Source organism: Mustela nivalis (assembly GCF_964662115.1).
Source record: "Mustela nivalis genome assembly, chromosome: 2".
Taxonomy (NCBI): Eukaryota; Metazoa; Chordata; class Mammalia; order Carnivora; family Mustelidae; genus Mustela; species Mustela nivalis.
Window position 1 is genome coordinate 80,045,894 of NC_139021.1, and position 288,358 is coordinate 80,334,251.

The 288,358-nt window shown below is 38.9% G+C and overlaps 4 protein-coding genes, 1 long non-coding RNA gene and 1 pseudogene across 16 annotated transcripts; 2 read left to right on the forward strand and 4 right to left on the reverse strand.

Moving 5' to 3' along the window:
- Positions 1-37,905: 37,905 nt before the first annotated feature.
- On the forward strand, positions 37,906-96,616 carry NSMAF (neutral sphingomyelinase activation associated factor). 3 transcript variants are annotated; one of them, XM_082720313.1, is made up of 31 exons: positions 37,906-38,436; positions 55,348-55,437; positions 58,566-58,644; positions 58,740-58,807; positions 58,888-58,924; positions 62,992-63,042; positions 65,566-65,637; positions 65,948-65,995; positions 66,092-66,144; positions 73,862-73,991; positions 75,683-75,754; positions 76,128-76,236; positions 78,398-78,574; positions 79,964-80,043; positions 80,373-80,463; positions 80,558-80,621; positions 81,538-81,589; positions 81,698-81,818; positions 82,215-82,346; positions 83,093-83,135; positions 83,455-83,618; positions 85,843-85,942; positions 87,247-87,305; positions 89,960-90,027; positions 90,820-90,887; positions 91,314-91,437; positions 92,740-92,823; positions 94,001-94,151; positions 94,553-94,655; positions 94,798-94,907; positions 95,915-96,616. In XM_082720313.1, the coding sequence occupies exons 1-31, from the start codon at positions 38,378-38,380 to the stop codon at positions 96,007-96,009; spliced, it is 2,754 nt and encodes a 917-aa protein (XP_082576439.1). In that variant the 5' UTR covers positions 37,906-38,377; the 3' UTR covers positions 96,010-96,616. The 3 variants fall into 3 exon arrangements, with proteins under 3 accessions (XP_082576439.1, XP_082576438.1, XP_082576440.1); XM_082720312.1 differs by having other exon boundaries at positions 37,927-38,436; positions 85,834-85,942; XM_082720314.1 differs by lacking the exon at positions 95,915-96,616 and adding an exon at positions 94,999-95,324 and having other exon boundaries at positions 37,932-38,436; positions 85,834-85,942.
- A 646-nt stretch (positions 96,617-97,262) lies between these two features.
- Positions 97,263-134,174, reverse strand: SDCBP (syndecan binding protein). Of its 7 annotated transcripts, none has more exons than XM_082720321.1 (9): positions 134,039-134,174; positions 114,054-114,119; positions 108,862-108,940; positions 107,611-107,720; positions 103,666-103,824; positions 101,499-101,674; positions 100,352-100,523; positions 99,518-99,609; positions 97,263-98,419 (listed from the first exon to the last, which is right to left on the reverse strand). In XM_082720321.1, the coding sequence occupies exons 2-9, from the start codon at positions 114,102-114,104 to the stop codon at positions 98,365-98,367; spliced, it is 894 nt and encodes a 297-aa protein (XP_082576447.1). In that variant the 5' UTR covers positions 114,105-114,119; positions 134,039-134,174; the 3' UTR covers positions 97,263-98,364. The 7 variants fall into 7 exon arrangements, with proteins under 7 accessions (XP_082576447.1, XP_082576445.1, XP_082576448.1 ...); XM_082720319.1 differs by having other exon boundaries at positions 103,666-103,827; XM_082720322.1 differs by having other exon boundaries at positions 97,263-98,433; positions 103,666-103,827.
- On the forward strand, positions 133,403-181,070 carry CYP7A1 (cytochrome P450 family 7 subfamily A member 1). Of its 2 annotated transcripts, XM_082720316.1 has the most exons (7): positions 133,403-134,205; positions 171,689-171,805; positions 173,476-173,716; positions 174,539-175,116; positions 176,762-176,892; positions 178,292-178,467; positions 179,266-181,070. In XM_082720316.1, the coding sequence occupies exons 2-7, from the start codon at positions 171,726-171,728 to the stop codon at positions 179,563-179,565; spliced, it is 1,506 nt and encodes a 501-aa protein (XP_082576442.1). In that variant the 5' UTR covers positions 133,403-134,205; positions 171,689-171,725; the 3' UTR covers positions 179,566-181,070. The 2 variants fall into 2 exon arrangements, with proteins under 2 accessions (XP_082576442.1, XP_082576441.1); XM_082720315.1 differs by lacking the exon at positions 133,403-134,205 and having other exon boundaries at positions 171,640-171,805.
- A 4,678-nt stretch (positions 181,071-185,748) lies between these two features.
- Positions 185,749-203,765, reverse strand: LOC309859561. Its single transcript, XR_014308758.1, has 5 exons — positions 203,648-203,765; positions 191,600-191,726; positions 188,121-188,301; positions 187,686-187,895; positions 185,749-186,069 (listed from the first exon to the last, which is right to left on the reverse strand). It is a non-coding gene; the product is annotated as an uncharacterized lncRNA (long non-coding RNA).
- Positions 203,766-209,346: 5,581 nt separating this feature from the next.
- Positions 209,347-235,120, reverse strand: UBXN2B (UBX domain protein 2B). Of its 2 annotated transcripts, XM_082720317.1 has the most exons (8): positions 234,967-235,120; positions 228,987-229,090; positions 225,730-225,880; positions 223,628-223,711; positions 222,690-222,799; positions 219,226-219,363; positions 214,703-214,864; positions 209,347-213,702 (listed from the first exon to the last, which is right to left on the reverse strand). In XM_082720317.1, exons 1-8 carry the CDS (start codon positions 235,045-235,047, stop codon positions 213,540-213,542), a joined length of 993 nt encoding a protein of 330 aa, XP_082576443.1. In that variant the 5' UTR covers positions 235,048-235,120; the 3' UTR covers positions 209,347-213,539. The 2 variants fall into 2 exon arrangements, with proteins under 2 accessions (XP_082576443.1, XP_082576444.1); XM_082720318.1 differs by lacking the exon at positions 219,226-219,363 and having other exon boundaries at positions 234,967-235,110.
- Positions 235,121-250,634: 15,514 nt separating this feature from the next.
- LOC309859304 (swi5-dependent recombination DNA repair protein 1 homolog pseudogene) lies at positions 250,635-251,350 on the reverse strand (annotated as a pseudogene). Its single transcript has one exon. The product of its transcript is annotated as a swi5-dependent recombination DNA repair protein 1 homolog pseudogene (transcript).
- Between the last annotated feature and the right edge of the window lie 37,008 nt (positions 251,351-288,358).

Genomic DNA, 288,358 nt, shown 5'->3' on the forward strand with positions numbered 1-288,358 from the left:
CAGGTTAACATAAATCCCCACACTAAAGGGATATATACCTCAATTCCTTTTATCTGGTATATCATGTCTTGCTTTTGAAAAGAAATTACAAGCCATGTTAAAAGGCAAAAGGAAAAAAAAAAAAAAACAGTCTGAAGAGAGAAGATAAGTATCAGAACCAGATTAAGATATGGTAGAAACTTTGGAATTACCAGACCTGGAAATTTAAATAATGAGGGTAATATGCTAAGATTTCTGGTGGAAAAAGTGGACAATATGCAAGAACAGATGCGTACTCTAAACAGAGACATGGAAATTCTAAGAAAGAAGCAAAAGGAAATGTTAGGAAGTAAAAATGCTGAAACAAAAATGAAACATGGTTTTCATGAATTCATTAGTATACAAGGTTGAAGAGAGAATCAGTGAGTTTGAAAATAGGTCACTAGGACCTTCCCAAACTGAAATTCAGAAGAAAAAAGAGTGAGAAAAAAAACAGATCAGAGCATCCAATAACCGTAGAAAATTTCACTAGAAGAAAAAGAATAAGGAGTAGAAGAAAAATTTAAAGAAAAAATGACTGAACATTTCTAAAATTACTGACCAACACCAAACCACAAATCCAGGAAGCCCAGATAACACAAAGCAGGATAAATACTAAACCAAAAAACAAAAACAAAATCACCTCAGTTTAAATATCATAGTCAAACTACAAAACACCAAAAATAGAGAAAAATCTTGGGTACCTGGATGGCTCCGTTGGTTTAGCATCTGCCTTTGGCTCAGGTCATGATTTCAGGGTTCTGGGATCCAGTCCTGCATTGGGCTTCCCCACTCAGCAGGATGTCTGCTTCTCCCTCTCTTTCTACATTCCCCCTGCTCCTGCTCTCTCTGTCTCACATGCACTCTCTCTCAAATAAATAAATGAAATCTTCAAAAAAATAGAGAAAATCTTAAAAGAAGCTTGTTGGGGAGAGGGGAGCATCTTGGCCATGGAGGAGGAAGGATAGGAATTATATAATCTTTTTCTCAGACCCTGTGCAAACAGAAAGTGGAATAAAATATTGAAAGAAAAAAATCTACCAACCTAGAATTCCATATTTAGAGAAATTATCCCTCAGAAGTGAAGGAGAAATAAAGACTTTCACAGAGAAAAAAACTGAAAAAAATCATGGCTAGCAAGACCTGTCTTTCTTTTTCTTTTTTTTTTTTTCTTTTTCTTTCTTTCTTTCTTTCTTTCTTTTTTTTAAGATCTTATTTATTTGTTAGAGAGAGACACAGCGAGAGAGGAAATGGGAGAGGGAGAAGCAGGCTTCCTTCCGAGCAGGGAGCTGGATGCGGGACTTGATCCCAGGACCCTGGGATCATGACCTGAGCCAAAGGCATATGGTTAACAACTGAGCCACCCAGGTGCCCAAGACCTGTCTTTAAAGAAATGTTAAAAGAAATTCTTCAGACAGGAAGAAAATGATATAAAGTGGGAAGTTTACATCTCACATTGGATGTAGAGATTACTTTTAAAAAGAAGAAAGGAAGGAAGGAACGAACAAACTTAGACCCAAGTAAAGAAAGAAAGAGTGCTAGAGAAGGAATAAATAAGCCAAAATAAAATACTTCATTTTAATTCTTCTTAACTGATCTAAAATAAAACTGTTCAAAGTAATGATAATAACAAAGATCGGACAATTCTGCCTTATGGATAAGTGAAATGAATGACAGCAAAGTTGAAAAGATGGGAGTTGAATTGGGCATTCTCTGTCATAAAATATCTGTACCACACATGAAACAGAATAGTGTTATTTGAAAGTGGACTCATATTAATTTAAGATCTACATCTTAAACTCTAAGATAACCATTAAGAATATTTTAAAATAAGAGGATCCTAGATAGCACAGTTGGTTGAGCACCTGACTCTTGGTTTCAGCTCAGGTCGTGATCTTGCGGTCATGAGACCATGAGGACCCAGTGAAGAATTCTGCTTGAATTTCTCTCTCCCTCTCCCTCTGCCCCTAGCCCCACCCCACTCTCTTTCAAATGAATAAATGAATAAATAAATCTTTTAAAAAATATATTTGAAAGGAGCACCTGGGTGGCTCAGTGGGTTAAACCTCTGCCTTTGGCTTGGGTCATGATCTCAGGGTCCTGGGATCGAGCTCCACATAGGGTTTTCCGCTCAGTGGGGAGCCTGCTCTCTCTCTCTCTCTGCCTTCTTGTGATCTCTGTCTGTCAAATAAATAAATAAATAATCTTAAAAAATATTTTAAAAAGAAGTATAATAACATACTGAGGGAGAAGATAAAATGGAAACATAAAATATTTAACACTTGAGAAAGCATAAAAAGAGAGAGAAAAAGGAAACAAACAACAAACACAAAACTTAAGGACAAAGAAATTCATCTTGAATATCAAGAGGCATTACATAATGCTACAGAGGTTACATAATTATCCAAGAATACATAATAATCCTCAACATGTATACACCTAACAACAAAGTATTGAAATATAAAACTACTTTTAAAAATGGAGAAGGACATGGATGGAACTAGAGCGAATCATGCTTAGCGAAATAAGTCAAGCAGAGAAAGACAACTATCATATGATCTCCCTGATATGAGGAAGTGGTGATGCAACATGGGGGCTTAAGTGGGTACGAGAAGAATAAATGAAACAAGATGGGATTGGGAGGGAGACAAACCATAAGTGACTCTTAATCTCACAAAACTGCTGGGGGGAGGGGGTTTGGGAGAAGAGGGTGGGATTATGGACATTGGGGAGGGTATGTGCTTTGGTGAGTGCTGTGAAGTGTGTAAACCTGGTGATTCACAGACCTGTACCCTTGGGGATAAAAATATAGGTTTATAAAAAATAAAAAATTAAAAAATTAAAAAAAAAATGGAGAAGGAATAGATAAAAACCACTGCTGTAGTTGGAAACTTCAACACTCCTCTGTTAGTAATTAATAAATCAAGCAAGCAGAAATCAGTAATGATATAGATGATCTGAATAGCACCATCAATGAAATTACTTTGACATTTGATTGACATCTAGCAACTACAAAATACACATTCTTTTCAAGTTCACAGGGGATATACAGCAACATGGACCACATTCTGGCCATAAAACAGACCTCAACAAAGTTACAATATAAAAATCATATCAGGGACACCTGGGTGGTTCAGTTGTTAAACATCTGTCTTCAGCTCAGGTCATGATCCCAGGGTCTGGGACTGAGTCCTGCATCAGGCTCCTGCTCAGTAGGGAGCCTGTCTCTCCCTCTGCCCTATTCCCTGCTGTGTGCATTCTCTCTCTCTCTATTTCAATTAAATAAATAAAATCTTTTTAAAAAAAATCATACCAAATTCATTCTTAGACCATAATAGAATTAAGCTAAATATAAATAACAGAAAGATAGCTAGAAAAATCCCTACATAAACAGCACACTTCAAATTACCTATGACTCAAAGGGAGTTTTTTCTCAAGGGAAATGTTGAAATATTTTGAACTAAAGAAAAGGAAAATATGAAATATCTAAATTTGAAATGAAAGCAATGCCTAGAGGGAAACTTATAGCATTAAATATATCACAGTGTATTTAAGTAAGTCCTTTTGTTTAGATATTTAGATTATTTTTATTACTAATTATTTCAAGCATGCAAACAATGTTATATTAAATAAGTTGAATCTTAATTATTAAGATTATTAAGGCAAATACATAAAAGTATACTTATTGATTAAGGATATTTTTAGGTTCTCAATACATATTAACAAATTGCCCAGGAGAAATAATGTATTGGTTTGTACTCCCACCAGAAATTTCATTCAATTAAGATTGAGTATTAATTTTCTTCGTCTGTGCAAAGTAAAAAGATGAAACATGGTAACTCATTTTTCTTTGTATTTTCATTTTTTAGGTTACATGTATACTCATTCAAGAAATGCTCTTCAGAAAAATAGGAGTACAAATGAAATCAGGACAATATAGAGTCATCATAGCACAGTCCCAACATTATATATTGGCAATTGTTCTTTTGGTTGCTTAAAATCACATTATCATGACAAGTTTTCTGTAACAACTCTTCTAGCTAACTTCTAGCTAGACAATAAAACAGACTTCAGATATTTATGAGGACTCTTACAATATTAATGAATTTCTACCAGTCCCTGGCTGCACACTAATCTACTCTTTCTGTGTTAGTCATTGACTGCTGCTTGACAAATTACCCTCAAAATTTAGTGGTTTAGGGACACCATCCTGACTCAGTTGGTAGACCATGTGACTCTTGATCTTGGGGTTATGAGTCCAAGCCCCGCATTGAGTATGGAGCCAACTTTATTTTTTATATTTTCTTTTTTAAAATATTTTATTTATTTATTAGACAGAGATCACAAGCAGGCAGAGAGGCAGGCAGAGAGAGAGAGAGAGGGAAGCAGGCTCCCTGCTGAGCAGAGAGCCCGATGTGGGGCTCGATCTCAGGACCCTGTGAGCATGACCTGATCATGATCAGTCTTAACCCACTGAGCCACCCAAGCACCCCTGGAGCCAACTTTAAAAAACAGTTAGTGGGGTGCTTGGGTAGCTTGGTTGAGTGGCACACTGGATTTTGGCTCAGGTCATGATCTCAAGGTTATGGGGACAAGCCCCTTCACAGGCTCCACACTCAAGTTGGAGTCTGCTTGGGATTCTTTCCCCTTCCTTTTTTCTCCTCCTCTGTTCCTCCCTCTACCCGCACACACTCTTTCTCAAATAAATAAATAAATAAATAAAAGCTTTTTAGAAATTAGCAGTTTAAAACATTTATTATCTTGTGGTTTCTGAGTGTGAGGAGTGTAAAAGCAGTTTTGCTGGGTGGTTCTGACTCAGGGTCTCTCATGACATTGCAGTCATGACATTGGGACTCAGGAGTCTGAAGCCCTAACTGGGGCTCAAGGCTGCATTTCCAAGGAGGCTAACTGAGACTTATTAGCTGTTCTTCCCCAGTTGTGGGCTGGAAGTCTTATTTTCTCACCACTTGGGCTTCTCCAAGGGCTGTCTGATGGTCTTCAGGACATGGCAGCTGGGGTGTCTGGGTGGCTCAGTCAGTTAAATCTCTGACTGCTCAGCTCATGATCCCAGCATCCTGGGATCAAGTTCCACATCAAGGTCCCTGTTCAGTGGGGAGTCTCCTTCCGTTCCTTTTGTCCCTCCCCCTTGCTTTTGCCCTGTCTCTTTCTCTCTTTCAAATAAATAAATAAAATCTTAAAAAAAAATACATGGAGGCTGGATTCTTCCAAAATGGTAAGTAATGAGGGAAAGAGAGAGCACATAAAATGAAAGCCTCAATCTTTCATAACCTTATCTAAAAAGCATCATACCATCATTTCTACTGTATGCTATTGGTCACATAGACCAACCATCCCCCCAGTTCAATATGGAAGAGAATCAAGCAAGATTAGGAGAAATGCTAGGAGATAAGGATTATTGGGGCATTGTGGCAGGCATAATCATGTACCTCTTTGATACTGCAGTTTATAATAAGGATATATATTTGGTCGTTTCCCCATTCCTGACACACAGCTCCTAAAACCCCTAAAATTTCTTAAGGGACAGCCCTAGGTAAACTAAAGCCCTAGGTAACATAAAATGGCAACTGGTCACCAGAGAAACCAACTCTGTGATTAGAAGGTTGGAGTTTCTAGTTCCACCCCGACCCCCCAATACATACAAACACATCTGCAAGGACAGGGTCTGGAGATTGAGGTCAATCATGAATGGCCAATGATTTCACCAGTCATGCCAACATAACAAAACCTACATAAAAACCAAAAAAGGCAGGATTTGGAGAACTTCTAGGTTGATAAATGCATGGAGATTTGGGGGACCAGCACACTCAGAAAGCATGCAAGCTTTCTGCCCCTTTCTCTATACCTTGCCCTATGCATCTCTTCCATTTGGCTTTTTGTGAGTTACAGTATATCTTTTTATAATACACCAGTGTAACCCCTTATAATCTAGCAAGTAAAATGATTCTCTGAGTTCTGTGAGCTGCTCCACAAATTAACTGAACCCAAGGAGGTGCTTGTTGGAACCTCTAATCTAAACCTCTAATAGCCCGTTGGTCAGAAACACAGGGAACACAGGGAACAAACTGGTCTTGCAATTAACATCTGAAGTGGAAGGTGTGGACAGACTGTGAGACTAAGCTCTTAACCCATGGGATCTGACTCTATCTCCAGGTAGGTAGTGTCTGAATTGAGTTGAATTATAGGACACCTAGTTGGTGTTCAAGAATTGCTTAATGGTATGGCTGGTGCGCATGCACACACACACACACACACACACACACACACACTCACACACTGTAATTGGTGTTAGAATCATACACCTCTCCCTCCCTTCCACCTCCACTCCCACCAAAAGTTATCAAGTCCTAATTCCTGGAAACTGTGATTGTTACTTTGTCTGGCAAAGTCCTTGCATATGTGAATAAGTCAAGGATCCTGAAATAGGGAAACAATTCTGTACATTCCAGGTGAACAGCATTACTAAATGCCATCACAAGTGTCCTTATAAGAGTGATAGAGGGATTTTTTAGAGACTCACAGAGAAGATAATGTAAATGTGGAGCACAGAGAGATTTGGAGATGTGGCCACAAGCCAAAGAAAGCTGAGAAACACCAGAAACTAGGAAAGGCAAGGAATGGATTCTCCCCTAGCCCCTCCAAAGTAAGTATGGCCTTGCAAATACCTTGATTTTGGCTTACTGGTATATTTCAGACTTCTGCCCTCCAGGATGGTAGACAAATACCTTTCTGTTGTCTTAAGCCTCCACATCTGCAGTACTTTTTAAAATATATATAACAGCTACAGTATACAAATACATCTATCCTAAAAGCTGACTATTACACACTCTATATCCTCAAATATTTCCTAAAAGATACATTAAACAACTGCTATGCAATTGGCATTTTAATACTCAGGAATGCTCCATCTTGATTCTTTGCATAATTCAACACTTTTTTAGCCATTATAGGTAAAAATTATTTTCAAACACAAAATAAATTGGGAAGCAATAAATATCACATTTAGCAGACTATATTTAATTTGGCATAGCATTCACTGGTTTAGAGCTCAGCATAATATACCCAAATTCATGTCTGTGTATATGATCCATTCTGTTTCTAGCTTTTTTTAGCTGAAAGTGTAACACAGACAGTAGCTGTTCTAGAAATACAAACTGAGGGTTTGGGAGGGGAAGAGGGTGGGAGATGGGTGAGCCTGGTGGTGGGTATTAAGGAGGGCACGTATTGCATGGTGTGGTGCATAAACAATGAGTTCTGGAACCCTGGAAAAAATTAAGTTAAATTAAATTTTTTAAAATGCAAATGGCTAGTGAAGAAAAATCCAAGACGAAGAGCATTGTAATCAGTTCTATTCCAGGTAGTATTATTTGGGGTACACGTATACTAAACCAGATAAACTTCTTTTTTTTTTTTTTTAAGATTTTATTTATTTGACAGAAAGAGATCACAAGTAGGCAGAGAGGCAGGCAGAGAGAGAGAGAGGAGGAAGCAGGCTCCCCACTGAGCAGAGAGCCCGATGCGGGGCTCGATCCCAGGACCCTGGGATCATGACCCGAGCGGAAGGCAGAGGCTTTAACCCACTGAGCCACCCAGGTGCCCCACCAGATAAACTTGTTAAGGCTATTTTTGGACATTTGTATTTTCAATTCATGAGTTGCTAATTCTTATCTCTGGTCCAGTTTTCTATTATATTTACCTTTTTCATTTTTAAAAACAGTGAGCTCATGTGTCTTAAATTATTGTTCAGATATTTTTCCCTACCTTTTCACCTCTTAAGCTCACTTAAGCTTAAACAAGGAATTTTTACCTTTTTTGGGTTGGGGCGGGGCAAAGGGAAAAGGAGAGAGAGAATCTTAAGCAGGCTCCAGGCTCACAACCTGAGGTCATGACCTGAGCCCAAATCAAGAATCAGAAACTTAACAGACTGAGCCACGTAGGCACCCCCAAATTTTACCTTTTTATGTGGTTATGTTGATCACTTTTCTCCAATTACAGATTTTGCCTTTAGATAATCCTTAGAAAATCCTTCCCATTAACTGCAAACTGGGGAAGCTGCTCTGGAAAACAGTGTGGAGGTTCCTCAAAATGTTAAAAATAGAACTATCCTATGATCTAGCAATTGTACTACTAAGTATTTACTCAAAGAATACAAAAGTACTAATTCAAAGGGATACACATACCCCAGTGTGTATAGCGGCATTATCTACAATAGCCAAATTATGGAAATAGCCCAAGTGTCCATCAGTTGATAAATGGATAAAGAAGATGTGATATCTATATCTATATCTAGAGAGAGAGAATAGAATGTTCCTCAGCCATAAAAAAAAGAATGAAATCCTACCATTTGCAATGATAGGGATGGAGCTAGAGAGTATAATGTTAAGTGAAATAAGTCAGTCAGAGAAAAACAAATACCATGTGATTTCACTCATATGTAGAATTTAAGAAACAAAACAAATGAGTGAAGGCGGGGAAAAAGAGAAAGAAGCAAACCAAGAAACAGACTTTTAACTCTAGAGAAAAAAGTGATGGTTACCAGAGGGCAGGTGAGTGGGAAGACGGATGAAATAGGTGATGGGATTTACGGAGCCGCTCTTGTTTTGTTGAGCACTGGGTCTTGTATGGAAGTACTGCGTCACTATATTGTGCGCCTGAAATTAATTTTACACTGCATGTAAACTAACTGGAATTTAAATCAAAACTTTAAAAAAAGAAAATCCTTCTCATGAATAGTATGTATATTCATATTGGCACATGTGTGCACGCACTCACATAGACACAAACACATTCACATATAGCCCAAACTATTCCTAAGAAATATCTGAAGTCAGCGTTAGGAAGTTCCTCAGTCGGCTACCATGTAGAAATATAATGGCCTCCTCTTCCACAAAGCACCCAACTTTCTTAGACTCCTCACTGTCATGGGAATATGTCAGCTGAAATAGGAAGCCCAACATATACCTGGTAATATAGACTCTGTGCGATGGGTACTTTGTTTGGAATGTGTATTAATCAGTTTGGGCTGCCATAACAACATACCATAGGCTGGACAGTTTATCCAGAAATGTATTGCTCACTATTCTGGAGGCAAGAAGACCAAGATCAAGGTGTTGTCAGGTTTAATTTCTTCTAGGGCCTCTTTCCTTGGCTTGCAGTCAGCTTCTCACTGTATACTCACATGGTCTTTTCTCCGTGCACAAGCATTCCTGGAATCTCTTTTTCATCTTATAAGAACACCAGTCTAATAGGATTAGAGCCCCACCCTCATGATCTTATTAAACCTTAATTTCTGTTTTCTTAAAGCTATATCTCCAAATACAGTAGCACTGAGGACTAGTGCACTAGTAGCACTGAGGACCTATAAATTCTGGAGGGGACACGATTTAGTCCCTAACAGGGCATAATCTGAAACTGACTGCCCTTGAACACTTATGAAAAAAAATAAAAAATCCTTTTTATTCCTTTTGGAACCCAAAGGAATAAAATTAGAGGACTATAGAAAAAAATTATATTATATCAACAGGCATGAGATGTAGCAAGAGCAAATGAGAAGTTTCAATGAATTGGTCAGACATGGGAAGCAGTTAGAGTGTATTGTGAGACGAAATATGGGAGAGGGACCAACCATCAAGAATATACCCCCAGGGTGCTGCCAGAGAAATGAGAACCAATCTGTCTTAGGAATATAGGACTTTGGACTCTGTATCAAATCTGAGAGAGGTCAGGAGTAAGAAGTGGGACCAAAAAAGGGAATTTATGAAAGGTTTTTGTACACAACGGATATACCCTCTGTGCCCCAGCCTGTCTAACAACTCAAAGTATTTAGAAAATTTAGCATTTAGTTCTGAGGAGAAAATGCTTTTGGGGAATTTTTAAATTTCTGGTGTGGGGGTGGCTGTTCTGATCTCAAGTGAGGATCTGTACTGATGGACCTGTAAGCCTTCTCTTAAAACAAATTGGTGGACCTGTAAGCCTTCTCTTAAGTACAAATGTCAATCAGGGATCACTAAAAATAGGAGAAAACCCTGTAACATAAAAGTCAACTTGAAGAAAGAGAAAACAGATTTTTAAAAAATGTTTTTAATATATTCAGGAGGAACTGATATTACAACAACAACAAGAACAAGAACACCATGCCATGAAGGGGAATAATCACAAAGCAAAGAAAGAGCCCTTGGGAAAGAGAATCTTGAATGTTAACACCAAAAGCAGAGTTTGTAGAACACAACAAATGGGTAAAGAAATCTTCTGAAAAGTATGGAATGAGAGAAAAAAGGCACAAAGGATCAATCCAACAGAGAAGGTTGGAAGATAAAGTTAAGTAAATATCCCAGGAGGTAGAGCAAAGACGAGAAAATGTGAGAGGAAATACAAGAAAAATAAAGGATCATTTCTGTCAGCTCAACATTTGAATGAATTCAGAAGGACTCGGTCTGAACAAGACCAACTGAACAGGGCCATGGAATGAGTGGGGAGAACATCTCCCCTTATTGTTGTGAAATTTGGATCATCACGGATAAGGAGAAATCCCTAAAAGCTGCCAAAAACAATAAATGGTTCCCTACACAAACTCAAGAGTCAGACTGATATCAGACATCTCATCTTGAACACCAGATGTGAGAGTCATGGAGCAAGGCCTTCAACGTTTGACATAGAATAAGACTTAACCTAAAATTCTGAACCCTACCAAGTTACCAATCACATAGGAGGGCATGATAAAGACATATTGAGACATGCAAGAACTTAAATTATCTCCTTAATGCTCTTCCATAGGAAGCTGCTTGAAGATTGAAGGAAATACCAGAAAGACAAAAACCCTGGGTTTGGTTAAACCTTGAGATGTTGAGCAGTGAAGACACACGCGGAGGTGACACAGTTCAGCTCATGGCCAGGTGGGAGGAGAAGACAAAGGGCGTGGGGAGAGCTCCCCATGGAGAAAGGGGGTCCCAGCAGAAGGACAACAGGTAGCATAACTGCAAGAACATGAAAATATAAGGATATTCACACTACCACTATTTTGTGAACAAAGGAATAAAAAAGTTTTAGAAACTCTAAGCAAAACCAAAAGCTGTAAGAGAAAATCATGGCCCATTTTAGCAAGTTCAAATGTATGATTTTTAAGTGCTTTGAAGAATGAATTCCAGCAGACTGTGATGTTAAGGACATCTTCCTTCAACTGGCTTATGGATGTGACCCACCAGGAAAGAAATATAATGCTAGCATACCAGTTGGTCTAAAAGTGAATAATAATTTAATAACCATAATAAAGTTAGCTGTTTGTTTTTAATTAAATCAGCATATGAAAAAATAGAGCAAGGTCACAGAGCATAATACAATGATAGCAACCTTCAGCGATATTTACAATGTGAACATAGAAGTATAATTCATAAAAGAAGGTGGATAAAAAGGGAGGAGATGTAGAGATGTCAGTATTTCCATGCTAGAGGGGAACTATATAATGATAGAATATGAAATACTATACACTTTTAGAAGAACTGAAAATAGTTATTAGTAACCTTAAAAATAAAACTGCCAGTTATTTTACCAGTAAAAATGGGTTTATTCTGAAATAGCAGAGAATTAGAATCCAGTGCAAGCAAGCTACAGCAAGAACCATAGGCAAACTGGCTGAACAAAGGGGTGGAACGCTCTTCAACAGAGAAAAGGGAGATTTGGTAGAGGCTGTTATAAACAAAAAGTCCATTGGAGTCAACAGGGACTCAGAAGTATAGCTGCTTCTCATCGGCTGAGTTGTGACTGTCTCTCATTGGCTGAGCTGTTAGCGAGGGGCGGGAAGATGGGAGAGAAGGAGGTGAGCTTTTCTTTCTCCTGGCAGGATGGTAAAGTGGTATCCACCTGCAGATTCCCTCAATTCCTGTTGGATTTGCAATCGACTATGAGTGGTAGGGCATGAAAGCTCCCCCTGTGGAACCTCCTGATTCGTTTTAGTGGAGGTTTCCCTTCATTCATCTTCATGTTATCAATCAACAAAGAACAGTGTCACTTAGTTAAATCTAAAATTAAAATTTAGACATTGTCTACAATTTATAAATCAAGAAAGATCTTTTTACCTAGTGTTATGAAAGTAACCACTCGAAGAATTTGATACTCTGTAATAATTGCTTCTGAGGAATGAGTCTAGAAGGAAGGGAGGCCTAGGAGAAGATTTTTTTTTTTTTAGAAGATTGTTGCTTATGTCAAAGCTGTTATCTAGTATTTGATACTTAGCTAGATGCATGTATTATTCTGAGAGAGCTTATAAAAATATTTATCAGGAGTTATTAAAGGAAGCTGTTTTTGTGGAAGATTGTCAATCTAACCCTTCCTCCATCCATATTCTTATGGGCATCCTAGAGCTGGCTACATGGGCCATATTGCTTGGGTTCCCCAACCAGAACATCTCTTTTATTGAGCTGGTTAAGCATTATAGTATGAATCTCTGATAAGATCTTCCTCTCCATAAGAAACAGCCCTGAGTAAGTAATCTGTGTTTACTATATGGATATTTTTAAAGACCTTGTTCAGTCCATTACCCCTGATCTGATGAGAACCCCCAGAAAAACATTTTCTTTGGACTTGGTGCCAAAAATAAATGTGCCTCTCCTAAGCATTCACTGGCTCGTATCTTATGATCACTGACTCAGTTAATACACACATTTCCTACTGTGTGCTCAGAGTCCAATAAGTGGTCCACATCTAAATTCTCAAAGCAGTGTCAAGCATTATTTCAATTCATTTTTCCTCCTTTGAGTCCCTCTTTGTCCAGATCTACTCCTTAATTATCTTTACATTTGCCTCGTTTTACTTGTTGCATGTCCATAAACTGCCTTAAACCCTTCCTGGAAAGACAAGAAGAGAAGGGAGGAGGCAAGGGGGAATATCCAGTGTACAGACTGAATAAATGTTCTTAAAAAAATCCTAACACATTCAAGAAATTACTTACAAAGAGATGATAAAAAATAATCTCTCTTTATTCTAATATGAATATGTTTTCTGTCTCCATATAAAAGTCTTATTAACTTAGCTCCACCAATTAAGACATTGTTAGAATTTAATACATGAAAAAATAAACGTCTATAGTAAGAAAAAAGTCTCAGGATAAAAATAAGTAATGTATGACCTATAAATGGTATTTATGTAGCCGACAAATTCTCTGAAACTACAGGCAAAATTTTGAGATCATATCCATTTTCCTGGTGAAAGAGTTCATAATTTTCATTAAATTTCAAAAGGTTTTTTAAAAAACTGATCAAAACTCACCAAAAAGTCCATTCTCACCATATATATTCTTTAGTAAGAACATTTAGTAAGGCATTTGGAATAATTTCTTCCTGTATATATTTTCAAGAACTTAACCACAGCTAAAAAACAAAACAAAACAGAAGAACTCCTTTATAGCTCTTCAATCAAAGTCTCGATTCTAATATGCTAAAAATGTCTTTAAAGAAACCACAAACTCAGGGAAATGCGAATTAAAACTATAACGAGGTAATACTAGCCACCTAGTAAAACCCAAAACAATGACAAGCCAAACACTGGGGAGGAACTCTCTTCCATTGCTGGTGAGAATACAAAATGGTACAGCCACTTTGGAAGACAGTTTGGGTGTTTTGTATAAAACTAAACACGCTGTTACCATATGATTCACATTTCTTGGTATTTACTCAAAGAAACAGAAACATAAAAACCTACACACTGATGTTTATAGTAGCTGTATTCATATTTGCCAAAACCTGGAAGCAACCCAAGCTGTCCTTTCGTAAATGAATGGATGAATAAACTGTGGTGTACCAGACAATGGAATATCATGCAACACTAAAAAGAAGAGAGCTTTCCAAACCATCGAAAGACAGGGAGGAAATTTAAATACATATCACTAAGTGAAAAAAGCCAATTTGAAAATGCTACATACGTATGATAGGATTCCAACGATATGACATTCTGGAAAAGGAAAAACTATGGAGACAGTAAAAAGATCAGTGGTTTCCAGGGGGCTTGGGAGACAAATCGTTAGAGTAACCGAAGATTTGGGTTGGGGGGGACCGTCAGCAAAAATACTCTGTATGATACCAGAATGGTGGATACATGTCATTCATTATACATTTGTCCAAACCCATAGAACATACAATACCAAGAGTGACCCTAATGTAAACTACGGACCTCAGGTGATTATGACGTGTCAGTGTAGGATCATCCACTATGACAAACGTGCTGATGGCTGGTGGAATGTCGGTAATGGGAAGGCTATGCATGTGGCATAGGGGATATGTGGGAAATCTCTATACCTTCCCCTTAATTTCACTGTGAACCTTAAACTTCTCTAAGTAAATAAACAAATAAAACCTCAATAAAAAGGAAAGATACTACAGTTGTGAACTAACTCAGCAATTAGTTCTTTTGAAATTGATTTTACAGGGGCACCTGGGTGGCTCAGTCAATTAGGTGTCTGCCTTCAGCTCAGGTCATGATCCTGGGGTTCTGAGATCAAGCTGTGGATCAGGTTCCCTGCTCAGCCAGGAGTCTGCATCTCCCTCTGCCCCTCCCCTGCTTGTGTGCACACGCTCCCTCAAACAAATAAATAAAACCTTTAAAAAATAAAATTTTTTTAAGATTTTATTTATCTTAAGAGCAAGACAGAGAGACAAAGATCACAAGTAGGCAGAGAAGCAGGCAGAGAGAGAGGAAGGAAAGCAGGCTCGGCTGAGCAGAGAGCCCGATGCGGGGCTCGATCCCAGGACCCTGAGATCATGACCTGGACTGAAGGCAGAGGCTTAACCCACTGAGCCACCCAGGTCCCCCCAAAAATAAAATTGATTTTACAAATGACACCTTTTTCTGATTATCAACACATACCTGTTTGTTGTTTCAAGAAGAAAAAAATCATGTTACCATTCAACTATTAACAATTAGAGAGAAATATTCTTAAAGTCTCTCTTCCCATCCAACACTTTTTGAATGTTATGAGATTTATAGGTTTATGATAGGGGTATCAATATTTTTTTAATAAAGCAAAAATAACATAAGCTCTATCCCAAAGAATATGCCTGGAATGGCCAGTCACTGAAGGGTCATGGGAGTGCTAGAAGATCCCAGCGTTTGGTGTCCTGGGTTCAGATTTACCTCTCCCACAATGAACAGATGCAGCAACTTTAATAAAACACTGTACTTCCTCAGGTCTCCATTTTCTCATCTGTGTGTTGATAATTAATTATAATTATTATAATAATAACTAATATCTCTTTCACATACTTTTTATGGTTTGTTATGATCCTGTGAGAAAATATAAGTTAAAATGTGTTGTAACTTCTAAATAGCTTGCCCACATTTTTCTCTTGATTCCAAAAATGCTGCCATTTCCCTAGATACTTTTTAATTTCCTCTTTTGGAATGGCTTGAAAAATCCATTTACAAGTTATGTGGGAAAAAGACATCTCATTAATTAATAGTTGGGTTTTATTTTTGATCTAAGCACACAGTACTCAGCATGATTGTCTATTTTATTAACTAGTTCTCCTCTGTCAGTCTCCAAAAGTCAAACCTACTTCCAAAGACACATTATTTTTCAGCAATGAGAATATGACTAACATTTTAACATGCTCTCCAAAGTAAAAACCACAACTCTATTTTACTTTATTTTATTTTTAAGAGGGAGAAGTGGGTAGGGACAAAAGGGAAATGAGAAAGCAAATCTTAAGCAGGTTCCATGCTCACTCAGCACAGAACCCGATACCAGGCTCAATCTCACAATCCTAAAATCATGAGCTGAACTGAAATCAAGAGTCCAATGCTTAACTGATGGAGCTAACCAGGCACCCCAAAAGTCACAATTTTAGGTGAAATTTTTCTAAGTGTTTAACTTCCCAATATTGTGACTTTGGAAAGGGAAACACTTGTGTTGATACATATCTAGGCTTATTCTTTCCCTTTTTTTAGTTTTTCACATAGTTTTCTGGTTACATCATAATACAGGCCAATTTATTATTATAATTCTTATACATTTTATTTAAATTAAATATCACTTCTTAAGTTTTACTTTATAACTTGTATGAAATGACAAAAAGAAGGGTGTGATAGAACAGGTGGGCAAAGTCAGAAAGGCACAGAAACTGCACTTTAAAATGGTCAAGATGCTAAATTTTATGTGTTTTTGCCAGAATAAAAGGCAAATAAAAAGAAGGGCACGGGCATTTAGATCAGAAGGCAAATGAGTAATTGTGAACACAAGCTACTGAGCTCTTTCTACTAACATTTCATGAAGAAAAATAAAAAATCTTAAAAGGTGTTAATAATCATATTGCCCTATTCTATACACTTGTTCTGAAAAAGGCATTACTATAAGCAATTAACATGAGTGTTCATATTAATATGAACATAACACGAAACTAAAGCCCTTTATCTGCCTTCACACCATATTAAAAATGTAGCCAAATTCAGCAAACAATAGGGATACAAAATGCCTCCTTTAGAACGTGTTAGTTCCAGGGAGCAAGAATTGCCGGTTTGTTAGAACGATTGTAACCTGCCTCCCAGAATCTCTCCCGTCCTTTCTCTGATGGTCACAAGTTGGATGATTATTCTTAATTTGTAAAGCTGGACATCATTCTTTCACGTTCTATTGCAAATATGACTTCTGCGATTCTGTTTTGATGATTAGGTCTTAGCAATCACGGTGAGATTGAATGGATGCAGCTGCCGCAGATGGATGTGTCATAATAGCTTTCAACCACCAGAAGGAGCTCTAAAACAGACCATTGGGAAGTATTAGACCCGCTGGCAAAGAGGGGGAAATAATATATTGTCTACAGATGGAGAGCTTAAACCACATTAAAACTTAATAAAGGATTACAAAGTGGCTGAGGGAATTATAACACTAAAAAGTCTTCAGAAGACAGAATACAAGTGCCTGAAGGCATTAGGTTGGTACTGTATTTTTGTGGGTTTCTTTTTTTTAGAGAGAGAAAAAAATACACAAAAAATATTGATTCAATTAGAGAAGCCAAACAAGCCATGAGATTGCAAATGAGAGTAAATTGACACAGGGTTTCTCAACTCCTCCATCTGCCAGAATATTCTTTTCAGTGGAGCCAGCCTGATGCATGAGCTTTGGAGGATGTTTCAAAAGATGCCAGAAGTTTTCCTTCGTCAGACATCTCTCTTCTGATTAATCCCTAGTACCTAAAATTCTTAAGATTCGCATCTTACCTTAAGATCTGCAAGCTTCGTTATGTTTTAGCATTCTTGCATGTTTAATGGTGCTAAGGCTTCACCTGGACTTGGATTGCTAATATCGATGATAGCAGGATTTAGCTTAAACAACCATGATCTTTTACTATACATCATCATATGGTGGGAAGGTAAGGCTTTGAGGGTTAACATGGTGATGATTTTTAATTATGGGGAGAAGACCAGGTGTGCAAAGCATGGTCTTTAGCCAGCGGAATATTGCCTCAGGAAATCTGCCAAGCCCAACCATGGGCACCTGGGAAAAAAGAACCAAACAGCAAAGAAACATAAAGATAGTAACAAACTCCCTATATTGGCTTGTTCCGGCTGTCACAACAAAGCACCAGAGACTGGAAGGCTTAACTAACAGAAATTTCTCCTCTCACAGTTTTGGAGACCATAAGTTCAAGGTCAAGGTGTCAACAGAGTTGGTTTCTTCTAAGTCCTCTCTCCTGTGCTTGTAGATGGCCATTTTCTCCTTGTATCTGCACACGTACATGCCTATGCCCAAATGTCCTCTTCTTGTAAGGACACCCATCCTGTTGGATTAGGGCCCACCCTGATAACCTCATTTTAACTAAATTACCTCCGGACAGGCCCTATGTCCAACTATGGTCACATTCTGAAGTACTGAGGGTTAGAATCTCAACATGAATTTGCGGGGGGGACACAATACAGTTCATGACACTCTCCTTCTTGCCCATGTTTCCCATCCTTCTTAAAACACCACAGGGCAGGGGCACCTGGGTAGCTCAGTTGATTAAGTGTCCAACTCTTGATTTCAGCTCAGTTTGATATCTCAGGGTCATGGGTTTGAGCCCCTCATGGAGCCTACTTTTAAAAAAATGACCAGGGCACCTGGGTGGCTCAGTGGGTTAATGTCTCTGCCTTCAGCTCAGGTCATGATTCCAGGGTCCTGGGATCGAGCCCCACATCAGGCTCTCTGCTCCTGCCTCTCTGCCTACTTGTGATCTCTGTCAAATAAATAAATAAAATCTTTTAAAAAAAATTAGAAAAAAATTTTTTTAAAAGACCAAAAAAATCATAAAACTACACAGTGTAGTGGACTAGCTATGAAGCAGTGGAGAGGGCCTGAGTGTGGGAGTTAGGCCTCTGTTAAGAAGCCAGCTTCACCATTTCCTAGCATTTCCCCTTGCCCTGGGGAAATTATTTAGCCTCTTAGCCTTAGTTTCGCCATTTGTAAAATAAAACAAAAAATACCCTCCTCACCAGGCAGTGACAAAGTGGAAAGTGATGACTATTGTGAAAACATGGGCACAGACTCTTTCACATATGGGCGGAAGCCATTATCAGGCATTCATTGCCTTGGAGATATGACCTCCAAATCCTTTGCAAAGCCGACTAGATCCTGTGAGACCTGACTCCCTTCTTTTGTCAGCAAGCCCTTCTGAGGTAAGAAAGGCCTGAGCCACATAGATTTTTCAATGTCTCTGACAGAAAAGGACCACCCCTTCCAAATGATAAAACAAGGAATCAAAAACCACGGTGTGTTTTTAAATGTTTATTTAATAAACCAATTTAAACCTCCACAAATAGTATGACTGTATGTAAAACCCCAACTGGGGATGAGATCAGAATGCTAAATTGGAAGCTGTTAAGGAACTTTCGTCACACGTCTAAGCACCTCACAGATTCTGGGCTCCTGCAACTCCAGCTTCATTCACTTTGTTTGGCCAGGCTCCTGTCTGGGCTGAACGCACTTTCCTCACCAGACTAGACAATGGATCACCCGGGTAGAGACTCCAACAGCTGTTCCTGAAGAAAGGCTTCCATCATGCCTGCAGCCATTTCCCCTGTATGTCAGGGTGTCACCCACACAATCTCAGTCAGGGCACATGATCTCGCAGAAGCTCAGTACTTAATCTTTTCAGCAGTGACCACAATGGCAGTGAAATAATTCACTCCATAATTGGTTGGTTAATCTCTGTCTCTCCTGATAGAATGTAGGCTCCCTGCAAATTGGAACTTCATCCGTCTTGTTCCCCAGAGTCCAGGGAAGGGCCTTTCCTACACAGATACTCAAAAACTCTACCTGAGTCAATCAATAAGTGACTTTAAGGTGAATGTAACTGTTTAGGGCTTCATGCTGTGTATACAGACTTTCGATATTCTCAACTACAAATGTCAAGCTATAGCCCTCCCCCCATTTAATCAAAAATAATCCCTGAAAACCTCCAATGTTTGAGATACCCTCATTATATATATTTATCCACATATATCATTTACTCTAAGAACAGGCAGTTGTGATGACTGGAGAGAGGGATAAAATATCACCAACAAGACAGATGGTGTGACTTGGTAGTCACTAATGATGAAGCCTTCTGGAAATTGTATCATCCAAAGCGTGTCATCTTTAGCATCTGTTGGATGATGAAATCTGTTGTTGCAAACATGTTCCTGGTCCTGTTTTCTGTTGATGGTTTCATTTTCATAGTGGTAAACTTGAACATCAGGAAGATATATATCTATCTGTCCATTTTTTAGGAAAAAAATGTATTTATGAATGAAGGAACAAATACCAAGCTGCTGGAAACATAATTGCCACGGAACAGTGTTTCAATCTGGTTCTCAGAGCCCACCATCCAATCTGTAGGCAGAACATGTCCTCCACATTCTTTTTAAAACCGAGATAGCTCACACAATTGAACTGGGAACCCAACAGGGTCCAAACAAGCAGTTACTCCCATTCTGCACCAGTGGCTCTGTTAATGAGTATCATTTAAAAACCATAATGAAGGGGTGTCTGGACGGCTCAGTGGGTTAAGTCTCTGCCTTCAGCTCAGGTCATGATCTCAGGGTCCTAGGATCGAGACCCACATCAGGCTCTCTGCTCAGCCAAGAGCCTGCTTCCTCCTCTCTCTCTGCCTGCCTCTCTGCCTACTTGTGATCTCTGTCTGTCAGATAAATAAATTTAAAAAAAAAAACATAATGGAAACAAAATGCAGGTAATTCCATCATTTTCAACTGCTCAAAGTTAACTCTAGAAACTGGAATATACCAACAGAAGAAAATGAGAGTCTGGCCTCTGTGGTAACATGACTTAGAGTTATCTGCAGTCAGCCTAGAGAAAGAGGGAAAGAAGGAAGGATTCAAGACATGACCAACTCATTCATTCAGCAAATGCTGACTTTGAGCCCACTAAATGCTGGGTTATGTCCTAGACCTGACAGTGAAAACGTGGCCCCGCTGGCACAGACCACACACCACAGTGGAGAGGGACCAGAGAGCCCCTGGAGCCATCACAGAGCTGTTTCCTAGCTGCCATCCAAGAGAATCAGGTCACCTTAACTCGCTCCTTTCCTCCTCCCGCATTGTGGGTAGCTCAGAAGTTTGTTGGGGTAGCAATACCTTCCTGTCCTCAACAGAATTGTTATCTCCTTTTCCCAAACTTGCACATCATCCTGTTTTTTATCTTACTTAGTGATATCACCACCCATTCCAGCACATTCTGTAGAGATTTTGTCTCCTTTCTAGCTGGTCTCCATTTCCTGTGAGTTACTTTTATAAACTACAGGATTGGTCATTCTCTTGACTCTCTTTTCCTATCCAAAGCTGCGTCCAGGCTCTCCACAGCCCGTTGCTCAAAATCTAAACTCATCATTACTCCTGCACAAACACCCACAAGCTCTTCTCATGTCCTGCTCTGGACCTTTTCACCTCCCGTACTCATGCCAGCCACTCTGAACTTCTCGTTGTTGCCCAAACAGGCCACACTCTTCCATGGTCTGAATTTTTAATCTCCCTCTGTGTTCCCCCTGACTGAGATACCTCCCTCTCCTTCTTGAGCTCCAGAAATTCAATTTATTTTGAGGACTAGCCCCTTCTGGAACTTGTCAGCAGCAGGAAATTGCTGCTGCTTCTGGGACCCCCACAGTCCTTTGTTCATACCTCTATTGTAGCATTTACAATCCTGGTTCTGTATAATTGTGTGTGTCTGTTTGCTCTGCTAGGTTATAAGTTCTTTGAAGATGACCCACCATTTTATTCTTATCTCCATTATTTCCGTATTTCCAATATCTGACTTTAGGATAATGTGCGATGCAGAGTAAGTAAACTACAGTGATTCTTGAATTAGGTCCTTTGTGCTCATGGGTACTCGAGGTGTTGGTGTTGACAGAGGTCTGGGGTATTTCAGCCAACACTATCTTGCACACGATTAATCCTAGTGCTCTTCAGTCAGCATGAAATTACACACGCAGTTTTGAATCGCAGGTTTAAGGTAGTAACACATGTATAGACAATTGTTTGCATTGGGGTTCCTTGGTTGCAAGTCCAAAACTGGATGTTTAGGCTTTGGTTACCATAAACAAAAAAAAAAAAAAAAAAAAAAGAAATTTTCTGGAAATTTATTAGGAGTACTGAGAAGCAATCAGCAGGCTGGAGGAGCAGGGTTTTTATGGGCAAGAACCCATAAAAGAACCCAGGTGCCTCCAGGGACTGGTGACCAAGAGAAGCAGGAATGAAGTGGCAGCAAGACCAGCTTTTCCTCGTTAGGGCCGCTGGAATCAACTGATTCATCATCTTCAGTCTGTAGTCGACTCGGGGTTTAAGTTTCATGGCAGGTGCATCAAGTTTAGGTTATGTGTCCAGCCATTAACTTGGTGAGGAAAGAACATTAGACTAATGAAAAATGCCCCCAGAGTAAACTCAACAAGAGATAAAATAATCCTCATAAGGAATTCTTTTTAAAGATTGTGTTTATTCATTTGACAGAGAGAGAGCACAAGTTAGGGGGGCAGCAGGCAGAGGGAGAGGGAGAATCAGGATCCTCCCTGGGCAGGGAGCCTGATGTGGGACTCGATCCCAGGACCCTGGGGTCAGGACCTGAGCCAAAAATGTCTACTTAACCAACTGAGTGACCCAGGGGCCCCCCTCGAAAGGAAATGAATAGTGATCTATGAGAAAGAGGCAGGGGATGCCAGTTGCCAAAAAGCCACCACTGGTCTTCTATGCTTTTATCCTAAAATTAATTTTAGCTCAACGCCGTAATAATTGTTACAATATGATCATCCCTAAACGATATTATTTTTCATCCATAGCCTTTCACTAAGAGAAAATAGACCCTTAACCCAATTTAAAAGCAGGCTTTGTATTTCTTCTAAACTACTAACTTATGAGACACCACATGTGCCGTGATAGGGCCTAAGTGAATGAATGAGTAGTAAAATAAATGGCCGGTGGTAGGCAACCGCAGTAAGTTCTAGCCATCATCATCCGTCTGGATCCCCATCAAACCGTCATCGCTGCGGCAGAACCGTGTGTCGCCGTGGAATACTTCGACAGCCCTTCCGGGCCAGTCCGATGTCACAGCCCATTTAGCTCCAGCGTGCGGCTTGCGCAGCCTGTGCGCTGAGGGAGTCATTGGCTCAATTAACTGGCATTAAAGTACTGTACCTCTAGAATCATAATCGGGGGAACATGATCACTGACTCCCGAAAATACCGGAAACGTCTTCCCTGCTGGATGGAGAGGGAACATTAAATTACATGCAATAAACTCCCAGTTCTCCGTATGTGAACTCTCCACATTGCAGACTGCGGTTCAAGAACTGCGATTTGTCACCAGGGCCGTGACCATGACCCCGCTGCTCTCTGACATGCAACTGAGAAATTATATGGATCAGAAATAGGTTTTCTCTGCTGATTTGCATTGACAGTATACTTTATAGAAACTACAGGAATAAAGAATGTTTTTTAAACTAGAGGTTTTATTTAAATGGACAGATGACTCTTGTTTCAAAGATGACTTCAACCCCGTTAGAGATTCCAGTTTTTCTATAATCTATAATCTTGTTTATCACAAGTTTCTTAGTGACTCTTTTCTCTTAAGTGAGTCCCAAAGTCTTACCTTCTTATGTCAATTTCCATTCATCCACCCCCCCCTTTCTTTTTCATAAAGTTTCGTTTTCTCTGATAGTGAAGGACCAAAATGTCTTTCATACTTTGCATGTTTTATTACTTACAGGATAAGAAAATCTCTTTTGTATTAATGTAACTCATTTGTAATTCAGCTTATCATATCAACCAGAAGTCTTAGTAGTCATGTGGCTAACTGGAACCATCCTTAGAGCTGAGATGTTTTTAACCCTTCCTGAAATGAAAAAGGTATCAAACAAGACATCTCTAGCTAACAGTTTTTGACGTCTCTCTGTCAGAAATTGCTAGGTTCTAGAACTTCCTGACGGTTTTGGTTTTTTAGTAGTTTTCAAACTTTTTGGTCTACCAACCCATTATGCTTTTCAAAATTATTGAGAATATTTGTTTATGTGGGTTATAGTTGTTGATATCCACCATATTAGAAATTAAGAGAGAAGAATATTAAAAACCATCTTAAAATAACAATGGCATACCCATTACTGGTGACTAAAAATAATATAGTCACAAAAAACCATGTTTTTTAAATAAAATTAATTAGAAGAATTGGGTTTTTTTTTTTTTTGTATTTTGGCTATTCCTTTAATGTCCAGCTTCATAGAACAAAGTTGGAGTCCCACAGTCTGCTTGTGCATTTAATGCATGTGATATGTTGTTTGGTTGAAGTAGATGAAGAAAATCTGATTTCACAGGGATGTGTAGTTAGAAAATGGAAGACTACTTAAGAGTTTCTTGTGTAACTGAATATTCTTCTTTGGTACTACATTAGAACTCAATAACTGGCAACTTTTAAAAGAATGGTTGAATGTGGAAACCAAACCTACGTGAGACAAAGTGCGCTTTTCTTCCCCTCGTTCCATGAAAATTCATCACTCTCTCTCCCACTCTGAATGGATCTTTGACACATGTGATTGTGTTACTTCCAAATGCTGACACATTTCATTATTACAATATCAAAAAAAGTCACACTTGCTAATATCCTCACTGATTTCACCAAGAAATTCTTTTGAACATTAGGAAACTATCAAGCTTTTGGTTTTATATGAAGGTTTTTAAAAATTCTAATTTTTGCTTCAGAGATGTGTGTGTGTGTTGCAAAGTAATTATTTTTTAATTTTAGTTTTTATTTTATTTTATTTTATTTTTTTGCAAAGTACATAAAAAGAGAATTTCTTACTGACTGGAAAACTTTCTCATGAGTCATGATTTTGAGTATGAGTGACCTTTGAACCAGATCTTTCTGTAGGCAAATCATTTCTTTTTCTGCCCACTTCCATTTTTTGCCAGATATTTTGTTAATATACAAAGTGATGTATATTTATCATAGAAAAATTAAAAATTAAACAAAGGGCACCTGGGTGGCTCAGTTGCTTTGGCATCTGACTCTTGATCTCAGCTCATGTTTTGATCTCGGGGTTGTTAAGTTCAAGCTCCATGTTGGGTTCCACGTTAGGCAAGAAGCCTACTTAAAAAAAGAAAAAAATAGCAGGGGCACCTGAGTGGCTCAGTCATTTAAGCATCCAACTCTTAATTTTGGCTTAGGTCATGATCTCAGGGTCCTGGGATCAAGTCCCATGTTGGGCTTCCTACTCAGTGGGGAGTCTGCTTGCCTCACTCCCCCTGCTCTCTCTCTCTCTCATAAATAAATAAATATTTTTTTTAATTAAGGAAATAAAGAAATGGGAAAATAGATAAATAAATAAATATCCATAATCTCACTAACAGATAATGCTGTAAACATTTTAATGTATATTATATATTTGTTTCTATTTTGTCTTAAGCAGTCATTAGATCTACTTAGTAAAAGAATAATCAAAGGTAATTCATGCTCTAAGGCACCTGGGTGGCTCAGTTAAGTGGCTGCCTTTGCCTCAGCTCACGATCCTAGGGTCCTGAGATCAAGTCCCACATTGGGCTCCCTGCTCAGTGGGAAGCTTGCTTCTCCCTTGCCTTCTTCCCCTCCCCCTGCTCATGTTCTCTCGCATGCATGCTCTTCCTCCCTCTCTCTCTCTCTCAAATAAATAAATAAAATCTTTTTTAAAAAAGATAATTCATGTTCTAAAGCTATTTTCCGTATTTCCATGTAAGTCAGATACAACGCTTAACCAGATTTTCTTTTTTTTTTCCTTCCTGGGAAACAGTTTCTCACTTTTTCAAAAAAGTCATATGTTATTTTCCCATAGATGCTATATCAAGTTACCATGAACCTGTGGCTTAAATCAGCACAATTTTTTATCTTACTGTTATGTAGGGTCTCACTGAACTAAAATCGAAGTGTCAGGAAGTCGATGTTTCTTTCTGGAGACTCCAGGGGAAAATCTGTCTCTTTGCCTTTTCTGATTTATAGGGACCTCCTACATTCCTTGGCTCGTGCCCACCCCCCGCTGTCTCCAAAGCCAACCGGGTGGCTTTAGTTCTTCTCATACTGCTATCTGTCTAATTCTTTCCCCCTGGGCACATCTCTCCCTGAACACAGCTAGGAAAGGATTCACGTGATTAGATTGGGTACATCCAGAATATCTAAGATAATGTTGCCATTCTCTGCTCTTTAATTTAATTACATCTTCAAAGTCTCTTTTTCCATGGAAAGTAAATATTCACAGATTTGAAGAATTAAGATGTGGACATCTTTGGGGAGCTATTATTTTGCTTCCCCAATTCTGGTAGCATCTGAGGAGGTTTCATTATTTTCAAAAGCAATTTATATCATTTTAAAGGTAATGTGCCATACATGCATAGTGTTCACTGGATATCTTATTCATAAATCTGTCTTGAAGTAGACTTGCATGTTTTGTTTTGTTCTATGATTATTTTAGGGTTTAAGTTCTAAAGTCCACATTCTTTATGTGTCTAGAGACAGATAAGACACCTTTAATCTTCATCTCCGCCCCCCACCATCTTTTGTCAATACCCTGTAAATAAACGATTGCATTAAATATGGCCAGTGACACAATCCTTAGTGATTTAAGAAAAAAAAAATCTGGTCTGTTTTGTAACTAAAATCTCTTGAATGTCAAGGCCATGTGTACAATGGTATTTTGCATCTCTTTCATATGGACGACTGGGCCTGTTTTCGGTCAGCTTTTCAAGTCGGTCTTAAGGCCCAGTGAAGAAATTAAGAAATAAATGTAGAGTGGAGCAGTTACTACATTTTTACCAACAGCACAAAGGGGTTCTGTACTTAATTGTAGAGAGAAGGGAATTGAAGGGATTGGAATAATGGAAAAGAGAAGCTCCACTGAAAGAACGAGCCACAAAGTGTGGACTCTGGGATTTGCCAGGATAGAGACTGCATAGACACAGAGCACACAGATCTAAGCCCTGTGAGAAAAATAAGATAGATTTGATAGCTAAGTTCAGAATACTATTGTGAGGGGCACTTTGAAACTTGAACGAGATAAGTACAGTAAATAAGAGAAAACAGGACAAGACAAAGCAAGTAAAGGACTACAGGAGCTGAATCATTTCCTCAACCTTCATTGATGAGATACGGACAGGACAGAACTCTACTAATCCCTAGGAATCAGAAAGGAATAAAGTGATTTTGTCCTTGAAGAGATGTGACTGGAGTAAGGTAAACAGGCATGTGAACAAATAGTTACATTATAGAATGATCTAAAATTAGACTAGGAACAAGCAGCACTGAGAATGCTGGGCATGCAGTATCTCCTGTGTTGGAGCTGGGGTGTGGCTGGGTAAAATGCGGTTGGCTCAAGGAGGAAGTGAAATTGGACTTGAATAGTGAGTGTGAAGTTGGAGGACAAAGAAGTTAAAGAGGCCAAAGCAACTTTGCAAATGCTAGGGTGTGTGAGTAAGTATGCTCGTGCTCCCAGGACAGGCATCCCTCCTGGGTTTCTGAAGCTTGGGGAGACGCAGAAGTGAGCACTAGCCAGAAGTCAATGAGCCATGTATTCTGGACAAAAGACTACACTTTTTCCACTCATACCTCCCATTTCTCATCTCTTCACTTCTATTATAATAAGAAACCCAAACTCCTCATGTCATTGACTCCAAATCCGAGCCCATCTCCCATCCCTTTTTTCTCCCCCAATTCTTAATCCTTTGTGCTGTGTTAATCCTGAGTTCTTACACCCCAAGTACCTTTGGACAAGAGGTAATTTGTAATTCAGCTGTCTTTGTGCAGCTGAATAGTTTCTCAGGAAAAAATTCCTAGGCGTGAATTCAGTGGGTCTTGCCACCTAACTCAGTTGCCCTCCGGAGGAGCTAGCTCTCTTGTGCCCTTCTCTTCCCAACTCTGTCTTCAGTGACATCATGTTGGTAGCTTGAAATTGGCCGTGACCAGGAGTACTTACACTGTGGTTATTGGCAAGCACTACAGATCAGTCTGTTTTCTCCCAGCTTGCTAGTTGCTGAACCTGTACCAACACACACTTGAAACAGGTACAGAATTTTACTATCAGTCATGTTTCAGAATATACCCAATGCTTTTTTCACAGGTACCCAATGCTATCATTAAAGCACCGATTATTTGCTAATTTGATATATGAAAATGGAATTTCATTTTGTTTTACTTTTCATTAATTTTTAAAATATTTTTAAAGATTTTATTCATTTATTTGAGATAGAAAGTGAACAAAAAAGAGCACAAGCCAGAGAAGGGGCAGAGGTAGAGGGAGAAGCAGTCTCCTCGCTGAGTAGGGAGCCTGATGTGGGAATCCATCCCAGGACCCTGAGATCATGACCTGAGCCGAAGACCTGAGCACTTAACAAACAGAGCCACCCAGGTGTCCTTTTTCTAAAATTAAAAAATATTTTATTTAGGGCGCCTGGGTGGCTCAGTGGGTTAAGCCACTGCCTTCGGCTCAGGTCATGATCTCAGGGTCCTGGGATCGAGTCCCGCATCGGGCTCTCTGCTCAGCAGGGAGCCTGCTTTCTCCCCCCTCTCTCTCTCTGCCTGCCTCTCTGCCTACTTGTGATCTCTCTCTGTCAAATAAATAAATAAAATCTTTAAAAAAAATTTTTATTTAGTTATTTATAGAGAGCGTGTGTGAGCAAGAAGCGGGAAGGACAATGGGAAGAGAAGAGAGAGAATCTCAAGCAGACTCTGCACTGAGCACAGAGCTGAACGCAGGGCTCCATCTCAGGACCCGGAAATCGTGACCTGAGCCAATATCCCAAGCCAACACTTAACCAAGTGTCACCCAGGTGCCCCTACTTTTTATTTATTTACTAATGGGGTTGACATTTCTGTATTCTGAAGGATATAACATACATCTTAAAGTCACTGTTTCATTTACCATTCGATGCTTGCCTTCTAATCTAATCCACATTACTCTCTAATGGGCAATGTGCCTGGTTAAAAAAAAAAAAAAAAAGTTGCTAGATCGATAAAGTACTCACTAATGCAGGGAAGACGCTCCGTGCAGATGACAGATTACAGGTGCCCTCTGACAAATGTATGCTACCCGAGGAGAAGAAAACTGATGTAGTGGTGGGGGTATGCAAGTCCTGAGCACACTGGGATTTTGCAACTGGCCATTGAAATCTGAATTTCAGAAACAATATTAACTGTATTGGGGGAAATCAGTTAAAGGATTTTAAAATCTCACTTATGAGAATGGCCTGGCAAGAATGTAAGGTATTTATTGCTCTACTGACCTCAACACTAACTCCTAGTGTTAGTGCCTAGTAGGCACAAAAGGGAATGGAAGAGGTACACGCCACATTACCAGAATGGAAAAAGGCAAGTGCTTACGTGTCGTGCTGCTGTGAATGACAGAGCTAGCATCTCTTCACTGCCCCACAATCCGGTCTTTCTCCCATCCTTTCCACTTGTTTTTCTTCCCCTTCTTCAGTTAGCCACGCGCTTTGGGGAAAACTCACTCCTTATGTTAGCTTTAGAGGTGGCCATGGTCTACATCCCATAGAACATTCCATTTTCCCAAAGTTTTTGATTCAGAGAAGTCATGTGACCTAGGAGGTCTGATTGAGGGGAATCCCTGGGTTCTTGCTAGGACGCTGGGCTAGTTAGGGTCTCTCACCCAGAAGGAGAAAACCTATACCACCTGTCAGCCCCATGGGAAGGGGGAACCAAACTTACTAATTGGCTAATGATGCTGAAGGCCTAACACAGATGTAGAATAACTGTATCTTTGAGGAAAATGTTGAGCCATTGGATCAATAAAGCCCAAAGCCCGCTCTACCTCTGATTTCTGGCTACCCAAGCTGAATCTCCTTGTTATTTAAGGAAGAAACGAAAGAGGAAATAGCCAGTAACTATACCTATCTAACTTTCAAAGCTGTCTACATAGGTTCTGAGCTTCTATCAGGCTAGTTACACCATAGGAAAATTTAAACATTTAAATCAGATCAGGTCACTCCCCTGCTCTTAATCCCCCAGTGGCTTCTGCCATGCATTGTTAACAAGGACAATAACAATAGTGATGAATAGTCCAGTGCTCTCCCTGGCTTCATGGCTCTGGCCCCAACTGCCTTAGCACCCCTCCCTTGTGTGCTGGGTTATTTTACCTCGTGTCTCAGTGCTGCTGTGCTTACTGTCCCTTCTGCCTGAGATGCCTTTCCCAGGATCGTCACATTTATGTCTAAATCATTCATTTACTAGCTCAAGGATCAGCCATCCTTGAGGGGGTTTCAATGATGCCCTTACTGAATGCATTACCTCCCCGCCCTTTACACTCGATCCCTTGTTCTGCTCTGTCCCTGTCTGTGATTGTCCCTGCCTGAATTTATATTATTTGCTTTTTAACCCTGTCCATGTCTGCAGAATGTAAGCTCCATAAGGGCAACGACTTTATTTTATTTACAACTGTGTTCCCAGCACCTGGAGCATTTCCTGGCACACAGCAAACAGTCAGTACATATTTGTTGTAGAAAAAATAAAGGAGAAAATAATAATCACGAAGAGTGGTGGTTCTTAAGAAGAACTATCAAGGGGCAACTGGGTGGCTCAGTCAGTTAAGCATCTGCCTTTGGCCCGGGTCATGATCCCAGGGTCCTGGGCTCCAGCCCACATTGGGCTTCTTGCTCCGCGGGGAGCCTGCTCCTCTCTCTCTCTCTCTCTCTCTGCCTACCCCCCCACCTGTTTGTGCTCTCTCCCTGTCAAATAAATAAATAAAATCTTTTAAAAAAAGAACTATCAAAGAAATGTCCTTGACTATTTTTTATTTTAGTAATGGGGTACATACTTCTGGTTGGGTGACTCAGGAACCATCCCCGGCCTGCTTCTGTCTGGCTGCCTTCCACGATCTTGCCTTCAACATTTAAATACTTCTTTTCTTCGTCTCCATTGCTGCCACAGGCCTGCCTATATAACAGTTCTGGCCAATGAGATATAGGTGCAAGTCTGGAGTATAGTTCTGGGGGTGTGTTTGGTTGCCCTGGTAAAAGGGACAAACAGCACTGGCTCTATCTTTCTTCCTTATTTCTGTTCAGATGCTGGGTATGATCATGGTGATCAAGCAGTGATCTGCGGACCATACAGCTATAAACCCAAGAGAAAAGTCATATCATACCACTGAGCTGTTCAAACAAAGCCAGTAGTGAGAAAAAGAACTTCAACTGTTGACTGGGTTTTCTATTACTCATAGTGCAACAAATCATAGCAGACACAGTGGTGACAAAAACAGTTACTGAGCAACCACTGAGTGCAAGACACTGTGATGAGCGGTGAATGTCGCCGTTCCTGTTTCCAGAGAGTATCCAACCTAAATGGAGAGAGAGACCCTAATACTACGAAGTAGACTGGGCTCACTGTTAAAATCTTCATCTGACCTTGATCTAGAGTAAAGTCACTATCCAGTGCCCACTATGATGTCTGACATATACTGGTATGAAATACACATGTACTGAGTGAATGGAGGTGAGACGAATTCCACCTGTGTGCATTAGGGAAGGCCTCAAAGTCTTTAGTGGCAACTTAAGTAGGTAGGATTTCAACAGGGAGAAATGTTGGGTGAAAGGTAAAATGGCATTTCAGGCAGAGAACAGGAAGCTTCAAATCATAATGGTAGCAAAACATAACAAATATAAGAGAACGATGATTGGGGGTGCCTGGGTGGCTCAGTCAGTCGGGCGTTTGCCTTTGGCTTGGGTCTGATCCCAGGGTCCTTGGATCAAGCCCGCATCAGCTCCTTGCTCAGAGGGGAGCCTGCTTCTCCCTCTCCCTGCTGTTCCCCCTGCTTGTGTTCTTTCTCTGTCAAATAAATAAATAAATAAAATCTTAATTTGAATCTCCCTGATGGTTAGTGATGATGAACATTTTTTCATGTGTTGATAGCCATTTGTATGTCTTCATTGGAGAAGTGTCTGTTTATATCTTCTGCCCATTTTTTGATATGATTGTCTGTTTTGTGTGTGTTGAGTTTGAGGAGTTCTTTATAGATCCTGGATATCAACCTTTTGTCTGTACTGTCATTTGCAAATATCTCTTCTCCCATTCCGTGGGTTCCCTCTTTGTTTTCTTGACTGTTTCTTTTGCTGTGCAGAAGCTTTTGATTTTGATGAAGTCCCAAAAGTTCATTTTCGCTTTTGTTTCCTTTGCCTTTGGAGACATATCTTGAAAGAAGTTGCTGTGGCTGATATCGAAGAGGTTACTGCCTATGTTCTCCTCTAGGATTCCGATGGATTCTTGTCTCATGTTGAGGTCTTTTATCCATTTTGAGTTTATCTTTGTATATGGTGTAAGAGAATGGTCGAGTTTCATTCTTCTACATAGAGCTGCCCAGTTTTCCCAGCACCATTTATTGAAGAGACTGTCTTTTTTCCACTATTTATTTTTTCCTGTTTTGCCGAAGATTATTTGACCATAGAGTTGAGGGTCTATATCTAGGCTCTCTACTCTGTTCCACTGGTCTATGTGTCTGTTTTTATGCCAGTACCATGCTGTCTTGGTGATCACAACTTTGTAATAAAGCTTGAAATCAGGTTACGTGATGCCCCCCCGCCGTTTTATTTTTGTTTTTCAACATTTCCTTAGCGATTCGGGGTCTCTTCTGATTCCATACAAATTTTAGGATTATTTGCTCCAGCTCTTTGAAGAATACCGGTGGAATTTTGATCAGAATGGCATTAAAAGTATAGATTGCTCTAGGCAGTATAGACATTTTAACAATGTTTATTCTTCCGATCCAAGAGCATGGAATGGTCTTCCATCCTTTTGTGTCTTCTTCAATTGCTTTCAGGAGTGTTCTGTAGTTCCTCGAGTATAGATCCTTTACCTGTTTGGTTAGGTTTATTCCCAGGTATCTTATGGTTCTTGGTGCTATAGTAAATGGAATCGATTCTCTAATTTCCCTTTCTTTATTTTCATTGTTAGTGTATAAGAAAGCCACTGATTTCTGTACATTGACTTTGTATCCTGCCACGTTGTTGAATTGTTGTATGAGTTCTAATAGTTTGGGGGTGGAGTCTTTTGGGGTTTTCCATATAAAGAATCATGTCATCTGCAAAGAGAGACTTCTTCATTACCAATTTGGATACCTTCTATTTCTGTTGTCTGATTACTATTGCTAGGACTTCTAATACTATGTTGAACAAGAGTGGTGAGAGTGGGCATCCTTGTCGTGTTCCTGATCTCAACGGGAAGGCTGCAAACTTTTTCCCATTGAGGATGATATTTGCTGTGGGTCTTTCATAGATAGATATCACCTTACACCAGTTAGAATGGCCAAAATTAGCAAGACAGGAAACAACATGTGTTGAAGGGGATGTGGAGAAAGGGAAACCCTCTTACACTGTTGGAGGGAATGCAAGTTGGTGCAGCCTCTTTGGAGAACAGTGTGGAAATTCCTCAAGAAATTAAAAATAGAACTTCCCTATGACCCTGCAATTGCACTCCCGGGTATTTACCCCAAAGATACAGATGTAGTGAAAAGAAGGGCCATCTGAACCCCAATGTTTATAGCAGCAATGGCCACGGTCGCCAAACTGTGGAAACAACCAAGATGCCCTTCAACGGACGAATGGATAAGGAAGATGTGGTCCATATACACTATGGAGCATTATGCCTCCATCAGAAAGGACGAATACCCAACTTTTGTAGCAACATGGACGGGACTCGAAGAGATTCTGCTGAGTGAAATAAGTCAAGCAGAGAGAGTCAATTATCATATGGTTTCACTTATTTGTGGAGCATAACAAATAGCATGGAGGACATGGGGAGTTAGAGAGGAAAAGGGAGTTGGGGGAAATTTGAAGGGGAGGTGAAATGAGAGACTATGGACTCTGAAAAACAATCTGAGGGTTTTGAAGGGGCGGGGGGGTGGGAGGTTGGGGGAACCAGGTGGTGGGTATTAGAGAGGGCACGGATTGCATGGAGCACTGGGTATGGTGCAAAAATAATAAATACTGTTATGCTGAAAATAAAAAAATAAATTTAAAAAAATCTTAAAAAAGAATGATGATTGGCCATTTTGTCTGGGTAAAAAAAGTATGTGACCACTTCTAACTTAAGAAGGAGTGATAATTAAATATATATGCCTTCATAAGTTTTTTTAAAAAAATAACTCAAGCAGACATTCTTCAGAAATATGCATTAGTGAAATCTATTTATTTTATAGATAAGGACAATGTTTTTGTTTACGCTGATGATGGATTCCTTGCAAATGGGAGTTACATAAATGTACAAATCTTTATCTGCAGCCAAACATAATTTTATTTTATTTTTTATTTTTTTAAAAAGATTTTATTTATGGGGCACCTGGGTGGCTCAATGGGTTGAGCCGCTGCCTTCAGCTCGGGTCATGATCCCAGAGTTCTGGGATCGAGTCCCGCATCGGGCTCTCTGCTCAGCGGGGAGCCTGCTTCCTCCTCTCTCTCTCTGCCTGCCTCTCTGCCTACATGTAATCTCTCTCTGTCAAATAAATAAATAAAATCTTTAAAAAAAAAAGATTTTATTTATTTATTTGTCAGAGAGAGTGAGCACAAGCAGACAGAGTGGCAGGCAGAGGCAGAGGGAGAAGCAGGCTCCCCACTGAGCAAGGAGCCTGATGTGGGACTCCATCCCAGGATGCTGGGATCATGACCCAAGGTGAAGGCAGCCGCTCAACCAACTGAGCCACCCAGGCGTCCCCCAAACATAATTAAAAAAAAAACACCAATGTTTTGTAGTTGTTATTATTGAGTACAAAGTACTTTGTTTAGTACAAAGCTCTTTGAAATTTTTAGAGTCTGTAAAATAAAAATATTACGCAGAGTTCAAAAATGTGTTTTGTGATTGCAAAATAGCTCTGAATGGAAACTGTTTCCAAAGAAACTCCGAACTGTTTCTGAGTTTTATGAGGATGATAGTGGGGGAAGGGATAGAGAGATGAGGTCTCTCCCAGAGCTTCGCCATATTTCCTGGGATGCAAAATCACCTTCATTTGAGGTGTGCGGTATCACCTCAAACAATAGTTGTAAGCAACTGAAGATCAAGATAAGATGGCCTTAGGGCTTTACTTGGTCTTATTGGAAGTCCACTGTTCTGTCCCAAACTTCCATTTCCTGAGGGACACACATTTCAAAGTAATCTTTCACTCATCCTTCACGGAAGTCGTTTACTGTGCTGCATCTCCTGAAATTTTCCCTCATGTCTTCCGTGGTCAATATTCACATGGTAGAGCCTTGGAAATTTGGTACTCAATTTAATTCACACACACCTAGACCTAAGACTTTGCACTGGTTCCTACTGCCCTTACCCCATCCAGTCATGGCACTGGTTGGAATGACCTGTACAGTGAATGCAGAGAATCAATGTTATGAAGTTAGGCAGAAGAGAAACCAACCAAGGATACTGAGAAAATGGAAGAAGCAAGGTAAGAGATAAACAATGAAACTGTGGGATCTTGGAAGTCATGGAGGGAAGGGCTCCTAGCAAAGATCTCTGTTGAATCCAACATTCAAGGATGCTGAGTTCTGCTGAGAGTTCAGGGGAGTTGAAAGTAGAAAAGTGACCAGTGAAGGCTGTGACTTGACAACACCCTGGTCAAGCGGTGGAAACAGAAGCCCAGCTGGGATGGCTTGAAGGAGAGGAAATGAAGACAACATGTATGGACAGATGTCTCACAAAGGTTTGCTAAGAATGGGGGAGCTGGAGGGAGTTAAAGGAACATTTTTTGAAAAGTATATTTATATTTGGTTGGGATGATTCAAAAGTGAGGGAAAATAGACAAAGCAAGAGAGAGAAAGGGAGAAGAGACAAAGCATAATTACAAAGGCTAAACTGTTGAAAAGGAAGAACAATTTCACAAATTGTTGAAAATTGTTGAAAAGTTGCCTTTTGTAGGAGCAAATTTACCTCAAAATAGCAGTAATGAAGGTAATGGATGATTCAGTGGCAGGGGGAGGTGTGGGAATGCTGAGGAGAGTCCCACCTCAGTTCCGTCTTAATTCTCCCAAACACAAACTCTGTGACAGCAGAAACATCTCTCTTCTGAGCTATTGTTCAAAATAATCTCTTTGAGTACGTTTCTGCCCCTCCTCTTGTCAAAGATAAAAACCAGGGAAGTGAAAAATTACAAAGGGTTATTCAGTGTAGACGCTGTATCTCTACCTTCTAGCCGGCAATTATCTTTGGGGACTGGGAGATGGAAGCCGATCCTTCCTGATGACTACATTTCAAAGGAATGGCTTTCAAGTCCTTGAGAAGGCACTCCTGAGTTGTAGAAGGTACACATATGTCTACCTCAAAGGTACAGAGAAAGAATTTACAACTGTAAGCCCTTTTTAGTAAATGTTCCAAAAAACAGCAGTCCAGGGCTTATGTGAAGTGTTACAAACAGTAAATTCTTTTGGCAGCCTTGAGCTTTCTCAGACAGGGACCTTACAAGGAGGCTAGGCTCATCCCAGGAATGAGGCCTTGAGCTGTTAGAAACTATGTTAGTGTTGGTTTAAGTATTTTAATGTGGTGGTGGCGGGGAGTGTGGACAAAATCATTTTTGCTGGGAGTTTGTAGTTTTTATAGGACACAGTTGAGGCCCAGCCGAGAAAGCTCAGAGAGGCCTGGCTCAAGTTTGGTCAAGAAAAAATTGTCACTCTCCACCTAGCAGAATCACATGACCCTTTATTGTTTAAAAGGAGAAAAGCTTAAACTGCCTGGGTGACTCAGTCAACGAAGCATCTGCCTTTGGCTCAGGCCATGATCCCAGGGTCCTGGGATCAAGTCCTGTGTCAGGATCCCTGCTCAACAGGGAGCCTACTTCTCCCTTTCCCTCACCCCCTCCGCCGTTTATGCTATCCCTCTCGAAAATAAATAGAATCTTTTAAAATGACAAGAGGAGAAAACCTGCATGCTGTTTTCTTGCCTTATTCCAGCCAAAGTGATGGCTCTCTTCTGAATTCATACTTATTATAGTACTTCTCATATAGAAAGACATCATGTTGTGCCTCTGTGCAACTTTTATTATCCTGTTTCATTGTGTATCTGTTCATGTATTTTTCTGGATTCCCCAATTAGCCACAATTTCCAGTCAGTGCACTGGGCTAATATCTCTGACATGTTTTTACAGTTACAGGTTCTGCACAGCACCTGGGCACATGGAAAGGACTCAATCCAACTTACAGGTATCCATTCACCTTCACTCATGCCAGAATGGTTGTCGTGGGTGCCCACTTCATGCATTTCATTTTCCCAATGCTGCTGGGATGAAGCTCAGTAAGATCTATCCCTGGCTTTTAGTCTTGGTTCTCCCTTCTCTCTTCAGAGTCCTGCCATGTTCTATCCAGTAGATATACACATTTACTTGAAGCTTTTAAAAATTAGATTCTGGGGCTGGCTGGGTGGCTCAGTGGGTTAAAGCCCATGCCTTCAGCTCAGGTCATGATCCCAGGGTCCTGGGGTCGATCTAGCCCTGCATTGGGCTCTCTGCTCAGCAGGGAGCCTGTCTCCCCAGCACCCCCCCCCCCCCCGCGCCCTGCCTGCCTCTCTGCCTACTTGTGATCTCTGTCTGCCAAATAAATAAATAAAATCTTTTTAAAAAATCGAATTCTGCAGAACCTGATCTGTAAGACAATATTAGATGGGTCAGCATATATACAATTTAGAAGTCTGTTATTCGAGAATCCCTTTACAACCACAGGCTCGGACTCAGGATATATTAAAGTCATAACCACAATGAGATACTACTCATGCCCACTAGTATAGCTATAATGGAGAAATCAGAAAATAACAAGTGTTGGCAACTGAAGAAATTGGGAACCCTTATATACTGCTGGTGGAAATGGTGCAGCCACTTTGGGAAACAGTTTGGCAGTTTCCCAAACATTTCAATACAGAGTTATCACATGACTCTCCTAGGTATGTAATCAGTAGACATGAAAACATCTGTCCATGCAAAAACATATACAATTTCTTTTGCAGCATGATTCATAATAGCCGAATGATGAATGAATTAACAACATGTGGTATATCCACATACTAGACTACTCTCCAGCAATAAGAATGAAGTACAGATACATGAATGAATCTGAAAAAGTTATGCTAAATGAAAGATGCCAGGCACAAAAGGCTACATAAGGTATGATTGCATTTGCGTGATATGTCAGGAATAGGTAAATTCATAGACACAGAAAAGTTCATCAGTGCTTGCTAGGAGCGTGAGGGTGATAACTGAAGGGTATTGGGGGAGCTATTGGGAGTGAGGGGTGACTATACTAAAAGCCACCGAATGGTACACTGTAATGAGTGAATTGCTTGGCACATGAGTTCTATCTCTAGAAAGCTGTTAGGAAAAGCGAAAAAAAAGTCATGCGACCGAGTATTTCAGCTACAAGAGATCGAGAGCCCAAACAGTTATTTCGAGTCCCCGCAGCCAGCAGAGCGGGGTAGCTCATGGGCAAGCATCTGTCTCCGTGCGTACAACAGTGCAAACGCCGCGGTGCCGCGGGTGGCGAAAAGGGAACGCTCGCCGTGCAAGGACAGACCGCTGGCTGGCCCCGGCCCTTCCCCGGCCCCCGGGGGCCCGAGTGCCTCGGGGTCAGCGAGCGCCCCTCCTCCGGCCTGAGTCACGGCGCCGCCGGAGTCCCCGCGCGAACATGCTCCGCTGAGCGCGGCCGGGACGCCGCGGGCCCTGGGGCGCAGCGTCGGGCGGTCGGGCTGTGGGGCGCCCAGCGCCGCCACCGCACGCGAAGCCAGGCCCGGGCCCGCGCTCCCCTCCCGGCCGGGACCTCGCAGGCCGGCTCACCGGACCCGCCCCCCAGCCGCGTCCCTGACTCCTCGCGGACGACAGCGGCGCCCGAGCCGTGCGTCCCCGCGCTGCCCTCCCTCCATGGCGTTTATCCGGAAGAAGCGGCGGGAGCAGCAGCTGCAGCTCTACTCCAAGGAGCGGTGAGCGCCTGCCCGGGACCCGCGGGCGGAGGCGGGGAGGGCGGGAGCGGGGTCGGGGCCGGGGACCTGCTCGGGGGCGGGAGCGGGGCTGCCGGCGGGGGTCCGAGCGCCCGGCCCCGGTGTGGGGGCCCCGGCACAAAGGCCGAGGCCCGGGGCGTGCTGGGCGCCCGGGCGGGGGTCGCGGCCGGAGCCCGGGAGCCGGGGCAGGGTCGGGGCAGCGTCCGGGCCGGGTCGGACGCAAGCCGAGCCCGGGCGGAGCGACGCTGGTCCGGCTCCTGCGGCCCGGCTCACCCGGAAGAGGCCGCGCGTCCCGGCGTGGACTCCCCCGCGGGCGTCCGGCCCGAGCGCGAGCCCGGCGTTCTCTGGAGGGGAGCGGCTGGCGGTGCGCGGGCCGGCGGCCTCCCTTGGACCCCGGGTCACCGGCGCCGGGTCCCCGCACCGCGTGGGAGCCACAGCGTTGTTCCGCCCGGGCCGCACCGTGCGGGCACCGACCACCCCGCCCGCACCGGGGACGACGCGGATGCCTCGCTTCCCTGCGCCTTTTTCTGCCAACTTCTTGGGACGGAAGGCCGAGGCCTGCCCAGCTCCCTGCCCGGCTGGGCCGCGAGGTTGGCCAGAAAGGCCTTCCTTCCCCTGAGAAAAGCCAAGAGCGACCTCACAAACTTGTTCTGCCGAGCAATGGGCCTCATTGTATTTAAGTGTATTTGAAGGCTTTGCATTCGAACGCTCCGTGAGGCACAATAGTCATTATCCCCAGATCCCAGTAAGGGGACCAGTAAGGATTTGGGGTCCCAGGACGAGCCCAAGCTCAGATGATCTCAGAGCAGCACCGTTTTAGTTTCTGATCCTCAGCCTCCAAAGGAAATCGTTTGTAAAAACAAAACAAAACAACACACACACACACACACACAAACCCACTTCTGCTCTAAGTGTATTTCTGGTGAATGAAATAACTTGGCTGATTTTTGGGTCTGTGGTCCCAGGTGCCAAAAGGAACTGGGAATGAATCGCTTTACAGTTATTTTGATTGCAGAGCAAGTTACCCAGGAGTGCTGCTAGCCTGTCACCTTGTTGTGTGATGGATGGTGTAGGGAAGGAAAAAAATCTTTACCTTGGAAGGTCTTCCAGGTGGACTAAATGAAATATATATAAAACAGATTAACAGGAGAAGAAAGCCAAAGTTTTATTACATGTATGCAGAGGCCCAATATTAAAATAGAGGCCTAAAGAAATGACCAAGGCAAATAGTATTTATCTATTTTAGACAAAGAGACAATACATTTGTGAGACATTGACAGGGTACAGAAAACAGATGTTTGGGAGCTTTAATTAGGAATTCTAAGCAGAATTTAGGCTGAGGTCGTAGATTAGAAAAAAAAAAATAGTAAGAAGGTTTGTTTCTGCAGCTTTCTTCGCTTCTAAGTCCCTATCTCGGGTGTAAAGATGTCTTTTTACTTCTTAGTACAGGGAGATTTGTTTCCTGCTTTCAAGGGAACAGAGGAGAGTCTGAGTGACCTTGTACTGGCTATTTCTTAAGTAACTTTTATTCCAAAAAATATGCTAGAGGGGCACGTTTTGGGGCAGCCTGCCTTTGGCTGCCTGCAGTGGACACCAACAAAGCCGATTATATGTGGAAATACAGGTGTAGGCTTGAAGGTCTGTGTGCTCTTGCAGCATCCACACTTATTTTATAGGTATTGACTTGACCCGTTTCGTCCAAACATTCTTATCCTTTTCTAATCCCTGTTACTGGCCTGGCCAGGAGATCCATAGTTTAAGATTTTATTCTTCACTGTAGAGAAGTGGATAAGAGGTATCAAAAAAGCATATCTTGGATATGGCTTCTGAGAACGTTTTGGTTTTATGATTAGGTTTTATCCACAGAAAGACTTACTTTTAATGCTAAATAATAACTAGACCCTAAATAAAGTACCTCACACTCGTGGAGGCTCTTCTGACTTCATTTATAGTGCCTGTTTTTGTGGAAGGACCTCGAGGAGAGTTTCTTTGTTCTGTACCAACAACATTAAGAATTGGGGGTATTCTGTATTAAGTAGATGGATGTGCAAATTTGCATCGTAAGAACTTAGAAACACTTGAATTGCCATCGTGTTCTGTGATCAAAGAGTCATTTGTAACCATTCTGTGGCCCCTTTGATATAAAGAGAAACCTGTTTTCTTTAGATCTGCCAGTTAATTCCATAGCTGTCATTTTTGTTTAATTTGGTTGGTTTATATAGCTCGGCAATGTCACACAAATCTTAAAGTCTGCTCTTGGGTTTCAGTGTATAATCTGCTTTGTGTGTATCTATTGGTCAGACAGTGTGACAGGCTAGCAGCGCACTGCGATAACTGTAGCTCTCAAAACCAAAACATTTATTCATCCGTCAGCAGGCAGCCAATATTCCTGAGCATCAGTAATCTGAAGAAGTTGGTGTCGCATAGCTTCGATATATTTGAATCCTCTTTGCTGACTGCTCCAATTTTTTAACTCTCGGCTCCCTAGCTTTGCAACCTTAGGCTGAGGAGCAGACTTCTACCCAAAAGGTTTCTACAGAATACTAGTTGGGTGAAAGGACTCTGTCTCACAATTAGGTGTGGGTTGGAACCATGCTGTCCCTATAAACCTTAGAATGCACTCTGAAAGAGAGAAATATTTTAAACCGACTTTGTTTCCACACAGATTTTTCCTGGGTCATCCCTTTGAGGCAATAAACACCAATTAGCACAAGAATTGATAAAGGTCATTGGCACAGGCATACCCATCAGAACTGTTACTTTCTCTGGGACTGCTTCAGGGCTGACCCAGCAAAAGGCCTCACTTATTCAGAGTTGTGAGTTCATTGGTCTTCCTCTCATGCTGCTTATGAGATTTTAGAGTTCTACCACTACCAGATAATGACCCCAGGAAATGAGAAACCTGAAGTTAGCCTTTATTTCTTTTAGTATTAAACTGATGCTACTGCATTTAGAGTAAGCAGGATTTCTACAAAGGTAGAAGCAGAGAGACCGGTTGGGAGTTTCTTGGATTGGTGGCTTAGACCCAGATGGGGGCAGAAGAAATGAAGAAAAGTGGATGGGTTTTTGATATTTTGGGGAGGTAGAGTGAACAGGTCTTGGAGTGGTAGATTTCATATAAAAGGTAACAGAGAAAGAATCCCAGCTAGAGCTGTCAGGTAAAATACAGAATGCCCAGTTAAATTTGAATTTCAGATGAATAGTGAAAAATATTTTCATGTAAGTATGTACCATGCAATATTTGGTACACTTATATTGAATTTTTTGTAGCTTATCTGAAATTCAGATTTCACGAGGCATCTTGTATTTTCATTTGCTCAACATGGTAGTCCTCTCAGGTTTCTGGCTTAAACAACTGTACAGTGGTGCCACTTACTAGGAATGTTTCTAAAGAAATGCTTTGTATTGTTTGGTATTAGAAAACAAAAGATACTTAGTCATTCAGGTTAAGTACACTAGTATCCCGGTTAAGATACAGATGCCAGAACTATATTAATTTTACTGGTTTTTAAAAATTCATTGTGTAGGTGTTAATGAAGGTAAATGGAAAAAAATTTCAAAAGACAATTCACATAGCTTTCTTTTGAATTGTTGGGAATAACAAACATGTAGAGAAGGAAATAAACATTGGCAGATAAGGATATTTTAGAAACGGCTGCTATTTAAGATATTTCTATTTTAAGATTTAGAAGTGGGCTAATAGTTAGATATTTTTTATCTTTACATTTAGAAGTGGTGTGATGGAAGAATGGTTGTTTTTTCTTGGATGACTAGAAATTTAGAGAGTTGAGGCATGCTCCTACTGGGGGAGAGTCAGCTTTTTCTCTTTATAATATTGTACAACAAATTACTTAGGTGTAGCTTGTAAGCTGTCATCCCAGGATAAAACATTAGTAATCACGAATTATATATTGAGCACACATATTTCCTTAATAGTTTTACAGGCACTTGATAGAATTCAACTTTGTTTTCAAACATTCCATGTGTATATATTCTCTTGGTTACGCTTATATTAAGTTTCTTGGCTGATATTAAATATCTTCTGCTTAATATGTTATTTTTTATTTATTATACTATAAGTACTGGTTGAGAGGGAAAAGTGCTTTGCTATCCTCCTGTTTATTCTCTTATTTCTAAGACTGACCGTCCTGTTCTTGTAATATCTCATTGAGATATGCCAGGGTTTGAAAATGGAAATAAACTGTAGAGCCACAGTTAGTCAGGAATGCTGAAGGGTTGAAGGAAATCTACCAAACTTTGACTCAGAAGTAGGGTTTATTTTTCTCACATAAAAAATAAAAAACAAAAAAAAATTGTGGGAGGAGAAATAAATGTTGCAGATATTTTGATTAACTTAGAATTTACACTGTATTTACTCAAACTACATTACTAGTCCTTCACCTTATGCCCTTATGGCTGCCTAAAAATAGCTTCTTCCAAAATGGTTACCATTTAAGAAGACACAAGAAGGGGTGCCTGAGTGGCTCAGTGGGTTAAAGCCTCTGCCTTCGGCTCAGGTCATGATCCCAGGGTCCTGGAATTGGGCCACGCATCGGGCTCTCTGTTCAGCAGGGAGCCTGCTTCTCTCTCTCTCTCTTCCTGTCTCTCTGCCTACTTATGATCTCTGTCAAATAAATAAATAAATAATCTTTAAAAAAAAGAAGAAGAAGAAGACACAAGAAAACAACCATAAAATTTGAATGGGTTTGCTCTATGATTTTCATTAAAATTTTTTTTAATGTGATATAAAGTTGGGTATGGTCACTTAATGAATTCATTACTTGTTTTTTTCTTTTTTCTTTTTTTAAAAGATTTTATTTGTTTATTTGACAGACAGAGATGACAAGCAGGCAGAGAGGCAGGCAGAGAGAGAGGGGGAAGCAGGCTCCCCGCTGAGCAGAGAGCCAGATTCAGGGCTCTCGATCCCAGGGTCCTGGGATCATGACCTGAGCCGAAGGCAGAGGCTTAACCCACTGAGCCACCCAGGCACCCTTTAGATATTTCATTTTTAATGAATTTTTTTCTGATTGACTTATCAGTAATTGGAAGTTTCTTCATGATGCAAACTTTGACTTATATTTCTATCAATTTTTGCTATACATATTTTCAGAGGATGTTATTAAGTCTAGGTAAATTTAAAATTGCTGTCTTCTAAAAAAATTGAATCTTTTGTTGATATACAATGACCTCTTCTTGTAATGATTTTTTTCTTCTGTTTTGTCCGATATTAATATAACTATATCAGTTTTCTTTGGGGTATTTGTATTATATGGAATTTTCATTTTTTTGCTTTCCAATTTTTCTGTATCCTTAAGTTTTAGGTATATTTCTTATTAATAGGCTAATATAATAGTGGGATATCTTAATAATTCATTTCCCATAATTTTTGTCTTGACAGATTAATTTTAGTCCATTTATATTTATTATATTACAGATATATTCGGATTTTTAAATTTTGTTCTTTAGTTTTGTCTTATTTTTTCCTTATTTTAGATTAAGACCCCCTTGCTCCTTTTACCTGGAGATTATGGTACCTGTGTGTTCTGTTTCTGTTTTTCTAGAGCTTACCTAGAAATTTTAACATTATATTTAGCTTAAGATCTGAAACTAATCATTCTCATAACCCTCCTCCCTAACAATATAAGGACCTTGGAGTAATGCCTGTTGTCCCATCCTAAATTATAGTCTCTGTTGTCTAGTATTTTCTATCTAGATTTAAAATCTAGATTTTTAAACCTATAAATTAAACATAGCAATTATCTAGTTAATATATTTTTACATGCATATTTACCATTATCTTAGTTCAGCATTCCTTCTTGACAATCATATGTTCTCTGTGGAATTATTTTCTCTTTCCTGAAGAATATCTTTTAGAGGTTCCCTTAATGGTCATAAACTGTTTTTGTCTGTTTGAACATGTGCTTATGTTCTTGTTTTGGTGATCAGTTTTCCTAGATATATATTTTTGGCCCTTGAACAACATGGGGGTTGGGGAGCCAGTCCCTGTGCAGCCAGAAATCTGTGTATAAATTTTGACTTCTCCAAAACTTAACTACTAGTAGCCTGCTGTTTACTGGAAGCCTTCCAATAACAAACAACCAATTAACATATATTTTGTATGCTATGTGTACTACATACTGTATTTTTAAAGTAAGCTGGAGGAAAGAAAATGTTATTAAGAAAATCATAAGGAAGACAAAATACATTTACAGTACTGTATTTATTAGGAAAAAAATCCACATATAAGTGGATCAGCACAGTTCGAACCCATGTTGTTCAAGGGTCAACTATAATTTTCTCAGCATTTTGAATATTGTGCAAATGAAGACAGTTAGCCAGGGAATATGCACCCAACGTGTTGGAGCAGTTGTTGGTGGGAGAAAACCCAACTTGAAAACTCCGAGAAAAGGTCAACAACAGGTGTGCTCTGCCCTCCATGGTGCAACTCTTAGCTACCTGACAGGGTCATGCTTCAGACTCCAGGAGAATCCTGTATCTCATCGAGTGCCCAGGAGCCAAGATGCCTAGAGCTATGCTGTGATGGAACCTTGGCTCACCATGTCCAGCTCGGCATCTGTGGCTGTGCATTGGCCTTGTCTCTCCTCTGGCCTGAGTGGGACTGTCAAGCCTTGAACTTGAGTCTGTATGATGTGGCAGGATTGGGGCAAAACTTGGTTTATCTGTGTTCATGTTTAGAGAGCCACCAGCATGTTCTCTGGCCGTAGTTAAGACATTGGGGTCCAAGCCTTGCATTTGACTGGGACTGTTTGCCCTTGACCCGGAAGCATAGCAGTTTTCTGTGGAGCTTTGTAGAAGGCCACTTTCCATTCTGAGGGAGACCAGCCTGCATTTAAGTCTAACAGTTCTTTGTAAGGACTCTGTCTTTTAAAAGCAGGACTCTGGATACTTTTAAGATCTCCTCCTTTTAGTGCTTTGCTGTTTGTCTCTATAGAAATTTCTTTTTATTCACCTGTCCTGATTGGTATTCCTAAAGCTGAAACGGTTTCAGAAAATTTGGAGCTGAGCCTTTGGCTCTTAGAATATTGCTTTTATGTTTCATAAAGACTCTTTAACATTTATCTGTACTTTTATATGCTGCATTCTGCATTATTTAAATCCATCTTACAACTTAAATTTTTTTTTCTCTAGTGGCCTAATTTGTTGTCTATATCACTCATTTGCTTCAATTTCAATTATTTTTAAATTTCTAATTCTATTTGGGTCATTTATAACTGCCTGATCCATTTTGATAAGAATCTCTGCTATATTTTGATATCCTTCTATTTCTTTAAATTTATCTCTTGAAGTGATCAGATACAGAAAATAAATTATCTGTAACTTTTACAGATACAACTGAATAGTTTGTTGCTTATATTGACCCTCATTTGGTAATTTTGTTACTTGTTTGTTTTAGGATTTTTGATTTTGGCTTCTTGTTCTTTGGAAGCTTATCTTTGGGGATTCTTGCAGGCCTGGGTTTCAGCTGGATTTTTCCAGAAAGTGTTTGCATTCATTTGGGCCTGGGATGCTAGGAAAAAAAACCACCCTGGTTTGTCTTGAGTTTTACTGGGCTACATTAGTAGTGTGAGTTCTAGCCCCAAATGTGTGTCAAGGCAGGCTGGTGGTTTCATATTCTCAAGGGAGACTGACTTTGCCCCCAGCCCAGAGCCCAGGGCCTACCATCTCCCTCTAGGGAAGGGAGGGTAGGTGGTTTTATTTCCAAACTCCAAGGGTGTTAACTCTAGGGATTGTAGCTTTTTCTGTCCCTGCTTCCTGCACCCCTTTCCTCCCCCCACCCCCCGCCATCCTCTCAGGGCACATGGCTCTATGAATGCAGGGTCTCTAGTACTCAGAGTTGGACAAAGCCCCGAGGGGAAAAGACTGCTCCAGTACCTGCTCACTTCTCTCTTTTGTGACTTTCCCTCACTTTCCCCGTGTCCTCAGCCAAGCATTTGAAAAAAAAGATTGTAGTAATTTGTCTAACAATTTTAGAGGCTCTGTACCTGTAGTGAGATTGTTGTTCTGGACATGTAATCTGCCATTAATGTCTGAAATGGGATTCCTGCTGATTTGTGTAAGCCTGGATTTATTTAGTGTATCTATAAATCCACTGGTTAATAAGAGACTTTCAAGTTTATCTAATTTGTCTCTCTCGCTTCAGTTTTATAGTTGAGGCCTAAATAGATAAAGTGATTAGACTAAAAGTCTAATAGCCAAGTCACAGTTGAACTAAGACCAGAACAGATGTTATCTGATCCAAGGCCATCCTGGGGGCCACCATATGTGTGGCTTCTGTTTTAGATATTTGGACAATACTTATTTTTATGGTATCTCAGAAATTTAGAATGATTGAGGAATGATGGAAGCCTGGTTTATGTGGATATGAGTTAGAACCTTGTTATTCTCATCATGGGCCTGCAGCCTCACCATTGCCTTGGAGCTTGTTAGAAAATGCACAATCTGGGTGTCTGGGTGGCTGTCGGTTAAGCTCAGGTCATGATCTCAGGGTCCTGGGATCAAGCCCTGCATAGGGCTCCCTGCTCAGCGGGGATCCTGACACCCCCCCTGCTTGTGCACTTTCTCTCTGACAAATCAATAAAATCTTTTTTAAAAAGAGAGAAAATGCACAATCTTGGGCTGCACCCCAGATGTGCTCCATCAGAATCTGTATTTTGATGTGATCCCCGCATGTTGTACACACATTCACATCTGAGAAGCACTTTCCAGATAACAGTAATTAAACATTTCTCTCTCTCTCTCTCTCTTTTTTTTGGGGGGGGGGGGCTCCTTTGAACTACGCTTCCATGTTTATCTTCTCCATAGTTTAGAGAAGACTCGTGGCGTATCCTCCCTCGGGCTATGACTCTTGATGAGTAAATTGAAAGATTTTGAAAGCATACATGATCTTTTTGCTATTTGTTCTCATAGATAGTTGAGACTTGAAAGTAGAGATGACTGGCCTTATGGATGGTGTCAATGAAAGGGATGTCGATATCTGAATCATCTTGTCCAGGAAGAAACTACAGTTTACACAGTCAGAGGAGAATGTAATTTCCTAGAGTCTGGCCAAGTGGTAGATTTTAAACTTAGCCCCAAAGGAGAGGATCACAAGGCCAGAGGAAATGGTGACATTGGTTACACTGGAGGACAACAGGTAGAAGATGAGATGCGACTCCAGTGGAAAGAGGAGGCAGTAATTTACATGAGAAAACAATCAGTTCCGTACCTAGAAATAACATTCAGTCACTCAGATGTCTCTCTGTGAGTATGTATAACTTGAATAATAAAATGAGTTACATTTTATTACAGAAGAGGATTAGTGTGTGTCTTAGATGTTACTGAAGCTTATTAGGATGGGGACTCAAGATTGGAATCTAGGGACTCCTGGGTGGCTCAGAAGGTTAAGCGTCTGCCTTTGGCTGAGGTCATGATCCCAGGGTCTGTACACTGAGTCCTGTATCCTACTCCCTGCTCAGTGGGGAGTCTGCTTCTCCCTCGGCCTCTCTCCCATGCTCATGCACACGCGCCCTCACTCTCTTTGTCTCTCAAAAATAAATAAATAAAATCTTTTTAAAAGAATCTAGTGCTGAAAAGATACAAACCTGCTCAAAAGGAATGACATGACAGAAGGTGAGGCCCTGAATGTCAAGGAGTACAACTGCCAGGGAATCTTTGAATAGAGGGGGGAAACCTAGGGAACTTTCTAGAAAGAGGATCAGAGATAATTGCATTCCTTTGTTACAGGCCACCTAAGTGAGTATAAAAAATGGCGGGTATGTACCTGATGTAGATTGAAAACAGGAAATAGCAACACAGAAAGTGACGAGAGACCTTACTTAGTCAATGCCTAGTGAGATAGAATTATAGTTTCTTGAGTTCCCTTGTTGAAATTTTGATCTATTTTAAGGCAGAGAACTTAAGAACTTTGCAAAATTCTGAATATTAAAAAGAAACTAATTAAGTAGTAGTGCTGGTAACCTTCAGGAAAAGCTGTCCATATCCAGTTATTTGTCACTGAAGCCCCGGGAGGGGGATCAAGCTAGATTCTGTCTTAACACAGAAGTAGATTTTTTAGAAGGCAGATAATGAAAGTTACAAGGGAAAAAAAAGAGATAGTTGTTATTACTGGGCAGTTCTGGAATGGATATTGATCCCTTAAGTTTTGAAACTGAAAATTCAGAACGTCCAAGCCAAATGGTCCTTGGCAAAGAGTCATAGTAAATGAGACAAGCAGTTAAACCAAGGATGGTCATACAGGTAGTGTTCCTCTGAGCTTATAATTTTTTTTTAAAGTGTAAAGCTGGAAGGACAACAGCCATGGACAGATGAAGAGGAAGCACAGACCTGCACAATTAGCATCAAGAAAGTTGAAGCTCCAGTGAGCCGTGGCTTTAAAAAATGCTACAGATTAAAAAAAGTTTGTTTGTTTGTTTGTTTGTTTGTTTTAATTTCCTGAAGTTGAATTTAAAAGCAGCTTGCTGCCTTGGGCCCAGGCCGGTAGTGGAAAGTTGATGTATAACAGAGGAAGTGGGTTTTGTACTCTGTTAATGATACTGACCTTCAGACTGGAAATGACAGGATCAGCGAGCGGTCCTAAGATGTGTGCTACCTCCAAGCTGCTGGGAGAATTTGAGTTTGGGACCACAGAATCGTTCAGTGATCCAAGAGCTTGGAAAGGTGGAGAAAGAACATATGAGCATAAGTCAGTTCAGTGCTAACTCTAGCTCAGACAGGTTATTTATAAATCACTAGAAGAGGAAGTTGTTGCCACCAGGCTACAGCGTGAATCCACTATAAAGTCATGTCATGCTAATCTCTTGACAGAATTCTGGCTGGTAAGTCAGGAGAACACAGCAGCTTAATTCATCACAACTTTGTCAGAGAATAAGGGTCAGTTGTTGTTGTTGCTGTTTATGTCTTAATAGTGGAATTGAGAAAGGAGAAATTAATGTTAACGTAGGTAGGCGGGATACTATGTGTCTGAATGACTGTATTCAGAGGTTCCTGTCAAATGTATTATGAGGGGAACATTTTCACGTTGAGTCACAGCACTGTGTTCTCACCCTTGTCCATTCAGCATTTCCTTAATGTCTTTATTTCAGAGCCATTTTAAGAAGCTCACAAAAAATGCCCACTTTGGTTACACCAATTCTCTAAGTGGTAGGGTCCCTAGAGTCTAGTATGACCTGAGGATAGTGGTAGGGGATCTAGAGTAGAGGTGGCAAATGCTGGGCTCTCGGGCTTTTCCCATGCCCGTCCCTGCACACATCACCACGGCGTTGGGCCATTTTCTCCCACTGAGCACATAACAGTTCTCCTCAACACAGCGCCACCTCTCCAATCCAGAGAAAGGATGGACTAGCCGAGTCTTCTGGATCCATTATAAATACTGTTCATCAGTAGAGTGTTGGGTGATGGGTGAGTATGGGCACAGATGCAGGGTTATTCTGAGGGCCACCTTGAGTGAACTTGTTTCTGACATGAGGATGTGGCAGCATCTTTTCAGGAAAGTTAAGGTGCTGAATGAGTAAATTTATCAAAGAGGAATCCGAAGAGCCCACCACAGCTCTGTAAAGACAAGACGAATTAAGCTAAGGAGTTCCCAGGGGCAGGGCCAAGAGTCTCCTAAAGAAAACATTTAAAAAGTGATTTTTCAGGCGCCTGGGTGGCTCAGTGGGTTAAGCCACTGCCTTTGGCTCAGGTCATGATCTCAGGGTCCTGGGATAGAGCCCCACATCGGGCTCTCTGCTCAGCAGGGAGCCTATTTCCCTTCCTCTCTCTCTTCCTGCCTCTCTGTCTACTTGTGATCTCTGTCTGTCAAATAAATAAATAATTTTTTTTTTTTAAATAGGGATTTCTCAGAACCTTTTTCCTCCTGAGAATGTGGTTTGAAAATCATCGTGCAAAATGCCATGAAACTTTATTGTAAGAATTTGTGTATACAAAAATTTTAAATCAGGTGTAACACTTCAGTAGAAAGAAAATGTACACTCTGAAAAATTTCTTAATCCTTTAACTTCAAATAATATGATTTGGTTCTGTCTGTTTACCTTGTATTTTACATTTCTTACAAAATACGTGTCTTGGTAAATTAAGGAGGACATAAGTTACTTGCCAAGATCATTATCCAGTTCTACAATAGTTGATATATTTTTTGATTGTTATAAAAAAACATAACGAAGGCTTACCGTCATAGCCTCTTTTAAGTGTGTAGTACAGTAACGTTGTGGATGTTCACTCACACTGTCGTGCAACAGATCTCTAGAGCTTTCTCATCTTTCAAAACGAGCTCTCCCCCCACTGAAAGCAACTCCCTGAAAAGGAGCTCTGCTTTCCCCGTAGGACCAGCTCCTAGCAGCCACCATTCTGTTTTCTCTTGGTAAGAGTTTGATGACTTTAGATACTTTATGTGAGTGGAATTATGTAGTATTTGTTTCAGTGCAATGAGGTTATTTCACTGGCATAATGGTTCATCAGTGTAGTAGCATGAGACAGGACTTCCTTCTTCTTCTTTTTTTTTTTTTTTTAAGATTTTATTTATTTATTTGACAGACAGAGATCACAAGGAGGCAGAGAGGCAGTGAGAGAGAGAGGAGGAAGTGGGCTCCCTTCTGAGCAGAGAGCCCAATGCGGGCCTCGATCCCAGGACCCTGGGACCATGACCTGAGCCGAAGGCAGAGGCTTTAACCAACCCACTGAGTCACCCAGGTGCCCAGGACTTCCTTCTTTTTTTAAAGCTGGATAATATTCCACCATATGACTATATGACTATAGTCATATATGACTATTCCACATATGACTATACCACATTTTCTTTAGCCATTCATCGGTGATGGACGTTTAGGTTGCTTCCCCCTCCTGGCTATCATAAATAATGCTGCCCTGAGCACGGTGATGCAAATACCTCTTTTGAGATCCTGTTTTCACTTCTTTTGGATGAATACCCAGAAGTGGGCCTGTGGCTTGTGTGGTAGTTGTATTTTTAATTTTTGAAAGAACCTCTGTACTGTTTTCCACAGCGGTTGCACCATTTTACAGTCCTACCAACAGTGGGCAAGGGTCCCAGTTTCTCCACATCCTCACCAACATTTGTTATTTTCAGGTTTGTTTTGTTTTGTTTAATAAGGTATGAGGTGATCGCCCCCTTGTAGTTTTGGTGTGAGTATTCATGGTGATAAGTGATATTGAGTATCTTTTCAAATACTTTTTGGCCACTTATATATCTTCTTTGGAGAAGTATCAATTCAAGTCTTAGGTCCATTTTTTAATTGGGTTACATTTTGTTTCTGTTGAGCTGTAGGAGTTGTTGGTTTGTTTGTTTTTTTTTTTTAATATATCCTGCGTAGTAACGCCTCATCAGATATGTGGTCTGCTCATATTCTTTCCCATTATTTAGGCTGTCTTCTCATTCTGTTGATCTTTTTCTTTGCCACACAGAAGTTTTTAAGTTTGATGTGGTCACTTTTATTTTTGCTTTTGTTGCCTGTGTTTTGATGTCCTGTCCAAAAAAATCATTGCCAAACACAGTGTCGTGAAGCTTTCCATCAAGTCGTCTTCTGGAGTTTCATACTTTCAAGTCTTGCATTTAAGTCTTTAATCCATTTTGAATTAATTTTTGTATGTGATCTTAAAGTAAGGGCCCAACTTCATTCTTTTGCATGTGGAAATCCAGTTTTCCCAGCACCATTTTTTGAAGAGATTGTCCTTTTCTTATTGTGTGGCCTTGGAGCTCATATTTGAGCATATGTGAGGTTATTTCTGACCTCTCTTCTGTTCCATTGGTGTATATGTCTGTCTTTTTGCTGATTTTGATTTTGTGTCGATTACTGTAGCTTTGAAATATGTTTTGAAATCAGGAACTGTGAGGCTGCCAACGTTGTTTTTCTTTCTTAATCATTTTAGCTATTCAATTCCATATGAATTTTAGGATTTTTTTTCTATTTCTATATTAAATGCCATTGATATTTTGAGAGGGATTCCACTGAATCCGCAGATCACTTTGGGTAGTATGGACACTTAATAATAATATATTGTAATGTTATATATGTAATATATAATGTATAATAATAGAAATATATTTTTATTTTTTAAATATATAATTGATATGTCTAAATAAAATTATTAATATACTATTATATATAATAGGATTGCATATTTTTTACTTTTTAAAAAGCTTATTTTTAATTCAAGTATCATTAACATAGAGCATTATATTAGTTTCAGTGTATAAAATAATGATTCAACAGTCCTGTACATTACTCAGTGCTCATCCCAAGCGTACTCCTAAACCCTTCACCTGTTTCAGCCATCTCCCCACCCACCTGTCCTCTGGAAACCACCAGTTTTCTGTAGATGAATCTTTTTTTTTTTTTTTGGTCTCTTTTTTTCTTTATTCATTTGTTTCTTAAATTCCACATATGAATTAAATCATATGTATTTGTCTTTCTCTGATTTATTTAACTTAGCTTAATACCCTCTAGACCCACTCATGCTATTGCAAGGAATAGGACTTTATTTTATTAATTATGTGGAAGAGCTGGTTGTCTATGAAGGCTACCTGTGCTTCATAGAAATAAAATTATGCCATTGTCTTATTAAAGATACTTATTTTCTTTTACCTTCTCTCTAAGAGGAGGAGTGGGAAGATAGGGTTAAATAGCTCCAGCTCAGGTCATTAAGGCATGACCTAAAAATAAGGGTCAAGGTAATTCAAAAGGATCTCTCTGAGTTAAACCTTCATGGAAATTATCCCATGCATCAAAGGATTGTTCTAGCAATCCTAACTCTTGTGATTGTATTGAAATTCAGAATAAGTATTAATAGTGAGCATTTTTACTTTGAGCTCTGGCATTTTAGCCCGTGACTAATTCTTGTTCATGGACTTAAAGACATAAATAGGCTAATAAAAAGTTACCTAGTAGGATGGTAAAGCTGGTTCCTGCTGTCATTAGTCTTTATGAGTTATTTTTCTTTTGGCTCAGCTTTCTTTGTAATGAGCAATGTCTTCTTATTCCATGAATATAGATTCTTCTTTGTAAGGATATTTATTATAGGCTTTTGACCTCCTGTTCTCTAGAGAGAAGTTCTCGAGAACTTCAAGTTGTGTCCTGCTTGTTTTGGTCTAGTTCTTTCATAATAGAGGCTGGTGATCTTGGGTTATCCATTCTTATTTAAGTGTGAAATATGTAATTTCTGTGTCACTGTGGGCAGACCTTTTCTGTTGGGCTTCAGTATGGGATCATGCTATAAACACCTGACTCTTTCAAATATTCCTATCCATGGGTCTTTACAGCTATTTTGTGTTTTCTAATAATAATCTATCAAACTGTTACTTGGAATGGTTATGTCTTCCTACTTTTTACTCCATAGCCTTGCTCTCCATGGGGCTTCTTTGTACCTAATATCTTTGATTTGGGGACTTTTTGGAAGTCCTATGATTTAAGTTGGTTTTCTCCTGATAGGTACTTCCCACTGGAGGTGTGTGCCGTTCTGATTTCTGATTGCTGCTGATTCCTCCCATCTCTTTTCTATTTCTCACAAATTTGTTGCTCTCATCTTCCTCTGTGACTCGTCAATTTTCTTTAGTCTGTGGTTTTTTAAAAAATATTTTCTACTCAAATTTTAGTGGTTCTTCTGGAGGTAACAGAAATAGACACACATGCTCAATCTGCTATGTTTATTGGAGACCCTGTCCCTAACACAGCAGAATTCCAGTCCCACACTCCCTCTGAGAGCTTTTCCTGGAACTCTGGATGCCACTGGTTTCCTGGATGAAAACACTTGTTTCCAGTTATTTGCCACATACTTGTTTCTGTGGCCATACAACTGAATTAATACCTTTTCTTATTACCTTATTTTGGTTGTGTGTGTGTGTGTGTGTGTGTGTGTGTGTGTTTAAGATTTTATTTATTTATTTGACAGATGGAGATCACAAGTAGGCAGAGAGACAGGCAGAGAGAGAGAGAAGGAAGCAGGCTTCCTGCTGAGCAGAGATTCCGATGCGGGGCTGATCCCAGGACCCTGGGATCATGACCTGAGCCGAAGGCAGAGGCTTTAACCCACTGAGCCACCCAGGTGCTACTTTATTTTGTTTTTAAAAGTTTAAGACACTTGGGCGCCTCAGTCTGTTGAGCATCTGCCTTCAGCTCATGTCATGATCCCAGGGTCCTATGATAGAGCCGCTTATTAGTAGCTGGACTCCCTGCTCAGCAGGGAATCTGCTTCTCCCTCTCCCTCTGCCTGCTGCTTTTTCTGCTTGTGCTCTCTTTCTGTCAAATAAATAAATAAGATCTTTAAATAGAAAAAGAAAGTTTAAAACACATTAAATTTTAAAAGGAACTATATTTTAATCCTATTCTGTTCAATTTATTTATTTGTTCAATACCAAAGCATTAGACTTGTTATTACAGGGAACTATCTAGAGATCTACCACTCAGAGGCATATGATCTTGTGGAAGTAGCAGGAAAAGTGTAACTAACAATGAGGCAGAACACTAGACCAGGAGGGGTGTACAGCCTGGAAGGGGAGGTAGGGAAGTCTAGTGGCCAGCCAGCAGAAACAAAGGATGAAAACTCCAAAGGTGGGAAAGCCCCAGGGTTGGATCAGACGAGAATAAGTTTTATTTCATAAAATCTGGGGTTTCTCTTAAAGGAATTTTAAAAGTCCATCTATAAGTAATTTTATTTATTGTATCTTTTGCTCAGCTAGGCAAATCTGTCTGTTGCTTTCTCCCACTGAATAGAGGACAGCATCTAATATATAATACACACCTATAGGTATTTGATAATTTAATGAATAATCACTTCGGGAACAGATGCTTTAAATATTCTGCTTTCTTGTGCTTAAAAAAATAAACATGAGGTTTTATTTTGTTCTGCTTTTCCCAAATTTAGATTTTCCTTGCTCCTACTTAACTTGGAGGAATATTACTTTGAACAACACACAGCTAATCATATTCAGAACAAAGGCGGTCAGTATGAAAGGTAAGGAAGATGTTTGGATCTCTGTGAATAGACATTTCCCTTGTCTGATATTTTTAAAATGAAATGTATGGTCATATAGATTTGTCCCCCTTTTGTACTGGGAGAGTAACGAGAAAGGAGGACTTCAAAGTTGTTGCTATAACTTCAGATATTTTCTAAAGCTGAGAAGCAGTGTGTACGAATTCCTCTAATGTAAGTGTCTAACTCAGCTGGATAGGACTGATTCATCCCAGCTCTTTTTTCTTGTATCACTTTTGTACTTACACTCTCAATTATTTGGGTTATGGTGTTATAAAGTCATAATCATAAAACACCAGAGTCACATAAAAATCAGTACTTTCAAAATGAATAATTTGATTTGAACTGGACGCAAAGTCAATTTTCTCTATATTGGATTCATTACTGTGTATTGCTATAGAAACACATTTGGTTTCTTTCACCACACTTTTTGAAAGCTGTGTACAATAACGTGTAATGAAGTATTTAGTTTAAAATGCCAACTTGGAATTAACTAAGATCAGAATTGTTCCCACAAAATTGTATCTGCTGATGATTTCCTTTGGGGATGTCCCTTAACTGTAGGTCATAACTTGATCACACTTTGATATTAGATAAACTCTATAATTTTTAGTGTTCCTCAGCTTTTATCTTGAAAGGACCACCACAGCCATTTGATATTTGTTTAAACACAACCTAAAGAGAGAATTACTTAGCTTTTTGTTAGGGAACTTATGGCATGTCTGTTTCCTTAGCAGTCAAATTAGACGATTCTTGTTCCTTGAGATCAGCACCTTGCTTTCTTCTGGAATTTTGCTCATATTCTTTTCCCTAATTCCATACCTCTGTTTTTCCTCCCAGTACTCCTCTGCTGTATACCGTAAAACATTTTGATTAAAATTAAGTGCATTTGTTTATTATTTTTTTGCATTTGTTTATTATTAAAACACCAATATAAGCTAGCAACCCAAAACCTGTTTTTATAATTTTTAAGTTATTAATGGAGTTCAGTGGTACGACCCATGGAAGTAAATTCGTGATATCTAGCAACATTGCATGTGCATTTACCTATTGATCTAGCAGGTCTACTTGTAGGGAACTATCTCACTATCTTACCATGGGAAATATAGAAATGGAAATATGTACAAGGTTATTTATCATAACACTACTTGTAATTGTAAAATGCTGAAAATAATCCAATAGGGGACTGATTGAATAAATAATGGAATGTCCTTGTAATGGAGTACTATGCAGCTGTAACAAAGGAATGAAACAGGTGTAGTGCTGTGGAGTGATCTCCAGCATATATTCTGTGTGAAAAATAAGAGGCAGAGTACTGTGGATTGCATGCTATCTTTCACATAATTATGAAGGGAGAAGAATCATTTTTTGGTTGTATTTTAAAAAATTAAAAACATTTTAAATTATATATTTAAAAAAACATAAACTAAAAGCTAATGAAAGTGATTATCTACAGAGAAGGATCGATGGGGAAATAATATAAAATGGCAACTAGACTTCTCTGACTGTTCCTTATTTTATAATTTTGCCTTTGGAACTGTAGAAATATTTTAAATATATTTTAATATAGACTTAACATTTCAGAAGAAACAGTAAATCTTATAAAATCAAAGAGAAAATGAAACAAGTGAACTTAACTATATGTATGTTGGAAGGTTAACCACAGAGAATTATTGTAATCAGCTTCACAACATAGTAATTTGTGTCTCTGGTGAGATACGGCCTAAGTTGAAAAAGAATTGCAAAAAGAGGTTGTAAATGTTTTAGTTGTAATATTGTTGTTAGTAATTTGGGTATTATTATTTTGAAACTGGCTTATTCACATGTGCACATAGATTTATATAGTTAAATGAAGCAAATGAATAATATGTCTATGAAAAGACAAGACTTTCAGGATGAAAGACCTACAAATCTAATAGTAAAGGAGTTAAATTAAAAACCTAATGTTATATTTGAATTGGAAATGTTTGTATAGGTTCATATACTTTTCTTTTAAAAGAAAGTATTTGCGGGGCGCCTGGGTGGCACAGTGGGTTAAAGCCTCTGCCTTCAGCTCGGGTCATGATCCCAGGGTCCTGGGATTGAGCCCCACATTAGGCTTTCTGCTTGGCAGGGAGCCTCCTTCCCCTCTCTCTCTTCCTGCCTCTCTGCCTACTTGTGATCTCTGTCTGTCAAATAAATAAATAAAATCTTTAAAAAAAAAATAAAAATAAAAGAAAGTATTTTCTAGCTCTCCCCTCTGGAAAGGCCTAGAAACAACCCGGTAGCCCTGAGCACTGAGACTGTGCTGTCCGTACCACTTCCCACAAAAAAAGAATGAGGGCTCTTTGAGAAGTTGCTGAATCTAAGTCTGGGGCAGGAAGGGTGCAAGGTGAGCCTGGCCCGTCTTGTCCTACTGGCAAGTAAGGGAGGTGTCAGAAACTACTGCACATTGAATGAAAAGGGCACAAGAGCCCACTGGAAAAATTAGGCAACAAGTGGGAAAAACTGAACACCGAAAAAGAGCAATGCCTGTAGTGGTGGAAGTGTGTCAGAATCATTAGAATCCACAAGTTCATGAGATGTTTATATCACCTGGCAGGGCTCCTAGGACACCAACTCATTATTCTAAAACTTAATGAATGGGAGATAAAGAATCAAGCTATTTTTTCTGCTTCCTTTGTACAAATTGTACTTCAAATCATAGATAAATACTATACTCCAGATTATATATATATATTATATAATATATATATTATATAATCATCAACAAAGAACAACTTTACAGTATATATATATATACTGTATATATATATATATTATATATATATATTATATAATCATCAACAAAGAACAACTTTACAGTATATATATATATATATATATATACTGTAAAGTTGTTCTTTGTTGATGAATTCTGGATAATAAACAAAAGGAATGATAAAAATTTCAGTTCCTAATAGGATTGGGTTGGCAAACCATCGGCCTGGGGTCAATGTAATTAAAATAATTATATTGTTGTTCTTTCAGTTAATGCTTTAGTTATCTACTTTCTAGTTAAAATATATTATGATTCTTTTTTGACTTTCACTGTGTTCATTAATAATAATCCTTTGTACTTCGATCCTTAGGAAAATCAGAGGCTCCTTAAAAATATGTTCAAAATCAGTTATTTTTGAACCAGATGTAATATCCCAGCCCATCATTAAGGTAAATGCATTTTAAATTTGAATAGAGACATTCCTACTTTTTGTGTATATTTTATCTTGCTTATTTTTATAATATTTCTCTCAATTTTTATCCAGATTCCTTTGAGAGATTGCATAAAAATAGGAAAACATGGGGAAAATGGATCCAATAGACACTTTGCAAAGTATGTCATTCTCACTAACTGTTTAATTTTACTTCTACCAAAATAAGTTTATACATTAATGACTTTTTTCTGCATTGTAGGGCAAAATCCGGGGAGATTTCACTCATTTTCAGTCAGGTAAGAAACACATAGTAAATATTTTTTTCTAACCTGAGTGAAAGCAGGCACACAGACACAGACACACACACACTTTTTTTTTCTTTAGCACTGACATTATTTGTAGAAATCTCAGATGAAGACTGTTGGCATAGATGTTTACATGTTTTTAAGATTTAACCATTGAGAACTATATTTTTTTTAATATAGTTTATTTAAAACTCTGAGATCCTTAATATTTGGGTTTGGTTTTTTCTTTAAGATTTTATTTATTTGAGAGAGTTAGAGTAGCACAAGCAGAGGGAGCAGCAGACAGAGGTAGAAGCAGGCTCCCCACTGAGCAGGGAGCCCAATGCGGGACTTGGTCCCACGATGCTGGGATCATGACCTGAGCTGAAGGCAGATACTTAACTGACTGAGCCACCAGGTGCCCCAAGATCCTTAATGTTCATAAAGTTGTGTGATGCCTACAGGTTTATGGCTTTATCCTCAGGAGTCCTGCTAGAGTGTGGGGGTTGAGCTGGAAGCATTGCAGTCTCTCCTGCAACTTCTGAGCCATTCAGAAGGTGGGAGGCCAGCAGCACAGCCTTGAGGGGGATCTCAGGGTGACTGCTGGTGACAACCGAGGCCCCAACTCAGGATGTGCCATCTCGTAAAAGTTAGGAGGCTTGGGGTCCTGACCTTTTCTCATCCCAAATTTATTCGGCATACATATATGTTCCCAGTGTCATGCTTAATACCAGCAACACGGAGAAAAAACACAGTTTTTCTCCTGTCATATATGGAGTTCATCTATTTTAGTTTAGTTTTGTTTTTTTCTTAACTTACAAATAAGATGGGAGTGGAGGGACTCTCTCTCGTGCTTTTTGCCCTGGATTTTTACCTGTTCATCTCTAAGGTGAGAGGGTTAGAGATCATGTTGCCCCAACTATGTCCAGAGCCCTAGTTCCATGAAGTGTTCCAAGGAACATCCTTCCGCGCTCAGGTAAATGTAGGAGAAGCTGTGGGAAGCAAAGATATGGCTTTCTCTACTTCGGGACCTGACTCAGTGCCTCAGCAAATAGAGAGAGGGTCTGGAGGAAGCGCCGTGAGCATCTCAGGGAGGAAGAAGGCTGGGAGCAGAGGTGCTCCCAGTGGTTTTTGGACCACTTACCTCTTCTTTTCATGGAGCACTTTTTAACGTATCTTGAAAAATATTTTTTAAAAGTTGGGAGATACCACATTAGGTAGTTTTCTAGGTCTTCCTTCCACAGGTCAATGAATCTTAAGGAAGAAAGCATTTCACAGCCTATCTTTGACTTCATGTTGTTTTAACCGGCATAGAGGCAAATGCTTGTAGCCATCTGCTACTCTGGGTTGTGGGGGCGGGGGGAGCAGAACACAATTATTAATAATTCAGGCCTGTACCTGTGCTCTTGTTGTTTCTGAAGTATCCTTCTGCTTCATGGTCTCTTGTTAGAAAGTCCATATCTGGAAAGGAAGAAGTACTTTTTCAGTTAGAAGTGTGGTTTCCATTATAAAAATTACCCATTTTACTTTATTTACAAACTTACTAGAGGAGGTGTCATGCCAGGCAAACTCAAAACCAGCTTCACATTTAGGGGTGACCAGTCATTAGTTACTCTTTCTAGAATTATTTCAAGCTTCCTGGATTAAGTATACAATCAAAAAAAAAAAAAAAACAAAACAAAAAACAAAACAAAACCTCAAAACTCAACTTTTTACCTTAAGTGGTCACAGTGTTTCAGAAATAATGTTATGGTCCTTTAGGCTTTTAGAGGATTTTGCTTCTTTTGCTTCCAAATTTTCTTTCCAAATTTTAGAAAGTTTTCCAAGTATTAGAGAGTTTTGCTTCCAGATTTGCTTTCCAAATTTTAGAATAAAGAAGGGTGTATGTGTGTAAATAATAGTTTTTGTCATGCATTTTTATATCCAGGAAATATATTTAAGGTTATGAAGCTATGGGAAAAACAAAATACCAAAAGCCCCTCTCCCCAAGGACTTTTCCTTGAGATCGGGGAAGAGACAGTAAGCAGACATCTTCTATAATGAAGACAATGCCGACAGGACAGAAGGCTAGAGGATGAGGAGCTCGTGTGCTGCGGTGGATAGAACCGCCAGGCGGCGCGTGAAGGCACACCGCTGGAGGGCTGAGCCAATGAGCCAGGCAGTGCCCTGAGCTGCAGAGGCCCTGAGAGGGAGCATCCTGGTGGGCGGCAGGTGCGGTGAGGAGGAGGGTGCCGGGGGCAAGGCACAAAGGTCTGAGCGGTGGCAGGGACCATGTCACAGAGAGCCTGCGGGCCAGAGTTAAGAGTCCAAATAAAGGACAAAAGCGAACCCCCCCTGGAAAACTGAGAAGAGGAGGGGTGCCCCCTGCTTTGTATGTATTTGCACAACTCTTGGAGGCCAGGTAGAGAATATGCTAGGGGCAGGGGGCATGAGCAGAAGCAGGAGGGCCTTTTGGGGTGCTGAGAACTCAGGGGTTTTGGATCAGGATGGTAGTGATGGCAGGGTGAGAGGTGGTCAGCGTCTGCATGTATTCTGAAGGAAAACCCCATAGATGCACGATACAAGGGAAGTTGCAAGGTACAAGGGAAAACCATCAGGAATGATTCCCAGCAGGGTGGATAGCCATGCCCTTTATTGCTGTGGAGAAGCCTGGAGAAGAACAGGCTTTGTTTAGAATGTGGCCTCTGAGAGGAAAAGCCTGGTCGGCATTTGGGAGCATTAGTGTGGGGGTCTCCAGGAGGAGACGGAGATGAGAAAGAGAACGGGTTAGCGTGGGTAACACCCTGGGGCTGGTTGAGGACTCCCAGGGGCTGGTGTGCACAGAGGGTCTAAGGGCAGAGGCCCAGCAGCTCTGCCAGGGCGTGGTTGGGAAGACAGAGGGTCGCAAGGGAGACAGTAGGAGCAGCGGGTGCGGTTGGGGAGGGTCAGGAGCCAGCGGCTGGAAACCATCTGGGAAACTGCTTTAGGAGAACTGTGAGCTCTCTCACATGCTCTGAGAAGCAGAATCGAGGAAGACCTTAGAACAAACTCCTGGGTTTGGTGACATGGAGACCCTCTGCACCTTTTATGACCTTCTCACGACTGGGTTTCCATAACATGGTGCAGCTGAAAACCTGTCTTAAGCCCAAGACACAGTACAGCCATCTCTTGCAAAGGGTTTTGCCACAAAGAGGAACAGAAATGGCAAAAGAAGGATATAAGACCAAGGGAGGGTTTGTATCAGTGGTTTGTTTCAAATGGGAGAAAGTGCAGCGAGCATATTACACAACCAAAGTTTTTGAATAGCTGACATGTAGAGGGAGGTCTGCATTCTGTGGCCTAGTCCAGTGACTGGCTTTGAGGACCCAGGCACATCCTTCACCGAAACAGGAGGGAAGGCAGGGCTAATGGGACCAGCTCCATGTTGATGGCTCTGGGGGTGACACAGCTTGTTGGACATGGTTACTGACCTACAATGTAAACAGCTGGCTGTGTGTATGAGGCACTGTGTGCCCAGATCACCTCTAGAGAAATTTCTTGATGTTAATAAATGTATTTCATACCATAGTAACTCTGTTTCACCCATTTCTTAGAAAATAGGCAGTTAGATTAGCTTCTTTCACCCATCTACTTGGTTACTTGGGACAAGTACAGAATTCATAAAACATCTTAAATATTTTATTTATTCAAAAATTGTTGCTACTGGGGTGCCTGGGTGGCTCAGTAGGTTAAGCTGCTGCCTTCGGCTCAGGTCATGATCTCAGGGTCCTGGGATCGAGTCCCACATCGGGCTCTCTGCTCAGCAGGGAGCCTGCTTCCTCGTCTCTCTCTGCCTGCCTCTCTGCCTGCTTGTCATCTCTGTCTGTCAAATAAATAAATAAAATCTTTAAAAAAAATTGTTGCTACCTTGTTGCCTTGATGAATCTCTTTTTAACTTAGTATTTGTTATTCTTACATCAGTCTAAGATTAATACAAGTACTTTTGGAAACTGAGATTATGTGACGATGATTTAAATTCCCTTCATAATACACTAATTTATGGTAACTCATTATTATGAAAATTTTTAGTTATTTTACAAGTATTGATTTTTCTGTCTCAGGTGTATTTCATTAAAGAACACAACATTGTTGCCCCTTATAAAATAGAAAGGGTAAGTAAAGCTTTTCATTTATTCCTAGCAATTTGCGTAGTGATTTTAAGCAATAAGTTTTTGTGACTTTATTAACATCTTTAATCAAATATAATAATTATGTGTATTTAGAAACTTCTTACCAGCAGTTATAACAAAATTACCCAAGGGAGCCACAGACTTTAGTCCAAGAGACTTCAATTAACTCTTTGACTTAAAAACAAATGTGTCTAATAAGGGAGAAAAAAAAGCTTAAATTATTAGATTAGAAATTGAAATCAGAATATGTATCATTTATAAGATTATTTGCTGGATATTACTGAGAATGTATTTTTTTAAATGCTTGAGAAATACTGATAAGTTATAAAATACCCTTATTTGGGAGCTCAGTCATAATTTATAAATTCTCTTAATTGGGAGAAGCTATGAGTAGACTTAAATTCAATGTCTGGTTTTCCAGGACTTATCAAGGAAGCATAGATGTTACATTTAACCATTTTGTGCTTTATTTAATTCTTTTGCTTCAGCTTAATATATAGTAAAGGGTAACTTTGACCAAGAGAGAGTCTTTATAGGACTGACATCAGGCTAGTGCTCTGCATAGTGCCACCTCTGTGAAGAGGAAGAGCCACCCTCTCTGAGCAAAGAGCCCTGCAGGCTGAATGTCTGTCTCTGCAGTGCTTAGTCCGCGCCCGTGGGACATGTGGACCACACACTGCGGCCTTGGGGCTTTATGCGCAAGAAACACTTGCATGTGCCAGTTAGTCAGAAACCACAAATATGAGATTAACTTACTCTCTGGTGGGGCTGTTGGCATTGGGGAAGGATAGTTCTTAATTGGGGGGGGGGGCATCCCTTTCACTGCAGCCTGCTCCCAGGCTAAACCAGACACCCCTACTATACCTTCACCCCTGCTGTTGGATAGTACCTCCGTACATTGACACAAGCCTCATGGAGGTGGGGATGCCTCTCTCCCAAGCTGAGAACCACCGCCTGGAGGGCTCTTCCTCCTAAGGCTCTCCTGATACCCACTTGAAGGGCAAAGCTGTTCTTGGCCCACTGAAAAGTTATGTAAAGGGAGAGGAGGGAGGTTGTCTGAAGCAAAGAAAAGCACTTTTTTTCCAGTGTGAATTAGAACACCCGAGGATTTCCAGATTTAAAAAAGAGGGGAATAGTGACACTGATGGTGACTATGAGAGATGACAGAATAGAAAGTGTTTGTTCCTCTCATGGTGGCCCTGATTCAGTCAAGGATACATGGACTGGTCCCTTTTGTGATAAACCTGGAAACCAGTTAAGAGGTTCTGCACCCAGGTTAGCATGAAATGAGCCTCATTGAGGCTGATGGGGATGTTGGTAACATCCTTTCAGTGTGGGCCCTCTCTAGGCAAAATACCACATGATGGGAGGGAACTCCCAGCTCCCAACTTCTGGTGGGGAGGGAGAGACAAGACTGGACTGTGTACCCAGTGTTCTGACTGTTGTGGTGGCTGCCCAAGAGACTGGCTTCTGTCTTGCCTGTCTTGGAGTAGCGACAGGAGCTGGCATATGCCCTAGATGCATGGGGCCATTGGAAACAAGGGGGAGCTGGACATCTGGCTGCTGCTCCAGGGGACCCATAGTTCAGCAGACAGGGGACAGAGCAGCCCAACAGACTCTCCCTCGGGGCAAGGAGAAGAGGACAGTGTGTGACACATCACATTAATCTTCACAGTATATAACCCCCCCGCCATCCTCCAAGCACCTAAGTATTTGAAGCAGACGTTGACAGAATTGAAGGGAGAAATTGTTAGCAACCCAGTAATAATAGAAGTCCTCAGTGCCCCACTTAGTAACGGGTAGAACATCCAGACAGAAGGTCATTTAGGAAACAGTGGGTCTGACCAACACTGTAGACCAGATGGACCTAAGGGACACAAAGAACACTCAACCTAACAGCAGCAGAGTCCACATTCTTCTCAAAGGCACACAGAACATTCTCTTGGCTATATCACGTTAGGTTACAAAATGAATAAAAATAAATTCAAGATTAAAATCATATCAAGTATTCCTTTTGCCCACCATGGAATAAAACTAGAAACACATAGAAGGAACATTCACAAGTGTGTGGAAGTTGAACAACACCCTTGAACCACCAGTGGGTCAAAGAAGAAATGAAAAGGGAAATTAAAAAATATCTTGGGACAAACAAAATCGAAACCAGAACATGCCTAAACTTGGAGGATGCAGCTAAAGCAGCACTAAGGGGAAAGTTTGTAGTGATACCTGCCTACATTAAAGAAAATAAATGTCTCAGATTTAAAAACCCAACTGTGCACCTCGAGAGACTAGCACAAGAACCACAAACTAAGCCTGAAGTTAGCAGAAGGGACAAAATAATCCATGTAGCAGGAAGTCTGACAGAATCTACTCTCCCCGTCCAGGCTGAGGTGCGGGCAGATACGCACACAGGTCAGCAGGGGGTTGAAGATGTTCTTAAAGGAATATGGTTTGACTTGCTTCTTCCCCGTCCTTTGATTTGATTTAATTTCCCTTTTTTATTAGGGCAAGATGGAGTATGTCTTCGAACTGGATGTTTCAGGGAAAGTGGAAGACGTGGTGGAGACCTTGCTTCAGGTAAGCCAGCACCTCAGTTGGGCATTCATGGGGCAGAGAATTCAAAGCAAACTTGGGCAGAAACTCAAAAAGAAAGAAATCATATTTATACATCTCACTAAAAACAATTTCTTTTATAAATATGAAGCAGATTTACTTGAGTATGTGGAATTTGAAAACTGCATATTAGGAAGAAGTCATAGATAAAGCAGAAGTGATCTTAACCATTACTAAGTAACAGAATGATTGCTGTTTTTCATTGCTTCTAAGGAAATACCTTTCTACTGTTTTAGCAAAAAAAATAAATTTTTGTTTATTTTTAATATTGTAGCTTCACAGAGCCTCCTGCCTTGACAAACTAGGGGACCAAACTGCCATGGTAAGAGTTTCTAAAGTAAATTGTCTTTACTGTGAATTAAATTGTATTGATATTTTACTCATAAATGCTTACTTTTAAATGGTTTTGTTTTCATAGATAACAGCTATTTTGCAGTCACGTTTGGCTAGGACGTCATTTGACAAAAACAGGTAAGTTGATGATTTCATTCCCTGATTCTTTTCCTTTTTCTTTCCTTCTTTCTTTCTTTCTTTTTTTTTTTTTTTTTTTTTAGATTTATTCATGTGAGAGAGTGCATGTGCGTGTGAGTGAGGGGGCAGAGAGAATTTCAGGCAGACTCCCTGCTGATCGTGGAGCCTGATGTAGGTCTGGATCCCAGGACATCCAGATCACGACCTGAGCCAAAATCAAGAGTTGGGTGCTTAACCGACTGAGCTAGCCAGGTGCCCCTCTCTCCCTGATTCTAAAAGACTTCTTACACCTGTATGCCTGCTTCAGCTTGTCCCAAACTTCCCATGTGACCATCTGCAGCGTCCAGACCCACGTGTGGTCAGGAATGGCCCTGGCCTCCGCTTTGGTCAGTCAGCCAGGCTGACAGACCGATGCTCCCTAAGATCCTTCTGGTCTGTCACCATCTTTTGCCACTGTTATTGCCTGAGGTCTGGCCACCATCACCTTCAGTCAGAACATCGTAACAGCTGTTTGCTTGCCCACCTGACCCCAGTCTTCCCTTCTCCTGTCCTCTCTTCCCTTCTGCACCGAGTGTACTTTGAAAATGTGGTTTTTCTAAAGAACTTAACTATATCACTTGTCTGTTTAAAACTCCTCAAGATTTTCCATTGCCTTCAGGGTGAAATCTTCACCTTCCATGGCTTAAGATCTAGCCCTTGCACACTACTCTAGTCGCTGGTAGCTTGTCTCGAATTCTGTGTGCCAGCTCTTTGCGTCTGTGCAGACCCCAAGCATGCCCATGGTCTCTTCCCTCGGAGCCTTTGGACGTGTTGCCTGTGCTTACCCAGCTCGGGCTCCTTCCTCTTTTGCACCTGGCTGACTCTTACTTACTTACCTGATTTTAGCTTAGCTGTTGGTAGTTCTGCAAAGTCTTTCCTGACCCTTCAGGCTGTGATCAGTATCTTACTAAGTCATCCTGCAGGGACCAGGAGACTACATTCCTACTGGTTTTTTCCATTGATTTTCTTGGTTTTTCTAAATATAGAATTTATTTCCTGCAAATAATTTTTTTTAATAATTACGTTTTTATATGAACCTGTTCTCTTATTTCTCTCTTGCTTTATACTAAGTAGCTTTGCATCTCGTCTATAATACCACGTATCAATCATGTAGGTTTGTAACAACTCTTGGCATCTGCAGGTTCTGGGCCTCACCTCTTGTTTTCCTTTTTAATCTGTGTCTTCACTATTCTCGGCCTTATGCTGCACTTCCGTATATGTAGAAACAGCTTGTCGAGTTCCATTAAAGAAAGCTCTCTGAGATTTTGACTGTGACCGCAGTGATCTCTCATTTCTTTAGGCCTTCTTTCATGTCTTCCTTATGCTTTTTTCCATAAAGGTCTTTTCTCTCTTGTGCTGGATTTAGTACACGTTTCTGATGGTACTGTAAATGATGTCCTAAAAAGCTCATTTTCTGTTTATTATTGATCTGTAGAATGCAGTGGATGTTTGTGTACTCATATTGTTTTCAGCAACCCTGCTAAACTTTGTGATCAGTTCCATTAACTTTAATATATAACTCTTTAATATGTACAAAATCTTAAGTACAAATTGTTGCAGGCCCTATTCACTAAATATTTTTGTTTTAGATTCTTATCTTAGAGTTCTGCTAAACCTATAGGTCACTACAGCTTAGGACAACGTAGACTGTATTGGTTGAATTGATTCATTTATGGATTATGATGTACTTGGCTTTGGTTAGACACGTATGTTTTATAAATAAAGTCAGTTTGTAATATTCTGTTTTATTGCTATCTTTGTGAGACTTGTGACCCTCACACTACATTTTAAAGTTTTGAAGAACTTGCCAGTAAAGCCATCTGGCCAATAATGTATTTGTGTTTATATTTGTTCCTTTTTCTGTTTCATCTACATAGCATTAATTTTCTTTCTATTTTAATACTTGCAGGATATATTAGGTAAGTGGATTGCCAGGGGGAAGAAAAGCTTCCATTTAAGGAAGGAAAAGGAGTAAGAGGAATTAGCTTCTTTTGACCTACTTAGAATGCATAATTCTTCTGAGTAGCGATTTTTTCAATCCTGGGCTTCAGCGTGACATTAATTTAGAAAATGGCTCACTCTGGAAGTTGTAATTAAATCCAGTCCCTAAAATGTTAGGCTGAAGAATTTGGAGAAGAAACTTTTGCCGTATAAAATAAGATGTTCCAGTGCTATATACTTCCTCTCAAAGAAAAAAAATAAACTTTTGCCAAAATAAGCTTTTATCATAGTTCTGAGGAAATAACTTTCTTATTGAAGAAATGAAGGGTAACTATATTTATTTTTCCCTACTGTTCATTCTGAAAATTTTCAAATCCCCACAATTTGAAAGAGAAACCTAATGAACACAGATACCCTACAGGTCACCTGGCGTTGGTTTGTTAACATTTTGTCAGATGTGCTTTAATTCGTGCCTGCTCTGTGAGAGGGTGCGTGTGCCTGTCTATGGGTTATACGCACGTATACATGTAGGTAATGTGTGCATGTATGTGTGTGTTTGGATTGTGTGTAAAATACGCTCCTTCAGAATCACTCGAGTTACAAGACGCCATGACACTTCACCCATAACTACGTCAACACGCGTCTCTCCGAAGGGCGTTCTCTGGCCTCCTCTACTCTTGTAATACTCGGGTACCGATGATTCTCTCACACCGTGTGATTTCTAGTTTCAGAGTCAAGTTTCTCCCTTTTGTACCCCAAAACATCCCCTTTAAATTACTTTATTTGGGGCGAATTTTAGATGTAGACAGAAGGTGTAAGGAGAGCCCACAGAGGGCTTTCACACTCACTCACCTGCTTTCCCCCACTGTTACATGTTCACTCTGTCGACGTGGCCGCATTTGGTTGAACGGATTCCTAGACCGGTGATTTTTTGGATGTTATTTAATTTGATTTTTCCAGTTATTTGTGACTGACATATAGAAATACAGTGTTTGTTGTTGTTGTTGTTCTTGTTGTTTTTAAACATTCACCTTGTATTCTGTGACATTTCCAGGTTTACTCATTGGTCCTGGTGGGTGTTTTATAGATTGCATAGAGTTTTCTATATACCTGCTTGTTTAATCGGTGGATAATGACCTTTCCACAGAAATCCTTATGGCTTTTACTTCTGTCTTGCTTCATTGTACTGTTTAATTAATAGATGTGATGGGAGCACATCCTTGCTCTGTTCTTAATCTTACACGAGAAGGGTTTATTTCATAACCAAAGAATGAGGCTGCCGAGGTTTTTCATGAATGCTCTTTATCAGAATGAAGAAACTTTTATCCTGGTTTGCTGAGAGTATTTTCAATAATAGTTTTAAAGTTTTGTTAAATATTTTTTTCTACACTTACTGAAATGACCATATTTTTTTCCACTTTATTCTGTTAATGTTGTGAATTACATTGATTGATTTTTTTCAGTGTTAACCAACCTTGTTCATGGGCTAAATCCAACTTGATCATGATATATTCTTTTTACATGATTTGATATTACTGGATTTGCTTAGCTAGTGTTTTGTAAAGGGTTTTTGCATCTGTGCTCAAGAGGTATATTGCTGTGTAAACCTTTAATGTATTTGTCAGGATTTGCTATCAGGGTTAGGTCAGCCTCATCAAATCAGTGTAACGATGTTCTTTCTTCCTGTTTTCTGAGAGTGTGTTGGATTGTATCTCTTCCTAAAAATTTTAACATAATTTATTGGTGAAGTATACAGCCAGAGTGTTCTTACTTATTTATTTACTAGGCATGAGACTGTGTAGGTTGTTTGTGTCTTCTTGTGCCTGTTTGGTAAGTTGTGGTTTTCAAAAAAATGTTTCCTCTTCTTACCAGATTTATTGGTATGAAGCTGTTAAGGTCCTTTTGATGTAAGTAGGATCTGTAGTGCTGGTCCTCTTTATACCAAGGCTTTGCCTTTACTCTTTCTTTATCAGTTTTGCCAGGTGGTTGCCAATTTTATTAATCTTTCAAAGACCCCACTTTTGACTTTACTGAATTTTATGTACTTCTCCATTTTATATAAAATTGGTTTCCACTCTTGGGATTTCCTTCCTTTGGTTTACTTTGGGGTTTAACTTTTCTTTTTCTAGTGTCTTACAAAGATGAGACCACCAGTTTTAGACCTTCTTGTAATCTAACTAGTACTTCACTGTAAGTTGACCTCTAAACTGCTTCAGAGGCATCCCACGCGTTTGATATGCTGTGTCGGTGCCATTACTGTAAAAGCATTTTGTGATTTCCTGTATCATTTCTTCCTTGATCCGTGGGTTAATTAAGAAGTATGTTACCTTCCGCATATTTGGGAATTTTGTGATTATTTTATAGTTACTGACTTTCAGTTGAATACCATTTCAGTTCAGAGAGTATATGCTCTGATTTCAGTCTGCTGCTGCTGCTGAGAGTTGTTCTGGAGGCCCTGTGTATGGTCTGTCATGCTGAATGCTTCCCAGTTCCCAGAGGGGAATGTGTACCCTGCAGTTGTTGAATATCGTGTTCAGATCATCTCTCCTTTGTTGATGTTTTGTGGCTTTTTTCCATCAGTTACTGGGAGAAAAGTGTTAGAATTGCCAATAATGATAGTGAAATCATTCCCCCCATTTCTGTTAAATTTATGCCTTGTATATTGTGAAGCTATATTGTTAGGTTCTATGTACATTTAAATGTAATGTCTTCTCCATGCATTGAGCCCTTCATCATAGGAAGTATCCCTCCTTAGCCATTTGTCTTGAAGTCTGCTTTGCCTTCTTTTAATCTAGTCATACCAGAAATTTTCATGTGGTATGTTTGCACATTAATATCTTTTTCTGTCCCTTTATTTTGTACTTGTGTCCTTATTCTGTTTCTGAAAATCAGATGCTTTATATAGTTGAGTCTTGCTTTTTATAGTCTGACAAGCTCTCCTTTTTAATGGGGATGTTTAATTCATTTATTTTTTAGAGAGAGAGAGAGAGAGCAAGTACAGCAGGGGAGAGGGCAGAGGGAGAGAGAGAATCTGAAACATACTCCATGCTCAATGCAGAACCTGATGCGGAGTTTGGTCTCACAACCCTGGGATCGTGATCTGAGCGGAAACCCTAGGAGTCGGATGCTTAACAGTTGAGCCCCCTAGGTGCCCCTAATTCATTTATGATGATGGAGCTATGGTTGATTTTAAACCCAATGTCATAACACTATGTTAGCATTCCATTTGTTCTTTGTTTTTCTGACCCTCTTTTCTTGCCATCTTTTGGGTCAGTCTGATATTTTTAAGTATTTCGTTTTATCAGCTCTCTTGACTTTTTAAGCTGTGCCACTCTGTGTCATTTTAGTGGTTCCTCCAGAGATCCCAGTACACACCTTGTACCATCATGTGTGTCCAGTGACATGACGCAACTGTACAGCGCTGTGAGACCCTTACACCAGTGACATGACACAACTGTACAGCGCTGTGAGACCCTTACACCAGTGACATGACACAACTGTGCAGTGGTGTGAGACCCTTACACCAGTGACATGACACAACTGTACAGCGCTGTGAGACCCTTACACCAGTGACATGACACAACTGTGCAGCGCTGTGAGACCCTTACACCAGTGACATGACACAACTGTGCAGCGCTGTGAGACCCTTACACCAGTGGGCTTCCTTACAGCTCTCCCACCCACTCTCATCTTGTGGGCTTATATTAAATTTCTACATGTTGCATAAAACCCACAATACAGTGTTCTTTTTCTTCCAACAGTCATTAGCTTTTTCAAGAATTTAGACACATACACATATGTGTATGTCAATTAAAAATACTGAAAGATTAATTTTCTTCTGTTTACCGAGACATTTAACCGTGTGCTGATTCTGGTACTCTTCTTTCCTTTCTGCAGCCCCCGTGTGTTTAATCTGGCGTCCTTTCTCCTCAGTTTGCAGAACTTTCTGTAACATTTCCTATAATGCAGATGTTCGAGAAGATTTCCCTCGGCTTCCTGGGGAATAGAGCTGTTTCCCCTTTGTCTTTGCTGCCTGTGGGATTCTAGGTTGGCTGGTGTCCTTTCTCTACTGTGGAGATTCTCCTTCCGTTGTCTGTTGGTGTCCGTGTTGGCTCTGAGGCCACAGCATGTGTCTCACTGTGGCCTCCGTGTCGCTGCCAATTTCTCTGTGCTTCTCCTGCTTGGGGACCTCTGGGTTTCGGGCTAACAGGCATCTAGGAGTCGGCGCCCCCTCGCTCCCCATTTCCTCTGCTCCATTTCTGTCTCTTCCCCCACAACTGGAGTCATGCTTGTGTTAGTGTGTTTTATATATTCTCTCAGGTCTTACATACCCTGTTCTGTATTTTTTGCTTTTATTCTTTTATCTTCTTTTGTTTTGTTTCATTTAGGCCACTTTGTTGTGACCTGTTTTCCGCCTGACTGGACGTCTCAGCTATGTCCCGTCTGTTGTTCTGCTTGCTTAAGTAATTCTTCATTTCTCTTCTCTGGACGTGGAGACCCAACTGAACGCTGTTTACCTCCAGAAGTAGTCGTGCGCCCACCCTTTCTTGTGCCCCCTTTCTTGTGCTGGGCGCTCTGAGCGGGCGGAAGCCTTCCTGGCAGCCATAGTTACAGTCCCCATCTCTGCTGCCTGCAGTTCTTTTGGGGAGCGATGGAGATTTTCTTCCCGAGGGGCTCAGGATCTAAGCGCTTGAAGGACCTTGGAGACACCTTCGTGCCTTGCAGCTGAGCCACAAACCTTCTGATCCCTGGATCATTCCCCCCTGCTCTCCACCTAGTGGCAGCATTTTTGTGCCTCTGCTCTCCCGGCCTGACTGCATTCGGCTTCCCTCTAAACCTCTCTCCATCGGCAGCCCTTCCCCTTCTGTCTGCCACAGGCGGCGCCTCTTGCCATCACCCAGCCGCTGCTCTCTTCATTCCGGTTTCTTTGCATCTTAAGCTTCCTGACAGCTTTTGAAAAGGCTTGTGAAGCTCTTCTAGCCAGTGTGTGTGTCTAGCCGGCTTGGAGGTCCCCTTCACTCCCTAAGGAGGTAGAAGTCTGTCCTGTGGGATGTCATGCCATTGTTACTGCTAACAATGTGGTGATTTATTCTTTACCCGGTTGATGACTTGGTTGTTCCCCGCCCCCCCCTTTTTTTTTTAACTAATTAGTAAAGGAAAAAGACAATGGATTTTTTTGACTAGTTAAATAATTTAGGAGGGGTAGTGGAAAAATCACATTTGACTGGTTTTACCACAGTAAAGCCATAAAAGAACATACCTTGGAACTGACGTTCAAGTAATTGTAATTATGGACTCAAGGCCTTACCAATGCTGTGCAAAGTAAATGGCACCTGTGACTCAAAAACTAGGACTGAGAGACCCAACAATAGAGAAATATGTTAATATAAGAATAGTTTCAAGGTCAGTTTATTTGGGGAGGAAGAATAGTTCAGCTGTGGAAGATTGTTTGGTATTACTTATTTGTGTCTTCTCGTCTGTGATAAACTCATCTGTTGTTGTTTGAGTTTACTCAGCCACTTAAAAGAATGTCAGGTTTTTTGTTTTGTTGTTTTTGTTTTAAGAATGTCAGTTTTATTTAAGCAACCAGTTTATAACACCCATTTTTCTTGTATTAAGTGTAGTGTTCAGACAGATCCCGTGCATAGTCACACTGTAGCTCCCTTCGAGAAAGTGAAACCTAGGAAGTAGATTGATCTATGGTTCTTCTTACTTTTGCTGAAAACTGTATGGTCAGATTTCAGAGTGTTTCTGAAAAGCTGCACATGGAATGCAAAGCCGAAATGGTGACACCGCTGGTGACGAATCCCGGACACGTGTGCATCACCGACACAAACTTGTATTTTCAGCCTCTCAATGGATACCCGGTAAGGAGGGCCACAGGGTCAGATAGGGAGCTGCTCCAGCACCGGAGTAATCCTTTTTCCCCGGAACTTGACCTCACAGTTACAGTGTTCTCATAGTTTGGCGAGGATCGAAACCCCACCCCTTCTCCTCCAGCAGCTGTGTGTTCAGCAGGCTTCCCTACGTCATCCGACTGCCCCCTTATCCAGATTCGAGCTCTTCTGATCTCTTTCCAGTAATTCTGGGGTCACTTGCTCTCACTGTAAAAGAAACCGTGCCCCCGCCCCCAATTTTAGTAAAGAGTTGTTTGAGGTTTATACCTTTCTCCTTGGAAGCCATTCTGGAAGAAACCAATGAAATGTACTAAAATTAAAGAGAAATGGGTGTTTTCTGTATATCTGAGTTTGCATCCATATATGTGTTATTTCTTGTTTTTCTTTATTGAGGAGCAAAATCAGTAGATCCAAGTCTGTCACAAGCAGTATGACAGTGTCCCCTGCCAGCCAGCACCAACACACCTCTGGAAGAGGTGTGGTGCTTCTACTGTGATGGTGGAAACAGTCTTCTCTTCCACAGTGACTTTAGATTTACTCGCCCAGATAGTTTAAGATAAACTCGGATTGCCACACTAAAATTTGTAAAGATTTGTTGCTGTATCTAGAGCTGAACACTTTTTGGAATGGTTCACTAGAAGAACAGAAATGCTAATACGCTCTGACAGTGCATTGGGCCATTTGGCATGGCAGCTTGAAGAACGTGTTTTCTGTCATAGGAGGCTATGTCCTGGAAATTCTCCGCGTGGTGGGGTCAGTCATTCTGTCACTAAAAGCCCTGATTCTTTTCTGTGTGAAAAATGGTGCTATGACAATTTTGTCCACCAGGTGGCGGAACACCCTCACCCAGCCCTCCCACAGACACTACACCTGTACTGGTGTAATAGTTGGCTTGACCACTACTGTTACTATGGCTTGGGTCAAAAACTTTTGGGATGATACTGGAGTATATGCTAGAGCTTCAGGATCCATAGTGTGAGCATGTATCCTCTCCCAAATCTCTGGGCTCGGATCCTTGACCAGCCGTCGGGCAATTTCCACAGTTCCACATGTGGGCTTTTCCTCTCTCTCACGTAGGGCAAGGTGGATGTGTCACCATGTAGCCAATCTCAGTGGCTTTCCTAACCTCATTCTCCTCTTACTAGCGCTTTAAGCCTCTTGAGAAGCAAGAACACTTTTTTCCTCATGAAGAAAAATTTAGAAGCCCTGCTTAATAATCTTAGTTGTTTATGAGTCTTAGTACAATGTAGTCATTACAGAGATAAAGGACAGAATTCTAAAAAAATACATACTGTGTCAGTTCTAAGAAAACCTTTGATCTGTAAAAAGATAGCAAAATTCCTGAGAAGTTTTATCTGTACCAGCACTTTAATATCCCCTACCACTCAGCAACCTTGCAGGAGTCTGAATGATAGATCAGTGCATTAGCACTGTTGAGGTCCTGAGTGACGGTAGGGAGACTCGTCCAAGGTCATAAAGTTAGTGGGAAAGGGTAGGCTAGGACGTAAAACCAGAAATGTCTTCTTCCAAGAGCTGCCTTTCCAATTGTTCACATGTAACATGTCGGGAAGTTAAGATTTGGCCACTTTTTCACCTTTCTGATAGGGCAGGTTCTAATTGTGTCCAAATGTTGATTTTGAGATTTCTATTTACTTTTAAAGAAACCTGTGGTCCAGATAACACTCCAGGATGTCCGCCGCATTTACAAAAGGAGGCACGGCCTCATGCCTTTGGTGAGTTCTTGTGGGATGTCACTTCTCGGTAGATGATTCTTATATCCTCAGTTTAGCCAATGGTGCTGACTTGTAAACACTCAGGGCATGTCTGAAAAGTGCAAGTTTTTCGTACTGAAAGCACGTCGTCTGCAAGTCTGTCTTTTGTGTGAACTGTGTGCACGCATATACACCCTGCACATATTCATACAGACACACACGTGTATGTGCATTGCTGAATCAAATCTGTATGTGGAGAATGTGAATAAGTAAGACCTGCATATAAAAAGTAGACATCTTTCATTGAAAAGCTTTTGTACTTATGTAGCTTGTTTTGAGATTGCAAGGTAAATACAGTGCTGTTTATTTTACTGTTTTCTTACTGAATTTATAGGGCTTGGAAGTGTTTTGCACAGAAGATGACCTCTGTTCTGACATCTACCTAAAGTTCTATGAACCTCAAGATAGAGATGACCTCTATTTTTATATTGCCACGTATCTAGGTACGGTGCTCACTTTATTCATATGACAGTAGTTCAGCTCCTGAGTACCTGGGATAGGAAATAGGGGAAGAGAAATGCTATCTAGAATCACCTTTCTGGGTCTCCTTATTTCTTCATATCAGGAACTAAGGTGGGCAAATGGCATTCTAAAAATAAAACCATGAGTTCATATAAGTGAAATTTGGCAGTAGTCCGTTCCAAGTGTATGTTTGAAAAGCTCTTGATAAATATATTTGAATTCTTTTTATATTGTAACACCCCCAAGTTGAATAGATTATAAAGAATCCACCTAATTATTTTTCTGTTCTTTGTGTCTAGATTCGTTTATGGAAACCAAGAATTGGTTTCTTAATGTGATGCAGTGAGTTGTCCAGTCATGTGTTTGTAATCGTTAACTGTCATCTTAATCATAAAGCTGGAAAACAGCACAAAAGGAACACATGAGCCTTATGTACTCAGAGGACTCCATGGGCTTGATTTGCTTTAAATTAATAGTTCCTCAGCCTTCCATAAAAATGTGAATTTTCCCACCTTTATCAGAAAGAACACCTGATTTTTCTTTTTAGATATGAACATATGAAATTATATGCTTGAATTATTCTTGTTTACAGAGTTGCTAGATAACTAAAATGGGTTGATTTTCAAAAGCAGATGTTGGGATTTTATTATTGCCATCTTAACTTTGTTTGCTGTTCTTACTCCCTTAGAAATGGAATTTTCTCTCAGAAGAATAGTTTATTTTGAATGAGGAGTATATTTTATTTTACAATAGGCTTAGAATTCAATTTTTTTCTTCTCACAATAAGCTGTTACATTTAATTTAATGCCAAGTATAGCTCTGATACACATTGATTGTTATTTCCTGCCTCCCGATTAAATTTTTTTCATTTTATTCCTCCTACTATATAACAAGATTACAACAAAAAATTCAACTTTCATGGTTTATCCTAAAATTTCAAGTCAAAACTCTTGCCATGACCTAAGAACTTGTTTCTTAAAGCTTCCTTATTCCCGCTGATCTTATTCCTCAGGCTGGTCAGACTTTTTGAGTTATTGTGAGTGTAGGAAATGAGAACAAGCATTTTGAGTTTTTAAGCTCTTTCCTAAGAGCTGTTGAGAGAAGAAGCTTGGTAAAAATAAGTAAGGATAAATACTGAATCAATAGATGAGTTAGATAAATTGCCTGGCGGAGCCAATCAAACGTTGAAAGCAGAATCTTCTGAACAAAATAAAATAGTTGAGTCACTTTATGCCCTCCAGGAGGAAAGCTGTCCTTGGTGCCACCTACTCTACGTTTGCGTGTTTCCTGAGGGTATTCTCGGAGGGGGGGGTGGAGACTTCCTGGTTCTCCTTTGAGAAATCGTGTTTTCCTGCCAGAGACCTTCTTCTCCTTCAGCTAGTTCTTTTCTTTGCCTTGCTCCTCACCTGCCTACCTAATACATAGGCATTGGCAAATCTGTGTGGTAGACCTCGTCCTGATCTCAAAGAAAACTGTTTTTGTTTTGATTTCATAAAAAGCGGAGGAAATAAGCTTTTGCAAATGGTCATGGCTTCTGAAAGGCGTTAAAACTAAAGCACTTTGTGTACTTGCAGGCTGTGTAGAATATAGTAAATATTATGTGTTACCATGTGATGTGGACATATTGCCCCATACCTTCATGTATGTTTTATGAGACTGACGCGCTAGCTACTATGCTAATGAGGCACCTCATATATGTTTTATATCGTGTATTTAAATATGTAATAACGTTCCCTCCTGGTGAATGTCCTTGGAGATATTCATACTTAATGCAACAGCTACTTGGTGAAAACCAACCAGAGCCTACTTTTCATTTTCTTAAAACGTATTTTTCAAAAATGCACTGATGGGTCTACAATTATCTAGTTTTGGGGGCACCTGGGTGGCTCAGTCATTAAGCGTCTGCCTGCCCCTCAGGTCATGATCCCAGGGTCCTGGGAAAGTCCCACAACAGGCTCCCTGCTCCCTCTCCCTCTGCTGCTCCCCCTGCTTGTGCTCGCTGTCTCTCTCTGTCAGATCAGTAAATAAAATCTTCTAAAAATTTTTCCAAAAAACCCCAAAACATGTAGTTTTACACACTCAGTACAACTTAGCCCATGTTTGCCAAGTTCAGTGGTGACCCGCGGGCCCTGTCCTCCTCAGAGCACCACGTCACAGAGCGCACGGCCGAGAGCTACACGCTGCAGTGGCAGCGCGGGCACCTCTCCAACTACCAGTACCTCCTGCACCTCAACAACCTGGCGGACCGCAGCTGCAATGACCTCTCGCAGTACCCCGTGTTCCCGTGGATAATCAACGATTACTGCAGCACCGAGCTGGGTAAGTGCCCCAAGGCCCAGTGTGAGAGGAAAGCAGGTGCTGTGATCGTGAGGTGTCAGCAGATTCCAGCCCATCTGGATCTCTGTCCTAAGGGTTGCTAGTTTCCATCTCGCAGTACCAGGTCCGTGTTCCCCTCGTCATGTGCGGTTTGTAGGTGTTTTCTCCACTAGCTCTTAACTTCTTTTAATCCCAAAAGGACTCACAGACTTCTTGGAAGGCATGCGCAGAAAGTATGCATATGTTTTTAAACCATATCATTACCTGTAATGATCACATTTCAAATATTTAATTAAGTTTTTCACTTTGAAAAGTGGTTTGGGGTTATCATATTATTTTAAAGTTCATAATAAAAAATGTAATCACCAGAAGTAATAATCACTCATTCTAGAACATTTAAAAAGTACTGACATAGTTAAAGAAGGAAAGAAAAATCATCAATGATTACATTAATGAGAATCATCTTAACCTTGTGGTATATGTATTTCTCTCATTATTTCAACAAAAATGTGACTATATTGCAATTTGATTTTGTAATATTCTAAATTATATATTGTGAACAATAAATTCCTCTTGACAGTTCACTAGTTGAACCCTTACACTTGAAAGAAATAACAGACTTTCTGGGAGTTTGAGAATTTATTTCTCTGTTAACATTCAGATTCCACTTCTCAGATTATGTTATTTTTTTTTAAAGATTTTATTTATTTATTTGACAGAGAAAGATCACAAGTAGGCAGAGAGAGAGAGAGGGGGAAGCAGGCTCCCCGCTGAGCAGAGAGCCCGATGTGGGACTCGATCTCAGGACCCTGAGATCATGACCTGAGCCGAAGGCAGTGGCTCAACCCACTGAGCCACCCAGGCGCCCTCACATTATGTTATTATCACACAATAATAATATTGACTATAATTCAAACTTCAGAAAATCTTGGTAGAAGAATACTGACTTTTCAAATGTGCTTATTTTTTGTTGTTGTTTTCCTTGAAATATAGTTTTTTTTAAATCAATCATCTTTTTTTTAATAATTTTTTTGATTTTGCTATGTTGTCACCATACAGGACATCATTAGTTTTTGATGTAGTATTCTGTGATTTATCATTTGCATATAACAGCCAGTGCTCCATGCAATACGTGCACTCTTTGATACGACGATCAGGGTATTTTCAAATTAAAGATGCTACTCTTTAGTGACTTGCTGACTTAAAACTCAAGCCCTAACATTTACAGTATATAAGTGACTATCAGAAATACTTAATTCCAATGGGTCTGTCTCAATTTTTAAAAATTATTTGTGGAAATAAATCTGTGCACGTGTATCCATGGGGGTAATGTTAAGTTTGTTGGCTTTATTTTAATTAATTCATTTCTTAAAAATATATTTATTTTTACAGATTTGTCAAATCCAGGAACTTTCCGGGATCTTAGCAGGCCGGTAGGGGCCCTAAACAAGGAACGGCTGGAGAGACTCCTGGTACGTGGATCTGGGGATGCCTGGCTTCTAAGGAGCTCCCGGAGCCATGGTGGCTTGTTTTTATAGTAAGGGAAACTCATTTCTCCCCAAAATTAGGGGAGGTCTATGCCAAGTGACTAGAGGATCTACATCCTATTTTTTTCCTTACACCCCTCTCTGCCCTCTACCCTCCCCCTTGAGGTCAGCTCCTGCCCCCTTCTCCTTTTTCTCCTTAAAGAGAGAAACTAAGGGATGTAATGTACCCGTGCCACGATTTGGGGTTTGGCTACTTGAGGCGGTTACTGTTTTCCCGGCCGACACCTAGCACGGTCTTTCCCCGTCTGTTGCAGACCCGCTACCAGGAGATGCCAGAGCCAAAGTTCATGTACGGCAGTCACTACTCTTCCCCCGGCTATGTGCTCTTTTACCTTGTGAGGATAGGTAAGATTCTGCATTGGCGCTCCCAGTTCAGTGGGGTTTCTCGTTGATTCACCAGGGATTCTGTTGTCTCACCCAACTCTGATTTCCCCTCTAGCGCCCGAGTACATGCTGTGTCTGCAGAATGGAAGATTTGATAACGCGGACAGAATGTTCAACAGGTTTGACCCCATGCTTCACCTACCAGTTCTTAAACTCTCTAATTATAAACGTGCCCTATGTTTGCTTTGAAAAAAAGCGGATTCAAAAATGTCAAGAAATCACTGACTGGTACATCTGTTCCTTTCAGGCTCTTTCTAGTCGTGTGTGTGTGTGTGTGTGTAAGAACATCTTTCAGTTACAGCTTTTGTCCTGCCTAGTGTAGCCCTGTCATATTAGATGTTGAAGTTTTCCCCATATATCAGATGCTCAAAACAGTGACTTTTAAATTATTGTATCACATCCTAATGTATGCTGTAACATAAGTATTTTAACTATTTCTCTATTGTTGGACATTTAGACTCTTTCCAACACCTCCATATTCCAAATAATTCTGCTGTGAATTGAATACAATTTCCTGTGAGTGTTTAAATGACTTTTTTTAAATTATAAAAGTAGTATTCCTTGCAAAAAAAAAAAAAAAAGTCAGAAAATAAGAAGAAAATTAACTTGGCCTCCCACCACGCTGAGATAATATTCATTGTTAATCTTTTAGTCTGTGTCTCTTCAGTTTTTTTCTAAGCTGTGTGCAAGTTAGTCACTTTCTAAAGGGATCTGTTAAAACAGCATGCTATATTTGCTGTGTTTAAGCAGTAGCCTGTGTTGTCCCTTCAATGAGGCAGTGTGTGGCTGGAGGGTCATGGTGTGGGCATGGAGACAGGGTCCTTGTCCTCACCCCATGTCACTCCCTGCATGAGCTCAGAGAGGGCTTGTCTTCTGTCAAAGGGGAATCCTCATACAGATGTTGAGAATTATGAGTTAATGAGAGAAATGAGTTAACACAGGTGAAGTGTAGGACAACACCTAGGTGCATAGGGAGCACGTTGGTTGCTATTTCCAGACCCAAGACTTCAGTTGAATTTTTTTCTTTGTATCTAGTATTGCAGAAACTTGGAAAAACTGTTTGGATGGTGCAACAGATTTTAAAGAGGTAGGCAGTTAATAAAGCTAATAATTCACTGGGCTTGTTGTTTCTAACTGCTTTATAAAATGTTCGTTGCTATTCTTTCCCACCCACCCCTCCAAAAAAACCTTTCAGTTGATTCCAGAATTCTATGGTGATGATGTCAGCTTTTTAGTCAACAGTCTGAAGTTGGATCTGGGGAAGAGACAAGGAGGGCAGATGGTCGATGATGTGGAACTCCCACCCTGGGCACGGAGTGAGTACCACCTTGGAAGTACCGAGTTTCAGCACTTCTTCACCTGGGGGAGGGGGCCCTTCAGTATTATGATTTAGCCTTTAACTGCTTTTTAAAATAGCAGTAGAATTCTCTATGTAAATGAGGCGCTATCAGTTCTGTTCCAAATCAGAACTAGTCTGCGAGTCTGACGTAAAAACATCGATATGCATTTGAAAGATCTAAATGTGAGAGTGATCTTCACCACTCCCTTCCCCCCACCAGGATATATATTTTATCTGATGGGGCCCAAAAAGCCTCATTAAGAAATATGTGCCTCTTGCCTCTCCCAGAAGCTGTATCTGCATATGGATAGACAGAAAAGATGGGAGAGAGTAAAGGAAGACAGTGACGTTCTGATGGAGTCTCATCTAACAGGTCCCGAGGACTTCCTCCAGAAGAGCAAGGACGCGTTGGAAAGCAGTTACGTGTCAGAGCACCTCCACGAGTGGATCGATCTAATATTCGGCTACAAGCAGAAAGGGAGTGATGCCGTTGAGGCCCACAATGGTAAGTGAGCGTCTCAGAAATGTCCTATAGCATTTGCTGAAATCGAGAAAAAAAATGCAGCCAGAGCAGCCCAAGCTCATGCTTGGCAGAAGCATCTTCTGTCAGCAGAGGGCAGCCCCCTGCTCCATGGCCCTGGGTCAGGTACTGAGTAACAGAGGAGGAAGGATTTCTGCCTAAAGGACCCCAACTTTGCCCCAATCCCCAGATCTAAAGTCTTCCAATGCTAACATGTGCTCTCCACCCCACTCATGGATTTCAATTCAAACTCAATCAGAATACGGTAGAAGAGTGCCGCCCACCCCTCCTTCCTCTAAAGGGCCCCAGGGCTTCCTATTAATGGAGCAGAAAGAAACCAGCAGCAGCACACCCTCCTCAGCCTCCTTCTTACCTGCCGCCAGGCTGCCAGTGGTGTCAGCTCCTGAAGAGGAGCCAGCAGGTCAGGGTGGACAGGTGCAGGGCAGTGCGGGGTGACTGGCGCTTCCCCTGGGGGCAGAGGTGCTCACCAGCAAACACCTGGAGAGAAGAGGCTGTCTCACCTGCCAGCTGGATTTCTGCTCAGCAAAAGATAACTCGGGTTGATATTTATTGCCGTTGGTTTTTATTAGTCTTTTCTTGCAAAGTGACCATGAGTTTCTTTAAAACCATGTGTTCAAAGTTCTTGAGTTTTATATAAGAGTCTGTGTGGAATGTCTATTATAACCAAACAGTACTACCCCTTTCAAGAGAGTTTTTCATCTTTTTTTCAGTATTTCATCCCCTGACCTATGAAGGAGGCGTAGACTTGAACAGGTACCTATACATCTAGAAGGAGTTTCTACTTGAGTTACGAAAAAACTCTTTGTCTAAATGATGAATGCAGCTCTTTGATCATATGAAGGTGTGGAAATTTTACAGTGAATTATATCTTGCTTTCCCCGTTAGGTAAGTCACCGAGCCTCAGAAAACTCTGTAAAGATCTGTGATGAGGCTTGGACTGTCCTGGCACAGAGTCTCTGTTCCTGTTTGAGGATTAAATCTCTCTCCTGTTGAGCCACAGTTGTTTGACATTTGTGCTCTGGGGGGACTCGAACCTCATGGTTCCCTGCATTACTTGTGTTCTGTCCCAAAGCATCGAGGACCCTGATGAGAAAGTGGCCATGCTGACCCAAATCCTGGAGTTTGGCCAGACGCCAAAACAGCTCTTTGTGACCCCACATCCTCGACGAATCACCCCAAAGCTGAAAACTGTCACCCAGGCCTGCAGTCCTGATGATCCCACGGCGGATTCTCCAGGTGAGTGGGGACGGAGAATAAACGGGAGCACCCGCAGCTTTTTGTTTCTGAGTCAGATGTTCCTGAAGGTTCTGAAGAACAGGAGAGCCGTGAGCAGCCGTGTGGCCCAGGGGGGTTGTGCTGGGACACCTGATGGCCGTCCTCCATTCTCCTGAAAAACAGCTCTGACAAGCCTGTTGTTGTTGTTGTTTGTCTGTGTTTTAACTGCTGATTTTAAAGAAAATTGGGTCACTTTTCTTTCCCGGTGGTATTACTCGCATCCCACGAGACGTGGCAGCGTTTTGTTGTTGCTCTTGTTTCTCTCCTTCACCTTTTCTGTGTTTTTTCAGCCAGCGTTTGATGCTTAGCCCTTCACTTTCACACTGGCCGTCCGGGCTGTGCCGCTCCCGCGGTCACCCGGGCCCGCTCTCCCCGCTCTCTCCCGTGGTCACCCTGGCCCCGCTCTCCCCCCGCTCTCTCCCGTGGTCACCCCGGCCCCGCTCTCCCCCGCTCTCTCCCGTGGTCACCCCGGCCCCGCTCCCCCCGCTCTCTCCCGTGGTCACCCCGGCCCCGCTCTCCCCCCCGCTCTCTCCCGTGGTCACCCGGCCCCGCTCTCCCCGCTCTCTCCTGTGGTCACCCCGGCCCCGCTCTCCCCCGCTCTCTCCCACGGTCACCCTGCCCCCCGGCCCCGCTCTCCCCGCTCTCTCCCGCGGTCACCCCGGCCCCGCTCTCCCCGCTCTCTCCCGCGGTCACCCGGCCCCGCTCTCCCCGCTCTCTCCCGTGGTCACCCCGGCCCCGCTCTCCCCCGCTCTCTCCCGTGATCACCCCGGCCCCGCTCTCCCCCGCTCTCTCCCGTGATCACCCCGGCCCCGCTCTCCCCCGCTCTCTCCCACGGTCACCCTGCCCCCCGGCCCCGCTCTCCCCGCTCTCTCCCGCGGTCACCCCGGCCCCGCTCTCCCCGCTCTCTCCCGCGGTCACCCGGCCCCGCTCTCCCCGCTCTCTCCCGTGGTCACCCCGGCCCCGCTCTCCCCCGCTCTCTCCCACGGTCACCCTGCCCCCCGGCCCCGCTCTCCCCCGCTCTCTCCCACGGTCACCCTGCCCCCCGGCCCCGCTCTCCCCCGCTCTCTCCCGCGGTCACCCCGGCCCCGCTCCCCCGCTCTCTCCCAGAAACCACTTCGCCATCCCTCTCCTCCTCCTCCTTCCCCACATACAGATCTAGAATTCAGGGTGCTTGGTATTCTGCACTTGATTCATTTTCTTAGTCATTTGATGAACAAACACAGAGTGTGTTGTGTGCCTGGCATGCGCTAGGTTCTACAATGAACTTGACCCCATTGTGACATCTGGTATTTGGAGAAGGAGGAAAGAGTACTCCCCTTCAGCCAGTTACCTGTGTTTCACATTTCATATAGGATGGCCTCAGGCTCCCAGGCTCCCAGGAGGAATCTGACACTATGTGGAACCCTGGGAGCAAAGTCCCTTGATTTCTTATCATCTACACTCCTGTCTGTTCCAGGCACCCAGGGACCTCACAGGTGCTGAGAGTGGAGTGTACTCTCAGGCCGGAGGAACAGCTCACAGGGGCCTGGGACCCCACGCAACCGGCCTTTCTTCTCTAAGAGATAATGGCCCATGGGGTTCAGTCATAAAGACCATGAGATTATCTTGTGATGCCTCTTAAACCCGTGCCCCGCTTAGTCACCAGGCTCACACCAGTGTCTTGTGATCACCCTAGGGAGCAATTGCCTGGCCCTTCAGATGGCAGGAGGGACTGCTTCTCTCATGCTGACCAGGGCACTTGTAGCTTGGAATGCAAGTCTGCTTTCTCCCCCTCGAAACTAAAAGGAAACCACAGCATTTCTAGGGAATAGTCAGGCTCTTGCAATGATTACTGACAAGGAAATAGTTACTCGGTCTTGTGTTTCCTGAAGTTCCTAAGGCAGGGGCTGAGTGAAAACTTCGAGAGCACTGGTAAGAGTATAAAAAGACTTCAGTCTTCAAAGATACTTTTCAGTCTGTCTCCCAAGGATTTTTATGTTATTTAGATTATACATTCTGTCATTTTCTCTTAACAAACGTGGAGCTCCCTAGCACATTTCAGGGTAGTTATGTTTCAGTGGGGCACTGTGTTTCCTTGGTCATTTGGTTATAATAGAAAATATTGTGGCCCTGATGCTTGTTGTCTCCGGTGCTTGTTAATAATTCAGCTGACTCACTGGGCAGCAATTCAATGTAGTCTCTCCAGGTGAAGAGTCTTTTGAAGACCTGACCGAAGAAAGTAAAAGCCTGGCCTGGAATAACATCACCAAACTGCAGTTACAGGAGCAATATAAAATCCACAAAGAGTAAGAGAACGCCTCTGCCGTCCTTGCCAAACCGGGGTCTTGACCTGGAGTGACACTGTTTTAAGTGGAGTTAAGAGGGTGGGAACTCTCTTTCCGTGTTGTCTTGATGGGTTTTTCTCCCCCCAACAATGTCTGTGGTGATCAGCCAAGTGTAGTCAACGTGACAAGGGGAAATTTGACACAGAATGGATTTATGTCAGTCTTCCATGCTCTCATGTCTCCTGCTGGTCCTTCTGGAGCCCAGGAGGGGGTCTGCAGCCAGCAGGTAGTTCTGTGCCTCTCAAACTGGGGTACACAGGGTACACCGCCCCTCAAGTCTTTGATGGGAGAAACATGGTAGATCTTCTCCAAGTGTTGAACTCACAGATATTGTAGGGGAAGGTGTGTCCTTTTAAAAATTTACAACAAGTATGTGGAGAGGGTGAGAGATCAAAGGGCGAAGTTCACAGGAGTTTTAAAAATAATACCCATACTTTCAAAAAAAGAGCTTGCTGTCAGGTCCAGAGGGGTTATGAGTGTTTAGACTTCTGCCATTAAGGGTATTCGCACATTTTGGTAGGAAGGTTTGAGAAGCACTGAGCTCCCCTGAGCCATCCTGTTATGGATGAGAAAACCCAGGCTCAGAGTCGGGCCTGGGGGTCTGCTCGATGGCACAGATATCCTGACATATTGATACCACAGACACCATGGGTCACGGGTGGGTCTGAACGTCCCAGTGCACTTCAGATCCAAGGCTAGGGACCAGAGCACACCCTCCTGCCAAGAAATACATAGTTCCACCTCATCCGTTCTAACAGTGGCTCTCCTTTTCTCAGAATCTCTAAGTGACCCACAGAAAGAGGCCCTGTCCTCCCGCAGGGTAGACAGGAAGGAACCCGTGAAAGGAAGTGGCAGCACCAGACAGAGTGTCCTCACTGAACCGAGGCTCGGTAAACTCGATTCAGCAGCAAAGCAAGTGAAGTGCTCGTAAAGGAGAGTTTCAGCAATTTGGGGGACAGTCAGATAAGGTGGAATTGAGGAGAAGCCAATTCACGGCATCGGGAAGATGTTCGACTTTGACGGTGGCAGCTAGGGAAGCCGAGAGGGGGAATGGTTTCCGGCCACAGGTCTCACCAGAAACAAAATTTGAAGCTCCCAACTGATGATTTGGTCGTGGCAGGTGTTATGTGTGCAGGACAGATCCAGCAGACAGGCTGTGACCAAAATACGTACAGACACTCGCGAAAATGAAATCCAGGACTTGAAAGAGACGAGTGTCCCAGCTCAAGGATGTTGGTAACTTATAAACCTCTGTCTTTAAACAGGGCGGTTACCGGAATAGCGGTCTCTTGTAACGGGTCTTCCGTGTTTACAACCTCACAAGGTGAGTTTTCCTGCCTGAACAGTGGTTTACCTGGAACCGCGAAGAATGCAGGTTTCTTGGTACTGAGTCAAGGATTGCACTTGGGTGTGCTGTCTCCACAGCAAGTGACTTTTGAGCAGTTTGTGGCATTTTGCAGAAAATGTCACTGCAGTTTGCCAGAAACAATCATGAGATTGCATTGCTGACAAGATTTCCAGAAATTCCAGGGACAGGGTGGGCACAAAGAGCTCACTCCCAGCTCCTTGCTAGGTGGGAGGCCCCAGAACAGCCGGGCGGCTGCAGAGTGTAGCCGGGGCGTCTCAGGGCACTGTGCATGGGAGCATGGACAAGTGCACCTTTGCTGTTAGGTGTTTCATTTGTGTCACGGGCTATGCATTTGTTGTGGAATTTCACTGGAAATACAAGGCACACATTGTTAATGTTCTACTTTATCAGATTCTTAGTCATCCTGCTTGGGTTTTAAGACAGTTCGCTCTGACAGTAGCCGGCTGTTTTGGAGGGGACTTTTCCTTTAGCCTTATTGGAGAAAATTATGTGTTTCACCGATTAAGTCTGGAAATGGTGCCGTGCAACCAAACCCTCCCGGAGAAGTCAGGCTTACCGCTCTCAGAGTCGCTCAAGATGGTCCATTATCTGTAGCATGTCCTTCCTCGCTCTCTCTGGGACAACCTCAGGATGCATACAACAGGATTTTGCACAAAGCACAGATAATGGTTCTGCTGTCGGCCAAAGGAAGTGACATGCAGGACGCACGCCAGGCCCCATTGGGGTCAGCAGGTGCCCTGACAGAGGGAAACGCTCCGCCTTCTCCCGGGATCCTGTCCCCCGAGTGTGCCAGCACCATCACACGAGACCAAATGCTGTATCGTGAAAGCATTTTCTCACTAAAGCTTTATCAGCAAGCAGAGCCTGTGTTCGTAGCTGGATTTGTCTGCCAGGGTTTAAGTCCCTCAGCCTCCTGTACTTGTATGACCTTGTCAACCATGAGTGGGGACTTGGGGAGCGTCGAGGCTTGAAACCCCGGATGCTCATTAAGCATGATATCCCTTCTTTGTAAATTTACCAAGTGAAGGGGAAAGAGGATTTTTTTGTTTTGTTTTGTTTTGTCTTAAGTGAGAAGCCTTTGTTTTTTTCTCTTTGTTTCTTCTGTTAATCACATACAGTACCGATATATGCATATCCTGATAGTCACCCCCAAGGGACCTTCCTTGCTCATACACACGTGGTCTATGTTTGGCTGTGTGGACACTCGGGGGGCTCATCAGCTGTGAGCCAGGCTCCGGCAGGCTCCCCTTTAGCATGGGCACAGAGTCATCTGTTTTGAGAACAGCATCCTCACATCCTGGGCTGACTTACGGCTTCCTGTAGGATCCCCCAAATTCATAAGCTGCAGTAGACTTTGTGGTGATGTCTCAGAAATGCCTGCTAGAAAAGGCATTCTTCAGAGTTAGCAGCATGGTCAGGAAGAGGCTCAGAGTTGAGTGTCACCCAGAGGATAAAGTTCAGGTAATGTTCACTCGCTGGATTTTGTTTCCAAGCTGAATGCTAGAGAGTGTTTCAGCTTGATGAAGTCTCAAGACCTGTATGTATTGGTATTGCAAAAATGAGGTCGAAATGTTAAAGTTTACTATACCGAAGAAATTATTTCAAGCTCATTTTGACCTTTTCTTTGTCATGTTTTGAGTTTACAAATTAGGAAATGTGTTTCTTGCTTCAAATATGGGATGTTCAGGGCGCCTGGGTGGCTCAGTGGGTTAAGCCGCTGCCTTCGGCTCAGGTCATGATCTCAGGGTCCTGGGATCGAGTCCCACATCGGGCTCTCTGCTCAGCGGGGAGCCTGCTTCCTTCTTTCACTCTCTCACTGCCTGCCTCTCTACCTACTTGTGATCTCTGTCTGTCAAATAAATAAATAAAATATTAAAAAAAAAAAAAACAAATATGGGATGTTCAGAGTTCATTGTCATTTTTGCAAGTCTTGGTTCCCAAGAGATTGCCTTTGTACACTTTTTCAGGCTTCTGTTAGGCAAGGACATTTTAATCCCTGCTTGATTATTCTTTAGGAAGTCAGTGGTTGCTTCATAAATGCTAACTCAGTTCAGGGGTAGCATACCATAACTGGGCAATTGGTTAAAAAAAGAAAAAAAATTTTTTTAATATATATATATCCATGATTTTTGTTGTCTTTAAAATTGCTATTTTACTACTCCCCTTTAACTTTTTTTTTTAAGATTTTCTTTATTTATTTGCGAGAGAGAGCATGAGCTGGAGGAGGAAGAGGGGGAGACAGAGAAGCAGGCTCCCCACTGTGCAGGGAGCCCAAAGTGGGACTCAATCCCAGGACCCTGAGATCATGACCTGAGCCAAAGGTAGACGCTTAATTGACTGAGCCACCCAGGCACTACTTCTCTTTAACTTTGAGCTTCTGTCAGTGACTAGGCCTGTTCTGGGTTTGGTCATGCTGAAATGTGAGCAGTGTGCTGGGCCTGGACTGGGTATGCGTTGGTTTCCTTGTCATGAGGTGACAGGTCACCAGATGGGGCCCCAGATCCTCTGGCCTCACCCCCTGCCCCGCTCCTGCTGTCTCCACTGTTGTTTATCCTCTGTAAGGGTCAGGAAATCTTTCTCATATGTCTGCCTTCTCATCATTAAACCAGATTCCACCCTGAAGATGTTCTCCAAGGAATCCAAAATGCTACAAAGAAGTATATCGTTTTCAAATATGGTGAGTTCAATTTTAAACCAGTGATATGATGGAAATTCATGTAGCACTTTGTTTTATACACACGTGATGGCATTTCGTTTCTCCCCAAGCAGTTGGGTTTTTCCTGTGTGATGTCTATAAGGTACCTCAGTGACATTACTTCTAAATTCAATTTAAAAATTTTTCAGGGTGCTTCTTTTTCAGAATACAGTGATTTTGCTTGTAGCCTAGAAAACTAGAAGTGCCAGCCAGTAGAATTCCCCTTAATAATTCTTTTCCTTTTCTGGAACTGTCAAACTAAACATGTCTGTGTTTTTTAAATAATGTATGCATTTCTGAGTGAATAGGACCCTGAATTCTAGAAAACCAATTCTTCTGAAAAAACACATTTTATTGTTAATGTAAAACATCCAAATGGTTTTGAAAGTCCCTAAAGAATTTTGGAAGTTCTCCCTACCTGTGGAAGCCTGTAATCCAGAGAGGCTCCTTGAGAATAACATGGAGCCCACCCTCCCCTCACGATTTACCCGCGTGAGGAATTCGTCCAGCCCAGGGCTCTGGGGGCCCTCCAGAGCCCCTGAACGCCCACAGGCTAGATCCACGTACCCTGGACACACTTATTTGTTTACACTTGGGAAGGAACCTAGCATCTAGAATTAGCCAGTTGAAAAAAAAACACTTCCCAAATAACGAGGAAAACCAGAATAAACAGAATTTAAGCATTAATTTTGGGGGGAGCTTACAGATAGTTTTAACATGTTAGGGATTTACTAATTATTGTATATAATTAATGTCAAACCATTTGTATTTCAGGCTTTATCATCTTGTTTACTTTTGCCAGGAGATGCCACTGTCATTAGTTCTTCGTGGGATAATAATGTGTATGTATCTGAGTGTGCTCCTGGTGTCATTCCACACATGGAATAGCTGTCTTTGTGGACAGAAGGCAGGAAAGGACAAGTCTTCCATTCGTGGGACACTGCATTTGTTTAGAAAAGGAGCAGATATTAGATAAGGCTAGTACTGGTGGCTTTGACTGTGATTGTATGAATCTAGTAATTTCTCCCACTGGACTCTGTTTTTCTGTTTTAACCTGAGGTGAAAACACAAATGAGCCAGACCTGGACATTTCTAGTTTCAAAGTCAGATACTGAGTATTTTGGTGTAATAACATTAGAATAGTATTTTGTAATTCTAGTGAGTCTTAGTGTAGAATTAAACAACGTAATACTCCTTGAATATGTGTTTAAGAGTCTCCAAATTAAGCTGGAATGCTTTTTAATAGTCCTCCTTTTCTTTTCTGTTAGCTATTTTTACTCTATAGCATTTGCAAGACGCCAGGACACGTTAATGGGACATGACGATGCCGTTAGTAAGATCCGTTGGCATGACAACCGACTGTATTCAGCATCGTGGGACTCCACCGTAAAGGTCTGTATAGATTTTATAACTTAAAATGTTTGGATACTGCAAGTATTATAAACCGTTATGCACCTGTTGTTAGTGTGCTTCCTCACTTCACTCCTTTTCACAGAGCGTCAGTGATCTGTAAAGATACTGAATGTCATCGCCTCTGTTTTCCCAACATGTGTACTTCTCAATAGGAAGTTTTCCCGATTACTGTACTGTGCGCTCAACTGGGGGTTGGAATGATGCAGAATTCACAAAACAGAGTTATAGAGAAATAAAGGTGACTTGTGAACAACACAGGTTTGAACTGCACAGTCTGCTTGGACATGGAGTTTTGCTGATAAATACATACAATACTGTGAATTTATGATTTTCTTAACGTTTTTTTCTCTAACTTACTTTACTATAAGACTACAGTATACAGTATACAGTACATGTAACACAAAATACATTGGTCAACTGTTACTGTAAGACTCCCAGTCACCAGTGACATTTGGGGGGAGTCAAAGTTACATGTAGATTTTCAACTGCATGGAGTAGGGGTAGGAGCTCTTCCCCCCCCCCATATTGTTCAAGGGCCAAGTGTATACAGTAACAGCCGCTCTTATCTCACAGTCAGAACTAGCAATTAATCTGTCAATCAGAAAATGTCAAGTTTAAGTGAGGACTCCTGAAAAGGGAATGCATTTTATTTCAAGTCAAAACATATAAATGCACATTCATTCATTATTCTGTTGATATGGGGCCATCCTTGCCCTCTTCTTTGGGACCTTACACAACTGTCTTGCAAAGACCACACCAGTACTCATCATCCTCAGCTTCCAATTTGCATTTATATAAAATGAAATAAAAAACCTAAAACTGTTAGAATTTCTTCAAGAGTTTTTCAGGATTTCCCCCATTCCTATCAATTTTCTTGCCCACACCAAATTTTATTAAGTTTTTTTTTAATTTTTTAATTTTTTTTTTAAATTTTAGTAAGTTTTTTGGTGACTTGCCTTTTTGGGTCTTCTCAAACCCTCAGTAGACACTACAACACTTTTACACTCATGTTTCCTCAGTTTGCACAAAAACCACAGAATACAACAGCAAGTACAGAGGGCAGAAACAGACACACAGGTGCAGTGGACACTCAGTGAGTGCTGTAATGGGAATAAAAACACAAGCACTGCAGGAAAGGAACTGGAAGCATTTCACAGCCTTATTTTGTTGACAAGTACGTTAACTGGCAATTGGTTGGTCAAGAGTGCTTTTCTTGAATGTGGTAGACATGCTTTCGTTCTAAATGTTTGCATATACCTTCTGCAATATATTCCACCTTAGGTGTGGTCTGGTGTTCCTGCAGAAATGACATGCACCAGGAGACAGCAGTTTGACATGCTGGCCGAGCTGGAGCACGACGTCAGCGTGAGTACCAGCCACAGCACTTCTCAAAAGCTGGGCCTGAGTCCCGGGGAGGGTGGGTGGCGGCAGTTGGTTTTACCCATGTTTTGTTTTTGTTTTTTCATTTTCATTTTCATTTTATTTTGCTTACTGGAGGAGAGCATGGGCTCTCCGTTCTTTTGACTTGACTCTTTGGGTTCCCAAGTCTGCTTTTTTTTTTTCCCCTCCAATTTGCCATTTCCCTGAGAATTAACTACCGTCCCATCCGATTTCCAAAATACCAGTTTCTGAGCATGACACTGAATATTTGGATACCCTTAAACTATCTGGGGTATAGATTTTCATGCTTTCTGACACAGACAGTAGACAGGGCCTTCTGTCCAGCATGATGGCCTCTGACAGTCTCGGGGGGCACACACAGGGACACATGAGCCAGGAGACCACACTCGTGCCGGCTGCACTGGGTCGGGTCCCCCTGCTGCATCTCCCGCCCGAGCTGACGGTACTGCCTTTTCTCCGAGGTACAAATTGATGCCTGACTTGCATGGTTGGCAGATGAGCTGAGGTTGAGAGATATTTATGTAGTCTGTAGCTCCAGGTGGACATGCAAATACAACCGTGAGATCCCCCGCTTTTCCCAAATCCCTCACATAAGCATGGGTCTGCTGTGCTTCAGACCACCTGGCATCATGGTACGGTTTATAACTCATGGAGGCATCATCCCGAAACATGTCAATTTTAGACCATGTTAAAACAGCAAATGGGGCGCCTGGGTGGCTGCGTCAGTGAAGCATCCGACTCCTGATTCAGGTCCTGGCTCAGGTCATGATCTCCTAGTTTGTGGGCTCAAGCCCCGTGCCCAGCTCCACAGTCAGTGGGGAGTTTACCTGAAAATTCTCTCCCTCTGCCACTCCCCCCATGCACTCTTGCACATGCTCTAAAAATTAAAAAATATTAAAATCCAGCATTACAGTTACCCTACCAATATTTCCTTTTATTCACTAGCATATGAAGAATTTCATTTTTAAGTAATGTTGAAACACATCTGCAGTAGTCACATCAGTACACCGTACAGTGGAGTTGAACATTTATTGTGTCCCCATAGCGGAGTCAGCCTAGGAAAACCACTAAGCGGAGTCAGCCTAGGAAAACCACTAATGACTGTGATTCTAAATGGAATACTTTGTGTTTTCTTCCTTAGGTAGATACAATTAGTCTAAATGCTGCAAGCACATTGTTGGTTTCAGGCACCAAAGAAGGCACAGTGAATATTTGGGACCTCACTACAGCCACCATATTGCATCAGATCCCGTGCCATTCAGGGACTGTATGTGATACTGCTTTTAGCCCAGGTAGTATGATCCTTTTTACTACGGATGATAACTGGGGGAGTCAGAATTATTACTTTAAAATAGAGAAGAATGTAAAAAGGAAAGCAGTCTGCCAATAAAAGTGTCACCTGTATCTGATGCTGTTTCAGGCACAGTAACATCTACTCATGCCATTTGCACCCACAGAAAACCTGTAGTGGACATTGTTCTTATTTCATCAGCTCCCCAGAGAAATTAAATTTATGCAAATGAACTCACACCAAAGGGTCATCAGCCCAGTGTCTTAGGAGCATTTCAAGGAGAAGAGAGTAGTCATTGGTTAAGTACAAGTAGCTCAAGGAGTCCAAAAGTGAACGTTATGTCAGAGATAAAATGTCAGAATCTTCAACACACTTCTGAAGCCGTTTTACCTCATGTTACAGACAGTCGCCATGTCCTCAGCACAGGAAAAGATGGCTGTCTAAACGTCATAGATGTGCAGACAGGAATGCTCATCTCTTCTCTGACTTCGGACGAGACCCAGAGGTAACATTTCCTGAGTTACTAGTAGGGGAAGACATGTACAAACAAGTTCATGATCCTGTCATGTGGGCTTGCTTTGGCAGGGTAATAGAGCCCCTCCTTCATGAGGACTGATCAGATCATCATTTCTAAATCATGCTTGCAGATGCTTTATCTGGGATGGAAATTCTGTTTTATCTGGAAGTCAGTCTGGTGAACTGCTTGTTTGGGACCTGCTCGGAGGAAAAATCAGTGAGAGAATACAGGGCCATGCGGGTAAGGGGTTATACAGCTGACTTCACCTTTCTTCCTAAAACGCTGAACTCAAACTGCTTTTCCCATCAGGAAGCACACTCTTCCCAGGCAGAAAACACACAATTTCCCTCCACACTGTCAGTGTTCCCCTCCAGCACCTTGGTTGGCCAGGTGGACTCCTTTGGGACTGAGATTTCTGTTGACAAGATGTTAGATTCCAAAAAGGAAGTTTTTATATTAACTTCCACGTGGAGAATTAAAAACCACAGTAAAAGCTGGAATCGTTGTTTTAAAAATACAGGCACGGAGTTTTAATGAAACCCCAAACAACACAAAAATTACAATGAGAACGATTTTCCCTCCACTACTGGCCCCACCCCAACCCCGCTGTTCTCCTCCCTGAACGATGTGTGTCCTGGAGTTGTGCCCTCTTATTATTGAGAGGGTAAGTTATAGGCATATGAACTATTCTGCCCGTTTGGTTTTTTTCCCACGTAGTATCTTGTAGAGATTCACTGCATTTGCTTACATTTGCATGGTTGCCTCCTGATCATCTGGAAGATTTTATGGTTTTTAATTCTAATAACTACAGTTATATGTATCTATTTACTTTTCACTGTGACCAGTAACTGCCCCCACTCCCCCATTCAGTCCCTTGCCTCTGTCACTAAGTTATGTGGTTATTTCCTAACATTATAAAGTCATCTGTTTAGGTCATCCTCAACTTACTGGCTTTAAGCAACATTTATTTGACTCCTTCCTGCAGAAATGGAATTAGCCAACTTCCACCAGCTCCTGCCTTCTCCTCTCATCCGTGTCTTAACCACTGCAGTAGGAGTCTGTTTGCATCCGTTATTTTAGCTTTATGTTTAAGTGGTTTTATTGCTCACAAGCTCCCTATACCAAGCAGTTATTTTTAATTTACGTACCAATTACAGGATGAGAGAAGACAACATAGTACTTGAGAGAACATTTTGGGGGGCCCCTGGGTCAACTTACCACCTAACCACAAGGTCTCTTTCTCTTAGGTGCTGTGACATGTATATGGATGAATGAACAGTGTAGCAGTATCATCACGGGAGGGGAAGACAGACAAATTATGTTCTGGAAATTGCAGTATTAAGTGCCTTTTCCTCTCTTGAATGTTAAGTTGAACTCTATTTAATGTATTTTTAAACCAGACTTTTAAATGAACTGGTGAATGTGCAATGATAGTAATTAGAAGTTTTACCACATGAGACATTTGTGGTTTTAAACTTCCTAAATCATGGCGACTTCACTGAAAGCCATTAGTTGCCATCCTCTTAGGCAGACAAAGATATGACAGTGTTAGGGAGAAAACATTACATTTGAAAGGTGGATGGTCATCCTAGTATGCTGATGGTCAGAAGGCAGGTTTGGGTGGCAAAGAGAAGTAGCTAAGAGATACTAAACTAAGATGGGAAAACTTTCAGGAAACTGAGCAATTTTGAATTTTCCAAGAAAACGTGCAGTATTCTCTACTACTTCTGAGTCACTCTATTTTGTCTTCCTAATCTAAGAATTGCTGCCCACTGGGGTTTTGGGTATGTTTTCTTGGAGTGGTTACTTTGTATAACCTACTGTCCTCAGATTCTAAGAACCTGGGGAATGATTAGCAATTAAGTTTACTGTGTATAGGAACGATTTATTTCATTATAGCTATTAAATGCTCATCTTTTCTACATTAAAGATATTTTTCTGTAATGAAAGCAGTTTTCATTTTCTTATTTAAATGATTACCAAGACTAGTAGTACCTTTTAAGAACTTCAAGTATGGTTCCTTCTAGAAAACCATAAAATGTCATGAATGTCATTCATTCTTACATTTTTGGAACCATCCTGACTCACATCTAGGAAATTAGGTAGGTAAACCGGGAAGCCCTGTTTGGTGTGCTTTTCCAAATTTCAACAAGGTAAGCTGTAAAGCCACACTACTGACCTCCTTTTATATTATGACAATACTTTTAAAGGCTGTAGGAGTTTTATTTTGTAGGCTGTATGATATGGGGGGAAAATGACCCAGAGTAATAGTTTTCAAAGTCAGTTTTAAGTGTCATTGGACATGACTTGGTCTCAGGTATTGCAGAGAGCACCCATGGCCTCTGTTGAGTTCCTGATGCTCAGCCGTAAGTGTGCAGGCTGGCCAACCGTGGTTCCCAGGTGGAAGCACTCTTCCTGACACACCTGCTCTCTCGGCACAGACAGCTTTTCTCAGGGCCTCTGGATGCTCACTGCTCCAGGAGACGATTCCCACAGGCCCAAGTTGTGAACTTCATGCACCCATTCTCTAAGTCATGCAAAAGTTTGGTGAAGGGCACTGATGCTTTCAAATGATGCAACAGACTAAAAGTCCACTTTATTTATACATATTTAATTAAGATGAAATAGGCATAAACCATAAAGAAAAAAAATCAGTTTAAAGTGTCACTTCCATTTTGTAGGGAGGGGTCAGGAAATGGAACAGATTACCTGGGAAACATCCTAAGACCACCCCAAAGTAGTGAGGTCACAGAATATTAAAGACAAAATTAAGTATTATTCCACTTAATCTACAAATGAATAAAGGGAGTCAAAACTTTATCCTACTTGGTATAAGAATTTTTACATTTAATATATAGTGAATCATTTCTCAGAAAGTAATACCGGTAAGTTTTAGAAGAAAGAAATTTCCATTACACAACTGACTAGAAAATCTCAAATGCAACTAAGCAGCTATGCTATAGCTCAGTATGTACCATTACAGTGTTCTGGGCTAGTGTACATTTCAGTTTAACACAGAACTGCATTTTGGGTTTTAGAAAGGCAGCAATAGTTATATTTTGGCTTTTATTCTAGATGCTTAACACAGTTAAGGCGACAGTTGAAGCATATTAAGTAAAGGTAGTTCTAATTAAATGATGATCAACACAATCTCTAGCAACCTACATACACTGTATAATGCTTACATGGAATGAAACCAGTGTACTTAATTGGTATTTTACACGCACACACACTCACACAGAACTAAAAAAACATCAAAAGCAGTCATTCTACATGTACTATGGCTACACATTAAAAATGCAATTATACCATAGAACTAAAGTAATATGAACAGCACTACTTGATATGTAAGATAAAGGTGACTGGTTCTAACACAGAGCTAAGCCTGTATCAGTCATTCTAATCATAATGGCTTGTAAAAGCATCGGGTTTCCAGTAGAGAAACTACTCTATGAAAATCAGTTAAAATCTGTCCAAAGTTTCACATCAGTAAAACCAGGATAAGGCTACAATGATCTTGAAGTGTGAACAAGATATCCAAGCAGAACAGTAAGATTCCCAGCCATAATGTAAGATAGAAAGGTCTTCATGCAGCATATGCTCTCTGGCTCCTAGAAAGCTTCATGTGCATAATATAAAGTTAAGTTGCCCAAGAAGTAAACTGGAGTTCAGTGAAGTTTCCATTGTGCCATGACTTTTAAACCTCAGGAATGGTATGATCCATCAGGCTTTTCATAATGCTTGGTGCCATCCTATGAGAGAGTAACTTTATTAAACAGTGTGGTTTGGGTTTCTTTTTTCAAAAAGGCTATGCTAATCCAAAAAAATGCCCATTCATATTCAGCACTTGCTAGCATCAAGTGGGACTGTGGGGAAAGGGAAGGGTTTTTGTTTTTGTTTTACATGAGTTCAGACCTAGGAGTGTCAGGGGAAATCTAGTCTCAGGGGAAAGCCATCTGTTTGCAAATATAGCCAGAGTGAAACACTATCTGCACCTTCGCTAGAAAAGTTAGATAAGATACAAGTAAGTCCTCATATATTAAAGCTGATGACTAAAAACAAGGAAAATGACAACAATGTTATGAACTGGGAGGGACATTGTAAGGGGGAACCTGTCACTGTTTTAAGAGAACTTGAGAACAAGCAGTCTTGACTGTAACACTTCCCTTTTCTTTCTACCCAGAAACTGAATAATTTTATTAAGATATTGTGTTTTTAATCTTTGAAATCTTATTTCCAGAGGCAAGATAGATTCTGAAAGAAGGAGCTAAGTTGGCTTGGCAAAAACAGCTATGATAGAAGCCAGGATTTTAAAAGTTCTAGGGAAGGTAACAACACTTGATGCCTCTCTTCTGTTCCCCACTCAGAGGTGTACAAACCTCCTGTCCTGAGGCCCATCCTAGCACCCACATCCCTGCATGCCTCTACCTACCTCCGCAGATGCTCTCAGAACAAAAGCATTACTCCTAACATCCCACAGACAAGAATTCTCCAACATGAACCACCAGAATAGATTTCTACTGAGCAGAGAAGCTGTAGGCAGAGTGCAACTGCAGTCCATTTTACTGAAAGCTAAAAGGAAAGCCTGCCCACTTTTACTCATATACCTCTTTCCAACTAGAAAATGTCAACATTTCAGAAGTGTATGGTGAATTTTATTCAGTACTTGCAAAGTTGTGAGAGATCGTCCTTACCTACTAATTCCTCTGATTTAAATAAGTAACTTCAGATTTCTAGGTAAATACCATGTCATCCCTTAAGTAAAAGAACCAAAGATTTGAGACTTAATATAAGCAATGTACCTTAACTCGGAAAACCGTAAGAATCTAATTGAAGTACTGTATACTTACCGTTTAATAATATGTTCAAAGATAAAAGCAGGCATGATTGTAATAGTAACTACAGTCTCAGATGTTGACAGTATGTCTGCAATTTGAGAATCCTGTTGGAAACATGTAATAAAAATTATTAAGGCTTTATTTCAAAATATGAAAGTATGTTATTCTTGGTAAATATGTATGTCCTCTAACATCTTGCTAAGATCTCTAAAATCTGACCCTTGATATTTGTCATTTATTCCAGTTTCTTTTACCAAGTTTAATTCTATAGAATCACAATTTTATAGATGGAAACAAAATTGCTATGTAAACTGAGTAAATATTTTAGCTTAAAGAATCATCTTTTCATTACTAAGATGAAATAATTTTTCTAACAATACTACCCCTCAGTTAAATGGTGCAGTGTTAACCAAGTTTATGACATGAACACATCTTAATGAAAACCTTTATACCTTAAAATAGGAATCTATAGAGGAAAAAAAACAAGGTACGAATACAAACAGAAACTACTACTCATTTTCTACCATTCCTGGGTTGAAAAAGCTGAGCAATCATTCACTTAGAATGTCACCAAAATCTTCAATGCCTACATCTCTACAAAATTCTAGTTCAAGGGACTTCTAAGTTCATAGAGTCAAGCCCTTTGCTATAGGAATGTTAATTCCAAACAGCCTTAAGTAATTCCTTTGGCCTGAGAGCACAGCCAGAGCCCCAGGTTCCCATCACCCATCTCCCCACTGAGTTTCTATTTTGGGGGTCAAGATGAAAATACCATTGAAACAAACAAATGGAAAAGACAGTTGCTAAAATAAAACTTCAGCACAAGACACGAGTTCTATTCCTTACCTTCAGCCCAATGACATTCTGCCCATTGACTTCACAGATGTTATGTTCTGTGAGAAGACCATTTCTGGCTGCAGAACTATCTTTCACTATGGATGTTATCTTTCCATTTTTAAAGATAAAGCCAACATGTCCAGTACTATCCTTATGCATGGTAACTGTCCGTTCAAAGGGCCTGTAAACATAATGGATTAAATTAAAAATGTCCTTCTTCCTATTGGTCCAAGTTACTCTTTTAAAGTTTCCTTAGATATAAGGTAAATTCGGTACTCATCTACAAAATGTTTACTAAAAATACCTACCATGTGTGAGAAACTGGAAACAAGGTTATATAAAACCCAAGTTTAACTAAGAAGAATAAAAATCCAAAAGCTAACTGTAACTTAACACTTATTACGGTGCAAGAAAATAAAGGCCCTTATTTCATGCACCTAAATGTTTAGGTTATAAACTAACTGCTAAATAAAATATTCTATCTTCCCACTTTGACAAGTAGAGAGACTATAGTCACCCAAAAAAGCCAGATTTGGTTTTTAGAACTCCTACACCACTTGGGAGTTGTGCAGGAACCCTGGCACTGTATGTGTCCATCCTATGCCGGATGTTTAAGCAGCAAACTGGGAAGCAAGGCCAGAGATACCATCCTGCTAACTTTTCCAAGATTCGTTTTTTATGATCTAGAGAGACAGAAAGTAACGTCTTAGAGGATGAATTTTGTAAGCTCTGAAATAAGATCTATACAAAACCAGAATGCAAAAAAAACCACCACACACACACACACACACACACACACACACACACACACACAAAAACTGTGGGGTGCCTGGGTGGCTCAGTGGCTTAAAGCCTCTGCCTTCGGCTCAGATCATGATCCTGGGGTCCTGGGACCAAGCCCCACATCAGGCTCTCTGCTCTGTAGGGAGCCTGCTTCCTCTTCCTCTCTCCCTCTCTCCCTGCCTCTCTGCCTACTTGTGATCTTTAAAAAGAAAGTATGTAAGAAGAATCTGCAACACACAAATTGACAGATTATAAGGCTGATCAGTAAGGTGATAATCTTCTGCATCAAAGTATTATATCCACAGAATTTTAAAAGCCCAAGAAAATGGAAAATGAGTCTTGAATCTCCATTTGAACTGTCTCGTCAACTTACCTGTCACGAACAGTCATAGTAATCTTCTCTCCAAAAGCCTGTTTGAGTACCTTGTGTGCTTTATCAGAGCTCCAGCCTGCACAGTTTTCCCCATTGATCTGGAGTACTTGGTCCCCAAATCTCAGACCAACCAATGAGGCTGGAGAATTTGCCTGGACCAGCTGAACAAATATGCCCTAGAGAATAATAAAATAACTTTGGTCACTTACCACTGTTATGATATTGTTTAAAAATGCTGGAAAGTTAGGAATCTACTCTAGTAAAGAGAGAGAGAAACTACATGAATATATGTTGTTACTCCCAAAAAGGAAACTGAAAATTTTATCAAGACAGTGATCCCAAGAATCAAGGCAAATATGTAATATCTCACTAGTAATTCCAACCTCAAATCATTACCCACCACCCACCTGACCAACCTTAATCACCCCCTTTGTCTTGGAATAAAAAGTCTAAGGAAAATAAAGTAGGGTTGCCATAATAAATGTAAGCTTCTATAAGTCTGGTAGAATACAAAAGAGGTACTACCACATGGTTTTTGTTTAGAGGGAAAGTGAGTCTACGGTTAGAAATTTCATGATTTCTTTTAGTTTAAAAAATGATAATTTAGTGTAAGGTCATAAATCTCCTTACAACTGAAGGACTCCTTAACCCATTTGCTAAATTAGATAAATAAGACTAGAGTTTATTTAACAGCCTAAAAAGGTGGGTACATTCAATACCACTTGTACTTAGAAGGAATCCACTATGAAATATAGAAAACTCAAGTTCAGTCAACGAAGAACTAAATCCACGTGGATATTTATCCTTCTATAAACTCCCAATCTCAGGGCGCCTGGGTGGCTCAGTGGGTTAAGCCGCTGCCTTCGGCTCAGGTCATGATCTCAGAGTCCTGGGATCGAGTCCCGCATCGGGCTCTCTGCTCAGCGGAGAGCCTGCTTCCCTCTCTCTCTCTCTGCCTGCCTCTCCATCTACTTGTGATTTCTGTCAAATAAATAAATAAAATCTTTAAAAAAAAAAAAAAAAACAACTCCCAATCTCAGATGTCGAAGAAAATGTAAAAGTATAAAGAGTAAAGTTGGTAAAATATGAAAGCATCTACAAAGGTGGACCCTTTCTATCCTGCTAGGTTGGATCAGACATGTCCTATGTCTTACAGTTTACTTCAGGGAAGTACTGAAAACCAGAAGGCACCATGTAAAATGGTCAGAGCAATTGAGTCTTGGCCAAATGGAGAAATCCACTGCAGGGGTAACTGCATTGGAGCTAGGGGCCTATGAAGAGTGTCTTGTCTTTTAAGACAAAGGATGGAGCAAAGGAGAAATCCTGGCAGATGGGCAGCATATATTACTCACTGAAAAGGAAGGGAGAGCGGTAAAGTCAGGACCACTGATGCCCTCAGCTCTCTGGGTAGGCAGTCTGGGTTGGGGCTTCCTGCTAAGATCAGCCTCAACCATTTACCAGAATGGGATACTCACTGTCATTTTCTGTGTGAAAAAGCTGGACACATTGAGCTAACAAGACTTAAGATTAATAAGGAATCCAAGAGGTAATACTTAAAACCACAAATCGGGATAAAGACTCAGCACATCCCTAACAATCCTAAATGCCTCCTAGTATGAAAATAACCCTATTTAATTTCTTCAGTATGGTGAGGTGAAGAGGGAGAGTAATTACAAAGGTAAAGGAACAGCTGCCCTAATTAGAAAATCACTTTTACTCCAAAAAATGACTCATTAAATCAAAATGAAGGATGGAAATAATAAACCTGCAAACCCACTTCACAAGTTAAATGATCATTATTTAATTTAAAAATACACACCATTAATGGACACCAATTCTCACTGGTCAGTCTCTTAACATCATATACGATGCCCTATTTGAATACCATAATTTTACTTGTAGAAACTATGTTATAATACATGAAGCCCAGTGAACTTTATTCCAGAAGACTCAAAAAAAAAATTCATTAAAGGTAATGAAGTACCAACCTGCCTCTTCACAATAAGGCATCTCCAAGTAGAAAATTTTAAGTTAGCAGATTTAAAATGATCTTGATTATAAATTCAGTATTGTAATTCATGAACATTCTCACTGTAAATTATTCTAACAGTGATCACTTAATATCCAAGCTATTTGGACAAACTGAAATAGAATGAAAAACACTTACATTATCTATTGATTTGAGCCTGAGCCCAATTTTTCCATCTTGATCCTTACACAAAATGACTTCACGAATCCCTTGCTTAATTTCTGCTCTACGAATTCCAACATCATTCCCAGTTACAGGAGCCACCATATAGTTCATACTAGAAGGTCTTGCCACCAACTGCTAATAAAAACACACACAATGTGTCAATACTTAGAAACATTTTAATTAACTCAAATATACTCAGTTGTGGTTTCCCAAAAAGTAATCTGCATACTGTTACCCTCAGATAAAGTCTGATTTACACAAAAAGGACCTAGTTTTTATTCATTCTTTTTTTTTTTTTTTAAAGATTTTATTTATTCATTTGAGAGAGAGAGAGAGCGCATAAGCAGGGAGGGGAGAGAGGCAGAAGCAGGGGGAAAGCAGCAGGTGCTCAAGGGGTTTTATTACCTTAAAGGATAAAAATATATGCTTTGAATGAGCAATGAAATACATGATGCAGTTTCTTCCAAGGCCCAAATAAAAGGTATCAACCAAGGTGTGGCCATGGGGATGGTTCCTCTCACTGTTATATGTAAACATACACAAAACTTTTGCATCCTGTCCCGACAGGAGTGTGAAGGTCTTATTTAAGAGGGAGGAAGGACTCCACTGGGGAACACGCTTCCCCTGAATTAGAAGATCATCAACTGAATGTTTTAGATTTTATATGCCACTGAATAGGCAAGAGGAGATTACTGAAAAGGCTAGTGTGATTAATTCTAGTTACCAAGAAGAAACTGGGTCGCTACTAGATAATGGATTCTAGACTATATTTGGAATCCTGGAGGTTCTCTGAGGTGCCCTTTAGGTCTTCCATGTTCAACAGTAAAATTAATTAAAAACAGTAACAGACTTCTGCTTATAGTCGTAATAGAGCCAGGCTTACCCTCCTGCTATAAATAACTAAAAATTTGGAAAAATAGAAGGCAAAAATTTTTGAACATTGGGTATTGGGCAAGGAAGGGCAGTAATCCCTGACAGAAAAGAAACGTGAGGTGAGCCCTTTTCATCACCTGGCCTTCTACCCAGACCACTATCTGGACTAGAACACAGAAGTACAAATCTCAAGCAAAGCATTGTGCTCTTCTAAGCTGAGGAGACAAAAATCAGAAAGGCTGAAGCAGCATGTAAAACAGCAAGAATTTTCAGGGATGAGTCCCATAAAAAAGAGAGCTAAGCTATACAGAGAAAAAGCTCCAGAAATCTATGTACAGGTCTCCTGGAACCCTCTGCTAAATACTAATCTCTGTACCTGTGAGGTAAAGCTCCAGAGGCCAGGCAAAGTACATGCAGGAAGCTATAAGCTGAACCTTCCTGCAGATCACACAGGGTTGGGAGATATCCAAGGTCCTATGAGCAAAAGCGGTGTGCTCACTGAACAGCCAGGGCCTTCAGCAGAGAACCCAATGGACACCCATCTTGAGTAATGGGGGTACGATAACCCTACAATAAAGGCAGCTTCAGACCTACCCTAACGACGTGTAAAATCAAGCCTCGGAAGGACCAAACTGATGTACATGTAACTTAACTCCTTGCCAGAACAAGTGCTGACACTCTTTAAAGACATAATCCAGCACCTAAAAATGTAAAATTCAGTGTCCCATTCTGATTTAAAAAGAATTGGTGGCATGTGAACAAACAGGAAAATGTAATCTACAATAAAGAGAAAAATCAATTAACAGAAATTCAGAAATAACAGATCAGAAAATTAGTAAACTGGGATTTTAAAACAGTTACTATAAATTTGTGCAGTATGCTCAAGGACTTAAAGCCAGATGAAACATCTAGAGAAGAAAAATACAGTAGGTGAAATGAAAAATTCACTACATGGAAACAGTTAATAGAACCAGTAACAAAAACTAGAGAAAAAGCAAGATGCTTAAGAAGGAGATAATGACACTTCAAAATGGTTTAGGTCACCCCACGAGGTATTAAGAAAAGACCAGCTCAAGGTGGTCTTGAGGGCAAATGGGATAAAGAATGTATAATAACACTGGGGAGGGTATGTACTATGGTGAGTGCTGTGAAGTATGTAAACCTGGCCATTCACAGACCTGTACCCCTGGGGATAAAAAAACATTATATGTTTAGGAAAAAAAAAATGTAAAATAGACAAAGGGAATCGTAATACTAACTACAGCCTCATGAACAGTTACCAAAATAAGAATCCCAGTAGCCATAACTTCCTTCTTTGATTGTACCTGTAAATTTTCTGTAAATAACAATTTTTTTGTTCCTCCATACCTCCTTTGCTGTAAATACATGAATTTTTTATAGCACTGAACTTTATACTTTGTCTTTACATCAAAAATATTCAGCTGGGAATGTGAATACTAAGAGGTAATTAATATTGCACAGTAACTGATACCACAGGCCACTGCCCAGAGACGGCTGTGGTAACTGGCACTGCCACATCTTGGCATAAGGGTAGGACTACTCCATTATAGCAGAGGTAATTGGCTTAGTTTTGTATACCCCTGGGTTAAAAATTACTTCTGTATTTCTAAAATATAAGCAAACAAAAGAAACAAAAACAAGAATATGCAACAGAAACCATGTGTGACCAGCAAAGCTTAAAATGGTTATCATAGGGTCCCCCTTAACAGAAAGTGGGCAGAAACCTAAATTTTACCAAGAATTGCTCTGCCTAGGCCTCACCCTTAACCCTGATGGAAGCAGTTGATTCCATTCTCCAGCTTTTACTACCACACTTCCAGAACCAGCCTTGCTTGCAACCTCTCAGAGGTACCAGTACTGACAGCAGTGTCTACTCCTCTAAGGTGTGATGAAGCCCAGCTCCAAGGGGCCCTTCCCCCAAGCTTTTAGGTTCTAAAAACTCTAAATTCTTCCCTATGTCACTCCAGTCCTAGAAGGAGAAGCAACTTTCTGCAATTACATCTGTCTTCCATGCCTGCGTTTTTTAATTCTTCAACCTTTTTGCCTAATTTCTTAAAATTATTTCTGTTGACATACCTACTGTCTACCAAATGGGCCCTGACTAATAAAAGCAAGTTTTCAATAATATTTGGTAAGTAATACTAGGTACTGTATTAAGCACTGGGGTTATGGCAATGAGATAGCTATTGACCCTGACCTTCATGTTTTCATTATATTTATAATAAGTACTATAAAATGTCATGGCCTTCCAACAAGGAGGCTGTTAAGGGATACATTATATTTTAAAGCCTAGAATTTGGGGGTCTTTTATAGGAAGCTTTAGACTTTGGAATGTTAAAAGATTATGAGCAAAAAAAAAGATATGACAGACCTATACTTCAGAAAATTAACTTAGCAGTAGCTTAGTACTGTTTGCCATTAAGAAGTTACTAGAGAAAATTTAAGAGATGACTGTGATAATCTAGGTTGTAAGTACAGAAATCCAGAAGAGGGTTACAGTAGGACTGGAATGGATAAAGTGAATACAAGAAACATGGGGAGGGGCGCCTGGGTGGCTCAGTGGGTTAAGCCGCTGCCTTCGGCTCAGGTCATGATCTCAGGGTCCTGGGATCGAGCCCGCATCGGGCTCTTTGCTCAGCGGGAGCCTGCTTCCCTCTCTCTCTCTCTGCCTGCCTCTCTGTCTACTGTGATCTCTCTCTGTCAAATAAATAAATAAAATCTTTAAAAAAAAAAAAGAAACATGGGGAGGACAGAATCACTAGGTCTTAGTAACTGACTAAATGCAGAAGACTAAGGAGAATGGACTAGTCATAATAAATCTTTAATTCCTAATAAATTAGAAGAGTGGCAAAAGGTTAAAAGAAAATAAATCATTAAGAAGTGATATCCAGAAGGCAGTCTAAAATTAGAAAGAGAGAGCAATGCTAAAGTTATAAATATGTGAGTTGGTCATGAAGAGGAGAGCTTTTGTCTATGTCTAAAATATGATTTTATACAATTCAAAATTAAGTACAGTATACGTACCCCCTGAACTGGTGCTCCAGGGACCACGGCCATATTTGCACGGATTTCTTCTTCATTTAAACTCAGGCCCATGTACTGGGAGAGCTCCGGATACAATTTAGGATAGAGATCTAATATGAATGAATTAAAAATTAGAATATTTAAAATGAACACTGTTGTTATTATGGGCTTCTACTTGTGTTAAAAAATTACATGTATTTTATAAAAGCTAGAATGAATCTAAATAAGCAATTTGGAAAATCGTCTCCTTATCTCTGTAATGGTAATTAGAAACATGAAATACAGAAAGTTTAAATAGTCAAGATGGAAATAATTCTTCCAAATAAATTATCTTGCCTTTCTTTTTTCCTAAAATAAACCTATTTTGATTAAGAATTTCATAAGCATGCCACTGATTCTCTACCTCAGATCAGACTAAAATGTTTATTGTCAAGTCAGCAACTTTACAACTCATTTAATAAATGCTGCTATGAAATGATTCTGCTGAACTACAATAAAAAAAAATTGAAGGCTTGTAAAAGTGTATTTATATTTAGTATCTTACCATTTTAAGAAAAAAGTTAACCACACTCCAATGAAATCTTAGAAACAGTATATTTAAATATTAACAGTACTTAACTTAGTAGCCCAATTATGTAGTATTTCCAAATGTTCTTTTTTATATGATTTGTCACTTAAAATGAATTTTCTAAAAGAATGTTACCAATAGTTATATCTGGCTATAAAACCCTATTTAATACTTTTTTTTTTTATCTTAAGTCATATTATTTAGGGGCTCTGTCCTAAATCCCTATAAACTTAGAAGGAAAAGGAACCAGAAGTATATGGAGACCTAATAAAGATTCCCGAATTTGGGAAGCTCCCCCAAAGGAGGTGGTTGGAAACGTTAAAACCCACCCTCACCCCCAATGATGGAGGACAGTTCAGAAGTTCAAGAGTAGTAGCATGGGGCACAGTTCACATACACGGTTTCTTCATAAATCAATCAGTCATAAATTAGGGATTTAGGAGGGTTGGTATTTAACTGAATTTACTTAATTCTGATTAAGTTATAAAACCTATCTTCATATTCATAGTTCACTTTCTTGATTAAAGGGTTTTTTTTAAGTAAACATTTTTTTTCTATTTATTACTAGAACTTTTAACCACATTATTTTATGCTGCAAGTTAAAAAAACCTTGGATTCCCTATTTCAGTAAAAGAAGACTTAAATATTTTCAGTTCAAGAATGAACCCAAAGTATAAACCTACTTCCATCTTGAGAGATGGGAGCAGAAGCTTCAGACAAAATTGCTGGGTTGCCAGGGTTTGCACAAAAGGCAGTTTGAGCCTGAAAAAGAAAAGAAGAAAATTCTAACAATGCTATATATATACTTACTTAAAAGTCTTATATGATTTGTAAGTTAAGTTTAGTACTTATTTTTTTTAAAAGATTTTATTTATTTATCTGATAGCCAGAGATCACAAGTGGACAGAGAGGCAAACAGGGAGAGAGAGGGGGAAGCAAGCTCCTCACTGAGCAGAGAGCCCAATGTAGGGCTACAGCCTAGCCCCTGAGATCATGACCCGAGCTGAAGGCAGAGGCCCAATTCACTGAGCCACCCAGGTGCCCCAAGTTTATTACTTCTAAAAAGAAACTTAAACACTGAAGTCTTATTCAGTAACACTTAATTCTGAGGCATCAGGGTGGCTCAGTCAGTTGAGCAAATGACTCCTGATTTCAGCTGAAGTCCTATCTCAGGGTCTGAGATCCAGTCCTGTATCTGTTCCTGCTCAGGGCAGAGTCTGCCTGAAGTTTTCTTTCTCCCTCTCTCTCTGCTCCTTCCTCCCCAACTGCTTGAACTTGCTCTTTCTCTAAAATAAATAAGTAAAAAAATTTTTTTTTAATTTAAACAATAGTTTAATTTTAAACACTTCAATATGTTTTTCAAAGAAAATTTGCAAATCTAAAGTACATTTCATATTCTAAATATTTTAACACTATGGACATAAAATTTGACTAAGTCCCATATAGCCAGTATTTCATAGTGCTGTTACAAATTAATAAATCAGTATTTTCAAAATGCATTGTGAAATATGACTGCACATTTTACATTTTTCATTTTTTATTAACTAGTCTAATAATATTTTATTTGCATAAGAAAAAAGCTCTACTATATTCATACAAGTCACATAAAACACATAAAAAAACACCTAAAATTTAAGTACCTGCTAAGCCGCTAATATTTTGCCATTGTAGCATATCCTACTGAAATAATACTCATCTTCATTTTAGCAACTAAAAGAAGGGAATACACTATACTAAGCAAAAAAAATTACTAAGTAGGAAAAATACCTTATCACTGACATAAAAGAATGATAAAAATAATGTAATTTGTAACTTTTGAACAAATTTCTCAAAATCATCTTGTAATGTATATTTATCAAAATGCTACTCATGAGGCGCCTGGGTAGCTCAGTGGGTAAAGCCTCTGCCTTCGGCCCAGGTCGTGGTCTCAGGGTCCTGGGATCGAGCCCCTCATAGGGCTCTCAGCTCAGTGAGGAGCCTGCTTTTCCCTCTCTCTGCCTGCCTCTCTACTTGGTGTGATCTCTCTCTATCAAATAAATAAATAAAATCTTAAAAAAAAATAAAAATGCTACTCATGTTCAAGTATGCCAGGAACTCCCCTCAGGCTGCCTTCATAGCCTATGTCATAATAAGTATTCCAGGACAAAATCCTTTTTCCTATACGGATATGTCTGACTTTCTAAAATAGCCATTATCATTTAGAGACAAGACTGGTTGTATGGCCAATCTCTATTATCACTTTTTACTTAATTGGAAATATGTGGATCACATAATGAAGTTTATACTTACACCTTAGCCTAGCCCTGAAATTAATGACAAAAGTAGTCCCAAAGATGCTTGGAGTGATGTATATGCTTAATTTAAGTAAGCAGGCCTATAAATGCATTGGATTCTACTTCCCTCATTGGATTTTAAATGTTCTGATATGCTTGGTATTACATCATACTTAAGTATTTATTGTTTTACAATTTGTCACACTCTAAATTGAAATAAAATGCAATGAAAATCTCTGTAATTTTTTAAATAATAGTTTACAAACTCAAAGTACACTGTATTTTCAAAGTTCTTTCACCAAATATCAGCTAAAAGGAGCTAGGAGGCAGTAGATTACTTCTTGGATAATCTCTAAGGAAAAAAAAATTTTTTTTTTCACTCCAAGGAAATAAATATAAAGCCATGAAAAGGCATGGAGGAAACTTCTATGTATATTATTAAGTGAAAGAAACCAATCTGAAAACCCTGAATATAGTATGATTCCAAATGTATGACATTTTGGAAAAGGCAAACTAGAGAGAGAGTAAAAAGATCAGTTGGTTGCCAGAGATGAGTAAAGAGGGAGGGAAAAATAGACAAGAAATTTTAGGGCACTATTATATAATAGACTTCTATATGATACTACATTCTATATAGTACTACAATGGTGTCTATATGTCATTACACATTTGTCAAAACAACACCAAGTATATAACACCAAGAGTGAACCCTAATGTCAACTATCGACTTTGAGTGGTAATAACATGTTAATGTATGTTAATCCAAAGTAACAAATGCACCACTCAGGTGAGACTACTAAGAGTGGAGGAGGATGTACTGTGTGTATATGTTGGGGGAGGGGCAATTAGGATGCAAAGTCTGTGCCTTCCATTCAATTTTGCTATGAACCTAAAACTGCTTTAAAAAATAGAATGTAGGGGGCACCTGGGTGGCTCAGTTGGTTAAGCAACTGCCTTCAGCTCAGGTCATGATCCCAGAGTCCTGGGATCGAGTCCCACATCAGGCTCCCAGCTCCATGGGGAGTCTGCTTCTCCCTCTGACCTCTCCTCTCATGCTCTCTCACTGTCTCTCTCTCAAATAAATTGGGAAAAAAAAATTAAAAAAAAAAAAATAGAATGTAGGGCGCCTGGTGGCTCAGTCATTAAGCATCTGCCTTGGGCTCAAGTCATGATCCTATAGTCCTGCGAACGAGCCCCATCAGGCTCCCTGCTCAGCGGGAAGCCTGCTTCTGCCCCTCCCACTCCCCTTGCTTGTGTTCCCTCCCTTGCTGTCAAATAAATAAATAAAATCTTAAAAAATAAAAAATAAAAAAAAAACAGAATGTAGTGAGGCACCTGGATAACGCAGTGGGTTAAGTAAGTGCCTGATTTGCTTTCATCTCAGGTTGTACATGACCTCAGGGTTATGAAATCAAGCCCCGAGTCCTGCTCTGCACTCAGTGTATATAGTCTGCTTAAGATTCTCTCTCCTTCTATTTCTGCCTCTCCCCTGCTCACTCTCCTCTCTAGAATAAAAAAATAATAAAATGTATTAATTTTTTAAACTGTTCCTTTTTACATTGGTTATTATTTTCTATTCTTTCACTCATTGCTTTTATTCTTGTACAACAATACTGAAGTAAGAATACTATATATAGAAAGCTCTCTAAGAGTCATATTTATTATGCAATCTGTAGTAAAAGTAAAACAGAAAAGAAGATGGTACATCAAGGAATTAAAGACTATATGTCATTAAATGTAGCATATTATTTCAGACCTACGTGGAATCTCAAAGTACTTAAAAAAAAAAAGTAATGAGGTCCCCCAAGAAGCACACAGTTACTGCCAGAGCATGTGTGTGGAGCCACGCTCACGGTCTTAGGAGACTAGTAAAGACTGAGTCTCTGTTACATCACTGTTTCTTTTTAAGATTTTATTATTTATTTGACAGAGAGAGAGAGAGAGAGAGAGAGCGTGAGCGCACAAGCAGGGGGAGTGGCAGACAAAGGAAGAGGAAGAAGCAGGCTCCTCAGGGAGCCAGGAGCCCAATGCAGGGCTCAATCTCAGGAATCATAACCTGAGCTGAAGGCAGATGCTTAACTGACTGAGACAACCAGGTGCCACTACATCACTGTTTCTTAAAAGTTTATTTTATACAGGTGTAACTACCACAGATTTCTGTTAAGGATTCATAATGGATAGAGATTCAGGGATTTTATGATGCTAAAAGCAACAGCCTAATGCCTTTGTAAAATAGTTTACAAAATATGAGAACTGCCAGTTCACTGCTACAACTTTGCTGTGGTGTAACTGGGGCTCAATCCCAGGACCCTGAGATCACAACCTGAGCTGAAGGCAGATGCTTAATAGTTCAATTCTATAAAAACTAACAAAAAGAATGAAAACAGATTAGTCATTCATTCACATGTCTGCAAATCCTTATTATTTATTGCTCTGAGGTCATAATGATGGCTTGTTATTCATGAAGGCAACATATTGTAGTTAAATGCTTTTTAAAAACAAAGTATGTGTGTTCAGATGAACACCCCATGAGAAAAATACTGACAAAATACTGAAGAAAGAATAGAGCATTTAAGGTAACTGAACAAACCTCTTAACACTGAAGCATCAAAGCCTTTACGAGAGGAACAGATTTCAGAGATTTTACAAACCACATTTTAATATCCTCAGTGGATTTATGAGGTAGAATATGTGTTCACCATGATCTCCCCCCATATTTACCCAATCACTGCTATATGTAACAATTCCACTATTATTGCTGGGGGTTTTCACCCTAGAAAAGCCAACATTTTGCCTAAAAGACACGTTTATACTTGACATTGCTTAAGACTTATCACAAGTTTGTAATAAATTTTTATGCTCATTAAATAATTATTAAGAAGTAAATCTTACTTCGAGTACACTAGGGCCAAGGCCCCAAGTAAAAGGATTCTTAGTGTAAGCAGCTTTGAAGTACTACAAATTATCCCCGACTGAACAGAATTAAAACTTACAAAACAGCCAGACTTGACCCCTATTCCCAAACTTTCTTAAGCAGAAGCACCTATTTTCAAAGCTAATACTTACTCGAAGGACTACAAAAAATTGTAATATCTAACATTTAGACATTAAGAGGATGAATACACGAACTGTCTGCTACTTATACCTAAGAGGAAATAAATTACTTCACTTTCATTGGTGCTTTTATACTTCAAAGAGCATTTTTGTAATTTTTAACTTTAAAGTAAAACCAAAGAATTATTTTTAAAGATAGGTCCTATCTGAAAGAACAATGTATACTAATTTTAAACAAAACTATCACCATCTAGAGAATTGAAGTGTATTTTACCAACTCAAATATATGGTATTTAATTTAAATTTTAGTCTTAAAATCAATCTTTGTTGAAAGAGTTTTAAAGAAATAATATCCCATGTCCATTAATTCAGTGACAAAAAAAATCTGTAGCTTTTCTGTAATTTTAGTCTGCAATCAATAAACTGAAAAATGTATAAATGTAAAAATGGATACATCTGCTATTTAAGTTCTTTGCTTCACTTCATCTATAAGCACAATGAGGACCCTGTATATATTGAAGAAAAGTACATAAACAACTTGAACATACCTGAATAACTTTGTCTACCTTCAGGTCTTCAAGAGATGGGTACAGAGACATTTTTGCAGGATTTTTCTAAAGGAAAAAAAAAAAAATCCTGTAATTCTAATTTCATTGGAAAAAAAAGATTTTTTTTTAAGATTTTATTTGTCAGAGAGCACATGCACACAAGCAGGGAGAGCCCCAGGCAGAGGGAGAAGCAGGCAGGCTCCCTGCTGAGCAAGGAGCTAGATGTGGAAATGAATCCCAGGACCTTGGGATCATGACCTGAGCCCAAGACAGACGCTTAACCAACTGAGCCACCAAGGCATCCCTGAAATTTAAATAATATGTGTAAAACAGCAAAACATACAAACATCTATAAATTTTTAACACAATAAGAAACACTTAAATTGCAAAACACAGAAAAATATGAACATCTAGCCTATACTAAAAACTGATTACTGGTTACCAAACTACATCCCCCTTTCCTTACTACTACTATCAAACTATATTCACTGAAGATCTTAAATTTTCCTTCCAGGAAAAGTCCCTTAATTTCAAAAGTTTAAAAAATCAAATAGAACAGTTATGTGACTTGCCTAGCTTACACAAGTGCTTGGTAAATGAGAAAGCATTATATCCGAACAAAAACCTATAAGGGCTCCTAGACCATATCTATGAAATAAATACACACACACACACAGATATATTCTTATATATGTATTTAGAAAAAACAATATACACCAATCACTAACAGTAATTTTATCTTTAGGACACATTAACGATACAGATAATAAAGGACTGAGGAATAAGATGGAAATTATTACATTTTAAACATTTCTATACTGTTCAGTGTTTTTTAATGACCACTGGCTTTTTTATGTAATAATGTAAGAATTTAAAACAAGTTCTCTAAAAGTATCACAAGAATATGTATTTGAAAATTTTGAGGTATCTGGTACTTTCTTTAAACCCAACAAAATAATATATACCAAACTGGCATAGCATAGGATTATCAGAGGTTCTTGAGCTGGCTATCAATTTACTATCTATCATCTCCAAATCCACGCATTCCTGGGGGCTCTGCAAATGAAGTGGGCCCTTTAAATAATGCTCTGTCTGGCCAGCTAGCAGGAGGCTGAAGTTCGTCAGTGTAGGGAGCTGGAGATACACTGGAGGAGATAAGGTTTTTCATTCCAGTTTCCAGTATACCACTCCAGCCAGCCTCCTGAAGAACCTGCTTCGCTAGCACCTTGCTCCTGGCAGGGAGCAGCTGCTTAAGCAGCCAACTCCTTCAGTCCACAAAACCAACACCAACCCCAGCACTATTCAGCAGCTGCTCAGCATGGTGCCACCTACAAGGCATCTCCCCATGTGTAGCTTTCCCTAACACTCCCCTCATGTGCAGCAAGTTCCAAATGTGTAGCTTTCCCTAACACTCCCCTCATGTGCAGCAAGTTCCAAGGTGCAGCACCTTCCTGTAACTTCCACAAACATTCCACAGGGAGATTTCTAGTAAGTGTGGTTTTGAGAAACCAACTTCACAATCCACTGAGCAACAGCTGCACTCTCCAACAAGGCCTGGGCTGTCAGGCATGGGAAGAGGGCAGCCTCTTCTTGGGGCACTCTAACTCACCCCTGAGGTTAACAGATACTTATTAAATCTGCTCTTCCTGTATTCATTAAAGTTCTCTTTACCTACTTTACTTTTTACAATTCTTGTTCCTTTAATCATGTTATAGTTAATAATACTATACATTAAATCTTTTCACTGTTTAAATTACTATGTGGTTTCTGTCTCTTCATTTAATGCTGAATAACAATACTTTTTAAAGTTTATGTACATTGGGGCATCTGGGCAGCACAGTAAGTTAAGCATCCAACTCTTGGTTTTGGCTCGGATCATGATCTCAGGGGTCTAGACATCAAGCCCCACATCAGCTCAGAACTCAGTGCAGGATGCTTGAGATTCTCTCTGCCTCTCCCTCTGCCCTACCCCATCCCCCACTCATGAGCCTGCTCACTCTTTAATAAATATTTAATAAATAAATCTTTAAGAACTCTTAAGAAAAAAATCTTGGGCGCCTGGGTGGCTCAGTGGGTTAAGCCACTGCCTTCGGCTCAGGTCATAATCTCAGGGTCCTGGGATCTAGTCCCACATCAGGCTCTCTGCTCAGCAGGGAGCCTGCTTCCTCCTCTCTCTCTCTCTCTGCCTGCCTCTCTGCCTACTTGTGATCTCTCTCTGTCAAATAAATAAATAAAATCTTAAAAAAAAAATCTTAAGGAAAAATGTATATACGTTGCACATCATAAAATTCACTTTTTTAAAGTACACAATTCTACTGTTTTAATAGATCTGCAGTTGTGCAGCCATCCCTACCATCTAGTATTAGAACATTTCCATTACCCTTCCCCCCAAAACTTCATGCCTATCCATTCTCCCCTCCCTCCAGCTCCAGACAACTAAAAATCTACTTCCTGCTTCGTGATTTACCTATTCTGGATATTTAATTAAGAATCACAGAATAGGAGGAGTTTTGTATCTGTTTCTTTTTCATTTAATGTTAACACCTTCAAAGTTCATCCCATACTATAGCATGTACCAGTACTCCATTCCTTTTTATGACTGACAAACATTCCACACTATGGACATGCTACATTCTGGGTATCCATTCATCAGTCAGTAACATTTTAGGTTTTCACACTTTTTGACTATTAAGGATAATGCTACTAATGATGTTAATGAACATTTACATCCAAGCGTTTATGTAAACACATTTATGTTTAATTCTCTTGGTATTCAGCTAAGAGCAGAGTTGCTGGGTCACATGGTAACTGTTTCACTTTTTGAGGAGCTGCAAACTGGGTTCCAAAGTAACTGTTCCACTTTACATTCCCACCAGCAGCATGTAAGGGAGAGTTCCAATTTCTCAATATCTTTGCCAATACCTGCTATTATCTTTTTTATTACAGCCACCTTCCCGTGAAGCAGCATCCCACTGCAGTTTTGATTTGTATTTCTCTAATAGCCAATGATGTTCAGTACCTTTTCATCTGCTTATTGGCCATCTGTAGATCTTTGGAAAAATGTCAATTCAAATTCATTGTCTGAGTTACTAATTTTTCTTTTCTTTCTTTCTTTCGCTTAATTTTCCTTGGCTAGACCCTTGAATAAAAATGCCAAATAAAAATGGCCCAATAGGGGCGCCTGGGTGGCTCAGTGGATTAAGCCGCTGCCTTCGGCTCAGGTCATGATCTCAGGGTCCTGGGATGGAGTCCCGCATCGGGCTCTCTGCTCAGCAGGGAGCCTGCTTCCCTCTCTCTCTCTCTGGCTGCCTCTCTGTCTACTTGTGATTTCTGTCAAATAAATAAATAAATAAATCTTAAAAAAAAAAAATGGCCCAATACAGGGGTGCTTGGGTGTCTCAGTCAGTTAAGTGTCTGCTCAGGTCATGATCACAGGGTCCTGGGATTGTCCCCACATCAGGCCTGAATCTACTTCTCTCCCTGCCTACCCTACTCATGCTCTCACCCTGCCTTTCTCTCTCAAAGAAATAAAGTAAACCTTAAAAAAAAAAAAAAAAAAAAAGGCCTGATACAGTTTTAAGGAGAACATAGGGCTTGTATTTGTGAATAAAATGCAAATTCATGAGAAAGCACAATAAGAAACTGTTTGATTCTATTAATCCAGGGAAACAAAAGGCACTACCTTTTCTGTGTCTCAAAAAAATCATTAAGCTTCCTTCTTAAACATGTTTTATTTATGTTTCCAATCATTTTATTGATATCATAAAATCATTTAACATTCACTGGAATAAATGCTGACTTTTAATCTAGTACTATCACTATTTTTGGTTTCTACTTCTAGTTCTGCCACTGGCCACCTATAAGATCCCCTTTTCCTTATGAAAAATAAACTGGCTGAGTGGTAAATTTCAAAACTCAGAAAGCAGTTTTCTCAAACATTTCCCTCACAGAAGCTTTCCCTTAAACAAATATTAACCAAAACTGTCTGAACAACTCTTAGCTCACTCATTCCCCAGAAGTTACTTCATACTCACAAATACTCAAACTTAATCCCAGGAAAGAAATAAGCTTTTCAGACATTCTTTAAATAATAAATATAACCCCACCTTATGATAAGGATTCAGTTTCAGATTTGCTCTAAGTATGTGACCTTAATTAACTCAACATTCTTCTAAAATATAAAGGATTTCTCAATGATTTTACTTCACAAACTATTTTTATGGCCTAATTTCACATCATTTCTTTCTAAGCATTACAACATTCTAGCCCCAAACTACTTGCTATTTCCCACCTGGTTGAGTTCTTCTTTGCCCTATATCTGCAAAAACTTGCTTTCTCTTCCTGGAATGTACTTCGAAGACTTCTCTCAAAATCTCAGTCAAGAGCCACTTTTGTAAGGATACCTCTAATGACATCAGTCTAGGGGCGCCTGGGTGGCTCAGTGGTTTAAGCCTCTGCCTTCGGCTCGGGTCATGATCTCAGGGTCCTGGGATCAAGCCCCACATCGGGCTCTCTGCTCAGCGGGGAACCTGCTTCCCCCCCTCTCTCTGCCTGCCTCTCTGCCTACTTGTGATCTCTCTCTATCAAATAAATAAATAAAAATCTTTAAAAAAAAATAATGACATCAGTCTAACATTGTTTCTCTCACTTCAGAAGTTTCACTCTGCCTTTTATTATATAGTGAGTTTCTCTGTTCTTGAGATCAAGGCCTTAATTTCTTATTTATCTACATGATTCCTTATTCTAAAAGAAGTCAAACGTTTGTTAAATTTTGACCAATATTATCAAAATAGCAGTAAACAAGATATATTCAAACACTCATGGAAAAGTTCAAATTTTTAAAATCTTTCATGTCTATGTCTTTGAACACAAGTTTGTGTGTTCAAAGCTTTCAGGGAGAATAATAAATTTCTTGTATTGTTTTTCTGAAGGGGTCCATTAACTTATATGAGTCAATCTTTGATCTAATGTCAAAAATAATTAGCCCTTTTTGAAGAACTACCAAACTACCTTTGAAAAATCCTTTCAAGTATTATTGGAATTTCAGAATGACCATTAATGAGACTTAAGGGGATTGTGAAAATAATTCTATTACATCAGTATGTGAATTCCTCATTTTACTTTCACTTAAAACTCCTCTCACATGCTATTGTTGTACTGACTACAGATTCTGTTTCTAGGCCTCTCCTTCAGCTGACTAAGAATCATTAACAAGATATAGAGCCTACTGACCCTGAGATTAGTAGGCAAAACGTCTTGCCATCTACTCTACCAGAGTTTAGCACAACATTCCTAATAGCTTTGTTTCACTGGTTTAATTCCTGGAAAGAACTGGTGTCTCCACTTACTCCTAGCCCAGGTCTGGCCCCCTCTAAACTCTTTGCAACCTCACAGACTCTCAATTCTCTCCATGCATAATGAAAGGTCTCTGCACCCAATGCATCCCTAGGCCTTAGAAAATAACCCCCAAGTTAGTTTCTACTAAGGTTTCTCAGGGCTTGGTATATTTACAGGGTTTCTTTAGAACATCTAAAAATAAAAAATACCTGACTATTCTGCCTCAGTATCAACTTTCCCATTTGACTCTCCACCTCCACAAGGTAATGTCAGAGCAGCTTCTTTGGAGTTTTTAGGTATGTACAGACTAAAGGTCTCTGTAACTCAAATACTGTATGTAATATTTTGGAACATCTAGTTAATTTGCTTTCCAGCTGCAACACTCTGGTTAATGAGGTAGAAAACATACTAATAAATTTTTCCAGATAATATCACCTAGAACGGCAAAACATATAATTTTCTGAGTTGTTGATCTCACTCCCTCAATCAAACCAACTGCTACAACTGGTCTCCAATTTTTTTAAAATGATGAGTGATTAAGTTAAAATGGTATTTATTTAATCCAAGCTGTTAAAAAAAATCATAGGACGATGAAAATTCGGGACTGTAGAATTCGTGATCTTAAACTGTAGTTAAAACACTCCTGATACTCTAGCTCTTGTAGCTGCTGCCCAGAAGACAATCCTTGTTTGCCTGGCTCTGGTGGCCAGCTTGGCTTAAATTCATCAATCCCGTAAGAAGCTAACAAACAGAACAGCTGTTAATAGGCTATCTTCCCCAAGGCATAAGCCAGACACAGCAGACTGAAATAAATTCCACCCCCTCCCAAGTCTTTCTATGAAGGAAGTTGATTAGCTTATCTTCCTTTATAGCTGTGGACTGAAGCCTTCTAATTAAACACACATCTAAGGGCTGACTACAATTGTCTCCAGAAACGGGGAGACCCGTGGGTGCCATCTAGGCACTTTCCCTTCGCCCCTTATCAGGTCACTGGTGTCTCCAAGAAAGAAGCTGAAGTACAGGCTGCCCGTAAGGCACATCCCCAGATAAACAGGTTTTAGTAGCCAGGAAGCCTGTATTCACAGGTTCAACAGGACTATAACAACAACAATAACTACAAAAGTGAACTGGCTATCACCCTAGGGCACAAAACAGAATGAGCAGACAGAAATCTTCCCCTGAAAGGGGTATTTTGCATACTTAAAAAGTTGCTGCCTGAAGGTCTAGCTTCCAATCAGTCTGAATCTAGGACCTGAGATTCTCCCTTTTGGAACTTGGATAGATCTCAGCATACCATCAACTACTGGGAGCAACTAAGAATAAAGTAGGCTGCTTGGACAATTAAAAAAGTTTTGAGATACAACCAAGAACTGAGTTAAATGATGAGATCCATCTCTCCTATGGTCTGTGTCACTCAAGAGTAAGAAAGATGGTTTTTTAATATAATCATTGTAATCAACAGAAAGTCAAGGAAAATGGAGAAACAAAGGAATATTCCAAGAGAACAAGATATAACTCCAGTAAAAGACCTTAATGAAATGAAGATAAACAATACACCTGACAACTCAAAATAACAAGAGATAGAGATGCTCACCTAGCTCAGGAGAACAATGGGTGAAAAAAGTGAAAATTTCAAAAGATTATATATGAAATACCAAGTAGAAGTCACAGAGCTAAAAAATACAATAACATAACTGAAAATACAACAGAAGGATTCAACAACAGGTTAAATTAAGTAGAACATAGAATTCATGAACTCAAAAACTGAGTAGTACAACTAATCCAATCAGAGCAGCAGCAACAATAACAACAAAGGATCGGTGAGGGAATAAAGATAGCTTAACATCAACAAAACCAACATTCCCATTATAAGGGTCCCTGAAGAAGGCAGAAAGGGGCAGAAGAACACTTACTTGAAAAAATTAATGGCTAAAACTTCCCCAACCTGAGAAAGGAAACATAATACAGATCCAGGAAATCCAAAAAGTTCCAAATAACATGAACCCAAAGAAACCCACATCAAAACACATTATAATGTCAAACGTTTAAAAAAATAGAGAATCTTAAAAGCAGGAGAAAAAAAACAGGTTATGTACAAAGGAACCGCCATAAGACACTAAGCACACTTTTCAGCTGAAACTCTGCAGGCCAGAAGACGCGCAATAATATAAAGAAAAAAACTGCGACCAAGAATACCCTACTCAGTAAAACTCTCCTTAAGAACTGAAGGAGTGGATACCTGGGTGGCTCAGTTGGTTAAGCAACTGCCTTCAGCTCAGGTCATGATCCTGGAGTCCCATGATTGAGTCTGCCCGCAGTGGGGAGTCTGCTTCTCTCTCTGACCCTCTCCCCTCTCATGCACTCTCTCTCTCATTCTCTCTTAAATAAATAAAATCTTAAAAAAAAAAAAATTGAAGTAGAAATAAGTTTTCCAGACAAGCAAAAGCTAATGGGATTCATCACCACTAGATGTGTCTTGTAAGGAACCAAAGGGTGCTAATTACAGGAAAACATAAGAAAGTATGAATCTCACTAGCAAAAATAAATATATTGTAAAATTCAGAATTATCTAGTGCCATAAAGATGCAATCACTTACAAACCTAGTATGAATGCTAGAAAAATAAAGGTAAAAATAACTGTAAGTATAATAATAATTTGCTAAGGAATATACAAAAGAAAAATAAGTGTAACATCCATCAAAAATAAAATGTAGAGATGAGGATATTCATTCTTGCCACTTTTACTCACTACAGTATTGGAAGTCCTAGCCAGAGCAATTAGGTAAGGAAAAAAGGCATCAAAACTGGAAAGGAAGAAGTTGAAACTGTCTGTATTGTGGGTGATATATTACGTTTGGAAAGCCTAAAGACTCCATCAAAAAACTGAGCTAATATACAAGTTCAGTAGAATTATAGGATTAAAAAAAAAATCAATAGGGGCACCTGGGTGGCTCAGTGGGTTAAAGCCTCTGCTTTCAGCTCAGGTCATGATCCCAGGGTCTTGGGATCAAGCCCCACATCAAGCTCTCTGCTTGGCAGGGAGCCTGCTTCCTCCTCTCTCTCTGCCTGACTCTCTGCCTGCTTGTGGTCTCTATCTGTCAAATAAATAAATAAAATCTTTAAAAAAAAAAAATCAATATACAAAAATCACCTGTTTCTACACACTAATAAGCTAAAAGAGAAATTTTTAGAGAAATGCATCCAAAAAATAAGATATTTAGAAATAAATTTAATCAAAGAGATGAAAGACCTGAAAACTGAAACCATAAAACAAGGATGAAAAAAACTGAAGACAATACAAAATAAAAAGATATTCTATGCTCATGGACTGGAGGACTTAATATTGTTAAAAAGTACATATTTCCCCAAGCAATCTACAGATTTAACACAATCTCTACAAAAATTCCAATAGCATTTTCAAAGGACTAAAATTTAAAAAATCCTAAAATTTTATCTTGAAATAACAGGCTTGAAGCGGCACACTTCCAGATTTCAAATTACCTTATAAAGCTATAGTAATTAAAAGGGTGAGCATTAAAACAGACATACAGATCAATGGAACAAAAAAAGCCCAAAATAAACCCACACATGTGTGGCCAATTAACTTATGACAAAGAAACCAGGAATATACAATGAAGAAAGTGCTGGAAAAATTGGACAAACACATGCAAACAATTAAACTGGACCAGTATCTTATACCATAAACAAAAATCAACTCAAAATGGATTAAGGACTTGAACTTGGGCCTAAAAACCCCTAGGAAAAAAAATATAGATGACAAGCTCCTTGACACTGGTCTTGGTGATGATGTTTTTTGGATTTAACACCAAAAGTAAATGCAGCAAGAGAAAAATAAACATTGGGGACTATGTCAAACTAAAAAACCTCTGCAGAGCAAAGAAAACAGTCAATAGACTAAAAGGCAACTTACAAAACAAGAGAAAATATTTCCAAGTCATATATTTGATAAGGAGTTAATATCCACAATAACTCAAGACCAAAAAAAAAAAAAAAAAAAAATTTCAAAATTGGACAGAGGAGCCAAATAGACATTTTTCCAAACACCTACAGATGGCAAACGTGTATATGAAAAGATGCTGAACTCAACATCATTAATCATTAGGGAAATGTAAATCAAAATGAGAATGAGGTACACCACCTATTAGAATGGCTATTATCAAAATGACAAGAAATAAGTGTTAGTGAAGAAACGGAGGAAAAGGAACTCTTGTACACCACTGGTAGAAATGTAAATTGGTGCAGCCACTGTGGAAAACAGCACAGAGGTTCCTCAAAAATTAAACAGAACCACGATATGATCCAGCAATTCCACTCTGAGGTATTTATCTGAAGGAAAAAAACACCAACTTAAAGAGACCTGCATCTCCATGTTCCAGGCAGCACCATTTAAAATAGCCAAGATGGAAGCAAGCTGTGTCCACAAATGAATGAATAGGTTAAAAAAAAAAAAGTAGTATATATACACAATGGAATATTTTTCAGCCAAAACAAAAGAAAAATCTTGCCATTTATCTATGGTTGAATGGATAAAGAAAATGTGAACTACACAAACACACACAATGGAGTTTTAAGCCATTAAAAAAGAAAGGGGGTATCCTGCTATTTGTAACAACATGGGCAGACCTTAAAGATATTATGCTATGTGAAATAAGTCAAAACAGTAATCCTAAAACCTCATTTATATGTGAAATCTAAACAACAAAAATACTCATTGACATGGAGAATAGATTAGTGATTCCCAGAGATGGGAGGGAGGTGGGAAAGGAAAAAGATGGGCAAAATGGGGGAAGGGAGTCAAAAGGCACAAAACTTCCACTTATAAAATAAGTCTTGAAGATGTAATATACAGGATGATGACTGGAGTTAATAATGCTGTCCTGTATATTTGAAAGTTGCGGAGAGTAAATCTTAGAAGTTTCACCACAAGGAAAAAAACCGTGTGGTAACATGTTAACTAGACTTACTGTGATCATTTCATATTATATGCAAATATAGAATCACTATGTTGTATGCCTAAAACTAATATAATGATTATAGCTTTATTACACCTGAATTTTTACTAATTTAAAAAATTTTTAAAATATCCTGGGTGGAGAAAAAAAAAAAAAGCCAAGTCTTAGTCTCAGCTCTGTCACAACTATGTTTCTTTCTATCAACTTCACGGATGAAACAGTAAATCAACAAAGTACCTATTCTGTAAGTCAAAAAATTTAGAACACATTCTTCTTTAAATAACTGTCACTAGTGCTATGTTCCTGGAACTCTTCAATAGCAAAGGGCTTAAACGTTCTAAGTCCCATAAATTACTTTCATAGGAAAGCAGCATATCAAATTATTCCCTTATTTAAACATAGAAGCAGCCTAATTAGCTTCAGTACAGTACAAAACATTTTTAATTAGCACAAGAAACAACAAATGAACATCAGGAAAGTAACCTAAAACCCCCTTAATCCAAAAGGGACACATTCCAAGACTTAGCAGATATCTGAATTAGGGATAGTCCTGAAGCTATATATACCAGGCTTTTTCCTACACATATATAACTACGATAAAGTTTAAATTACAACTAGGCACAGTAAGAAATTAGTAGCAATAAAACATGCTACAAAAGTTATATGAATGTGCTCGAATGTGCTCTCTCTCTCTCTCTCTCTAAAGATATTACTGTACTGTACCTGCCCTTCCTGTGATGATGTTAGATGATATAATGATGAGATGAATTAAGATGAATGACATAGGCATTGTGACCTCATGTTAGGCTACTACTGACCTGATGATAGATCAGAAGTGAGGATGATCCTCATTCAGACAGCTGGTGACCATGCAGATACGGGGTGATACTATATTACTATATAATAGCAAATTAAAAATCATCTTAAGGCCCTAAAACAGCATTTCTTCAAATTTCAAGTCCATAAGGATAAACCAGAAATGCTAATAAAGATTCTACAGTCCTAGCCCCAAAACTGAAACAGTTAAGTCTAGACTAGGGTTCAGAAATCTGCCCCCAACCCTTTGTATTCCATCAGGGTCCCCTGGATTCAATTTTAATTTCTGAGTTCCTTTTCTCAGAAGTTCTATTTAGTGACTTTTACTCTTTCCTGGAGATCTTAGAAAGAAAAGAAAGAAAAATCTTTAAATGTAGTAAAATCATTCCCTTTTAAATATAAAGGTTCAACTGAACTTTTTTATAAATCTAAAATGTACTATGGGATTTTAGTGAAGTTGTATTCCTCTATGTTGAAATACCCTTCTATTTCAACAATCCATAAATTATTACATCAGAATTCATCAGTTATTGCCAACTATTCTAAAAAACTAAAAATAACAAAAAAATAAGATCACCTAGAATGATGCAATACAGAAATAATCACATTCTTTCATCCTAAGTTTGTATTGCCCAAAGTACTGCATCCTCTTTCAAGAACATATAAACTCTGAAGACACTACATCTGAAGCTTGTTCTCTACAGAAGTGTTCCTTGAACACTTGGAATTTTTCATTTCCACCCATGATGGCAGAGAAAAGGAAAATGGAGGAAAACATTTATTGGACAAATCAGAAGACATGTAGCTACACCCTAGACTCTTAAAATAATGACAGAATCAATTATATAAGCAAATCACAGGCCATGAATTTTCAGACCATGATGATATACTAACTGAAATTTTTCCAAATTAAAAAATAAGTAAACAATATACTTGCAATTAATAAAAGACATAAAACTTTTCACTCAGTCATTCAAAAGGAAGAATTTTATGATACAGTATTTTGAAACAAGTCCCTTGATCCTGTTTTACTAATATATTACCATCTTTTATTCTTTTATATTTGTAGACCAAAATTTACTTGATATGGCTTTTACGTGACCAAATGAAAGTTGGCCTTTAAACAAATATGACTGGAAAAAAACAGTAATATAGTGAAATTTTTAAAATTCATCACATTGATTATTCTAATTGTTATTTACAGTATAAAGTATAAATGAAAATACTCCAAATACAGAACAAAGATGGTCACCCTCTCACTAAAATCATGAGCCATTAAAATTTGCAAAAGTGCTGCATTTTGACAATACAAGTACAAAAATTACCATATGGTGAGTAGAACTAGAGATGTATTTGAGATCTAGAATCAATATTATATTTTGACAACCAAGTTCATGAAGGAGAACCATAAATAATGATTAGCTGTAACAGAGACGTATTTGAAACCTGGGAACAGTATCAGATGGACATGTGCTAATTTCCTGCAGGACAACTGATGAATAATTAGTTGTACTCAAAAAGATGCTACCCATTTCAGCCATATATACTTTCAAATCCAAGAAAATTTAGAATAAAAACATGGGTTTCTTGGCACGCCAGAGTGGCTCAGTCAGTTAAACATCCAACTCTTAATTTCAGCTCAGGTCATGACCTCAGGGTCATGATATCGACCCCCTCATCAGGTTCAACGCTCAGCTCAGCATCTACTTGAGATATTCATTCTCCCTCTCCCTCTGCCCCCACCACCTGCTCATGCTCTCCAATAAAAACAGAAAAACAACAAAAACTCATGGGTTTCTTGTGTTCCAGTTATTAAAACTGTATTTCTTATAAAACCGTGCTTCAACTATCCCTTTACCCTCACTTCTGCAAATTTTTCTGAAGATAAATTAAAATATAAATAAGGAAATGTCCACGGGGCTCAGATGGTAAATGGTGACGACCAAGTCTGAAAGTACACAGAGGATTAATTAAGCATTCTAAGCGGTTCATAAATGATATCAATAAACTCACTTTGATAAAGTCCTAACAGCCATCTTCCACGATGGTATTCAAACCTGGCTAATCATCAGATCAGAATTATCTGGGCACTACTTAAAAACAGCTTCCTAGGCTGACACAGATTTCACCGAAGGACTTAAAAAATCTTCTTTTAATAATTATCCAGGGAGATTCTCAAAAGCCATCATAAAACGCGGCCATATAAATCTACCATTAAGTTGAATACTTTCTTCTTACCCTTAAGGTTCCATTTCTGACCTACTGGACTGGCAAAAATCCAAAGTTTGACAAGACTCTACCAGTAAGGTTTTGAGAAACACTCATACATTACCCATCGAAGTGTACAATTTCCATACAGAGTAAGTTTGCAGTATCTACAAAATTATAAACACAGATACCCTCCAACCCTGCAATCCAGGTCTTCAGTCCATAAATATATTTGCACATAAAAAGTGACATATATAAAAGCTTATTCACTGAAGCATCAACTACAATAGCAAAAGACTTCAAACAAAGGAGGAAGTTCTACATACAATATTGAAAGGGATTTAACATATCATTACATGGAAAAACAAAGCATGCTTTAGATCAATATATTAACAGGCTAACATTTGTGTTACAAGGAAGAAGGAGCTTAAAGATCTAGAAAAGGAAGTACAACCTAAACCTAAAGCTAGCAGAAGGAAATCATAAAAATTAGAATAGAGAAATGAACTAGAAAATGGGGGAGGGGATCAATGAATCCAAAAGTTGTTTCTTTGGAAAAAAAAAAAATCAACAAAATTGAGCTAGACCAAGACACAAAGAAGTGAAAACTCAAAATACTAAAGCTAGAAAATGGAAATATTCACACATTCTACAGAAATAAACTGAAAGTACTCTGAATATTTTACACCAAAACATTGGATAACTTAGATGCAATGGACAAATTCCAAGAAACATAAAACCTACCAAAACTAAATCACAAATAAATTAAGAATCTGAACACAGTGAGAAGACTGAATCAGTAGTCAAAAATCTCCCAACAAATAAAAACCATAAACATTAAGCTTCATTGGTGAATTCTATTAAACATTAAAAAAAAAAATACTAATCCTTCTCAAAATTTGAGATAAAGTTGAAGGGAACACTTCCTAACTTACTCTATGCCGACAGCATTAACCTGGTATCAAAGACAGACAGTCTGCAAGAAAGAAAACTACGAACCAACATCCCTTATGAACACTGCAAAAATCCTCAAAATATTAGCAAATTCAACAGCACACTGAAGTATTATACACATTTTAACAAATGGGATTTATTCCTGGAATATAAGGATGGTTCAACACACAAAAAATTAATCAACGTAACAGACCGCATCAACAAAACAAAGGGTAATAGAAAAACATATGATCATCTCAACTGATGCAGAAAAAATATTTAATAAAATTCAGTCGTCTTTTATGATTAAAAAAAAGATATTCAACAAAATAGGAACAGAAGAAAATTACATCTACATAATTTAGAGCCACATATGAAAAACACATCAAACATCATACTCAGTGGTAAGTGACTGTTTTTCCTCTAAGATCAGAAACAAGGCAAGGAAACCATTTCTATTCAACATAGTACTAGAAGTTCTAGCCAGAACTACTAGGCAAAAATAAGAAATAACAAGCATCCAAACTGAAAATTAAGTAAAATGATCTGTGCAGATTATTTAATTTATATATCTAAGGTTTAGAAAACTGTAAAGACTCCACAAAAAAAGCTGTTAGAACTAATAAATTCAGCAACACTGCAGGGTACAGTCAATGCACAAAATCAGTTGATTTCTATATATGAAAAATAATCTGAAAATTGTTATTGTCTTACAACAGCATAAAAATTGTTAATTGAATCAAGGAGATAAAAGGCTTGTATAATGCAAACTACAGGAGTACCTGTGTGTCTCAATCAGTTAAGCATCCAATCTTGATTTGGGCTCAGGTCAGGATCTCAGTATCACAAGACTGAGCCCCAAGTCAGGCTCTGCACTCAGCAGGAAGTCTGCATGAAATTCTCTCCCTCTCCCTCTAACCCTCATCCTGCTTGGGATCGCACTTGCTCTCTAAATAAATCTTTAAAAAAAAAAAAAGAGAGAGAGAAAGCTACAAAACACTGCTGAAAGAAATCAAAGAGGATATAAATAAAGTGAAGCACACCCCACATTCATGGACTGGTAGACTTAATACTGTTAAAATGTCAGTATTATCCAAAGTGATCTCAAGATTCAATGGAATCCTTATGAAAATAACAATGACTTTTTTTCAGGAACAGAAAAACTCATCCTAAAATCCATATGAAATCTCCAAGAACTCAAATATCCAAAATAATCTTGAAAAAAACAAAAGTGGAAGGCTCATACTTTCTCATTTCAAAACTTATTATAAAACTAATCAAAACAGTAGGATATTAGCATACTGCCATATAGATCAATGGAAAAGAACAGAAAGCCTAGAAATAAACCCTCACATACATGGTTAAATGATTTTTGACAAGAGTGACAAGACCATTCAATGAGTAAAAGCCTTTTCAACAAATGGCGCTAAGCAAATTGGACATCCATGTGCAAAAGCGTGAAGGTGGACCTTTACCTAACACTACAAAAATTAACTCAAAATGGTAAAGGACCTAAACTTAAGACCCAAAACAATAAAAACTCTTAAAAGAAAGCATAGGACAGAAGATTCATGACTTTGGATTTACCAGTGATTTCTCTGGACGTGATACCAAAGGTAAAGGTAACAAAAGATCTAGGCACAATGGACTTCATGAAAATTTTAAATTTTTGTACATGAAAAGACAGCATCAACAAAGCAAAAAAGCAACCCACAGAATGGGAGAAAATATTTGCAAATCATATATCCAATAAGGGATTAATCCCTTAATATCTAGAGTATTTAGAGAACTACTAAAACTCAACAAGAAAAAAAAATAATGGCAAAAACAAAACTAAATAGAAATTTCTCCAAAAAAGATACAAGAATGGCCATGAACACATGAAAACAGGCTCAAAATCATGAATCATTACAAAAATACAAATCAAAACTAGGAGATACCACCTCACACCCCTTAGAATGGCTACTATCAAAAAAACAAAAACCAAGTACTAAAGGAAAATTAGTCAGATATATGCAAAAGAATGAAACCGGACCACTTTCTCACACCATACACAAAAAATAAATTCAAAATGAATTAAAGACCTAAATGTGAAACCTGAAACCATAAAAATTCCTAGAACAGAGCATAGGCAGTAATGACTCTAACATGGGCTATAGCAACATTTTTCTAGATAAGTCTCCCGAAACAAGAAAACTAAAAGCAAAATTAACTTTTGGGACTCCATCAAAATAAAGTTTCTGCAAAGCAAAAGAAACTATCATCAAAACTAAAAGGCAACCTACTGAATGGGAAAAGAGATTGGCAAATGACATAACTAATAATGGGTTAGTATACAAAATTCATAAAGAACTTAACTCAAAGCCCAAAGAACAAATAATCCAATTTTAAAATGGGCAAAAACAGACATTTCTGCAAAAAACACATCCAGATGGTCAACAGACATATGAAAAAAATGTTCAGCATCACTCTTCATCATAAAAATGCAAACCAAAACCACAATGAGATATCAATTCACAACTATCAGAATGGCTAAAATAAAAAACAGGAAAAAAAACAAGTGTTGGTCATGATGTGAGAAAAAGGAGCCCTCTGCACTGTTGGTCGGAAAGCGAATGGTACAGCCACTTTGGAAAACAATACGGAAGTTCCACAAAAAATTTAAAATAGAACTACCCTATAATCTGGTAATTGCACTACTGGGTATTTACCCCCAAATACAAAAAAATGAATTCAAAGAGATACATGCACCCCTGTGTTTACTGCAGCATTATTTACAATGGCCAAACTATGGAAGCAACCGTGTCCATCAATAGATTAATGAAGATATGGGATATACACACACAGAGGAATATCCAGCCATAAAAAGGAATGACCTCTTGCCATTTACAACAACATGGATAAAGCTAGGGAGCAGACTAAGCAAAATAAGTTAGAGAAAGACAAATACTACATGATTTCACTCATATGTGGAATGTGGGATTTAAGAAACAAATGAACAAAGGTGAGAAAAAGAGGTAAACCAAAAAACAGACTCTTTACTATAAAGAACAAACTGATGGTAACCAGAAGGGAAGTGGCGGGGGTATCAGTGAAATTCGTGGTGGGGATTAAGGAATATATTTGTCCTAATGAGCAATGGATGATATTCGGTATTGTTTATTCACTATAATGTACACCCGAAACTAATATTACACTGTATGTTGACTATATTGGAATTTAAAAATAAAGTATCAATTAGCAGGAACGTGAATAAATGGGAAACCTTGTGCACTGTTTATGGGAATATAAAATGGTACAGCCACTAGAGAAAAGAGAATGGTGGTTCCACCAAGAAAAAAAAAATCCAAAAAAAAAAAATTAATTAATTATATGATCCATCATTCCACTTCTGGGTATACATCCAAAAGAATTAAAATCTATGTCTAAAGAGGTATGTGTACACCCATGTTCACAGCGGTGATATCCACAAAAGCTGCAAATGGAAGTAATCCAAGTGTCATCTATACATGAATGGACAAGCAAAATGTGGTATATACATACAATGGAACATTATTCAGCTTTAAACTGGAAGGAATTTCTGCAACATGCTGGGTGAATCTTGAAGACATTATGTTAAGTGAAATAGACCAAATACTGTATGATCCCACTTATATGAGATACTTAGTCAAAATCATAAATGTATAATGGTGATTACCAAGGGCTGGGGGAAGGAGAGAACGGGAAGTTATTGTTTAATGGGTATAGAGTTTCCACTTTACAAAATGAAGGTTTTTAAGGACGGATGGTGGTAATGGTTGTACAACATCGTCAATGTATTTAAACCTCTGAACTGCATACTTAAAAATGGTTGATTTAATAAATTTTGTTATGTGTATTTTACCACAATAAACAAGAAAAGAGGAAAGGGGAGAATATATGTTTGCATAGGTATCAAATATCCCTGGATGGATACCTAAAAAACAAAACAGTTGACTCCTATAAGGAGGAACTGTGGTTGGCTGGAGGACGTTTAAAAGGAAGGAGACTACACTGCACACCTTTTTTATTGCTTACATTCCAAGCCATGTTACTGTTTACTGCCTCAAAAATCAAATAAATGTACAAATTATGTTGGCAGCACTTGGAAAAGAAACTAATAAATCCTAATATAACTATTACTTGATGCAGGACATATTTTAAAGTTGTTTAGTGGAAATTTTTTTTTAGAAAATCTTGGCATTTACTACCTTAAAAAAAGTACCTAAATCTGGCAAAAACAGGAAAAAAAAATAGTTGACTCATGTTTAATTTAAGGAATGGTTTTATTGAAGAGTGCATTCAACTGCCAACTATTTGTAAATTCATCCTCTTCTGGTAAAGATTTTTATATCCTTATAATGCTCAAAATAACTAAAACTTAATGCTGTCCAAGTTAAATCTGGATAATGGACTATTTCCTGAACATTTTAAGGGACATTCCACTTAATTATTTTCATTCTATAGCACAAATCACCTGATCTGTAATATTTCTGTGCCATTTAAAGGAAAAAATTTACAGAACTGAAGTGGAACAAAAAACATGAAAAAAATTTTTTTTTTTTTTTTTTTTTTTTTTTACCATTTCCCTCAACCTCAAATAGAAAAGGTAAAGAACGGAAAATCTGTATTTTAATCACATACACTGAAGGTAAAGCTAACAGCCTGCAGCTGTTTTCAATTTAATTTTCCTTTTTAATCAATTGTTTTTTTTCTTTCAAACACGTAGATGTTAAGAGTCTGGTAAACCAAGTACTTCTCAAGAAATGTACTTACATAAAGAAAAATATAATCACAATATATGTGCTGCCAAAGCGAGCACAAGAAAAAAAAAATCACAATACGTATGCAGATAATAGATACAGACCAGATAACCTAGAAATTCCTTTCAAAACCTGGCACACTGGAAGGCTCCATAATTAAATAATTCCACTTCGGTGAAAAGGAAAACTTTCCACAGCCATATGCCTTCACTTTCCCATTATTACAAGGAAATCCTGAAATGAAAACTCTGAGTCATTACATCTCAAGGGATACTTCCTTCTGCACACACCCTGCCGGAACGTTTCTTCAGCGTTTCTTCTCCAACTTCTCCAAGAATAGGCGCGCAGCGAACGACCTCTCCCAACCCCCTTGCAGAAAGTCAAGGCTTGGCCCACTCGACAGACCCCTCCTTCCCCCCCTCCAAATCCAGGGCGGGCCGACTAAGCCACCCAGGAAGGTGACTGGGTCCAGTCCAAGGCACGCAGAGCACCGTGACGAGCCACGGCCAGCCGCTCTTCCCCCACCGGTCCCCAGCGATCCCAGCCAAGAGGAACAAAAACGCTCGAGACGGACCCGAACGAGGAGTCCGAGCTGAGGCGGCAGCTGCCGGCGTCGCCGCGGGCCGGGCCGCAGCGCTGCCCCGAACCCCGCCACACCCCCGCCGTTCCCCTCACCCTGCGCCCCAGTCCCGGGCGGGACCACGAAACGCAAGGGTCGCTGGCAGAGCGAGCGGCTCGCGCAACTTTCGCCCCGGGCTCCGGAGGGCGCAAGGACGGGCGCGGAGACCACTGAGGAGAGGACTTCGCCTCCGCTTCCCGAAAACCGCGGAGACCCAGACGCTCTCCGCTAGGTGACCCGGGGATCCCTCGCCTCCGCCCCTAGTCCCCGCACCCGGGACGCGGCCGGAACACCCCTCTCCCCCACACCGCTGCTCACCTAGGCCACAAGGACCCGCTCGCCGCCGTTGCCGCCCCGCCGCCTCCGGTAACTGGCACAGACTTCCGAGACCCGAAGGGAGAAGAGAAGCGCGCGCCCGAGGACCGCCCGCGAGGCGCGTCACGGTGCCGCCCCCGCCTTCCGCCCGCGCAGGCGCGCGGCTCCAGGTCAGGTGACCCAGTCCCTATGGTAACAGGCTGGGGGTACTGGGGGACGGGGGGGAAGGGCGTGGGCTGCTCCTGCTAGTGCTAGGGTCGGGGAGGGTAAAGTTGCCCACCCGCTGCCCGAGGTTGTGCTCCCCACCTTCTCGACCTTCCCCAGGGGTGGTATGGGAGGACCGGTGCCACCTGCCCTGTGCCGTGTTCCTGTGTGCTCAGGGTCGTTTGGTTCACATCACCTACAATACAAAGAGAATCCAGAGAACCTATCCTTTGGAGATTTCCTTCACAGCCTTGGACTTCCACCACTTTACTCCTACTTATCTGGACCCTCTCACTTTACCTCTCCACTCACAGGCTCAGAAACATTGCTTCCCCTAAACCTTCTCAACTCCTCGCCTCGTTACAACTTTATGCTTCGGCTTTTATTACTCTTTGTCCAACTGAGCTAAATAAAGTTCACTGGTTGTTCAAGGTTATGTATGGTGCTGCGCAAAAGCAATATCCCATAACCTAAGGCAAACACTAAGAGACTATATTTCTTGAGAGCTGGCTAGGTTCCAGATGCTGTCCTAACAACTTGATGTATGTAGTCTGAAATCCTTACACCAGTCTGTAAGACAGAGAAACTGAGGCACTAAATTGCCCAAGCATTAACTTAGAAGCATTTTATTTCTATTTAGTGCCATAACAATTTAATATGACAAAACTAATAAAAATCTGAGAATAAAAGAGATGACAAGTAAACAAGATGAAAGCTTGCCTTCAGAGAGCTTATGGTCTAGCTGATAAAGTAGACATTTAAAAATAGACAGTAGATTGGTAAGGAAGAACTATGCCTGTTTTTTAACAACAAACAAACATGTGACGTGATTATTTAGAAAATCCCAAAAGATGGGGCGCCTGGGTGGCTCAGTGGGTTAAGCCGCTGCCTTCGGCTCAGGTCATGATCTCAGGGTCCTGGGATCAAGTCCCGCGTCGGGTTCTCTGCTCAGCGGGGAGCCTGCTTCCCTCTCTCTCTCTCTCTCTCTCTCTGCCTGCCTTTCTGCCTCCTTGTGATCTTTGCCTGTCAAATAAATAAATAAAATCTTTAAAAAAAAAAAAGAAAATCCCAAAAGATTAACCAAAAAAACCCCTAAAACAAATAAACAATTATAGCAAAGTTGTAAGATACAAGTTTAACATACACAAAAGTTACTTGCTTATATTTTTCAGCAATGTACAATAGAAATTTGAAATTAAAGACACAATATCACTTATATTGGCACAAAAAAATGAAATACTTACGTATAAATCTAACGCATGTACAGAATCTATATGGGAGAACTATAAAATTTGGATGAAAGGAATCCAAAGTAAATGGAAAGATATTCCATGTTTAAGAATAGGAAGATTGAATATTGTCAGGATGTCAGTTTTGGGTGCCTGGGTGGCTCAGTTGGTTAAGCGACTGCCTTCTGCTCAGGTCATGATCCTGGAGCCCAGAGATCAATTCCTGCATTGGGCTCCCTGCTCTGAGGGAATCTGTGTCTTCCTCTGACCCGCCCTGTCTTGTGCTCTCTCTTTCAAATAATTAAATAAAAATCTTAAAAAAAAAAAAGAAAAGAAAAAGAAAGGAAAAGGATGCCAGTTCTTCCCAACTTGATAGATTTGACATAATCTCAATTAAAATCCCAGAAAATTATTTTTTGAACATCAACAAGCTAATCCTAAAGTCTTTATGGAAAAACAAAAGTCCCAGGAGAGCCAACCAATACTGAAGAAGGTAAACAAAGTCACAGACCTGACAGTGCCCAATGTTAAACCTTACTATAAAACTACAGTATTTGAAACAGTGTGGTATTATCAAAAGACTAGAAAAATAGATCATTGGGACAGAATAGAGCCTAGAAAATAGACTCACACAAATGTATTCAATGGATCTTTGACAAACATGCTAGTAAAAAAAAAAAAAAAAAGTCTAAACATAGACTCTATACCTTTTGCAAAACTTAATTTGAGATGGATCAATTGGGTGCCTGGGTGGTTCAGTCAGCCAAGTGTTTGCCTTCAGCTCAGGTCATGAACCCAGAGTCCTTGGATTGAGCCCCACATTGGGCCCTCTGCTTTGTGGGGAGTCTCCTTCTTCCTCATCCTCTGAGCCTCCTTCCTGCTTGTGTTCTCTCTCTCTGAAATAAATAAATACCATTTTAAAAAAAATGAAATGGATCATTGACCTAAATTTAAAACGCAAAACTAAACTTCTGAAAGATAACATTGGAGAAAATCTAGGTGGCCTTGGGTTTAGTCATAGTTTTTAGATACAACAAAAACACAATCCATGAAAGAAAAAATTTATAAGTTAGACTTCACTAAAATTTACAACCTCTACTCTGTGAAAGACACTGTTTAGAAAAGGAAAAGACAAGCCACAAACTAGGAGAAAATATTTGCAAAATACATACTTGATAAAAGGCTTGTATTCAAAATATTCAAAGAACTCCAAAACCTCAACAATAGGAAAACAACCCAATTTAAAACTGGGCAAAAGATGATCTCAGCATCCTGGAATGGAGTCCCACATCGGGCTCTCTGCTCAGCAGGGAGCCTGCTTCCTTCCCCCTCTCTCTCTGCCTGCCTCTCTGCCTACTTGTGATCTCTCTCTCTGTGTGTGTCAAATAAATAAATAAAATCTTAAAAAAAAAAAAACTGGGCAAAAGATCTGAAAAGACACCTCACTAAATAAGATACACAAATGACAAGTAAGTATATGAAAGGAGACTCAACAGCATAGAACATTAGAGAAATACAAATTAAAACAACAATGAAATGCCACTACACACCTGGGAACAAGGCTAAAATCCAAAATACTGACAACACCAAATGCCAGTGAGGATATGGAGCGACCAGAAAGCTTATTCATTTCCAGTAGGAATGTAAATGGTACAGCCATTTTACAAGGTAATTTGGAAGTTCTTACACAGATCAACATAGTCTTGCCATAGGAACCAGTTATCACGTTCATGGATATTTACTCGAATGAGTGGAAAACTTATGTCCACGCAAAACTCTGCACATAGCGGGGGTTCCTGGGTGACACAGTTGTTTAAGCTTCCAACTTGGTTTCTGCTCAGGTGGTAATCTCTGGATTGTGAAATCAAGCCCCGAGGCGGGCCCCACACTGCATGGAGTCTGCTTGGTATTCTTTCTCCCCCTCTCTCTGCCTCTCCTCCTGCTCATGCTCTTTCTCAAATAAATAGATAAATCTTTAAAAATAAACAAAAAGACTCTGTATGTGAATATTTATAGCTGCTTTATTCATAATTGCCCCAAACTGGAAGCAAACATATCATTCAATACGTGAATGGATAAACAGTGGTACACCCATTCTATGGAATAATATTTAGCAATAAAAAGAAACGAGCTATCAAGTTATGGAAGGACATGGAGGAAACTTAAATGCACATTGCTATATGAAAGCAGTCTAAAAAAGCTACATATTATACGATTCTAACTATATGACATTATGGAAAAAGTAAAACGATAGAGGCAGTAAGAGATAGTTGCCAGACGTTCAGGGAATAAAGAGAAGGATAAGCAGGTGAAACACAGGGTGGTGAAGATATTTTGCATGATATCATAATGGTAGTCAGTGACATTAGCATTTGTCAAAGCCATAACAGTATGTGGTGTGCGTACAGATAGTCTTTGTCCCCAGTTCCTGGATCAGAACTTCAGAAACCCTTTGGTGGGGAGGGTATGTGTTGTGGTGGGCACTGTGTATTGTGTGAGACTGATGAATCACAGACTTGTACCCCTGAAACAAATAATACATTATGTGTTAATAATTAAAAAGAGAGAGAGAGAGAGTAAGAAAGAAAGAAACACTTTGAGTTTCAGGAGTGATAGATGTTTCCTTGTTATGCTAATAAGGTGGCTAATAGCTGGAGGGGGAAGGAGCTCTAGATAGCTTCATGATGGAGGCTGGTTGTCAGGAAGACCAATCATTTGATCAGAGATGGGGTGCCTCGGTGGTTCAATTGGTTAGGTGTATGCTTTAGGCCCAGGTCATGATCCCGGGGTCCTAAGATCGAGTCCCACACTGGGCTTCCCGATCAGCCAGGAGCTGACTGCTCCCCCTTCTTGTGCACTCTTTCTCTCTTGTCTGTCAAATAAAATCTTTAAAAAAAAAAATTGATTAGAGAGTTGGTACTTTCAGCCTCAGTTCTTCCCCACTTTCAAGCAGGAGAGGGCACTGGAGACTGAGTTCATGCACAGGCTCGCAGGTAAAAGAAACAGGCCCTGTGCTCCTGACTGAGAATCAGAATGGATTGGACTTCTCAACAGAAATGCCTGAAACTGGTGAACAATGGAGCTATGCCTTCAAAGTTATAAGAGAAAGTGATTTCTAACGTGGAAGTCTATGTCTGAGGTAGATGAGATCATTCAAATTGGATACATGAAGATATTTTTATAAATACTGCAAAGAACCATAAAGTTTCTCTCTCATGCTCTTCCAGAAAGTAAATGACAACCTAAATGTGCATTTGCTGCACAAAAATAAGAATCCAACAAGGAAAAGAAAAAAGGGATGGGGAAATTTCCACAACACAGAGGCTTCAGTCTCAGAAAGGTGAAGATCGTTGAAGGACGTTGTTGTTGTTAAATGACAGCTAGGCAAGAGGCCCAGAAAGGAGCAATCCCACTTACAACTGGATAATAGAGGGCTCTAGGGGGACTGTCTCCAAGAAAAGTAGCATATTTGAACATAGCAAGAGATTCCTATTTCTCGGAAAGGGAAGGTGAATTAATAAGGAATTCGAGTACAAAGCAGTGGGAAAAAAATGAGGCAAATTGACCAAGAAAAGAAATGTAGTCATATCACTTTACATGACTCATCTTTGAATAATATTTATCTAGGCATAGTAAGATCAACATACTATTTATTAGCTTAGACCCAAACCATGATCACAGGTTAGCCACAGATGCTAGCTAATGTTATTTTCCAGAACATGTCACTTTCTTTGGACTTTGAATGGTCTGACACAAAAACAGACCCACAAATATGAATATACTCTAACAATTACCATGGGAGAATATGCCTAACCAAAGATATTACTACATATTAAAATCTCTTTATATTCCATGCTATGCCTAAAGTACAGTATTCTTATTTTTTAAAAATGCCTCTTAGGTCTCTTCCTGGTTTATAATGTTGTTTATAGTGAGGAGTAAAGATAAGAATGATTAAGATACATTTTTATTCCATTTTTAGAACGGACAACTTTGTTTTTTTAAGGCCCTTGAGACACTAATAATGCATAGTACTACCATAATTAATGTTGTTGCTATTTCTAAAGATTTAATTTTACCATAAAGACCAAAAACAGCCGATCACTTGCCCGTCACTTGCTCTACCAAATTATGCAATTTCCTCTTCCTTTTTGAAATCCCAGCCACATGACAAACCAGACTACCCTAAACTCTTTGTAATGCTTGCTTCCATTCCGGAACACATTTCCTTCCTCAGGGTTTTACATGAAAAAAATTACAAACAATGTTTTATTGAACAGTAAAACCACCACTTAAAACACACCTCAGCTGACCTTCCTGGAACAAATTTGTTTGTGTACATTCTAGAAAATCTCACTTAAAAGAGAATATTTTCCTGAAAATCAAATGTGTAAATTATATTTTGTTGATTCAGTCACTGTTTAAATGCACAAGGGGTGCTCCCTATTTCAAAAGAACATTGAAAGTAAAGACACTTGTGGAAAAGTGAGTAATTATTTCTTAGTAAACTGTACTTTAAAAGTTTGGATTTAGTGTAACTGGTTATTTTATAATAGAACATTCATGTGTAAATCTGAATAGCCTCTGTTGTTAAATTACCATTTTCCCAAGTATCCACAATTTTACAAAGTTACTTTTCTTTAGGTTTTTAATTTTAATTCCAGTTAGTTAACATACAGTGTTATATCGATTTCTGGTGAACAGTACAGTGATTCAACACTTCTGTATATCACCCTGTGTTCATCTCCACAAGTGCACTCCTTTATCCCCATCTCCTAATTCACTCATCTCCCCAACCATCAGTTTGTTCTGTATAATAAACATCTGTTTCTTGATTTGTCTCTCTCTCTCATTTTTTCCCTTTGCTCATTTGCTTTCTTTTGTTTCTTAAATTCCGCATTTGTGGGAAAACCTGTTATTTGTCTTTCTCTGACCAACTTACTTTACTAAGCATTATACTCTAGTTCCATCCACGTCTTTGCAAATGGCAAGATTTAATTCTTTTTTATGGCTGAATAATATTCCATTGTATATATGTACCACATCTTCTTTATCCATTCATCAATCAGTGGACACTTGGACTGCTTCCATATCTTAACTATCGTATATAATGCTGCTATAAACGTAGGGGTGCGTGTATCTTTTTGAATTAGTGCTCTTGTGTTCTTTTACAAAGCTGTTTTTAAAGTTCCTTCATCAGAGATTATTTCGCCATAGTGAAGTGATCATCAGTACTAAAAATTCTATCACATTCATGATACACATCTTTCACAGATAAAAAAATATGGTTGGATGACATACCAATAAGTTAAACGTAACTTATAAATATACTGAAGTTGACTTAAAATTAACTTAAATTATGGTATTTGACTTCCCTTTCAAAAATATCTGTTGCATTCTGCTTCACTAAAATATTTAAATTTTACCACATTAAGAGATTCCTTCCCTCTACAAAATAGAAATATTTTAGGGGGTTGCTGAAAATTTTCAAGCAAAATAAAAGTGAAATATGACTTAAAAAGGAAGAGTTTCAGTTGTCATTTGGGTCACTTGCATTGTTTCAAGGTTCTATTTTCTATATTCTTTCACTGACCATGATGAATAAGTGTTACAAGGAGTAAAATTTAAATTTATTTTAATGTACTTGATACCTAATTCTTATATAGAAAATATAAAGAACAGATCAATACTATAGAAGAATTTATGAGAGCACATTTGAAATAGCCATGTTGGTAAAAGCACAAAGCTCTTTTCCTACATCAGTGTCCAAAACAATCATTAAGGAACACTATAGGATTTTGAGTCTACTTCTATTCGAGTTAATTTTTAATAATATCTGGAATATTTAAGATCATCTGGGTTCTATTAAGAACGCAAAATCATTGAAGTCACTAAGTGCATCCACATTCCACAGGAGATGGGCCACACTGACATTTGGGTTAGCCTGAGCTCCATCATTTATTAGTTGAGTGTTCTTCTATCACTCAGGAAAGTACTCATTCAGCATATTAAAAATTGTATTTGCTTTTAACTGTGGAATTCTATCAGTGATTCCTCCCTATATTGTGAAAGCGCACACCCTTTAAAGGATGCCAGATGCTTTGTTCCAAGTTTGACATGACCAAAATGTCCAGATGTTCACAATCAACCATATTAGTTGCATTTACATGGCCAGGAAAATGCATAATTTCTGAACTGTATTCATAAGGAAAATTTCTATAGTTTCAAACATTTAGTCTCTTGTGTGTGGATAATGAGGCAATTGTATTAATTTGACTTTTGGATGGCACCCTTATTTCTCAGCTCTTGTCATAGAACTTACCATGTAATTTTACATGTAATCAGAAGTGATCTTGTCTTCGCTTTTCTTCCCAGTTGTTTCTTCTGTGTATTCATTACTTCATCTTATAGAAACTTCCTGAGGGCTGGAGCAATGCTTGAAATGGTCTTTGATGCTTGGGGAATAGAAGTTTTCCTATAATTCTAGAATTACTATAGTTTTCTTTTCCTAGGATCCATATTGGTTGTCAGATTTTAACAACTCAGAGCTTAAGATTTCTGTAATAATTAGTGTCAATAGGATTTCAGCTGCCAGGCCAAAGAGTAAATTGAGACATTTTCTTGGCCTCCTTACGTAGGCATGTCCAGAAGTACCCCTGAACAATTTGTCACCTGGTTGCATTATTTACATTCTTACCACTCCAGCTGTTAAATTTTTAACATAAGTCTGCATTCCCTGTCACCAAAAATGCCTTCAACAAGGTTACACAGTGAAGTAACAGAAGTCTACAAGATAAGGAGCAGATTGCCTAGACAATTAAAGGCAACTTGGGGCACATGGGTGGCTCAGTCAGTTCAAGGTCTGACTCAATGTCCACTTAGGTTGTGATCTCAGGGTTGTGGGATGGAGCCCCAAGGCCACTTCCACACTGAGCATGGAGTCTGCTAAAGATTCTCTCTCTTCTTACCCCTCTGTGCCTCCACATCTCCATCCTTGCATGTGCTTGTGTGCATGCATTCTCCCTCTCTCTCTCTAAAAAATAAAATAAATACACAAATAAATAAATAAGAACAATGAAACAAGGCCAGAAAGAGTATTTCATTATCACACTTACACATATATTTTTAATTATTTTATTTTGTTCATTCATGATAAGTAGACCCTTTAATCCCCAACACCTATTTCACCTATCTTCCCCCCCACCTCCCCTCTGGTAACCATTAGTCTGTTCTCTGTAGTTGAGAGTCTGTTTCTTGGTTTCTCTTTCTCTTTTTTTTTTCCCCCTTTGTTTTTGTTTTTTTTTTTTTTCTTTCTTAAATTCCACATGAGCAAAATCATATGTTATTTGTCTTTTTCAGTTGACTTATTTTATTAGCATTATGTTCTCTAGCTCTATCCATGTCATTGCAAATGACAAGATTATATTTTTAAAGTGTTTATAAATATTATATAGATAGATAGATATAGATATAAATCTATATATATATATATATATATATAAATCTATCTCACATCTTCTTCATCCATTCCTCAATTGATGGACACTTGGGCTGCTTCCATAGTTTGGCTATTGTAAATAATGCTGCAATAAACATAGGGGTTGCATGTACCTCTTTGAATTCATGTTTTTGTATTTTGGGGGTAAATGCTTAGTAGGGCAGTTACTGGGTCATAGGGTAGTTCTATTTTTAATTTTTTGAGAAATTTCCATACTGTTCTCCAGAGTGGTTGCACCAGTTTGCATTCCCACCAACAGTGCATTAGAGTTCCTATCTCTTCACATAGGTTGAAGTGGTATCTTGCTGTGGTTTTAATTTTCTTTGCCCTAATGATAAGTGATGTTGAACATCTTTCTATGTGTCTGTGGGCCATCTGGAAGTTTTTGGAGAAATGTCTGTCCATGTCTTCTGACCATTTTAAAATTGGATTGCTTGTTTTTTGGATTTAAGTTGTAAATGTTCTTTATATATTTGGATACTAATCCTTTATTGAATAAGTTATTTGCAAATATCTTCTTCCATTCAGTAGGTTGCCTTTTAGTTTTGTTGATTGTTTCTTTTGCTGTGCAGAAACTTTTTATTTTGATGTGGTCCCAATAGTTTACTCTTGCTTTCATTTCCCTTGCCTCAGAAGCATACCTAGAAAAATGTTGCTATGGCCAATGTCAGAGCCACTACTGCTTGTGCTATCTTCTAGGATTTTTATGGTTTCAGGTCTCATGTATAAGTTTTTAATCCACTTTGAATTTATTTTTGTGTCTGGGGTAAGAAAGTGGTCCAGTTTCGTTCTTTTCATGTGGCTGTCCAGTTTTCCCAATATCATATATTGAAGATATTTTTTTCCCCTTTGTATACTCATTCCTTCTTTGTAGAAGATTAACTGACAATATAATCGTGGGTTTATTTCTGGGTTTTCCTTTCTCTTCTATTGGCCTCTGTGTCTATTTTTATGCCAGTGCCATATTATTTTAATATATATTTTTGTATTTGTATTATACCCCTTGGTATTATAACTTGAAGACTGAAATTATAATGCCTCTAGTTCTGTTTTTATTTTTCAAGATTGCTTTGGCTATTTAGGGTCTTTTGTGGTTCCATATAAATTTTAGGATTTTTTTAGTTCTGTGAAAAATGCTGGTGGTGTTTTGATAGAGATTGCATTAAATATGTAGATTGCTTTGGGTAGTATAGCTATTTTAACAATATTTGTTCTTCTAATCCACAAGCATGAAATGTCTTTCCATTTCATTGCAGCATCTTGAATTTCTTTCAAGATGTGTTTTATAGTTTTCAGAATACAAGTCTTTTATATCTTGGTTACGTTTATATCTAGATGTGGCATTGTTTTGGTATAATTATAAATAGGATTGTTTTCTTACTTTCACTTTCTTCTGGTTTATTATTAATATATAGGGATGCCACAGATTTCTGTACAATGACTGACACTTTACTGAATTCATTTATTAATTCTAATAGTTTTTTGGTGGAGTCTTTAGAGTTTTATGTATATAGTATCATGTCATCTGCAAATAATGAGAATTTTACTTCCTCCTTATCAATTTGCATGCCTTTTCTTTATGTTATGTAATTTCTATGGCTAGAACTTCAATACCTTGTTGAATAAAAGTGGTGGGAGTTCCAAGACTAAAACGATCTATTTTTATAGGAAGCCTTCAATTTTCCACTTTTCTTTCCTGTGTTCCATATAAATAGGTATCAAAAGTCAGTTTCAACCCTTCAGCCAACTTATTCTCCAAAGAGATTTCTGTTCCAAGAATATTGTCTGTATTCCATTTCTGGATGAAAGTAAGCCCATAGTTATAGACTTTATATTTGGTCTCTATGTTGCCTGACACTTTCCCTGTATTAGCATAAGCATGACCAGAAGTAGAAAATTCCACTCCACTATAACACTTGGTTCTCAGATCTATTTTGACCATTCTGATTCCATATCCTTTATTGAAGACATCCTTGGTGGCCTTTCCTAGGTCATAGTAAGTTGGTGTATTACACATATCTTCAACCAGAGGGTCTGTCTCTGCTCTACCAGGGCAATGCTGAAGGTCTTCCTAAGTAATGTTGATATAGATTTTTCTAGACCAACCATCTATGGCTGGGCTCTGTTAGCCTTTGAAGGTTAGCTTACTGGCTATCAGGTGAGTTTTGACATAGACAAATGCAAACTATCACAGAATAATTTTGCCCTGTGTTACAAGGCTGCAGACTTCCAGCTGCACACTCATGTGAATCACGACGCTGAATCTGGAGGGTCTACCTAAAAGAAGGTTAATGAGAAGATTGAAAGGTCAATAAAAATTGCTTGGACAGTCAGCAATAACAATACCCATTTTGACATTGCTGCTAAATTCAAGCCGGGCTGTAGAACTTCTCTGCTAGAATAAATAATGCCAGCTTGATTGGACCAGATTATACTCAGACCCTTTGACCAGGCATTAGACTGACCCTATCAGCTTTAATCAAAGGAAAGAATTTCAGTGCAGGAGGTCACAAGTTTGGGTTGGGATTTGAACTAGAAGCTTAATGCGGTTTTGAGTAAGCATCTTATTCGTCCCTGGTAGTGAAGGGAACCCATGATGTTTTGGCCTTAAAATTCTTATGTGAAATTTCTAAAGTGTGAAATTTTTATTCTTCTAAAGAATTGTAATCCTCCGGGCGCCTGGGTGGCTCAGTGGGTTAAGCCGCTGCCTTCGGCTCAGGTCATGATCTCAGGGTCCTGGGATTGAGTCCCGCATCAGGCTCTCTGCTCAGCAGGGAGCCTGCTTCGCTTCCTCTCTCTCTGCCTGCCTCTCTGCCTACTTGTGATCTCTCTCTGTCAAATAAATAAATAAATATAAAAATAAATCTTAAAAAAAAAAAAAAGAATTGTAATCCTCCTCACACTGAATTCTATAGATCGCAGGTCCATCCTGAGTGAGGTACTTGAAGGCATGCCTAGAAGTCATCATGTTTGTGCCACATTTCATCTGAGTTCCACAGGGTTACTTGAAACATGTGCCTTAAGCGATAATGTAGTGTCATGTTACAAAGGAAAAGACCTGATCCTTCAGCAGGTCCACAGTACTTTCTCATGACCTTTCAATACATTGGTCTCTGTGCTGTAGTAGAATCTTTGGTTTTGCATCAGAGTGGAATAAGATAAACCAATGACATTTGGAACATTAAAAAAAAAAAGTGTTGAGAGTGGACATCCTTGTCTTGTTCCTGATCTTAGGGGAAATCTCTCAGTTTTTCACCATTGAGTATGATGTTGGCTATAGGGTTTTCATATAAGGCCTTTATTATATTGAGGTATGTTCCCTCTAGACCTACTTTGCAGAGGGTTTTTAATCATGAATATATATTGTACTTTTCAAATGCTTTTCCTACATCTACTGAACTGATCATACAGTTTTTATCCTTTTTCTTGTTGACATGCTATATCATGTCAATTGATCTATAAGTATTGAACAACCTTGCATCCCTTGATTGTGGTATATGATTTTTTAAATGTATTGTTGGATCCAGCTTGCTAATATTTTGTGCAGAATTTTTACACCTGTATTCATGAGATATATTGACTTATAGTTCTCTCTTTTTGTGTTATCTTTACCTGGTTTTGGTATCTGGGTGACACTGGCCTCATAAAATGAATTTGCGAGTTTTCCTTCCTCTTATATTTTTGGAACAGTTTGAGAAGAATAGGTATTCACCTGCATGTATTTTAAAAGGTTGTTTCCCTATGAAGGCCCACCCTTTTCGAGGGAGGCCTACATCACAATAAGCCTAATATCTGTCAAAGAGGTATATAAGATAACCAAGGAATTTTTCAGGAGCGAGATCTGGGCTGGGCCTAGGAAACTGGGACAAGTAGGTGTATATACTGTTGCTATTTGAAGCCAAAGGTCTGGATAAGGATACTCAGAAAGAGAAGTGGATATCAGAACTTTACATCTCTGGAGAAGTGCAGGGATGGCGCTTCCTGACCAGGGTTTTGAGAGGTAGAGAAGCCCTCTGAGCTATGCCACAGGCACAAAAGTATGAAGTATTCCATGTGCTTAGGACAAGTAAATTTCCTATTAAAAGTACAGGGTTGTTACCGGAACTCTGGAAATGCAACAGTATGACATCCATTTTTTTTATTCTTCGGTCCTGATGGCCAGTGCAGGATGTGTGGTCCACACTGTACAATGGGAGCTGCAGGTATAGTCCTATATCTTGTTTTTCAAACCAAGTTAGAACTGTCTGTTTATGGTTTTACAGCTAATTCTTCCCAGTGCCCTCAGTAGAGCTGCAAGACACCTTTAAGTGTTAGCTTTCCATATGCCCAAGCATATCCTCTCATTTGCATTTTCCAGGAACCCCATCTGAGCAATTTGTCTTCTGTCAGTTCCGGGGAGGTTTTCTGGGGACCTTTCATCACTATTGCCCGAGACCTTTTCCCACTGCTCTCCTGTCCCAAGCCCCTGACTCCTGCATCCCACCACTCATGCTCTCATTCTGGAAGAGTATATCTCCTCTGAGAATAGGAATAAAATGTTTAAGTCTTGATATTTTTCAAGACTTTTTTCCTAGATGATTCCAGAAGATGAAATTATAGAAGTTAGCAGGTCGGAAAGCCAACTGTGGCCATAAAATTGGCACTGAGATGTGAAAGAGGAATGTTGTATCAGTTATACTTTGTTCTAGAGCTATTCGTACTGTTTTCCTAGCACAGCTAGTTTTTTTGTTAATAAAATCATGTATGCATTCCTTTAAAGCTTTGCATTCTACAAAAGCATGTGCTTAAAAAAGGGCATATGGGATAAGTAAGGTTAGAGGCAGAACACACTAACTTTATAACAGGAGTGCTAACAAAAACCATAAACATGTATTTGTTTAAAAAACATTTTATTCACCTATTTAGAGAAAGAGTCTGTGCATGTAAACATGGGGAGTGGCAGAGAGAGAGAGAATCTCAAGCCAACTCTGTGCTGAGCACAGAGCCCTGTGCTGGACTTGATCTCAAAACCCTGAGACCATGACCTGAGATGAAACCAAGAGTCAGATGCTCAACAAGCTGAGCCACCTAGGTGCTCCAGGTTTTTTTGTTTTGTTTTGTTTTGTTTTTAATGGCTTAGTTTGTCTCCACTAGCAGCTTGCCCTGTGTAGACTTTAAATTTGGGGACTTACACTTTCTTCCTTGAAATATAGAAGCATTTGCTTCCAAGAGAGCAGATTTATCAAAATTAAAAATCTGATTCAGGAGGATCCATCATTTAAAAAAATACAGAAGGAAGGCTCCTGGGTGGCTAACTCTGTTAAGCATCTGGCTTCTGCGGGGGTCATGATCTCAGGGTCCTGGGATCAAGCCCCACTTCAGGTTCCCTGCTCAGCAGGGAGTCTGCTTCTTACTCTCCTTCTGCCTCTGCACCCCACCCATGTTCTCTTGCTCTCTCTCTCAATAAATAGATAAATAGTCTTTAAAAAATTTTTTTAATATATTTTTTTATTTGACAGAGATCACAAGTAGGCAGAGAGGCAGGTAAAGAGAGAGGAGGAAGCAGGCTCCCCTCGGAGAAGAGATCCCAATGTGGGGCTCAATCCCAGGACCCTGGCATCATGACCTGAGCTGAAGGCAGAGGCTTTAACCCACTGAGCCACCCAGACACCCCCCAAAATTTCAAAATACAGAAGGAAATATTGCAAGTTTCTTACCTGTCTTCATAGCTCCAGGCAAATAGTTTAATGTAGGGAAATGTGCAGCAGCTATTGAAACCACTAACCCCACCCTTGCTTTCACTAAAGGAAGTTACCTCTGCAGGATTTCTTTCTTAAGGCATTCATATACTGTCGCTGAAGCTTGCTCTTTAATTGTGGAGGGAGTTTGCTCCTGATTTCTTGGAAATCACATGCTGAGTAAAACTGTTTATGAACCAAAATGACTTGAGCATTATTACATTGACATCATTTCCCTACTTACCGATTGTCCGTGAGCTCATTTGTGTCGCCAAAACACGTGTGATGGCAGAATAGATCGGACGTTTTGTTCTTTGAAAGACTTAAGGGAATACACCACCCCTAGAATCTTAACACTGTTTTGTTTTGTCTCTTCCCTATTTCCTCAATCTTCTCTCCATGTTTCTTTTCTTCTGTTCTCTACAAACTAGCAAAAACAGGCTTGCTTTAGTGGGGATTATGTTTGGTTGCATACAGAAAGCTAAAATAAAGTGTCTTAAACCATATGGACATTTGTTTTTTCCTACATAAAAATAATCCAGAGGAAAATGATGCCAAATTCCTGCTCTGCTTTAGCTGTCACATTTACATTCCAAACACAGGAAAGCGGAAGAGCAGATGGGCCAAAGGGCCAAAGGGCATCTGTCCCTCTCCTTTTGTGGAGCCTTCTTAAAAACCTCAGAGAATACTTACATTATATCTCACTGGCCACATCTAATTGCAACAGTCTAAGAAATATCTTAACAGCCAAGCCTACTTCCTAGGGTTCTGTTACTAAAGAAGAAGAGAGAAGGGATATTATAGGGCAATAAGCATTCTTTGCCACAGTATTACTTCAAAATAATTATATGTATGGAGTGTTTTCAATATGCCAGACACTGTGACACTTGATTTCTATCATTAAAGATACACGACAGTATGATGGGCAGAGTTAGTCACAAGTCTGAGAACAAGGATCCAAGCGCAATCAGGGGAGGAGGGTGCCTTACCAGAGTACACACCTCAAACTTACTTAAACTTATATTTGTTTAACCTTTCTCTTTGTAATTGTCACTTGCTTCACAGTCAGCCCCGGACAGAAAAATCAGCTTGAAGCACATTTCTCTGATGTGGGGAGGGGCAAGAAGAGGTTAAGGAATTCAGAAACTTTTTGGAGGAAAGGATGCTGTATTCTTTTCTTTTCTTTCTTTCTTTTTTTTTTAAGATTTATTTATTTTTCAGAGGACAGAGAGTGGGGCTGCAGTGGGGAGAGGCAGAGGAGAGGTAGAGAAGTCCTCAAGCAGACTCTCTTCTGAGTGCAGAGCCCTACATAAGGCCAGATCCCAGACCCACAAGATCATGACCTGAGCCAAAATCAAGAGTTGGACGCTTAACTGACTGAACCACCCAAGCACCCCAAGGAAGCTCTACTCTAGTTCTTCCTCCCTCAGATTTGAAGTTATTGGCATTTCCCAGAATCAGCTAAGCTAGGTATGGGGAATGGGGCCCCTGAAATAGAGTTACTGTAAAGGTGAGAGTGAGCCAGCTCTGACATTGAAGCAGAGAGAGAAGTGAAGGGATGGCCCATCTGGGTCTTGGGAGGCTGGATCGGGGAACCAGACCTGATCCAGCATCCAGAGGTCACCTGGAGCTTATCAAACACATTCACATCTGTCAGAGCATATTCCTTCTAGATGTAAGCATTGGGGTGCAGAAATATCAGGACCTAATCTGGAGATTTCCTTCCCCTGTGGACTGACAGCCAGGAGCTCCTGGTGGAGCAGTGAGAGCAGAGAACCTAGCCAGTAGGTTCATGCTTTCTACCCAGCTCTCAGGAGGATTCATCTGGGCAGAGGCCTTTCTTTTGCTTGCTTTTCCCTCTCTGCATCCCTGAACAAGATTTCATCTTTCACCAGTCCCAGTGACATTCCTGAGCTCTTTTGCCATTATGGTACCCAACACAGTCTTATAGCATAATTCCACTAAAGTGCAAACTTCCACGGGTTCCCATTTGTGAGGTAACTAGCCCCTGTCCCTGATTTTGACTCCAGGGCAGGGAGGAAGAAACAGGTTTCTCTGGAGAGGTTTGGCTGGTTTGGCTGGGGCCACCCTACATTGAAGATAGCATGGGGAAAATAGGAAGCCCACACCTCCCCCACTCCAAAATCGCTGTTGCTAGGGAAAGATGCCACCTGTATTAGTTTCCTATTGCTGTTACATAAAAAAGTATAACAAACTTAGTGCCTAAAGACAGCACAAACATCTTACCTCACAGTTCTGAAGTCAGAAGTCAAAAATGGGTTTTATGGGCTCAACTCAAGGTTTTGGCAGAGTTGTGTCCCTTCTGGAGGGTCACATGTAGAATGCATTTCTTTGCTTTTTAGAAGCTGCCTGCATTCCTTGGCTCAAGTCCCGTCTTCCATCTTCAAACTTAGCTTCTTTACCACGTCTGTTTTTCTGACTGTAACCCTTTCTCCTATCTCCTGATTACAGTGGGCCCCTCTTGTTAATACTACACAGAATATTCCTCCCAATGTCATGTGATTCTTAGTCACAACTGCAGAGTCCTTTTTGCCATGTAAGTGAACACTTCTGCAAGTTCTGGGCATGAGTACAAAGACATCACAAGAAGGTCATCACTCTGTCTCCTGTAACACCCTTGCACATATGGCTTCTATGAAAAGAGACTTCTTAGCTTTTCTGCTTTGGACACAGCTCACCAGAGCTGTATCTGTCTCAATGGGCAGGCCACTCTGCTGCTGTGAGCACAGAGAGGCAGGCCCTAGTTACATAGATTCTTCCCCTGGGACACTCAGAAACATCTAAGTAATGGATAGAGGTGCTGAGGTGGCTTCTTCCCTCACCGGAAAATAATACTGAAGAGAATTGTAGCACAAAAGACATGCAGAAGAGCTCTGGTTTGAAGGCATGGACATTTCACAGCAAGTCCAAGCTCACGTAAGTAAACACAAGAAGTAAGAAAGTTATTAGAATAGTTAGCAGAATTATCCATGGGTAGCTGGGTACAGAGCAGGTACACTTACTCTTCTCCCTGTCCTTCTTCCCAAGTGGACAAAGGGTAGTTGTGGTCACCTCACCGGTAGACACAGGTAGAAAGAATACTGAGTGTGGAAACTGGAGCGGATAAGCCAGACATCGCTTCAGGTAAGTGATTCCAGGAAAACCTGGAGAGCCCTCATAGATAAGCAAGCTAAGGGCATAGCCACACATTCTTCCTGGAAGAATTGTTTGAGGATATATTCTAGTAAATTAAACAGTGCCTCTAAAAATGAGGGATCGGAGGGGAGGGATTGGAGGAATAGGGTAACTGGGGGATGGACATGATGGAGGGCAAGTGACGTAATGAGCACTGGGTGTTCTATAAGACTGATGAATCAAGGACCTGTACCTCTGAAACCAATAATACATTATATGTTAATTTTTAAAACAGGAAAAAAAAGCCTCTCTGCGAGGCACCTGGCTGGTTCATTCTGTAAAGCACATGACTCTTGATCTTCAGGTCATGAATTCAAGCCTCATGTTGGGCCTACAGCTTACTTGAAATAAATAAATAAATTAAAAAAAAAAATAAAACTGCTATGCAGTTTAAAGTACAAAAATAAAATAAAATAAAAATGAGGTATATATATATATATATATATATATATATATATATATATATGAGATGTGAAAAATAGTAACACTAGAAAAACATATAAAGTCTAATTATTGGTGTATAATGAATGGGAAAAGAGCCAAAACTTTAAAACAACAAACTGAAAATTATTTCTACATAGGAGATTCTGGGACATTAGAAGGAGAGAAATCAAATCATGTTCCATTTTTATCACGTTTGAGAACATAAAAAGACACTAGATGCTACTAGAAGAATACAAATTAAATACAAATATTAAAATTAGTATAAGCACTATTAATATTGAAATTATTTATGTATATATATTAGGTATTAGAAAGATATATGATATGTATCTATAGCTATTAATAGATAGATATAGCTATCAGTCTCTATATATGTCACAAGAGAGAATCAAAATTAAGTATAGAGAGAAAAAAAAACTTTAATCCAACAAAGGTAAGAAGGAGAGAGGAAATAAGAGTGATAATTGGCAAATAAAGAGTAAGATAAATATATAGGAGAAGGAAAAATAAACATGAAATAGTTTTATCCTATGAAAAGGTAAAAGCTCTCAAAGGTGCCTAGTTGGTTTAGTCCATAGAGCGTGTGACCCTTGATCTCAGGATTGTGAGTTTGAGGCCCATGTTGGGCATGGTGTCTACTTAGAAAAACAAAAAGGCAGAAGCTCTTATATTGTGGGAGATAAAAACAAATTCTGACTCTTTGATATTAAAGAAATCATACATTGAAAAGTGACTAGAAAGAATGGGAAAGATTTATAAGGTAAACATTAATATAAAGAAGACAAATGTAGCAATATAAAAACAAAAATAATTAGGCTGTATGGCAAAAGTCTTTATTGGTAGGAAAACCACGAACCTGTAATGTACCTATCGATATACCTTCAAATACATAGCAAGCAAAACTTGACAAAATGACAAGGAGAAAATGAGAACTCCCCCAACCAGCAGGAAAGTCAACTATAAGTCAGAAACAAAAATATCAAAATGGGAATAGTTAAAACTTAAAAATTTTAATGGAATATTAAAATTCTTATTAATAAAAAGATAAAGAGACCTATACTTAACACATAAAAGTATACACTTCATTGTGAAATCCACATGCAATACTTACCCAAACTGAAGATACATTAAACCACGCTGAAAAATTTTAGAGTTCCCAAATCAGAATTCATGTAAGACCACATTCTTAACCATAATGCAGAAAATGTGGAAATGCACAACAAAAAAATAAAAAATAAAAATAAAATATATTCCTTCCATTGGAAATTTTTAATCACTCCTTTAAATTACTTTTGGGCAGGGATGCCTGAGTGGCTCGGTGGGTTAAATATCTGATTCTTGATTTCAGCTCAAGTAATGATCTTAGGGCTGTGAGATTGAGTCCCACTTTAGGCTCCATGCTGAGTGTGGAGTTTGCTTGAGATTCTCTCTCTCTCTTCCCCTGTGCCTCTCCCACTGCTCAAGCTCTCCCTGAATGAATGAATGAATGAATAAGTAAAATCTATAAATTATTCTGGAACAAAGAAGAAATAGAAACAAGGGTTCTGAATTAGCTATCTTAGGGTATTATTTTTCCTCTATCAATTAATTGTTAAAAATGAAACACATACCAGTAATGACAGTTACTAATCATTTTAAACAACATTGATAGGCTTGATTTAATCACTTATATGTGCAAACTTTACTTGTTTTCTTAGTCTTTATAAATTCTTATTTATATAAATTGGGGAAATAATTTGAGAGCAATCTACTGAACAAACCAGAATAAGGATTCACAACTTTATTGACTAACAGAAGATTTAGGTAAAAAAGGAGTATTAATGTTGTCCAAACGAACTATCTAGAAACTAAGCCATAAAGTAGAGACCTAATGGTCAAGTAATGTTGACAAAAGGGTGTGCAGTAAATATAATGTAACCTAAGGTCCATCCGTCTTTGAAGTTGATCCTTTGATTTTATTCTCCCTTTTCAGTACATTTTCCCTAATCCTGTTGCTCTTGATGAGAGCAGTTACTCTTCAGAGCTAGCGTTCCTTGCACATATAATATCCAAAATAAGTGACTTTTCCCTCTACTGACAAGTGGCACGACTTACAACTGTCTGATGAACACTTATATTTAGGGAGGACTGAATACATACCAGTGTCCTCTTGTAGAGTGGTCTCTATTCCAAGAACCAACCAAGGACTTCAATGATTAAAAATGCCTAGTAATACCTTTGGGTTTTTAAATCGGGAAGATGCTGAGCTATATGGGAGCAAACCAAACTATAGAGAAGAGATCAAGCTCTTCTGTGTAGTAACTGATAAGAGTAATCAATGTATTGAAACAAACAATAATTGGTGTCTCCACAACAGACTTTAAAGACTTTATTTCTGTATTTTTCTTGAGGGAGGGAGAGAGAGAGAGAGAGAGAGAGCGTGCACACAGGAGTGGTGGGAGGGACAGAGGAAGAGGATTCCCCGCAGAGCAAAGAAACTGGCAAGGGGCTTGATCCCAGAACCCTGGGATCACGATCCCAGCCAAAGGCAGATGCTCAACCAACTGAGCCACCCAGGTCTCCTACACATCAGGCTTTTAACAATCCCTAGATAACTGCTGGGTGAATGGAATGAGAAAGTATACTAGTATACAAGAATAGACCCAACAATATTCGAGTATAAGTTCAATATTTCTGTCTACAAAGCAAAATCTTCACTAGGTGCTCAAGTGATAACATCTATACAGAAATTATGACTTTTTGAATCTTATATTTGTGTAACATAAAAGAAATACCATGTGGAGAGATTTCATTGCCTCCAAGTTAAAAGCCCTGTGGACTAGAGAAACATGCAGACTGGCATAAGAAAGCATAGACAACCATGAGCTCTGATCTGGCTGTAGGACTGGATGCAGGGTGGGAGAGGGGCGGGGATCCGGGTAGAGGGCAGGGCCAGTGGGGGTCCCCTAGGGACTGTGGGAATTTGGGGGCAGGGTTGCGGCTCACAATGCATGTGTTGGAGCCCTCAATATTTAGCTATCCTTAGGGGTTATCTGACATAACACTTGGGCTCAACCAAAAGACATTCCGAACCAGGTACAGACAACCAGTGACATGATGAAACACATTCAGATAAACTGGGAAGTAATGTTTTATGAGTCATGATATGCTAAATATGTATGTCATACCAGAAGCAGACTTGGTAAAAGCAAGATAATTAATAAGAGATTTAAAAAAAGTATGCCTCAGTTCTCAGGTATGACATCACAGACCCATGGTATGCAAAGATGTAAGTTCTGCTTGGAAGTTTTACATCCACAGAAGTACCAGTTTTCTATTTTTCTTCTAGCCAGATGTCAATCTTTAACTTATGCCAGTGATTCACATCATCCTTCTTTACAGTGCTAATCCTACAGGAGATTTCACTGGCTTGGTTTGGGAAGCCTAGTTGCTGTCACTGCAGCTTCTGAAAAATCTCTGCCTTGGTCTTTAGCCTAAGGGGCTATGGGTGCCTTGTTGTACAGCTACTTTTTGGGACAATGCAAGGCAGTTCTTACATTGGTTCCAAGAACAATGAATGTGCATTTAATGAAAGCAATTGATGTCATGATCAATACCACTTTGAAGGCCAGAGCCTGTGAGGCTATAGAAAGTATCTCCTTATTAGCTGAAGGAAAACAGAGTACCTCAAGAGAATTGATGTTTGGATTAAGACTTATGAGAGCCAGAAATAACATCATTGGGTCCACTAGCTTAAATTTTGGATTATCTTTATCAGTTCAAAGCCAAAATAAAACAGTGTTATCTAATGCTGTATAATAAGTAAATGCAATAAAAAGAAGCCCAAAAGGTATTCATTAAACATGCCTAACAGCAGGGTAAACACATTATCCAATTAGGAACCAGGTTAGAACTCATAATTGGTGATATCTAAGCAGCTGGGTGAAGGCACTCGTGCGTGACAGCCCCACCTCTGTATGTCATTATTTCCTGGTTTGACCTTGCAGCTGAGTCAGACAACTATCTCCACTTTGTCTTGGGTAATGGCCAGATACAAGGATTTATCATGCCCTAAATAGGCACCCATTGATTTCCAATCAGGAAGTATGGAAAGGTATGACACAAGGCAGTGCTCTCTACCTTGCATGAATTAAAGAAATTTCATTTCCCTCTCACCATTTTGATTTTCCATTCTTACTTTGCTTTCCCCCTGAACATTTCATCTCCTTTCACTCTTTTTCTTTAAAGAGTTTATTTATTTATTTGAAGAGAGTGCAAGAGTAGGGGCAGAGAGAAGCAGGCTCTCCGCTGAGCAGGGAGCCCGATGCAGACCCTGGATGGTGACATGAGCCTAAGGCAGATGCTTAACAGACTGAGACACCCAGGTGCCCCTCCTTTCACTCTTTTAACAAATGTTGCCTGCCTTCTTTTGTGTCAACACTCTTCCAGATATTGGACTATAGTAGTAATTAAAGCACACAGAAATCATTGCCCAAAATGTTAAAAAATTTTTGAAGAAAATATAAAAGATGTGTTATCTATATCTATAAATAAAGATATACCTTTATGACATTGGGATAGGATAGATTCATTTAATCAAGAGGCAAATAGCACAACATATGTTTTAAAGGCCTGAAAAATTTGGCCACATTAAAATTAAAGTCAAATATATTAAATAGTCTAATAGTTCTATTTCTTTAGCAAACCCTGATATAGATGTTATAGGATTTCTTTTCGTTCAGTGCCCACAGTTCTTGGACACTGCTTTGGAGAATGAAGAGATAGACCAAACAGAGAGGCGGGCAGCAAAGAGAGGTTTGATTGATAATGAAGTGATAGTACAAATCTCCTGAAGAGGGAGGGAACAAGAGAGGGTTGCCACCAGAGTTTCCAAGTCTAGGGATTATTATGGGCTTGTTGGCATGCTGTTTTAATCTGATTAACTTGTGTCTGTCATCCAATCGGGCTTTCGTCATCTGTCTGTTATGTGGGAAAGAGTGGGGGGGGGGGTGTCTCCTTCCAGGGTCGTATAAAATCCTTTTAAGGGTGGTTTCCTTAGAACAGGGCGACCCCTTGTCCCTACCTGCCTTTCTTCCCACTATTCTTCATCACAGATGTACCACAGTTTGTTTATTCATTCACTCATTGAAGTATATCTTGATTGTTTCCAGTTTTTTACAATTATGAATAAAGCTTCTATAAATATTTGTTTGCAGGTTTCTGTGTATACATAAATTTTCAGCTCATTTGGGAAAACACCTGGGAGCATGGCTATTGGATTGTGTGGTAGCTTATCTGTTGTAATCAATTGCCAAATGGTTTTCCAGAATGACTATACCATGTTGCATTCCCACCAGCAATTATTGAGAGTTCCTGTTACTCTACATCACTGTCAGCATTTGGTGTTGTCAGTAGGAGCCAGTTTTTAATAGTGCCATAATGTGTGACAACAATATTTTAAAACTAGAATCTTCTGGTGAACAGATGGGATTTCGTATTTGTCTGTCTTTGTGGTGTTTGGGAACAAGACTGATCCTTTTGGATTAAGTGGGTCCTTTGGGTTCTTATGTCTTCTTGATGAGAAGAGCTTACAAGAGTGTATTAGATGTCCTAATTTAGACAGGTGGGTACTTAAGCGATTAGTTGGAGACAGAAAAGTGCCATTGGCATAATTGTACCTTAAGCAAGGGAAAGCAGTGGCATTTACTTGGAAATATACTGTATCTAATCTCCGTAAAATCTTCTTTAAGAGTCTAACTAAAACCTGAAGGCTTAGTCAGATGACTGCCAAGTGAAACCATGGTTATCTTTCTTTTGCCTTCTGGCTCTCCACTACCCACCTTTCTCTACCACTGTGGGACAGAAAGAAGTATAAATGTTTTATGTGACTCCAATTCTTAGCTGCTTATGACTATTTGTACATACAGGTTCATCTGAGACCTTGGTGATTTTGCTTAATATTTTACAAGAATTTTAAACTGGGATTTTAAACTCCTTTTTCCACTTATTCAAAAGAACAACAGGAGAAAATTACCTTTGCAATGTTCTGTACTTTCAGATAAATAACATTTCCAACAAATTGAGTAAATTAATGATGACATTTAAATTTCAAGCTAAGAATAGTCAGATTTGGGTGGTGGGGTAATGGGTATGCAGTGTTTCTTCATGGTTCTTGACATTTCTGCATATAAGCTGTGTCTCTCCATGTACACTTGCCTAGGGATTCAGTAGGCAAGCAATAATAGTAATAAAACAGTGTGTTCCTGGTTCACATTTCACCCTGTGAATTATGGGTTTTCCTGTTCCATTCTGCAACACCGTGAACCTCAGCTCTACACACACACCTCAGATTCCTCCCATGTCTACCAGTTCCATGTTCTAGGCACTAAATGGAACCATAGGAAGAACCATTGATTATGTACCTGGAAATGAAAATAGAACATGTCCCAGGCAACGATTTACAAAAGTCCCAAGGGATGGGGGCACTGTTGTCATTTGCCTTTAGCTCTTGTCCTGCTCCTATTTGGTCTTGCAAATATTTGTTTTTCATTTTGTCCCCTATGGAGGAGTTTAAATTAGTCTGGTTCTCTGCCTGGGACCAAAAAGTCCAAAGATCTGTAGTCCCAAATTCTTAGGAGAGCTAATGATTTAAGTTCCAGTCTGGGTCCTAAGGCAAGAAAAGACTGATGATGTTCCAGCTTGAAGACCTCAGACAAACTGACTGAGTTCTCTGTGGCTCAGTCTTCTGTTCTATTCTGGCATTCAGTGGATTAGATGAGGCCTGCCCACATTGGGGAAGGCCATCTGCTTTCTCAATCTGTTGATTCAAATGTTATTCTTATCCAGAAGCACTCTCACTGACATACCCAGAATAATATTTAATCTAACATCTGTCCACTATCCCTTCTCCAGCCTCCCTCCACAGCCCAGTCAAATTAACACAGAAAATTAACCATCACAACATCCATACAATGGAATATCATTCAGAAATATAGAGGCAGGAGCTATCAGGTCATGCAAAGACACAGAGGAATCTTAAATGTATATCGTAAGTGAAAGAAGCCAATCTTAAAAGGCTACAAGCTATATTATTCCAACTCGATGACATTCTGGAAAAGGCAAAGATGTAGAGACAATAAAAAGGTCATGGTTGGGGGACGCCTGGGTGGCTCAGTTGGTTGGACGACTGCCTTTGGCTCAGGTCATGATCCTGGAGTCCCGGGATGGAGTCCCGCATCGGACTCTCAGCTCCACGGGGAGTCTGCTTCTCTCTCTGACCTTCTCCTCATTCATGCTCTCTCTCACTGTCTCTCTCTCAAGTAAATAAATAAAATCTTTAAAAAAAAAAAGTCATGGTTGGAAGAGATTTGGCAAGGAGGAAGTAAAGAATGAATTGGTGGAGCCATGAAATTATTCTATATGATGTTGTAATGGTGACTATATGACATTATGCATCCATCAAAACTCATAGAACTATACACACAAGGGGTGAATCCCAATGTAAACCACGGACTTTAGCTAATAATAATGTACCAATATTGGTTTATCAATTTTTTTATAACAAATATACCACATCAATGCAAAATAATAATAGGGGAAACTCAGAGGGCATATAGGTGAACTCTTTGCTTTCTGTGCATTTTTTGGGGTAAACCTGAACCTGTCTTAAAAATTGAAATCTATTAGTTAAAAAGCAAACAAACAAGCAAACAAACTTTGTTCCATAGAGCCAGATGGATCTCCACTATGATGTTGCTACTCATCTGAATCCCTGTGCAGGGTGCAAGGTGTCTTAGACTTAATATTTTATTTCATGGCTTTAAAATTTTTTATATTCACACACTTAGTTATTTTTGCCAAAGCCTGGCTGCCTTATGTGGAGGCCTGGTTTCAGAGGCCCTTTCTGCCTCAGTCAGTATATTCTACCAGAGTCAGCTCTTGACCCAAAATACCCATTTGGATCAGAGTTCCCAGTATGGAGTCTCCCATCTCTCATGGTGAGTTTTTATTTCCCATTAGCTGACATAGATGAATTTAAATCTCATCACAGTAGCTTCTACAAAAATAAGAAAAATCAATCCATCTTCAAGGAATAAAGAATTCAACAGATCTAGACTCAGAGATGATCAAGATGTAGGAATTGACAGGGAATCCAAAAGAATTATGATTAAAATGTTAAAATATCTAATGGAACAAATAGACAATGGGCATTAACAGACAGTTATATTAGAAAGATGAAAACTATAAGACAGTCAAATGGAAATGCTAGAAATTAAAAAAAAAAACCATGAGATCAGAGATCAAGAATTTCTTCAATAAGCTTATTAACAGCTTAGAAACTGCAGAAGAAAGAATCAGTGTAGTTGAAAAATAAGTCAGCTGAAATCATACAACTGAAACACAAAGAGGAAGAAGGAGAAACAGGAAAAGGAGGAGGAGAGGAAGGGAACAACTTTGGGTTAATGAACTAACACATATGTAATTGGAATCCCAGAAGAACAGAGTGAAAGAGAGGTAAAAGAATATTTGAAGAGACAATGCTTGAAAATTTTCCAAAGTCTGAAAGAATACAAGCCACAATTTGTTAAAGAAAAATCAAACGAACGAACAAACAAACAAACAAAACACATTAAGAACATCATTGTCAAACTGCTAAGAACCAAAGTTAAAGAAATAGTTTTTTTAGTTTCTTTTTTTATTTTTATTTTTAAAAAAGATTTTCTTTATTTCTTTGAGAGAGAGTGAGAGAGCATGAGAGGGGAGAAGGTCAGAGGGAGAAGCAGACTCTCCATGGAGCTGGAAGCCTGATGCAGGACTCCATCCCAGGACTCTGGGATCATGACCTGAACTGAAAGCAGATGCTTAACCAACTGAGCCATCCAGGAGCCCTCTATTTTTTTTTTTTTAAATTAACATATAATGTGTTATTTGTCTCAGAGAAAAGTTAAAGAAATCTTAAAAACAATCAAGGGAGGGGTGTGCCTGGGTGGCTCAGTGGGCTAAGCCTTTGCCATTGGCTCAGATCACGATCTCAGGGTCCTGGGATCAAGCCCCACATTGGGCTCTCTCCTCAGTGGGGAGCCTGGTTCTTTCTCTCTCTCTCTGCCTGCTGCTCTATCTACTTGTGATCTCTCTCTGTCAAATAAATAAATAAAATTAAAAAAAAAAAACAATCAGGGGAGGAAAATCATTATATATAAATCCAGTACCATAGCCTGGCAAAACACCCATTTGGTCAGTATGAGTCAACTGGAAGTTGTGACTGGCTACCTGACCCACTGCTGGGTTTCTCTTCTTTGTCCACATGCTTGAAAACAGGAAAACTCAAATGGATTTATCCTAGGATCCCCGGGTTATGAGCTTCTCCAGCGTCCTGCTGTCACCGGTTAGACCCCAAGACCTGACCTTTACTGCCCACTTGCTTGTACTCACTAACCTTTGCCCCACACTTTTTCTTAAGCTCTTCTTTCCAGCTTATCTCTAACACCACCCCTCAGGTGATAGCAACTGCCCTGACAAGACCTCCAGCCAGCCCAGACCACCCAGACCAGTTTGAGCTAAATCCCTGACTTGTGCCTCCAGAGAGGCCCTGGAGTGACCTTTGGAATGACTGACAATTACCTTTACCTCATGATAATACTAAAATCTCCACCCAAGGAGGAGCACCAGGCCTCATTTGCATAATATAATGTATATACAGGTATACTTCCTTGAAGGCACATGCATGACTTCTGCTCACCTCTACATATGTTGACAAGACTTCTCTATCTAAATACGCATCCTAGGGGCCCCTGGGTGGCTCAGTCGGTTAAGCTTCTGATTCTTGGTTTCAGCTCAGGTCATGAACTTGGGATCATGGGATCAATTTCCACATGGGGCTCGTGCTGAGCATGGAAACTGCTTAGGATTCTCTCTCCTGTTCCCTCTGCTCCTCTATCCCTGGCTCTTGCACACGCAGACTTGTATGTGCTCTCTCTCAAAAAAAAAATTAATTAGTTAAACAAAAATAAATATTTATCCTAAACCTGAACAAAAGAAATCCATTTACCCAAATTCCAAAGAGTCACACAGTCACACCTTTGGAAGTTATTCCCCGTGATGATCTTACTTGTTGCAAATAACTTTTCCTTTGTGTGACAGCTCACCTGGTATAGTTTCTGTGACTCACCAAAAGACTGAACTCACCTTGTTTTGGTTACATTGCCCCTTTGTGGTCTTATTGTTTTCTTTTGTAAATCCCAGGGCCTTGGCTTTTAACATCAAAATGGAGGCTTCCTCAAATCCAGGTTTTGTTGGCTTCAAAATGTGTGTGTGTGGGGGGAGACTGGCTCTGTTTCTATGGGCTGGATTTATATAGTACTTTCTAGGACGCTAGTGATTCCATCAGTGAGTTACAGGTGCTTCCTCAGGTTTCCTTCACTGCAGAGGAAGCGTCTGTGTACATGGTTGTCCACTAGAGAGCGATATGAGCATTAACTTTTTTAAACGTGAAACTGGGCCAGATCTCTAGTATAAATGTATTTGTACACCAGAGAAAAAAAATAATGAACTCTTAAACAACCAATGTTTAAATTATTTTCATATTACTTTCTGGTTTGTGCAATGGTTGCAACATGTTTAATATTTTCTAAAAATGCACATTAGTAGAAAAATCAAGCAAATGTAAGAGAAAAGTATTGCTAGAGACATGCTAGAATGATAAAAGGGTCAAAATCAAGAAATTATAATAATTATGAATCTCTATGCAGCTAACAATAGAGTTGTAAAATACATGAAGCGAAACTGACAGAATTTAAGGGAGAAATAGGCAATTCAGCAGTAATAGAGGCTTCAGTACTTAACTTCCAATAATAAATAGATAAGAGGCCAAAAGGGAATTAGAAGATATGAACATTATAGACAAACTAGAGTCAATAGATGTGTAAAGAACACCCACACAACAACAGCAGACAAAATCTTAAATATATGTGGAACATTGTCTAGACAGATATACGTCAGACCACAAAATAAGTCTTAATAAATTTAAAAGATTGATATCATGCAACATATATTCTCTAATAATGATGGAATGAAATTAGAATTCAATAACTGAAAGAAATTTGGGGACTTTGCAAATGTGTACAAATTAAATAATACACTTCTAAATAACCAATGGATCAAAGAAAAAAAACACAAAGGAAAGCAGAAAATACTTTGAGATGACTGAAATTAAAAAGCAATATGCCAAGGGGTGCCTGGGTGGCTCAGTGGTTTAAAGCCTCTGCCTTCGGCTCAGGTCATGGGTCCTGGGATCAAGCCCCGCATGGGGCTCTCTGCTTAGCAGGGAGCCTGCTTCCTCCTCTCTCTCCCTGCCTACTTGTGATCTCTGTCTGTCAAATAAATAAATAAACTCTTTTAAAAAATGCCAAAAATTAACGCACTAAAAGTAGTGCTTAGAAACTTTTAACTTTCTATTTTTTAAAAAAGGAAGATCTTGGGGCGCCTGGGTGTCTTAGTGGGTTAAAGCCTCTGCTTTCTGCTCAGGTCATGGTCTCAGGGTCCTGGGATCCAGCCCCACCTCGGGCTGTCTGCTCAGCAGGGAGCCTGCTTCCTCCTCTCTCTCTGCCTGCCTCTCTGCCTACTTGTGATCTCTGTCTGTCAAATAAATAAATAAAATCTTTTTTTAAAAAAGGGAGATCTCAAATTAATAACCTAAACTTCCACCTTAAGAACATAGAAAAGTAAGAGCAATATAAACATAAAGCAAGCAGCAGGAAAAACATAATAAAAATCAGAGCAGAAATACATCAAATAGAGAATGGAAAAATAATACATACAATCAACAAAACCAAAAGTCAGTTCTTTGAAAAGATTAATGAAATTGACCAAAAAAAGGAAGACTCAAATTTCTAAAATGAAGAATACACAAGGGGTATTACTACCAATATTACAGAAATAAAAAGGAGGAAAGAAAATAAGGGCATGCTAAGTAAGAGCAATTATACACAAACAAATTCGATAACCCAGATGAAATGGATGCATTCCAGAAAAACACAGATTATCAAAAGCAACTCAAGAAGGAATAAAAAAATCTAAATAGATCCATAACAAGAAAAAAGAATAACATTAAAAATTTTTTGAATTCCTACAATGAAAATTCCAAAACCAAACATCTTCACTGGTAAATTCTACCAAACATTTGAAGAAGAAATAATACAAACTTTTCACAAATTCTCCATAAATTAGAAGAGGAGGGGTCATTTTCCCAATACTGGATTCATCCTAGAATCCAGTATTGTCTCATCCTAACATTGGCTAAAGATATTACAGGTAAAATAAACTGCAGACCAGCATTCTTTAAATATATAGACACAAAAGTCCTTAACAAAATACTAGCAAACTGAATACAACAACATATAAAAAAGATTATATACACCATTAACAAATGTGATTTATCCTAGGAATGCAAGGATGGTTCAACATGAAAATTAATCAATGAAATATAAAATATTAATGCAATAAGGACAAAAATGACATGATTGTCTCAATAGATGCAGAAAAAGTATTTAACAAAAGTCTAACACACCTTCATGATAAAATCACTTCAAAAACCCTAGAAATAAGACACTGTCTCAGTACAATAAAAAGTATGTATGGAAAACCACACCTAATGTCATACTTAATGGTGAAAGGCTAAAAGCTTTTCCTCAAAGATAAAGAACAAGACAAAGACATCTGCTCTTGCCATTTCTATTCAATGCTGTATAGGAAATTGTATGCAAGGTACTTGGGCAAGAAAAAGAAATAAGAGACAGACATATGTGAAAAGAAAACTACCTCTATTTTTAGAAGACATGATATTCTATATTGAAAATCCAAAAAAAATCCATAAAAATTTTCTTAAAGCTAATAATCTCAGCAAAGTTATAGAATACAAAATCGACATCCTCAAATTACTTTATTTCTATACACTAGCAATGAATAATCTGTAAATGAAATTAAGAAACAACCTCTTGTACAACAGCACCAATAAGAATAAAATAACAAGAATAAATTTAACAACAACAAAAACGTATGAAATTTCTATACTAAACTGTAAAACATCATCAAAAGAAATTAAGGACCTAAGTAAATGGGAAAACATCCTGTGCTCATGGACCAAAAGACTTAATATTGTTAAGATGATAATACTCTCTAAATTGATCTACAGAGTGAATGCAATCCCTATCAAAATCCCAGTTACACTTTTTTTGGGCAGAAATTTATAACCTGATTCTAAAATTCATATGGAAATGTAAGAGATCCAAAATATCCCAAACAAATATGAACAAAGGATTTGAATTCTCCAAGGAAGATTTCTAAAGGCCAATGATCACATAAAACAATGCTCAACATTATTTGTTACTAAGGAAATGCAAATCAAAACCATAATGAGGTATTACTTCACACCCAATAGGATGGCTATACTTAAAAAAGACAGACTAATAGTAAGTGCTGACCAGGATATGGAAAAATTGGAATTCTCAGACATTCCTGTTGGGAATGTAGAATGGTGCAGCCATTTTGGAAACCAGTTTGGTAGTTCAAAAAGTTAAATATGGAGGTACCATATGACCGAGCAAATCCAATCTTAGCTATATACACAGGAAATTTCAAACATAAATTCACACAAAAACTTGAATATGAATGTTCATAGTATTACTATTCATAGCAAGTAAAAAGTGGGGAAAACAGTGGAAAAAGTCTCAGCTCCTGTCTTCTCTACCTCTGTATCGTCAGTACTTAATTAGTGCCTTGCACAAAATAGGTGCTGAGTTACTATGAATGAATGCATGAAATAATATTTTGTAAATGATCTGTTCATCTTTCCCTCGTTGCCTAATAGCATCTTCTACATACTGAGTGTTTGAAACATGTTTGATGAATTAATTTTACATCTGAATAGGTAGGTGGCATGCTTACTCTTTCCTAAATGTGTACTCTGGCACGTTCTGATGGCAATGAACTTCTTCTGAGGTTCTGAGCTGTAGGGAAGGAATGCTGAGCTTCAATTCAGAAGAATCTGGGGTTGTCCTGGATTTACCACTTAATAATTACAACACACATTTTGGAGCTCAGATTGTGCCAAGCTCTGGGCTAAACATTATATGTACATTGCCTTATTTCACTTCGATATCGATATTATGAGTCATGCACTATAACCATCGCTATTTTACAGATAAGAAAGCAAAGTCTTAGAGAGGAGAGCACCTTGTTCAAAGGTATATACTTAGTCAGAGGCAGTCAGAATGCAAACCTAGATTTAATTCGAGCTTCCACTCCAATATTTGAACTATTTCAAGCTATGCACCATTAACCACTAAACCCCCACCCCTTCTACTTCCTCATCTTCTTTTTTTTTTTAATATTTTATTGATTTATTTGACAGAGAGAGAGAGCACAAGCAGAGGGAGAAGTAGGCTCCTGGCTGAGCAAGGGAGCCTGATGAGAGGTTCGACCCTGGGATCATGACCTGAGCTGAAGGCAGATGCTTAATGACTGCACTACCCAGGTGCCCCTCTCATCTTCATTTTTAATGATTTATTTATTTATTTTAGAGAGAAAGAGAGAGAGCAAGCATGTGAACATGCTTCCTTGGTGAGAAGGGCAGAGTGAGAGGGAGAGAGAGAATCTCAAGCAGATTCTCCATTGAGCACAGAGCCCAACACAGGGTTCAATCTCATGACTCTGAGATCATGATGTGAGCTGAAATTAGGAGGCAGATGCTTAACCAACTGAGCTATCCAGATGTCCCTATCCTCATCTTTATTTTTAATATATTTTTAAAAGATTTTATTTATTTATTTGACAGACAGAGATCACAAGTAGGCAGAGCGGCAGGCAGGGGGTGGGGGAAGCAGGTTCCCTGCCAAGCAGAGAGCCTGATGCGGGGCTCAATCCCAGGACCCTGAGATCATGACCTGAGCTGAAAGCAGAGGATTTAACCCACTGAGTCACCCAGGCGCCCCAATATTTTTATTTGAGAAAGAGAGAGTGAGCACAGGAGAAAGGTGGAGGGGAGAGGCAGAGGAAAATCCAGGGGCCCAGGTGACACTTTTCTCATCTTCAAAATAGTTAAAATACTTGCCATGACCAACTGAGCTGATTATTCAAGTAGGAAAGTATATGTCAGAAGCTTTTAAAAAGTAAAAACTTTAAAACTAATGTGAAAACATCGTGAATCTCTGAGACAGGACTTAACACCTTTTATTCTCTAGTCTTGTGAAACTGTATTTGTTCAATGGATACATGTGTATGTATTAAACATTTGCAACCTCAACACCATGTGTTTAAGGTTCAAAACCATATTTGAGAATCAGATACTCTATATCTGCCATAACATAATTGGGATTTTTATTTTCTAAAAAGAGAATAGATGATGTGGGTCAAATGTGAACAGGTATGTTTCCTAAATGCTTATTGTAAAAGCCCCAAATTAATCGTAAAAAATTTCACCACCTCATTCCATTTTTATCTCCCACTGATGCCCTGAATTAGGAAACTGATGTGCATTTTTAGTCCATGGATGGAGTCCAGCAATGCTCTTGAAACAAATGCAAAGCATTGCATTAATTGAAGCAATCTTGTCTGACTTGTAAATTCTGGAAAACAACTTATTGAACTCAACTGTTTGGCCACATTAGTATCTCATTTTATTTAAAGCAATCGTAGTGATGTGTAAGTTCTATGTAAATGATGTTTACTGCACTTAAATGTGTCATCAGTCTACAGAAGCTGGTAGTTCTAGTTGTTCTTTATTGCTTTCTGCTTGTCTGCTTGTTTTGTATACATCTGTTCATGGTGATGGAGCCTTGGACTCAGGCCCTCCTTTCTCTGAGGTTCAGAACAAGGGTTTCCTGCACATCAGTGAGCATGTAGTCTATGCTACTCTCTAAAAGAGGAAATTGACAGGCAATGGGAGGATTAGAGCATTTAGATAAAACTCAATTATCCTGCTGGGCCTTCTGGCAAGGAGAACATCCTTCTTTGTGGATCGGGGTACTTACTCTTTCCCCCACTGCAGTGGAAGCCCCACAGGGTCAGGGTTCATGGCTGTCTCATTTACCACTGTGTCCCCAGTATTGCTGCAGTGCCCAACACAAGGAGTAGGTGCTCAGTGTGAGTATGGGTGTGTATGGGTGTATATGTGTGTGTGTGTGAGAGTGAGTGTCTGATTGTGGAGAGAGAGAAGGGGAGCAAGAGAAAACAAATTTCACATTTTGACACGTAGTGGAGAATAAACAAGCGAGAAAAGGACCTTCCACCTCAGCTAGCATTTATTTAACACCTGATACTCTCTGAGCACCCTGAGATGTCCTAAAATCCATGCATGAAGATTTACACCCTTGTCTCACCAGGAAATCCTTTACGTACTTCCATGAAGCCTACTAATAGTTTTGACAACTGTAATAAGCATCTATCCACAATCCCACTTATCAGATTAGAAGCATATTAGGAGTGTAATGGATCCCTATGCGGACATGTGACAGCAGTAAGAAGTGACATCCTCAAAAGGAACACATAAACCATATATTACAAGAAAAAAATAGGAACATTGATATTCAAGTCATTGCTTTCCTTCAGCCGGCTGAAGGAAACTGTGTGTGAGTTTCCTGGGCTTTTGTTGTACAGAAGATGAATAGTAAGTGAAGACGTTAAAGGGATAGATCAGGGTAAGGAAAATAGAGATAAATACTAACCAGGCTGTATTTGAAAGTAGTCTGTAGGGTTCTGACACAAAAACCTAAGGAAGTTTTCCCAGGGTTACAAACGTATTTCTCTTGTACCATTTGAAAATTTTTAATTTTGACGTAATTATGGATTCACAGGAGGTTGCAAGATGATATTTAGAGATCCCACGTCCCCTTTCCTTTAGGTGTTTTGTTTGTTTTCATTTGTTTGTTTGAGAGGTGACTCTAAAGGGTTAAATTGTTCAGATATTAGTTTGGTGCTTTCTCTAACTGTGATATCCGGTATGTAAAATTTAGCCTGCAGAGTCATAGAGAAAAACAGTAATTCAAAAAAAGCACATCAGGGGCGCCTGGGTGGCTCAGTGGTTTGGGCTGCTGCCTTTGGCTCGGGTCATGATCTCAGGGTCCTGGGATCGAGCCCCGCATCGGGCTCCCTGCTCCGCAGGAAGCCTGCTTCCCTCTCTCTCTCTCTCTCTGCCTGCCTCTCTGCCTACTTGTGATCTCCGTCTTTCAAATAAATAAATAAAATCTTTAAAAAAAACAAAACAAAACAAAACACATCATTCTAAATATATATAATGTGTACAAAACCCTAAAAAAAACCGTTTATTGAGAAATCTATGTATTGCCATACAATGATATTAATAATTATATAAATCACAAAACACATAAAGATTTGTGGTCTCTGCTTAAGGAGGCAAAAAAAACACGAGATTATTCTATGAATTCTATGGCCCAAATCCAGGAACAAACCAAATGTCTATCGGTAGGGAATCAGTTAACTGATTTAGTCAATGGGAGATTATACACATATTAAATGTGAAGAGACATATACATACATAAAGAATCTCTCTCACACACACAGGAAATGTCCATAATGTGGCATTTATTTTTTAATGTTATAAAACAAAAAAAAAGTATCCAATATAACCCATCTCTGTGTGTTTATGTGAGACTCACCAACTATATCCATATTGTCAAATCCAAGTTTCTTTGTTATCTTTCTTGACCTCAAAGTAGCATGTGATGCAGTTCATTCTCAACTTCAAGTGCATTCTCCTCTTGCTTCTTATGGCACCACATTTTCTTGGGTTTCTTCTTGGTTCTTCCTTACCTATCTTCTCTTTTCCTGCTCTCTGACTGACCTCAATAATTGGAGTACTTTGTGGCCTGGTGTTGGACTTATTTTCTTCCTTGGTGATCTTACAAGGTCTTTTGGCTTTCAATACCATCCAAAAACTGAAGACTCGAGATTTCTATTTCCAATCTGATTTTTCTTGCCAGCTTCAGACTCTTTTATGTTCCAGGTCAACTTGACAACACACAGCAATCTACAGACTAAAGCTTGTATTTTGACCTGTTGCCTTCCAAAATCTGTCTCTACTAACTCTAAAGCATCACTGTATCTGAATTAGTTCTTGTCTTTATACCTTAACCAAATTGCCCCTTAGTGCCTCTGCTCTGATCTATCTTACTTTCATTCTGGTTCTTAGACACACTAAGCTCATGCTTGACTCGGGACCTTTGCATGTGGTGTTCCCTCTCCTTAGAATTCTCTTCCTTCTGATTTTCACTTGATTAATCATTTCTTGTCATTCAGATCTTCAATGTCGCCTCCTCAGGGAGCTCTTCCCTGAATACCATATCTAAAGTTGCTCTCATCCCCAGTACTCTCTACACCACATTTTGTTTTATTCATAACACACTCTAATATCTCTCTATTGAAATAGTCTCCATTATAGTAGGAAATCCATCCATTTTGTTAACACCCATAACCAGAATACTTTTGAAGATTTCTTGGCACAGAATAGATGCTCAAGTAATGTATATGAGTACACTGAAATTAAATTCAGAAAGATACATACCATATAGTTAACAGTTATTGCTTCTGAGTGAAGAGTAGTAGTGGAGGTTAATTATAAATTGACTTTCACTTTCTACCAAGATACGTTTCACTTTGTCCTAAATGATTTGAAAGGACATTGTGTTACTTTAACAATTAGAAAAATTAATAAACATTTTCAATTAGCAAAAATGGTTGATAAAATTGTGATGCTTAAAATAAACACTTTAATTGGAAGATCAACTTACATGGGATACTTTCTTAAGAGTGTTAGGTAAGTAGTGTGTTACTATATATAGTAAAATATCTATGATTTTGTAAAAGCTCTGAAACATGAAGCAGCAGAAACTTTTCACCCAGTTCTCTTTCCTTTGAACTTGACCGCCATATCTCTTGTTAATCATTTAAATTGATTTCTTCTTCAAAAGGTAACAAGATCCAGCCACTAGCTTGACAATAACATATGCTTATTTTTCTTCAGATTATTATATTTTACATTGCTATTTGATATGTTCACCTTGAACATTTTATGTTTTGTCCTTTTCATAAGCATGAAACTAAACTTGCAAAATTAGCTGTTGTTACCAGATCTGAATGTTAAGTCAGCATCTGTTTGAGAGACCTTCAACTTATCAAGTATTGCAGGTCTCTGATTGTTTTGGAACCTCTTCTGATACCTGTGGACTTAGTTCAAGGCCAGTTATTTATTTTTTTTTTTCTAATAGGATGAACAAATGGTTAATTGTTTGCTTTGGTCACTCAAATGTAGGATCTTACCTTATATAAGTCTAGCTGGAGTCTCTATTCAGTGACATCCTTACCTTTCTAATCACAGACTCTCCTCCTCAGAAGTTTTGCATTAGATTTGCAAAATGATGACCATATCTTTGATCTGGGGGATTGTTGTAGCAGTGTGCTGTTGTTTATGGCTTATTCTTGGAATGAGGAGAAGGTAAGGAAAGTTTTATCTTTAAGCCGCATATTAGTTCATTCATTTAAAGTTCTTTTACCTTCATTGTTATATAATAAATCGGGTGTTCTGTACTTATGCTCACTAGCATTTTCTTCCTTTTATTAACCAAAAGAACTTTAAATTTAAAATATGATTTAAAAATTCGAAAAGGCATCTTATTACATCTAACAAAAGATTGAATGACCATGCTTCCCTTCTAGTATTGACATACCCATGGTCATGCAAAAATGTACAAACTTGTTAAACATAGGTGACAGAAATTTTATAAGAAAATTTTATTCTCTGTGTATGTTTCTGGGTGGATATAAAGAAGAAGTCTGGGTTAGTAAGGTTACAAGTGGTAAGTGGGATCTGCATTGGAAAAAGTTTCTTTCTAGCATGAGGATTAAATAGATGCTCTGACTAAATGCATGTTCTCTTCTCAGCTAGTTCTTGTGCACTGTATAGTCTCAGCCTAGGTTTGGACAAGAGCACAGAGCCTGCATTGGTCATTCTATTACCTTCTTATTAATGATAATCAACTATGGTAAATTGGGCAACTACTAAATTTAGATAACATCACTTCTATTTATATGTCATTTATTTATAATTGGTTCAAGAAGACAAGAAATACAAATAGGGTAATATACATAGCCATATTTATTTACCTTCTGATTGGCTCAAAGAGTATCTTGGGGAGGGTTATGTCAGTGTTCTGTTATGTCAATCTCCAAAAGATAAAATTACCCACAGCATATCTTTAGCTATGTAGAATTCTATGTGTTGTCTCTTGTTCACAAGTTGGTGTGTGTGTGTGTGGGTGCGTGTGTGTGAGTATGCATGTGCTTTAAGGTATTTTAATTCAGGCTTAATAATTTCTAGTTTTAGTTAACCTTACTTATCTTTGAACTCATAAAATGAACATAATTATTTTATGCTAAGTAGTTCTGTCAAGAGGGATATCAGTTTATGATGGAAAATTAATATTCTTTAATAAAAACACTTAAAATAGCATGAAAGACTGTGTGTCAACTATACTTCAATAAAAAAAGAAACATCAAATAGCATGAAAGAGTGTTGAATCACAGTTGGTGATCCTGTCAATATTTATCTTACCTAATTTCATTTTAAAATAAACTAATTTCTCAAATAAAATTCTTCTTATCTTTAAGAATCATCACAGAATAATAATATCTTTAAACTATGAAGATTTTGAAAACTTCAATTTTGCCATCTTCTCTGCAATTCAGTATTCTATATCTTTAAAGAAAACAATAAAATAAAACATTTTGAGAGACTCAGGCAAATGATGTTTAGGAAAAATATGAACACTGGAATGTAGCTTCATCTGTACTGAGAGGCAGAATCTTGTTAGTCTTGTTGATCCTTTAACCTCATCACTGGAAAAAGTGACTATCAATACAGTGGACATCCAATAAGTGTTTGTGGAATGCATGGATGGATGGATTTAGCAATCATTTTTACCAACATATCATGTCTCTAGGTTAATATAACCCATTATTTTAGTAGAAGAGCAGGGTCCCATCAACAAGAGAACTACCTATAACTGTAGAGTTTTGAAATTTTAAGTCAGTAGTAAAAGTTTAAATCAGGTGTAAATAAAAAAAATTCGTAATTTCCCATTCTCATCATATGTTTGTGTCTTACAGACAAATGGGTGAACCACCTCTGGAGAATGGGCTGATTCCGTACCTGGGATGTGCTCTGAAATTTGGTGCCAATCCTCTTGAGTTCCTGAGAGCAAATCAAAGGAAACATGGTCACGTTTTCACCTGCAGATTGATGGGAAATTATGTTCACTTCATCACAAATCCCTTGTCATACCAGAAGGTGTTGTGCCATGGAAAATACTTGGATTGGAAAAAGTTTCACTTCAGTACTTCTGCAAAGGTAACCAGTTTCCCATTTATACAGCATTCTGCTTGTTTTCTATTTTTTAGTATGTCAGTCTATTTAGCCTTTTGATGTTCTTAGACTTAAAAATAGAGATACTGAAGAGAGTTACCCTTCCATGGAGATTCTTAGAAATACAATGAATCCAATTAGACAGAACCTCTTGGTAATAATCATTTCAAAAGTCAACATAGGTATAGATTTGTCATTTTTTAATCACCTGGGATGAAATAAAAATGAAATATTTTACTGAGCCCGATGGTGCTGTATCAGTAAGACAGGTACAAACGCCTTAGTGTCAGCCATGTCAGTTATCTACATAACTGACATGTTAGTTATCTCCGTGTCCGTTATCTACATAATTCCCAGAGCACATGTGGTGAAAAGTGATCACTGAACAATTGTTTTACCACATTTTTGCCACACAATAGCTTAATTTTGTTAAGCAAGTGACCGGATATTTTGGCATCGCTTAGCAAAAAGCATAGAAGAGAACTGATGATTCAGACAAATACGGATTAATACCAAATTAACGTGCCAGTAGATTCAGTAGCATAAGAAAAATAAAAAATGGGCAACTTGCATGGTTGAGGGACATTTCCCTAAAGAGCTGGAATTTCAACTTGGTCTTCCAGGAAGGGTAGGATTTAGCCATTTATTTGGAAAGTGCTATGAACTTGTATGTGCAAAGGCCAATTTCCCTCCTGTCCTGTTTTTAACAAGTAGAGAATTATGAAAGTATCTAATCTGTTTTTCAGCCATTTTCTAGCACTACATCTAGTTTAATCTCTTCTTTTCACACATTTCATTTGTCATCAGGCATTTGGGCACAGAAGCATTGACCCAAGTGATGGAAATACCACTGATAATATAAATAAAACTTTCATCAAAACCCTGCAGGGCGATGGCTTGAATTCCCTCACAGAAGCCATGATGGAGAACCTCCAACTTGTCATGAGACGTCCGCTGGTATCTAAATCAAAGATGTCTGCCTGGGTGACGGAAGGGATGTATTCCTTCTGCTACCAAGTGATGTTTGAAGCTGGGTATTTAACTCTCTTTGGCAAAGATCTTACAGGGCAAGATGCACAAAAAGGACTCATTCTGAATAACCTTGACCACTTCAAGGAATTTGACAAAATCTTTCCTGCTCTGGTAGCAGGCCTCCCTATTCATGTGTTCAAGACCGCACATCATGCTAGGGAAAAGCTGGCAGAGGGCTTGAGGCATGAGAACCTCGGAAAGAGAGACCGTATCTCAGAACTGGTCAGGTTTCTGAATGACATGCTTTCCACCTTAGACGACATGGACAAGGCTAAGACACACCTTGCTCTCCTCTGGGCGTCCCAAGCAAACACCATTCCGGCGACTTTCTGGAGCTTATTTCAAATGATTAGGTAACTAGCAATTTATCCATTTATTTCTTTATTTTAATTGAAAGTAGAAAAGCTACTATTTTAACTAAAAAAAAAAAAAAAGTCACGGTATTTTATCATGCTATCGATCAAGAAGGTGACATTTACTTTATAAATGTTTAACAAGTATCAGTTCATCCAGTCCTCACAAAACTATAAGCAACCGTGCCTCGGACACACATCTTGTGAAAGCAGAGACCTTTCCAGGGGGAAAGAATGCACTGCATAGGGTCAGTTCGGGCCACCTGGGCGTGAAATCCCCAGGCTGTTCCTCATGACATGCCTACTTAAATTGGTGAATTCTGTCTTCATAATCATAAAAATGTATTTTAAGTGATTCTGGCTCACGGACAGAGAGAGAGCAGTGCCTACGCCTTAGTTGTTTGTGTATTAACAGTTTGTTTCTACCCCATTAATTCTGTCTTAGTGTTTCTTTGACCAACTATGATAGCTACGGATCAATCCTACTGATTATTATTGATGGGCTTTGGCTCGATTTTACCTTTTAAATGTATGCAACAAAAACTCTGTATGCAGCATTTACTTTACATAACATGATTGTGTTCCAAAGTGTTAATGTTTTGGAAATTTGACGTTCAAATGGTTTATTGGATTATTTTGGTTAAATTTCATGGTTAGTCTCACATGGAGACAAAATTACTACTCTGTAGCATTGGGAATGCCAAATTTCCAATGACGGCTGATAGTTTTTATGTCTTTAATATAACAAGTATTTAGGGGAGCCAGCGTCACATCAGGCTCTACCCTGAGCATGGAGCCTGCTCAAGATTCTTCCACTGCCCCTCTCTGCCACTCATGCATTTGTGCGTGTGTGCTCTCTCTCTCTCTCTCTCAAAAAAAAAAAAAAATTAGAAACAATATCAGATATAAAAACCCAATACTAATCTGTCTCAAATATTAAATGTCTTCCCAAGTTTTTACTTGAGAGACCTCCATCCAGAATAAATTCATATATTTTCAGTAAGGCTATGACATCAGTGTAGTATTACAAACAGTAGCCCTTTTATGACAGTCACACATACACCTATCAGTGAACATTTCTGAGACTGAATTTACTGCAGTCATGTTATATAAATCCCTCCCCATGGCACTAAGGATCCAGTAAATGTCCGTGCACTAAAACGCACTAAACATTTGTTTTACAAGTTAAAGTGCTAGAACAATATAAGAAAGGAAAATCTGTTGTTCTACATGAAATCATGGTATGGGTTTTAAGAGTAAATTTTGATATCCACTTGCAAGTAAGCTAATCCTTTATAATTGTTATCTCACATGCAATTTTCCTTCTCAACTGCTATGTATATGATGAATTTGACCATTTAATCCTTATTAGACTCATTTATTTATAAAATATGGCCAAAGTTTTACTTTTGTGTTGTAAAATCCTTTTTTTCCCCCAAAATCTTTTAAGGCAACAATTTTTGCTAATAGCCAAGGACTTAACACAATTTTAAAAGGAGTAAAAAGTAATTGGGAACGTCCTTCTCCCACCTTCTCTGGTATCTTGACCGCCTAGTTAAAAGAAGGGGCAAACTTCTATCCATTTGCTGATCTTTTGGTGATCTTTTGTTTTCTGTACATCTCTTCTTTTCTCCACTTTTGCTAGGAGCCCTGAAGCAATGAAAGCTGCTACTGAAGAAGTGAATAAAACACTAGAAAACGCTGGCCAGAAAATCAGCTTTGACGGCAGTCCTATTTGTTTGAATCAAATGCAACTGAATGACATGCCTGTGTTAGGTATGCTTACTATGTTACAATTCATTTCCTGTGTTCCACAAATAGTAATCGTCAATATCTATTAAGCACTTACCTGTAGGCATTAAGCGAAGTATTTCCTATGCATTGTCCTGTATGATCCTCACCACAATCCTATGACTGGTGACTAGTTTCTATAGAACAGATCAGGAAATTGACACAGAAAGGTTAAGTTCATACATGGGATGGAATGGTGAAACCAGATACAGAGTTAATGTGGGCTTCCTGACCTTACCCTCTCAACTGTTTCTCTGCCCTGCCCTATTCTGTCTTCTTTATTATTATTATCCTTACCACGGATGTTATGATTAATGGGAGCATATTACTCATTTTCATGAAATAAAGGAGGAAAAAGTACCATCAAGACACCATGATTTGCTGTATGGGTTGAGTGGTGAGATAGATGGTTATTTTGCATTTCTTATTTTTGCATCTCTATGTTTTACAGAAATACAAAAGTACTCTATTTTTATAGTGATATAGAGTTTTCTTTTTGTTTTGCGACTTCTCTCTTGAGGAAAGAGCCTCATGCATGTTGTTAGAAGCAGCAGGTCTTAGTGGAAGGGACCGTGAGGCCAGAAGCATATGTTCTAGGTTGGGTTCTGCCCACCACGGAAGACCCCAGACATGTCACTCATTTTGGGAGGACTTGCTTTTCTCATTTGTAAAAGAAATGGCTAACATGTTATGATTTTACACACGGTCATATGATGATCACCTAAAACACGACCGCTAAAATGTTAGAAGCTGGAAGGTCGGGCGAGACCGTCTCATTGTATCTGCTTATTTCAGCTATTTGCAGGGTGGTTCTTTTTGCCCCTTTACATCTTTACCAGACAGTAGGGCATTATCATACACCATCAGGGGGCATAATCATGAAAATGGGGTCTTGGAAACACTGAACTGAAGTGGCATTAAACGTCTGGAAAAACATTTCTGTATGAAAATGATATCAGTATATTAAATCTCAGAAGCAATAAACTTTGAATAATTCACATAAGTGATTTACTGATTTCTCCAATTGTATTAGATGTCTAGTGTCATGTAGAAATAAGATTATTTTTCCGTAAAGTTATAAAAGTCTAGTTGTCATTGATGATCAAAAAGATTATATCTTTATGAAATGATTACTATAAACTCAGATTGTCAGGTAAAAATGACTTTCAGACACAAGTGAATCACTGATTACAGCGTAGTGGCAACAGAAAAAAAATAAAATGGGAAAGTTTTATCTGGCCAGCTTCCCCTAGTTTGTTCACAAGTTTGTTCTTGTGTCATACGCTCTTAGCAGTATTTCAGACTCCATATTAGGAGGTCTTTAAATAATTGATTTGTTCTTCCTTTTCTCCTCCTCCTCGTTTTGTCCTTTAAAAATATTTAGATAGCATCATCAAGGAGTCTCTGAGGCTTTCCAGTGCCTCCCTGAACATCCGGACTGCCAAAGAGGACTTCACTTTGCACCTCCAGGACAGTTCCTATAACATCCGCAAAGATGACATCATAGCTCTTTACCCACAGTTGATGCATTTCGATCCAGAAATCTACCCAGACCCTTTGGTAAGTGACTGTTCATCAAAACTCAATATCCAGGTGATGTTCACCCAGATGGAAATAAAGAGGAAATTTACCAGGGCACCTGGGTGGCTTAGTCGCTTACACATTGGACTCAGGTCATGATCTCACGGGTCATGAGATGGAGCCCCACATGTTGGGCTCTGTGCTCGGTTGGGAGTCTGCTTAAGATTACGTCGCTCCCTCTCCCTCTGCACTTCCCCACCAAAGATGTACTCTCTCTCTCTAAAATAAATAAATAAATTTTTAAAATAATGAGGACATTTACTATTGCAGAATTGATTTTAACCACTGAAGCCGTAGGCATTGTCTATTTACTTTTGTGCAATATTCATAAATTTTGGAAAAATTGGATGATGGTCTGAACTTTACAATTTCTGATATTTGTCATTGCATCAGCTCTGCTAGATTATGTTTACGATCATGATAACAAAGCTGTTATCATTTCCCTTAATAACTGCCTGCTCCCAAATCCAGGAAATTAGAGGCTAATATATATGTCTCTTCTAGTTTCTAATCTGAACTCTTCCTTCTTGTTTTGCCCTAATGGAGGAAATAGTCCCCCAGGCAGGATGGAAGGTATAATAAAGCCTTTTATGTTCCCCTCAGTTCTTGTTAAGTTCCTATTCCTTATTAATTTCTGAGTAGAGATGGGAAATTTGCTAAATTGCCATTAGATTGGATTAAAAAGGAAAATTATTCTTTGGAGCATCCAGGTCAAGAAACAGATAAATTCCTTTGGAACTAGCTTATAGTTGTGTTCTCTTTGTATTTTTATTGCAGACCTTTAAATACGATCGATATCTTGATGAAAATGGGAAGACAAAGACCACCTTCTATAGTAACGGAGTAAAGTTAAAGTATTACTACATGCCCTTTGGGTCAGGAGCAACAATTTGTCCGGGAAGAATATTTGCTGTCCAGGAAATCAAACAGTTTTTGATTCTGATGCTTTCCTATTTTGAACTGGAGCTTGTGGACAGCCAGGTTAAATGTCCCCCTTTGGACCAATCCCGTGCAGGCTTGGGCGTTTTACCACCATTAAATGATATTGAGTTTAAATATAAATTCAAACATTTGTGAACATATGGTTGGAAGCAGAGGACATGAGATGATGTTACCAGCCTGCAGAACACCATCATGGACAGTCGCCTTTGGCAATGGTGGCACTGAGTCAGCGTGGTCCAGCTCCATACTTGGATGCTTGCTTCTGAATCTAAACATTTTGGTGGCAGTTTCCAGATGCTATCTCAGACTGTGCTAGTGAAAAACCCTTGTTTCTAGAAGGACAATGATACGTTTTCATTTGAATAGGTCAGTGAATGTTCATCTAGCCAGGCACTGAAATTATTTTCAGAGGAAAATGTCTTTTTTTTTTTCCACAATGAAGATATTCCAATTGGCAAAAGGTTCTTTTCTTTTTTTTTTTTTCCTAAGGAAACAGCTTTATTTTTATAAAAACAACCCAATAATTATGAAAAAGGTACAAATTCACGTTTTAGTGAAACCACATGATTTTTTGACTAGCTATAGAATATATTTTTCTTTTCTTTTTTAGAACATAAACCTTATATTGTCCAGCACCTGTGATAGTTTCATGCCTCTCTAAAGATAGCAGGAAGTTTAGAGCATTATTTTTTAAAAAAAGGGTGAGTAGGCATAGCCCGAAGTCCGTAACTATCTAACCATATGGGAATGTGCTCTTAGTACAACCAAATCCACACCTGACATGCTCCCCATCACAGTCAAATGTAGATGTATATTATAAAAGATATATTAAATGATTTTATCATGCTTTTTAATCAAAAGAAAACATTTTTTGGCTTTCCCTGTAGGCAGTATTAGGGCTTTCAAAATGGTGACCTTGGTGTCCTGAAAATACTAAAGGAGGTTTTAATATTTTCTCTTCATGCTTTAATGTATTTTTGCTGGAAACTCTAATGTCTGTGTCAGGTTTCAACTATCTCATCTATATTTTCATTAGATTCCATACTAAACAGATTTTTTCAGAGAAGGCAGTTTTTCTGGTACTACTAAGCATGCATCAATGAAGAGAATGTAGCTCTCCTGTGATAGCTTTTAAAATGAAAGCAATGAAAATCACCATTTGAAAGCCTTGGATATAAAACATACAAAGAGTTCATTAAAAAAATAATTGAAGGCTAGATAGTAGTGTTTAACTACTGCTCACAACATTCCTTTGGTAAAATATTTTAAACATTGGACTTACCATTTATGCCACTTTTATTGATACTTTTCTATGTATATATTCTTTTGAGAGAGAGAGAGCACACCCATGCATGGAGTTGCGGGGGAGGGGCAGAAAGGGAGGGAGAGAGAGAATCTCAAAGCCTCCATACCCAGTAGAGCTGGACCTGCGGCTCGATCTCATGACCCTGAGATCACAATCTGAGCTGAAATCAAGAGTCCGACTGTTGACTGAGCCACTCAGGTGCCTCTTATATATGTATTTATATGTAAATTATATTTCCCTTTTCTCTTGTCTACAAATACTGAGAAAATATTGTAACATTTAGATAATTTTGAAATGATTCACTTTTCAGAAATAAAAGTATGAATGTGTGTAATTTTAAGTTCTTACATCATCAGAATGTTTAAAACATTCACCTAGTAACAAGCTGCAACAGTTTTGTTCATTAATCATCTCTTAGAAAAAGTAAAATAGTCATTCACTCAAAAATCTCCACCATATTGCATACAAGCCATTGAAGATTTTTTAATCTGGCTATTCAATATTACTGTAGGTTATGTAGGTTATTTTATATATTAAGAAAAGTAAACTTATTTAGATATGGTACAAGATGAACGAAATTCTGTCTTATAACAAATTGTTTTCAACTAAATTTCTAATTGCAGTTCCCTAATATATTTGATAGCATAGTGGACGGGTCTATACATCTTTCTGCATCTTTTTTCTTGTAGAGCAGGGGTCAGCGATTGGTCACGACTGTGGGCCAGAGGTGCCTCTCCACCTGTTTTTTTTTTTTTTTTTTTGATGGACTGAAATCTAAGAATGGTTTTTACATCTTTAAAGGGTTGCAAGAAAATCAAAGATTATTTATTTATTTATTTGACAAAGAGAGAGAGATCACAAGTAGGCAGAGAGGCAGGCAGAGAGAAAGAAGCAGGCTCCCTGTCTAGCAGAGCTCCTGATGCAGGGCTTGATCCCAGGACCCTGAAATCATGACCTGAGCCAAAGGCAGATGCTTAACCCACTGAGCCACCCAGGCTTCCCCCTCTTTAAAAAAATTTTTTTTGATTATTCATTTATTTATTTGACAGAGAGAGAGAATCGAGAGAGAGAGATCACAAGTAGGCAGAGATGCAGGCAGAGAGAGAAAAGGAGGTTGCAAGAAAATAAAAAAAATATTTGATGACATATGAAAATTACATGAAATTCAGATTTTCCCCAACCACAAGTGAAGTTTTATGGGGATGTGGAGCCAATGCATTTTGTGTTCGTGTCTGGGGCTGCTCTTGCAATGGAGTTGCAGAGCTGAATAGTTGCAGCAGAGACCATGTGTTTGTAAAGCTTCAAATACACATTAGGTTGTAAAGCCTAAAAGAGATATGTCAAAGGCTAAATGTATCCAAGGGTTACTGTGGTCCAGATCTAAGCTTGAACACTTTCCTTGCACGATTTCTTTGGATCCTCGTAGGAGTTCTGTGGGGTGCTTGTTCTATCACCCCTATATTACAGAGGAGAGAGAGGGAACTCTGGAAAGGTTAAGGTCACTGCACCAAGGTTATAGTGCTGGCAAGTGGCAGAGTATTGGAATCCAAGTTTTTCCTACTCCAGAGCCATCATTTTTTCACTTGGTGGCACGTCAAAGTGACAGTTTGTCTTTTTAAACTCAGGTCATGGAGGGTAAGCCACAGTAAACAAAATCCATGATGTCATTTCTGTCCTAAAACCTCCACTGTTTGGGAGCACCACTTGGCCATGCTCAGTGGATCCAGCGTTGCTAGGATGCTGGGGACCCCTCTTTGCCGACTCCAACTATGAGCCTGTGAGGAGCTACTGTGTCATCACATTCAATGTCCCTATGTTAAAGGATGCTGTCCTCCATGATGGAAGGCATTCCTTTGCCTCGCCAATAGCTTAGACTTGCTCACTGCGGAGTCTCAGGAAGTTCCTCCCAGGATCAGTGTTAGATGTTTTTGAGGTGGTTGAAATTAAGGCTTCAGCCATCATCTCATTAGCAGGTAAGTGAATGCCAATATCATACTCACCAGCCCTTCTCCCATCACCTTGACTTATCCCAATTTGGAGACTTGGGCGTAGAAAGTGACACAGAGATAACAGCACTGATGTATCAGAGGATCGCAGACTATTCAGGTTCTTCTATTCTAAGCTCTCATTTTAGCTAGAAACTGGCATCCAGTGAAAGCGAAGCCATTTTGTTAAAAAGGGTGCACAGCAAGGGATAGAGCAGGCTTGGGTCTGGAAATCTCCTGTTTGTACAGCAAATACTGTAGTCACTGAATTAACCAGTATACACTGAACATTAAGGACCTCAGTCTCCAAGCTAGAGGCAGTAGGTTCCATAGACTCCACAAAGTCCATTTCTTTATCTATAGAACTATACATAATAGAAAAATAGAGAAAAAGTAGAATAGAAAATCATTTTAAATTAGAATAGAATAAAATTAAAACATTCATAAACTTTAACATTACCATATTTTTATAAAATTCCCACCTTTATCTGAAAAAAAAAAGTATACAATGGGGCACCTGGGTGGCTCAGTGCATTAAGCGTCTGCCTTCAGCTCAGGTCATGATTCAAGGGTCCTGGGATGGAGCCCCACATCTGGCTCACTGCTCAGCAGGGAGCCTGCTGCTGCTCTTGCTCCCCCTGCTCTCTTTTTCTCTTTGAAATACATAAATAAAATCTTAAAAAAAGAAAAAAGAAAAAAGTATACGATTTTTGGTATCCTCAACCCCATTTGCTAAGGAACCACATTATCCAGCCATCTGCTGTCAAGTTAATTGGAAAATAGGTGCCCCTTGGCATCTAGAATTGGCAGTTCTAGAACCAATTAACTCTGGATTAAAGAATGACAGTTTTAAGAATGGTGAGTTGGGGAGGGTATGTGCTGTGGTGAGTGCTGTGAAGTGTGTAAACCTGGTGATTCGCAGACCTGTGCCCCTGGGGATAAAAATATATGTTTATTAAAAAATAAAAAATTAAAAAAATAAAATAAAAATTAAAAATAAAAAAAGAATGGTGAGTGTGTGTGAGTTTCTGAGAGATGGGAGCGGTTACAGGAGAAAAGATGATCCCCTCCCTGATGTGCTATTTTGCAAAATTTCAAGCACCGAGAAACAGGTTAGAGGAGCATAGAGACCAACCTCCACTTTCATCCAGATCCACCAATTGTTCACTTTGCCGCATTTGCCTTTTACCAAGAAAGCTGACTTTAAGAGTGATTTTAATTAGGCCTTTCATTTATAAATATTTTCCTTTTTTTTTTAAATTTTATTTATTTATTTGAGGGAGGGAGAGAGCATGAACAGACAGAAGCAGCAGAGGGAGAAGGGGAAGCAGGCTCCCCACTGAGCAAGGCACCTGATGTGGGGCTTGATCCCAGGACTCCAGGATCATGACCAGAGTGGAAGGGAGAGGCTTGACCCACTGAGCCACGCAGGCGCCCCATATAATTATTTTCCTTTCTAAGTTCCCAATTTGCTGCTTGATCTCTGGTTCCTCTGGACCTTTGGGGAGAAGAAAGAGACTAGGGAACCAGGCGGTCCAGACAGGATTGATTCTCTTCCCCACTAGGGCCACATCTATATGTAGTCTTGTTTTCCTTTTCTGGAGGGAAAATTAGTGAAATTCACTTAAACTCCCCTGGAGACAGAAATTGCTTGTTTAAACATAAAAACATATACACATGGGAAAATGTGTAAGGAAACTATTTTTCTTCAGAAGTTTACTTAGAGTGCGCTGGTGAGAATATGATCAGGGAGAAGGTCCAGGTATTGAGGTATTCGGTGCTCCAAGTAACTTGTGTCTGTCCAGGGCTGTCCCTGAGAAGTGAGGGCACGTGTCCTGGGGAAGGGGGAGGCTCTGGTGTGAACACAGGAGAATCGGGCAGACTCAGCAATCAGTTTCTCAGAAATATGGACATTAGTGACTTTACTTTATCACTTCTTTGGAGTGATTCCAGGGAATGCCAGTTCCCCAGGAGGGTAACTATATTTTCTTCCCCTCTATCGCTCACCAAAGGTCTGATCTGGTGTCTTGCACATAGTAGGAGCTCAAGTGTTTGAAGCCAGGGGCGAAGGGAATGAATGAGGTAAGTGTGGGGGGAGGCGCTTTGCTTGGGGGGTGGGGGTGGTGTCCCTGTTTTTCTTAGTCCAGACTCCACAAGCTAAATGCTTTGTTTGGCTGCTTTGCTAAGCAGACCTTTTTGCTTTTCTCTATTGATTTCTCACTCTATTAAAATATTGGGAAAGAGTTACACACAGAATTGACAACACATCTGGCCTGTGCTCAGGCCCAGATTGCGTGACAAGGCGGGTTCACTTTTTGCTAAGATCAAGCGGAGGTGGAGAGGATCTCATCCCCGTGCACAGCTGAGCGGTCTGCCCCTGGGTCTCAGAGACAGAGAGGTGGCCTGGTCAGCAGTGGCAGAGATAGGAAATGGAGCACAAGCTGCTGCTTTTTAGTGTGTATTAATGTCTTGTTTACCTTCTATTTATATTCTATTTTGTTATGTGTTGAAGTTTCAGAAATTCTCACCCTGCTGAGGGTCTAGGCCAATTTTTGGTTATAATCAGGCTTTTGAAGGGTGCCTCAGTGGGTTAAAGGTCTGCCTTTGGTTCAGGTGAGGATCCCAGAGTCCTGGGACCCAGCCCCACATCGGGCTCTCCACTCGACGGGGAGCCTGCTTCTCCCTCTCCCTCTGTGATCACTCTCGCTGTCACTATTTCTCAAATAAATAAATCAAATCTAAGAAAATAATAATCAGTCCTTTGCTCGTGGCACATGAATTAATCCATTCATTTCATAGTTTTCTAGTTCTGGAGGATGCAGTTGTAATGCCCACCACCTCTTAAGATTTCTGCTCAATTACAATGAGGTCAGGCTTCCTGTCTCATAAGTAATTAAAGCTTGTTGCCAAAGAAATAGCATTGAAACATAGGACTTCTTTTAATCAAACAGGGTTCAATTCAACTCAGTTTAGATAGTCCAATTAGTAAATAGTATGTTCCAAAGATGCACTGTGAATAGAATATTCGGGACTCTGAACGTGTTTTATTGAAAAAAGTTATGTTATAAATGGGATTTAAATTCTCAGAGAAACAAACAAAAGCTAATTTCATCCATAATAACACATGGGTCATTCTGTTTTGAATAATTCTGCAATGCAAAAGGAAAGAGGGGGAAATGTTGTTGAAATGTGAATATTTTAAATTGCAAACAGATGTCTTAGCAGAGGATGGGAGATGGAATATGAAGAATCTGAAGAGGTCATCTGGGTACTTTCGAAGGAGGCGCTTTTCCAGGAGATCGTTTAGAATCATAGCCTTCAAGTTATGGATGCTGACTTACTTTATAGCTGAGGAAAACAAGAGACAGAAATTTATGTCTTATTTTACCTCAAAGCTTATGCATTTTGTTTACTTCTGCTCAGCTGTGTCACTAGTGGTAAGGATGTGGTGGGATCATGGAATGGAAAGAGGGATTTGAGAAAATGGGACGGGTCAGTGTATTTGTTCTCGAAGGTTGCCATACAAAATACCACACACTGGGAGCTTGGCAGTCGTAGATCAAGGTGTTGGCAGGTTTGGTTTCCCTCATGCCTCTCTCCCTGGCTTGCAGATGGCCATTGCTACCCTTTGTTCTCCCATGGTCTTTCTTCTGTGAACACACATCCCTGGTGTCTCTTCCTCTTTTTTTTTTTTTTTTTTTTTTAAAGATTTTATTTGTTTATTTAACAGAGAGAGATTACAAGTAGGCAGAGAGGCAGGCAGAGATAGAGAGGAGGAAGCAGGCTCCCCGCTGAGCAGAGAGCCCGATGCGGGACTCGATCCCAGGACCCTGAGATCATGACCTGAGCCGAAGGCAGCGGCTTAACCCACTGAGCCACCCAGGCGCCCCTGTCTCTTCCTCTTTTTATAAGGAGCGAGTCATGTTGGATTAGGGCTCCACCCATATGACCTCTTTTAACCCTAATTATCTCCTTAAACTCCCATCTCCAAATAGTCACATTCTAAGGAACTGGGGGTAAGGGCCTCAAGATACAAATTTTGGCGTGAGAGACATAATTGAGTCCATATCAGAATGGAAAGTGAAAGAAAGCAAGAAATAAGTTAAAAGGAATTGTATGTGGCCGATACGACCAGTGAACAAGGCAGGGCATACAGAGCAGTGGTTGGGGAAGATGGCTGCGAGCTTTGGCATGGGGACATGGAGTGGGGGACAGGGTTCCTGAATCACCCTGACCTGGCCTTCTGTACAAATGTGTGAGGGGGTGGGGTGGGGTGGGGAGGGCAAAGACTAAGACACCTCAGTTCTCATTCCCATGAATTTTACTTTTTCCTTAGTGGCCCAAAATACCAATGCCATCACGTACAGGCTCTGTGAAGACTTTTCTCCCATTTTGACCCTATGAAACTGAAGTTGGTATGAGATGGCTATGCAGCCCCCCGGGAGGGCATACTTCCAAGGACCCATTTCAGACATGGCGCTCAGATGACAATGGCCATGGGATTCCCTCTCAGTGTGATCCAACACTAATTAAGGAGTTTCCACATTAACACTAGAAAGTCTTCCCGGTGTCTCGCATGGAAATTTCAGAATGGTTGCAACTCTTTCCTGTATGTCTCCCACTCTTTCCTATTCTAAATAGAGGAGTGTTTTCTTGCACTTCCTCTACCCCTACTTCACCCTGGTTCATCAGTCCAGGGTGTGTCCTTTTAGTTCACAGATGTTTAGATCGAAGGGAGGTATCTCCAACGTGATGGAGTCCATGTCAGAGACCCCAGACTTTCAGCTGGAAGTGGACTTACAGTCCTCTAGGGAGCCTCCCTTAGGAAGGGGTCAGTGTGTGCTATGAATGAGAAGAACAAAAGAACTGTTAGAGGTGCTCAGAGGGTAGACTGTTGTAGAGACAATGCTATGGGTCTTAAAATTCCATCTTATCGTTCTCTTTCTAGACACATGGGATATTACCTGGTCTGGCTTCTGTTGTGGTGAGGTTGGGGCCAGGTGACTGGGTTAGCAGAAGGTTAATAGGATGAGGTCACCAGCGCTGTCAGTCACTCCCAGGCTGGATTTAAGGAAACTTCTTCAGGATTGGCCACTTCTCTTTTCCCTCACCGTGGTGACTGCAGATCACTCGTTGGAGGCCAGTGTGTGATGGACCAGGGCTGCCTGACTCACCTTGGATGTTGCATCAGTGAGAAATAAATGTACATTATTGCATATATGCCACCCAAACACGGGCATATCCCAGTCTTTTCTAATACTGAAAGTGCCTCACTGTTGTATGTTTTCCTCCTTGTTTACTTCCTTTCCAACCTCCCTTGACACTTGCTTTTACAAAGACTTATCTTAAATTCCAACCAGTCCCATGTGCTAACTCATTCCAAATAGTCCCCCACATACCTTGTTTCCCAAAAGTTTACAGCAACTTCACGAAGTTCGGTTCTGAGGCTTTGCTTCTCAGTTCTCAGCTGAGGGTAGCTCTGTGCTCCACTCTAGCTCCCCTCAGAACCAAAGTCAAGTGAAGGGATGGTCAGTTGGGCAGGTGCCTTGGTAGGCAACCCATGAGGGCCAGTGGAAAACACTGAAATGCAAAAAAGTGAAGAGAATTGTATTTACCAAAATTCCTCTAATCCTTTGATCAGCTCTTTGTGAAGGGAACAGGAATGAGACCCCCCAAGCAGCACATTCCAGTAATGGCTGGTATCCGGTCAATTGTTTTCTAGGGAAAGAGGTATGCAACCCTGAGACGAGGAAAGCCGTTAAGAAGCACCAGCAACAACTCTTTCTCAGCCCTTTCTCCCATTCAGTGCTTAGCTCTCCTCTGAGAACATAGGTGGCAGCTTCATGTGATTTGATCCTGACCCTTTCTGCTTTGTGATCCACTTAGCCATTTGTTCAGTGCCCCAAGAGTAAGAAAGACAGCATAAATACCTACACATAAGGAGGCCTCTCCTCACTCCTATCCCCCAATGGGTAAGCCAGTATTTGTGGGATTAGTAGGATCAGAGAACAAATCTTTGTCTCATCTGGTACTTCGTATTTACATACGGGCCGTGGGTCTGCTAGCAGCTAATTATAGCAAATATCATAACTACCGAGAGCTTATAGCATTCCTGCAATGAGATGGACCCCTGTTGAGCTGCTGGACTAATCCAACATGATGTTAGAACAAGAAAAGGTGAAATTATGAAGTGAAGTTTATCTTTGGTGGTCCCTTCCTCATTTTCCTATGTCCATCTTTGACTCACGAACGAGTCAAGAGTTGCTGAGAGTTTAGCCTGCCTGGACATGGTGCCGGGAATGGTAATTTATAGAGACAAAAGACCCAATCCTGCCTTCGACGAGTTCAGAGTTGAGCTCAATTGTTTCAGAAGCCCAGACAGATCAAATTCCAACACCACATATACCTAAGACTGGATTTAAAATAACATGATACATTTTTGGGGGGAGAAGAGGGTATTTAAAATGTAACTTCTGGGCACCTGGGTGGCTCAGTGGGTTGAGCCTCTGCCTTCAGCTCAGGTCATGATTTCAGGGTCCTGGGATCGAGTCCCGTATCGGGCTCTCTGCTTGGCAGGGAGCCTGCTTCCTCCTCTCTCTCTCTGCCTGCCTCTTTGCCTACTTATGATCTCGCTCTGTCAAATAAATAAATAAAATCTTAAAAAAAATAAAAAATTAAAAAAAAATGTAACTTCTAATTTCCAAGCGAACGGACCCCATCCTATATCAGAGGATTTCAAGTGGCAGATGGATGAGGCTGTCTTCCTAAGGCCTTGCCGTCAGGCCTGGAGACAAATGTCCTTTGGAGGCTGGCCCTGTTTCAGGGACACGAAAGTTGCCTCTTCTATTTGACTTCTCACTTACAAAACAAGCTTTTTGCTTTATTCATCAAAAAATTGTTTGCCCTTATCAACCCTCATGTGCCATATAAATCCTGTAAAGCAACCCTAGGCCCTCAGTGCTCCAAACTAACAACTTTCACTGGACGTCTTCCAATGCTGTCTCATGGTGTTTGAAATTTTGGCATCAGATGTAGGGTCAACAGTTGCTTACGAAGTATTCACCTTGGTTACTCTTGGTGAAATGATGTAACCATCGCTCTATCTTTGGTACGTCAGCCTTTTTTTTTTTTTTTTTTTTTTTTTTGTAAGTAGACTCCACACTGGGCATGAACTCATGACCCTGAGATCAAGATCTGAGCTAAGATCAAGAGTCTAACACCTAACCGACTGAGCCACTCAGGTAACCCTTTGTAAATCAGCTTTTGAATCTAAAGTCATTTGAGGGCAGTGGCAAGGCTGAAGGGTAAGAATGTAAAAAACTGAAGCCCTGCCCCAACAAGGCATGGTTAACACACATGCACACACACATATAATTTAAGTAAACTTTTGAATCTTCTATTTAAAAAGAGCAAGGAAAAGGTATTTTCATAGAATGAACAATCTCCAGGCTCGATGGCAAACTAAACATGATCCAAGCCAAAGGACTTTGAGGATAAACAAAAGAACAACAAAACCAAACAGGTTTACTGGCCCCTTGGTACTCAGAGATGTTTTTAAGACCACATCAATTTATAAATACCACTGCCACATAGGATTCCTCTATAAAATATGCCTGTTGCAAAGCATTAACATATTGATGTTGGGCTGATGTTCAGGTATCCACCCACTAGGTAAGTGTCTTGCTCCTGCACAAGAGTATCAGTTGACATAACCATGATTACTAAATGTTCTGAATGGTGGAGGGGCCCTCCTGGATGTCCAAAATTGTGATGGCAAATCCTCAAAGGAGGGGATTCTCTTGTGAGAGAATGGGGCAAAGACTGAAGAAACAGAGGCTGATAGCTCATGGTTCATATACATCCTTGGCTTCTATTGATAAATATGTTAAAGAGTTTCTTAGCTCAAATTCATTAACAATATGTACAAATCAGATGGACAAGACCATAATAGTCCCTCACCATTTCTAAGCTAACCTGATAAGTACAAAAAAATTTAATGAACCTGAATGAAAATCATTTGATCATTTTGTAGGAATCTAGGGGGAAGTTTCAGGTCAGAATATGTTCATTGTACCAGATGAGAAGATTATAACTAGATAGCCTATACACAGACACACACACAGATTCACACACACACACACACACACACACATACACACACACACACACACACACAGATGAAAAAGAAAAAAGAAAGTGGAAAAAAAAAAAAAAAAGACACTGAAAACACCAGATGGGAAAGGCAGGCTGGGTCACCCTACCAGTGATTCTTCATACTACACAATCTCATGGAGCCTATACCATACAGAATGATCACTCCTCAGTAACCAAAAGTTGTTCACATAATCCCAGTGAGTTAGCATGACAAATGGGTTTCTTTGAGAGAGGAATTCAATATCAGGAAGCAGTGAAGAAATTTAGAATTTCAGAGTCTTTGATACATTTTAAAAAAATCAATCATGAAGTTGTTACAGAAGTAATTCTGTTTAAAAAGGAAAAAAAAAAGACTTGCTTGGAATAAGCCATCACTACAGGCAACACAAATAGCTAAGTGCTGCTGCTAACTACAGGCTTTATTAAGAAAGGCAAATTCTCTTTGTGTATTAAGGAGGACACATGTTGCATGGAGCACTGGCTGTTACGCACAAAAAATGAATCATGGAACACTACATCAAAAACTAATGATGTACTGTATGGTAACTAACATAATACAATAAAAAAATAAAAATTACAAAAGAAAGAAATACAAATTTTCATTGTAATATCTGGTATTATTTAAAATAAACAAAACAACCCAGTATAGTTTAGCAGTTGTATTGTTGCAATATAGCAAATTATCCCCAAACTTAGTAGCTTACAATAACAAATATTAACTCACAGTTTCTACTGGCCAGGAGTCCAGACCTCTTAGTGGGGTACCTGTGGCTCAAAGTCTTCCCCAAGTTTGCAGTCATCTCAAGGTCAGACTGGGGCTGAGGAATCTGTTGCCAGGCTCACTCCCATAGCTGTTGGCAGATTTAAAAATTTGTATTCAGTTTACTCCTGTGAGCTTCTTTACAGGGCTCTTGCATGCATGGAGGCTGGCTTTTGTGCGTGAGTCACCCAAGAGAGCAAGAAGGAGTGCCCCAAATGGAACCTGCCATTGTTTTATATCCTAACCTCAGAAATAATATCTTGTCACTTCTGTTGTTCTATTTATTAGAGGCAAGTCAAAATCTTCAGCTTCCACATAGAAGCCTGAAGGTCAGAAGGCAGGGATCATTGGGGCCATTTTAGGGGCTAAAACAGCGGCTAGCAGTCTGATTCTGGAGCCAGGATACCTGCATTTGCTTCTCAGCTTTTCCACTTACTAGCCTCATGATCTAAATCTCTCTGTGGCTCAATTTCCTTACCTTTGAAAAGGGGATAACAAAGCAGCCACCTCATAGAGGCGCCACGAGTCGTCAGTGAGTACTTAAAGCCCTGCACAGCAGCCCTAAATGAGCCTTACAGAAATCGTGATTATTATTAAAAGAGATTGCTTAATGCTCCAGGTTTCAGAATATTATGAGGGATAAAAATGAGAACTTCCTAGATGGGTTTACATAGTAGGTAATATCTTTGTTATGTGCATTATCCACAGAGGGGTAGTAGTGAAAGAAAACCAAAATGGCAGAACTATAAATGGCTGCCCAGAGAGAGCATGGCCAGTGTTCCACTCTCATGGCAGAGGGCCTTGGATGGAGAGCGAGATGCTGATGGGATGAACCTGAAATCTCACCATGAAAGTCCCACAAGTTGACATTCTCAGAACCTGCAGAGCAGCAGCTCTGTCCTGTTTCTGATGGTCCTCCATCTCTATTCCTAAGAGGAGGAGAGGGGATGGGGAACCTCTTGACTTTGCCCTTCAGAAAAAATATATTTGAGAACTGCCCAAGGTTACAGAATTCCAATAGAACTAAAGTCAAAGTAAACATATCTTTGCAAGTCATTATTGATTTTAGGGTACAGGTATGCCTCCCACCAGTCCTGAAAACCATGCAATTGCCAGCAAAGAAAACAGTCTTGTGATTGACCTGTGAGGCTGGAAAGTGTAGGAACAAGAGAAATCAGAGGTCAACCTCCAACTTCTTAATAAGGATCATCACATAAGACACAGAGGCACATCTCCTAGAATACATCTTTTTCAAGTCATAGCAGGAATGAGGATTCCAAAGAGGTTTCAACCCTTTACTCCAACCCCCAACCCATGAGTATATCCAGGAGAATGGAATCACCTAGAATTACAATTAATGAAATTAGTGACAGGAAGTGACATAGGAATTCTACTAAGATTTTCATAGACCACATCTCTTGATTTATTACATCAGATTGAACTCTCCATTATCTAATTCCACCCAGTATTTTGAACTGGGACTACTACTAATGGTAAATGGATTGCCTGCTTACGATGGGTTAGATACACTGCACTGAGGGCTCTCACAGATTGCCTCACCTATCTCTCTCGATTGCTGTATGAGGTTTATACTGTTACTATCTTTTTTTGGTTGTTGTTCTGGATGAGGACACTAAGATTGAGAGAAATTAAGTGACTCATGGCCAGGAATTATCTGCGCCCTGAAAGCCTCAGTGCAAAGCCCTTAACACCTGCTACTGTTGGCCAGAAGGGAAAGGCAGATGAAGTTTAGGAACAGCTGGTTGTGGGATGGGAGTGTGCTGAGGATGGATGATTAATTTTGGATGTTCCAGCAGGGCCAGATCACAACAGACAAGCACTCACATGCTAAGGATGTTGGGAAGCCACAAGCTACTTCTCAGCTCGCTAGCCCTTGATTAGATGGTGAAGGAACGCTTTCCGAGGAAAGAAGGATCAGAGGCATGCCAGCTGATTCTGACAAAGCAGGTAAGGGAAGGCAAGGGGAGCACCCCTTTTCCTGCTGTCCCAGCCCTCTGTGAGCAGAAGAAGGGAAGCAGGACAGGGGATGGAGATTGGGACAGAGGAATCAGACACATGGAGCTGTATCATCAGAGATACCGTGAGAAGATGACACCACACAGTGGCTCTGCTTGTGTTATGTTCCGGCTGAGAACGTGGAAAAGCAAGGCTTAGTAACTGCAATAAAAACCCCCACTCAGAAAAAGAGGACACCAAGCAGCCATTGCTTCTCTACAAAGATGGAGTCTCTCAGAGCAGGGGCTGTAAGGATTGCGTGTCTGGTGGTGTGTATGCAGCCCCTCAAGAAGGCCTTGGTCAGGTTCTCTGTGGAGAATCCCTTGTCCATGTTCTCCAGGCCCTGGGATCCCCTCATGACAGGGTGTTCATTGTCCACGTGGTTATATCTAAAGTGGGCTCTGGGAGTCTGAGTTCCTCGAAGACTGCTAAAGTCAATGAGGAGCTGAAGGTTGTTCAGTTATGTCCTGAAGTGACTTTACTTCCTGCCATGTGGAGAAGGCCAGGATACAGAAAGAGAGAAGGATGAGGCTGGCAGACAAGAGAAAAGTAGATATTCAAGAGAGAGTCTTGATGCCATTTGAATTGCTGGTTCAGCTGCTCCTGCAGCTCAGATACGTCCTCCCCTTTCTACTCCTTAGATTCTCTTTAGATTCTCTGAGACGCCCCAAGGCCTTGGCAACCAAGGGTCTTCACTAATATAATCCTAGAATGAAACCAACCATTGAGATATTCCAACCAATGTCATAGACACTCAAGTTCTTTGGCCTGGACTAGAGTTCTAATAATTTTTGTCCCGTTTTTATTAGATAACACCCATTAACATTATCAAGGCAAAAGCAAAAACAAACAAAAAAGTACCCTCTCAGAAAAACCCCCAATATTGTGGCTGACTTTTGAGCAGATGTATTTACTTAAGAGGGATAATAAATGACAGTAAGTCATAATGAAATGGCTCTAGATACCCTGATCTTGCTCCAGAAGTTCAGGTAAATTCGTATCAATAATAAAAACATGCATAAAACATAGGTAGGTTAAACAAATGTGGTAGACACATATGATGGAATACCACTCAATTTTTAAAAGGAAGGAAATTCTGACACATGCTACAACACATATGAATCTTGAGAACATTATGCTAAATGAAATGAGCCTGTCACGAGAAACAGATACTGTACAATCCCACTCACATGAGGTACTTCGAGAAGTCAAATTCAAATAGTGGCAGAAAAGAGAATTGTGGTTGCTAGGGACTGGAGGAGGGGGTCATAGGGAGTCGTTGTCTAAGGGATACAGAATTTTAGTTTTGTGACATGAAAAGAGTTCTGGAAATTGGTTGCCCAACAATATAAATGTACTTAACACTATTAACTGTGCACTTAAAAATGGTTAAGATGGTAAATTTTATTGTGTATTTTACCAAAATTACAAAAAAAAAAAATCAACTAGTGAGACAAGTGTTCTAGAACCTTGCTGTTGTTAGAAAACAAATACATTTGTTGATAAATTAGTCTAGATATTAGACTAGGTGACCTTCTAACCTGGATGCTTAAAAATGTGATGATAGCTATTAGCCAGGCTGGTAATTCTTAATTTTTTCCCTTAACTTGCTACACATAGAAAAATTATCCTATTTTAGACACATGGGGGTAACTGGAAGGGCCTGCTTGAAGCTGGAGGTCATTGGTTGGGGAGTTGGGCTGAGGGCTCTAACTATTCCAGCACTCAGCCAGCTTGCCCAGTCCTGTCTGTCTCTGCACTCTAGTTACCTATTCATGGTACACTTGCTGGGAAGCTCCCATTTGCGGGGCCTGGTCACAGAACAATTACCTCTATCAATGGCTAGATTCCAAAGGTGACGAATCAAGTTTGTGTAACCTGTAGCTCTGAAAAGATGGAGCAGTTCTGCACTGGTTGTTGTTGTTTTGTAGCCTGCTGATTTTATCTGCAAAGCCTTGAACATCAAGGCAATGTCCTCAGATGCTACTCTAGACTGAAAATAAGAAGGCACCTTAGTTGCTTATTAAACTCAATAAAGCACAACTACCAAACTCTGAGACATGGTTTTTCACATTCAGTGTGACTACTGGATACAAACATAAACATTAGTTCTTTTTGGAAGAATTTTTATTTCTTCTCCCTATCCAACCACCCACAATATTGATGAAATAACTTATCCTAACCTGGAGTGGGAATTTTCTGAAGCCACATTAACAAGGAAGATGGATCCTTAAAATAGGGCATTCACATTGTGCTATGTTATTCCACATTATATTACATTAGGGTATGCTTAACTCCAAAACAAAGATACAATTTCTCTGTATCAAATCCTGCCTATGTTACTCTTCCAATCCATTATGGCTTTCTGAAATGTCATTTGAGGTAAAAAGGTTTGAGAGTGATGTTTCTGGAAAATGAACTTGTGGCCAACTAAAGATGATAACTCTTCTCTTTGAGAGGTGGAGTCAGTTCCCCTCCCCTTGAGTCTGGGTGGGCCATGATTTGTTTGGCCAGAAGTGAAACTGGGTTATAAAATGCTGGGCTACAAGCAGTGTTGCCCTCACAGAAAGCCTGCTTTCTGCATACAACAGGTTACGTCCATCTACGAGCTTGGATATGCCCAAACAGTTCTAAGATAACCCATTCAAAGAAAAATTCAACTAATTCTTTTTTTAAAAAAGATTTTATTTATTTATTTGACAGACAGAGATCACAAGTAGGCAGAGATCGAGTGGGGAAAGCAGATTCCCTGCTGAGCAGAGAGCTCAATGTGGGGCTCGATCCCAGGACACTGAGATCATGACCTGAGCCGAAGGCAGAAGCTTAACCCACGGAGCCACCCAGGCACCCCTCAAATAATTCTTAATTAAGGATAGAAAGGACTAACATGTTGTCTGTATATTTTTTTCTCTCTTGCCATTCTGATCACAATCCTCAAGAAATCATCAAAAGATTTCAGAGTTGGAAGAATCTTCAGGAGGACTGATCTACATTGATTTCCTATTTTGGAAGAAATCAGTAGGCTTCTACGTCAGCATGTTATTATGGTCGAATGTCGACAGGAGCTTTGGAGATGACTCGAAGATCATGACAGTTATCAACAGAATAGTTTTATTTTTCATCGAATTCCACTTATTTAAAAAGTACTAGACCCCTTAAGATGTAAACAAATTTTAGAAAAACTGAAAAGAATGATCCTTATTTCACACAGAGTGGTCAGGAAAGCAAGAAAGGTCTCAAATCAATAGACAGCAGAGGCATAATCATTTCTTATGTTGTTTAACTCTTTAGAGGGATGAAGTGATTTTCCCAGTGTCCCACTGATGGTAAGTGGTGGAAAAAAGACGAGGCTGCGGGTTATAGTCATTTCCTTCCTCTAAGCCATGCTGTGTCTATATACCATATTGCTTCTACAGAAACCCATATGAGATGTGAACATTTGAGAAATAGATAACTTTTTAACAGTTTTTTAAAAATTTAATTTTCTTTATTTGACAGACAGAGATCACAAGCAGGTAGAGAGACAGGCAAAGAGAGAGGAGGAAATAGGCTCCCTGCTGAGCAGGGAGCCTGAGGTGGGGCTTGCTCCCAGGACCTTGGGATCATGACCTGAGCTGAAGGCAGAGGCTTAACCTACTGAGCCACCCAGGCGCCCCTGAGAAATAGATAACTTTAAATTTTAAACACGTAACCCAACAATGTGGATCGAGACCCACATTGAGCTCTCTGCTCATCAGGGAACCTGCTTCCCCCACTCACTCTCTGCCTACTTGTGATCTCTGTCTGTCAAATAAATAAATAAAATCTTTTTTAAAAAAAGAATTAGTTGAATTTTTCTTTGGATGAGTTATCTTAGAACTGTTTGGGCATATCCAAGCTGGTGGATGGACGTAACCGCTTTCATTGCCATGGTGTTAATCTCCCAAAATTTAATTGAAAAACTGGTTCAAGCATCTGAAGTCACAGGACATGCTATTTTTGTTGGTTGCTTAATTGAAGTTCAAAGAAAGATAGCAAGAACTTTCTCCACACCCCAGCCTCCAGTTCACCTTGGGTTCACCTGATACTGGCCACACATTAGGTACTATGTGTTTAAAAAAATATGTCTCAAAGGAGGGCCCAAAGGTGGTTCTATTGAGATGATATTATTTGAATTGATATTATTTCCCTCTCCTTGTTTTGTTCACCTTGAAATGGCATACTTTTCAAAGCTTATAAATAATAGGCTTAAACAAAGGGGTAGTTAAACTCAATTCTCTCTTGAGACAAAGAATCAATAGAAGTAAAGCGTGCATTGTTATATATTAGAAAATTTGGAAATGGCAAGCATTTTGTCACTGAAGAGGTATAAAGCTTCCAAAGTCAACATAAGCCAGGGGTTATATACATAGCCTGTTCAACTCTGGACCCAATAGCCAAGATCAAGGCCATTTACTGATAAGAGTAGACCTTGAACAGTATTTATCAAGGTCTCTCTTTCTCTCCCTCTTTTTAAATCACTACAGCTATTTGGGAACATTGAAACCAAACTGCACTTGCACATAACCTTGATCCTGTGTGTTCTACTTCTTGTGTTTATTTTGAGGTAGTTCTCTATTCTTCGGTCTATAAACTCTAGGTAAATGGCATTAAAAAAAAAAAAAAACCTCATTCTGTAGCCACGCTTGCATTAAGAACTCAAACCATTACGTAATGTATGGGGAAAATGTTATCTACAACTTCCAAGGAAAATAAATCCTATGGAATGAACTCCTCACCCTTTTCTACTAAGGACCTCAGTTGCCTTGGTTAAGGGGCTAAATATGTAATTAGACAAAGAAAAGAGGCAACTTGCTCTACCTGGAGAGAAAATTTGGAGTCATAGAGAGCGCTAACTTCCTACCCAGGAGAAGAAAGCTGGCACGATGGCATAAGCCTGGAGGTGTAGCGCGGGACAAGAGGGCCAAAGAACCTAGGGATGGATGGTGTAGGACTTGCTGAGTGCTCCACTGAAGTTGTTGCATTGTTGTGATATTTCTCTCCTCTCCCTCTGCAATCCTCTTTTATTCAAGTTGGCTGCCGAAGGAAAGGCTTGCATGCAGGGTTTTGTTTTTCCTGGGCTTTGGTTTTGGGTGAGGGTAGGGCGATGAAACCCTGGGAAGTATCCAAGTTCGGCATCTGTGTCAATGTTGTGTAGAAGAGGAACCACTTATGAGGACCAGTGGGATGGCTGTTCATAAATCGAACTGATTAATTAGAAGTAAGGAGCTTCAAGTAAGTATGCTCAAGAAGATAAAACCAATGTGGAGAAATGTTGGGAAGGGGTTTTGGCTTCCATAGGACATGAAATAGAAGTTAGAAACAATCTCATGCAGAAGTTAGAAGGATGGGAAATCACAGTTACTTCTGGCAGAAGGACTTTACGTGTGTCTCTTGCTTGCGCTCTCTTTCTCTCTCTGAGAGAGATACAGAAGTATCTTTACATAACTTTTAATTATCTTTCCCTTCGGAGGTACTACTATTCGCTTCTTTTTGATTTTATAGATGAAGATACTAGAGCTCTGAGTCTCTTTTCTGGGGCCACTTAGGAAAAGCAGGAGTGCAAGGGATGAAGCTGAGACCTGACCCCTTGCGGATGATGAGGACACAGGAAACCAGAAGCACCATAACGTGCCCCCACCCCCCAATCAATAAACAGCTGACTTTCTTATACTGGAGGTAGGGAGGATCTCTGGTGGCTTGTGATCTAAACAGCTCAGTTTGCCATGTATTAGTGACTCTAACTATATACTGATCTATATATTCAGATCCCTAAAGAAACAAGTAGGAGCTTTTAAAGGAATGAACTTCCTTTACCATATCATCATTTTCATTTACTCTCTCAAAGTGGGTTCTTCATCAGAATTGGTTTTCTTGGGTGAATGTGCTCCAGAAAATAGAATGTTTCTGTTCTTTGCACAGAAATTGCAGGAACAGAAAAAATAAGTGTGATGAAAGAACGGGAAGGAATTCCTCCTCTGCAAATGCGGGACAGGTGGGAGAGGAGGGCAAGTAGCTGCAATCAAAGGAGATAGTTAAATACATCACTGGAAGAGCAAGCAAGCCAGTTATATGCAAATTAAGATCCATTCATCACAACCTCCAGAGACTGAAAAGTCTGAAAATTAGAGATCACAACAAGTATTTTGGATTTAGTTAAGAAAGGAGAGGTTGGGGCTCCTGGGTGGCTCAATCGGTTAAGTATCTGCCTTCAGCTCAGATCAAGGTCCCAGGGTCCTGGACTGGAGCCCCTTATTGGGCTCCTTGCTTGGAGCGGGGTCTGCTTCTCTCCCTCTGCTGCTCCCCCTGCTGGCGCTCTGTTTCTCTGTCAAATGAATACATAAAATCTAAAGAAAGAGAAAAAGAAAAGGAATAAAGAGAAAGGAAGGAAGGAAGGAAGAAAACAGAAAGAAGAGGTTAAGGAAGACCTTATCATGGCTGCTTCTGATCCTTAAGGGTAATAAAAGTCAGGGCCCACGCTTGGGAGAGAATTGGAGAGTGGACAGCAAGGTAGTTCAAGGTTTACACAAAGCACACTTGATTCAGTTTCCCCTGAAGAGCAAGGTAAAGGAGTCAGGAATACAAGAGAAGTAGAGGAATGTTCAAGGAGAAAAACTGTTCTCCCTTACATCTCTTTCATGGACATTAAGAAACAGAATGAGAAACAGTGGGAGGGGGAGGAAGGGAGAGATTGAACAAATGGATGGGAATAAATCAGGCAGGACTATTTGAGGAAATAAACAGCTGAAGGACATTATGAAGAGTCAGTAAGAAAAAAGATATTGTCCTAAATGAACAGTCACCAAGTGACACAGTGGCAGGGACTGTTGAATTCTTCAGTGACAAAAAGTCCTAAGAGAAGTGAGTGATTATGTAATCAGAATACTCAGTGGTGCAGAGATAACAAAAGATAATTTCAGAGTCCTCACAGTGCAGAGGGAACAAAAGAATCTTGAGTGGAAATCAGAATGAAGTCAAGTGAAAGCTTACAACAAAGGAACAAAGAAGAGATTTTTGAAAATTTAGGATAGAAAATAGATGAACCATCAGGAAGTTAATGGGGAAATTGCAGTAGATAGTTGTTAAACTATGCATCATCTCATCTCATATAATTGCCATTATAACATAACGAGGTAACTCAGGCATAGAGTTTGCATGCCTCAACCAGCTGGTAAATGGTGAAGCCAGGGATCAAACCAAAGCCTATACTCCACTACCATTACCATTTTTGTAATTAACAAGCATTAACATTTTGAATACCTTAGTATGGATTAAAAAGTTTTTTCTTCATAGCTAAAAATATTAATCATATTTCACAAAACTAATAATTTTCAATATGCCCAGTCCATATTTCACAAGTTGCCCTCAAAATACCATTTAGAGTGGGTTTATTCAAATCAGAATCTACTCCAGTGCACATTACCATAGCTGTATACTTTACCCCTTCTTTACTCTAGAAGAATCTCTTCTTTTCATGATATGGATTTGTCATGTAATACTTTTTCATCTTCTAGATTTGTCTGATTCCTTTTTTTTTTTTGGACAACTTTTAACTTATTCTTTTATATATTTCTTGTTAAGTGAAAGTTACATATAAAGACTTGACAGATTCAAGTCAAATATTTTAGTTGAGAGTACACCATATGTACACATATATTTACGCCACAGCCAACCCATTAGAAGATGTGTAGTTCCTAGTTGTTCCACCACTGGGGGTGCTAAGTTTGGTCAATGAATTAGGGTGATGATGGCCTTATTCTCCATTGTGCAATCATGGTTTCCCCCTTGTGATGAGAGCATATTTTTTGATGTGCCCTGGGCAAACAACATAGATCAATCATTTGATAATTTTAATACCAGCTGATAATCCTTGTCTGAGATAGTAATTTCATTAGGGACTTCAAATGTTGAAAAATTTTATATTTCTATCATTATCAACATTTATTAGCTGACATTCTTCTGTAAAGCACAGCTTTCACTTATTGCTAGGACTACTGGTTATTAGAAATAAAGGTCTATGTGAAAGGCAGAGTAAAAGTGTAATGCTTTCCTTTACTTACCAGTTTTCAAACTGAGGAGTTCGTTTAATGGCTTCCTCAAATGGTGACAAAGAAGTTTTAATGGCTCACGTGGTAGTCATAAAGGACTTAGGAAATCTTTGTAGACCCAATGTCTTTTGGTTAACTAAAATCCACCCCCCCTTTTTTTTTAGAGATTTTGTTTGTTTATTTGACACAGAGAGAGAGCACAAGCAAGGAGAGCTGCAGAGGGAGAGGGAGAAACAGACACAGGACTCAATCCCAGGACCCCGGGATCATGACCCAGCCCAAAGGCAGATGCTTAACTGACTGAGCCACCCAGGTGTCCTCAGTTAACTAAAATCTTGATGCCGATATGGTGTCACATGGAATCACATCAGCCCGGCTCTTAAATCCATTGGTCATTGAAAACTTCTTTATTTTTAGTAACAAGATACCCTGGACTCACCATGTACTTCCCTTTCCTGACTTTTTAGTGAGGAATAATATTAGAAACTGAAATGTGGATAAGAGATGATAAGAAGTTTGTTGGTTTGTTTAGTATTTCCTAAGTAAATTCTATGGTATTTCCTGTCATCCTATGGTAAATCTTTTCTAATTTGACGTTGTTCTTATCATGAATTGTTCCACATCATTAAATATTCTACATTTAAAAAATGACATTTAAAAATGTTTTATGAAGACACCATCATTCTTGTTGACTAGATCTGTACAGTTAGACACTAACATAATTTTTTTAAAAAAGCTATTAAACTAGGAGCATTGTATTGACATATAAAATTATCTTTAACCTATTTGTTAACACTATACTTTACCAGCTGGTCTATAAATATTACTAGACTAAAAAATGCTTTTAGTTATAATTCTCAAATTCTTTTACCAGTAGGGTAGTGCCAGAAAACCATTCCAAAAGGAAGAGGATAAACAACACAATTTATATTTGCTATGGATTTACCACTGGTTTCCACTGAGTTGTATCATTTGACCATCTTTACCTCCATGATACCATCTTTGTTGGTCAACATGTTATGTTGGTCAGCACTTACTTCCATGGAAAGAATCAGAATTAAGAACTGGAGGACCACATTCTAATCTCTGTTCTGGAGATAAGAAAATTGGGACTTAGAGAGTTGGTGGTGGAGGCATGATGAGAACTCTTACACAAATCCTCTCCATTTTAATTTTATAATTCTGCCACTTCTGTTTCTATTTGTGGGCTTGGTGATCATAAAGTTGCACACACAATTCTGGAAGAACTGGTGACTGTAAGAATTGAAATTTAAGTAATCAGTATTTAGTCAAGGAAAACGGGAAGGAATATGATGTGGGTAAAAGAAAAAAAAAAAGGACAAACCTTGTAGGGCAATGCATTAAAATGGAAAATGCATTATCAAGGGAGCTAAGACACTTGGGCATTTTAAATATTTTCCAGGGAGGATGGCCTATGGACATATGACAAACATATGTTATAAATCTGGGCACTATCACACTGAAAAAACCCCAAGACCTATTATATGACATTATCAATATCAGTGTTTTTCATTTCATATCATTACATTTCTGAAAATGTGAATTATATTTAGCCCTGTATTCCTTATGTATACTACAGGTCAGAAAAAGCAGTGCTACATAATATTGATGTTTGGGTAATTCCCAGTTCTTATTTTAGTAAGTAAATTTTATATTCTTCTTTCACTTTATTTGAACAGCTAAGGGAGAAAGAATGTTGTAAATTTCTTCCCAGGGCCTATACACCCTCTGGTGGAGACAATAAGTAACCAAATTCCCACATACTGATGTAGTATCAACTTGTCAAGGGTACTATAAGATACTGTTTTAACAGCAGCACTATGATCACTGTGAAGATCAATGGGGACTGTGGCCTTAGAAGTTTCTTTGTCAAACAATGACATATGGAAAAAAAAAATTCTTCACTCACTTTTCTACTGCACATGGCTCCTCCTCCAGACATATGTGTTGGTGGGTGAAAATGCATTTTCTTCCATCTTCCATGCTGAGTTGTTTTGTAAGATTGGAGTCATTTTGTGTAAGTTAAACTGTAATCAACAATAGCATTTTTGATATTGTTAGTTGCTGCCAGGCAATGTTAGGTGCCATAGTAATCACAATTTTTTTCTTATATAGATGGTAACCATCTACCGGCACCCAAGCCCCACCTTCCTGCCATGTTTTTTGTTTTTGTTTTTTTAGTACCTATGATTTTTAAAAGACTGTATGAAGAACTTTTCAGATTTCTAGGTTTATCAACTTTCTGGCTTTCAAGATATTCTGGCTTAAAGCTGAGTAAGAATACCAGTATTCATTCACTAGATCAGAATAAAAAAGAATTTAATATTCTTATTTTCAGTTAAAAAAAAACCAACATATTCTTATAGTAATAGAGTCAGAGCCCTTCAAATACTCTGCTTTTCTGCCTTATGATTCTTTTTTAAAAGATTCTATTTATTTATTTGTTTATTTATTTGTCAGAGAGAGAGAGAGAGCACAAGCACAAGGGGGAATGTCAGGCAGAGGGAGAGGGAGAAGCAGGCTTTCTGCTGAGCAAGGAGCCTGATGCAGGACTCCATCCCAAGACCCTGGGATCAGGATCTGAGACAAAGGCAGATGCTTAACTGAGCCACCCAGGCATCTCTATGCCTCATTGAGTCTTGATGAATAAAATTGCTAGGGAGACAGCAAGCACTGAAAAAAGAATAACAAAACTTTGAACTTTATTTGAATATTCCACACAAAAACTTACATAGCACAAAAATTACCAAATCATCATAGATTAACATTTTATCTGAGGATGGTTTTGGTGGTGAAGTTAAGAGTTACCATATTTGCAGAGTATCTTTTAGAGTCTTACTTAACATGCTGAAAATTCCTTCAAGTGCTGAATAGTTGCCACATTTGCTAAATATCCTTTAGAAAATGACTTAATCTTTTATCAGTCATCTATAAAATGAGTGTCCTGCTATCTCTATCTCTACACTGTAGATAATTACTAAGAAATGGCGACAACGTGTGTTGCCGACACTGCTGGACATTGGAAACAGAAGCACACCAAGAGGAAGGAGACACTCACTGGCTTCATCTGTGCTCACAGGGTGATCCTCCCAAGTCATTTCGCTTCTTTGCCCATGACGATGGTGGAGATAACATTGACTCTGCTTGTCTCCCACAGCGCTCATGAAGGCTTGCCCCAACTCATCTTCCCTGCACTTGACTCTTCTCCCATTTGAGGATGGAGAACTTCTTGCTCCAAGGAAAGCTCCCAGTAAGACAGAAAGTTTAGGAAGTATTATTTCAAAGTATGTGGAGAAAAAAGAGAAAAGCTGACAAGAGAATGGCAAGAGAAATAAGAATGGAAGTGAAAGTCTGTGTGTTGGTTGGAAAACACACACCACCATTATTCCCCACCTCCCCATATGTTTAATATGAGAATTTTTTAGATGTTTTGGTAGATCCTCTGAGTCAAAGTAAGCATTGACTATTGTTTATAAAGGAAGAACAATGAGGAAAAAACCAAACATGCTTTTGCAATTAAATGCAGTTATTTGGGGATGCCTGGGTGGCTCAGTGGGTTAAAGCCTCTGTCTTCGGCTCAGGTCATGATCCCAGGGTCCTGGGATCTAGCCCCGCGTCTGGCGCTCTGCTTGGCAGGGAGGCTGCTTCCTCCTCTCTCTCTCTGCCTGCCTCTCTGCCTCCTTGTGATCTCTGTCAAATAAATAAATAAATAAAATCTTAAAAACAATGCAGTTATTTGAATAAAAATCTTAGCCTTGATTGGAGAACCATCCAGAAGTGGAATTAGGGGACATATCTGCAGGTATAAAATGAAAAACTTTAAGTCATAAACTTTACAACTTCTAAAAATGCAAACATCTTTCATAACTTTTTTCATTAATAGACTAAGGTAGATCATCTTATTTAAAATAATCATTTAGAGAAAGAAAAAAATGAATACAGTTTGTGAATCATCTAGTGGTCCTTCATGTTTGAGGAGATAAGATCAAATGAATATATGCCACACACCCACTGAGTCTGTGTGTGACTTGGAATCAAATCTAGCCTCTTTGCTATTTTTATTACATCTAAAACAAAATGATTAAGATTCCTAGGGATACAATTCTATGTTACAAGTCATTTATTTCAAGGGCTGCACATAGAGAACCCTTGATCACTTAGAACTATGAGCTCTAGTGCCATTTTAAATGTCAAGCATACTAAGATTTGTATTTGTATTATGTTAAAAAAAATCTATGCCAATTAAATTACTAGGTACTTTATTATACATAAAATGGTGCAATTAAAGAATATCAAAATTAGAATTTTAAACATCATTTTCTCTCTGAAAAATAAATTCAAGAACATTGAAACTCATACATGTTTATTGATATACCTGTCTGTTTATAAAGGTTATTTGGAAATCTGTAACTCCAGGTCATTTCTGCTTTCTTTGCTTGCGTGGAAGATTGGGTAATGGGAGTTAATTTAGAGAACAAGAACAATATAAAGTGACTAGTGAGAATTATCTTTGTAGGTTCAGCCAAATTGAGAGTCAAGCCAAAGTCAACAGTTCCTCAAACTAGTTTCATTTCAAAGGCATGAGGGATGTTTAAGTGAAGTCTCTAGTATCATCTGACTTTCTGCAACTTTTCAGTTAACTAGCTTACATGTATTTAAGCATATTCCCAGTTGATTGATTAAATTTCATTTAAGTCAACTTCCATCTTTGAGCTACCAGTATTAAAGTGATAAATGAAGAGGTATCACATTCTAAAATAAAACATTAATGGCTAAAATGTTTAAATAAATGATTTGAAAGTCATAGGATTAAATAATAGCTACTATGAGGCTGGTGGTGTTTTCTCTGATAGAAAGATAAAATCCATAAAGGAAATCATATTATAAACATCAGATCATGTGACAAGTAAGCAGCATACCTTTTTGAGGTCGACGGGTCTCTACCATGTCTCTAGAACAAAGTTCTTCCTTATCCTTAAATTTGTAGAATCACAACACCTAGTAGTGGGATTCAGACAATCTTGGGTGTTTTTCATAGTTGGGAGGGCATTCTTTCCCTCTCTTTACCCCAGTTCTACCATGGGAACTATCAGGACCTTTCACTTACAGGGATAGGTGTTACCACTCCTGGAAATGAATCAACTCTGCCTCCTATAGAACACTTTTTCTTCTCCCTCCTTTAAAACCCAAACAAGGATAAAAACGTTTTCTATCACCAGTATCAACCCTGTTAGCATTTTGGTATCTCTCAATTTTAAAACATTCATGCATATATATTCTTCCAACATTCATAGGGTCCCATTCTTAATTCACTGATTTATTAATGATTTATTCACCAACCAAGGATCCAGCAGTGGATAAGAAAAATCTCTGCTCTCACAAATGCACATTCTGAGGATCTGGGGAGTTAAAGTTAACTGATGGCTTGGGAGCCACAAAATGTAGGATGGCCCAGTGGCCTGGCCTGTCACACTCTGAAACCTTTATGGGAAATACCTGTCAAGGAAACAGCACATACCAATCCCAATGCTCCAGCTCAGCTTTAGCTTGGTTACCTCACCTAGGGAAGTAGGCCCTGCTAGCCTTATAAGGAAACCCTTGTACCTCCTGGCAATCATGCACTTCCAAAGTTGCCTCTTCTATTAGCTATAAAGCTTGCTCTTGCCCCAGATCCCTTGGCATCAGTGCTCCTCCAGTGCTCGTGAGGCACTGTTCTCCCCCAATCCCTGGATTGTTTTCCTTGGATAAAGGATGTCAAGCTGTTACTAAATAGTTTTACTTTCATCATTTGACAGGGGGAACAGGAAAGACAGTCTCCATGTTAGATGTTGACAAAAGTCGAACAAATTCACAAGAAAGTATCAGGCATTGCTAACGTCGTAATAAGCAGAGTAATGTGACAAAGAGACAAGGTCATGATTTTAGATTGAAGCCTCATAAACGTCCTCTCTGAAGTCACACTTACACTGAGGTCAGGGTGACAAACTAACAAAGGGACGTTGACCGTGAGTAACATGCTGCCTATCAAGATAGGATCTTGCTCTTGATAAGCCCTCAATAAATGTTCAACCCAAGTAGTTATTATCTAAGATACATAGTCCTAATTACAAATGAATCACACACATGCTTAATTAAAGAATATAAAGTCAGATTCATTTGAGTTGCCATAGAATACCTATGTACACAATGTTTCAAACAGTAACATCTACTTACATTATGGACATTTATGTTTTCAAGGGAAAAAAAAGACCTAGCCTTCATGTCATTGTGTATTTTATTATTTTTTAAAGATTTTATTTATTTGACAGACAGAGATCACAAGGAGGTAGAGAGGCAGGTGGGAAAGAGGAGGAAGTAGGCTCCCCAAAGAGCAGAGAGCCTGATGTGGGGCTCAATCCCAGGACCCTGGGATCATGACCTGAGCCGAAGGCAGAGGCTTTAACCCACTGAGCCACCCACACGCCCCCATCGTGTATTTTATAATAAGCATATATAAACCATTGATTTGCATATAATTTGGCTGTATTAATAAAACCAATTCCCTCACCTCAGGGAATGTTAAATCTGACTGCACAGGATGAACATTTCTTTCTTTCTTCTTTTTTTTTTTTTTTTAAGATTTTATTTATTTGAGAGGGAGAACACAAGCAGAGGAGGGGCATAGGGAGGAGCAGACTCCCTACTGAGCAGGAAGCCCAATGTAGGGCTCCATCCTGAGACTCCAGGATCATGACCTGAGTCGAAGGCAGATGCTTAACCAACTGAGCTGCCCAGAAGCCCCGAATGTTTCTTTTTTTAAAAGGTGTTACTCCACCTTACTTCCTTATATGCTCAGAAGCTCAGAGCTGGCTAAAAATTCCAGGCTGCTGGGAACAAGACCTCTGCTTATACTCAACTACATTCATGCTTTCACTATCAAGCCTATCAATGTTTTGACTATTTGTAGTGTTTATAGTTGCTACTTTTTAATCAACATAGATTCTGATAGAAGACTAAAAATCATATTACCATTCCTGATCCTAGGGTTAAAAATGATAAAAACTGTTAACATAAGAAGAAACAGGCCTTTCCCACAAAGACAAAAATGAAGAACAAAGAGGGGAAGCTGTTAAATGGGGGAACAACGTGGGATACTTCATAATTAACAATGTTCTAAAAAGTACACTAAAAGGTACACTACGTAGATAAGGGAAATACGAACCAAAAAGCAAATACAAAGGACACATACTCATTTTAAATACTGTTCTATTCCCAATCTTAAGGCAAGAAAGCACTGTCTTAAATATGATTATGTTGCTACCCATACTAATTTTTGTGTGCTGTGTGGGGAGACACACACACACACACACACACACACACACAGTTATACATATGCACCGAGGCTCCTTTTATAAATCATTTCCTTGGAGTTAAAAGACAGTTTAACTTAAAATTGTACAGAAGATGACAGAAAGTATTTCTTAGCCTTTATGACAATGTTGGGCACATACATGATATGTTAATTTGTATCACTGAACAGGGACAAAAAACTCCTTAAGGGGAAAATAATGACGTACTTTACCAACACATGTTGAGACAAGGTTTTCAGAAATCCACTGTGACAAAAACTTAAGAAAAATTTGCACCTTTATTTTGGTGGAATTAAAAAGAGCAAGAGTAACAGGAAATAGAGATAACATTGCTACAATTCAGTTCTTTTCAAAAAGATGCATCACAAGAAATTAAACCACAGGTAATGTTATTCATGCTTTAAAATAATCCATTAAGTCCTTCAAATAAAACTGCAAATCAAGGAAATTTTGAAAAGGATTTTCAATGACTTTCAGTGAACATGTTCTTTATTGGTAAAGCAGACACTTAAGACTTTTTGATTACATAGGTCATGCAAAACAATTGACCTCACACATGGTTGTCTACCTGCTCATTGTAACATAATCTTTTTGGGATGACTATAAATTTCATAAGTTACAGTGACTGCAAGAGTAGAAAGAATTCAGGAAAATGACTCTAATGAAGCAAAACACTATGTAGTACATGTGAAAGTGTTATTCTGAATGTTTAATTCTCCCTCCTAATATAAATCTCTACATTTGGAAGACTATCATATACAAAAATGGCAGTCGTTTTTGTATGTGCGTCTATAGGCACTCCATCTAAATGATAAAAAGAAACTACAGGAGTAACATTTCAAATACTTTTAAAGGGTGTGGTTAATCCCTTCACCACATTTTGTTAATCCAAAATAGGGCACTGCCCTTTTATTTAAAATGTTCGTTTGTTTGAATAGTATATTTCCTAAGGAAGATGATTTTGCTCCTATGAAAATGTAGTTTATACCTGGTAACATTTTAAACTGTTATTATTTATATAATCTCCAAGTTGTCAATTGGTGGAGAGGTGCATGGCTTCCTGTTATTAGGAATAATCTTCTCACTCTTCTCACTGAGAACAAGTTTCTCTGCGGTGGTGAGATCAACACTTCCATCCTGTGGGAGTTCTGAGAGCATTGCCAGTAGGAAAACCTCTACCATGGGCCAGTTCACCTCCTTGAAATAAGCAGAGCCCCCAGAGAAAGTGAACTCCAAATCTCCTATTGGCACATTCAAGTTAAGTGGCAGTGTATAGGCATAGTAGACTTTCCCAGATACCTGGATGGGGGCGCTGCTGGAACAAACACCTAAAAATGAGAGGATAGCTTTGGGATGAGACAGTGGGTAGAGGTTGGAAGAATTTTTAGGATGGCAGAGAGGCAGGACTGCCTTGAACACTGCTAGCAGATCTATGGATGTTAATGCTAGTGAGGGCTGGAGAAAGAAAGGAGCACGGGAGAGAGCACCTAAATTGCCACGGAGATTATGCAAATTGTCGTAAACAGACTGTAAGAAGAAAATGGGACATTAAAGGTGCTGCCAACGAGGACTTGGTAGAAATGAGGACTTAGTCGGCAACGAGGAACGTGCTGTTGGAAAGTGAAGGAAAAGAGATTCTGGTTATATATATAGTGGCAAGAAGCTTAGCTGCAATGTGTCTGCAGTTGTGTGGAAAGCAAGTTGTAAGGGATAAACTTAAGACATTCGGTTGAAGAGACTTCTAAGCAAAGTGTGCAAGGTGCAGAATGGTTTCTTCTTGCTGGTTATAGTACAACGTGAGTAGAGATAGACAAATTGAGGAAAGAACTGTTAAATATAAAGAAAACAGGACTCAATGACTTAGAAATTCTTGGCCTATCCAAAGGACAAAAGACATTCCAATTAAGGGATTTGCTGTCAGGGACCCTCGGCCCTAGGGAGAGATGAGGGTGCTGCTATACAACCTTTGGTTAACACCTGAGGAAGGCCCGAGTTTTCTGTCACACCACAGATCCTTGAAGAGACACAGGGTGTGACTCAAAGATCCTCCCAGCCTTCACAGAAGAAGCCAAAAAGAGAGATGAGATTACCTATGAATGCTTTGCTCCAGGGCCTCTGGTTTAAGAGCTGAATCCCCCTAATAGGCACACAAGATCCCCAAGTTTCTGGAGAATGTTAAACCAGCAGACCCTGCTATCTTAAATTGACAAGGATGGAGATGGTTTGAAATGAAAGACAGCGGGACTTCCCACAAGTCCATAGTTAAGAAACAAGCTGATAAAACTACTCAGCGGCGAACCACTGCTGCCTTTCATGAAAGAGGAAGGAGGACTCTGAGAGGCCATCACAAGCCCAGGAGATAGTGCTCCAGACCACAGAGATGTGACACCTAATGGAGTGTGCGTAGCTCCTTTTCTCATTCCACTGTTTGAACAGGAATGTCTATAAACCCCATTCTATGCCAGTCCTACCATTATATTTGGGAGGAGATAACTGTTTTTCTAGGGTCACAGGTACAGAGATGGAGAGGAATTGTGTCCCAGGAATCATATTCAGACCCTCACTCATACTTGATTTAGAAGATTTACATGAAGTTTGGGACTTCTGAGCTGGTGAGATTCAGATAAGGCTTTGCACTTTGATGCTATAACGGGCTGACACTTTTGAGCACCTTTGGATGGGGTGACCTTATGTCAATCTTTAGGGCAGCAGTGGACTGCGGTAGTCAGAAAGGCCTCCAAAATACTCATGTTCTAATCCCCATACCTGTAAATTTGTGACCTTACACAGGAAAAGGATTTTGCCAATGTGATTAAGTTAAGCATTTTGAGATGAGATTTTTCTGTAATTATCACAAGGGTCCTTGTAAGAGGAAGGCAGGAGAAGTACAGTAGGTGGTAAAAGATGTAAGGACAGAAGCAGAGATTGGAGGGATGAGCTCGAGTGAAGAGATGAGGAGAGCCTTGGAAGAGGCCAGGAACGGAGTCACCCCTGGAGCCTCCAGAAACCTGTGGTATGTCACTTTGCATGGTAAAAGGGACATTAAAGAGGCAGCTAAGATTACTACAGACCTGATGACAGGCAGATAATCTGGAACTAATGGTGGGCCCAATCCAATAACGAGTCCTTAAAAGCAGAGAACTTTTCCTGGCTGTTGTCAAAGAGATGTGATGACAGAGAAGGGTCAGAATGTAATATTACTGGCTTTGAAGATGGGAAGGGGGCCACAGGCCAAGGAACGCAGGTGGCCCCTAGGAGCTGGAAACACGAGGAAATGATTCTCCCCTAGGGCCTCTCAGAGGGAATACAGCCTTGTCAATGCCTTATCTTAGCCAGTGAGACCGGATGTTGGACATGGGTCCAACTTACAGAATTATTAAAATAATAAATTTCTGCTATTTTAAGCCACTAAGTTTAGAGTAATTTGTTACAGCAGCTACAGAAACCCCACCAGGTATGGTGACCAAAGGTGAAATGGTATCTGGGAGGAAGAAAAAGCCTTTCTATCATTCCTGATATAGCCTACTTCATATAGGAAATACCTGGCTTTGGCAGAAATGCAAATATTTTTGCTGGTAATTCTTTAGATCCAGTCTGGCTGACAGAATTTACATTTCTGAATTTGTACACTCATTTTGCCCTGGAGTAGAGTACATTCTGGATTGAACACTTAGAACAGTGTTCAGTATAAATAGTGGGTCCCTTAGAAAAATGTGTTGCATAAATAAATGAAGGTGATCAAGGCAGGCTCTGGGACGGATTGTAATTACTCTATTTTAAAGTGCTCTTTAACGGATGTTCTCAAGAACTGCTGACCTTTCTGTCCTTGTTTCTGGCTTATGATGGTCATAGTTCTGTAAAATACAAGGCCAAACCGTATTTTTTGACACTAGTACAAGGCCAAACCGTATTTTTTGACACTAGTAATACAGCTAAATCAGTAAGTAAAAAGGACGCATACAATCTTAATAGGAGAAATAATTATATGATCAACATATTTCAGAATCAGAATATAGATACTTTTCGGTATATAGCACAGAAAAAATTCCAATTTGATCAGAGGATTTCTTGATGGCTGTTGATCGATGCACCATCAAGAAACTTCAGTGCAAATTTTACCAAACACATTTATCAAAATGGGGTTCTGTTCATTTCCTCTGCAAACAAATGTTGTTACATTAACCCAGACCACGTAACAAATTGGTTTGCCTGAATATTTACAAGCTATCAACATAAACCAGCCCTGCAACTAAAAATTCAAACATATTTATCTCAAAACCTATTCCTGGTTCAAATTCATCTAGGCTAAGGCTGGAAGACAAGATAAGAATAAAACTGAAATTTATCTGTATAAATAATAAAAATAGTTTGTTTTCTTAGTGCTCTAAGTATTTTCCTTATTATTATGGCACATTATCTTTCCTACATGCTACTGCATGGATAGGAGCAGTATTATTTTAGTTGCTGGAGTATCACAGTGTTAAGAATATCTGCTTCTTGTAGTGTCAGGCTTTCATCTGTTAGCTCTTTATTTGGAAATGAAGTCACAAGAATAAAGTCAAGAGTCGCAAATTCAGGACGGGACTGTATAATAAAGTCCCGGACATCCAGGATCCTGAAGAAATAAGATAAAAATAATTTGTGATATGAAAGTTTTATTTTCATGAAGCCTTTAGCTAACATTAGATGATAGCAATATAAATCACAATTCTAATCCTTATTTAAATGTGTTGTAATTTTTAAAATTTACATTATTTCAATGGATGGATTTATATTAGATTACAGATAAAATGTGAGCTTTAACTCTGGAGTGTAGCTTATATTTACTTTTTCTGTAAACAGAGACAATCTTTAGGTGAGTTTTGCATAAAATAAATGTCAACAATGTTATTATACTAAAAGTGCAGGTTCTACTTCTTTCAGAGTATAAAATATCTTGGCAGCAGGTGACCCAAAAAAAGGTACCCCAGAATGGCCTGTGTCAAGTTCAGTCTATAACTATGAAAGGTTTAAGTCATAAAGACAATTTTTAAAAATTATCCTTTTTTAAAGACCTTCACATATGCCTAGCAATTCAACTCAGATTTTAAATACATCCCTTAAGGAAAAAATGAAATTGGTACATTATTAGTACAACAAATGTATAAATGAATGTTAAAATGACATTTTAAAAAGTTTAAGTACCTGACCAAAAAAAAAAAAAAAAAATAAAGTACTTGACAATAGTACAATTATACTTTATCTACATTACAAATTTATATTGTGAAGAGTAAGCTAAGGTAGAAAATTCCAATAAGAATTATCATAATTCTTAAATGATTAAAGTCCAAATAAGTTTTCATTATATTTATAGTATTAAGCCAAGTTTGATCCCACTTCACATGGTTTTAGCAACAGTGCAAAAGTGCAACTTTTAACAATCTAATTTTTGAATAACTGAATTTGCATTAGTATGTTCAAATGCTAAGTATTTCACACAGCTATTATGCTTTTGAAGTATTTTTTTTCTCTCAAAAACTTAAGAAGTGTATGTAAAGAATTTCTCATTCTTCATTACTCACTCACATAGTTTTATAAAGATAAGTGACCATGTGCTAAATCACAAATGAGCTTACCTGTGTGTACTATTGAATCTTTGTATCAAACGACTCCCATCTGCTAATCTGATTTGAATTTTTGTTGTTGGCACAGAATCATCAATAAGAACAACCGCATTAAGTATTGACTTATCCTCCTCTTCTGGGGATGAAGGCGTACTGACTATTTCAGGGGTAAGGCTAAGAAAGAAGAACACGAATCTGAATACATCAGATGCATACACATCTGAATACATAAGATTCAACAAACTGAAGATGATGGAGTAACCACTGAAATCCATCGCTGATTCTCAAGTGTTCCTACCTATGACTTCCGGACCAGGAAAAACATGGCCTCCTTTGAGTCTCCCATACTTCTTCTAACTTCTTTTGTTACATTAAAATTCTTTTGTAGCCTATGATTCTATTTAGCTTATCCAATCTCTTTCAAAAGCTTAACTTTGTGTTCTTTCCTCCCTTATCCCTTTGAAATTCCATGAAGCTGTTTAACACAACAATCTTTACTCAGAAATCTGTGCAACTCTGAGTTAATGTCAAAGAATGACTATGAGGACAGGCAGGCTTGGTTTCAAATCCCAGCTATGTCAACTGCATAAACTTTTAGTAAATTAATCTCTCTGAGTTCCAATTTTATCATGTATAAAATGGGGAGGGGAAATAATATGATGTTATGTAGGTTTGTTATTATTTGTTATTATCAGTAAGTCCCACATTATTGCCTACAATAATATTTCAACAGGTGCCAGCTATTTTTGTACATATCAACACTAAACTACTGGCTTAAACTTACCTAATATTACTTAAAAACATCTGATGTATGTAGTTACTGCTTTATAAAAGAGAAGTAATTTCTATGTGCTAGTGAGGAATGAAGTTTTATATATGGTGATAGATTTATTTATTTTTTAAAAGGTTTTATCTTAGAGAGTGCACACAAGTTGGGGAGTAAGGGAGGGACAAGCAAACTCTACAGTGAGCACAGAGTCCAACACAGGGCTTGATCCCAGGACCCTGAGATCACGACTTGAGCCAAAATCAAGAGTTGGACGCTTAACCAACTGAGCCAACCAGATGCCCCTACGGTAACTAGTTTATCATGAAACTTATTTGATAGGGCATCTTACCATTGGAACTTGATTACTAATGACCTTAGCACCACTTTATCTTAGTGACTTCTAATACTAGCAGAATGAACTGTAATTGTAAACTGAAAGTCACTGTCAAAAAAAAAATCCTTTTGGATTAAGAAACGAGAACAAATTAAAAACAAATTTAGCCATATTCTTTATAGACATTTGTCAAATCTTAATCTTCTCTAAGTTACCTAAAAGGATTATTTAATAGTCTTAATGTCTATTTTTTCAAATACTGAGTTTCAGATGGCATCCTACAGATTATTTTCTTTCGAAAAAAGTAAGAACATATTTATTAGCATATAAGTTCTAGGAGCATTCTTTGCTCATCTTGACTCTTATTCCCACCAATATATTCTCAAAATATACAGTAAGGTAGAAAAATTAACTTGTATTTATTGCTAACACTCCCCCTTTCTTCAGTTTTTTCTTAATACATATTTTAGAATCAACTTCAGAATATATATGATAAAAACATAAAAAATAAAATGATGATTTGCAATCATTGATCAGGTAGTCTTAAGGAATTTTCTTTCGAGTTTGGAACTGAGGACTTAAACCCTTGACCAGCAAGATGATTCACTATGCCAAGGGTCCGTGTCCCTTACACAGGGAGAGGTACAAAAACCAAAGGGAAGGTACACTAAATGCAAAGGACTTCAATCTTCCTCTGCCTCACTGAAAGTAGGTGTATACATCATCATCACCATCATTATCATCCTCATCACTACCACCATCACAGCCACCACCATGTTTATCAGTTCATTTAAATCATGGTATGAATGAGGGAATCATGACTTAATAATTAACAGCAAGGATCCAGAAGCCTGATTCCAGGATTCTGACTCAGCCACTTGCTAGATGTGTGACCCTGGGCAAGTCACTTAACACCGAGTTTCTTCATCTGCAAAACAGACAACTTGGCAGCACAGTTGTAAAGATTAAGTTAATGAGGACATAGAAGCATTTCAAACAATGCTTTTATATAGTTGAAACTTCCTAAAAGGCAGCTATTAGCATTGTAATTCCTATCCTAACAACAACTAGGGAGGGAAAAGTTATCTCTATTAGATGAGATGAGTCAGATGCGGTTTCTGTACTTTGATGCTTTCTATTTAAAACAGATGCTGACAAAAAGAAAGTACCAAGTAAGGATACTAAGTAAGGAAAGCTCTTTTATGTGTTTCTTTATAGGATGTGTGTATGTCAAAATGAAATTATATGGAATAATAACATTTGAGGACAGGAATATATTTTCAAGATAGGTTAGGCCAACCATATCATTTTAAAGGAAAAGAACAGAGTCAGAGAGATTGAAAGACAGGCTCAGAGCCACAGAGATAGGCGGCTGAGCAAGTTGGTTAGTGAGCAATGTATAAAAACACATTTTAAAAAGTTACAATAACTTTACTATTTAGCCTTCAAAGTTATACCTGCTTACTACTTAAAACTTTCTCCTTATTCTCCTTAACTGATCAAAATACAATGACATTTTCAAAATACTGTTTGTATGTTTCAAGTATCATATTAAAAGAATTTTTAAAAAGAGGGAATTGATAAAACAAACTTTTTAGGCAGACTGGAGGACAGAACATAGAGTGGTTGTAAGAAGAGTGAGTCCCGTGGTCAGGAAGATAAACATTTTCTAATTTAAGAGAGGGCAGTAAAGATGGATTTAATAAACTTTGAGGCTAAGAGGAATATATTGGAAAAGTAATTCTTGTCAGGCTCCATTTTCTCAGGAAAGCTGGAAGCAAAAAGAAATCTGCTGAGATGAGGGCAGGGAACATTTGGGATCAGCCCTTCGAGAGTGGGAGAGGCACAGTTCGCATTCTTAGCATGGGGTACGAACATCCCCAACAGCACTGAACAGCACAGGGGCAGACAAATCCAATGGCTGAACAGTAAGGCAAGGAGCTGCAGAACTGTTGGGATAAGAAAATGAAGCAAATGCAAGAAGGAAGGGGTTAGACTTTAGAGAAGAGGACCCTTAAGGGTCCAGGGATCAAGATGAAGTCAAAACTCAGGCTTAGTGGCCAGAATGGGTGAGTGGCAAACGGAATCTTTTGGACTGCACAGTGTGAGAAACAGGAAGCGACTGTTCTTTTTTTTTTTTTTTTTTTTTTTAAAGATTTTATTTATTTATTTGACAGAGAGTTCAGAAGCAGGCAGAGAGGCAGGCAGAGAGAGAGAGAAGGAAGCAGGCTCCCGGCCGAGCGGAGAGCCCGATGCGGGGCTCGATCCCAGGACCCTGGGATCATGACCCGAGCGGAAGGCAGCGGCTTAACCCACTGAGCCACCCAGGTGCCCCGGAAGCGACTGTTCTTAAACAGAGACATTTGCTTCCTCTCGCGATCTGTATCATCATATGCACAAGCTCAAAGCCTACAGCAACAGTCTACTCGTTAGCCCTGCTTATCAAAAATGATTCTGTAATTTTCTAAGTATGTAGGGCTCTATTCCAGCTCCCTGAGCTCATTTTTATGCAGTTGTACCATTTATTGTGCCACTGTACATCTGCAGTTTTGTCCCTATGATTTGCTTGTTCCTATGATACTACATGAAAGATCTGGGTAGAATTTTTATTGCATTTAGGTTTATCCCACAATTATTTGTAATATTGCAGTAAAAAATTAAGTTAGTTTCTATCTGTGTAATGTTCTGTTTGCAATAAGATTGCCAGCTATGGAAGACAATGGAATTATTTCCATTTCTGTTCTGTTTGCTTCTTTTTAATTACTTTTCTGTTCAGTAGTTGCCTGGAAATCTTGGTAAATGAGCCATTTCAGTAAGTTACTTTCTGAACACATGAAGGTTTTGTTAAGTGTTTTATGTGCTGGTTTTCTCTAACTTGATATTCTGATATTCTGATTTCCCTAACTTAAGTATTCTGAAAACAACCAACTTCAGCACATTGCTCTTGCTGCAATTACTTATGACAGACAGGCATGCTTATAGCTGTTATCAAAGATGCCTATTGTTCAGTCTCATCAAGAACCTTTAACAATTTCCCCTTTTGAACCCATGTAATCAGAAAGAGCCAGGATGGCACAATGGTAAAAAGCAGTGTGTGAATCTGAATCCCACAAAATAACTGCTCGCTCGTTCAATCACCTAGGGCACAGTACTGCATTAGCGAATGAAGTAATCACAGGATCTACATCCAAGAATTGTGAAGATTAAGTGAGTTAGTATATGTTTAAAGTACCTACAGGGCCAGGAATGTGATAACTGCTACTGAAGTATTCGGTATTAACATTATCACTAGATTTGCATATCTAATTCCATCAGCAAGGTCTTCAGGGTTCCTGTTTTAATTTTTACTTTCTAGGTTATTTTGCTTTTTTGATTCTCAAAGAAAAGTCACACTGAGTAAAGACAAGTATTTTTCTCACTTTAGGGTTTTACCTTCCAAGTTTTTGTCCTTCTCCACTAAAAGCCTTGAACCTCAATCTAGGTTTTATGTACTCTTGATCCTGATGGTCCTCCATATCCAAATTCACGTGGCCACCATGAACAAGCCGCTGAAGCTCCAAGGGAATCTCTCTTTTAAAAAGGGGAAAAGGTTTTAGTTAACGTAAAAAAAAATTAATCTACACTACTGACATTACTATAATCAAGTTGTGAACTATACTGGAAAACAGCACCTTTTGCTTAAATTATAATTTGAAAATTTCCATGATGATTGATTAGTCCCTATAGATATTTTCTTCTTCAAGTTGCATCAAATTATGATACCTCTAACTTTGCTTTCCTTTTTCAAAATTGCTTTGGCTATTTAAGGTCTTTTGTCATTCCATACAATTCTAGGATTATCTGTTGTAGTTCTGTGAAAAATGCTGTTGGTATTTTGATAGGGACTGCATGGTAGTACAGATATTTTCACAAAATTTGTTCTTCCAACCCATGAGCGTGGAATGTCTTTCCATTTCTTTGTGTCATCTGAGGTATCACCTCATACCTGTCAGAATGGCTAAAATCAAAAACACAGGAGGTAAGTGTTGATGAGGATGAGGAGAAAAAGGAACCCTCTTGCATTGTTGGTGGGAATGCAGACAGGTACAGTCACTGTAGAAAACAGTACGGAGGTTCCTCAAAAAGTTAAAGTCACTACCTTATGATCCAGCAATTACACTCCTGGGTATTTACACAAAAAATACAAGAACACTAATGCAAAGGGATGACATGCATCCCTGTATTTATAGCAGCATTACTCACAACAGCCAAAATATGAAAGCAGCCCAAGTGTGTTTGATGAATGGAAAAGATGTGCCACACACACACACACACGCACACACACACAAGAATATTATTCAGCCATAAAAAAGAATGAAATCTTGCCATTTGCAATGACATGGATGGAACCAGTGTATAATACTAAGCAAAATAAATCAGTCAGTCAAAGAAAGACAAATACCATATGATTTCACTCATATGTGGAATTTAAGAAACAAATGAGCAAAGGAAAAAAAAAGAGAGACAGATCAAGAAACAGACTCTTAACTACAGAGAACAAACTCATGGCTATCTTAGGGATGGGTGTGGGGGAATGGGTTAAATAGGTGAGGGGATTAAGGACTGCCCTTGTCCTGATGAGCACTCAGTGATGCACAGAATCATTAAATCACTATATTGTATATCTAAAATGAATATAACACTGTATGTTAACTATACTGGAATTATAATTTTAAAAAAAGTTGCATCACCTCATTCCTAGTGATTCTCACTATAGGGACTTTTTGCTGTCACAATGATCTTGGGAGGGCTTTTAGCATTTAGAAAGCCAAACTGCAAGATAGCAATTTATACCTAAATAAGCACTAGAAAATTCCTATAAGGACATAATAGTTAATACTGATATTTATTTCTAAACTCTGTGGAAGAAGTTTTGAAAATGGATAGGTGGTCTTTGATCGTTGTGAGATTCATGAGAGCTGCTGTCCTTCAGGGTTGTGATCCAGATACAGGAAGTGCTGCCACTGGGATTCATCTTGCCTAAGTAAGTCTTGTCTTGGGTTCCATAGATCCACCGAATGCCCTGCCAGAGTTGTGCCTGGATGACACCAGTGTCTGTAATGTCTGATCCTAAAACTTAAAGCTTAGAGTCTGTTTTCCAAAGAAGCAAAATACCTTTTTTTGGTGTGTGGGGGGGGGGCATTTTATTAATACACTATAAAATTTTCAGGAATACGTGTACCATATAAACTGAGAGAAGACTGCACTTTGTTTTGTTTGGAACATTATCAACATTATCAAGTCCCTGACTGCAACACCACCGACAGTAATTATGTTGCCAACCTCACATACCTCATTTTTTGTTTTTATGTTTGTCACATTTTATTGAGAATGGCTGGACTGCACATAGGTGCAAACTATCTTATTACTTTTATTATGCTCTAGTGTGGCCAGACCAAAGCATTTATAAACTGAAATACATAAAATTTTATGATAAATTATTTTATTTCAATATATTTAAGATGAAATTTTTATCTTTTTTTGGGAAACTACTACTCATGGACAGATTATATTATCTATGAGTTCTTCGAGGACAGTGAAGATGGTGTTACTCAATATTTGTCATAAGTACAGGGCAGTGATTCTACAGTTGACAACCACTGTCTGACTTCAATCATTTTTTCAAGGAATCTTTTCAAAAATTGTTCTTGATCATAATTTATACTTCAGGATATAGTAAAAAAAACAAAACAAAAACAAATCCTCTTTTAGGACACCAGGACTGCTTGGACACTGCCCACAAAGATTATGGTTTATTTTCATTTAAGAATAAATGAGTTTTGATCTACATTATAATACAACCATCATCAATAAGCTCTTGTCTACTAACATCTTGAAATAAGCATCAATTCCAACAGTAGTGCTGATCTTCCCTTAGCAGATGAACAAATACCTCCCTTAACCAGTCTCTCCCAGCTCTTCCCAGTGACTACAGGTTTCCAAGTCCATGACACCAACTTAAACTATTATTTCCTTATATTTACCACCACAGCATACTGCCTCCTAGGACAGCTTCCCACCTTTCTCAAATGACTTCAGCATATTGCTTATAGCATTTCTTGCCATTTTTTGGTATCTTGACCTTATCTTTGTAGAATTCAAATCCAGATTTTATGCTACTGTTTCACCTCCACTGCACTTCAGCTACTCTCCTTGGATATATTTGCATCACATGGAAATGTCCCAGCGTCAGTTCCTGAATGGAGTATAACCTTCTACTCCAGTCCCTTCACTGCTTCTTAAAATCTCCAGTTCATCATCAACCTTCTGTTTGGTTGTATTTCTACTTAGGAATGATTGCATTGTCAGCCAGTGAAAGCATGATGCAGAAAAGCTTTTATAATCCTAACAAAATCACTGGATTTTTCATCCTCTAGTAGAAGAGCTGAGCTATGATGTTCTTTCCATCGGTCAGAGCACTGTAAATCTAGTTGACTTTCACAAATCATAACTTCAAAATAACCTGAAATCTTCAGCCAGCAGTCATGCCACTTTAAAAAATTTCTAATATAATGTGCTGAATTTCAGGCACACACACAATGAAAGGCATCCTGTTAACAGTGAGCGGGACAGTGGCTCAGTGGGGAGGCAGCTACAGGCTAATCAACTGTATTGATTTATTACATGAAGATGTTTCTTCTCAGAATGGACCATTGTTTGATCATATTTTGAAAGTAACCAGTGTCTACTGCCCCCTCCATCAAATTAAGAACCAAAGACTTATGAATAGCAACATGTCCTTTAGATACTTAAAAATACACTTCCCCTCCAGCAATCACTTATAAAATACATTCCAGTATCTTAAGAAAAAAAGTCCCCCCCTAAGTAACAAATAGAATACAAGTAAAATATCTTACCCTCTTTTAACAGACTCCAGAAATTGAGCATTTGGTGGGTCATTATAAGGTCTCAGTTCTCCATCATCTAAACTGAAACCATTGCTCCATAGTTTAAGTAAAATCTGAACCTTTTGAAGATAGGAAAAAAGATAAAGAAATAAAAGAATCCACCTGCATCAAGTAATTTTAAGCTTCAAATCTTGTGTGGTATTTCACAACATATTCACAACATAAACCACTTACTTTATTTAAAATGCAGTATTATTCATATTACTTTAGTTACTGTTAAAATAAGGATCCAAATGAAAGCAAGTGTATTTGTTCAGCAGATTTGTATGTGGCTTAACAAATCGACAATGGCTGAAATGCCAAAGCTAGATCCTGGCCTTGATGTACAATTATTCTGGTTCATTGAGAAAAATGAAAGCAATGAGAGCATCCAGGTGCTACTCCACATCCATTTTTCTCTTTCAACTGTACCTATATTCTTTTCTGCTACACAGGGCTTAAATATTTATGTCAAGGGGTAAGCCAGAATTTCAGTGACCCCCTAAGGCGAAAGTAAACATGTTTAAATGAAATTATAATTCCAAATTTTAAAACACAAAAACAAAGAATGATCTTAGGAGTTTCCCTGTTTACAACTCAGCTAATTCTCTGACAGTACACTACTTATAATAATTACTACTGTATGTAAATAAAGCTCATTCTGACAGTGAATCATATATTTTTTCAACATATAGAAGATATTTACAATTTAAGTGCAAGGCACAACTGAGGTGCAAAATATAAAACCTGAGACTAAAGCTTACACATTAGTCATTTTAAAATCCATATTTCAAAAAATAACAGAAAAATATATACAGATTATATTTATATCACTAATTTCTAAATTTAAAAACAGTAATAACTAGAGGCAAATATCTAAAGCTTTTCATTTTGGTTACTGTACCTACATCTTGCAATTGATTTTCTCCATAGATGTATTCAGATCGCTTACAAAAGGAATTACCCAATCTGTATCCTCCACCTGTAAATGACTGAAATACACAGCAAATGAGTTAAAAATTCACTATGGTTTATAGGGCAAAATGTTATGATAATGTGTGATATATTTGAAAACCAGATCAACTACAATTAGCCAAACTAGCTTATACTTTCCAGGAAAATTTTATATTAAAATGAAGGTTTTATGTTACAGAGGGGTATACTCAAGGAAGAAACTATGTTTCTCCCCACAAAAACATTAGGGACTCCTGGGTGGCTCAGTGGGTTAAGCCGCTGCCTTCGGCTCAGGTCATGATCTCAGGGTCCTGGGATCGAGTCCCACATCGGGCTCTCTGCTCAGCAGGGAGCCTGCTTCCTCCTCTCTCTCTCTGCCTGCCTCTCTGCCTACTTGTGATCTCTCTCTGTCAAATAAATAAATAAAATCTTAAAAAAAAAAAAAAAACCATTAGGGACTCCAAAGTTGAAATAATTTAGGCCATTCTTAAATTTAAAGATATAATCATATACCAAAATATATATTTTAAAGTATAAAGAGATTTTAAAAAGCTACCACTAATATTTTATGATGTTTTATAATAAATTTTATAATATTTTATGATGTTTTATCATAAAAATTATGTTTAAAACATATTTCACAAAGTAAGTAACAGTTAAACAGTATAAAGGAAGAATTTTGTAAATAGGTATAAAGTACCCTGAAGTTATCTTTGGATGTGAGAAAATGACAGAACTGTAAACATACATGGTATCGATGTCAAACCCTTGTAAGAGGATGAAAAGACAAGCTACAATCTAGAAGAAAATATCTGTAATCCATATATTTGATAAAGGACTCAAAACTATTAAAATATATAAAGAATTCTCAAAATTCAACAGAACAATCCAATCTGAAAATAGGCCAAAGTCATTTTACTGAAAGGGATATGAAAGATAATGGAAAATAAACACAAGAAAAGATGTTCAATATCACTAGACATTAGGAACATGCAAATTAACATCACTGGCCATTAGGAAAATGCAAATTAAAACTGCAATGATTTATAACTACACACTTATCACAATAGCTAAAATTTAAAATACTGACAATACCAAATGCTGGCAAGAATGGAGAAATTGGATCTGTCACTCGCTACGGAAAAGAGATTGGCACTTTCTAAGAAACCAACATATACTTAGCAAATGACCTAGCAACTGGACTCTTGGGTATTTATCCCAGAGGAATGAAAACTAATATCCATACAAGAACCTGTATACGGTTGCTCACAGTGGCTTTATTTGTAAAAGTTCCAAACCGGAAACACCTCTAATATCCCTCAATAAGCAAATGGTTAAACCAATTGTGTGGTTCATCCATACCATGGAGGGCTATCAGGAATACAAAGAATGAACTACTGAGACACTCAGTAATTCTGATGACCTCCAGGGCATTAAGCTGAGTGGAAAAAGCCAATCCCAAAGGTCACATACTATATGATTCTATTTGTATAACATTCTTAATATTAAAAAAATCACAGAGAGAGAGAGAACAGATTAAGGTAGCAAGAGGTTAGAGATGATGGGGAGAAGGCTGAGGGTATGACTAAAATGGGGTACACCATGAAGGAGATCTTTGTGATGACAGAACTGCATCTTGATTGAGTTGACAATTATACAAATCTTTGGATGTGAGAAAATGACAGAACTGTAAACATACACGGTATCAATGTCAAATCTTGGCTTTGATACTGGACTACAATTATGTTAGCTATAACTGTTAGAGGAAACTGGGTGAAAAATACACAGGACCTGTGTTCTTTCTGTAATTTCTCATGAATCTATAATTATTAAAAAAAAAAAGTAAATAGAAAGGTTTTACAGAGATGTAAAAAACTGCTGCAACTTTCAATCATTAATAGAAATGCTGTAATCTTATAAAAACAGAGTAAATGCTTAAAATAGACATATATAGTTAGAAAAACAATGTCTACAAATAATATAAAAATCTATAGAGAATACATCTATATATCTATATCTATATATATAAAATTTAGTTTTTAAATTTAGCACTTACCTTAGATTTGTTATCACCAGAGGCTCTTGTGGCTTCATTCAGAGGGACAGCCCCATGTTCTCTTGCCTCTTTGAAAAGTTCATTCACAATTTTTCCAGTTGAAGGTCGAACTATATGTAATCCACTGTATTCATGTTCACTTGAATAGAACCTTTAAACATTAAAGTTCATGAACAGAAACTTAGAAAACAAACCTAACTCCTTTAAATTAAAAGGCTACAGAGTCTTAGGGAGTAACTTTATTTAAAAAGAGCCATGTGAATCATGAGAGATTATGGACTCTGAAAAACAATCTGAGGGGTTTGAAGTGGTGGGGGGGGGTGGGAGGTTGGGGTACCAGGTGGTGGGTATTATAGAGGGCACGGATTACATGGAGCACTGGGTGTGGTGAAAAAATAATGAATACTGTTTTTCTGAAAATAAATAAATAAATTAAAAAAAAAAAAGCCAATGTGGTAGGCAGTAGATGATCTGACATTTGATGAGAAGCTGCTAAGGTGGCACATGGATTTTGGAAAGTTCTGAGGATATGATTAGGTGAAAGTAGAGAAAAAAATAAGTGCCTTTTAACATAGACACAAAATTTAAGTAGTAATAAACTATTGTTTCTTACATTGTTTCTTTAGTGAGACTAAAATTGAATGCTCAAGTTCTTCTTAATAAAAAAATTCTTTATTCTTTTTTGTACATGACATAAAAGTGAATTAATAAAGTTAAAAGTTTGATGCAAAAAAAAAAAAAAAAGCCATATGGGGGCGCCTGCGTGGCTCAGTGGGTTAAAGCCTCTTCTGTAGGCTCAGGTCGTGGTCCCACCGTCCTAGGGTCGAGCCCCTGCATCGGGCTCCCTGCTCGGTGGGAGGCCTGCTTCTCCTTCCCCTACTCCCCTTGCTTGTGCTCCCTCTCTCCCTGTGTCTCTCTCTGTCACATAAATAAATAAAATCTTAAAAAAAAAAAAAAAAGAACAGAGATGTATCTATGTCTAGAATCAAAGCTTTATCACTATATAGTTTTTATCACAAAATTTACATTTAAAAACACATAGTGGTGTTCCAGTGCCTTCTACACAAATACAACTCCCCTTGGCTTTTAAGGTTGTCCATAATGTGGCTGCATCTAGGACTGGCTACATAATTTGTGGGGCCCACTGCCAAATGAAAATGAATGTCAATTAATAAATTTTATTTTATTTTTAAAAATTATTTATGTATTTTAGAGAGAGAGAAAGAGCAGGGGGAGCAACAGTGGGGGAGAGAGAGAAAGAGAGAGAATTTCAAGCAGATTCTGCACTTAGCCCAGACTCCGACAGGGGCTCAATCCCACAACCTTGATATCATGACTTGTGATGAATTCAAGAACCTGTGGCTCAACTGACTGAGCCATCCAGGTACCTCTCAATTTAATAAATTTTAGATTATATAAGAAGCTAAGAGCAAACAACAAAAAGGTGGTAAGAATGCTCTGGATTGAGATTTAAAACAGGCATAATCAAGAGGAATGGATGGCCCTTGGTTAGATACCAAATCCAAAAAAGGCTTGAAGACATATCTGACTATGGACTACATATTAAATGATTTTATGAAATTACTGTTCATTTTCTAAGGTGTAATATGTTATCAGGGTTAAAAAGGGTATGTGCTTCTTCTTAGGAGATGCAAGCTGAAGTATTTAAGGATGAAGTATTATGATGGCTGCAATTTGCATTCAAATAATTGAGTAAAAGAGCACTTGCATGAATGTAATGTTGTAACATGCTAACAACTGGTGAATACAGGTGAAGCATATATTGCATATATTTATTGTACTAATCTTTTGATTACCTATGGGTCTGAAAACAAAAAGTTTGGGAAAAATTAATATTCTTTCTTCTCATTCAGGTCCAAAGAGGTATGTCATTTTTATCTCCCCTACAGAAAAAAGGAAGTGGAAAGTGACACACAAAAAAGAAGAATGATTTCTAGTAAATTTTTAAATTTCTGGTAAAAATGACAGACTTTCTGCGAATACGACGTAATGGAAAAATTCGAAATTTCTCCCCAGTAAGGAGATTTGCAGTATTAAAAAGACATTAATAGGGTGCCTGGGTGGCTCAGTTGGTTAAGCTACTGCCTTTGGCTCAGGTCATGATCCTAGAGTCCCGGGATCGAGTCCCGCATCAGGGTCCCAGCTCCGTGGGGAGTCTACTTCTCCCTCTGACCTTCCCTCTCACACTCTCTCTCACTTTCTCTCTCTCAAATAAATAAAATCTTAAAAAAAAGACATTAATGAAAATATTCCTAAAAACAAGAAAATTCATTTTAATAAAGTATACCTGGCTCTTGAATCCTCATTGCTGGTTCTTTTACTAGTTTGGGTATTTTAACAATAACAAATACTATACAGAGATCACTTATTAGATGTGTCATCATTTAGTGAAAACATAGACAGGTTCTTGAAGTTCTAGATTCTTCTTCTTTTTTTTTTTTTTTTTCCCAGATTATATTTATTTATTTGAGAGAGTGAGAGAGAGAGCCTGAGTCAGGGTGGGGGTTGGGGGATGGGCAGAAGAAGAGGGAGAAACAGGACCCTGAGATCATGAATTTAGCAAAGATAGAGGCTTAACCGACTGAATCACCCAGGTGCCCCAGGTTCTAGATTCTTAAATGGAGGGCAAAAGGCACATAGGGGCTCCATGAGTGGGTTTTCAGAAACACAAATCCTTAAAAACAATTGACAAAATTGTGCATAAATGCTGTTTTGTGGGGAGAGGGGCTATAACTTTTGTCAGATCCTCAATGTATCCTATGACGCAAAAAGAACCACTGTGTCTAAGAAAAGTACTATTCAGTGTATGTGTCTTTATGATGTCTACTGAAGTATTAGGTATTTAAGATAACTTTTCTGTTTTGTTCTTTCTTTTTCTTCTTCTTCTTTTTTTTTTTTTTTTTTTAAAGATCCTACTTATTTGTCAGAGAAAGAGAGCACAAGCAGGGTGAGTGGCAGGGCAGAGGGAGAAGGAGGCTCCCCACTGAGCAAGGAGTCTGTTGTGAAACTCAAACCCAAGACCCTGAATCAAAGTCAGATGCTTAACTAAGCCACCCAGGCATCCCAACTTTTCTGTTTCTTTTAGCTTTCTGACTACTACCATTTTAGGAGTACTATCTAAATAATATTTATTTTAGAAATCATAGTTTTAAAGAAAATTCCCAAGACCACTTAAAATAATTTAGAATTGGTGAACTAAAAAGAAATACAGTGTTTACAACCAAAACAAAACTTACCTTTGAGGTGGTGTTCGTGGGCTTTTAAAGACTGTAGCTTTAGGTCTATCAGATTTGGAAGATTTGCATTTCACTTCATCTTCATATAATTCTGCCAAGGCCAACTATAAAACAACAAATTTGTTATAAAGTGTAATAGTAGGACTAAGCTATTCTACAAAAGTAGATATTATGACTAGAACATTTGATTGTGTAGTATAAATTTCTAATGAGAAATAAAGGGTGCTGTTTCAGATGACCCTCTTCCAAAATAAAACCAATGTATCTCTCACTTGATAAAATTAACCAAAATACTGGAATATATTGAAGTTACAATAACTGCTTAATTATTTTCAATTAATTATTTAACTGTTTCAAAAACTGTATTTGGTAACAGATCATTTTGAAATTGAGCCTACAATTTTCCTAGAATTAAAAAAAAACAGTTAAAGATGTTTCACACTAATGTCAGCCTGCTCTCATCAAATCTCATAAAATTTTTTTCATTTAGCTGTTCAAGTTTTCAAAACCAAGCACATAAAATAATTTCAAAATTATTCTATTTAAAAGTCTACATGACACATAAATTTCATCAAGTATGGGAACATGAACTTTTAAAAATATAAGACAATGTGTTACATATATGGTTTACATAAGTTTTAGAAAGTAATATTACCAAATTATGCATTCTAAATATATGGCAGGGTACCTTTAAAATGAAATAAATACAATATAGTTCTTGAAATTGGACTTTTGAAAAGTCATCCAAATATTTTAGCACTAAATTATTTTGTTCCATCTTGGACAATTCAAAAACTTCTCTCAATGCTCCCATAATTGGCATGATCATAATTTCCAGAAAATTTTTTGGGAAAAAAACAAAAAACAAAAAACAAAATCCCCCCTAATAAACAGATAAAGTGCTCCTTCTAGAAATTCAAGAGATATGAAAACTACATCCAGGGCTTCTTTGCTTAGAAGGAAAAGAATTGGGACAAAGTCAATTCTTTGAAGATTCTATTAGGCAACTTTTAAAACATCCACACATGAAAAACAAAAACAAAAGAATTAATTTTCCTCCCTAATTTTTACTCTCTATCCCATTCCTATACACCTCCATCAACTTTTCATATTTCTCACATGGCAATTTTGTTAGAAATCCCAATTATGAAAGTGCTTTGTAATCTAAAAGAACTGAATTAAAATCCTAACTTGGGCTCCTATGGTGTGTCTTGGACATGTTATTTAACTTCTCTGAGCCATGGTTCCCTCATCTTTAAATGTCTGTTTAAAAAAATTATCCTAAAGTATCACTTTAAGTATCACAGAATGCATGTAAAGCACAAGGCAAGTGCTCTATTACTGGAAGATATTAAAAAATGTTTAACAATGACTATTATCAGTGTTTCATTTGCCTCAAGATTTCCTTCTTCAGTGTTATCTACATATTATAGTCTCTTCCCCACCCTAACCCCTTGAAAATGAAACAAAACAAAACAAATGAGATGGAGACGGACATTCTGCCTGACTACCTGAGTTCAACATTTTCAGAAATTTTACCTCCTTGAAATCTGTTACAAACAGTATTCCTTTATGGAAGTTCCTCCTGAGCTGATTACTTCAGCTCTATGACTTACTTTTATGTGATTTCTAATCCCATCAATGGAAATGGTACCTATATTGCAAAGGCACTTCAGCCATCCTTCACAAAGCCTTTTCTAGTTTTCTTAACTAGATGATATTTCTTTCCTAACTCCTCATAGTATATGCTAGTCTATTATTAACATTTATATTAAACATTATATTATCATTGCTTACGTACTTTTCTCACTATTTTATCCCTTCTATTATAATTTAGGTTTCCTAGATTGTTTCTAATATAATACTTCATGGATACCCAACAAATTCATGATGAATTATGTAGATAATAAATAAACCTGCAGATTTTTAAAAATTTATTTGACAGCATGAGAGAGCATAAACACAGGGAAGGGGAGGGGCAGAGGGAGAAGCAGAGTCTCAGATGAACAGGGAACTGGACTGACGTGAGGTTTGGTTGATCTGAAAGCAGACACTTAACCAGCTGAGCCACTCAGGCGCCCCAAGCTGTAGATTTTAAAGCTGAGATTACATTTCTATATAGTTTATACCTTGTTTGTTTTTTGTTCAAGACTTGTACAAATCCTATCAATCAAGTAATTTTCTTCTGTAAAATAAATTAATAAAGCAAATAATGTGTTTTGATTGTATGAAATATAGATTAACAAAGTATTATATATATTCACAAATTAGGAATATGGAGAAAACTGTAATTGAGCAGGGAGTCCACCTAGTTGAAAAGGTCTTAGTTTTTAATGGTGCATTACTAAGATGAAAATGAATGATATTTAGAGGGAAGGAATGCTGGGATTCATGATGTCCCTGCATGGTATAAATTCATCAGTAACTATTACAAAGAAATTCAATTTATATTAGTTGACACAGCAAAGATACCACAGAAGAGGAAACGATTATTTAAACTGATCAAAATGAACTAAAGTACTAGTTAAAATGTACAGAACAACAACTAAATATTAGTCAAATAAAGAGACAAGAATATGAGCACCGTGAAGTAATGAATCACTGTGAATTATCAGGACAGTGTGTCCTTTAGGTTAAACAGATTATGAAGCTATTTTGATTATGCAGGAGGAATAAAATACATAAGTACTGATGACCTTTGCTCTAGAATTCGAAATGTGAAGAACATGAAAAGAAACCTGAAAGCAAAGTAACTGAGAAGGAGAAAATCAAGTATATAGCAAAAGATATAAAACTACGGAATTCTCATTCCTAGAGTGACACCTGCCCAGAAGGTATTATACGGATTTTTAAAAAAATATAGAATAGCAACATCCGCGTCATCTGGGAACCTCTGAAAATGCAAATGCGCCAGCTTCACCCCAGACCAAATGAATGAAAACTCGGGTAGGGCCCTGCAATCTGTGCTGCATCAAGCCTTTCAGATGATTCTGATGCACGCTAAAATTGAGAGCCACGCTAAAATTGAGAACCAAGACTGTGGACTACTGATGTCCAACAGGATTAGGATACTCGTGACAATTGTAACACAGTATCAGACATTCTTATTCTTTTCTCACTTACAAAATGCCACTGTTTATCTCATGTTTATCTCACCCCATCCTAACCCTAATAAGTACTGAAGTCTATCACTAATTACCTACCAATGCCAACTTGTATGGAAATATAGAATTAAAAACAGAAATCTTTTCCTTTTGATATTATTTTGGACGAAAACTGGGACAGAAGCATATACTATGTTAACCAACTACGAAACCCTTGAGTATAGATGGACTGAGGACAACCAAGAGAGAGAAAGGTCTCCGAAAACATTCAGAAAGACTAAAGAACACTTAGGTTTTTAGGGCGATCACTGTCATTAACAATACCATCCTAAGCCTTCCCATTGAATATTTACCAATTTGGGGGGATGAAGCAAGCTATGATCTGCTCTTGGTTTGATACCCACAGGAGATTTGTGCAGTTTGTAAGTCAGAGGCTCATAGTGCTGGGAGGCTTTCTGGGAGATAACCATCCATGTTCCTCCTGTGCTAAATGAGGAAATGTCTCCTGATTTAGATGCTGAAAAACCCTACACTGCCTAGCAGCAAAGATATACATACTCAGGGGGTATCTTTTGCTTGTTCCAATTAGTAATATACCGCCCTTTTCCTCTATAATACTGTGAATGACTGACTCTTAGAGCAAGCTGTCCAGATAGAAGTACTTACTGAAAAGTATACTTACACATGGTAGATAAAACAGTAACAAGATAATCAAAGAGTAATCACTATTAAAAAAACTAGTCAGGGAGAAGAAGAATATTCATTTCCTTTAAACCTACTCTATTTCTTTTAAACATACTTTATTTCTTCACACATCATCACTTTGGTTGTTTCCAGGTTTCTTAGCAAGTTCTTCAGATTCTTTTTAAATTCCAAAGGAAACATTACCAACACTTAAAGTATCTGATATCCAAATCACATCTATAAGAAATTAGTTGTGTATCTACCAACCTAACTACCAGAAGTAGATAAGTAATTAAAAACAAAAAAAAATCCCCAGGGCACCTGGGTGGCTCAGTCAGTTAAACGTCTGCCTTTAGCTCAGCTCATGATCCTGGGGTCCTGGGATCGAACCCCACAATGGGTCCCTGGTCAGCAGGGAGCCTGCTTCTCCCTCTTCCATTAAATCTGCCTGTGCTTTCTCTCTCTCTGTCAAATAAATAAATAATATGAAAAAAAAAATCTCCATCCTCTAACTGATAGTGAAGAGGAAGGCATTCTTTCAAGGGACATTTACCAAAATATCTCCAACCATTAATCATATATTAATTTGCTGGATTAAGTCTGTAAATTTGCCAAGCATTAGGCAATCACTAGCTAAGCTGTTCTCATTTCTCACTTGAAAAGAATAGAATGAAATTAGACAAAGAATATGAAGTTATATAGTTTTAACAGATGAATTAGAATGGGCTAACCAGTTTAAAGTTACAGTATTTTTCTCCTTTAAAGAAAAGGAACCAAATATTTACCAAGCAACTATAGAGCCAGGATAATATGGGAGTGCATGGGTACTTTATGGACATTTCATCCTTGACACTACCAAGATCACCCCTAGTTTATAAATAAAGACACTGAGGATCAGAGAGGTTAAGACACTTCTCTTACATTCACAAGCCTACTAAGTGATAGGACCAAGATGCAAACAGAAGTTGAGTCTAACCAGAAACTCCATTTCTTCCCAACCTGCCATGTTCCCTCTTAGTGATGGTAGTCTTTCCATAGAAAAGATGAGGCAGATGGTAGCTTCCTATTTCTTGAATCTGTTTACTACTACTGAATTTACTTAAAAGCACTGGAATTATTCTGCATTCAATTCATCTTTTAACTGCCACTGAGCTCTCTTTTCTTGACTTCATTTTATGTACTGCTTAATTTGGCATTCAATCATACTCTACCTTAAGATGTTATGGTCAATATCATCATATATTATTTCTGCAAAAAACAGAAATGCCTTTACACTTCAATCCCCTTCCACAGTGTCCAGCACCAACTATACATTTGATGTCCTATTCATCTCTGCATTCCTGGAGTTTAGCAGTATGTTGCATGGCAGGTGGTCAAATCTTGTTCAGAGAAGTAGAATTAAAGGTGTAACTGTAACAGAACTTTTCTATCAGGACAGATTCGGTGTCATTTACTTTTAATTAATTACCCAGTTCCTTATGATTGTTTACTTGTTGATTTTATCAATGGTCTTATGAGACAGGGGAAAAAAGCCTCAGTGAGCAAAGCAGTGTTAAGCATCTGAAAAAGCGAGATTTGTTGCATCCGTATTTAGCTCACTGATGTCACCGAGAAATTTTATTTCGCTGTTTCTTCTGTGCAATGTTTCATAGACGGTAGCTTTGACAACTAGGCATGCAGCTGTAGGATGGAATACTTTAGCTCACTCTTTTAAAAGGGAAAAGCTATCTGATAAAAAGGAACCATTTTTATATAAAAGCAATCCAGACAGAAACAGCATCCCAGACAAGAAAGAGCAAACCAGCCCACATTACTGCTTATAAAGTGATCCTCATTTCTCACGGGCACGGTAAAGCTTTCTTCTACAGTAAGTCTCCTAAGGAAGTACCAACCAGTGAACCATTCAACTGACCCCAACACAATGCCATTCTAAACGAACAGTTGCTTCTTAAAATGCAAATCGGGTGGAGGGGAAATGAGACCGGGGCAAAAGAGAGTTGGGCTTTGGCACTTGTCTCCTCGAGAAGCACTGTTCGATGCACCGCCCTGAAGAGACCTTCGATGCCGGAGTCACAATTCAGTCCCCAGGTGGGGTCTGGCAAAGGCTCAGCCGAGGCCAGCAGCGGACTCCGACACGCACCCCTCCGCGCAGTCACCCGCCGCCGCGCCCCGCCCTCGGCCGGTCGTCCCACCTGCAGATCCCGCGCGCTCGGGGGCCGCGGCCCAGAAGACCTCTCCTGCTCCCCCGGTTCGGGGCCGCCACCTTCCGCCATCTTTCACCGGCTCGCCGGCGCCTGCGCCGACGCATCCTCCGCGCCTTCCGGGGTCGGTTGCCTAGCAACCGCGGGAGGGGTGGTGCCTACGTTCCTCCACTTCCCCACTTAAGGGGCGCGCGTCCCAGTCTTCCGGCGCCAGCCGTCCAGTTCTGTATCTCTCTTTTCCTTAAAGGAAACTGGCTCAGAGAATTTCACCTCAGGGACCGTCTACGTAAACCTTGTGCTCTCTTTTCAGCATGCCTGAAGGCACTGTAGGCCGCTCTAGAAGGCAGCGCAGATTTACAGGTTCTTAAAACTCAACAATGAAAGCATCTTCCGGATGCATCGTCTGATACAAATTGCAAACTTATTTTTCTAGTCTTGGCCAAATTCTCTCATCTTCCCTTCCAAAGACTGGGTGGGTGGTACGTCGCCGTCAATGCGTGAACTGGTGTTGAGGATGGAAAACATCGTTAAAGCTCTTTGTAATCAGAGCTGGAGACTGGTTAAGCCCTCTCCTTTAATCTGAGATTTGTTTAAACTCCTGCCTTATTCCAGGCATTTTTATGTCTCTGCGATGTAAAGGTTGAAAGAGGAGCCCTGGTCACTACAAAGCTCACAATCTAGTGGGGAAAAGAGAGATGTAAAAGATAATAAATTTCAATTTGCAAGAGAGCTTTGCATTAAATGTTATGAATGAGATGTGGGGTGTGAAAGAGGATATTCTTTTGGTGCCTGCTGGGTGCAGGATGCTAGGTGCATTCCTTGTGTGATCTCATCTATCTCCCTGTTAGTTAAGCATTGCTATTACCGTGTTATACCCAAGGAAATCAGATGATAAGTAACAGCTAGATTCACCTGTTGTGAATGGCAGTACCAGATACCAAGCCTGGCATTTGTTGTCCCAGGCTTCTTCTTCTTCTTTTTTTTTTTTTTTTAAGATTTTATTTATTTATTTGACAGAGAGAGATCACAAGTAGGCAGAGAGGCAGGCAGAGAGAGAGGAGGAAGCAGGCTCCCTGCTGAGCAGAGAGCCCAATGCGGGACTCGATTCCAAGACCCTGAGATCATCATGACCTGAGCTGAAGGCAGAGGCTTAACCCACTGAGCCACCCAGGCGCCCCCAGGATTCTTTTTAATACAACTATCTGCCCTAGAAATCTCTAGTTCTTCTTTAAGTCCCATAGAGCCAAGACATTTTGACTGACCTTAAAGGAAAAGTGTTTTCTTTTTTCCTTTCTTTTCTTCCTTCCTTCCTTCCTTTCTTTTTTTTTTTTTAAATGGTTTTATTTATTTGTTAGCGAGAGAGAACACAAGCAGGGGAAGCAGGAGGCAGAGGGAGTAGCAAGTCCCTGCTGAGCAAGGAGCCTGTTGTGGGACTCCAGCCCAGGACCTGGGAATCATGACCTGAGCTTCATGAAGCAGACGCTTGACCTACTGAGCCACCCAGGTGCCCCAGATAAGTGTTTTCAGCAGACTTTGAACCAAAAGGGACCATAGGGAATGACATTGGGTTGAGATACCATGTCCTTGTTGATGAAGTACTACGTGGTTGAAGCTTAGAAGAAATGACAAAAGATAACAATGGGTTGTAGGGTACAGACCTAGATAGGAGATGTAGGCTTAGGATAGATTCTGAAAGATCCTACCTTAGTGAAGAGATTGAGCATTACCTCTGAGCCAGTAATTCTCAAATGCTGCTGCACATCAGAGCCCACATTAGAACCCCCTCCTCACCCTCCCCACCTAACCCCAGAAATTCAGATTTAATTTGTATGGGGTAGGACTCAAGTTCATACTTTTTGTTTTAATTTTCTGTCTTTTTTTTTTTTTTAAAGATTATTTATTTATTTATGTGACAGATTGAGAGAGAAGGAGAGAGAGAGCACGTGCACACAGGCAGGGAAGAGGCAGAGGGAGAGGAAGGATTGACATGGGGCTTGATCCCAGGACTCTGGGATCATGACCTGAGCTACAGGCAGGTGTTCAACTTACTGAACCACTCATGTGCCCCAAGCTCATATTTTTTAAGATGCTCCGCAAGTAGACTTTGCTTCTAGCCATGACAGTGTTTCTGGTACTAGACTTGTCTTCCCTCTCCGAACAATGAAAAAATTAGACAAAGTACATTAAACTATTGTTTTTGGATATTGCGTAACAGGAAGTACAGGTCTGTGATATCCCAAAGAAGGGAAATAAGCAAGGTAAGCTGTGTTTGCTCTGGCTTTCTGCCTAAAACACTCACACAGTGCTGGTAGGAATGGAGAATAGCACAGCCCCTTGGGGAGATAGTTTCTTCTAAAGTTGAAGATTTGATTATAAGACTTAGCATTTCCACTCCTAAGATTTACGCTAAAGGAATGAAAACATGCTTACAAAAATATTTGCACCCAAATGATCACAGAAGCTTCATTCATAATAGCCCCAAATAGGAGACAGTCCAAATGTTTGTCAAAATGGATAGCATTTTGATAAATGAACACAATGCAATACTACTCAACAGAAAAAAGGAAGATATTATGGATTCACACACCATGGTTAAATCCCAAAGAATCTTGGGTAAAAGAAGCCAGATGCAGAAGAGTAAATATTGTCTGATTCAATGTATATGAAATTCCAGCACAGACAAAACTAATCTTTATGGGTAGAAAGCTGGTAGTTGCTTAAAGCTGTCTCTTCAGGGAAGGATAAGCTTGGGGAATTTGTCGGGAAAAGGTCATATGGGAGCTCTCTGAGGTGATGGAAATGTTTTATATTTTGTGCTGATTACACAGGTATACACATTGTTAAAAACACACTGAATTATATATTAACAATAGGTATCTTTTTTATGTGTAAATTATACACTTATAAAGTTGGTTGGAAAAAAAAAATCATCCCAGATAATTTTTTTGTGCAGCTATGGTTGAGAACTACTGATCTAAGCCACCTGGAAGCCATTAAAGGATCTGTGATTTAGAAAGATCACAGAGGCATCAGTGTATAGGATGGATCATTGTTAGAAAATTAGAAGGTTATTACAACATGGAGACGTGATTAGACTAAAATTTCATCAGTAGCAGTGGGTACAAAGGGAAGCAATAGTTGGTAGCGATATTAGGGTCAGACCCAATAACTGGAATATGCTGGAATCTACTGGAAAGGAGGAATAAAGAATGACATTCAGGGTTTTAGTTAGGTGGTTTGGTAAATGGCACTACCCTCAAGTCACTGAGTTAAAAGGGAGAAACAGACTTCAAAAGAAAGAAACAAATCTGTTATGGACATTTTGAATTTGAAATTTATGTGAAACTCTAGGGCAAAAAAGGCATCATGGATCAATCACAAACGTGGGTGTGGACTTTAAGAGATTAGGAGAGAATTGTGGTGTGGAAATAGATTTGGTGTTGACTCTCAGAGATAGGAGAGTAGATGAGACTTCCAGCAGCAGTGTGAAATATGAGAAGGTATGAGGACTGACAGTACACAGAAAAGCCAACATTGAAGGATTTGATGGAGAAAGGAGAGCATTCAAAATAGACCTAAGGAATCCTCAGACAGGATAAAGGATGAAGACAAAGAGATTGGAAAAACTAGTGATGAGGAGGTTTCAAGGTTTCAAGGAGAAGACCAATTCTATCTATCTATCTATCTGTCTATCAATAAGATAACCAAGTAAGATTAGGACCAGAAGGTATCCACTGGATTAAAGGAAGAGGAGATTGGTGTACCAAAGGTCACTACTAATTTCATACAGAGGAAAATCCATATTTTCGTAGCTTGAGAGTGGCAGCTAGGAGAGTGAAACCCTTGTTTTCAATGTACTTAAAGTCAATGGTGTGCAAGAGGTGGCTTATACTGGCTTGTGAGAGTCCATTACTTTTTCAGGAATTTTATAAGGAGTTATTAATCATAGCCATTATTGAAAAGGAAATTACATAAACCTACAATGAAATCAGATGAGGAACCAATGTAATAAATACTGAAAAATCATCATTGCCTTATTATTTAAATACATTTTATTATTACCCAGGCTGTTGAGTTTATTTACATGTCTTACATCCAAATGGTAGAGATACTATGTAATGACATGCTACTGCATACCTCTTCTGAACTCCAGTTGCATTCATCCACAGCATGTGGTAGCTTGAAATTTGCCATGATGGCAGTATTTACACCTCAGAAATTGGCAATGCCACAAATAAAAATTTGATTTATTGCTTTATTCAGTGTCTACTCTGGGTTTAAAAACGTGATGGAAAAAGTGTTTACAATTTGGTTAAGATTTAAAAGTTTCCTGTGTCCATAGCAGTTTTATTATGAAAAGAAAAAAAAAGAAAGTAGAAAGAAAAGAGATATTCTTGCAGTATTTGAAAACTATTAGCTGACTCAGAAAAGAAGTCGCTCATGTCCTGTCATTGAGTTACTCCAGGTGTTTGTGTTGTTTTCTATCTTGTTAATGTGAATAGAAGTAACAACTGACATTCACATGGTCACTTTGAAGTTTCTTCTCTTTTAGCTTGTGATGAAAATATAGTATCTCTTACCATTCTTCTCCAAATATGCTTATAAATACCTCACTACCCCTCCATTCTCTATTCTCTATTTTCTATTCTCTCTCTCTCTCTTTTTAAAGATTTTATTTATTTATTTGAGAAAGAGACAGCGATGTGACACAGAGCACAAGCAGGAGGAGAGGGAGAAGCAGACTCCTTAGGGGCTCAATCCCAGGACCCTGGGATCATGACCTGGGGGGAAGGCAGATGCTTAATGGACTGAGCCATCTAGGTGCCCCTATTTTATATTCTCGAAGTGGTTGAGGGGGGTCAAGAATCACAGCATTTATTCTAGAGGATATAAAAATCCAGGAACTTCTCTCTCACACTTGCTTCCGCATATAATATGTATTGTTTTTTGGAGTGCTTAAACTGGAAACTTATTTTTTAATACCTTCTTACACTTAGTTTTTCTTTCCATTAGACTGTACGATCATGGCGGCTACAGGCCTCTTTATCTCTAGTGTCCTAATGTAAAACTTGGAACATAATATGAATCTTCATTTTATTTTCTTTAATTTTTAAAAAGGTTTTATTTATTTGCAAGAGCGTATGAGCAGGAGGGAAGTGTAGAGGCAGAGGGAGAAGCAGACTCCCCACTGAGCAGGGAGCTGGATGCAGGACTCGATCCCAGGACCCTGGCAAAGGCAGACACTAAAATGACTGAGCCACCCAGGAACCCAATATGTATCTTTAAAAAGTGTGTAACTGAGTGAGTGAATGAAGGAAGGACATAGGGATCCATAACTCAGACTGAGGTTTGACTATCTCCACAGGCCATTTTCCATTCATGAAAAGTCAAGAAATAACAAGATATATCAACAAAGATCATCATGTATGGATAGGAGAGATAGAATAAAATGCAGGCCTCTCTATCTTGGACTAATAAACTGTATCCAACTGCATTCAGCAACCTAAATGAAACATACACTTGTGTAATTTTACTCATCCTGGAACATAACTGAGGCCAAGATCTGAGGTCACTATAGTATACAGCCCCTTAAAACATTTAATCTTGGCTTTTTAAAGTTTACAAGGGGCGCCTGGGTGGCTCAGTTGGTTAAGCGGCTGCCTTTGGCTCAGGTCATGATCCCAGGGTCCTGGGATCCAGCTCTGCATTGGGCTCTCCGCTGAGTGGAGAGTCTGTTTCTCCCTCTCTCTCAGCCTGCCGCTCTGCCTACTGTGCTCTTTCTCTCTGCCACATAAACAAATAAAATCTTTAAAAAAAACTAAAGTTTACAAAATGCGCAACATTCACAGTTGCTCTTTAAGCAATGGACACTGACCTTCTGTGTTAGTATTTGTCTTTATTCAACAGAATTAATTAAGGACCAGAGAAATAAGAATTTCTTTGTATCACCTAGATATTAGGTAGCAGATCTAGGTTTTAAATTCAGGTCTTTAGACTCAAAAGTATATGCATATACTTTCCTTTATACCATCTGTGTGTCTCCTGGGAGGTTGTTTTGTTTGTTTGTTTGTTTTTGCAGATTGTTCTCTTATGGAAATAACCCCAGAGTACTTCTTGGCACTCTCTGCTTTCCGACCATTCCTTTTGAGCTTCCTCTAACATTTTAGCTTCTGTTCACCATCTAAATACTGGTGTTCCCTCAAGTTCTATCATCAGCTCTCTTACTTTCTTGGTGTTTATGCTTTCACTATTCAATGTCACAGTATCATACATATGATTATACACAGAAAATCCTCATTATTTGCAATAGTTATGTTCTATAACATTGCCAAGAACATGGGATTGTTTCATTGCTCCTAGAGGAAACTCAAGATCAGGGTCCTGTAAGCTTCTGATTACATATTCTTCAACCAATTGATACGTAACCTTGTTTTCTGTTACTGTTAAAAGACACCTTATTTATTTATTTATTTTTAAAGATTTTATTTATTTATTTGACAGAGGGAGATCACAAGCAGGCAGAGAAGCAGGCAGAGAGAGAGGAGGAAGCAGGCTCCCTGCTGAGCAGGGAGCCCGATGCGGGGCTTGATCCCAGGACCCTGGGATCATGACCTGAGCTGAAGGCAGAGGCTTTAACCCACTGAGCCACCCAGGCGCCCCAAAAGACACCTTATTTAATATATATTGTTGACTCTTTTACATTGAACTCACAGACAGCAACACCATATCTCATGCCTGAATGAAGCTCATCTAACTCATGTTATTTCTTCCATAAGGCAGATTATATAACCTTATTGTACTTCTGAACTTGGACTTAGGAATAGCAGTTCTGCATTATGGCTGCATTTTCAACAGCAAAATCACCAATAAAATGCACAAAAATGCAAAAAATGTGGCACTGAAGAGGCCATGCAAAAGACATTTGTTTACAGTGTAAGAGCTGAAACAAGAAGGCAGAGCATTGCCTTGTTTGTCCTCAGCTGGGAACATGCTCATTGGGCAGTTCAAATATTTTGCTTCTGTGTGCATGTCTGCCAATGACCACAAAAGCCCCATGTGTATCGATTTTTACCAAGTAGGTAAATTTATAAGTATGGAAATATGAATAGAGGATTGCTTATATTTAAACTTTTTAAGTCTACTTTTCCAATATCTAATTCTTTCCATTACCCGAGACCTGCATTTCCAATTATCAACTGTAATTTTCAACTGGAAGTCTCAAAAACATTGCATCTCAGACCAAAACCTCTCTTATTTCCCTCTTTTAAAGATTCCTTACTATTTTAGCATTTACTATATTACCATTTAGCAAAAGCTACAAATGGGAGTCATTTTAATTCTTCTTTGTTTTACTCACACCATTTATTGTTTACCAAATCTTTTGATTTCACCTCCAGAATATCTTTTGAGCATGTCTTCTCCTTTTCACCCTTACTTCCATTGAAATGATTCAAATTTTTTCTTTTTATTGAGAGATAACTGACAAATAAAATTGTAAGATATTTAAAGTGTACAATGTAATGACTTGATGTATGTATACATTGTGAACAGATTACCCACATTGGTTTAATTAACACACCCATTACCTCAGATATTTACATATATACATATATATATTTTATATATATGGCAAGAATGTTTAAGTTCTACTTTCTTAGCAAATTTTAATTATACAAATTTATCAACAATAGTCAGTAAGTTATGCATTCAAGCCTCAGACCTTATTTATCTTATGGCTCTAAGTTTGTACCTTTTACCAATCTCTGTATGACAACCACTTTTCTACTTCCTATTTCTATAAGTTTAACTTTTGTTTTTAGAGTCCACATATAAGTGATAACATGCAATATTGTCTTTCTCTATTTTATTTGGCATAATGCCCTCAAGGTCCATCCATGTTGTGAATGGCAGAATTTCCTTTTCTTTTAAGAGTGAAGAAAGGTCCATGAACGCCAAGACAGGACAGTAGAACTCATCCAATGAAAAGAATAAAAAGAAAAAAGAATGAAAAAGGGTGAAGATAGCATAAGGGAATTTTGGGACACCATCCTACTGACCAATGTATGTAATTATACAGGCCCCTCGAAGAATCATTATTTCTTTGAATAGGCCTATTTCCTTGGCCAAAGCAAATCATCTGTCCATGCCCAACTCAAAGAATTGGGGAAGCACAATCCTACAGTGTACTTTGAAAGACGAGAGCTAGAATCTCAGTGAGTAGCACTGACTAATTCAATGTGATTTACAAATTAAGAACAGGGGAGTATTAAGGATGTTTCCTGCACTGATCCTAGCACTGAATAGTCTCTTTCATCTAACTCTAACATTGTGACAAAGATACTATAGAGCTGTTGGTTCTTCACCCTCCCAGAAGCTTCCTAAATGAAATTTGAAACTAGCCACCATATGTAGAGGACAGGCAGAGACCAAAGAGAAGGGTCCCTCCAGGCACTTTTAATAAACAAAGGGAACTTACATAAAAGGCTTGTGCTGGGCGGTAGCAAGAGGAGTGGATTCCAGCACCCACCATCCAAATCTTGGAAGTTTGTAAAAAGGCCTTAACTGGTTTCATGCAGGTGTTATCAATACTGTCATTATCTCAAGTCCGTGTCCTTGGAGCAGCCTATGGGATCAGGAGGGGCAAGCAGAACTATTTCCTAGTACAGGGAATGGGTGAGGAGGAGCTGAGTGCATGGGAGACCTGCTCTCAGGTCAATTGGTGGTCACATCTTTTTTTTTTTAAACTCCAGTGCAATTAACACACAGTGTGATATTCATTTTAGGTGTACAATATAGTGATTCAACAATTCCATATATTACTCAGTGCTTTTTAAGATAAGCATATTCTTCTTAATTCCCTTCACCTATTTCATTCATCCTTCCATCCATCTCCCCTCTGACAAACATCAGGTTGTTCTCTATAGCTCAGTTTATTTTTTTGTTTGTATCTCTCTCTCCCTTTTTTCCCTTTGTTCATTTTGTTTTGTTTCTTGAATTCCACAGATGAATGATATCATATGCTATTTGTCTTTCTCTGAGTTATTTCACTTAGCCTTATACTCTCTAGCTCCATCCATGTTGTTGCAAATGACAAGATTTTATTCTTTTTAAGTCTGAATAATATTCCATTGTGTGTATATATATATATCAATGGACACAGGTTGCTTCCATAATTTGGCTATCGTAAATGAGGCTGCAATAAATAAAGGAGTGCATATATCCCTTTGAATTAATGTTCTTGTATTCTTTGGGTAAATACCAGGAGTGTGATTGCTGAATCATAGTATAGTTCCATTTTAAATTTTTTGATGAGACTCCATACTCTTTTCCAGAGTTGGCTGCGCCAGTTTGCATTCCCACCAACAGAGGAAGAGCGTTATTTTTTCTCCAAATCCTAGCCGATGCTTATTGTTTCTTATGTTTTTCATTTTTGACATTTTGGTAGGTGTGAGGTGATATCTCATTGTGGTTTTGATCTGGATTTCGCTCATGATGAATGATGTTGAGCATCATGTCCATTGGCCATCTGGTTGTCGTCTATGGAGAAATGTCTGTTCATGTCTTCTGCCCATTTAAAAATTGGATTGTGTGTGTGTGTGTGTGTGTGTGTGTGTGTGTGTGTGTTGAGCTGTATAAGTTCTTCATATATTTTGGATACTAACCCTTTATTGGATGTATCACTTGCAAATATCTGCCAGTTGTCATGTTCTTTGGATGACCTCTCCTAACAATAATCAACTAGGAAATGTAACTAAGAAAAAGATACTTAGTAAATTGCAAGTTTCCCAGAAAACTGTTCTCTTTTACTTCTAAAAGCCCTGAGGTTTTCCCTTCATCACAGCAGTGAAAGATGTTAGAACTGTTCTCAGTTAGTGGTTTCAGGATTATGCAAACATTACATTAGTCTTACATATGGACTTTGCAGTATCTATTTTGTCTGAGAGGTATTTTCTCCATTTTTTGCTTACCTCCCTGTTCTCACTTGCGTAATATGTTACCATCTTTGTTTGTTAGTGAAGTGTTCAGACAGAGAAAAGTGACCTTATAGAGGGAGCATAAGAATAAAGGAAGAGGAGCAGCCATCAAAATTGTAGCAGCATATTTCTATCCACCTATGACTAAAAACAGAGTTATTGAGTAAATGCACACAGGATTTAGATGCCTGGTTGAAACTAGGCAGGTAGCCTTCAATAAAGGAAGTCATTTTAATATGACAAGATGACACAGAAAAGGATGACCCAGAGAGATCAGTGTCAGAATTGTGTAAGACCAGGGGAGGTCTCAGACCTTAGCCTTGACTGGAGGTTTATTGTCAGTCCTATTGATCAAGCCCCTGACATTTTAGCATCCCATGTGCATTCCACCTACTAAAGGGGGACCTTCAGTAGTGTGGAGAGACTTTGGTGCCCCCTGAGTCATGGAAAGCAACACAAGGTGTGAAGTCACCCTGAACACCCGGAACCTCTGTCAGCAAGCTACACATATGTCTTCATTTCCTGTGCTGGGAAAACACTGACTTAACAGCATTGCTTTTGACTCTTTCAACCACTTCAGCAGTATTGACTCAGAGGCCTTTGAGCATTATGGATTTCTGTAGCTCTCTAGCAAAGGACCAGGGTGGTAATGTTGGGTTCCTCCATTCAGTCACCTCCAGAGCCCCCAATTACCCAGCAGATAGAATTCAGCATCTTCACCATTTTCTGCAATAGACCTACAAATCTGCTCTCCAGGGAAGGGTTCTGCATTTCAGATTGCCCCAAATGAACACTTTACTTAACATGTATTTTCTGTGGTCCCTACTTTTTACCATCTTTCACCATCCTCAGGGGGAGGATGGAATTTCTTTCTTTCCAATTCCCAAATGCAAACTCCCAATCCTTCATCAATCAGAACAAATATTTGGAAAACAATTATTAATGAGCAGTCTCTTGGGGTTCAATCTGCCACTCCAAAGTCTTACGGAGCTCTTTCTTTTAACAAGGGCCCTGCAAATTCTGGTGAATACAATCAGCTTCATCTTCTTGGATTATGCATTTTTGGTCATGCAAGGATCTTTTGAGATTATATTCTGATTATTCTTGGCTTTATGAGATGTTTCTTGGCCTATGAAGAAGTGCTCCTGGGGTACCTGGGTAGCTCAGTTGGTTAAGTGACTGCCTTTGGTGCAGGTCATGATGCTGGAGTCCCAGAATCTAGTCCCGAATCAGAGTCCCTGCTCTGTGGGGAGTCTGCTTCTTCCTCTGACCTTCTCCCTCTCGTACTCTCTTTTTGTCATTCTCTCCCTCTCGAATAAATAAATAAAATCTTTAAAAAGAGAGAAAAAAAAAAAAGGTTCTGCTTTTTAAAAAAAACCCCAAAACAAAACAAGCACATGCAATGCAAAAAATGTCCACTAGAGGGAGCACCAGCACACAAGCTTGCCTGTAATTTGAGACTCCCAATTGTGGCTTCATGTTCCTCCCTATCTGGACTGAACTGAGAAGGTGAAATTTTCAGGGATACAGTGTTATATAAAATACACATAAGAGAAGATTAAACATATTGCTGTGATTGTTTTTCTATAGAAATGTAAAGCTGAATTTGGTGGGGAGAGAGAGTTGAATTGGTGATGTTAAATTTGTAGTCATTGTTTCCATTCATTGAAAAATAACCTGGGGAAAAAAGTTTAAAAACAATTATTTAGGAGGTTCCTTAAAAGATGAAGTGTAGAAATACCAAATGAGTCAATAATTCCATTACTGATTGTTTACGCAAAGAAAATGAAAACACTAATTAAAAAAGACATATGTACTCCTGTGTTTATTACAGTGTTATTAACGATAGTCAAGATATGGGGAAAAGATTTCTATATGTAAGAAATATACATATATATGAATATTACTCAGCCATGAGAAAGGAATAGATCCTTTTTTTTCTTCAAAAAGGATGAGATTTTGACATTTGCAACAACATGGATGGAACTAGACGACATCCTAAGTGAATCAAGTCAGACAAAGACAAATACCATCTGATTTCACTCATATGTGGAATCTAAAAATAAATAAAAAACCAAAAAATCACAAATGAATAAACAAATAAACAAAATGCAGAAGAAGACCCATAAATACAAAGAATAGACTAGTGATTGTCAGAGTGGGTGTGAAGGGGGGGAAGGGCAAAATGGGTGAAGGGGAGAGGAAGATATGGGCTTCCAGCTATGGAATGAATAAATCAACAAATCATAGGAATAAAAGGCACAACATAGGGAATACAGTCAATGATATTGCAATAGTGTTATATGGTGACAGATGGTAGCTACACTTGTGAGCATAGCATAACGCAGAGGAGTTGAATCACTATGTCATATACTTGAAACTAGTGTGTTATATTAAAAAAAATTGAAAAAACTATTTAAAGCATCTAGGGTAACCAAATTTTATTAATTGATTTTATTGCAAACTTTAGCCAAGCTATTCTTTAAACCTTCATCTTTTTGTGGAAAGCACTCCCTCTAGAGATTTAACACCTATCCAATGGTTTTTCTTTCCCATTGCCTCAAGCTCTTCCCAGCTCCTGCCCTTCACCTCTCTTCCTTGGCCCCATGACAAATATGTCAACTCACCGCTATCAGCAATTAGGACCAGAATTAGGGCAGTAAGTGTGAAAAAACAAGAATGCAATAAATAAAATTTCACCCTAAATTCCTACGACAACACCAAGGATCCTCCCAAACTAGAGAAGTAAATCTGATCTGAGTATGCATTTCGTAGAATCCCATAAATCATTCTTCATTCTTCATAACTGGGGAGTTCAGGGGTTAGTAATTACTTCATGCCATTATGCTAAGTGAAATAAACCAGAGAAAGACAAATACTGCATGGTATCATTTGTATAAGGAATCTTAAAAAAAAAATAGTCAGACTCCTAGAAACAGAGAGTAGATGGTGGTTGCCAGGTGCTGGGGTAGGGGAAATGGATAGAAGGTATAAACAGTACAAACTGAGTTGCACGCTGAATAAGGTCTGAGGCTCTAATGCATTGCATGGTGACTTTAGTTGATAATACTACATTGCATAACTGAAATTTACTAGGAGAGTAGCTGTTAAGTGTCCTCTGTCTCCTTAAAGAGGAAAATATGGGAGGTGATGAGTGTGTTAACTTAATTGTGGGGATCCTTTTACTATATATATCACATACACTTTAAATATCTCACTTTTTTGGTCAATTACATCTCAATGAAGATTTAGAATCAAACAAAAATTCATGTCAGAACACAAACTCTGAGAGTTCTGAACCTTAAAGATACCTGAGTACCTTATAAACTAAAGAGAAGCGTAAGGAAGTAACTATTTTTGTTTCAGGAGGTTCTTTCACTTTCCAAAAGGGTATTTTCTGTGCATCTTTTAAATAAAAATGTTTTCTAGAATGTTTATACATGTATAGAATGTTTATAAACTTTGTGCAATTTTTTACGAATTTAAATGTTAAAGTGGAGATACTGTGTAAATATTTTTGTATTGTAAATAATCATATTCCTTTTAAGGCACTTTTCTAACTTGTTCTAAGTCTGCATGAATACATCATGAATGTTAGATTGATGCGTCCTGAACCCCATCCATCAAAACACTGAAGACCTGGAGGATACACATCTGCCCATACCCTACGTCCAAGACAATTTGGATCCTTAACCAAATGTGCTTCAGTTTGTTTGTTTTCGAAGGAGACCAGAAGGAGACCAACTTTACCTGCAGATAGATTAGAGTGGCTTGTCATTCAAGGAAGGCATTTACTGACTCTGACCCCGGAACAGAGGTCACTGGATTGACAGCTGTTGCCCAAGCTTGGCCTCTCTGGTTCTCTTTCTTGGGATAAGGAGTCGGATTCGGATCTGTAGGTTAGACTGCCCCAGGGCTGGAATTAAAACGAGCAAAGCATGGGGCAGCCATTTTCTGCCAGGGGGATAAGGACTCAGGAGAAACGGCTGCGCAGAGAGAAATAAAAGAAAAAAACCAGACCTCCACAGAGAAGCAGAGGTGACGAGGACGCACCTTCTGGCTTTCTGATGTCTGTCACTGCCTGTCCTCTGACTGGCTAGTAACTTCCCAACTTCACGTCAGGACCTTTGCGTTTATCATGCTATCACATTCTCACAGCCTTGTGAGGTAGGGCACCCACTAACAAACGTGCTCAGAGAGGGTGAAATACACGGCCACGTTTGCCCAGTTGAAGAGACAGATTTGACCGGAAGTCTCCTGGCGGCTGACAGCCACGCCGTCTTCCGGCTCCTGTATTCACTCAGCTCAGGGCCTGTATTCCTCAAGTTGCGCCGGCTTCCCTGCAGCACAGCCGGCGTCCTGAGCGGATCTGAGAGGAGCCAGAGCAGGAAATGGTGAGGATGCAGGGGCCAGCGAAGGAAGGCCAGAGCCGGGGCGGGGGGTGGGGGTGGGGGTGGGGGTGGTGAGAACATGGAGGGAGGCCTGAGGAAAATGCTCTCCTATTTGATCCGTCTTTTTTTTTCATTATTTATCAACCCTCCTTCTCCATAGGGGACATCCCAAGCATACATCCCTGAGATAATTTCTGGGACAGAAGAGGCACAGATGTCCCGCCAGGTTACTACTCCCTCAGCACGATGGGACCTGGGGCTGCCGGATGGTCTCTTTTTCAAGGGTGCCTGACCAGGGTGGGGCCTGATACAGGCCCAGCAAAGAAGCAGCAGGCCAGATTGATGAAGGAGCAAGAAGGATGGCATGGTGGCATTATGCTGTCTGTCTGTCTGTCTGCTTCTGCAGGCTGACCACAAAATCTCCGGTGGGCGTGGAGGGGGAGCTTGGCCGGAGCTGGCGTTCCAGATGCCCAAAGCACCGGAGGCGGGACAAGCGGAGCAGATTGGGGGCTGGGATAGGCAAAGGCTTTTGGTTTGTGCAAGGATCCCCAATTTTTATCTCCATAACGTTATTATGATTATTGTAAAATTTTGGACATAGGAGCTTCATTACCTGCTAGACCATCTAGACAGAAATATGTGGTAAATGAATGGAAACAAAAGTCACAAACTTAGGAGAGAGGCAGGCATTTTTAGACCAGTTTAGTGTAGACATTCACCAGACTGGACTGCTGCTGTTTTGTTTTGTTTTGTTTTTAAAGATTTTATTTATTTGACACAGAGAGATCACAAGTAGGCAGAGAGGCAGGCAGAGAGAGAGAGAGGAGGAAGCAGGCTCCCTGCTGAGCAGAGAGCCCAATGCGGGACTCGATCCCAGGACCCCGAGATCATGACCTGAGCCGAAGGCAGCGGCTTAACCCACTGAGCCACCCAGGCGCCCCTGCTGCTGTTTTTTAAACAGTCAACATAAAACTTTTTGCCATGAGCAAAATAATATAATTGACTTTCAGAACTGTCCAAATTATTTTTTTAAACACGATTTTATTTTTTTCACATTACTTTAGGTATCAGATTTTCTTTGGCAAATTTACCCCGCATACCAGATTTTCATCTTAGAGCCTTGTTTATATTTACATAAGTGATGTTCACCTATACCTTTCTCTAATTCCTAATGGTTTATATCTTCTTTTTCAAATGTGTATCTTTTAAGTTGTCCTTCTTGAAGACATTTGGAGGAAAAATTATGAATGAAACACCTATACCTTCTTCTTCATTTCCGTCATAGGGTGGCATCTTAACTGTCTAACCCACAGCGGCCCATCAGCTGAGGGAAGCTGGATTTCTTGTTCTCCTCAGACACAGTTGGCTGCATGTCATAAAGCAACAGCTGGCTAAAGCTTCTCCACTTCCTTATTAGCAGCTGTAACCCGGTCACGGTCTGAGCCATATATTTTGACAAGTTTTAACCTCTGAAGAAGGTCTTTTTTTTGAACAAGCTCACCAATTTTGCTTTTTCTTCATTTAATCTTTGTTTGAGAAGACTCTGTTTTGCAAAATCCTTTTGGGGGCCGCTGCATGACCTAGTATCAAGTGACTGATATACACATGCGTTAATATTCTTAAAGGTGTTTTTGAAATATGTCCTTTCATCAAATTCATCGTATGTTTAAAATTTTCTGGATATTCCAACAGTTTTCTCTGGTTGGAGATGCTGCTTCCTCTGAAGAAGGCTGATCATTTTCTTCATCCTCTATTGATGACATTTTGCCACACTGTAGCAGGAATTAGACCAAGATCTTATTTTCCTGAGTTGTTCTCGAAGTGTTGCCCTCACAGGTGGTTTCCTCGAACAGTTTGTGTGAGGGGGAGGTGGATTGGCACAGGCTGTGGAATGCTGGGGAAAGTGCTGAGTCTGATGGATTTTTCTATCTTGAAAATGAAATATTGGTTTACCTCACGTAAAGAGAGCTCTACTGGATTCCACAGCCACTCCCTAGGTCCCTGCCCCATGCCAGGCATCCAGGGGCAGGACCTCAAGAAGGCGTCTATGAATATTAGTTTCCTGGCCTGCCATGACAAAGTACCACAAACTAAGTGACTTTAAAGTAACAGAAATACAGAAATTCAGAAACAGAAAAACAGAAATTCTTTCACAATTCTGGAGGTCAGCAGTCTGAAATCTAAGGTGTCCCAAGGGTTGGTTTCTTCTGCTGGCTGTGAGGGAGAACACATTTCCTATTTCTCTCCCAGCTTCTGGTGATAGAATATTGTGGACCTTTGGCATTCCTTCGTCTGAGGATGCAACACTTCAACTCCTGCCTCTATATTCACATCACATTCTTCTCTGCATCCTTGGGCCTTTCTCTTTTCTGTCTCTTTTAAGGATACTATCATTGGATTTTGAGCCCACCCTGATTCAAGAGGATCTTATCTTAAACCTTGCCTTGATTACATGTGCATTATTTCAAATCAGGTCATATTCCGAGCTTCTGGATGGACATGAATTTGGCGGGGGCACTTCTCAATCCAGTACACTGCATGTTTTATACAGTTCTGCCTAATTGGGGCTGACATGCCTTTTTAGGACCATCCAAACCACTTTGAGGTTGACTGCTTTAGCAAGGCCCATGACTTTTTGCAAATGAAAGACTATTTAGGTTGTGAAATACTTGTTATGGAAGTGTTTGGTTAACTTGGAAATCCAGTCACATCACCAAAGAAGTTTTAACTTTACATTTATCGATGAAAGAAAAGAAGACGACGTTCCTCTGAAAACATAGACTCTCAACTATGTTAAAATTTTCACATGGTTATTAAGTAACTAAAATTTTTTGTATTGTATTCTAGTGAAAATAAAGTTTTTCATCAAACGTGCCCATCAAGAGTTAGACTAAATCATTTCTTAAAAGTCTTGATCAAAAACTACATGTAGCCATTTCAAGAATGAAAATCATATACTAGAAGTTATATTCATGATAACAAACTGAGAAACACATTAAATATTTGAAAACAATTTTTGAAGCTTAAATTTAATATTTAATGTTTTTCTAAATACTGGAAATTGTGTGGGTTTTTTTTTTTAAAGATTTTATTTATTTATCTGAGCGAGAGAGAGAAAGAGAAAGAGAGAAAGTGCACGAATGAGAGGAGAGACAGAGGGGGAGGGAAAGGGACAAGCAGCCGTCCTGATGAGCGCAGAACCCAGCCCAGTGTGGGGCTCCATCTCAGGACCCTGAGATCTGGATCTGAGCCAAAATCAAAAGTCAGGCACTTAACTGACTGAGCCACCAGCTGCCCCTACAATTCTGTATTTTTACACAGATGGAATGATAATACACATGTAATGCAAAAACTGGCTCTTTCTCTTTAAGTATAATGTTTAGTCTTCTTTTAAGTATGCACAGAACCATGTTCTTTTAAAAAATGGCTGGACAGTACTTCATATTGTATGGCTGTGTCAATGTTCTCTAATTTATTGGTATCCTTTTAGAGCATTTAATTTTCAGATTTGTTTTGTTTTGCTCTGAGGAATAATATGACGATGAATATTTGGGCAAAAATATCTGTGAAATAAATTCCTAGAGGCAGAACTGTTGTGTCAAAAGTGATGTGATTTACCCTTTAGATAGATATTGTGAAATTGCTAACAAACTTTAACACCAGTTTATTCTCTCCCGGTTTGAGAGGGAGCCTGTTTTCCTATATAGTTTCCAACAGTCTTTTAATTTGTAGTCTGAGAGTTGGAAAGTGCTATTTTCTTCTTCTTCTTCTTCTTCTTTTTTAATTATGGGTGAGAAAATAAAAGGGAGATAATGAGAAACTAGATACTTATCCTAAATAATTTGATCAGCAGTCATCTGTTGGAGAAAACCTAAGAACTCAGTAAAAATTTATTCTGAGGCAGTAGAAGAAAAATGGGAAATTGTGATAAACAATTTTGGTAGAAAAACCAACTTTGTTTTCACTTTAAGAGTGTTTTTAGCCTTTATTATAATGGACAATGACAATGAACATGGGGACTGTTGCCCTAGAAGACAAGTTACAGAACACGGATCATGGGACTGAGGACTTGTAGAAATGGAGTAGAGTCTTATATATAATTCATCTTATATTATCCTCTTATATAGAACTAGTAATGATTTTAGGCAGGTCATTAGCCCTTATGTGTCTGTTTTCACATGTGTGTAAAGTAAGGGGTTAAGACCTCAGCATCTTAACAAACCTTATGAATCTAAGAAGGGTCTTAATTCAGTAAGTATTACCATTTGATGAGAATTTCCAAAATGAAAATGTTCCAGTTCTAATTCTCCAGTAGATGGTGATATCACAACACTCAAAACAGTTATTAATCTAACTGACTGCAATTCTTCTCTCAAAAGGAGAGACATTCTGAAATGTCAGAAATACTCTTTGCCATTGTAGTAGAATTTTAATTTTACACAAAAAGTACATTTATAAAATGTATCATGTTACATTTAATGTTATACAAAAAGAGCATTCGTAAATTTTTTTATGTTACATTTAATATATTCACTTAGGGTATCAATGGATTGTTAATTGGTTCCTTTAATGTGTAAAGAAATAGAATTCCAAACACAATTACTTCAGATGATGTGATTTGCTATCTGTCACAATTTCCGTATTTCATTTAATTTTATAAATATTTTAGATTCAGTTAATAGATTTATTTAATTAGAAGACTGAGGGGATGCAGATTGAGCTTTGTATATCTTAATAAAACTTTATGGACATCCAGTTGGCTCAGTCAGTTCAGTGTTCGACTCTTGGTTTTGGCTCAGGTCATGATCTCAGGGTTGTGGGTTGAGCCCCACATTGGGTTCTGGGCTAAGCGTGGAGCCTGCTTGAGATTCTCTCTCTCTCTTTTGCTGCCCTTTCCCCCACTCACTCTCTAAATAAGTATAAAATAAAAAAAAAAACTTAAAAATATTTCATAAGAAGATAGTTAAAGGAAAGCCTCAAATAAGGTCTCTGGATATCTAGTCAGAAAGAAAGTCAACTTCTGCTAATTGTATAATTATACAAGGATATCAACCAAAAACTTAGTTCACAGAATGGCAAGATTTTAATATATTCTTCAAAAAATCAATTGCACACTTAACATTAATGACACGTAGTTAGAAGATAAAATTAAAAAAGAAATAAATGTAATGACAGCAACAAAAGCCTTGCAAAAGTGGATAGTGATTTATCTTGGAACGTAAAATATATATTGAGGGAATATAAGAAAATATTAGTAGGAAAAATAAAGGAAGACACTCATAATTATGTAATTAAATACACTGCACATGAAAATACTATTCAAGGTAAACATAGATGAAATGTAAATAGATGTTAAGAGCCTATATGGAATATTTTACATAAATTGTCAAGTTAATAGTAAAAATATGCAAAAACCAGAAAGTAAGTATATAAAAATTTTTAAGATATTAGTATTCAACATACTCTATAAAATTTTCAAACAGTTTGCAAAACATTTGTCAAAATTAAAAGGTAACTGGAGAACAATGTTAAATGTACATTGAAATAGAAAAAAATTAAAAATGGGTAATTATACAAAGATGTACTCCCCAAATATAGCATGTTTACAGGTCTTTTTAGCATATAAAGAAAGGTATGTTAACATGAGTTATTTCTACAAGAATTAATCCTGATGAATGTTATCAATGCATGACCATGTACTAGTTCTAAATATGCAGAGAAGAAAATCTTAGAAATTTTTCTTTATCTTAAAAAACAAAAGAAAACAAAAATGTAGGTTAGGAACAAAGAACCACAGAAAAGATTTTTACATATTGTTTCCTTGGGAAGACATGTAATCTGATATATAATTTTTAAATAGGACAAAAAAATACTCTGGGTTAATTTAGGAGTATTTCCTGAAAAGAAGGCTAGTGGATGAATTCAGAGCCTGCAAATTTCATTTTTTTTTTTTTTTAAGGAAAGAATGAATACATCTTAGCTATCAAAACTCTCCCAGTCTGAACACAGGAACCAAATAGGCTTGGATAAGTGGTGTAAGTGCTATCTAAACTCTCATAAACTGGACTCAAGAAAAAAGTAGATTAAGATAATAAGGGATACTTCTATATTATTACAGAGTTAAGCAAAATTGAAAAGAGAAAGGAATCTAAGAAAGCCAGCTGTCAATTTTGTCAAGTGCAGGTAATGAAGGCACAAAAGTATTTTTCTGTCTCTAGGGCACACAGTTAGAGCACTTCTCCCAGCCTGCCTTCAAGGTAGATGTAGCCACGTGTGTGCAAATGAGTTCAGTCTTCTAAACCAGACCCATTAAAAACCTTCTGTGTGATCCCTCAAACTCTTCCTCTATTTCCCAGCCAAATGCAGAGGAAGGAATGGCCAACAGCTCCACAGCCCAGGTGATGGTAGAGCCACAGATGGAAGGAGTGTGGGTCCCTTAGCTGATGTTTACCTGAAATGTTTGTATTCAGCTTTGTATGAGCAAAAATTAAACTTCTACCATGAAAATTTGGAATTTGTATTACAGCAACTAGTGCCACTTATTCTAACTAACACATGATACTGGGTTTTAATTTCTATTTGAAATTTACTTTCAAATAGAAAAAAACTAGTTAGAAAGTTTTTCTTATACTTCTTATATTTCGTATAAGAAAAAAATCACATTTAATTAAGGTATACATAATATTTTATGTGCTACTTTCTTCACTTAACAGTTCCATGAACTTATATTTGTATGCAAGGAATGCTGACATGCCAGCAATCTTTAACAGCATATTAGTATTTTAACTAATTAATGAATTTTGAAAGAGAGAGAGTGCGTGAACAAGAGGGTGGGGGTAGGCTGAGTGAGGCAGAGGGAGAGAGAGAAAATCGTAAGCAAACTCCATGCCCAACTCGGAGCTGGATGTGGGGCTGGATCCCACAACCCTGAGATCATGACGTAAGCTGAAATCAAGAAGTAGACACTTAACCAACTGAACCACCCAGGTGCCCCTAGTATTTTGCATTGTTAATATTATCTATTATTAATTATTCATTCTCATCTGTTTGGCATTAAGTTTCCAATTTTTCACCTAAGTTGCACTGTTCAGTACCTCTGCACCAATTGTTTTGGGGACTTTATTCAAAATGGAATTATCTGGTCAAATAAATGAATGGCTGAAAAGGGTAAATGTGGTCAGTGCCTCCTATATACTCTACAAATTCCTAAAAATCACTGAGATATGCAAAATTCTGCAATAAAAAATCATGACCCACAAAAGAAAAAAATGGTAAGTTGGACTTCATGGAAATTAAAAACTTCTGTTCCATGAAAGACACTGTTTAGAAAATGAAAAGACAAGCCAGATTTTGAGAAAACCTTTGCAAAACACATTTGATAAAAATCTGGTATCCAAAATATACAAGGAGTTCTTAACACTCAATGGTAAGGAAAGAACCCAATTAAAAAAGAAAATGGGAAAAATCTGAAGAGACACCTTACCAAACAAGATATACAGATGGAAAGTAAGGATGTGAAAAGATGCTCTGCATCATATGTCATTAAGGAATTGCAATTAAAAAAATGAGGTACTATTATACACCTATTACAATGTCTATAATCCAAAACACTGACAACATACAATGCTGGTGAGGATGTGGAGAAACTGGAGCTCTCATTTATTGCTGGGGGGAATGCAAACTGTTACAGCCACTTTGGAAGACAGTTGGGTAGTTTTTACAAAATTAAACATACTCTTAACACGACGAAGCAGAAACTATGCTCCTTGAGTTAAAAACTCAATTGTCCTTAAATGACTTGAAAACGTATGTTCACACAAAAACCAGCACACAAATAGTTATAGTAACTTTATTCATAATTGCCAAGCTTGGAAGCCACCAAGCTTTGGAAGTCTTGGAAGCCTTTCAGGAGATGAATGGATAAATAAACGATAGTACATCCAAACAGTGGGATATTATTCAGCATTAAAATGAAATAAGCTACCTAGTCAACAAAAACACATGCTAAAATCTTAAATATATTATTAAGGGACAGAAGTCAGTCTGGAGAAGCTCAATACTATATGATTGCAATCTTACGATATTTAGTAAAAAGCAAACCTATGGACAGTAAAAAGATTAGCAGTTGCCAGGTGTTAGTGGCATGGAGGGAACAAGTAAGTGGAGTACAGGGGATTTTTAGAGCAGTGGAACTATTGCACAAGATGCTGTAATGGTAGATACATGTTATTATACATTTGTCAGAACGCAAGGAACGTAGAACACCAAGACTGAAGTATGGATTTCAGTTAATCATCATGTATCAATATTGGCCCATCAATGGTAACAAATGTACCCCACTAGTATAAGATGTTAATAATAGAGGAAACTGTTTTGGGGAATTCTGTGCTTCCCAATCATTTTTTCTATACACATAAAACTGCTCTAAAAAATAAACTCTATTAATTAAACAAACAAACAAACAAACCAGACCACAGGACAAAAATGGAGTTAAGGGCATGACACTCAAACACTTCATCAGTGACATAAATTGACCTGACACAGAGTGATCAAAGAAAATATAATATTTTAAAAATACTTTAGTTAAGGGGAGCCTGGGTGGCTCAGTTGGTTAAGCGGCTGCCTTTTGGCTCAGGTTATGATCTCAGCGGTCACGGAATCAAGCCCTGCATCGGGTTCCCTGCTCAGCAGGGAATCTGCTTCTCCCTTTCCTGATTTCCCCCACTTGTGTACTCTCTATCTCTGTCAAATAAATACATAGAATCTTTAAAAAAAAAACGATAAAAGAATAAAAATACTTCAGTTAAGGGCAAACTTTTTAAAAACCCTCAAATTGTCAATGCTCGTGTGACTAAAAAGAAACCGTCATACTTACTTATTGACTTATAGCTGCTCATCTTTATGAGTGATACAAATGCATAATAGGGCCTGTGGATGGGTGTGGTTCCTCTGAGGGGTGCATGGAGGCAGCTGGTACATATCTGAGGGGTGTGTGTGAGTGTGTGTGTTTTGTGTATTCCAACCGGTTCAGCTGGGTGCAATATTGCTAGTGTTTCTTGCAAACAAATTTTCACATAAGGAAGCAAAATTTGCATTATGTTCAAATTGTTCTCAAATTAATGAATTAATTAATTGTGCCAGAAAAAAATTCAAAGCAAGCATTATCACAAAACTGAATGATACTCTAAGGCTTGTTATAAACAGCAGTCTTCCACTTCACCATTTCTCTTTCACAAGTCTGTCCTCCAGAGCCACAGCTTTCAAATTTTTTTAAAAAGATTTTATTTATTTATTTGACAGAGAGAGGTCACAAGTAGGCAAGAGAGGCAGGTAGGGAGAGAGAGGAGGAAGCAGAGCAGAGAGCTGGGTGTGGAACTCGATCCCAGGACCCTGGGATCATCACCTGAGCCAAAACTAGAGGCTTTGACGCACTGAACCACCCAGGTGCCTCCATTTTTTTTTTTTTTTGTCTGTTTCTTTTTCCTCTTCTCCTCCTCCTCCTCCTTCCTCTTCTTTAAAATATTTATTTATTTATTTGTTAGAGAGAGCACAAGCAGGAGGAGCAGCAGGCAGAGGGAGAAGCAGGCTCCCTGCTGAGCAAGGAGCTGATACCAGATTCAATCCCAGGATTTAGGATTGTGACTTCAGCCAAAGGCAGACGCTTAACTGACTGAGCCCCCCACGCATCCTGATGCACTCATTTTTTGATGTTTACAAGTGAACTACTGCGCCCACCAAGCTTTTTTTGACCTTCTTACACCAACCCCCATATTCTCCCATGGCTATATCAGTAGACACTCCATGTTGTTACGGTTTTTTTTTTTTTTTTTTTTTTTAGATTTTATTTATTTATTTGACAGAGAGATCACAAGTAGGCAGAGAGGCAGACAAAGAGAGGGGGGAAGCAGGCACCCTGCTGAGCAGAGAGCCTGATGCGGGGCTCGATCCCAGGACCCTGAGATCATGACCCGAGCGGAAGGCAGAGGTTTAACCCACTGAGCCACCCAGGCACCCCTTGTTATGGATTTGGTAAATATTATTTGACAGTGTCAGGTAGTTTACTGGGAATACCTTTCCTTTCCTGCATTTCTTTTTTAAGATTTATTTACTTTAGGGGCACCTGGGTGGCTCAGTGGGTTAAAGCTTCTGTCTTCCGCTGGGGTCATGATCTCAGGGTCCTGGAATCGAGCCCCACATCGAGCTCTCTGCTCAGCGGGGAGCCTGCTTCCCTTCCTCTCTCTCTGCCTGCCTCTCTGCCTACCTGTGATCTCTGTCAAATAATAAATAAAATCTTTAAAAAAAGATTTATTTATTTTAGAGAGAGAAAAAGAGAGAAAGAAATGTGAGTGGGGGAGGGGAGAGAGGGGAAAGGGAGAGAAATTCTCAAACAGACTCCCCACTGAACATGGAGCCGCATGAGGGGCTTGATCTCATTACCTTGAGGATCACAACCTGAGCAGAAACCAAGAGTCAGACACTTAACCGACTGAGTCACCCAGGCGCCCTTGCTTTCCTACAGGATTTTGTCTTTCACATTGACTTGTATCATTTGTATTTATTATGATTGGTTTCATAGATGTGTAGTGGCAACTGAAATTTATTTTATATTTCTTTCCTAACTCCAGTGGAATGTGACTATTGATGTTTTTGTATCAGTCCTTTATATGATCAGAATATGAAACATTTTTATTTTATATTTCTTTCCTAACTCCAGTGGAATGTGACTATTGATGTTTTTGTATCAGTTCTTTATATGATCAGAATATGAAACATTTTTTAGTGATGTTGTCAGTTTGGGAATTTCATTGCTTTCTTGTTAAAATATTTTAGTCGTGTCATTTTACAAATGTGTTTTTAATTTTTTTTCTGACTTATAGGTAGTATAGTGTGTGTTTTACACTTTAACTCATTTAAAATTTATTGTGGTGTATGATGCTACATTTGCATCTTATTCTTCAGACATTTTGTTGCCAGTAATTTTGTTTTTTCCTTATTGGTCTTGCTTTATTTGTTTGTTTTTAGAATTATGTGCTGCTAGTTGTTGATATCATCTGTTTTCCTAAGGCCCGAACTATTCTTGTAGAAATGGGTGCTTCTATAGTTGCTACACTGGGATTCTCTTTCTATCCAGTTGCACTTTATTCTTTGAGTATTATTTTAGTATTGCTAGCTTCATCTTGTATTTCTATTATTTTCCTCTCTCAGTCTCTCCCTCACATTGCCACCAAGATGTGGCATCACTGTCTTGTGTCATTTAGCTGAAGGTCGATTTGGTTGTGCTAGTATATCTTAAGCAATACTCTACTAACAAGAGTATCTTTACTCACTTCCTGGATGGTAAACATTTTAATGAGCCCTTGTTGTTGTTACTGTTTTATATTTGATTTTTTTCAACTCAAATTTTGTTATTTTTATTATAATTTTTGTTAGATCTAGCCCAGAATAGGCATGGTGATGATTATTTCAACATCTGTTCAGAAGTATCGACACTGTATGTTATTGAACGGGGTTTTCATGTGGCCCTTGCAAAGGTATGGGGGCGGACACTGAAGTCATGTGAAGAGAGTACTGTATTAATTGACTTTTAAAGAATATTCACAATCAAAGAAGTCATCCAAGGGTCAATACTAGAATGTGAAGTATTAATTCTGACTGACAAGGCTTGGGTCATTTCTATCTGCCTTTTTGGGGGAAATATCTACTGAGCTGCCTGACCCCGAGTGATCCCTAAAAGCATAATATTGACTGTCTCTGTCACTTCTTGGTCATTACCTTCTACCTATTAGAGTTGTCATCTTTCTGTGTGTTGGTCTCTTTGGTCCAACTAAGTGATAAGCTCCATGAAGGTGGGTCCCTCATAAGTGTCTTCTCCTACACGTCTTAGGGGCCTAGATCAATTCTTCATATGAGGTGGGTGCTCAAAAACATGGATTGTTTGAAACTTAGTCAATAGCTTTTGACAGTAAAATTTCTTAACATAAAAATTTATCAGTTTATTTTCTTTCTCTCTCTCTCTCTCACACACACACACACACATGCACACACACACAAGCCTTAAGCCTTCTTGTTTTCTTGTCAGATATCTTTGCTGACACGATTGATTTTGTGACTCCTTATTTTGGTAGGTCATATGTGACACAATACTGGTAACTGCCACCTAAAAGGAAATCTCAGAGGGTCGTGAATAGCAATGCGGGCAGCTCTCAGGTCTCTTGCTTATTTTCTGTTTTGCAGGATTATACTTTTAGGGATGCTTGTCTTCTCATAGCAAGACACACAGGAAGCTCAAAAATACATTTATACACATATTTCTCAGAAAATGTTTTGGCATATAGGATTACTGATTGGAAGCAGCCGACTCTACCAACTTCGAGAATATCCTGATTAGATGTCATTATTTCCTCTGTGGCTTAGTAGCCTTATATTAATCTGAATTTGAAACCATCGGTTCCAACCTCTTTTTAAGTTGTTAGAAATTGCTAACCACTAGCTTAGTCACAAGAGTGAAGCTAAATTCGTCATTCATTTTTTGAGGTTGCAGAGTAAATGAAACTTCAGAAACAAAAGATCAATTTGGCTCATGTTGCACTGACTGACAGAAATTGCTCAACCCAGTGATATCAGCAAAATACACAGGTAATAAAGATGGTTAACTGAGGCTATAACTGAATGCATAACTTCACAGCAGAGAAAAACTTCACAGGTCAGACCCAGGCCATAAGCATGCAGAGCAGGGTTATGTTTATGGGAGCCTCTATTCGTTGTTATTTAAAAAACAAAGATCTGTTTGCTTAAAAAAATCTAATTATTGTGTATATATACCACATCTTCTTGATCCATTCATCTGTTGATGGACATCTAGGTTCTTTCCATAGTTTGGCTATTGTGGACATTGCTGCTATAAACATTCGAGTACACGTGCCCCTTTGGATCACTACGTTTGTATCTTTAGGGTAAATACCCAATAGTGCAATTGCTGGGTCATAGGGCAGTTCTATTTTCAACATTTTGAGGAACCTCCATGCTGTTTTCCAGAGAGGTTGCACCAGCTTGCATTCATTTGCGACAACATGGATGGAACTAGAGCATATCATGCTTAGCGAAATAAGTCAAGCGGAGAAAGACAACTATCATATGATCTCCCTGATATGAGGAAGTGGTGATGCAACATGGGGGCTTAAGTGGGTACGAGAAGAATAAATGAAAGAAGATGGGATTGGGAGGGAGACAAACCATAAGTGACTCTTAATCTCACAAAACAAACTGAGGGTTGCTGGGGGGAGGGGGTTTGGGAGAAGGGGGTGGTATTATGGACATTGGGGAGGGTATGTGTTTTGGTGAGTGCTGTGAAGTGTGTAAACCTGGTGATTCACAGACCTGTACCCCTGGGGATAAAAATATATGTTTATAAAAAATAAAAAATTATATTAAAAAAAATCTAATTATTTAGCAAGGTCTTTGACATTATGAAAGCAAGATTTTATCACATCTTAAAGAAATAGATTTTTCCAAAACCACTCTTGTAAGGGAATTTTGTGACTTCTTTGAAATTAACAGCCTGCACTTAGTGTGAAGTGTGTATTCTAATGGACTAAATCATTCTAAGTTAGATTAATAATTTTTAAGGTCTAATGCTATGGCTTTAAAACAGCTGTCCCATTTGACAAAAAAAAAAAAAAAGAAAAGAAAAGAAAAGACAGCAATACTATTGTGAAGTGCTTCATATGTTTTAAATGAAGCAGGATTGTCTATTGTTTAGTAATTTATTCTTTTGATGGTGATCAGAAAAGAGAAAGAGCTGCCTGCTTCACTGCTTGAGAAACCTCAGGAAGCACAGAGGAGCTTATTGGTTCTTGGGTCTGGGCTCTTGCCAATTTACAGGGTCGACTGTGTTAAGCTTGAAATGCGAGCACTAAAAATGTTTTAATGGGAAGCATTATAATGACCCCACTTTCATAAAACGCTCCTTCCTCTCCATTCTCCAATAACAGACTGATCCCTTCAGGCTTTCTCTGGCCAAGCTCTCACTGGCACCAGTGTAAAGCTTGCACAAAAGAGGCAGAAGGACTGGGATTCATTTAAATGGAGTCGTTTTGTACATATGTAAAAATTACATCCATTAATTTTGTGACTAAGATGGCTGGTGAGTGAAACAGTAGAGATATAAGAAGTAGGAATCGTGTGAGGCTGAATTTTGGCATTTACAGAGGACTCAGCATCTGTTAAGACTATATGAGCAGTTTCATCTTGGTGGAGGGTTAGCCATGGAGCTGAGAGGGGAAATGCTTTCATGTGGGTGAACAGAAACAAAGGAAAACTCTAGGAACTAAGAAGTACTTTAAATTTTTATATAATGAGAGTGGTCGTGGATAGCTGGAGTGAATAGAAATAGAGGCTTGTACACAATTAAACAAGTTGGTTCAACACACGTCTCTTGAGTGCCTATCAGGAGATAGCACAGTGCTCGGTGCTGGGGTCGAAGACCAATTAAACAGACTTCCTCTCCTAAGAGGCAGGGGACAAATATCATCAGGACACCATCTTCCAGTTCTTACACAATCTTTCTTCAAATCTGGAATTCCAGATCACCCCTTGGACACACCTCTATGTATTTGTAGCAGTTTCTACACATTCATATTATGCATTTTTCCATTCAGAACTGAATGAGTAAATGGCCACTTGAAGACAAAGGAGCATCTGATAAAAGTTTTATATGTTTTAATTTTCATGAGAAGGTAATTTCACTCCAAAGATCTTTTCCTTAGTATCAACACTCTTATTTTCTCCACTGTCACCTATTTTTATACACTTTCATGCAAGATTCTAACAATTGCATCCCAGACTGCTGACTGATCAAGGTGGTAATTGGGCAGAAGTGCAGTGCCTGAGACAGTCTGCACTGCACTGTAGATTATGTATGCATTTAGAAACTGACGTATGAGAACTCCCATGGTTGCCAAAAAAGTGTCCTAGACACCATGATGTTTGATCACAAAAATTCTAGTTGTAGGAAAGACTAGTAATTTGAAGTCAAAGGCGGCCTACAAACCAGATCATTTTAATTTGGTAGAACTTCCTAAGCTGGATGTTAGAAATGTACCTAACTCATGGGAATGGGGAAGGTTATTAGAAAAATAATAAGATCCCTAATCCCAAAGAATTTAACATTTGAGCAACTTAATGGGTTGACAGGATAAAAGCAGATATGCACATAAAACCTGTCAATAAGCTAAAATCACCTGATGGTGAGCTTTGTGAATTTCCCATTTGGCAGGAATTTGAAATTTTCAAATCTAGGGAAGCACTTGAAAATCCATCTTTCCTGGTACTTGTCATTTAGTTTGGTAGCTCCCAGACTTTTGAGTATGAGGACTGCCCAGCTGCTAGGGATGGTATCATCAACCTTTCTGTTGGTGTAAGATATAGCAGATTGGAGGGTTTTGTGGACTAGTCTTATGGCTCATCCATATGGATTGTGGCTCCGTGAGTAGGGTCTTGGTGGGGCAAGAAAGGCCTGACAGTCAGTATATTCTCTTACCCTATGTCTTGACTGTAAGTCTAAATTGGATTCACCCCAAATCCAAGAGTATGTAGAGAAAACCATGATTCAGAGGGAGATAATTTAGGGTACAAGAATTAGCAGATATTATCTGGGGAGGGAATAAATGAAGAGTTCATTATAACGTACAGGATAAAACATCTCAAGGCAAGAATACTAAGTGTCCTTGGTTGTCGTGGAAGTTATCAATTCTTAAAGCTTCTAGATTTGACATAAATATGACAAGGGAATAAGGGATTTCCATTTTAGTAGGTTGTAAGTATGGTTAATAGTAACCTGTGCTGCCAGTTCTTCCTTCATCTCTCCCCACTTTGGGTTTCTGAGAAGGACCACTTATAAAAATTAGTGCTAATTCCTCTCTTCCTCCCTTCCTTTCTTCCTTCTGTGAATACTTTTTGAGTGCCTACTAGCTCCAGAACTTCCAGCTAGGTACTCAGAATAAAGGGAAGGAAAAAGCAGAGTGAAAGGTATGCGTGGTCTAAATGTGAAAAATTCTAAAACTACAAAAAAAATACAGTTGTCTATCTCCCCATCTTTTGGATTTGGGAACTATTTCTTCAATAAACAACCATAAAAAAAAGCCTACATCAAAACCAAGAACTTCCATAGAGCAAAGTACTAACAACAACAAGAACTGTTAGTTACTGACATACCTATCTATATACACGCATTGACACAATCAACAAGGTGATTTCAATGACAGCTCATTTCATAGGTGAGAAATATGAGATACATAGATGTTAAGTCACTTTCTTAAGGTCACATAGCTAATATGCAACAAACACCATAAACGAGGTTAAAAGGTAAGCATCAAATTGACAAAAAATATTTGTAAGTTGTTCAGCAGAAAAAGATGAATTTTCCAGAATATGTAAAGAACTCCTATAATTCAATAAGAAAAAAGATTGGCCAATTTAAAGATGTGCAAAGCAATTTAAAGGCAAGAAAATGCACATATCTACTATGCATATGAAAATATGCTCCATCTCATTGGTTAGTTGGAAACTGTAAATGCAGCCAGTAATGGGATGCCAGTTTCTATCTATCATGTAGGCATAAATTAATCTTGCAATATCAGGCTTTTGTAAAGATAAGTCAATGGCAGTACTTTCATACACTGTCTAGTGGGAGTGCAAGCTAGACAAGCAATTTTGGTTGCATCTGGAAAAATGCAAATGAACTTACTCTAATATTTAGCAGTTCTGTTCCAGAGAGTACACATCTAGTGCTGGGCTGGAAAATGTCAGTGGTTTGCTGGTAAATGTTTCACTGGATTTCTGTGGAGGGTTTGGTTAGTAGGTCTGCCATTTTTCATGGTATAAATGCTCTCACGATGGTCATATTCAGGCTATCAATGTCACATCACTTCAGGTAAAGCAGGAAAGGAATGTACTTCATCTCTCATGGGTCACCTGAGCAGGGTCCAGACACCCACTGTGAGACATTCTGACTGAGCACAAGAGATATGAGCAAGCGTGTTCTCTAAAGTTTGATGGTAGTGCTAAAAAATGTAAAGCAAACTAAATATCAATCAATAGAGGAATGAGTTTATAAACCATCGTAAGTTACAGGAAGGTCATACTTCAGTTATAAGTGGACAACTGTTCCTGCATATATTCCTATAGAACTGTATATGTATTGATTCGTTCTCAAAACATAATGTGGAATGAGACACACAAATTGCCCGACAATGTTATATCATTCTGCAATATAAAACACATAAAATAAGAGCAGATAATTTATATTATATATGTAATGAGAGGCTACATACCAAAATAGAAAAATGGAATGGAAGCCTATATTTCAAAATTATACATGCCTTTCGGGTGTGGGGGGAAATAATGATACAGGAATTAGATGCAATGATGATTAAAGCTGTACTAGTAATATCTGTAATATTACTTCTTTCGTGGTCTTTACTCACCTCTTTCAATTTGTGTGGAAAAGCCCTAAAAAGGGTTCCTGTTTCTTTCATCTACAACTTTGTTAGTTGAAGATGTATAATTCTTAATAGCAGCTTTGCTAGAATCAAAGGAACATTATCAGGTTAAACACACCATTAATTGTAAGACTTATCTCAATTTAAAAAAAGAGTAAAATGCTTATTCAGGCGTGCTCAACATGAAGGAATATGGTAATTCAGCTGACTGCTTTAGCAGCTGTCAGGCATAAAATTTCATTACTTTTTGATAAAGGATGATTTCAAAAAACAATACGGGAGTTGTTCATGTATCAGGAGGTATATTAACCATTCAACATTTGAGATGAAGATCAATGATTGTTAAATATATTTTGTGTACACAGGACCTAGGGGTGACACTAAGATATATAACAGAGTCCTCCAGAAACTGCCAATCTTAAACACTTGGACTATAGGCAGCTTTTGCTGCTAGGGGCCTCTAAGGGGAAAATTCCACATGCTTTGTTATAGGATGTGTGCCTCTTCCAATACAAATGCATGCAAAGTAAGGGAGGAGATGGGAAACAGTATGGAGAAATGATGGCTGGTGACAGCCGTGAGAAATGACAGCAGCTGAGAGACAGCACAGTAAATCCCAGCAGCCGGGGCCGTTTAGCACAAGGATAAATGATCCTCCATGTTGCCATGCACAAAATCGACTCAAGTGTCTGTTTCTTGTTTACTTGCTTCACCTAGCATAGCACACTAGCCAATGTTTTTAATGTTGCCCTCGAATCATCAAGAAAATGCAATTCTTGTTGCAGGATGCTTACAGATGCAAGATTTAGACATATTTTTCTAAAATCTTAAATTACTATGCAACGCTGTTGAAAAAAGCCAGGGAAATGAGACATCATTTTATTTTAAAAGAGAGTTCATATTGAAACACAGTTTATCCCATTCTGAGACCTTCCGAGAAGTAGGCATTTTCTAAAACAAGTGATGTTATGTTGTCCCACAAAATTTCACTTTTTTCAAAGAATTTTCATCTTTGTCTTGTAGCACTCTTTTCAGGTAGGAGATGCTGGCAGGATCAGCCCCCAAATGATGAAATGCTGGGTGGCCATAAAAATCTTGAAATGACTTGCCTGATGTCTACATGGAAAGTAACTGCAAGACATCCAGAATGTCTGCACGGAAAGTCACTGCAAGATCCAGAGATGAAGTCCACATTTCCTGAAGACCAGCCACTTTTCTTCTTTCTATACTCTACGTCAAAAAGCAACAAAGCTATGCAGACTTCTTTTAGGGGAAGGAGGTCTGTTTGATCAAGTCCCCCAAATTTGTCAACAGGGTTTCCCTTTATGTCAATATTTGGGAAGTTGATGCTGCTATAGAGAGCTCACAGGAAGAGGGTACTGGTTGGTGAATGGACTCCTCTTTTTCTCTGGAAAAACTGAGAAGTTATCATGACATACAAATACAATATCTAGAGAAAAATTTTAAGAAATCTCCAATGTAATTAATCATTCAGCCCTTAGAGAGTCAAAATATGACAGGTATAGCATAAAAAGAAAAAATGGAACTTTAGGAAGCCCAGAATTGGAAATTTCCTTCTTGGGAAGAATGGTAGATGTGGGGTAGGATTGCTAGATTCCTAAATGGAACAGCGCGGACATATATTTTAAAATTATTCCTTGTTTGTCTAAATCTCAAATTTGTCTGCTATTGGGGTATAAAATTCAAATTTATCCAGACATCTCCTACTGCTATTTGCCAAATCTGGCTATCTTAAGTTAGGGACTTAGCTCTCCTCCTGCATCAGCAATAACACTAGCATGCTTAATTGGCAAAATAAAGAGGTTTGCATGAGAAAAACCTGTTGTTCCCTGATGAAAGATGGTAGGAAAGACAAAACCACCTGTGTCGTCTTCTTCATCCCATGATGCAGAAAGTTCTTGTGCCAACTGAATTCTGGAAAACACTGGCTTTAGCTTGCTCTACGTTGCTTCCCTGCTCTGGTATGTCCGAATTTCTCTTTGTTAATCATTCTACCTTTAAAGAAATAATCTGTTCTTTTTGGATGTCTGAGAATCTTCCACAACCTTGTCAAACAGTGAAAGGTTTCAAAATGTGTGAGATTGTCATTTGCTTTTCTTAGCAGAACAATAACAACCATTCAGTCTTCCATAATACATGTGTAAATATGCAATTATATATATATTATATATATATATAAAGTAGTATATGTATTTATATTTGTGTCTTTATATACCCTTTACTCAGAATTATGCTTCAATATAAATTAAGAATATGTTCATCTTGAGACATAAATTTACTTGGCAGCTACTATATGGCCAGCATTGGAGAGGTTTGGGGCCTGGAGACAACATAAGCACATTGCCTGCCATCATAGAATTTATAGTCTCCTGGACTGGGGTCGGGCAATTTACAAACTTTAATGTGTGATTAATAAGATGATGGGGGAGTCCAAGATGTTTTTGGTTCAAAAGCCATTTGGACTTTCCATGTGATTAAAATACATTTTTCAAGGATTTATTTTGACTAGCAGTTAATGAGCTTTTTAACATTCATTCTTGGCACCTCTAGGAAGAATTATCTCACACAGGGCAGTGGGAATTCGAAGTACAAGATATCATACGGCCATATAGGGGTCCCATTTGGGTGCTTTTGTTTGAGCTGAAAATCTTCTATTAGATTATTAATAAAATTATTATTATTTTTAAAGATTTTATTTATTTTTTTGTCAGAGAGAGAGAGAGAGAGAGCATAAGCAGAGGGAGCAGTGGGCAGAGGAGAAGCAGGCTTTCCACTGAGCAGAGAGGCGGATGTGGGGCTCTATCTAAGACTCCTGGGATCATGACCTGAGTGTGAGACAGACACTTAAGTCACTGATCCACCCAGGTGTCCTTCTTAATATAATTATTTTAGGAATTAAGACAAATATAGTGCCAAGTTACTTTTTTTCTTTGTAATTTAGCAAAAGGAAAACAAAGCCAGAGATGAAAATCCAGTTAAAATTTTGAAGAAAGCAATTTTGCTAACAACGCTTAGTTAAGCTATAGGGCTCCAATGGTGAAGCGTATGTCTCCATGAATGTCTTAATGGGATAAAGAGATGCTTGAAAATTATAGGATGCTCATGGTATTTACACTGCTTGGTAGGCTTGACCCCGCCTGAAGATGGTCCTCCCTCACAAGAGAGTGATCTCTTAGAGTGGAGAGGGAAGTAAGATTAAGGAATTTTTATATTGGCACTAGAGTTAAGTAAAATATATCTGTAACCAAAATTCTGAATAGCGTTTGGTATATTCATGAACAATTCCTTGGGAGTCCAGCTCACATTAGCATGTATAACTTTGAATCATTCTATCCAAGAATCCCTTTTCTTTTAATCAATAAAGTAAGAGTTTGTCTGTGATTGCTGAAAAACTGGGTCACATTACTGAATATATCTCCAATAGCTCCCTCTTTGTTGATCTGCTGGAGAGAAACTAGCGGTCTGCATGACTCACCATACTCAGAACTGTGTACTGAGGGATGTAGCTTAGTTTTCATGTGACTTCGTTAGGCTGAACCTATTTTTAGCTCCTTTCCAATTATTATAAAGGATTATGTTGTCATTTCTGTAATAGAACCTTATAAAATGTGAAAATACCATTATAATAAAATAGATTTCTTTATTCCTTTTCCTAAACACACCATTCCAACAACAGAGCTATATTATCTTTGTGGCAGCTTTTAACTGCAAAAGTTGAGGAAGATCTGATTAACCGGAAAAATATTTTAGTATCTCGTAACTGAAAACTAGTAAAATCCTTTGGTACAGACACGCACAAGGGCACGTGCACATGCACACACATACACATTGTTTAATTGAAAAAAAGCTCATTACAGGAGGTGACATTCTGCTGCGATGAAAAAGATCCCATTTCCGAGTGTGAATATTAGAAAATATTTCATGAGGGCAAACAGTTTTTGTCCATTTTGATCTCTGCTACATTCCCAGCATGTAGAACAGTGACTAGCCCATAAAAGGCTTTCAATAAATATTTGTTGAATGAAGATGAAAAGATGTATTTGAGAAAAGGAAAGGGAGGGTTTGTGGTCTTTCCTTCCTTCCCTTTCTTTTTCTCTTTTTCATCTGTGTATTCAATAAGTATCAATTGAGTGACTATAGAAATTCAAATCCTAGCTCTAGGGATATAATGGTGAAGTAGACAAAGATCATCTCTGGCTTCTAGAACACCAACTAGTTTAAATTACTTAAAAAAAAAGATTTTATGTATTTATTTATTTGAGGGGGAGGGAGAGTGAATCTGAAGCAGACTCCACACTGAGCATGGAGCCTGATGGGGGGCTCAATCCCATAACTCCGAGATCATGAACTTGAGGTCATGACTTGACCGGAGACCAAGAGTCAGATGCTTAACTGACTGAGCCGTCCAGGCAATCTATAAAGAACTTTGTTTATTAGACAGTTATGTGTCTACAAGATTTAGGTACCTGGCATTGATTAAGGGCACATAAATATGTCACAACACATGGATAGAGTGTCCACATTAAGGATACTTAGTGGGCACTGCCAGCAACCACTATGTGGACAAGAACCAGGGAAAAATGTAAAATTATCTAGGATTATTAATTAAATAAAATTTGCTGCAATCAGTGAACAAAGAAGTGTTTTCATGTTTGCAAAGGTATTATAATAACTTCATTACACGGAACTTTTAATGCTTCCCAATGGAATTCATTGTCCTTAACTATTAATTGTTTCCTGTTGAATTCAAGTCAGTTCTCATTTTGACCTTAATTCATCTGTCAGATCACCTTCTCTTCTCCTCAGATTGTAGGCCCTGGATGCCCAGAAGGTTCTATTAATTGTTTCCTGAATACACTTCGCTAAATCTGCTCAAGTTTTATTGTGTAATGATTGTATGCAAAATAATATATGTAACATATGTATGTATGTTTTGAAGTATAACAGTCAAATGAAGACGATGATTCTCCTTCTCTCTCCCAATTTTGGGCCAGTGCATTATCACTGTGTCTACCTGTGTGATGCTTTTTCATTCTTGCTTCTCAAGCTTTCGCTTGTGCGCTTTGTCCCTGTCTGGAATGTCTCCTGTGCTCCTCCATGTCCTTTCAAAATTTTGGTCAGGTCCTAATTCTTGCATGAATCATTTTTTCACTGCAACCCAAAATTTCCCTTTCCTTGAGTTCTCACTGCCCCTGTGGGGTCATACTGCTCATTGGGCATTTCAGTAATGCTGCCTTTATCATATGGTGCCTCTTGTGTGCTTTGCCTGTCAACTGGATGGCAAGGGCACCATAGGTAAGGACATATCCTACCATGTCCTTGCATTGCATTTAGTAGATACTTAAGAGTTGCCACTACCCTAGAAAATTCTGTTGTCAAGATGACGATGAAGTGGATAGAACAATGAGTGGGATCTCAAAATCTGTGTTTAATTCTGGATCTCTGATTCCTACTAGATGAGACCTTGGGCAGTGTAATTAATTTCTTTGTTAACTTCTTAATAATACACAGACACACACATGCACACATCATTTCATAGGGTTGTTGTGAAAATTAAAAGAGATAAGGTGTCTGAAAGTCCTGCAGGTGAGTGTATATGCATATATGTGTGGATACATATGTGTGTATGAGTGTGTGTGTGTGTGCGTGAGTCTGTGTGTGTGTGTGTTTTGTGGTTGTACCTATGGTTTTATTCAGAGAGAAAAAAAGATTCTGATGCTAGAAAATTGGAAAGCATTGTTCTGTTTAGTGACTCATCTCAAGACATGTGTGTATGTTTTAATGCTTGTTTATGTTAGGTAATATATCCAAGGAAGTCAAATGTATTATTACTTAGCAGTATATTCAAGATTTTATTAGCAACATAGAGAAATATTTGCTGTGATATATGGAATGGCCCTGAGCTCCTGGGCTCAATCATATCTTTATAATGTTTGAATTATGGATTAGATCTCATATTCTCTTAATCACCTTGGGGTGCTAGAGGTCTCCATTTCTGTTTAATTGAACCACATAATTTAAATAATTAATAAGTTGAGCAAATTGAATAGGAGGTCTGGTTCAGACAGTTGCAGTTTTCAATCAGGCAACCAAAAACAACAGGGACAGAATTTTAAGGAAGCATTGAGATTAAGCACCAATTATGAGAAACAGCATCTAAAGATAGATGACTCCCACACATTACATTTATTATACAGAATGTCATTGCATTAAAAAATAAAATTTCTTTCAAAACATCTGAAACAGACATTGTGTTTACCTACCCACAAGTGATCATTAATATTCTTCAACAATTTTCATTTGCATTTAAGAATCTTTGAGCTGAAACTATAGATTCTTCTTATTTGTTGCGTCAGTTTTCAGATGAGGAAAGCCAGATCCAGACAGTTTCTGTGGTTTGTCTAATTAGCATTGATCTGATTAGTGCTGGAACTCTGATCCTCTAAATCTGAGCCCTGGGTCCTTTTCATAAGATTCTGTTGCCTTAAATTATTATTGTTTTTTAGTAGAGTGATTTTCAGGTTTTTTGAAGTCATAGACTCTCTTTTGCAGATAGTCAATGTGTGAAGCACCTAAAAGTAACTTGCTGTACTGGGTGAGGTTTCACAGGTTAGAGCCTCTCACACCCTCTTCTCCCACAGCTAGTGGCAACCAAAGATACTTCCACGTAAGCTACATAACCACATCAAAGTTGTAGTCTTTCCTTTAATAGTAGCATATATATTTGCATATATTTAAGGATATATTGAAGTTTAAGGTTAATGGATAAAGATAATTTTTTTCAATATCTGGGTAATTTTGGTCACGTAGGAATGTGAAAATTATTGACTGAAAACTAGATACAGCGAATCAGCGTTGTATACGCTTTCTCCGTGCACTTACATCAGTGCCTCTCTTTTGTAATTTAAACACTTCTAATGTTGGATTGGATTCTTGCAAGTTATGGCAAATTGGGTCCACAACAGAAATATTTTCGAACAGCAATTGAAACTTTGAAGAAATATCTACAGTAACGGAAGGGCTGGAAGGTTTATTTAATCTTCATTATACATTGCTACCATGCCCTTCCCACGAAATGAATTGTAACATTTTTATGCAGTTGAAAGTGCAGCCCTTCACTTGCTACTTGACAGAGCCATTTCTTAATGGGCTGCGCCTCTGTGTTATGTCAACTCCCTCTTATTTGTATCTGAAGCTATGGGGAGTTGGAAGTCAACAAAGTAAGTTACACACTTCAGGGGGGACTAGCTATGCATAAAGCTATAATCATTGCAGGTCTTTGATTTGATGCCTTGTACCCAGGTACCTGGTAAAATGACAGAAGAAAGCAGGCAGTGGCACAAGAAGACAATGTTGCTATGCCAGTCTGTCATTGTTATTTCTCCTTTTATGCCTCTTTCAAATCTTTCTTTTGTTAAATAATCTAATCCTTACTTGGGATTCTATATCATGTTAACTGACAGGTTTATACTGTAAATGCAGGAAAATATAAAAACAACACTACGCCATTTTACAGGACAGAGGATGAAAATTACTCACAGAATATATGGTTTTCAATTTACTTTTTCAATTTTGGAAAGCAGTGAGGATTCATGTTTTTTATTCCTTCATTAAAAAAACATTTACTGAGTACCAACTATGTACCATCAACTGAACTAAGCCTTGGGGGTTTGAAGATATATTTAGTTAGTGTGAGCTGTGGTAGAAAGGAGGAAGCACACATAATTAAAATACTGGTAATCTATCACAACTGAGGCTGTTGCGGAGCAGAAAGGACTTCTGGAACCTCAGCATGGTCTTGGGAAGAGAGATAGTTTCAGACAGAAGCTAATCTTTGAATAGGGTCCTTTATTGTGAGAAGGGCTTTGCTGTAACCAAAGCTATGGGCAACATTCAAGGCTGGGAAGGAAGTCGTATGCTGAGGGCTTGCAAAGTCCTCTAAGAGTAGAACGGTGACTTGATAAAGGGGTTGAGGACACCTCCTTGGTGGATACAAGCCGCAGGCATACTGACATGTTTGGGATTACAGAGTCAGGATCTAGATGTGTGTCTCAGGGGTGGAATAAATGACCTGATTTAATAAAATTTATGGGAAACAACCCAATTGTCCATCAATGGATGAATGGGTAAACAAAATATGGCATATACATACAATGAACTATTATTCTGTCTTAAACAGAAAGGAAATTCTAAAACATGTTACAGCATGGATCAACCATGAGGACGTTATGTTAACAGAAATAAGCTCATCACAAAAGGATAAATATTAAGTGATTCCACTTATATGAGGTAGTTAGAGTAGTCAAATCCATACACAGAAGGTAGAATGGTGGTTGTAAGGGGCTGGTGGGAGGATGTAATGAGTTGTTAAAGGGTGCAGAGTTTCAGTTGGGAAAGATGAACGGATTCTGGAGAAAGATGATGGTGATGGTAGTACAATATGAATGTGCTTAATACCACAAAAGAAAACATTTAAAAATAGCTAAGATGATAAAATTTATGTTATCTATATTTTACCATAATAAAAAATTCTTTTTTTTATAAAAAATTCTTTTGACCATTGAAAGAAACTAAATTTATCACAGAGCTTAACTAGACATCTGCACATGTGAGATTTACTCTGGGGGCTTAGGTAACTGCAGGTTCAATATGATGGTGATTAGATTGCCAGAAACAAGACGAATGAACATAAAGTTTCCTTTGTAGGCTAATTCTAGACAGCAATAGAAGGACAATTTCTGCTGTGTCCTGCATCATGAAATCATGTCTTGCGTATTGTGTTCAGTTCGGAATGTTATACTTTAAGAAGGATTTCAGGTAAGGTTTTTTTTTTTTTTTTTAGTTTTTAGCTTTTAGTTTCAATTTTATTTTTAAAAGAAGAGCAACCAAGATTGGTTAAAGGCCTGAAAACTGACACATCAGGGAGAGTTGAAGAAAAAATACCATTTAGGCTACAAAATGGAAGCTTGGGAAGTTATGTGATTATTTTGGAAAATATACAGCATTTGTTCATTCACTTTACAAGCATTTCTCTTCTTCTTCTTCTTTTTTTAAATTAATTTATTTATTTTAGAGAGAGAGGGAGCACATGTGGGAGAAGGGACAGAAGGAGAGAGAGAGAGAGAATCTCAAGTCTACTCCATGCTGAGCACAGAGACTGATTCAGGGTTTGTTCTCACTACCCTGAGATCATGACCTTGAGACCATGACCTCAGCTAAAATCAAGAGTCGATGCTTAGCCGACTGAGCCACCCAGGCACCCCTCTATAAGGATTTCTTAAGCTTCTAATTTAAGCTGGGCACTGGGCTATGAGTTCAAGATCTAATGGTGAGTAAGATACCTATTTTACAATGAGGATATCAAATTCTAAAGGGGAGGCAGTGACAGATACATAGGAATGAGTATAAGTTTGGTAACTGCTTCTGAGAGCTGACTTCAAAGAGGCCAGCATCAGAACAAGAAGGAGGGGGAGGGAGAAGCTGTCCTTCCTGGGCTTTAAGGATGAGTAGGAATTTGCAAAGCAGAAGAAGCCATTTCAGAACAAAGGACAGTGATCCTTGAGTGGCCTGGAGAAGGAAGAGAATTTAGGAAGAAGGAAGAAGAATGCAGGCCATGAGGCTAGAAAGCAAAGTGGGTTGAAGCCTGAGAGCTCCAAGGAACTGGACAGAAGAACCAAAGCAGACAATGGCCTGATGAACCTCATCACTGCAAAAATACCAAGGAAGGATAGAGACTTTGCAGAATCAGCAAAGCATGAATCTTTTCCTCATGTGGAGGAGAATACGAGTGTACAACAAAAGGTGGGTCTGGATCAACCAATGTGCACATAGGCAGGAAGATTGTGGTTAAGCAGAAGACAGTTCCCTAAGGATGAGTTGTCTGAAAAATAGGGTAGGTGAAACATGTAAGTTCGCTGTTATTAGTGATATTCAAGCAGAGACAGAAGAATTTCTGTGTGTCCTAGATGGCAGAGAGCAGTGCTTCCCAGCCCTGATACCACAGCTGCTGAGCCCCACCCCAGAACCTAGACAGAATCTCTGGAAAGGAGCCATAGTATGTACAATTTTTAAAAGGATTCAATTGTTTTTGTAATGTATTTAATTACCAGTCACTATGTCGTATACCTGAAACTAATATAATATTGTGTGTCGACTATGCTTCAATAAAAAAACTGGTTCGATTTGTCTCCCTCCCAATCCCATCTTGTTTCATTGATTCTTCTCCTACCCACTTAAGCCCCCATGTTGCATCACCACTTCCTCATATCAGGGAGATCATATGATAGTTGTCTTTCTCTGCTTGACTTATTTTGCTAAGCATGATACGCTCTAGTTCCATCCATGTTGTTGCAAATGGCAAGATTTCATTTCTTTTGATGGCTGCATAGTATTTTTAATTTGGGGGCAAGATTGAAACACAAATTGGTAAACTATGAGTTTCATTTCTCCATTTTAGCAATGATGTGGCCATAATAAAATAACCAAATAACTCTTTTGTAAGACAAATATCATGCTAGCTTGTGTCCAGTATACGTTTAGGAGCTTCTCATCCTAACGTGTGGATTTGGGAGGACAGATGTCAATGGATATGCAACATCTTGTGGAAAAGATCCACAAAAGTTGAACCTTGTTGGCCAGTGAGCTCTGCACAGTGACTGAGTTGTGTTTCCTTGTTTTGCGTAGAGCTCCCCTTTCTGCTTTAGAAAGCATGGAATGACTTAAGAAGTTTGGATATTTTACCTGTGGGATAAAGTTTCAAAATTTAGCCATTTTCTATCAAGATGCAAGAAAATTTCAAACCTTTTGCTCTATCATATCACTTCAAACATCTCTTCTGACCCTGAACTTGTCTGTCTACTGTTGAGTCTTTTGTTCAAACATGAAGAAAACAGTGTAAAAGGTCCTACTAAAATAAATGAGTATTGATCATTTCCTGTTATGTCATCCTCTGACTCTGCTAGAATAGACTGCTTTTATTCTTGCTCTATTTGATCTTTTTCTTTTATTTGAGAAAATAACAAAACAAAGTCTTTTGAACTTTTGAAAGAAGGCATAGAAAAATAGAATCCTACTATGAGAAACCCAGCCAAACAGTGATAGAATTCATTCATCTGTCAGATATTTGTTGAGCACCAAGTAAATGCCAGGCTTTTACTGAATTTTCCAAGTAAACTCAAGGGTGAATAAGTCCTAAGGCCTCACCACTTCACTTTAAGTGGAGATCTCCCCAGATATAGCATCTGAAGTAAGGACTATGAGAAGATGCTGAATGTGTAGACGGTGAAGACATTTAAAAACAAATATCATCTAAAGGGACATAGTAATAAACCTACAAAACAAACCCATATTTTCAGTTAGTCACACAGATCATTAAAAGGGGGGATATGCTAGGGAACGGAGTGTGGACAACTTGAGTGGAGTTGGTCCGGATAGACTTCTATTCCAAATATGCCTCTCATGAATTTTCTCCAAGTAGGAAGAAGAAACTCCCCCTTGCTCTGATGGATGGTTTGGTCCTGGGTAGATGTGGAGTCATACAAGTGCACAGCTTCAGCTTTCTTGGGAGAGAATGAGGCTGTTCTAACATTCTTTCATTGCCTTGGGGGGGAAGTCTGCAGGAACTCTGGATCTTGTTCCCACGCTGTTCCTCCTGTGTCTGCTTCCCACAAGTGTACAGGACATTTCTCACTGAAGCCCTTTTTCTATGGTTGTTCAGAGATGCTTTGTGATTTTCCAGCCCTCATTTTTCGTTTTGAACATGCTCTAGCCAGATAGAAAGTTACTTTTATTTCCCCTGTGTTCCAAGAATTTTATATAGATGTAATTTTTGTTGGTGATAAAGTCATCCTAACTACAGACTGAAAATAATCATAGTATTTCTATCAAACATTTTAGGGTGTGCTAGACCTCTGGCTTTCTTGCTTTAGCATACCAGGTTCTGATGTGTGGCACTGACTTAGTGTTTGATATGAGATACCTGTAAAACCTGTCTATATGATCACTTTTGGCCTCCAGGAATATGTCAGAATATTCAGTCTCTGTTTCAGCCCAGTGTGCTATAAACCACTCTGCTCCTAAAGTTGGTATATGACTTAAATACGCGCCATCTTTTTCACAATGGCCACTACCTATGCATGCACATACAGACACACAGAGACACACACTCTCTTTCATGTAGCTATGTAGGTCATAGTACATATGTGGAATTGTTTGCTTGACACATCTGTGCTTTCATTCCCAAACATCTCAGGGCTCCTTCCATCCCAACCTTTTGCCTTTTTCCTCATTGTAGTTTGTACTTGTTCTTACCCCTGATGCCTGAAGTCCCTCCCTCCCATCTGACAGTGTCTCACACTTACCCCCTTATTTCAGCACCTCCTGGCTGCTGAGGAAAACTGCCCTCTTCTGGAAGAGATGGTGGGGGGCTAGTGCTAGATAAGGCTTTAGGAAATAAAATGACATAAGCAAAAATGTGTGTTCCCCTGTTTTTAAAGACAATATCCATACAATTTCCAAGTTTATAAAAGACAGATGAGGGGAGCTGCCTGGGTGGTTCAGTGGGTTAAGCCTCTGCTTTCAGCTCAGGTCATGATCTCAGGGTCCTGGGATCGAGTCCCGCATCTGGCTCTCTGCTAGGCAGGGAGCTGGCTTCCTCCTCCCTCTCTCTCTCTTTCTCTGCTTGCCTCTCTGCCGACTTGTGATAGCTCTCTGTCAAATAAATAAAATCTTTAAAAATAAAAAAAGAGATGAGGGAATTCTTCTTCAAAAACATTTTCCACTTAGAAAAGAATTTATCATAGAATTCTCATGTAATTTACACACAATCTGATTAATAAGAATTTAACTTACATGAAACTTTTCAGCAATACACTCTGTAAAATAGTACATTTCTGTTATTATATCCTTTAAAATTCTTCATCATCATCATCGCCATCATCATCATTTAGGTTGAGTGGTGAATGATGTCTGCTTTAACATATAGAGTGTGGTTAAATCTATGTTGCACTAACAAGAATGCTTGGCTATTTTTTATTGTAGACTAAAGGAATTTTCTGTTCTCTCAGATGAAGTGGAAAATTCTGGGATGAAGTGGAAGATTATATCCAGTAGTTTGCAGATTTGGGGGATAATTAATAAGAATAAAGTATCTTTTGGGATGAAAAATAAAAGATTGCAGGGGCACCTGGGTGGCTCAGTAATTAAGTGACTGCCTTTGGCTCAGGTCATGATCCCAGGGTCCTGGGATTGAGCCCCATACTGGGCTCCTTGCTCAGCAGGGAGTCTGCTTCTCCTTCTCCCTCTGCTTGTGTTCCCCCTCTCATTGTCTCTCTTTGTCAAATAAATAAATAAAATCTTTAAAAAAAAGAAAAAAAGATCCCCAACCAAACTGGCATATTCTTTGAGTTTCAAAGAGTAGTGGTGGGGAAGTTTGTACTGAACTATCTACTTTTTTTATTCAACATGCTTCTTTTTATTAGACTCTTGTAAAACAGCTCACTATTGTTTGGTAGTGTTATGGGTATCTACTCCCCCATAATACCCTTAATCACTATATACCTAAAATGTAGTATTATCTGAGATGATCTGAGTGCTTCTGAGTGACATATTTAGATTCTACCTTACTGGTTTTTTTTTTTTTTTTTGAGTTGTTTCAGTTTTCAGGAACCCTTCTTGTTTCCTCAGAAGCTGAATCAACTGTGATTGGCTTCTCTTTTCATGAATAAATAAAATGATCTGATGCTAAAATATAGCCACACACATTCACAAAAAAATACATTACCTATGGATAACCCACGTGAACTGGTAACAAGTATGTAATCTCAAATTGCAGCCTATCTACCCTTGAGGCTAGGTTGCCGACGTACTTCCACCCTAGACGTTAGGATGTTTTTCCCTCTGTCTTCTCCCAGGCCAAAGCACCCATGTGAAGTAGTTAGGCTTGGGTGGTACTCTGGCATCTAGAACTGCTGGCTGCTTTCAGATGAGCACTGAGGTTCCACATCTGCCCCAGCAACATCTGCAGCTCTGTCAGCAGTAATCTTCTGGCTGATTTAACTCAGCATCCTGGAAGCTGGACTTGCTCAGCATTACTGTCCTTCTCAGTTTGCTCAGTCTTTCTGAAACACCACACTGCTCCTGCTCCCTGTGGGCACCACATCTTGGAGTAAATTTCAGATCAGACCTATCATTAGGTAGCAGTCTTATCTGTCCTGCCTTCTGTTCACACTACAAATGGCAAAATCCAGGACAAGTTCCCTTAGGTTTTCCTTTCAGTTAGAAAAGGGGATGTGGAGAATCTGATCTAGCTTCGTAACATCTTCCCCCTAATCCCTGCCAGAATTTGCTGTTTCCATGACACTTAGCTATGCCATTGCTTTGAGCCAAGTTACTGTTACTTCTGTCTTCTCTCAAGAGAAAGCAGAGATTAGAATATCTTGATCTTTGATTTGTGATTTTAAAATCCTTTGCTGATTGGACAATGTTTTTGTTTGCAAAATAGTGACCACTTAGACCATCAAAAAATATATATATAAACAGTTCAGAAGAGAGAGCAGCTTTTAAAAGGAATACAAGTGTATACATTTCTCTACAGTTGTACTATTGTGTTTTCCCCATGTCTTTCTCAATGCACGACTTTTTAGCTAACTGGAAAGAATTTGCCCATTAATGACCAACTTTGTTTTGTTCCTGTCCCTTAAACTATATGTGTGCATCTTTTCATCCTTTACTGTAGCATGAAAGTGACAAATTCATTTTCCAGGGTACTGTTAACCCTTCTAACTATTAACTGGTCCCCATGCCTGTATCATCTTTGCATTAATTATTTATGAAGAGCCTACAGCATGTTACATATTTGCGAGAGAGCTGGGGACCAATGTGAACAAGTCAGCTTGGTCCTACTCATGGAGATCCTAGCTTTGCTCAGCACATTACTCTCCAATATCACCTACCCTATACCTAGCATTTCCATTTCTACTTCCTTTTTAAGTCCTTCTCTTTTGCTTTAAATGTTTTAAGTTAAAGTTTTAAGTTAAAAAGTTTTTTTTTTTCAAACCTATTTCTAATGCCACAGTTCCTCTTCTTTCCCTCCTCTCTGTTCACTCTATTCTCCTCCAGTGGTTTTCAGAGACTTGCCTAGTCCAGTGCTAGATATTTTTTGGTGAAGCTTGCCTGCTCCAAAGAATCAAAAATGAAACCTGTTGCTGTGTCAATTCCTGAGCCCAACTTTGGAGGTTTCTGGTAAAATATGTTTAGGCTGGGGCCAGGGAGTTTCTAGTTTTAATAAACCACATAGATGACTCTGAACATTGGCAAATTAGGTCACCTTGGGCTATGTGACTTGCAACCTTGATGATTTCCCACCTGTCTACTCTACCTAAGATGGATATTCCCTATATTACACTCTCCCAGCCTTGCTCTCTTCTTCTTTCCCATTCTCTTCCAGACAGACCACCTGGAAACCACCTAGATAGTAAGGCCCTGGCTTCATTTTCCAATCTCTGATCCATATCCAGAACCTGAATCTTTTTTTTTTTTAATTGTGTTAGTTAGTCACCATAAAATACATCATTAGTTTTTTTTTTTTTTGATGCAGTTTTCCAAGATTCATTGTTTATGTACAACACCTGGTGCTCCATGCAATACATGGCCTCCAGAACCTGAATCTTTCTAATTATTGTGTTTCCCAGACTTCACTTCTGCTTTTTCATCAACGTAGTGGATATTTCCTCCATTTTCCCCATAGTTCAAATTCAACATGTCTGAATGAATTCATCAATTACTTCTTTGTCAGACTGGCTTCTCTACTTGAGTCTCTATTTCTATTCATGCCTATCATTTTCTTATTAACCTGGGCTTCAAACTCCAGAGTCACTCTTGAGTCCTATATGTTTCCCTTCCCATGTCCCACCGGACTTTCTGCATAGTGTCTCTTGTATTTCTCTATTTGACAGCAATTGTCTCTGTTAAGGTCCCTTTTACTTCATATCACAATGGCTGCCATTTCTGTCTGCCTCATCTCCTTGATTTCAGACCTTCTCCAGAGATTCAAATTTATCCCACACTGTTCTAATGCTCCATTTCACCAGGATGCCAATGTTCTAATTTAAAAGGAGAAAACTATCTGTCAAGGGGATACTCATGCTGTGGCCAGCTAATTTGCTTCTTGAAGGCAAGCTAATGGGAAGCCAAATTGTAATCAGAAAGATGATTGTTGTATATGGCATCAGAGCAGGGGAATTAATTACAGAATTGAGCTGTCTAATGATATGAAGAGAAGTTAGCTGGATACATTGGCCTCCATAAGAAAGAGAAATGTATCATGGAGACTAGATATATCATGTCCTTGCACCAGGACACCCTCTTGCAGGATAGTGCTTGGCTGATCCCTTATGAAATGCCCCTGGAGACATTAGCACATCTTATCAGTTACCATCAACATAGATGGCCTGGGAGCTATCCTCTCATTTATAGATACCTTTACATATCTTTTCTCTGACACACTACACACTGATTATAAACTTAATTCCTGAGTGGTGGCCCAATGCTCTTTATTCCCAGGTTCTTGAAGGAAAATAGTATCCCAGTAGCCACCATTTATAAAGAATAGTATTATGATAACAGCAATAAAATTAGGAAGAAATTACACACAGTCTCACACTTTTTAATGATCATTATTAACATTTTGTACATCCCTTTCTATTTCAATATGCATTTTACATCATCACAATTCTGGTATAATATCCATAGATGATGCCATTGTCTCCATTCCAGGATTTCCAGTAAACAACAACAACAACAACAAAAAAAACAAAACAGAAAAAGAAAAACTGAGAGGCTAGAAAAGACTAAGAAAACAAAAACTGAAGAATAGGAAGGTTGATAAGGACAGGTATAATGAAATAATAATCTAGAGAATAAAGAATACATTTTGCAAGAGAGATGTGATGGAAGAGGCTGGTAAACCCTTTCTACAAAAGTAATGATAAAACTGAACAGAATAGTCAAAAACATTTTTGGCTCTAAAACTTGACCACAAGCAAATAATAAATCGAGACACATTTATTGACAGGTAAACTTCTGAATTTCAGGTATGAACAGTAAAATTCTGTGGTGTTCTTGTGCCAGGGAAGTTGCCTATCCCTCACCCCTATCCCCACCTCTTTAGGTGTGGCAGTTCTGCAAAAATGAAAAATAACAGCTCTACTGTGGGGGCTGAGTTGATTTAGAGTAGAGGGGGATAAAAAACCACATTCAGAGGCATTGCCAGTAAAAGTAACAATCTTGTAAAGTATAAACAGGGCAGATCTAAGATTACCCACCTGGTGGAGGGAACAGTGGACTGATAGACTGTCCAGAAATTTAACAGGGATATCTTAAAACTTGAAGAGCCATAAAAGTGGAAGATAAGCTCTACTTACCTCCTGGATGATTGGGAAGCTGCATTCATGTGGAGGAGTAACCAGAGAAAGGACAAGCTTTCCATATACGGACTGGAAGGCTATGTGCATGCTTAGGGAAGATGTGAGAGGGCCTGGAAGAAAGTAGAAATCATCAGACTTGAAAATGACTGAACTTCAAATGTGTTTCCAAACAATGCATAGATCCATCTGCATGATGTTGTACCTAATTGGCATGCGATGTTTGAGCACAATCTTTCACCAATCATTAGCTGACTATTAAGCCATGCAGACACATAGGCAAACCCTAGAAAGTCAGACTAGGAAGTAAAAATAAGATTATAAAAGATTATAAAAAGATTTATAAAAATTATAAAAAATAACAGAGACATCATGGGGGATACAGATATTGCAGATTTAGTCCAGAGAAAATTACTAAGAATGAACAAAACAAAAACAGGCAAAACAAATTCCACCACCAACAACTCTCCTACACACACACAAAATCAGAATCCAGGCCTATTACAATACATTATCTAAAATTCTCAGTATTCTACAAAATATTATGCTGTCATGCAGAGAAGCAGGGAAATGTGATCCCCACTGAGAGAAGAAGAAAGCTGGAATTATAACTTATAATGTTTATAGTAGGCCTAGATATTGTATTTAGCAGACCAAGATGTCAAGGCAGCTATTGCAAATATATTCTAAAGGAAACCATGTTTAAAGAATTAAAAGGAAATATGACAATGATTCAACAAATATCAGTAAAAATGGAAACTTTTAAAAAGAAACAAATGAAATTACTGAAGTTAAAAAATATTAATTGAAATAAAAAATGCACTAAGTAGATTCAACAGTAAAATTTATATGGCCAAAAGAAAGGATCACTGCTCTTGCAGACAGATCTTTCAAATTTATCCAATTTAAAGAACAAAGAAAATATAGAAGAAAAGTTAACAGACGCTCAGAGATAAGTAGAACAATGTCAAATTTGCCAACATATGCATAATGGGAGTCAAAGAGGGAGAAAACAGAGAAGAAGAGAGAGTATTTGAAGAAATTTGACCAAAACATCCCAAATTTCATGACAAATATCTCAGAGTTAAACAAATAATGAAGATAGACATGAACTTGCTTCACCTGATAAATGGAATATATTAAAAACATGGCTAATGATATATTTCATCATAAAAGACTGAATGTTTTTGTCTTAAAATCAAGAACAAGACAGGGACCAAGTTCACCTACCAAGGAGGACAGGTTCAATACCAAGGAGAGCGGCGGAATTCTAGAGGAGAAGGAAGCAAAGCACGGAACTACTGGCTTTCTCCCCACGATTCTTTAGTCTTGCAGTTAATTTAATTCTTTTTTCTTTTTCAATTTTTTTTCTTCTGCTAATTTTTTTAACTTTTACCCTTTTCTTTCTTACCGTTTTTAACTAGTTTATCAAATATATATATATTTTTTTCTTTTTTATATTTTTTCTTTATTTGTTTTCTTTTTTTAATTGTTTCTTTTTTTCCCCAAACCTCTTTTTATCTCCCCCCACCCCACGATTTAAGATCTCTTCTGATTTGGTTAAAGCATATTTTCTAGGGGTCTTTGCCACCCTTTTAGTATTTTACCTGCTCCTTCATATACTCTTATCTGTACAAAATGACAAGGCAGAAAAATTCACCACAAAAAAAAGAACAAGAGGCAGTACCGAGGGCTAGGGACTTAATCAATACAGACATTGGTAATATGTCAGATCTAGAGTTCAGAATGACAATTCTCAAGGTTCTAGCTGGGCTCAAAAAAGGCATGGAAGATATTAGACAAACCTTCTCGGGAGATACAAAAGCCCTTTCTGGAGAAATAAAAGAACTAAAATCTAACCAAGTTGAAATTTAAAAAGCTATTAATGATGTGCAATAAAAAATGGAGGATCTCACTGCTAGGATAAATGAGGCAGAAGAAAGAATTAGTGATATAGAAGACCAAATTACAGAGAATAAAGAAGCTGAGCAAAAGAGGGACAAGCAGCTACTGAACAATGAGGGGAGAATTCGAGAGATAAGTGACACCATAAGACGAAACAACATTAGAATAATTGGGATTCCAGAAGAAGAAGAAAGAGAGGGGATCAGAAGGCATATTGGAGAGAATTATTGGAGAGAATTTCCCTAATATGGCAAAGGGAACAAGCATCAAAATCCAGGAGGTGCAGAGAACCCCCCTCAAAATCATCAAGAATAGGTCCACACCCATCACCTAATAGTAAAATTTATAAATCTTAGTGACAAAGAGAAAATCTTGAAAGCAGCCTGGGAAAAGGAGTCTGTAACATACAATGGTAAATATATTAGATTGGAAGCAGACTTCTCCACAGAGATCTGGCAGGCCAGAAAGAGCTGGCATGATATATTCAGAGCACTAAACGAGAAAAACATACAGCCAAGAATACTATATCCAGCTAGGCTAACATTGAAAATAGGAGAGAGAAAAAGATTCCAAGACAAACAAAAACTGAAAGATTTTGCAAACACCAAACCAGCTCTACAGGAAATATTGAAAGGGGCCCTCTAAGCAAAGAGAGAGCCTAAAAGTAGTAGATCAGAAAGGAACAGAGACAATATACAGTAACAGTCACCTTACAGGCAATACAATGGCAATAAATTCATATCTCTCGATATTTACCCTAAATGTTAATGGGCTAAATGCCCCAATCAAAAGACACAGGGTATCAGAATGGATAAAAAACCAAAACCCATCTATATGTTGCCTCCAAGAAACTCATTTTAGAACCAAAGACACATCCAGATTTAAAGTGAGGGGGTGGAAAAGAAGTTACCATGCTAATGGACATAAGAAGAAAGCTGGAGTGGCAATCCCTATATCAGATCAATTAGATTTTAAGCCAAAGACTATAATAAGAGATGAGGAAGGACACTATATCATACTCAAAGGATCTGTCCAACAAGAAGATCTAACAATTTTAAATATCTATGCCCCTAACGTGGGAGCAGCCAACTATATAAACCAATTAATAACAAAATCAAAGAAACACATCAACAATAATACAATAATATTAGGGGACTTTAACACTCCCCTCACTAAAATGGATAGATCATCCAAGCAAAAGATCAGCAAGGAAATAAAGGCCTTAAATGACACACTGGACCAGATGGACATCACAGATATATTCAGAACATTTCATTCCAAAGCAACAGAATACACATTCTTCTCTAGTGTACATGGAACATTCTCCAGAATAGATCACATCCTCGGTCCTAAATCAGGTCTCAACCAGTATCAAAAGATTGGGATCATTCCCTGCATATTTTCAGACCACAATGCTCTGAATCTAGAACTCAATCACAAGAGGAAATTTGGAAAGAACCCAAATACATGGAGACTAAACAGCATCCTTCTAAAGAACGAACGGGTCAACCAGGAAATTAAAGAAGAATTGAAAAAATTTATGGAAACAAATGATAATGAAAACACAACAGTTTAAAATCTGTGGGCACAACAAAGGCAGCCCTGAGAGGAAAATATATAGCGGTACAAGCCTTTCTCAAGAAACAAGAAAGGTCTCAAATATACAACCTAACCCTACACCTAAAGGAGCTGGAGAAAGAACAAGAAAGAAACCCTAAACCCAGCAGGAGAAGAGAAATCATAAACATCAGAGCAGAAATCAATGAAATAGAAACAAACAAACAAAGAAAAGAACAAATCAATGAAACTAGGAGCTGATTCTTTGAAAGAACTAATAAGATTGATAAACCCCTGGCCAGACTTATCAAAAAGAAAAGAGAAAGGACCCAAATAAATAAAATCATGAATGAAAGAGGTTAAATCACAACTAACACTAAAGAAATACAGACAATTATAAGAACATACTATGAGCAACTCTAACCAAAAATTTGACAATCTGGAAGAAATGGATGCATTCCTAGAGACAAATAAACTACCACAACTGAACCAGTAAGAAATAGAAAACCTGAACAGACCCATAACAAGGAAGGAGATTGAAACATTCATCAAAAATCTCCAAACAAACAAAAGCCAGATGGCTTCCCGGGGGAATTCTACAAAACATTTAAAGAAGA

What these genes read in the sequence shown, in the direction of transcription:
- CYP7A1 (XM_082720316.1), top strand. Translation starts at nt 171,726, where the DNA reads ATGATGACCATATCTTTGATCTGGGGGATTGTTGTAGCAGTGTGCTGT. An exon ending in ATTCTTGGAATGAGGAGAAG is followed by an intron (nt 171,806 to 173,475) that starts GTAAGGAAAGTT and finishes TGTGTCTTACAG; the next exon opens with ACAAATGGGTGAACCACCTC. An exon ending in AAATCTACCCAGACCCTTTG is followed by an intron (nt 178,468 to 179,265) that starts GTAAGTGACTGT and finishes TTTTTATTGCAG; the next exon opens with ACCTTTAAATACGATCGATA.
- NSMAF (XM_082720314.1), top strand. Translation starts at nt 38,378, where the DNA reads ATGGCGTTTATCCGGAAGAAGCGGCGGGAGCAGCAGCTGCAGCTCTAC. An exon ending in CTTTTACCTTGTGAGGATAG is followed by an intron (nt 80,464 to 80,557) that starts GTAAGATTCTGC and finishes TTTCCCCTCTAG; the next exon opens with CGCCCGAGTACATGCTGTGT. An exon ending in GTGCAACAGATTTTAAAGAG is followed by an intron (nt 81,590 to 81,697) that starts GTAGGCAGTTAA and finishes AAAACCTTTCAG; the next exon opens with TTGATTCCAGAATTCTATGG.
- UBXN2B (XM_082720317.1), bottom strand. Translation starts at nt 235,047, where the DNA reads ATGGCGGAAGGTGGCGGCCCCGAACCGGGGGAGCAGGAGAGGTCTTCT. An exon ending in GAAGGACAAAAACTTGGAAG is followed by an intron (nt 214,865 to 219,225) that starts GTAAAACCCTAA and finishes CTTCTTTCTTAG; the next exon opens with CCTTACCCCTGAAATAGTCA. An exon ending in AGATTCAATAGTACACACAG is followed by an intron (nt 213,703 to 214,702) that starts GTAAGCTCATTT and finishes TTATTTCTTCAG; the next exon opens with GATCCTGGATGTCCGGGACT.
- SDCBP (XM_082720319.1), bottom strand. Translation starts at nt 114,104, where the DNA reads ATGTCTCTGTACCCATCTCTTGAAGACCTGAAGGTAGACAAAGTTATT. An exon ending in GGCTCAAATCAATAGATAAT is followed by an intron (nt 101,675 to 103,665) that starts GTAAGTGTTTTT and finishes ATTATTCTCTAG; the next exon opens with GGCATATTTGTTCAGCTGGT. An exon ending in ACTATGACTGTTCGTGACAG is followed by an intron (nt 100,524 to 101,498) that starts GTAAGTTGACGA and finishes TTATGTTTACAG; the next exon opens with GCCCTTTGAACGGACAGTTA.